The 229,426-nt window shown below is 52.5% G+C and overlaps 60 protein-coding genes across 60 annotated transcripts; 37 read left to right on the top strand and 23 right to left on the bottom strand.

Annotated features, from left to right (window-relative positions):
- Positions 1–8,156: 8,156 nt before the first annotated feature.
- On the bottom strand, positions 8,157–8,905 carry EsH8_I_000706 (Fms-interacting protein-domain-containing protein; the record flags this gene model as incomplete). Its single annotated transcript, XM_083268119.1, has 3 exons — positions 8,157–8,198; positions 8,251–8,494; positions 8,550–8,905. 3 exons carry the CDS (start codon positions 8,903–8,905, stop codon positions 8,157–8,159), a joined length of 642 nt encoding a protein of 213 aa, XP_083118557.1.
- Positions 8,906–11,481: 2,576 nt separating this feature from the next.
- Positions 11,482–13,156, top strand: EsH8_I_000705 (hemolysin-III related-domain-containing protein; the record flags this gene model as incomplete). The annotated part of the gene is made up of 2 exons (XM_083268118.1): positions 11,482–11,679; positions 11,825–13,156. The coding sequence occupies 2 exons, from the start codon at positions 11,482–11,484 to the stop codon at positions 13,154–13,156; spliced, it is 1,530 nt and encodes a 509-aa protein (XP_083118556.1).
- Positions 13,157–19,470: 6,314 nt separating this feature from the next.
- Positions 19,471–22,069, top strand: EsH8_I_000704 (sulfate transporter family-domain-containing protein; the record flags this gene model as incomplete). The annotated part of the gene is made up of 3 exons (XM_083268117.1): positions 19,471–19,893; positions 19,944–20,484; positions 20,538–22,069. 3 exons carry the CDS (start codon positions 19,471–19,473, stop codon positions 22,067–22,069), a joined length of 2,496 nt encoding a protein of 831 aa, XP_083118555.1.
- A 2,950-nt stretch (positions 22,070–25,019) lies between these two features.
- Positions 25,020–26,543, top strand: EsH8_I_000703 (uncharacterized protein; the record flags this gene model as incomplete). The annotated part of the gene is made up of 1 exon (XM_083268116.1): positions 25,020–26,543. One exon carries the CDS (start codon positions 25,020–25,022, stop codon positions 26,541–26,543), a length of 1,524 nt encoding a protein of 507 aa, XP_083118554.1.
- A 438-nt stretch (positions 26,544–26,981) lies between these two features.
- On the bottom strand, positions 26,982–28,700 carry EsH8_I_000702 (uncharacterized protein; the record flags this gene model as incomplete). Its single annotated transcript, XM_083268115.1, has 1 exon — positions 26,982–28,700. The coding sequence occupies one exon, from the start codon at positions 28,698–28,700 to the stop codon at positions 26,982–26,984; it is 1,719 nt and encodes a 572-aa protein (XP_083118553.1).
- A 6,825-nt stretch (positions 28,701–35,525) lies between these two features.
- Positions 35,526–38,653, top strand: EsH8_I_000701 (uncharacterized protein; the record flags this gene model as incomplete). Its single annotated transcript, XM_083268114.1, has 7 exons — positions 35,526–35,528; positions 35,783–36,251; positions 36,310–36,992; positions 37,078–37,980; positions 38,084–38,126; positions 38,229–38,384; positions 38,547–38,653. The coding sequence occupies 7 exons, from the start codon at positions 35,526–35,528 to the stop codon at positions 38,651–38,653; spliced, it is 2,364 nt and encodes a 787-aa protein (XP_083118552.1).
- A 5,420-nt stretch (positions 38,654–44,073) lies between these two features.
- Positions 44,074–45,480, top strand: EsH8_I_000700 (TauD/TfdA family dioxygenase; the record flags this gene model as incomplete). Its single annotated transcript, XM_083268113.1, has 5 exons — positions 44,074–44,317; positions 44,375–44,605; positions 44,668–44,735; positions 44,790–44,959; positions 45,036–45,480. 5 exons carry the CDS (start codon positions 44,074–44,076, stop codon positions 45,478–45,480), a joined length of 1,158 nt encoding a protein of 385 aa, XP_083118551.1.
- A 3,951-nt stretch (positions 45,481–49,431) lies between these two features.
- On the top strand, positions 49,432–53,044 carry EsH8_I_000699 (histidine phosphatase superfamily; the record flags this gene model as incomplete). Its single annotated transcript, XM_083268112.1, has 11 exons — positions 49,432–50,000; positions 50,060–50,144; positions 50,225–50,387; positions 50,446–50,469; positions 50,533–50,600; positions 50,661–50,722; positions 50,774–50,919; positions 50,970–51,058; positions 51,121–51,237; positions 51,285–51,829; positions 52,540–53,044. The coding sequence occupies 11 exons, from the start codon at positions 49,432–49,434 to the stop codon at positions 53,042–53,044; spliced, it is 2,373 nt and encodes a 790-aa protein (XP_083118550.1).
- Positions 53,045–58,649: 5,605 nt separating this feature from the next.
- On the top strand, positions 58,650–60,600 carry EsH8_I_000698 (uncharacterized protein; the record flags this gene model as incomplete). Its single annotated transcript, XM_083268111.1, has 2 exons — positions 58,650–60,225; positions 60,293–60,600. 2 exons carry the CDS (start codon positions 58,650–58,652, stop codon positions 60,598–60,600), a joined length of 1,884 nt encoding a protein of 627 aa, XP_083118549.1.
- Positions 60,601–66,562: 5,962 nt separating this feature from the next.
- On the top strand, positions 66,563–67,923 carry EsH8_I_000697 (uncharacterized protein; the record flags this gene model as incomplete). The annotated part of the gene is made up of 2 exons (XM_083268110.1): positions 66,563–67,816; positions 67,876–67,923. The coding sequence occupies 2 exons, from the start codon at positions 66,563–66,565 to the stop codon at positions 67,921–67,923; spliced, it is 1,302 nt and encodes a 433-aa protein (XP_083118548.1).
- A 2,864-nt stretch (positions 67,924–70,787) lies between these two features.
- On the top strand, positions 70,788–72,583 carry EsH8_I_000696 (major facilitator superfamily domain-containing protein; the record flags this gene model as incomplete). Its single annotated transcript, XM_083268109.1, has 2 exons — positions 70,788–70,992; positions 71,097–72,583. The coding sequence occupies 2 exons, from the start codon at positions 70,788–70,790 to the stop codon at positions 72,581–72,583; spliced, it is 1,692 nt and encodes a 563-aa protein (XP_083118547.1).
- A 438-nt stretch (positions 72,584–73,021) lies between these two features.
- EsH8_I_000695 (glycoside hydrolase superfamily) lies at positions 73,022–74,170 on the bottom strand (the record flags this gene model as incomplete). Its single annotated transcript, XM_083268108.1, has 3 exons — positions 73,022–73,501; positions 73,581–73,820; positions 73,910–74,170. 3 exons carry the CDS (start codon positions 74,168–74,170, stop codon positions 73,022–73,024), a joined length of 981 nt encoding a protein of 326 aa, XP_083118546.1.
- A 1,151-nt stretch (positions 74,171–75,321) lies between these two features.
- EsH8_I_000694 (uncharacterized protein) lies at positions 75,322–76,806 on the bottom strand (the record flags this gene model as incomplete). The annotated part of the gene is made up of 1 exon (XM_083268107.1): positions 75,322–76,806. One exon carries the CDS (start codon positions 76,804–76,806, stop codon positions 75,322–75,324), a length of 1,485 nt encoding a protein of 494 aa, XP_083118545.1.
- A 1,822-nt stretch (positions 76,807–78,628) lies between these two features.
- On the top strand, positions 78,629–79,972 carry EsH8_I_000693 (inhibitor of growth proteins N-terminal histone-binding-domain-containing protein; the record flags this gene model as incomplete). Its single annotated transcript, XM_083268106.1, has 1 exon — positions 78,629–79,972. One exon carries the CDS (start codon positions 78,629–78,631, stop codon positions 79,970–79,972), a length of 1,344 nt encoding a protein of 447 aa, XP_083118544.1.
- Positions 79,973–83,495: 3,523 nt separating this feature from the next.
- EsH8_I_000692 (UTP glucose-1-phosphate uridylyltransferase) lies at positions 83,496–85,456 on the top strand (the record flags this gene model as incomplete). The annotated part of the gene is made up of 4 exons (XM_083268105.1): positions 83,496–83,615; positions 83,879–83,974; positions 84,036–84,112; positions 84,166–85,456. The coding sequence occupies 4 exons, from the start codon at positions 83,496–83,498 to the stop codon at positions 85,454–85,456; spliced, it is 1,584 nt and encodes a 527-aa protein (XP_083118543.1).
- Positions 85,457–86,222: 766 nt separating this feature from the next.
- Positions 86,223–87,035, top strand: EsH8_I_000691 (GIG1 family protein; the record flags this gene model as incomplete). Its single annotated transcript, XM_083268104.1, has 2 exons — positions 86,223–86,759; positions 86,892–87,035. The coding sequence occupies 2 exons, from the start codon at positions 86,223–86,225 to the stop codon at positions 87,033–87,035; spliced, it is 681 nt and encodes a 226-aa protein (XP_083118542.1).
- A 186-nt stretch (positions 87,036–87,221) lies between these two features.
- EsH8_I_000690 (dihydroneopterin aldolase) lies at positions 87,222–88,237 on the bottom strand (the record flags this gene model as incomplete). Its single annotated transcript, XM_083268103.1, has 2 exons — positions 87,222–87,437; positions 87,548–88,237. 2 exons carry the CDS (start codon positions 88,235–88,237, stop codon positions 87,222–87,224), a joined length of 906 nt encoding a protein of 301 aa, XP_083118541.1.
- A 472-nt stretch (positions 88,238–88,709) lies between these two features.
- EsH8_I_000689 (peptidase family M1-domain-containing protein) lies at positions 88,710–91,666 on the bottom strand (the record flags this gene model as incomplete). Its single annotated transcript, XM_083268102.1, has 3 exons — positions 88,710–89,168; positions 89,224–91,516; positions 91,587–91,666. The coding sequence occupies 3 exons, from the start codon at positions 91,664–91,666 to the stop codon at positions 88,710–88,712; spliced, it is 2,832 nt and encodes a 943-aa protein (XP_083118540.1).
- Positions 91,667–94,368: 2,702 nt separating this feature from the next.
- Positions 94,369–95,928, top strand: EsH8_I_000688 (enolase acuN; the record flags this gene model as incomplete). Its single annotated transcript, XM_083268101.1, has 5 exons — positions 94,369–94,492; positions 94,563–94,816; positions 94,870–94,961; positions 95,017–95,067; positions 95,133–95,928. 5 exons carry the CDS (start codon positions 94,369–94,371, stop codon positions 95,926–95,928), a joined length of 1,317 nt encoding a protein of 438 aa, XP_083118539.1.
- A 2,011-nt stretch (positions 95,929–97,939) lies between these two features.
- Positions 97,940–100,671, top strand: EsH8_I_000687 (uncharacterized protein; the record flags this gene model as incomplete). The annotated part of the gene is made up of 7 exons (XM_083268100.1): positions 97,940–97,974; positions 98,267–98,581; positions 98,637–98,954; positions 99,018–99,072; positions 99,130–99,165; positions 99,496–99,804; positions 100,357–100,671. The coding sequence occupies 7 exons, from the start codon at positions 97,940–97,942 to the stop codon at positions 100,669–100,671; spliced, it is 1,383 nt and encodes a 460-aa protein (XP_083118538.1).
- A 1,251-nt stretch (positions 100,672–101,922) lies between these two features.
- On the top strand, positions 101,923–104,588 carry EsH8_I_000686 (glycoside hydrolase superfamily; the record flags this gene model as incomplete). Its single annotated transcript, XM_083268099.1, has 3 exons — positions 101,923–102,465; positions 102,518–103,635; positions 103,709–104,588. 3 exons carry the CDS (start codon positions 101,923–101,925, stop codon positions 104,586–104,588), a joined length of 2,541 nt encoding a protein of 846 aa, XP_083118537.1.
- Positions 104,589–105,153: 565 nt separating this feature from the next.
- On the top strand, positions 105,154–105,942 carry EsH8_I_000685 (S-adenosylmethionine-dependent methyltransferase; the record flags this gene model as incomplete). Its single annotated transcript, XM_083268098.1, has 1 exon — positions 105,154–105,942. The coding sequence occupies one exon, from the start codon at positions 105,154–105,156 to the stop codon at positions 105,940–105,942; it is 789 nt and encodes a 262-aa protein (XP_083118536.1).
- Positions 105,943–106,389: 447 nt separating this feature from the next.
- EsH8_I_000684 (mRNA splicing protein SMD1) lies at positions 106,390–106,966 on the bottom strand (the record flags this gene model as incomplete). Its single annotated transcript, XM_083268097.1, has 3 exons — positions 106,390–106,688; positions 106,795–106,844; positions 106,953–106,966. The coding sequence occupies 3 exons, from the start codon at positions 106,964–106,966 to the stop codon at positions 106,390–106,392; spliced, it is 363 nt and encodes a 120-aa protein (XP_083118535.1).
- A 423-nt stretch (positions 106,967–107,389) lies between these two features.
- EsH8_I_000683 (uncharacterized protein) lies at positions 107,390–109,189 on the bottom strand (the record flags this gene model as incomplete). The annotated part of the gene is made up of 4 exons (XM_083268096.1): positions 107,390–108,580; positions 108,629–108,895; positions 108,958–109,088; positions 109,138–109,189. The coding sequence occupies 4 exons, from the start codon at positions 109,187–109,189 to the stop codon at positions 107,390–107,392; spliced, it is 1,641 nt and encodes a 546-aa protein (XP_083118534.1).
- A 1,645-nt stretch (positions 109,190–110,834) lies between these two features.
- On the bottom strand, positions 110,835–114,567 carry EsH8_I_000682 (DNA-directed RNA polymerase I core subunit RPA135; the record flags this gene model as incomplete). The annotated part of the gene is made up of 2 exons (XM_083268095.1): positions 110,835–114,044; positions 114,100–114,567. The coding sequence occupies 2 exons, from the start codon at positions 114,565–114,567 to the stop codon at positions 110,835–110,837; spliced, it is 3,678 nt and encodes a 1,225-aa protein (XP_083118533.1).
- Positions 114,568–117,944: 3,377 nt separating this feature from the next.
- Positions 117,945–118,829, top strand: EsH8_I_000681 (P-loop containing nucleoside triphosphate hydrolase protein; the record flags this gene model as incomplete). The annotated part of the gene is made up of 4 exons (XM_083268094.1): positions 117,945–117,994; positions 118,148–118,220; positions 118,294–118,313; positions 118,421–118,829. 4 exons carry the CDS (start codon positions 117,945–117,947, stop codon positions 118,827–118,829), a joined length of 552 nt encoding a protein of 183 aa, XP_083118532.1.
- Positions 118,830–120,742: 1,913 nt separating this feature from the next.
- Positions 120,743–121,879, bottom strand: EsH8_I_000680 (glycosyl transferase; the record flags this gene model as incomplete). The annotated part of the gene is made up of 1 exon (XM_083268093.1): positions 120,743–121,879. The coding sequence occupies one exon, from the start codon at positions 121,877–121,879 to the stop codon at positions 120,743–120,745; it is 1,137 nt and encodes a 378-aa protein (XP_083118531.1).
- A 2,312-nt stretch (positions 121,880–124,191) lies between these two features.
- On the top strand, positions 124,192–125,789 carry EsH8_I_000679 (pyridoxal phosphate-dependent transferase; the record flags this gene model as incomplete). Its single annotated transcript, XM_083268092.1, has 4 exons — positions 124,192–124,213; positions 124,346–124,600; positions 124,652–124,910; positions 124,970–125,789. The coding sequence occupies 4 exons, from the start codon at positions 124,192–124,194 to the stop codon at positions 125,787–125,789; spliced, it is 1,356 nt and encodes a 451-aa protein (XP_083118530.1).
- Positions 125,790–127,371: 1,582 nt separating this feature from the next.
- On the top strand, positions 127,372–129,611 carry EsH8_I_000678 (Six-hairpin glycosidase-like protein; the record flags this gene model as incomplete). The annotated part of the gene is made up of 4 exons (XM_083268091.1): positions 127,372–127,550; positions 127,634–127,992; positions 128,048–128,348; positions 128,405–129,611. The coding sequence occupies 4 exons, from the start codon at positions 127,372–127,374 to the stop codon at positions 129,609–129,611; spliced, it is 2,046 nt and encodes a 681-aa protein (XP_083118529.1).
- A 319-nt stretch (positions 129,612–129,930) lies between these two features.
- Positions 129,931–130,515, bottom strand: EsH8_I_000677 (GNAT family N-acetyltransferase; the record flags this gene model as incomplete). The annotated part of the gene is made up of 1 exon (XM_083268090.1): positions 129,931–130,515. The coding sequence occupies one exon, from the start codon at positions 130,513–130,515 to the stop codon at positions 129,931–129,933; it is 585 nt and encodes a 194-aa protein (XP_083118528.1).
- Positions 130,516–131,284: 769 nt separating this feature from the next.
- On the top strand, positions 131,285–132,360 carry EsH8_I_000676 (prohibitin subunit PHB2; the record flags this gene model as incomplete). Its single annotated transcript, XM_083268089.1, has 3 exons — positions 131,285–131,543; positions 131,629–131,984; positions 132,040–132,360. 3 exons carry the CDS (start codon positions 131,285–131,287, stop codon positions 132,358–132,360), a joined length of 936 nt encoding a protein of 311 aa, XP_083118527.1.
- A 701-nt stretch (positions 132,361–133,061) lies between these two features.
- Positions 133,062–133,550, top strand: EsH8_I_000675 (NEDD8 family protein RUB1; the record flags this gene model as incomplete). The annotated part of the gene is made up of 4 exons (XM_083268088.1): positions 133,062–133,072; positions 133,157–133,211; positions 133,289–133,371; positions 133,466–133,550. 4 exons carry the CDS (start codon positions 133,062–133,064, stop codon positions 133,548–133,550), a joined length of 234 nt encoding a protein of 77 aa, XP_083118526.1.
- Positions 133,551–134,116: 566 nt separating this feature from the next.
- EsH8_I_000674 (RNA polymerase II transcription factor SIII subunit A-domain-containing protein) lies at positions 134,117–135,370 on the bottom strand (the record flags this gene model as incomplete). Its single annotated transcript, XM_083268087.1, has 1 exon — positions 134,117–135,370. One exon carries the CDS (start codon positions 135,368–135,370, stop codon positions 134,117–134,119), a length of 1,254 nt encoding a protein of 417 aa, XP_083118525.1.
- Positions 135,371–136,191: 821 nt separating this feature from the next.
- Positions 136,192–137,445, top strand: EsH8_I_000673 (transcription factor IIF subunit TFG2; the record flags this gene model as incomplete). Its single annotated transcript, XM_083268086.1, has 4 exons — positions 136,192–136,470; positions 136,527–136,800; positions 136,851–137,053; positions 137,104–137,445. 4 exons carry the CDS (start codon positions 136,192–136,194, stop codon positions 137,443–137,445), a joined length of 1,098 nt encoding a protein of 365 aa, XP_083118524.1.
- Positions 137,446–137,938: 493 nt separating this feature from the next.
- On the top strand, positions 137,939–139,572 carry EsH8_I_000672 (HAD-like domain-containing protein; the record flags this gene model as incomplete). Its single annotated transcript, XM_083268085.1, has 2 exons — positions 137,939–138,491; positions 139,199–139,572. 2 exons carry the CDS (start codon positions 137,939–137,941, stop codon positions 139,570–139,572), a joined length of 927 nt encoding a protein of 308 aa, XP_083118523.1.
- Positions 139,573–147,934: 8,362 nt separating this feature from the next.
- EsH8_I_000671 (uncharacterized protein) lies at positions 147,935–148,891 on the top strand (the record flags this gene model as incomplete). Its single annotated transcript, XM_083268084.1, has 1 exon — positions 147,935–148,891. One exon carries the CDS (start codon positions 147,935–147,937, stop codon positions 148,889–148,891), a length of 957 nt encoding a protein of 318 aa, XP_083118522.1.
- Positions 148,892–149,747: 856 nt separating this feature from the next.
- On the top strand, positions 149,748–151,725 carry EsH8_I_000670 (uncharacterized protein; the record flags this gene model as incomplete). Its single annotated transcript, XM_083268083.1, has 4 exons — positions 149,748–149,828; positions 149,905–150,185; positions 150,792–151,446; positions 151,498–151,725. The coding sequence occupies 4 exons, from the start codon at positions 149,748–149,750 to the stop codon at positions 151,723–151,725; spliced, it is 1,245 nt and encodes a 414-aa protein (XP_083118521.1).
- A 242-nt stretch (positions 151,726–151,967) lies between these two features.
- EsH8_I_000669 (peptidylprolyl isomerase RRD2) lies at positions 151,968–153,245 on the bottom strand (the record flags this gene model as incomplete). The annotated part of the gene is made up of 1 exon (XM_083268082.1): positions 151,968–153,245. The coding sequence occupies one exon, from the start codon at positions 153,243–153,245 to the stop codon at positions 151,968–151,970; it is 1,278 nt and encodes a 425-aa protein (XP_083118520.1).
- A 510-nt stretch (positions 153,246–153,755) lies between these two features.
- Positions 153,756–154,678, top strand: EsH8_I_000668 (exosome non-catalytic core subunit RRP46; the record flags this gene model as incomplete). Its single annotated transcript, XM_083268081.1, has 3 exons — positions 153,756–153,945; positions 154,010–154,167; positions 154,295–154,678. The coding sequence occupies 3 exons, from the start codon at positions 153,756–153,758 to the stop codon at positions 154,676–154,678; spliced, it is 732 nt and encodes a 243-aa protein (XP_083118519.1).
- A 6,481-nt stretch (positions 154,679–161,159) lies between these two features.
- On the top strand, positions 161,160–162,578 carry EsH8_I_000667 (ATP-NAD kinase-like domain-containing protein; the record flags this gene model as incomplete). The annotated part of the gene is made up of 1 exon (XM_083268080.1): positions 161,160–162,578. One exon carries the CDS (start codon positions 161,160–161,162, stop codon positions 162,576–162,578), a length of 1,419 nt encoding a protein of 472 aa, XP_083118518.1.
- Positions 162,579–163,757: 1,179 nt separating this feature from the next.
- EsH8_I_000666 (homeobox domain-containing protein) lies at positions 163,758–165,762 on the bottom strand (the record flags this gene model as incomplete). Its single annotated transcript, XM_083268079.1, has 4 exons — positions 163,758–164,778; positions 164,832–165,286; positions 165,346–165,457; positions 165,536–165,762. The coding sequence occupies 4 exons, from the start codon at positions 165,760–165,762 to the stop codon at positions 163,758–163,760; spliced, it is 1,815 nt and encodes a 604-aa protein (XP_083118517.1).
- A 2,389-nt stretch (positions 165,763–168,151) lies between these two features.
- On the bottom strand, positions 168,152–169,171 carry EsH8_I_000665 (ras family-domain-containing protein; the record flags this gene model as incomplete). Its single annotated transcript, XM_083268078.1, has 5 exons — positions 168,152–168,286; positions 168,352–168,557; positions 168,643–168,796; positions 168,863–168,955; positions 169,106–169,171. The coding sequence occupies 5 exons, from the start codon at positions 169,169–169,171 to the stop codon at positions 168,152–168,154; spliced, it is 654 nt and encodes a 217-aa protein (XP_083118516.1).
- A 1,268-nt stretch (positions 169,172–170,439) lies between these two features.
- On the bottom strand, positions 170,440–171,344 carry EsH8_I_000664 (uncharacterized protein; the record flags this gene model as incomplete). The annotated part of the gene is made up of 4 exons (XM_083268077.1): positions 170,440–170,565; positions 170,633–170,970; positions 171,029–171,101; positions 171,174–171,344. The coding sequence occupies 4 exons, from the start codon at positions 171,342–171,344 to the stop codon at positions 170,440–170,442; spliced, it is 708 nt and encodes a 235-aa protein (XP_083118515.1).
- Positions 171,345–171,959: 615 nt separating this feature from the next.
- EsH8_I_000663 (PWI domain-containing protein) lies at positions 171,960–173,444 on the top strand (the record flags this gene model as incomplete). The annotated part of the gene is made up of 4 exons (XM_083268076.1): positions 171,960–172,063; positions 172,119–172,209; positions 172,266–172,430; positions 172,485–173,444. The coding sequence occupies 4 exons, from the start codon at positions 171,960–171,962 to the stop codon at positions 173,442–173,444; spliced, it is 1,320 nt and encodes a 439-aa protein (XP_083118514.1).
- A 6,497-nt stretch (positions 173,445–179,941) lies between these two features.
- EsH8_I_000662 (dynamin-related GTPase DNM1) lies at positions 179,942–182,569 on the bottom strand (the record flags this gene model as incomplete). The annotated part of the gene is made up of 4 exons (XM_083268075.1): positions 179,942–180,256; positions 180,314–181,948; positions 182,023–182,409; positions 182,471–182,569. The coding sequence occupies 4 exons, from the start codon at positions 182,567–182,569 to the stop codon at positions 179,942–179,944; spliced, it is 2,436 nt and encodes an 811-aa protein (XP_083118513.1).
- Positions 182,570–183,934: 1,365 nt separating this feature from the next.
- EsH8_I_000661 (uncharacterized protein) lies at positions 183,935–184,526 on the top strand (the record flags this gene model as incomplete). Its single annotated transcript, XM_083268074.1, has 4 exons — positions 183,935–183,987; positions 184,072–184,106; positions 184,192–184,306; positions 184,382–184,526. The coding sequence occupies 4 exons, from the start codon at positions 183,935–183,937 to the stop codon at positions 184,524–184,526; spliced, it is 348 nt and encodes a 115-aa protein (XP_083118512.1).
- Positions 184,527–185,923: 1,397 nt separating this feature from the next.
- EsH8_I_000660 (uncharacterized protein) lies at positions 185,924–187,551 on the top strand (the record flags this gene model as incomplete). Its single annotated transcript, XM_083268073.1, has 3 exons — positions 185,924–186,002; positions 186,061–187,361; positions 187,417–187,551. The coding sequence occupies 3 exons, from the start codon at positions 185,924–185,926 to the stop codon at positions 187,549–187,551; spliced, it is 1,515 nt and encodes a 504-aa protein (XP_083118511.1).
- Positions 187,552–188,778: 1,227 nt separating this feature from the next.
- Positions 188,779–189,137, bottom strand: EsH8_I_000659 (SUMO family protein SMT3; the record flags this gene model as incomplete). Its single annotated transcript, XM_083268072.1, has 2 exons — positions 188,779–188,841; positions 188,898–189,137. The coding sequence occupies 2 exons, from the start codon at positions 189,135–189,137 to the stop codon at positions 188,779–188,781; spliced, it is 303 nt and encodes a 100-aa protein (XP_083118510.1).
- A 2,474-nt stretch (positions 189,138–191,611) lies between these two features.
- EsH8_I_000658 (uncharacterized protein) lies at positions 191,612–194,479 on the top strand (the record flags this gene model as incomplete). The annotated part of the gene is made up of 4 exons (XM_083268071.1): positions 191,612–193,604; positions 193,673–193,946; positions 193,995–194,098; positions 194,154–194,479. The coding sequence occupies 4 exons, from the start codon at positions 191,612–191,614 to the stop codon at positions 194,477–194,479; spliced, it is 2,697 nt and encodes an 898-aa protein (XP_083118509.1).
- A 1,824-nt stretch (positions 194,480–196,303) lies between these two features.
- On the bottom strand, positions 196,304–197,399 carry EsH8_I_000657 (uncharacterized protein; the record flags this gene model as incomplete). The annotated part of the gene is made up of 2 exons (XM_083268070.1): positions 196,304–196,557; positions 196,625–197,399. The coding sequence occupies 2 exons, from the start codon at positions 197,397–197,399 to the stop codon at positions 196,304–196,306; spliced, it is 1,029 nt and encodes a 342-aa protein (XP_083118508.1).
- A 5,269-nt stretch (positions 197,400–202,668) lies between these two features.
- EsH8_I_000656 (F-box protein) lies at positions 202,669–204,357 on the top strand (the record flags this gene model as incomplete). Its single annotated transcript, XM_083268069.1, has 2 exons — positions 202,669–203,039; positions 203,100–204,357. 2 exons carry the CDS (start codon positions 202,669–202,671, stop codon positions 204,355–204,357), a joined length of 1,629 nt encoding a protein of 542 aa, XP_083118507.1.
- A 2,839-nt stretch (positions 204,358–207,196) lies between these two features.
- EsH8_I_000655 (uncharacterized protein) lies at positions 207,197–207,862 on the bottom strand (the record flags this gene model as incomplete). The annotated part of the gene is made up of 4 exons (XM_083268068.1): positions 207,197–207,246; positions 207,300–207,572; positions 207,670–207,786; positions 207,847–207,862. The coding sequence occupies 4 exons, from the start codon at positions 207,860–207,862 to the stop codon at positions 207,197–207,199; spliced, it is 456 nt and encodes a 151-aa protein (XP_083118506.1).
- A 1,160-nt stretch (positions 207,863–209,022) lies between these two features.
- Positions 209,023–210,514, top strand: EsH8_I_000654 (H(+)-transporting V1 sector ATPase subunit C; the record flags this gene model as incomplete). Its single annotated transcript, XM_083268067.1, has 5 exons — positions 209,023–209,317; positions 209,397–209,491; positions 209,608–209,699; positions 209,756–210,248; positions 210,308–210,514. 5 exons carry the CDS (start codon positions 209,023–209,025, stop codon positions 210,512–210,514), a joined length of 1,182 nt encoding a protein of 393 aa, XP_083118505.1.
- Positions 210,515–210,705: 191 nt separating this feature from the next.
- EsH8_I_000653 (adenylyl-sulfate kinase) lies at positions 210,706–211,616 on the bottom strand (the record flags this gene model as incomplete). Its single annotated transcript, XM_083268066.1, has 3 exons — positions 210,706–211,077; positions 211,165–211,417; positions 211,609–211,616. The coding sequence occupies 3 exons, from the start codon at positions 211,614–211,616 to the stop codon at positions 210,706–210,708; spliced, it is 633 nt and encodes a 210-aa protein (XP_083118504.1).
- Positions 211,617–212,662: 1,046 nt separating this feature from the next.
- EsH8_I_000652 (HotDog domain-containing protein) lies at positions 212,663–213,214 on the bottom strand (the record flags this gene model as incomplete). Its single annotated transcript, XM_083268065.1, has 2 exons — positions 212,663–212,692; positions 212,753–213,214. The coding sequence occupies 2 exons, from the start codon at positions 213,212–213,214 to the stop codon at positions 212,663–212,665; spliced, it is 492 nt and encodes a 163-aa protein (XP_083118503.1).
- A 1,352-nt stretch (positions 213,215–214,566) lies between these two features.
- Positions 214,567–215,218, top strand: EsH8_I_000651 (uncharacterized protein; the record flags this gene model as incomplete). The annotated part of the gene is made up of 4 exons (XM_083268064.1): positions 214,567–214,569; positions 214,650–214,773; positions 214,858–214,886; positions 214,937–215,218. 4 exons carry the CDS (start codon positions 214,567–214,569, stop codon positions 215,216–215,218), a joined length of 438 nt encoding a protein of 145 aa, XP_083118502.1.
- A 107-nt stretch (positions 215,219–215,325) lies between these two features.
- Positions 215,326–218,548, bottom strand: EsH8_I_000650 (RNA-binding ribosome biosynthesis protein MAK21; the record flags this gene model as incomplete). The annotated part of the gene is made up of 4 exons (XM_083268063.1): positions 215,326–216,123; positions 216,172–216,682; positions 216,750–217,846; positions 217,913–218,548. The coding sequence occupies 4 exons, from the start codon at positions 218,546–218,548 to the stop codon at positions 215,326–215,328; spliced, it is 3,042 nt and encodes a 1,013-aa protein (XP_083118501.1).
- A 922-nt stretch (positions 218,549–219,470) lies between these two features.
- Positions 219,471–221,729, top strand: EsH8_I_000649 (proline--tRNA ligase; the record flags this gene model as incomplete). The annotated part of the gene is made up of 7 exons (XM_083268062.1): positions 219,471–219,566; positions 219,624–219,717; positions 219,778–219,818; positions 219,877–219,967; positions 220,024–220,106; positions 220,162–220,291; positions 220,357–221,729. 7 exons carry the CDS (start codon positions 219,471–219,473, stop codon positions 221,727–221,729), a joined length of 1,908 nt encoding a protein of 635 aa, XP_083118500.1.
- A 452-nt stretch (positions 221,730–222,181) lies between these two features.
- On the top strand, positions 222,182–222,910 carry EsH8_I_000648 (prefoldin subunit 5; the record flags this gene model as incomplete). The annotated part of the gene is made up of 5 exons (XM_083268061.1): positions 222,182–222,206; positions 222,284–222,445; positions 222,518–222,627; positions 222,696–222,813; positions 222,873–222,910. The coding sequence occupies 5 exons, from the start codon at positions 222,182–222,184 to the stop codon at positions 222,908–222,910; spliced, it is 453 nt and encodes a 150-aa protein (XP_083118499.1).
- Positions 222,911–223,550: 640 nt separating this feature from the next.
- On the top strand, positions 223,551–225,065 carry EsH8_I_000647 (uncharacterized protein; the record flags this gene model as incomplete). The annotated part of the gene is made up of 4 exons (XM_083268060.1): positions 223,551–223,790; positions 223,880–224,248; positions 224,324–224,716; positions 224,769–225,065. The coding sequence occupies 4 exons, from the start codon at positions 223,551–223,553 to the stop codon at positions 225,063–225,065; spliced, it is 1,299 nt and encodes a 432-aa protein (XP_083118498.1).
- Positions 225,066–229,426: the final 4,361 nt, after the last annotated feature.

Below are 229,426 nucleotides of genomic sequence, written 5' to 3'. Positions count from 1 at the left end.
GAATGGAGAGGGAAGGAGGGAGGTTGACAAGAAGCAGGAACCTCAGACCCGAAATTGCGAAGGCTACCCGTCGATTGGAGCCCTACCCAAACAGGTCGATGGCGGTCTCTGTTGTCTTGAAGGGGGGTGAGGGGAGTATGGAGGAGGAAAGGAGGAGGTATCGGACAGGAGGGGGGGAAGAAGAGAGAAAGAGGGAAAAGGGAGGGACTGGGAAATTTTAGAGTGCGTCTTGTCGGATGATATTCACGAGGAGGAGAGCTAATGGATACGGGACGGACAGAGAAGAGAAAGAGGGAAAGAAGAGCAAGGTTGAGAGAGTGGATGATTTCTTGGATAGGGACATGGAGGTGGACACGGTACAGTAAGGTCGACGGGGGAAAGGGGGCGCGCTCGCTCACACACACACTCGCGCACTCACACACCACACACACCCACACACAGACAGATGGACATACAGAGCTTTGCCTACCTAGGAGGCATGCTTGTTGCGTGAATTGTATAGAGGTACATCGGCCGGGGCGGCGCCAGAGCGAGAGCCCGACATGGAGAAGCCGCTGGAAGAGGTACCTTTCCCAGAAGCTGCACTTCACGAGCAGAAGATGCTGAACAAGAACCACGAGCTACGACACAAAACCGGCTCAGCAGCAGCAAAGAAGCGCGAGCTGGGGGACGTGGGACTGTGACGGGGCAGGACGAGGGGGGAGAAGGAGCCAGCCTCTGGATTGGCGAGACGACGAACGGGGGGGTACCTAGCAGCGGTGGTGGCAGCCGTAACAGACTGGGGGGGTGCAGAGATACCTCAACTGGGGACTGGGGCGAGTAGTGAAGAGGCAGCAGGCATACGGACTGCTGTAAGCAATTGGAAGAGTGAAGGAGAATGGAGACGACGTGGGTGAGATGGTGCAGAGCGGGTGGCATTGGCTGGGCCGGGCTGGATCTGAACCGGGGGACAGGACAGGCCCGGCCGTGATTGGCCAGAGGCTGGGTGTGCCGTGCTGGGGCTAGCGCATCTTGCCCGCTCGCATCTGGTGGGCTGCCTCTGCCTGCCCACACTGCCTCGATAGTTGCTTTACTGCGTAGCGCGAAGTGGGACGTCGGTTCCGCGGACATGGCAGGGATGACACGGACGACCGGCAGGGTTTGGGTTGCTCTGGGAATTTTCTGCGCTTGTACTGAATCGCCCCGCGGGAAATGAGCAGTAAGAAATTACCGAGTAAGCGGTCAGAATGAGGCACTGTGTACAGGGCATGAGCTATCACTGGATTCCGGGTCTTGGGGAACAACAAATGAAGGAAGGCAGGCAGGCAGGCATGCATGCCATCCGTCAATCTGGATTGACTTTTCGTGTGAGTGAGTGTGAGTGTTTTTTATTTTGTTTTTTTAATTGTTGCTTCGGCTTCTTCTTGTCCAAACATCACCAGCCAGCAAGACATGTTCAACCTCCGCAATTAGAGCTACTCGCGCCCACTCTTGAAACGAGAGCATTCGCATTGCCGTGGCATACCATCATCGTCACCTTCATCCTGCCTTGATCGGCCCCCGGAGGCCTGACCTTGACTGGTTGACTAGGCCTGTACGGATGCGCCTCAAGCCAAGCCAGCCATAGGATAGGCTACCCAGAGACTACCTATGGCATCCTCATCAGGTATATTGCTGACAACCGCCCCGTGGTAAGAGAACCAACTTTTGACTATGCGTCATTGTCAGTGGCATGTCAAGCCTCTGGTCGTCGCCGGGCAAAGCACAGCCGCACCTGGTGGGTGGCCACGCCGGAACGCACATTCAAAATCTTTCGTTTGCGCTGTTGGGTTCAGTTGTTCTGTTGTTCTGTTGGTTCTGTCTACCTTCCTCTCCATCCATCCATGTCTTTTGATCGCCCGTTTCTTCGTTTCTCTTCCCTCGACTACATACTCCCAACGCACTATCCGTACCGCTTTGTACAATGCCCAGCCCCAATGCCGCGCCGTCTAGGGGGCCATGGCAACCCGCATTCAGAAGCAAAATACATTGCTCCCTCCACGGAGGCGCAATTTGACGGGTACCCACACAGTGCAGACGTTTGATGCAGCGATGCCAAGTTCACAGGCCAAGGACCGCTTCCTGCCTGTGCTTTCTTCCACGCTAGCAACGCGAAGGTGCCGCAGGGTCGCTCCTCCCGCTCTGACGGCCTGGCTGGCTCACCCAAACGGAACATTTGAAAGATACCTCCCCCACTACCAAATTTTCTTTGCTTGATCCGGGGCGCCACAGTGCCCACCGATTGCCCCACGGCCTCAGGTCTCCCCCTTACCGCTCTCCACCATAGCTCACCAAAATGCAAGTCTGACCGGCGCCGAGGTGGATGGGACCCAGGCTTCCAAAGTCCATTCCATTCGAGCCTTGCAGCTGTTAAATACGGTATGCCTAGAGCTCAACAGCCCAGTGTTGTTCCTGACCGATGGCAGGTTGGGTGGGATCGGTGGATAGAAGCCGCCGGGAATAACAGTGGTTTTTGCGGAGGAGGATTCAATACCCAAGAGCTTCTCCCAGGTTGCGATGCTTAGCAGTTCTAGTGCAGAGCTGGTCAGGGGCGGTGTAGTAAGCAGTCGAAGCTTAACCTCACAACGAACCCAATCGTTTCGCCAATATCCAGCCTCCTAGGCTAAGCAACTTGGGGCGCATGCTTTTTCCGTCTTGCCTGTCCCGGGAAGACGCCTGGTTTAGCCGATGAGAAGTGAAAGGAGGGCGAGTCTGGATGGAGGCATCTGATTCAAGTGGGCAAGTGGAGGGCGAGGTGGTGTGTGCGTGTGCGTGTGGCTTCAATATCTTCTCTTCACAATGCAACTTTGGTGTCTGGGGAAGCAACAAAGAAAAGAGAATCCTGATGCACCTTGGGCGCTGCCAATGCCTCTAAACACTCCCGTCCACTACTTCCGTCCCAAGAGGTCAGTCAGTCAACCTCTGCTTCCCTCCATTCCCGATCGCTTCCTGGTCATGAAAACAGCCCGGCAAACAACCAATTCCTGCGATCCCTCTGGCGTGCTTGTGTTCATGCCACCAGAGTCTTGTCACCTGTTTGCAGGCTCCTAGGACATGGTCCGTGGAGAGCCATAGCTTTCCCTCGAAACACGTCCCCTTGCAGACAACTTCAATCAACTCCCAATATCCTTGGGAACATCTCTTACTTCCGATGCCGCTAATCAACCTGTGCTTCGATATGCCTGCCTTGGATAGACTCCAACGCCGAACATGACATTCGCCTCAATCTTCCAGCAGTGTGTTGACCCTCGGCGAAGGAAGAAGAAAAATACCAAATTAGAAATTAAAATTAAAACAAAAACAACGGCAACATGCATACGCGGAGCGTCTTCTGCATGTACCCGCGTTTGTCAGGTCAAAGAGAACGAGCGCCCACGCGCCATGGATGTCGCCGCTTGTGCCACAGGGTCACGAAACAAAGACGGTATCCCAGGCCACCCGTCGTGGCTGGATCTTTATCATGCGTGCGAGGACCATTTGAGACACACGGCGAGCAGATGCCACTGCTCGTACCGCGCTATCGCAATGCAAAGGCCAAGCATAAGGCCTGGGGGATGGACTGCTGCGGTCCTGCGGTACGCCTCTAGCTACCCGGGGCCACATGCAAAGTGGTACGTACGCCAAGCGGAGCAAATTGTGGCTCAGCCAGAGAGAGAGCACTACTTGTTTCCAACTGAGGCTGCCAGTTGTCCGGAGGGCGACGCACATGGGGGGCTTGGGGGAGCATGGTAATCTGTGGCTGCCGTCGTCATCATCACAGCCTTATTGCGGCATTGTCGTCATAGGGTGAGGGATGTCATACTACCCTAGAGTCAAGGTCGTGGATAGCAGCCCGACGAGCGAGATACCCAGACGCAAGCGAATTGCATGCGACATGGGCGCAATGCAGCACGCTCGCCAAATGTCGTCCCATGGCACGACGGGAACTCGGCCTTGACAAAACTGTCACGCGTTATTTCCAGGGGTCGCATCGATGATCGCGCTCTGCTAAACTAAACTAGCTCGCGGCCGAGACCCTACGATGTTGTTCTTTGGTCGTCCCACCATCGCAAACCTTCATTTGGGGCCGTCCCTCGCTGAGTCTGACATTCTTCCCTAATCCAGTCACAGTGCGTTCCCTCCCGCTCGCTCGTAACGGGCTGGCGAGCCGTGCTGGGGTCTCGTGGCGTGCTGGGATACCGCTGCTGTGAAATGATGGGAGACTCAGACCCATTCTCCAATTTTCTTTCCATCCTCCCCTCCCCCCAATCGTCTCCTATGCAGAGTCGCACTCGTCAAATGAGAAATTTTTGAAGCGCAAATCTACACCACCAGAAGAAAAACACAGCGCCTTTGCCAGGATTCCGCCGGGGTCCACCAGGCTGCCAATGGCGCCTGTCAGCATCCAGCAGTGACGGCAGTGACGGCAGCCGGGGCGGGAGATTTCGACCTGCATGTCGTCTACTTGGGTGTCCTAACCTCACCGCCCGATACAATCATGTGCCTCCACAAGCGCATACCCCTTACTGTCGCGGGCCTACGGCCTTCACGGGCTCACACGCCTGAGAGGTTGGATTTGGCTAAACAGGCTCGCTCAGCAGCACGAATCGCCTGGCGTCGGGCTTCAGCGCGCAACATCAACCCTATACTCACCGCATCCAAACCGGGACCAGTAACCGTGCTATCAGTAAGGTGCCATCACAGCTAGCCGGGCTAGCGCATTTCCTTCGCACCTGATCAGAACCAGCAGCGCAAAGAAATATGAGATCAGACCCATACTATGCATGCACTTATGAACTTATGAGGTATGGCGAAGAAAGAAGAAGCACCACGGCACCTACTTGGCTTGCTTGCGACACGAGCACACCAATGGCATCTCACGCTGCAGAGCATGTCGACGGAGTGGCGCTTCTAGGGCTTAAGGACCAAGGCAGGGAAGGGAAAGGACCACCGGCGGCTATCCCTGCAGCCGAAGGTGCTTGTTCCTCTAAAACCAGATACTATACTACTTCGTACGGTATAGTACAGGCTCACGTATCTTGCAGAAAAGGTACCTCTCCTCTCTCGCTCGCCCGAGGATAGTTGAGGTATCTTTCACTGCCAGGACGTCTCCGCTGCTCTCCGCAATTTCAAAATCACAAGCGAGAGCTTGCTTTTTTGCCGTACTGGTCGATGCCCGCTACGAGAGGGGTCGGATACGGGCTTTTCTCGTCAACCGGGCGAGTGAGAGCAGCGCAGTGCTTACTGGCCAAACGTAAGCCGCCCTTTCTTCACAGGTCCTGGTTCACCCGGCGGACATTTTTGAAGCGGCACACCGGGCACTTGGTGCTTCAGACCAGAAAGTCCGTCATGGACGAAGACAACCCATCCCCGACGTTTTTATGGGCTTATTCAGCGACCGACCAGAGAAAGGGAGGGGGGGGAAGGGGTTCCCGATGCTGCGGGCCGAAGTCAGGGAGCGAGCAACAACAGACCCGACAATGACACAATGATGGGAAGCCAGGAGAGAGGAGAAAGAGCCGTCGGCCTTAGGGGAAAGCTGCCGGGTGGTGGGGTAGATGAGCACTTGGCGGGCCGGCGTTTGAGATTGAACGTTTGTCGTGCTCCGAATCTGACTGGCTGAGTGGGCCAACAAGGCAAGACCTGGAGTTCAAGGTTTCCTTCCCAACGTGCCAACCAACCCGCCTCGCCAAAATGGCCCGGCTGCTAACGTGTTATTGTCCTTGTCTTCGTGCTTCCCTGGAGGGGTTCGCCGTCTTTGGTCTGGGATCGGAGCGTTCCCTCGAACATGACCTCGCCTCGCCGTTGACCCTCAAAAACGCCGGCCGCCTCCTAGCTTGGTAATGTCGTACCCACGGTGACCCGCAACCCGCGGATCGCTATACACCACACCACATGCAGATATAACGGCTGGCAGTCGAAAAGGAGGAGTCTAGTGCAAGGGGGAGGAGCAACGAAAATGGCCAAGAGATGGGGTTCGAACATTTCATCCCATCACACCACAATCGACGATTCAGCACGTCGCGGTCCAGCGACCGCGTCTGGATTTGCTTGGTCCTTGAATTGAGTCTTGGCGGGCTTGGCCCCCCCCCTTCCCTCTCTCTCTCACACACTCTCTCTCACCAACCTTGTGTGCTCACAATTTGCCAATTGCTTCCATCCTCTCTGCCTCAGAGCCTTGGCGAGTCTGGCCCTGTCAGTTCTGCCGGTTGCCTCTGCGCTTCCCAATTGGCCCCCCTCCCCCATTCTCCAGACCGGGCATGGAGTTGAAATTAAAGTTGAAAATTTCGAACTTGAGTCAGGGGACCTCGGCCGCCAACGCGCGCACGCATCGACACCCCCCCCGAACGCGTATTCGGTATCACAGAATCCGATGTCCAGAGGTTGAGACTCCAAAGACCCCATCCCATCTCCCCGTATAGAGTAGTGTCGTCGAGGGTAACTGCACACTCGGATGTCTCCACCACGGCGACCAAGAACCTCCTTTGCCCGCGCATAGTTGATGGCTTTGCCCTTGAGACACGGTGCCACTCAGACTCGTCTGGTAAAAAGTGGCATGTCTCAACCTGCTGCGACTCAGAAGTTCGCCCCATGATGTTTGTGTGCGGGTGGATGCCCGATGCGCTTGCCACCACCCGGGGCCGTCTTGTCGGCCGAAGGGGTGTGCTGCTGCTGCTGCTGCTGCTCTGCTCCCACGCAGGAAACAATCTTGAAACGGGCCTTGCAAGAACGTCGAGGGGATGGCCATACTTTGCCCATATGCCACGCATTGCGAAGCTGGCAGATCCGGAGTGCAAGTGTTCAAGCAGAGACGGGATCAGTGACCATTTGTCTACAATCTTCATACTTATTCCTATTTCCCGCCTGAAAGATGCCATCACGCTCGAACACAAAGGAGGCCCAGCCTTCCCTTCTTAAAATAAAATAAAAATTCCCCTCTTTCCCCCTCGACTGGTTTTTGGGGATGTTTCTTTCTTTCTCGGACCATCTTGGCCCTCAACGGTTGAGGCGTCAACGTCCGATCAGTCAACGGCGGGATGACGGGGGGGACCCTTTTGACACTCGCATGCTTTCCTCACGGACTCGACCAGTTTCCGGGACAGACTCCTCGTAGCCCGCTGAAACGATGTCCCCTCCCCGGGCGCCAACGAAAAAAAGTCAAAAAGACATCAATACCCGTTCGAGGTCTTAAACACACCCCCGATGACCCGGGTAACTTGACCGGATCGACCGGCCAGTCACCATGCGGGATTGACGTGTTCGTATCATTGCATCCGAGGTGAGACCCTCGGCTGCCCAATGCCTTGTCGTCCCCCATCCCCCTCCACAACCAGATACGTGTAATGCTCTTCTGCCGGTCCGCTTAGTCGCTGTCCGGGGCCCATGCCGACTCGGGGAATTTCATGGCGGCGGCCGGCGGAAACCCCATAAAGTCCGTTCGGCAGCGTCTTGTCAAACTTCACCCGCATCGGCAAACCTCATTGCATCTCACAAGCATGCCCCGAAGACAAGTCTCACACAAACTGCGCTTGGTTCCTAAAGATGGACATGCCGGGGTTTGCATTGTGCCTAGTCCGCCGCAGATATATGATTGCGTGCGGCATGACGTTACGGCGCCAGCTATGCTATCGAGCAGCCCTAAAGCCTTCATCTCTACCGTCAGATTCTTCCAATCTGCGTTCTGTACCCGTATGCCCGTGTCACAGCCAGGCCGCCGTCGGAAACGTGGCCCGCATGACTGAGCCTTCATAAATCGGCAATCCTCCTGATGTGCACATGGTGTCCACTGATAGCAGATGCCGGTATATCTTTAAGCCCCAGTGCCGCGCTTCCGTCGCCTAGGACCGGAGCGGGAGTGGGCAAGAGAGGTTTCATCCTCTCGTTCCAGAGGAACAGCCCGGCTTGCAATGCTGTATAGTTTCTCTGTGTTCCCAAATTCCCACATCAAGAATATTGGGTGATGCGCCCGGAGTTTCGATTCCGGTCAACATATATGCACAGTTAAGGTATGATACCTTGATCGGCGCATTGTGGAGTATCGCCGATTCATACTACAGACCGAAGAGCGCTCTTCCCATCGGCAGGCATATGTAGGCGCGGAAGCATCGCGTTGGCAATAAACAATGGGAGAACAGCCCAATGTGGCTCCGCTGTTGTATTCAGGCAACCTTCTCGAAAAGTTCCTGGATAGGTTTCGCAGCCTGTTTCTATGGTTAGTAAAAGTAGGTACGTTCCCGTAAATGGTAGACAAACATCGATGAACTTCTCGAGGTCTTTATCGAGGTTAGCTAGGTCGTCCTTGCGCTTTTTGTTTTCGGCGATGAGCTTCTGTTTTCTCCCAACAAGCTCCAGTCTCTGCTGTTCGAGAGCTTCTCGCTCCGCTCTCTCGTGGCCGATACGCGCAATCATCAAGGCGTTCTCGTCATCGTCGGCGTGCTCTGGATGCAACACAAGGAACTCCTCGACGGGAATGAGCGGGAGCTTTTGATAAGTATGGCTACATGAATCGTCAGTACATTTTGTACACGAGCACTCCCTCAGCCTGCACATACTCGTAAGATTCACACGCCTCAATCTCGCCCTCGAGATGTCTTTGCTCGTAATACAGATTCTGCAACTGGAGGTGCAGTCGGTCAACCTCGTGTCGTGCCTCGGCGGTCTGGGCCTTGGTGTCCCTAGCGTTGAAGTTGGCGGAACGGTGAAGTCCGCGCAGGTGCGAGATGTTGGTGAACAGCAGCTTCTGCTCCTTGGACAGGCTCGCCTGCTGCTCAGACGAGATGCTAGCCTCTTCGACTCGGGCGACGTCGGCGAGGAGCTGCAGGAGCTTCGAGGCCTGGTCCTGGGCGTAGCCGGAGGTCTGCAGGACAGCGCCTAGCTTCTTGTCCGATACCAAATCGGTCACCACCATGGTTACGGCGGGTATGATCGTCGCGCAGGCTAGTAATGCCGGGAGGCAGAATGTGGAGGGATTGGCGACCGTCTCGGTTGTAACTAGGGAGGCTGTTGGTCGTCGTCTCGGAGAAAAGTTTATGTTGCTGGCGATCCAGATGGCCTATTCGTCGGGCCGTGTTGGAACTTGTGTTGCTCCCGCGTGCACGCGCAAGGCTGAAGGACGGGATCGGGTGGACGAACGGACGGAACGGAGGAGGGCTTGGGTGCTCTTTCGAGAAATAGAGCCTCGTTTGCAGGGCTTGTGGCAGGTATTACGGATACAGATCGATCTGTCGATTGCCGTGGCTTAAGCTTCTTCTTCATCGGAGGCTCTGATGTCCGGGTCTATTCGAGCAACAAAACGGATGTTGGAAAATCAATGCAGCCGCTGGGCCCGTGCTTCAGGCGTTCCCCATAGTCTAGTGCCACCTTTTGTTTGCATTGCTGCAGGGGAAGGAGCCCCTTCCAACAAGAATCGTCATCCACGCAGGTGGCTTACCATCCATAATCAGGAAACCACCACGCGGCCGCTGGCAGTGTCACGCTTGGCCCTTTAGTGTAGTCATCTCTGCTTGGGGGCCTTGGGCCTAACCTAAGTGTAAGACACGGGCCGTGAGGTATGCACCGCAACTCTGTCAGGGCACCTGACAAACGCTAAAGCCAAACGTCATCGCAGATTGCATGTGAGAAATGGGCGTGTTCTGCATTTCACTAACGAATGGCGTTCTCTCATGGCGCCTAGGGCCGGATATCTCAGGTCTTGAACTGCAATCACTAGGCACGCTAGGGCGCAGAGTTGGTTTTGGCCGGCTCTGCCAGCGTCAGCGTTCCTCTTGGAATCTCCCTCTTTCTTGTTATTTGCTGGATGGCAAGGTACGCGGCAGCATAACGGTCTCTGAGAGGGGTGTGACTGGGGGGAAAAATGCATGTTTCGGGGGGCTTTGACTTGCCTGCAAGCTTGGGGTTCATTCTGCCAGTTCGAAACACATGACACCTGCCGGATTCCGCTTTCCTAATGCAGTATTATGTTCACCAGGGATCGTCAGGCTCTTCGGCGCTATCGGCTTCCTTAGGAAATATCACGTAAAGGCGAGCTGGGCGGGAAGACCTGGCAACCTTCTAACCAGTTGTTAACAGTCACAGGCATTGACAACGGCCGGACAAGCTTGCCCAGTCCCTCTTCCCGGTTTGGCTTGCAGTAATGCAGCGTCTCTCGGATCGTCATCCAAAGCTGTTGCCCTGCACATGTTTTGATGTTCTGGAGCGACTCGGCAACAACATAGGATTGCATTGGATATTCCTCCAGAGTGGAAATCCATGCATGGACAACGGATGACGCTATTGGTGGCGCGCCAGGTCCGCCATGGCGCGCCTAGGCCGAACTTTACCGGACATCCACACAAGCAAAGCGAAGCGGAAGCGAAGAGAGAGATTATTTTTATTTATTTTATCCTAGTTTTTGGTCGTCAGCAATGCGCATCGCGCGCGGGAGGGGGCTATTGTTTGATCCTTGGCTCTTCGTTTTGGGCGGTGACATCTCCATCTTTTTGATTTCGCATGTACCGGTAATCAAAAGCTACTGTACGCTCCATCCGAAAAGCGGCTTTTTTTCTTCCCTTACCGTTTGTTCCCCAACCGCATCTCCCACTCCCACTTGTCCGATGCGGATCTCATGTCCCTTTACAGCTCAAGTCCCCTCCCCGAGATGAAAACCCCTGGTCCCTCTGTGTAATCAATCTTTCGTTCCTCGGCAGACTTGGTGCCGCTCTCTCATTCGTAATCCTCTTCTTGAGTTCTTTTTTCCTCGTTTCGCTCTCCTTTCCCTTCTCCGCAGACGTCGGGAAATTGGATACCCTTGTCTCATTCGTCGTATACCTTTTGCCTCTGTCAACAAAGCGCCGTCCGAAGAATTCTCGCCGCCCGCTCTGTCTCTTTATCCCCCTTCAAAGCTCTCTGCCTATTTCTCCCTAGGTGCCCTTTGAAGAACGATAACTACAAACGCACGTGCAAAAAAACGGTCAGCTCCCCAGCCCAGGGAGGAAGGAGCCATCCGCAACAAAGTCGCCAATTCGCCTTCCTAGGCAGGGTCCAGGTGTCTTGCCGATCTGCACTCTCTGTTTGGCCCGGCCAATCACTTCCGCATTGTTGAGGTCCGCCGCCAGTCCCTCAACAGACTAGAACATTTTATCTCGTGGAGAAGCCGTCGCCTCTCTCGGCCCTGATCACCCCCTCCACCTCCTCCCCGCCGGTATACTGTGTATAAGCCAATTGTTTCCCTCGCCTCCCACCCGTGGGCTTATCCGTTACCATCGACTCGGCCGCAACGACAACCCCTTCCGCCAACGCAGGGTCGTCGCATATCTTCAGTGTAACACAACCAATCCAAAACTCTGGGACTTGTTTGTACATACAAACGAAACAGACAAGACTCACATAGAAGAGACGATTCTTCTTGCTGGTGGTCTCTTTACCGCCGAGGCCGAACTGCAAAGGTTCGAAGCGACACCCTTTTTTGTTTTGATTGCTGGCTGGGTTATGGACCCCCTCGCCAACATGACTTCCCTTAAGTCACCCTGCGCCGGCGCTGCCATCCAGGACGACGGCGACGACGACTATACGATGGCGACATCGTCTGGCGCTCAGATTGAAGGCAATGAAGTTGCTCGCAAACGACGACACTCGTTTTTTATTCCCAGACGGAAGTCTATTGTCAACCACATAATCGACGGTGAAGAACATTTACTTCTGAAGGTGCGTTTGACTGTGTTGACGGGGGGGTTTTGTTTTCCCCTCCCTCGGTGTCTGTGTCTTCCTGCGTCGGAGACGTCGGACAAATGATAAAAACAGAAGAAAAAAAGGAGCGGATGCTGACATGCACTCTTGTTACGCAAAACAGGTTGATCTCTTCCTCACCGAACTGGAACGCCGCCTCGAATTCCTCGAGAAGTACGGCGAACTGACCTTCGACTCAAGCATATCCCGCGCGTTTTCCACCCTGCAGACTGTCCGCGCAAGATGCTCCCACGCTTCCGAGGAGGTCCTCGGCGCAGGCCGGAGGCGCCTGCACATCATGGTGGAGACCCTTGAAGCTCGATATCAAGGCGCCCTTGCCTCGGCCGAGTCCCTCAATGAAAAGGCCCGCGTGGGCATCGAACTGTTGGACGACATGCTCACCGAGTTTGAAAACCGGGCATACAAGCTGAGAGAGCAAGGCCTCGCCAATGCCGCCGATGCTGCTGGCGCATTCATGAGCGAGGGCCGCAGGGTCGTCGACGGTGGTATTGGACTAGCGAGAGAGGTCGTCGACGAGGGTATCGAGCGCGCTATGCGCGCTGCCGAGAGTCTCGAGGAGAAGATTGCGCTCGCGGTTGCTAGGGCCAGGGAGACGAAGCTGATTGCCTATGATGACTTGCCCATGCCCTGGCGCATCAACCCACATATCCGCAACGGATACCGGTTTACAGAGTCGAAGCTTGAGTGCATCTGGTCAGCTTTTGGCCTATCCAACGAGCTCGTCAACATCTGGTCACACGCCATCGGTCTCGTCATCGTTCTCGCCGTCGCCTTGTACTTTTACCCTCGCAACGTCAACTTCTCCCTGAGTACCAAGACGGATATCTTTATCGCTGCCGTTTTCTTCTTCACCGCATGCTTGACGCTCGTCTGCTCAACCATCTGGCACACGATGAACGCCGTGGCCGACGTCGACGCAATTTCCATTTTTGCGTGCGTCGACTACACAGGTATTTCGCTACTAATCGCGGCGTCTATTGTCACGACGGAGTACACGGCCTTCTACTGCGACCCTACGAGCCGTTGGCTCTATATGGGCACGACGGCGGTCCTCGGCATCGGCGGCGTCATCCTCCCTTGGCACCCGTCCTTCAACGGTGCGGATATGGCGTGGGCGCGCGTCGCCTTTTTCGTTGGCCTCGGTGCGACAGGTTTCTTGCCGATTCTGCAGCTCTACTTCTCTCACGGTCCCGACTTCGTATGGGAATTTTATACGCCCATCGCTAAGAGCATCTTTGTGTATCTGTTGGGCGCGTTCGTGTACGCGAGCAAGATCCCCGAGCGGTGGTGCCCGGGCATGTTTGATTATATTGGCGGCAGCCACAACTTGTGGCATCTTGCAGTCTTGGGCGGTATTTTGTTCCATTATGCGGCGATGCAGTCATTTTTTGCCAATGCCTTCAGGCAGGCGCAAGGGGAGTGCTCTGTATTCTGAGGTTGAGGTGTAAGCCGCGTCAGCCGACGTCACCCACTATCTATACATCGCTTCGGCGATACACAGATGGCAGTTCGATTCATACAAGGTCTTCCGGCGGACGCAATCTTCAGTCGACTTCATCCATCATGAAACACCACCCTCCAAGACAGTATACTGAACCGAGATCAGTTGGACAGCCTGGAGTGCACACTGACGGCAGCGCCACTGTCAATGCTACATCTGATAAATGACACATCCTGAGGCCTGGTGGACATCATCGAAGAAGGAGCTCCGGCGCTGCTCCGGTTTCAAAAACCTTACCAAATATGATCTCAATCTCGGCGCCCTGTCAACTTGACGTCGCAACGAGGCTAACGTCAGGGATGGTATTCACACGAGTCCCGGGGGCGATTGGACAAGCTCTCAGTATACCAGCATCCATTGACGAAGTCCTCCGATGGTCTGTGACTGCAATGCGTCTCGCGAAGTAGGGGTTCTAAGTCCCTTCTGGTCAGCCCTGCTCTGTCAGAATCGAGCTCGTGTATGTCCCCAACAAACTGTGCAACAGGATATATGTCCTAGTCAAGAGTCGTCCGCTCGCGGGCGATGCCCAACCGGGGTGGGATTGCTTGTTATATCTGAAATTCAGCTTTTGAGGTGCACATCGCGTTGTCCCTCCGTCAGCTAGCCTGCCAGCGTAAACCAGTCCGACAATACTTGGCTAGTGATTCTAAAATGGACAATAGACTAAATCGTTATATATAGTAGCATAGAAGCTAGAAGCATGGGATAAACTCTCCAGCCAGTTAATAGAAATAGATACCCGTCTGTTCGTAAACTAGAGGCCTTAGTATTGCAGTGCTGTCCACCGAAAATGTGCCTGTGACTTAAAAGAGTCGACTCCTGGTCGGAGAATGCGGCATCTACCCATTTCCGTATCAGTGGTCTGCCGGCACGGGTGTCATACTAGCAGGAGGATGCGGGCTGCCAGAATAGAGCGATAGACTGTTCCTATCTGCTGAGCTCCTAGAACGGGGTGGGACGTAGTTTATCGTTTTTCCACCCATCCCAATCTCTTCGGGGATTGCTAGCTGGCTCTCTATAACGCGTGCGTGCCTTGTACGACGGAGTTTGCGTCAGTCTGGTCCTTCCAAGGCGGAGGGAGGGTCCGGATCGAGTGTTGATTGGGACGGGATGGAGGCATAGTCGGGCTTCGTTGTCGTGATGCCGTCGACATGGAAGATGCAAACCAGCAAGCTACATCACTTCGATCTGTTGTTGCAGAGCTCCTGTCTGTGCGACCAAAACAAGTCACCGCAGTCATTTGGATTTTGAGTGGGTTCCCATTGTTTCTTTCCTCGTCAAACGTAAAAAATCGCATTAGGTATGCCACGCAGTGTGAGGCGGCGTGTGTGTATATGAAAAGAAAGCAAATAAAACCCCTTCTCATGCCTCGCGCAGAGATGTGCCAGCTTTCCCAATTAACCACCCGCCCGCCCCTCTCTCCATGGCGCTCGTATCGTGAATCTTTCGTTTCGTTTCCCGTTTTTTTGTTTCAATCATCATGTCGTAAATCTTCGTATCGTACAAGGCGTCCAGTATTAATCAGGCGACCGTCTCCTGTCGTGAACCACCCGTCTCCCCCTCAGGAGAGCGGTGGTTGTGGTTTGTTTTTGGCGTCTCCCGTAAACCTTTGATCCAGTTCGTCGTATTCGTGCAGGTCATTTTGCAAAGTCAAGAGATGCATTTGTCCACGATCATGTCGTAAAAGTCGTCGGGTGTAGCTTATATGGCTCAGGAACGAGCCCGGCTGATAGAGGGCAGCGTCTGCTGGCGGCCAATGGCCCAAAACTCATCAGCTCACCACCTTCCTGATCTCATTAGCGTTTAATGGGCGTGCGCAGCTATGGCGGCGTATGTGTCGTCTGGTATTCTCTCAATAATCCAGAGCGTACGTTCGATAACCTTATCGGCCTGAAGCGAAGGGAATGAGCGCAACAGCTTGTTGGGGCTATCGCATTGTCAGCACATCAATCTTAACAATGGGGGTTTGGCGGGGTTACTCACCTTGGAGAGCTCATCAACTGATCCCGCATACCCATCAACTGGGCCACAATGCAGAGAATGTTCAAGTGAGGCCCGTAGGCAAACAAAAAGTCCCACAAGCGGAGTACCTCGGGCAAGGGAGGCGTGCAAGCACATAATGTCAGAACCGAGGGGAAGGCGTAGATCTCAGCCGTTAGACCCTTGGAGTGGAGATACCCGCTCAGCTTAGAATCGACGGTCGCAAGAACCTTGTCGACCAAGGCGAGACCCTTGTGTACGCCGTCCATAGCACCACGTATGTAGCCGGGACACTCGCGCGTGAGCAGGGTGTAGAAAGCGATGAAAGCCTCGGATTCGCTCCTTGCCGCGTACAAGAATGGCGCGGCTAGCACGTTCATCCCCTGAACATAGGTTCCTGGTTCTCCTGCATGGCTAGACTCGGAGCCTTCCGTCGTCAAGGTAAGAGCCCTTGCACGGTTCCTAGCACTCGGCGATGAGGCTGGGTTCTGGGAGTGGGCGGTCGCTGTTGATGTCGAGCTGTCCTGCGATATAGAGCTTCTGCCAGTACTGGGCCGTCCCCTGCGCTGCTCCTCCCGTGAGTCGTGCAGACGCCAGGCTACGGCATTGAGAAGGCGGATCAGACTGGCCTCGCTGACACGTCTTCTAAACAGAGGATCAGTGGTGAGGGTGCGGAACGTGTCGTTGCGAATCTTGGAGTAGGCCGGGGAGGCTCCGCGGTGGATCAGGGAGAGGTAGTCATCGGTCTGGAGGACGGGGGTGTTCAGGAGGATCATCCAGACATAGATGCGCAAAGTTGACTGCGTGAAAGCGCATTAGCTTCAGTCCACAGAGACCGAGGGGGGAGGGGGAAGGGGGAAGGAGGGGGGATGATATACCATGCCGTCGCTGTCGCTCTTGATACCCTCACTCAGAACCTTGCGGCGCGCCATGCCTAGAGCCTCGACGGCATCTCCGTCGATCGGCCCTTCCTTTATGAGTTGCTGGAGAGACATTGTCGCGTACTTTGGGTTGATGCCCACCATGCTGCGCTTGCTGGTGGCCAGCGCATTCAGATGATGGGCAACTGGCGCTGGAGTGTCGCTATTAGATCGTCCTCGCTGGTGTCTGGTCATTGTGGAAGAGGAGCTCGCATCGCGGCGCGTAGGTGAAATGTTCCTCTGCGTAAAGCGCTGCTGCGCGATCAAGGAAGGCTGATGCTGGGACTGGAGCTGCAGGGCGGCCTTGGAGCCCAGGTTGTGCGCCGACTGCAGTTTGCGCAGAGCGCGATGTGTACGCGGCGAGGGCGGCGGGAGCAACTCAGTCGTTATTGACTGCGGCTGCACAAAGGCGTGCACCGGAGGCGCGAATGGATCTTTTGTTGGACTTGGAGGCATCTTCGAGACTAGGGGGGGTCGGGACCGCTACATTCACTTGTTGAAAGATAGGAGTGTATTACAATCGATTATACGAGAATATTCAGAAAATGGCAGGGCGAGCGGAGCAAAGACGCCAGAAGAAAGGGGGCGGCTACAGCGTAGCAAGGTGACAGACACCTCGTAGGCTACTATTTTTGGCCCGGGGCGGGGGAGGAGGTTGGTGATTGCGGCCTTGGTGGTGTCAATGGCAAGCAACACAGCGTTGGCGGCTTTGGTGTTGCTTTTCTGACTAAGGCAAATCAACTGTTGCCCGGGGAGAGAGGGGCCGTTGGGGACTCGCGACGGGACTGAGGTCCAGCCGCCGTGTTTTTTCGCGTCCAGTAGGGCGTTTTCAACAGTGCACTTTGCTGACTGGCCAATGCCCTCGCTCAACTAAAGGTTCCTGGTGTAAGGAACCGGGCTGTCAGGGGCAAGTCAGCCCAGCCTCGCCAGCTGAAGACCTGAAGCCTCAAACTGCATGCGACCCCTTTTCAACGGACCGACCAAATAATTTTGCCATGCATCGTCCACGGCTGGAAACTAGGATGGGTTCTTGGTGGCCAGGACAAAGCAGGACGTATCAAGGTACCTAAAGCCGCCGAATCTGGCCTGGCCAGAGCTACAAAAATAGGGGCTTTGAAGGGGGGGGTGAAAGTCAAGTTTTGCGCCTCATCTTCGATTTTGTCAAGCCACAGCCTGGTTGTTCGAGCCACATATGCTTTTCCGACGTTCTCCCGGTGGCGGTATGGAAAAACCTTTAAGCGACAGAATATATCAGCGATGTGTTCGCAACATCTTCGTCATGGGTTATCTTAGCTGTTGGTCCGAGCTGAGCCCATGACGTTGGTCACCCGCAGCCACACACCCGCTCCAACGGATCCCGTTAGCAATTGGATCCAAGAAAGGCGTAGTGTACTACGATACTTTCTCTGTTGTACTGTAGCAGCCACCCACATTGTCCCCCGGGCTGCGGGCTCCCTGCTTCTCCAGACTTTTCAGCATCTGTTGCTGTCTCCCATCTCAGGAAAATGCTGACCAGTCCATTTCGCGTACTACAGAACCAACGAGGCGAGGTGCAACGCAATGCGTTCCGCACTGTTCGGCCATCTTAGACTCTGCTCCGGCAGGGTCAAGGACTAACCTGGTTAACGCTCATTGTTGGAAAAGCTTCGCACCACACCCTCGTAGCCAAGGCGAATGGGGCCCAACCAGGTTGAGCATCTCTGCACCCATCCGCCCCACTCCACATCACCTCAAACCGGGGGGCTATTGCACCATCGCCCAGTTGCAGAAGCTGAATGTCATTGGCCAGGCAGGCAAGTACTGGGCCAAAAGCGGTAGTTCTCTGGATACTCGTCCCTCCCCCGTGGAAACATGTGTTGCACAACAGGGTGTGCGGGAGCAGACTGCATAGCACCTCGTCCGACCATGAGCTCTGATTTTTCATCATCTCCATATTATCCTGTCCGTCAACAAGGCAGCTGTTCGCCTTGTCTCCATGGCTGACGCCATGTAGGCATTGGCATTATCCAACATGCGGGTTCTGGCCATGAGAAACCCGAGCTTTCTCCCGTGGCTCGAACATCGCTGTTGTGTGGCCGTGTGACAAGCCAGGAAGGGGTGCGAGAGAAACCACGAGACTGTCACTCCGAGACCGCAACTCACATGGTCTGTTCCCCCACGCCGCCAGTCTTCGTCTTATGGCGCTTATTATTGAATAGCATTCGTCTGATTGCCATTACCATACCAAATAAGCAAGAGTATGCAGGTTCTCCTTGTGTGGATATCAGATTATTGGGCTCGTAGCGTGGCCCCTCTCCATCACTCGGCTCCACTAAGCTTCGAAAGGCAAAGGCTCGATGGCGACATCGCCCCGGTTTCGACATCATAGCAGGAGTGCGGGTACCACCAACAAAGAGCCTTTGCTGACACCAACTTTGTTACTGTTATATCCGCGCTGTCGACCCCTGATTATCAGACTCTAATGGATTGAGCCACACCCTGTCAAAGTTTTTCTGTACTCTCGCCTTCTCCTCGGCTTTTCTGCAACGCTCATTTCTTGGCTGCCGCCGTCATCCCGGTGCCACATCTCTTGGCCCACGGGATCCATCGCCTTGTCCAGCGGGAGAAGCACTAGAGCCTCCCTTGGCACTCCACTGCCGAAGACTCTGAGGTCAATTAAAAGCTTGTGTGCCGGCCCTTCTCAGCGGATGTTGAATGAGCGTTCGAGGGCCTCTGAAGAGCTTCGAAGAGCTTCCGAAAGACTTGAAGAGCTTCTTTTCAGTAGCACAACACGGACACTTCTATCGCAGCTCTCCGAGTCATCCACCACCCGTATCTTGCCGTCACCGTTGTGCAAAGACGGTGGCCCCCTTACTGCTCCTGGTTGTAGGCACATCGATCGGCCTTTATCACACGCCGCCAAATCACGGCCATTTTCCTGAGTCGGGGAACGTTACGCTCGTCATTGAGTCGGACCCTAACCAATTAATGTCCCTTTGACCGATTGCGCAACTCTGCAAGGGCTTTTGGGCAGTGTCAATTTCGCACCTCCTGCCTCAATTCGCCACCCCCGTCGAGACTCAAGGTCTGGAAGCGTTCTAGTCACATTTTGCGACATCTGGCTCTGCCTATTACACCCCCTGGTTTTCATTCCTACCGCCCACCTACGAGCGACAAATTCCGCAGCGACTCGTGTGTGGACCCAGGTGTGCGGCACGGTAACCTGGCTGGCGACTTGTATATAGCCTAGGCACATCTTCGCCCGAGGAAGAGTCGGGCCTTGTCCGCTACTCGCTTCAGTAGAAGCGCGCTCAGCCACTCTTCTTAAGAACCTTTGCGGTCGGTCTACGCTTGGCCCGTTCAACCATCATGCCAAGTGCGAGTACAAAAATTGGCCATGGCCTGGCCAAGGTCCTGGGCATCAAGCTTGAAAAGCCCGAGAACGAGGAGATTCTGCGCGGCGAATCCGTCTTCTCGGTTCAGTCATCGGACACTTTCGTCGAGGAGGAGCCTACAACCGCTGAGTGGCTTCTTGAGCTCTTGCCCTCCGGCCAGGAACTGCTGGAATACATCCGCTCTCTATTTCCCTTCCTCAATTGGATAGGACATTACAATTTGCAATGGTTCCTCGGTGACTTGGTCGCCGGTGTCACCGTTGGCGCTGTGGTGGTTCCTCAAGGCATGGCATATGCTCTGCTCGCCAAGCTTGATCCTCAGTTTGGTCTCTACTCATCATTCATGGGTGTCATTCTCTACTGGTTCTTCGCTACTTCCAAGGATATTACCATCGGTGTATGTTACTACCACCCAGTTGCTATGTGCTTTGCTAATAACCCCTACAGCCTGTGGCCGTCATGTCAACTGTCGTCGGCAATCTCATCACCGATGTTCAGGCAGACTTTCCACAATACGAAGGCCACCAGATTGCGTCGGCTCTGGCCATCATTGCTGGAGCCATCATCCTATTCATCGGCCTGATTCGTATGGGGTGGATTGTGAACCTCATTTCTTTGACTTCACTGTCTGCCTTCATGACTGGTTCCGCCATCAGTATCGCTGTTGGCCAACTTACCACGCTGCTGGGTATCAAGGGGGTGAACACGCGTGAGGCCACATACCTCGTCCTCATAAACACTCTCAAAAACCTCCCCAAGACGAAGATGGATGCCGCTATGGGGCTGACCGCGCTGGCCATGCTGTATCTTCTTCGATTCATATTCACCACGGCCGCGAAGCGATACCCCCAAAAGTCGAAGCTCTTCTTCTTCCTTTCGACCTTGCGGACGGTTTTCGTTATTCTTCTCTACACCATGATCAGTTGGTTGGTCAACAAGGATAGGCGATCGAACCCCATGTTCAAAATTCTGGGAGACGTCCCAAGAGGTTAGTCCAATCTTTGTCTTGGCATTCATCAACCAATCTAATTAGTTCTACAGGTTTCCAGGATGTCGGCACCCCGAAGATCGACACCGGCCTAATCAGCGCCTTCTTGCCGTTCCTGCCTGCCAGTGTTATTGTCCTTGTCATCGAGCATGTGGCCATTTCGAAGTCGTTCGGACGTGTGAACAACTACACCATCAACCCTTCCCAGGAATTCGTGGCTATCGGTGTGACGAATGTCATCGCCCCTTTCCTTGGAGGTTACCCATCCACGGGATCCTTCAGTCGTACCGCCATTAAGTCTAAGGCTGGTGTCAGAACTCCTTTTGCCGGTGTCATTACTGGTCTCATCGTTCTGCTCGCCATCTACGCTCTGACGGCCGTCTTCTTTTATATCGCTAGCGCATCCCTTGCCGCAGTCATTATCCACGCTGTTGGAGATTTGATCACACCGCCCAACACCGTTTACCAGTTTTGGCGTGTTTCCCCGCTTGAGGTTGTCATCTTCTTCATCGGTGTCTTCGTCACTGTCTTCTCTTCTATTGAGAACGGTATCTACGCCACCGTCTGCATCTCCGCCGTGCTGCTTCTCTGGCGCATTCTGAGAGGTCAGGGGCGCTTCCTTGGCAAGGTCAAGATTCATTCCGTGGTCGGCGACCATGTTATTGGCGAAGACCACAGGCAAGTCATTGGCGAGTACGGTACCTTCAACCCTACCGACAACGCCGCTCGTAATGTCTTCCTGCCCATCGACCACGGCGACGGATCCAACCCCGAGGTCTCACTTGACAGCCCGTATCCTGGCATCTTCATCTACCGTTTCTCCGAGGGCTTCAACTATCCCAACGCCAGTCACTCCCTTGAATACCTCACCGATTACATATTTGCCCGGACCCGCCGTACGAACCTTGAGGCTTATGGACGCCTTGGTGACCGTCCATGGAACGACCCCGGTCCATCGCGCAAGGCCAAGAAGGCGCAGGAGCAGATGCGTGAGCAGGAGAATAGGCCAACCCTGAAGGCGATCATCCTCGACTTCAGCTCTGTCAACAACGTCGACCTGACATCGATTCAGCAGTTGATTGACGTCCGCAACCAGCTCGACCGCTATGCCGCCCCTGACAAGGTGAACTGGCACATCGCCTGCATTAATAACCGGTGGACCAAGAGAGCGCTCGTCGCTGCCGGCTTCGGCTACCCGGTCGATCGCAGCGACGGCTTACAACACCAGTGGAAGTCCATCTTCAGCGTTGCTGAGATTGGCGGTTCCGACTCCGCGGCTGCTGTGGCAGAGAAGGAGGCGAATGAGAAGGAGATCTCATCCCATGCCAAGGCCACGCGGACTACTGACGAGGAGACGGGCAAGGGCAGTGTCCATGATGTGATTGACCCCGTGTCGTCGGGCTCCAGGAAGGGGAATGGCCAGAGGCGGAGGGGTGTGATTGTGCACGGCCTCAACAGGCCGCTGTTCCACGTCGACTTGACGAGCGCGTTACAGAGTGCCATTGCGAACAGTGAAGGCAGAGGTGGTGATGGTGATGCCGGCGACGTTGCCGGACCAAAGAGCCCGAGCAGCTCTAGTGATTAAGAAAGTTTGGGATACAGGATTAGCGATTGATACCCACGTTGGGCACCTTTGTTAGATTGGTATGATCAAAAATGGTGCAGTTATGACCAGGCACACAAACTGTTTAGTACGATTTACCGTATATAGAGCAATAAGCTCGCATCTTCCAAGTATAATATTACGACAAGCTTTGATAAATCCTTACTTTTAGGCCCTTCGTATAACCACCCGAGTGACAAATATCATCCGTCTAGGAAACGCCAACTAGTCTCCATACGTCTCGACACCCCCATGATTCGGTGTGCATGGGGTGGTTCCCAATTGATACCTACTATAATCGTACAATGTGCTCAATGTCAATCAGATCACAACCTACCGTGTTATATCAGCGCCTCGCCTTGATACTTTTATATCGGAAGGTCAGTTTTCGTGCCATCACGGCGTCTCCAAGAGCAGATGACTTGGCAGGACCGCCCCGTTTATATACAAAGCGCCTAGCAGGCGGTGTTCAACCGGTTTAGCCTTGCAAATTGGCCACGCCGATGCCGATTGCCACCCTTTCCTAGCCCCAGTCACGATCGTTGTATTTGTACCAGGCATCCAGTAGAATGGGAGAATGTATTCAAGAGAAAAGAAAATACAAAAATACATGCAACACCGGGCATTCGCTGGTCGTCACCGACCCAACTACTACTCCGGCCCTCACTGGTTTATCGATGGGAGAGCGGACGGGATCCCGAGTTCTCCAGTGGGTATGGCCGCATGTGCTGGTGATGGCGAGGGAAGAGGCACATGTATCGTACCGGTCTGGGTATTGTAGACAAAGCTGGCCAGTCAAACAAAACAGGCGTCCGGCTTGATAGCCATTATTGTGCTCTCTACATCTGGAAAACTTTACAGATACCCAACGCAACATTGATCTAGTGGTTCCCCGAACACCCTAGCCCGTCGAAGACTGGGTGTAAGTCCTTCGTCAGGTGATATGAAGTCATCTCCCTGTCCAGACATTGTCCAAGGTGTGTCACACGCAACGCGCCTGGAAGTCGTCGAGTGCCAACGGCAGGCTGGGACAGGTGCGATAGGCGCTCATCCCGGCGATGGCTGGTCGACATCACATCATTGCCGCAACCCTTAGTATAGCTATGAATAGCCCTGCCATCGTGCTCGCAGGCCATCCAGCCAATTGTCCTGGACAGCCCCTTTCGCCCCTGTCGTCTGCCTCATGGAGCCGTTGAAGCTTGGCCGCGTCCAGCATGACCGGTGGTCCATCGAGTTGCGTGCAGCGTTCAGCCGCAGTATCGATGTGATTCCAACAGCATAAGTTCGTCGGCATCAGTCAACATGGTTGGAAAGCTGCTATTGCGGACCCGGAGGAGAAGCTGCTAATTCCATCGACTGTGTTGGGCGCAGGTTGCAGGGGCCAATTTCGACCTGGTTCGGGTCTCCTTAGGCCTCTGAATCACCAGCGGAACCAGCGACGAGGCATTCCTGACCAGCTTCCTGCCAGGTTGAACTCACTTTCTACGATAGAGAAAGCCTCGTGAGGTGGTTATGACGGTCGGGGAGCACAGAATATAGCGGAGGCCGCACTCGATGCGGCCTGCGATGCGGCCAGAGGAAGGCAGTGAAATCTGTCAGAAGCACCTGAGTGAGAGCTCGAGTCCGATGGACGCCTCAAGAGGGAGGAAAGTGGGAAAATCCACGACGCGGTCGCAGAAACGGCCGGCCCGTTCGGCGGCCAGCTCGGGGCTGTGGTTCCCTTTTACGGCGTAGCCCCGGTGGGGCACCAGCGGCCCGTTTGTGCGGCCCAAAGACCGTCAGAACGCCTGTGGCAACCAATTACTGGCCTACCGTCGCGGCTTTTGGCCAATGAGAGGGCACGCGGTTGGCATTGAATAGTGGCTGAAGCCCCTAGGCGGACTCCACCACAACGTGCTACACTTTATCCTAAAGGGCCAAAGCATATGGCACCGAGGGTGAGGACGGTGGAGACAACTGGGAACATCCTCTTCGGTGTCGGCCGGCCTTTGGGTGCCTCCACTTTTAACCTCTTCACCCGGGAGAGAGCATGTGCCAGGGTGTACCGCCAACTCTTAACTTCGACTTCTCATCATCGTTGCCAAAGTTGTTCTCATCGCAATCTGGCGAACCACAGAAGAGAGTCGAACGGCCGTCATCTCTCAATTTCGCGAGGCTACCCCGCCTCGTTCCCACACCGCCGTATGCTGCCCTATCTGAGTCGCGCGGGGGAGAGCTTCTTGGCCATTCTCTCACTGTTCATGCATCGTAGCTTTCGGGCTGTCCAAGGCCCATCCCATGTCCGCAAAAGTCCTGCGCGCGGTCTGAAGTTGTTGCTTTGCATTACTTCCTCCAAGCATCTACCACCGCCTGATGTTGAGTTTCACAACCCAAAACTCCCAAAACTCTGTCCAGCTCCTAGTACCTACTACGACGCACTGACTCTAGCCGGTAAGGCAACCTCATCCGAGGTCCCAGGACGGCGGTCCCAGGACCAAATCCCTGCCACAAACGGAAAAAGGCGACAAATGGAATTGTTTCTTCTAGAAGGTGATCTGATCAGCTATCGCCCAGGTTCCGTCAGTCCAGGGATGCCGGGCCAGCCAGTAACCGTCCTCGCTCCGGCAGGTACTCCTTTTGCTGCTCCCCCCTCCTAGTCCACCCAGATCATCTATCTCCATGAGACCTAGATGCCCACCACTCACGAACAGGATCTGCCCGTCTTTCTCGGGTCTTCATATTTTACCCCCTGTTCCAACAATGTCCAACATCGCCAACTGCCTTGTCCTCTGGGGTCTCTTCATTGTTGGCCTCACTCCGCCCACCCCTTTTCTTCCCCGGTGATCTGCTCCTCTGGTCTATAAGTAGCCGTGAACTGTGTCAACATGGAGACCCCTTCTTCGTTTGCAGCCCCATGATACATATAGAACTCTACTGCTCCTCCACTCCTTAAATGTCTTCCTCATTATCTACCGCCGCCGCCGCCCCCGTATCCAAATTCAGAGAGCTCTCTCTCGGAAGGATGCCTCCCACGACCAGATCCCAAGCTCACCGGCAGTCTCCCGATGTCACCTCCGACTATGACTCCAGCTCCGATCCCGACAGCGACTCGGACTCCTCCCTCATCGATGACGACGACCCGTCCGTTGTCCGCTCCCCATCAAAACTCGCATACAGGGTTGACAGGCTATCCGCCGAGGCCCGACTGCGAGTCCGCGAGGCTTTCAAGGACCCGCCTCGCCTCTCGCTGCAGCACTGCCGCCTCAGAGACGACGTTTATGCCTTCCAGATGACCGAGCTGGTGCCCCGGTCTATCCGCATCGGGTCCGCCAGCAGCCCTTTTGCGACGCCGAGGTGCTCCTGCAGAGAGCAGCAAAAGAAGAACGGACCTCCCTGTAGGCACCTCTTCTGGCTTCTGGACCAGCTCGTCAGGCAGACTATGTACGACCACGACCCGACCTCCCCGCTGACCATGACCCCGGATGGCTTCCCGGAGGAGATCGGCGACCCTTTTACCGACATCTCGGCCTTCCACCTGGACGTACTAGCCGACGGCCTCCACTGCGACGTTTTCAACCTCGGATCTGAGGAGGACTCTGAGGACTCCGGCTCTGAGGAGAAACGTCCGAACCCGCACCGCGTTCAGGAAATCCGCGAGATGCTCTCCGCCGTCGTCTCTTCCACCACCTCCCCCGACGACTACCGCCCGGACCTCTTCTCCGACCCCCCCGATACGGGCAAGAAGCCCGTAAAGCGCCACGACCTGGAAGGGACAATCTTCCGCATGCTCCTCGCCAACAACGACTTCTTCCACTACTTCCTCTCCCAGATGCGCACTACCGACCCCATAAACGACCCCTTCCGCAAGTTGTCCCAGCGCGTCGACCGCGTCCTGCTCGAGCTCGATGCCTACGCCTCCTCCCCCTCAGCTCCGGCAGACTCGTCGATAGAAGGCCCCCGCGACGTAGCCTGGGCGGCCCGCCATATAACCGGCGTCGTAGGCCTCATCCGCACCGCGATATTCAAGCGCGACCGGCCGCTGGAGCACTGGGAACGTACCAGCGCCGCCCGCACCCTGGTCCACATCCTCGCCGCCGTCGTCGAGCGCAACCGCGACTTCGTCCGGGGGGGAGGTTCTCTCCGCGGCGCTGCCACTACCACCGGAACCGGCGCGGAAACGTCCCGCCGGGACCGCAACATTTACCTCCGCCTCGTGGGCGACCGCGACGAGGACTTCGTCCTCGGCGTGCTAAACCTCCTCCCGCCCGACGCGGCGGCCCAATTCTTGCACAACCTCGAGGTCATCCAAGACCAGCTTGGCGTCAACGGCGCGCCAGCCTCGTACGTCGAAAAGTTTCGCTCCCTCATGGCACGGCTGAGGAGGGCCGGCGGCGGCGCATCGGGCTCGGCCGGGGCGGGCTCGAAGCGTCATGGCCAGGGCCAGGGCCATGGCCGGGGGTCCAAGAGGATGAAGTGATGCGCCGCTCCCCTATTATGACCACTAACTTCGAGTCCCAAGACAAAGGGGACTGCACGGAACAAATTCCCAATCTGGTGGTGGGGACTGGCTTCCTCCCATGCTTCTATTCTTCTGGATGGCTGTAATACCCGGCCTTTCCTCTTTTGTTGTTTTGTTTTTCGCTTTGGTTTCCTTTCACATGACATGTCTTCTTCACATCTTGTCCTCATCTAGACTACCAGTCTACTACTTAGAGACCATCGGGCGCGGAGCCATCGTACATCGGCTTGAGCGGGGACGTCGTGGCTTCGGCGCTTGAGAATTCTGTTACTCTGCAATACAATATTATTGTCCATCCTTGAGCTACCACAATCCGTTTCCCATATTTCTACACGATTAATGAATGCTGCTTCCGTTATTCTCTATCATAACTTTTCCGCCTCTTGTTTGCGTGTTCTACAGCTCATCTCGCAGTTTCTCTAGCTCGTCTAGAACATCCTGCAAAGTCGGTCTTTTGAAGTGATTCTCGTCCCACTTCCCTGCCGATTTCAAGCTTTCTCTTGTAGCTTGAAATTCCTCTGCCCATGACATCTCGGCCCTCCACCAAGCCGCAGCCACTTTCCGAATGCCTGTCGGGTCAGTATTATTCTCATGGCCCTTGAAAACAATCTTGCTGCCTTTCCTCCCGACTTGGCTGCTCAGTGTAGCTCGACGCCCAGCTGTGCAACGGTCGATGAGACATCGCAGTTTCAGGGGAGTTCTGGTATATGCCGGGAATTCAACGTCGGCCTCCCAGCGATAAGATTGCCATACGGCGGCTGGCTGCGGGGCACTGGCTCCCTCAAAGATGCACCATAAAACCCTTCCAAGCATGTACACCTCGGATGCTTCCTGTTCTCTGGGACTGAGACATGCCCAGCAAATATTGTAGCCATTGGGCGGGTTCGTGTACTCTTCTCTGTTTTGAAGGGACTCGAAATCCGGGCACATTCGTCTCAATATTTTGGCATATCGGTCCCTAACATCCTCGGGCACATCATCATCAGTGGCCAACAGGCGGATGTATTCGATAGCGTTGATTTCAGGAGATGCGAACTCGCACCAGACCCCACGCTGCTCGAAGTCGACCATAATTGCGTCTCTATCCTTCGACAAGACAATGTTGTCGAGGCGAAGATCCGGGTAGAACGTGCCGGAGGTCTTGCGATTATGTAACACGCCCGAAGTGATTTGTATGGACCACTTGAACTGCTCGGCCGTAGAAAATGCGTTTTGAAGCCTCAGTAGAGGCACAATATCTCTCAGGGTACCGTAGCAGTGATACTCGAGAGTGAAACCGAGAACGGCGATCTTGCTGCCGAAATTGCATCGCTTCGTGACGAGGTGAGCTGGGCGTGACATGACGTTAGGGTGTGGTTCCGCTGACAACAGCAGCTTAAGTTCATGATACAAGTACTTGGTGTAACTTGTCAGTGTTTTCAGAATCCAGAACTGGCCCCGAATTTGGACGAGGCAGACGCTGTCGTGAATCTGCTCGACCACGTGGACGTTGGAAATGTCAACACACTCTGGCAATTCAATCGCATGCCCCCACATATCAGTTAGAGCAGAGGCGGATAGCAGTTGACGTTCTAGGTAGTAGGTCGGAGCAACGTCGATCTCTATGGCTCTGATATCTAGAGATAGGTTCTTGAAGACGATGCGAGAGCCAAACGGCAAAGAGGCGAACAGTGTTTCTGGTTCGGGAAGCTGTTTCGTCCAAATCTGCAAAGCACGAAGAATATGCCTGGCTATGTTGAGCTTCTGGACTCGAGCGCCATCCTTTGTGTGGAAGGCAACATCCAAACCCAATAGTTGTCTAGTTTCGAACGATTGAGTTGACTGTTCCGGAATGAAGGCATCGATGCGCATGGGTTGTATTGAGCGAAGAAACAATGGCAGGATGTAGAATTGAGTTCCAAGTCCTGTACAACCGTCTATACGCCACAAAGGATCAGGGAGAGGATCGAGACTGTCGACTCGGTTCTTAGGGTTGAGCTGCGAGCTTTCCCAGTCTGCCGATGGGAGCCGATATGGGTCATCGCTTTCAAGGTGGGGGATATCACGTTGAAACGCTTCGGAGAAGGCGGCCGTGGGGTGAATGATGTCGTGTATTACGTCCGGCTCCAATTCCATCTTGTAACAGTGATGGTCGTTAGCAGTGTATAAAGTCAAGTTGGCCAATGGCGCCCAGCGTCATGTAGTAAAGTCGTTCCACGGCATCAAATGAGATATGGAAAACAATGTTGGAGTAAGCGGCTAGTGGCGCATGAGAGGACAAGGTGATCAAGTGAAGGATTGACGATGCGCAATATGAGCTGGCCAGCGTCGTGTAATGCTGCAGGACATGGGAGGAACAGGTAGCATAGGAGCCCGTCGTCCTCTCTAGATTGGCTGTGCCTCTGTGGAAATTAACAAGCAGGTCGTTGACCGGTGGGGGGGGGTGATGTTGCACCAGGCCACAAGTGGTGCGTTGAAATAGAGGATCCGGTGACGGGTTGACAGGAAAGGCTTGGCAATTCACGTATTCTGAACGTGATATCAGGCGTGGGTATTTTGCATGATAATGCCGCCGTTCCGATTTGTGTGTTGGGTGTTTGCCCTGCAAGTAGCTGCAGCTGGAGAGGATACTGACCCGGCTGGAAAGCAACCGCCTGATTGGTCGAGATAGAGGATTGATTGCAAGAACGATTGGGGGGGGGGGGGGGCAGGTGTCGTTTGACTCGGGCAGAAATGGCCAAAAAATAAGGCAAAGAAGTGACTGAAATCGTCAGTTCATGAGGTTTGTGTTAGAGCAAGTAAGTCAACTACCACTGTTGATGCTGCCTTAGTCCCCAAATGACACCGGTTATCTTTGCCGAAGCAGCTAGCTGTGAGCCGCATTGGATGGCTTCAACTTGCTTGACGAATAGTAGCTGCGGCTACTTGGTCACCGTAAAGTTGGTGAAGAGATGAAGCAAAAAGGTCAAGGTAGGAAGGGCAATGGAGCTTCCCCGCCAGTGTGAAGGAGGCAGGCATGGTTCTTTGGGTGAGGTAATCCAGGAACAGCGGGCAAAGGGAAGTCAGGCGGAAACTACCTAGTGCCAAGGTGCAGTATGCAGCTCCCCACTCCTTCCTTTTTTTCAAACGTATGCGTCTTCCGCCAGCAGTCTCTCGCAGCCCTTGCTTCCTTTTCCCTCCCTCTCACTTTATCAATTTGTCTCGGGGCATTCGCCTCGTGGGATAGTGTCCACAAAACGTCAACGCCACAAGCTGGGAGCTGCCAACCGTTTCGTAATTAAGGCAAGGCGGCTCGACAGCCTGGATCTGTATGTTGCCGCTGGTCTCGCCCGAAGCTTGGTGAGATAGACAATCCATGTGACGCATTTGTCCACGGTTGCATCTAGGATGATATTGCAGCAAGCATAACGTAAAGTAAACGAATCATCACGAGCAAATGCAGTTGTCCGACTCGCTCGAAAAACTGGCCCGGGGATGTGGCCCGGGGACGCTCGGATGAGCGAAGCAATCACAAAAAAATAGTAGCTGAGACGGGCACTTGCATCTGCGAGAAATTACCATTGATGCGGGTGGCCACCATGTAGGTCACAAGGACAGGAAAAATCGTGCCTTGAGACCGGCAGGCTACAGCTGAGGTAGGGATATCTCTGGCGAGGTATTCAAGGCAATCTCTCCACGCTTGACGCCCAGGTTGACCGAGGTGGGCGAGGTTTGGGCTAGAAGAAAGCACGCGCGGACACGTTGACTCCTTCGTCGCGAAGCAAGAAGGTATCCCGGTTATGCGAGATACTTCTTTGCCTTGAGAGGGCCACTTTACTTTAAGGCTGGCAATGCAGCCACCTCATGCTGGCCAGTCCTTCTCTAGTAAGGTGAGAGGAAGCGAGTGAGAGCCCGAGGACGAGAAAAATCACAGGAAGGGACGGACCGGTCCTTGCCTCCACCTTTACTTGAAGTGCCTTCGATAGGTAGGCATGGAGGTAGAAGCACGGACACCACACCTGACGAAGGTTCCTGCCGCCACTCTATGTCCACCGGTACCTTGTCTTGCTTGCCTACTTCCAATGCCGAGGGACACGTTGATTGCCTGGTGTCTTGCCTTGGTGTCTTGCCTTGAGAACTTGGGGAAGGCCCCATCTTTCCGGGAGGCACCCGCCTCCTTTGTCTTACACAAGGCACCTTGCGTGTAGACCGTTTTCTTGACCGGGCAGCTGAGGATGCACTCCCCCTCCATGACGCCCTTGACTAGGTAGAACGGAAAGTTTTGACTACCTATGCATCCGGACAACTGCAGTCGAAATGCACCCCACGTGACAGATCCGGTACCCCGCGGTAGGAAAGTATGGCGAGGGGAATGTGCCTGCCTCCGTCACTCCTACTTCTCTGCCTCCGTCTCTGGTCTTTGGTCTATGCTAGGTAGGTCATGACCTGCATCAGCCCCTACTCTTCAACAGTAGAATGCCCCCCAACACTTCTGCCATTACTTGTGCCTGAATGCTGTTTCCTCGCTGCAAGTCGCCAAACCTCTACACCACTTGTTGGCTCCTTTGCTGACTCGCAGATTATGTGGGGGAGAGGGGAGGGAGCCTTTGTCGAGGTTCTGACCAGTGCCGGTAGCATCATCGTTGGGGACACATTTGGTTTGCTTGGAGTCGAGGCAACTGAACGAAAGGCACCTGGTGACCACCACACCAGAACAACGACGACGGCAGTATCACTCGATGAGCGCCGGTTGCATCCCTCCGGCGGACAATGCGAAATAAATCCCTGCCGGCCCCCTCAACAAATTCTCCAAGGTTGAAAGGATACCTAGAATGAGTCCAGCTGCTGTGGAAGCCGAGCTGCATCTCTCTCTCGGGAACAAGCCGCTCATCGCCGGAGTCCATGCAGCACACCGCAGCAGAACACAAGTTCCCTATCCGCCATACCACCCAGGCAAATGGCGGCTTGCCACGACGATCGCAAAACGAAAGCAAACACTGGTTCTTTGCCGAGTCCCATCTTGCGCCAGCTGGCCGCTGAAATCTGCTGCAGACTCCGATGTTTGTCCTCACCGGGTGGATACATCCACTCCATGGGCCGATGCTAGTACCCGTGTATCCCTCCCGCCCGCTCGGCCACCTAGTTGACCGATGTGCAAGGTTGTCCTTGTCCCGCCGGAGGCTAGGGCAACGGAACCGCTTCCGTAACCACCGGGACCATGTAGCTGCGGCTGCATTTGTGTGGTGAACGGGACATTGTACGGATAGGTTAAATCGACTCAACCAAAACCCAACCAAATTATTAACAGATGGTGCAGGTTCCCATGCCTGCCAAAGGTATCCTACGAATTACTCCCCGCGTGCTCGGACGTTTTTTCTTCTTCGTTTTCTTTCTTTTTCCCTGTTTCTTTTCTCCCTGGGTATCGTTTCTTTTTTCCTTTTGCGGATTGCGACGTAAAGTGCCCAATTACAAGGCGCGGATCCGAGGAATGGCAACCCCCCGCCCGACGCTTTCGCTGGGGCCAGCACAATTTCCGCCGCTGTTACGTTCCGGGGATATAGTCCTGGATGGGCTGGTGGCGACACTGGTATCAATTCAAACCGAGGAAGGTCTGGGCCATCGATGGAATCAGAGAGACCTGTGTTGGAGTACAAAGGCCATGATTGTCAATTTGGGAACCGTCGACTAAATGTAATGGAATGGCGGTGGCATCCCATGCTCGGCCCCTCATTCGATGCTTAGGCTGCATCCTGGATTTCGACGTTGTGGCACCGAAGTGCAAGGTCATGTATCGAATTGGGCTGGACGACAAGCATACGAGCAAGAACGGCTGCGCTAGCGGCTGGCACCTTGTGCGCTGGTGGAAGTGGGCCGCACGATATTGTGCGCTACAGTTGTGGACATCGCAAACACTCATCGTCATTTGACTGTCGCCAGGTCATCCATCCAAGGGTATCCCTACGATTACGGGTCGAATTTCTCGGCCTGTCGAGCGACCATCCACACGCAAGGCTCCCGGCTCACCGGTTGCCCAATTGAGCTTAAACCAGCTATGGTCGGTCTCCCGTGTCCCTCGCTCCCAATGCCTGCTTGCAAGTTGCAACCGCGTACGCTTGCAAGACAAAAATCCGTGCATCCGCTAAATTTCAAGCATTGGTTCAGGGATCCTATACACACATGTCTGTTCCATGGCCATCTTGTGAATTCCTTCACCTCGCCTCACTGGACTGGCACGGCCGCATGCATAGGAACGTCAGACGTTGATTCGACACGAGGCTTTTAGTGGATGGTTCCCTGACCTCATCAGCTGCATCGACCGAGGTAGCCGTCATTGGCGATGCCCGCACATGCAGGGTTTGCTCTCGGCAGGCGCCCTTACCAGTAAAACGGCCAAATTCGTTGACCGGCAGGTTTTCCAAGAAAGATGAGAGTCAAAGTATGGTCTCTGCCGGGACACCAACTCGCACGACCCCCATCATGCACCCTTTCGACCGCTGACAGGTTAGGATTTATGTTTCCAAACATAATCGATCCCCCATAATGAGGAGACACACCGCTTGCTGTGGTTTGGAACTAGAGAACAGCCACACAGTTCAGTAGTACGGCACTCGCAATCGGATTTCAGGATCGCCTTTCGACGATGAGATGTGATGCGAGTCTAACGGTTCAGGTCTGGGGCAACACCAGACGAAGACCGGGGGTGCGGGGGTGTCAAGGGCGGTCAAGCGCTGTTGAGCGAAGATGGGGCTGCCGAAAGTGCGCATCCTGCAAGCTTCACTTTCTGGCAAACGACAGGCCCCTTAACTGGTACCCCGAGGGGCGGCCCAGCATTGCGGCCAGGTTATGTCGAATTAGGCAGCGGTGGTAGTGTTGGTGGCGGTGGACATACACCCGGTTACTGGAGCAGAGCAGCTACATCATCGTCAATGGCTGAAGATGTTAATTTCTCCCAGTCATGTGCGAGCCTTGGTCACAATCGACTGACCCATCGGCCGACAGACTGTTAGATGGACGAATCAACCAGATAATCTCGAACCAAGCAACCATCCACGTCCGAAACAAAACCATGCAGATAAAGCTTCTCCGTCAAATTCTCAATATTCGTTTTTCTGGGACCGCTGCTGATGTCGTCTCGGGCTACACCATAACGGAGGTGGCATGGTGGGGGGATCGACCGTTGTGCCCTCCCGAAACATTTTCAGCAACTCCCTTAATGCAGTCTCACGGATAAGCGGTGACGGCCTGCGGACTCGGACGAGTGCATTCTCCCAAGGAAACCACCGACGAGGCTGTCCCAGGTTTACCTACCCACGCGCGCGCGCGCACACACACACACACACGCCCACGCCCACGCATCGTCTTGGCTACCCAAGCGACCTACCAGAAATGGGCAAGCAGGTAAACGGTGTCAGACTCTCGGGACCGTGGCGCTTCCCGATGGAACGTCAAGAAGCATGGAGGTCAGATTGGTAGACAGATGATTAATGGGCCAAAGCCCGGGGGGTTGCGGCCGCAGGGGAGGCGGTTGGGTACCTCGGTCTATTGGTAACACGGCACACGCTGCTAGCCGGGCGATGAGCTGTGATGACTCCAAGTATTAGATCACGCCGTTCTCTGCATGGGATCATTCATGACACTTCACGTAAGCACGCACATTTGAATCCACATCTAGGCCTTGTGCAGTCGTACGCTCCGAAAACAACCGACATCTGTATGCGAACCTATGGCTGCGTACTCGCTATTTTGCTCGAAATGATACGAAGATATTCGCCTTGAGCAACAGTCAGGACATCGGCAGATTTAACAACTTAAGAGCTCTTGAAAGCTGATTGGTTGCAGTCTTGGCCCTTCCATGCAGATGAATCAAATAGCAGCTGTTGGTTACACATATAGAGACGGAGACAGAGGGCCAGAAACAGGATCAGCGATCACTCACGACATTTGGTACCATGGCGTCCTCTCCACCACCCCTGTCACCCTGTTACCATTAGACGGGCAGCCTGAAATCCATCCACTCGGCAGGGGCGGGAAGATGCTCGGCTCCTCTTCTCGCGTGGCGTGGTCTCAAGAACCCCTGTCTTCTCATGAGTACCCCTCAGACCGGTGAAATACAATTCAGCACGGGTGCAGCCCACTTCCTCAACTTCCTCTCACCGAGTCTTCTCACTTCAGCCTCGACTCCTTCGACAGACCGACCGACCAGCACAGGCTACGCCAATCGCCAGTACCAGAGTGTCTATCGGCACGCTCTGTGATCTTAGCCTGGCAGCGCTGCGCAACGCTGTGCTCCACCGCCGCAGACATTGCACAAGCAAGCAAGCAACGAGAAGTACGCCTGGAATTCGCGTCGGGCGGGCGCGAAATAACCAGACAACTAGGCTCAGAACACGGCCAGCATCATCTGGGACATCAGTATAGGACGAAGAAAAGCGGACGCAGAACCGAAGCAGAAGCAGAGGCAGAAGCAGGAGCACCCAAAAAAGCAGAGCGACATACATCCAAGCACGCAGGCGCACGCATACTTGCCGTCTTTTCCTTTGGTTCTCCCCCCTCCACCCCCAGTTTCGGCCGAGTGTCTACAGTCAAACAGGCCTGTCTGTCTCTCTTCACAACCCAATTCTAGCCCGACTCCCTACTTTCATTTCCACTCCTCTGTTATTCTACACTGAATTGTTATTCCTCCGCCTTTTTGTCCCTCACCGAGTCATCAACCCTCCTTTCCTTTCCCGTACCTTACCGTCTTTCCTGTACTCCACTCGCGCACAAGGGGTGCCATTATGTGGCAATGGCTCTCGTGAGACCGTAGCTCCCCCACCCCCTCCCGGTGAGGCGCAATTTTCTACGCTCCCCTTGTGCTTTGCTGTGCCTGCTCACTCCTGCTTGCTGCTTGTCTCTGCCGTATACCTTATACATGCCACAGATTGTGGTACTTGGTCTCGCTACTAGGCTTTGTCCAACACACCCTTTCTTGTTGCATCAATCATGGTAAGAGATGTCCCTGCTTCCCGGCTGGCGGCAGCGTGCATGGGATATATCACCGATCTTCCCCATTGTCCCTCGAGTCCAGCTGCCGTCCCAGCACCTGCACCATTACATTACACACACACACACACACACACACACACATCGTCTTCGCAAAAAATTTTTTTGGCCCTGGCTGTTTATATTTACGGATCGAACCCCTCCCCCCGTCTATCTTATCCCGCCCCCAAATGCGCGTTGAATTGATTTTGTTTTAGAACAATAATACTCTGAAGAGGCGTCGCCGGCCTTCTGGCCCCGAGGACGACTCTTCTTCTATCATTCCAGTGCATCAAAGCTCGTCGTCGTCATCATACCCCGACCCCGACTTCTCTGGCCTTCGTCCTGATATACAACTTCTGATAAACCAAGTTGCATCATTATACGACCTTCCTGGTTTTCGACTTCATCAAATACTTTCTCACACTTCGCATTCCGAGAACATCCACAAGAGACAAAGATTTATCTCAGATTACTCCATGTCGTCTCAATTCACAGGCGCGGACTTCGAAGAGAAGTCACAGCAGCCTGGACAACATGGACAACAGTTGCTGACCGGCGTCAACTCGGGACGATTCTCCTCGGGCATCCAAGGTCACAGTCTCAACGGACTGGCCGGGGGCATCCAAACACTGGCATTAGCCTGGTGTTCAAACTGCTGGAATTCCTGTGATGGTTCTAATAGTGGTATGTATTGCCGTGGATCGCTGACCTCTTCGGTGCATTTGATTCATGTTCTCTTTAGGTTACGAGCCCATTTCCGGGTCCGGGCCCAACGGCTTTGACTACGGGACCAATTCCAATAGACCTTACGAGGTTGAAAAACCACCTTCAGCACAGATTCCTCAGCCAGATGTCTACGTCCCTACTACCCTTGCCCCCAACGAGGCGAACCCGTTCCCTGTCGGGGATCCTGGAATGATGAGCGCATATGTGACTAGCTATCAACCTTTGCAAGAAAGCTCTAACCAGGCGATAGCTGCTCAGTGTTCCGGGGCCGACACTGTGGTCTATTCGGCTGACGTTTCGGCCCCTGCGTATTACCCTAACATGACCAGTGCCCCTACCTCCAATGATTCTCAGAGCTTTTCAAACACGATTGATCATCATTTGGCTGCCAGAGAGGTTCTCCCCACCCGTTATCACAGTGACGTGATGGGTATGGCAGTGTCTCCAACGTTGCATCAACCGGCAGCTATTCCCGTCACAACTGCCGGGTTCACCATCACTCCCACATACGCTATGCCTTGCGTGAAAAGCGAGGACATGGACGCCCCCCTTGCAAACCCAAGTCTCGACGTTGTCTTCCCTCACCAGCGGCCACCCGCTTCTAAGCGAGGTCCTTTCAAAGATCAGAAGGCGCGAGAGGAGACGGCGGCAACGAGGAAGAATGGATCCTGCATACGATGCAAAATGCAACGTGTACGAGTAAGTACCCGAATACAGTTTCTTTTCTGGGTCGATGAAGGTTTTCGGTTGAAATGCAGCTACGCACGTTTACTTACGAGATCAGTGTCGAATTGACCCAGATAATCTGAAAGGGCCATGCCTTGGCTGCAAGCCCAAACCGAACAGCAATCATCACAAGCAAATAGTCCGCCAGCCATGTGTGCGCCATAAAATCACGGACTGTAATTTCTTCAAACGACGTCAAGTGCACGGCTTTGAGTGGACAACGCGCTGGGTCAACGGCATTGGAGATAACATCAACAACTGGTCCTCGAATGACGTAAGGACGATCCGTCTGTGGGAGGGTTATACGCCACGCGACATGTTTGTGCAAGTATCCGTACGGCCATTCATTCCACAACCAGGTGACAAGCTGGACCGCACGTGGGTTACAAAGAACGGCGAGAAAAAGTCTGTGGCGATCCCTACGTTCGCCATTACAGATCTCGACGAGGCACAGACGGCCTACGAAGACTACATCAAGAGAGGTGTTGTCAACTGTTTCAACTCTGTCGTTGAAAGTGTGATGGGCGCCAGGGATCACTTGCTCTATGCGACTTATCTGAAAGCCTGGGAATTGTCGCAAGACCCTAGAACAGCACCGGATGAGCGTGAGCTTTTGCTCCAGACACTAGAGCTCTGGATGGCGGTTCGCTTAACCACCAAATCGATAGAAATCGTGGGAGAAGAGACGCTCGGCATGAGCCACGACATACTGGACAGCAGTAGCCCGCAGCACGGTCGCATTCCCCTTCCGCCGGTAATGGGAGCTCAGTTGGATCTGGTCCTCATTCAGCATATCCAGACAAGGCTTCGGCGAGAAATGCTGGAGAAACTACAGAAAATGACACTGCAAAATAAGCAGAAGACCTGGCTGACAACATACCTGGTGACATTCATGTTGTTGCACAACATTGCGCTTGTCACAGACCATGACGCCTCGTACGCCAGAAAGCATGGCATGAAGGTGGGTTGGATGGACGATTTTGCAGTCTTCCACCAGTCGATATTGGACGACTTGCGTAGCATTTAAAAAGAGGTTCGCTAACAAGTGATGTCTGTTTTGATAGACCAAATTCGCGAGAGAATCGGATGTTCAGGAATATCACACAGGTGCGTATGAGAAGCAGGCCAGAGCGATCTTTTAATCACCTCAGCGATCACCTTGGTTTGTTTCTGTTGAGTAAGACATGCTGACGAATGTTTGACGGACAGGAGGGACAATTCTCCTTGCGTACTTCCACTACTGCAACAAGGGAATATACCCGTTTTCCGAAGAGTGCAGAGATCAGGACTTGCGGTCACTGGCGCAGCTGGACGAACAAGCGGTGGAGTTTGTCCACTGGACGCGGTCACAGGCCATGGCTCACAGTGAGTACCCAGCCCTCATTCTGACCCCTGCGGCCGAGACAAAGTTTAAGCATGCCACACTCTTATCCGTGACGTGCAGAACGATGCCCCTATAGCCTCCCTTTGATCGGCAGTGATGGATCATCCGACAAATGAGAGTGGTGACTGACCCGATGGCACTAGAGCACGAGTGGGAAGAGCTTCAGCAGGCCAACCAGTACGATCAGCCGTACTTTTTCGTCAGCCAGCTCTTCCAGAGAGATTGGCAGCCCCAAACGTGGTCGTGTTAGTCAGAGTTGAGGTAGGGGGTACGAATGCTGGGATATAGGGGTGGGCGATGTTTTCGATTTGGATCATGTTTGGGATCAGGGAGGGATGCACTACAGCGACGTGCAGAGGCGCAATGCGGGCGGGCCAAAAAGGAGAGGTCATTGGCTTTCAAAGTTTGGCATGGAAGGCGGAGCTTTTCAGGTTCATTCTTTCTTTCAAGCAGGCCGCTTGATCCATCCTCTCCTCCTCAATCAAACCGGTACTGTTGATTTGGGGGTTCATCTGGGTCTGTTTGTTCTGCCGAGGAACGAGGGAGAATGCATTCCGGTGGCGTTCCTTTCTTTTGGGGTATCCTGGAAGGGCATACATTGAGTAAAAGTGGGAGGGGAGAGGACGAGGTCGACGATGATGATGGCATGAGCTTGTTGTTGTCTATCTGTTGTAACTCCGTGTTTCCGTTGTACGCATTGTGTCGTTCAAGGCGTACGTTTGCAGTGTTTTCTTTGACAAAGCTCGATGGCAGCACAGAATCCGACAATGCCAACTTCTGCGAATGCACTCGATTTAAAATCTGAGTAGATGAAGTGACAAGCCCTGCGAATTCTACCTGAATGTATGAGGAATGAATATGAGGTGGACGGGGGAGGTTGATGATGGGACTGCTGGGTTTCCATAGTCCCCACCGCAGAATACGTTCCATCGTTGCTTCTGCCCATTAGGGCAGACATTATTGGCACGGAACTCGCTTTGGAATCTTTGGAGACCTTGTCTTTGGGGGGGGGGGGGGGGGGGGGGGGCGTGAGTTGGATTTGTCGATCAGTAAACAGTACACCGTTTGACAGGGTCCTGCAGGCGTCCTTGCAGGACGGGTGATCCGTTGAAAAGGTGTGGAGTTTGCGCTGTTCTATTCGTAGAAATCCTTCACCGGCCAATGCAGGCCCGCTTTTTGATCAGATTTCATCTGCATCTCTGGTTCGCGGGCCGGGCCAGTGCTGTCAAATCCAAAGTTAAATCTCAGACAAAAGAGATAGACAGGTAGACACAACATACAAATACACACACACACACCCACATGCACATGCACACAGAAACTTTTTAGCCAGACATCGGAATGTGTCTGTTGAGTGGGCAATCTGGGGGCCGATCGATCGTGAAACTAGGGGATTGAGGATTGGGACTGGGCGGGGAAGGGGAATGTGGTGTGGTGTGGTGTGGTGTTGTCATTCACTAGGCTATGTAAGGTAAGAAGCGCGGAGGATATCCGGTCTAGACTTTTGTTGGTTGAGAGATTTCCCTTTTGTCGGCCAAGTTTTGAACAGGACTTGTTTGCAGAGGGGTAGAAGCAGAAAAAGAAGAAATGAAAACAGGAGGCAGAAAAAATGTCGATTCAATACACCCAAAACAAGAATGGCATTTTCCCGAAGGTCGCTGCCTGCCACTGCACGTCCTAACTTCTTTTTTTTGTTATTTTTTTTTTATCAAGCTTCCTAGTACGGATAGTCACCGAGCGAACCACGCAACCTGTCTCTAAAATTGCGTTGCGTTGCGTCGAGTTGCAGGGTCGCAATAATTATCTGGGCAGTTTCTGCTGTTCGCACTGGAGACATCGGAAAGGGCCAGAAGTGCAATGAAGTGAGGTCGACCGGAAAGTGTGGAGACCAGCGGAAGCTACCAGATACGTACCGGCGTCCACTTCCATCCCTTCCTCAGTTCCACATCGATGTCCCGACTTGGAAGTCGTCCGGGGGCGCAGGCTCATTCGTCGGACAGTTGAGGAGGTGCGGCCGGTCCGGACTGCAAGGGTGGCGGCTCTTGTATCCCGCTCGCCTACCACCCGGCTAGCTACTTATTTCACATGGGTGCAAGTGCATGAGCGAGCACAAATGCAAGCAACAGAAGATTATGGGGTTTCCCTCCTCTCTCAGTCGGCTGTCTGCAGACAATTCGATATCACCAAGGGGTCTCGAGGGGATGTAATCCTTTCTCCCTTCTTCTCCTACACCCTTTTCTGTTGTCCATCTCCCCTCATACGCCCCTGCCCCCTGCCCCCTGCCCCCTGCCCTCTCCTCTCCATCTGCTGGTGTTTCTTTTTCTCGTTTCTCATGCTCGTTTTCTTTGTGTCTCCAGTCGCGTGCATTTGTAGCACAAACGCCTCTGCCCACAAATGCGGCTGCAGACGCCGACACGTAGTGCACCTAACCTACCCTACCCACTGTGTACACCCAGCGGATGCATCCCGAGAATCTTCTTCATTGCTTTTCTTTATGGACATTAGTTACGTTACCCATGCACCCGGCTCCACGTTTCGACAAGGATAGCTTGGACACACCAACTCGCTGTTGTTTGCGAAGCCCGACCAGTCGGCCGGCCGGCCAGATTCGATCAGCTGTGTTGTGCAGCCTGTGGGCGATTGGCTGCGTTACACTTCCACATCCCATCTTTCTATCCCGGCCCCCACCGGCGTGTAGTGCTGGGACCCCCTTCGCGATCTACCCTCAACCTTCAGATGCTCGTCTTCCCGTTCCGTCTCTCGGGATCGAACAAGGTTGGGCAAGCAGCGCTATCTGCACCTGGGCTGATTGAGATATTCCAAAGCCCAGGGCAAAGGGAACCTCTGCTCCAGGTAACCATACTTGGGTATGTTGATCAGCTCGGCTACCTTACTTGGGCCTAGGGCCGCGAGCCACCAGAGGGCAGTACATTCACAGATCGGATCGGCCGTCATTTGCGACAATATCCCTCCCGGGGCGAACAACTCTACTTGACTGCCCGGCCCATGGAGACAGGCGACACCGACCAAAACCCTCTGTCATAATCTAGCGCCCCCGAGAACCCGTCTATCCGTCTTCGTCCCGAGGTGTGATGTTGTTTTGTTATACGATAGCTACAAACGGATCCGTGCTGGCCAGGCCGATGTGCGTCGCATTTTAATCCTTTTTTTCCCCTCCCTCAATTAATTTGAAAGGATGAAAAATTCCCTTTCTACCTACCCTACCCGTCGATCGTTAAGGCGCTCGCCACGAAACGTGGCTTTCTTACCGAGGTGTCCTCCATATGTCTCTGATCGTGTACACCCTCCCCACCGCATTCTGCCACTCCCTCCCATCGCTGAACGTTTTGGTGATCCATGTTTCGTCCAATGTCGACCGAACTTGCTGCAATCCCATCCCTCCTGATATCCCCATCTTAGGTGACATATGCATGGAAGCGTCTTGTTGTCAATCCACTCCCATCTCGCACCACATGTCTTCGATCCCGTCAAGATCCCGTCACAAAGGCACTAGTTGGGAAGCGCCATGCGTGCCACAACAAGTGTCACGACAAATCTATCTCTCTCCATGTCTCTTTTTTTTCTTCCTATGCAACCTCGGCGATCCCGTGGCTGGCTGCCGTTCTTAGCACACGCCAAAGGTCCATACGTACGTACCGCGGACGTATACACGCACCACATATTCACATGCATACCCCAATGATACATACATGTGCGCATACACCAGCAGCTTGATCTCGGACAGACTGATCTAATCTGGCCTGGCCTGCAAACATTGTATGCCATGTATCCCTTTTTTTTTTCTTCTGGTTCGTGGTTGCTATGTCCAGTTGTCATCGTCTCCCTCGCCACAACTCACTGCCGCCCTCCTCACAGCACAGCGTAGTTGGTTGGTTGGTTGGTTGCCTGGGCCCATGTACCCCTCCTCTGCTTCTCTTGCCCACTCACTGGCTCCTCTTTTTACATCGTTTCTCTGGTCTGTTCGAGCCCCGCCGCAGCGCAGGAACCAAACGTCCAGCATTTAACCAATTCTCACTCCGTCAACCAACGCCCATGCCTCTCTGGTGAAGGGGGGCGGTAGGGGGAGGGATGCCTGTCTGCTAGGTGGGAAAACAGATGGCAGGGCATTTCAAAGATGAGGCACGATGGCCTTGAAATGGGGTGGGCGACCGCATCGGGGTGTTTTTTTTTTCCTGTCCCCCTTCCCCTACGTTCGGTTCAGGTCGTCCATCGTAATCACGGCTCAGCCTAGCCCGGATCCGTCCAGATCTTCTTTTCCCTCCGTCGTTTCTTCTTTGCCGGGTACCTGCGAAGGTACCATGCGCTTTCATCTCATGCCGTTGCACTGGGTCGCCTGGTTGGCGACCTTACACTCACATCAACATATGCCTAGGTAGGGAAGGTAAGGTGCCGCACCTCAGACCGGTCGGTACTGCACATGTACGGGTAAGGTAGGGTAGTTGTGTAGGTAGGTAAAGTAGGCGCAAAAACCCACCCCTTTCCCTCCGGTTTGGACATACCCATGGCAATTGCGTGCAGTATCCGTACCTTCACATATGCTAAGGTAGGGGAAGGCGGCATGTACCTTCCTTGCTACGCTGCATCTCTTCTTGCCTCGTTTTACTCTTGCTTTGCTAGCCTTGCCTTCTTGTACTTTTTTTATTCTCGTTTTGCATACCTTACCTTGCCTGACGTAGCTCTATCAACATCTCCCTTCCGTTCTTTGGCCCTCCAACCTCGCTGCCGTTTCTTCTTCTTGCAACTCCCATGACTTAAAATGTCTTGAGGGCAATCTTGCATCACCTCATTTCCAGTCTTCCCAACGGCCTGGCTAACCTGCCAACTGCCCTTGCCGCTTTCCCGCGAGCTACTGCTTCCGTGCGCGCGCTGTCGCATGTACCTATTTGCAGAAATCTCAACGGGAGAGTACAGTACCCGCGCCTCGCCTTCTGCTTCCTTTCTCACGAATCAACACCGTCACCGTCAAACCCCTACGCAAGCAGGCGCAATTCGGGTAGCCGCTCAAGGGTCTCATACACGGGCGGCTTCCTGCTATCTCGCTCTTGTAGCTATCCGTTTTTTTTTTGTTTTTTTTTCCTTTCCATTCCTTGTCACCAAGTCATCCTGCTCCCGGGCCTGCTCTGCTCTACAGTCCTTTTTTTTTTTTCCCTTTCCCGCCGATGGTGACTGCCATTGCTCTCCTAGTCTGCGAGTATATTAGGCATCTGCCAGATCATGACAGTTTCTCGCCATCTCTCCCTCGACCGTATCTTCTCACGTCTACGCCATCATCTCCCTTCTCCATATTTTACTTCTCTTCTCGTCAGACCTTATACAAGCCTGTCTCTGCCACACATACTCACGCATACTCACGCACACCCGCACACCTACGCGTACAGTCTTGACCTTAAAGGGCACCTGTCCAGCGCACACAAGCACACACTTGCCTAGTCATTGTATAACTTCTTCTTTCTAAGGGCTGTTACCAGCCTCAACCTGGTTCGGGATTCTCTCCTCACGGCCACGCTTCCTTGCCTCATATCTCACGGCGCACGTTAGCAAACCAATCTTGAACGGCCATCTACAGGTTTGCATGCCCCTGTCACTGCTTACTCATTCTCGAGATGGTCGTCTTCTGACAAGTCTGATTTCAGTTTTCATATCAGCAAGATGGTGTCTAGTGCTGTTGGCCCGGTCATGGGCGCTACCACAACAATTGCTGCCCACCATATCCATCGCGTCGACTGCAATGCTCCAGTCGCGGATGTTCCTGACCTCCCCACCGGCTTTCCCGAGACAGTGGTCGTCGAATCAGCCTGGACCGGCCCGCAATTTCACAACCAGTCCCAGTACACGTACAACCTCACTAGTGCGGACCTCGATGAGCTCACGGCTGCGCTCAACCACTTCAAAGGTATACTAAGGTCAGCTCTCAATAGCGTCCGCCGGCTGACTTTTGGTACCAAATTAGCCTTGGGCCTGGATGGCGATCTAGTCAGCAGGACCAACTTCCCTTTGCCGACTCTTGGCACTGCTCTTGATCGTATTGCCCTTGACATCCACCATGGCAAAGGCTTCGCCGTAGTCCGTGGCATTGACCCTAAGAAGTACACCGTCGAGGATCTCACGATACTCTATCTTGGTATTCAGGGGTACATTGCCAACCAGCGCGGTAGGCAGGACAAGAAAGGTAACATGCTTGGTATGTGACATTGAGCCGTTGTCTGTGCTGGAAGAACCCTGCTGATTATAACATGACTACAGTCCACATCGTTGCCGACAACACGAGTCAGATCAAGGCAGATCACCATCGCCATTCAACCTCGTCTATTGTAAGAATTATGCCATTCATCTCGTCGAAAAATGACTGACCAAGGCTGGTTCAGTCCTTCCACACTGAAGAATCAGGCGACGTCGTCAGCTGGTTAACCCGAAGCACTGCTGCAGCTGGTGGGAAGTGCATCATTGCCTCTGCCCACACTGTCTATAACGTGCTTGCGGCGACCCGACCAGACATCATTCGCACCCTGTCCCGCTCAGACTGGCCGTTTGCTCTGTAAGTGTAGTCTGCATGTTGCTCCCAATTAAGCTGTGCATAGGCAATCTGAAATCACCGGCTAATCCATTTTCAGCCCCAAATTCCAATGCCGCCCGGTTCTCTTTCACCAAGATGGAAAAATTATTATCAACTTTGGTCGTACGCCCTTAATGGGAAATGCCACCCATCCGCGACCTGCACATCTTCCATGTCTCACACCCCGTCAAATCGAGGCTCTCGACGCAGTGGAGGCCATTGCAAAGGCCACGCAACTGGAGTTCCAGACTCGAGCGGGTGACATTCATTTCATCAACAACTTGGCTATTCTTCATCGTCGAGAGGCTTTCGTTAATGGCCAGGGTCCATGTGAGAAACGCCACCTTGTTCGCATGCGTGTGCGCAATGAGAAGCTGGGCTGGGCCATCCCAAAGGCACTCGAGCGCGAGTGGTATGAAGCCTTCGAGAAGCCTGCCGACCGTGTTTGGCACCTGGAGCCAATGCCCGACGCGTTTTTTCCTCTCAGAAAGTATCCCAACTGATACAAGAGATCATGTTTTTCACTTTTGCGCTGGGAGCCTTGATCGAAATTTGTCGAAAACTGGGAAAGAGGCGTCATGGTTGCATTGCTTGCATTGTTTCACCCTGGGAATCCTGCTCCCTCTGGTACGGAGTCGAGTACTGCATATTCTGTTATTTGCTTTTCCTCTCACCGTACCCTATTACCCCTGTTGCACCAAAAGTTTATTACCTTTTCCTATTCTTTCGCGGTCAAGAAAGCATGGAGTCCATGGGAGTTCACACAGTCAAACCTGCTGTGGAAAGCATGTATACATTGGTTGGGATGTAAATACGGCGTTGGTGCGCAATAGATACTAGTAATCCTTGACTCTTATTTCTATCGTCCGAGGCATGTTGTTGGGTGGTCCAACATTGGTCATTGACCGAGCTCTATGATGTGTCCGATGAAAGGCATTTTCAAAGCCGGGTATAAGACATCTTGGACCCGGTCCCCAGGCTGCCAATCGTGTGGCTGCAGACGAAAGTCAGTCGTTGATCACACGACCGTGGTGCTGGGACTCTGCAAACATGTTGGACCGGTCAGACAGCTGGGTCCATATGTGAACGACCCCGAGACATCGGTGTGCGGCTGCCAATGCGCAAAGAGCCTGTCAAGCCACTTTTTCAGCTTACCGACCCGTTGGCCCTTGTCATCTCCCTGGCGGATATGTTCGCGAGTTACGGGAGCTTACAGAGGGGCAACATGCTTGAAAGGAAAAGAAAGCTCAGCGTTTTGGTTTGCTCATAGACCCGGGTCGTTGATTACTCAAACGATCAACAAATTTGGATATGCAGGACTGAAAAGCGTAGTCATTGCTCTGTCACTGGCTAGCGCTTGCAGGTGTTGGCAAAACACACCCGCAATGCATGGGCGAACGGCCGCTTGATCTCTTGGCGGACAGTGCATTCCTTCTTCCTTGTCTCTGATGTACATGGATGTGCATGTGACGGTCCCGTATCCCCAGCCCAAACAACCCGGCAACGGATATCTCAGCTGCAATTCCGAAAAGCAACGACCGATGCGGACGAGTATCAATATCTAGGGTCCTTAACGGTAAAGGGGAGCCAGCCCCCGCCCCCGTCAGACAAATGTGAGTCCCGGTCTGGATGTAGCGCCTTGGCCCCGTCGGAGACCTGACCGACACGTTGGTTGGGTAATTATGGCTGGTCGCAGACGCCAGGGTCAGGGTAGGGGCAGCAACCTAGAATCTTCTCACCGGTAGTGGGTGGCGGCAGCCGTCTCGAGGGTCTCGACTTCTCGGTCAGGACATGCAAAGAGCCGCAAAGCAAAACCATTCTCTCGACTATGCAAGGCCAGCCACTAACAAGCAGGCAAACGTGTGGCTGCAGCTTGACGGGACGACAAGCCGGGGGGATAGAGGGAGGGGGGCGGGGGGCGCTGTATTCCCGTTTTTTGAACGTCTGCAACACGGTCGAGAGATTTGTATCGCTGCCGATGAGGATTCATGCCCTGGTCGACATCGGTTGCATGAGATTGCCGGATCGATGGCTACGGGTCGTCTCCCCCGAGCGTCTACTATGTAGGACAAGCGAAGGGGTCGATCCTTTGGCGGGTTGAAGGCGCATCGCTTTCCTACAAGGGAGGAGCGGAGAGGGCATGCATGCATAAGAAGAAGTTTGACAGTGAAGGGGGGGGGGGGGGGGTGGAGGACCCATGCGGGAACTTTTGGCATCTTTCGGAACTGCATCGACTCAATCTGAAGGCCCCCGGCTCCTCCCTGCACCGGGGTTTTTTTTCTTCGTTTTGCTTTTGCTGAGTCTTCAATCCCAGAGGGTCTGGGGGTTTTTTGATGACGATGAAGGCCCCAGGCGAACACGTTTCTGCCATGAACAGGACAAGGGTGAAAGATACGGGTTCCATGCAGACCGGTGAGAGACGAAATGTCATGGGTTCGTGTCAGGGAAGTTGCTTTTTCTGGCTTGCACATGGAATGGAATCATGACCCATAGGACATTTGGGGCATAGGGAACCCGATTGTGATCCGAGGTCGGCATCGCGGGTAGGTTTTTTTTGCAGGTCTCAGTTTTGCAGATGGCCCACCCCCCGCTCCTTTGATCTTGTGTCTTTGCTTCTCTCCGGTCTAGGATTCTGACCGTTCCTTTTCCCATTGAAACACGCTGTACGTGGGCGGGGAGTTGTCATCGGTTCTTAGCGTGGGCGATCGATCGGAGGGATAGAGCGGAGCCATTTGTGCTTTGTGAGATCCTTGTGGCTGGCTGGTGGGTGGTGACATTTTTTTGGAGACACGTATTATGGAGCGCATGATTCTGCGTCCTTTCTTATTCCTCTTGCGCGCCAAGAGGCGACCAAAAGGAGGAGATGGGAAGAAAAAGCAATGAGGAGGGACCTTGGACCGACGGGACAGAGGGGGGGAGGGAGGGTTTGAATTGTGGGAAAAGCGGGAAGGAATTACGAATCTCGACCCAGATTCTGGTGGGGACCCTTCGCAGAATTGCCAACAGCTGGGATTCGGAGTTATTCATCGATTTGGTGGCCGCATCGTCGTCGATGTCAGGTTGGACGGGGCGCAGGGGAGTTGGTTGGACACATCCAGGAATAGGTTGTTTACTATATGGGGCTCGCTTCGCAGCTCGCCTTCCGGCTGTGGGTGTGTGCGAGTGAGATTGGGAGAGAGAGAGAGAAAGAGAGAGAGGTGATGAGGTGGTGACTGGCCGGTGGCAGACTACGGGAACGGTGGCTTGATGACGAGTGTCGTCGGCGAGAAATGGTTGGATAGATTTTGACCGCCATGAAGCCGGGAAAAGGAAAGATGGTTAGAGATGATGCTACCACTTTTTGACGTCTACTACAAAGTATCCGGGGACGGGTGGTTCTTGTGTTGACGGCAGGTTGGGTTATCAACGGCTAGAAAGGCCCTGACGCCGGCAACGACGACCATGTACTACACGACATAGCATATAAGGTGGTTGTTCGAATTAGCGACGGGTGCGCCCGGTGATCATGCTAGGCAGGCCACGGGCGCCAGACAGAGTCTGTGTGCTTTTCTCTGGGGACGACGTCACGTGTCATGACACGAAGTATCGGACATGGGTCCCTGAGCTCGACGCGCCAGAACAACCCGGGGGCACAATGGCCAACCCAATTGGCCGATGCGCCTCCGCCTTCGGGACCGGATCCATCTTCCCGTTCAAGCTAAGGTAAGCCGTCGAGGCCAAGCATCGTCAAATGAGACGGCCGCCTCCAACGACCAGTGCCCCCTAACCTTGAGCCTCCCTGCCCTGGGCTCCTCAGTGCAACCACACCTCCATCACGACTTCATCGTACAGCGAGGACCTGGCTTGCGCGTATCACCATCCGCAACACATCTGACCGCTGTTTGTTTGCTCCGTTATTCCTTTTCCCCTTCCGCTCTTTCCGTCCTGCGGTTCCTCCCTCGCATTACTACGGTCTATCAAGGTGGCCAATTGGGGGCCACGGGCATCTATCCCGACGACTGGGATCCGGCGCATGTCGAAGAATCCCCTATTCCTGCCTGCATCGCTGCAACCCTGAGCATCCCCATCCGCGCGCAGCCTCCCCGGCCATCATTAGCGTACGTGTTTGTTTGACGTCTGACTGCTTCGAAAAACCTGCATGCACGCACCTTTCGGGTAGAGTCTCTCATCGATGCAGCGGTACACTCGGATGTGAAACGTACCTTGTCTGACTTACCCTCCTTCTCTGCTCATCCGAGTTGGTCTACGTATCGGTTCCTCCGCCGGTTTTGTGTGTGGAGCCAACCACCGACCGGTTCAGACGTGGCAATTGCTTGTTCACCTGCCGGTAGCCTTCAGCGGACCGTCGAGCCAGGAGGCTTTCCTGCCATCCGCGCCGCCCCCCCTTCCCGAACCACCCACTTGCTCTTCGATAAGCATTAAGCGCTTCGGCTCTCTCCGTGCTGACAGCAACCATGGCACCTCGTCAGGGAGGCTACCTTCGCGTCCCTGGACAGGAAGAGGACGTCTCTCAGCAGCAGCCCCGCCGCAGCCGCAGCTCTTCTGCCGGACGGAGGAAGAAACCGTTGCCGAGTGAAAAGCCACTCCCGGCGCTTCCCCCGGCGACACCCACGGCGGCGGCGGGCTTCGCTGATATCATGAACAATGGCGCCGCCACCACTCCTAGCAGGCGCCGCCGTGCCACGGTCGCCATCGTGCTGGCGCTGGCCGTCGTGGGATGTATGCTAGCCTTCGTTGTCTTGGGCTTCGCCTGGGACAATGACGGCGTGCGGAGAGGACCGTATTTGCCGGATATCTTCAAGAATCTGGATGATTGCCCCTGCAGGCCGGACGACGACGTGCCGCAGTATTTCCGGACGAGCCCGGAATTGTGGGCTGGTCCGACCGCGACGGGGAAGCCTGCATTCATGGCGCAGACGAGGGTTGTGCCGACGGGATCGTATGTGCCGAATCAGCCTCTGCAGACGGATATACCCATCGAAGGGATGAGTAGTAAGAATGAGAGCATCTTCAACATGATGGGGTCAGTCATACTTGGGTTGCCTTTAACGGCAAGGACAAGCTGTTAACATTGAGGTGTAGATATCTCACTCCGTACCAGCCTAGTCCTGGGTTCGGGGTGGACGAGTACGCGCTACCGGAGGGGGCCGAGATTGTTCAGGTGCAGGTAAGCTCTCCAGGGCTGGCTTCTGTCGGAAACTGTGTCTCCAGCTCAGCCAGGCACGGTTGACTGACAGCACGTGATAGATGCTTTCCCGACACGGGTCCAGATATCCCACCTTGGGGTCCAATGTCTACGGTTTCGGGGAGCGCATTGCGAAGGCTCAGAAAAATCTCAAGGCTAAGGGTGTCTTGGGATTCTTGAATGACTGGAAGTACCAGCTGGGACATGAGATTCTCGTCCCCAAGGGTAGGAGTTCAGTACTTTCCCTTCGTCCTGTATCTGGCTCTAACGTTTCTATGCATAGGACGGCAGGAACTTTTTGACTCTGGTGAGTGGCATCTGGACTCAACATAGCATTCAACATGGGTTCCTGAGACTGATTGTTGTTCAGGCATTCTGCACTCATACATGTACTCTTCTTTGTACAACCCGAACAGCAAAATCATCGTGCGGACTACTGTAAGTAACATTCGTTCAATTCTGCACAGCCAAGCTTTTGTGTGACTGACATGCTTCCAGACACAAGATCGAATGCTCAAGTCAGCCGAATATTGGCTTGCTGGCTTCTTCGGCCTTGAATGGTATGACTCCCCATTCGAGATGGGCTTGTGGTCAGTGACTGACTCAGCCAGGACCAACAATGCGACCATTGAGGTCATCATCGAGCAAGACAGGGCCAACAACTCGCTTGCTGGGTACTTGAACTGCCCCAATGCTCGCAAGCAGAATGGTGGCAATGACGCCGGGAAGATCTGGATCTCGAATTATTTGGCCAATGGTGAGTCCGCCTTCGTGCTGTACAGACGGAGAGTCCACTGACACCTCCAGCCACTGCCCGTCTTCGAGATCTAGCGGATGGGTACGATTGGACTATTGACGATACCTACGCTGCTCAGACCATGTGCCCATATGAAACGGTGAGAACAACCTACCTGGATGAACGCTCGTATCAGAGACCTCAAGACTGACCTCGGACCAGGTTGCATACGGATTCAGCCGATTCTGCGACTTGTTTACCTACGAGGAGTGGGTCGGATTCTCCTACTCCGTCGACCTCATGTTTGCCGGCAACAATGCTTTCCAGAATCCCGCAGGTGTAAGTCTTCTTCACATTGCCCACAGTCCAAAACTGACTCTCTGCAGCGCGCCGTGGGCATCGGATATCAACAAGAAGTTATCGCCCGCCTTCAGAACCATACCCTGGGCTATTCGGGCTCCCAGATCAACGTGACGCTGGATAATAACACCGTCACCTTCCCGCTCAACCAGAGCCTCTACTTTGACTTTTCTCACGATACCAACATTGCCTCCATCATCACAGCGTTCGGTTTCAAGCAGTTTGCCCAACTGCTTCAACCGACCGAGTACCCGGGCCCGCACAACTTCACTGTCTCGCACATTACGCCGTTTGGCGCGCGGCTCGACATCGAAATCATCAGGACGCCTAAGCCGTTCAAGGCCGACCGGTCGGGGTATGATGAGAGCGGCGGGGAGACAAAGTACATCCACTTTGTGCTGAATCAGAGGACGCTGCCTCTGGGGTGGAGTTTCCCTGAGTGTGATGTCGAGAGGAAAGATGGGTGGTGCGAGTTGGAGACGTTCTTGAAGGTGCAGGAGGAGATGCCGGGGCTTGCAAACTATGACAAGGCTTGTCATGGGGATATCGAGACGGTGCCATACGGGGTTGTGTATGATGGCAGGCCTATGTAACAGGAGGGAATTGTGATGACATGCCATCAGTGTGTGTGTAAGTGTGTGTATATAATTTTACTTTCTTGTCTGCTCAATGGTGTATGTGTCTTGTTTAGTTAGTTGTTTAGGAGCGCTTAATGGATACCTCTAGAGCCTTGGAGAATAGCGAGTGAAATCTTGGTACAGTTGAAAAGGGCAACAACGCATCAACTCAAGCCTCCTCGGCCGAGATGTGTCCCAACCCCCACCCCAAATGCACCTTCCCTATCTGCAGTCCAGGCATGACAAACAAAGAGTCTTTTGCTTGATATGGGAAAGGGAACCCAGATACCACGCACGACTCAACCTCGTCGCCAACCATTGTCAACCGCAAAGGCCAAAGTTGAAATGAGCAAAAACAAAAACATACAACACCAGGTATTCGCTGGTCGTCACCGACCCAACTACTAATCCGGCCCTCATTGGCTTATCTATGGGAGAGCGGACGGGATCCCGAGTTTTCCAATGGGTATGGTCGTATGTGTCAGAACACCTGTGTTAAGAGACACATAAGGGTTCACCACCCGGTCAGACGCAGGTGGTCTGCCACAGAGGCCGAGGTAGATGACGAGAGCAGTTCTAAAGGCATTTTATTAAAACTATAAGCAAGTCTTGATATGCTTCTCTTGTGGGTACAACCTTCATAGGAGGACCTATTCTTGCTCAGGTCCAAGGGGCGTGAATCAAACCCGCCGCTTACCTGCGAAAGCGCCCCCCGGGACAATTCGCTCAGCCCCAGCGAGGATGATATCGGAAAGGCGTTTCTGGGCCTCACGAACCGGTTCACGGTCGACTCTGCGGTATGGAATGTGCGGTTCCTTGCGGTCGAGAAATTCACATCGAGGTCCTTGACCTACGAGATGAACAGGTTTCCCGCCATGGCCGGCTTTGGTGCTCGTTTCAAGCAGGTCGCTGGCGGCGGCACCTACGCGGCAGGGCTCTGGGTCGAGGATGTAGTAAGGGCTATCCTCTGGGGGCTTGCGTGGGAGCACTTCGTCACCGGCCCCCGCAAGACGGGAGGCTTTGACGAGTGCGAGCCCTCCGGCGCTTTAACGATTCAAGGAAGGCTGGCCCAGATGTGGTACCCGCCTCATAAGCCTGTGAACAGGCCTCTGAAAGTCACGGAAGAAACTGGGTCGTTGGGCTTCGAGAGAGATGTGCCGGTTACTTGAAACACCGCCGTGCTTGACTTTGACCGCACGGAAGCCCGGGAGTGCTGGGCCATACTTACCGATAACGATCCGGGTTTCCTCCTGCTTAAGCGTCAGGGGCCTCGTTTTGTGAGGATAGGTTTCTGCAACGATACCTCGAGGAGAGCGGTTGACCACTCAGTATTCAGGGAAGAAACCTTTATATTGGTCTGGTAGCCTTTGAAAGGATGCCTGTAAACCAATTGTAGAAGGAGAAGCTGTAACATTTCAAGATAAGATACTCAAAGTCGTGTGTAAGATGAAGACGTAGCAATAACCCCCTCGTTGGCTTTTAGTGGATGAGCGTGTGGAACTCTAATCATTTCGAGATGAGTATTGTTGTATGCGACAGACACTTACGGTGTAGATAATGTGCAACATTATGGAACATTGGAGATAATGATGTAATTTCCTTGACAGCTTCGTCTACTTTAAGCAGACGCGTCTTTTTTACAGTGCCTTATTGTTTTTGGTTCCATATATCTATCGAGACTTCCCAAATGATGAAACCTGTGTCGAACTTCTTTGTCATGGTGAGCAACATTAGACCACAAGTTCGCATAATGCGAATCACTTCACCACTTTGTCAAGCGATACGGCGTAGAAACATACATAAGTATTATGAAGTCACCAGCTCAAAGCCCCAGTTGCATTTCGGAGACATCTTGTCTGGTTTAATAAGGTGTTTACAGTTACCCCGAAATTCCTATGTCCACCACACGGTTTTTGAAGGCGCAGGCCAGCTCTTGTGCGTCGAGGCCTGGCCAATAACGGGCAGGCCGAGAAATTAGGTTGTGTATGCTTCTAGTAGAATATATGGCTTCATCGCAGCTAGGGGTTTCAAGTTGATTTGGAGCCTTTTGCCCAGATACTTCAAGAGCCATCAGGGCAGGGGGTATTCCACCGCAGAATAAAAGGATAATAATCGGATCATGGCCTTTGTGTGGTTTTCGACGAGCTCAACGACCCGGGAAGCCAATTTAAGGACTGCGAGGAGTTCGAGCTTACAACCATCTTCTAAACCATTTCAGACTTTCATGTAGCTTCCTCATCCGCATCAAGGGTGACGGGGTCCAGCACGGTGTTTAAGGACACACGGCTCATTGAACACACCAAGTCATATTTACCGTATGCCTCTGTAAGTTGTTGAAACATACAATCACCCCCACCCACCATTGAGCGTTGACACTCGAGGCAAGATGGGCAATAGCTGCACATTGCGAGAGTTTACATCCGGGAAGCTTCCCACCACTTACAATGCAACTCCCCTGATAAGTTCTACGTGGCGACTAAAACCGTTTGCTTGCGAAACACCGCAGAATAGGGGTTGAGCAGAGTGATGGCTATAAGCAGAACAACAACGACCCGACTCCAGTATGGTCTGCTTGATACATGGAAGCCAGGTGCCGTGATAGTGTATGTTATGTTCCGCCGTGAGGGACGTTTCTGTTCTCAAAGTCCGCATCGATCTTTCCTACTCAAAGTCGAAGATGGTGGATCATTGATTCTATGCTTTAAAAGGGCTTCGGGCGATTGGCCGTTGGAGCATCACGTGTTGAGACCGTCTCGGCTTTGCGTACCTCGCATTGTGTGCGCGGTTTCTCATGACGGCTTCCGTAAGATTAGTGCCCCCACCCATTTTGCTAACATAAATATATGTTGAACTCCCGAAAGGAGAAAGTATGCGAGAGAAGAAAACAAAGGAGTACGTGAATGCAGATCTCTCTGAGAAGACAGTGAAATGAGTGAGACCATTCGCTCCCCATGGAAACCTCAGCTAGCCTCACATATGCTAGGTGTAGAATCGGGACTAGCCTCGCATGTGGGCCGATAGCCCAACAGCTCAAGTAACTGGATATGCCCAGCAGACGATTCACCTGCCATCGCTGGAAAAAAAGAATGCGTAGCGTCAGTGACGTCGGTCGGCACCTAACCCTGACAGGGAAACTCTGGAGTCATCGTTGGCTCCTACTGAGGTTTCTAAGGAGGTTGGCCTGTGATGCATGATTTGCCGCAATGTTTGGGGCAACGAGGCTGCTATTGTGCTTACACACATATGCCCACACGTGAATTCTTTCGCTCTATCTGGAAATATCTGGAAGAACGACGGTGGACGTGGTTGCGTCCATGACGAAAGGAATTGGCCGATATGCGAGATCTTAGCCGATACGAGCATAGCGTTTGGTGCATTGAGCAGCGCACCATCTTCGCTCCCATGGTCGCCGCTGCAAGGTCTACGCACCATCGAGCCGGACGATTAATGATGATGGGCGGAGGAGGGTACGAGATTGGAGGGGTTCAGGTGAGAGCAGGCGTCTTGTCCCGTGGTAAGCACGGAGAGGGATCGGCGGCGCAAGCGACAGTGGCCAATGAGAATTGGCAGGCAGGGGAAGGGAGTCGAGGAATTGTTAGGTCGTGGCTCAGCTGACGCAGCGTGTTGGGGGCTGTCAGTCAGCATTTCCTACTCTCCCTATCTTCAAGGCTAAGGACGGACGAGAATCAGCGGAAAGCGACGAATGAGAGCTGAAAGACCCGTGCTTCATAAGACGGCGGTTGTCGCATTCTTGGCGCACTGTTGCTGTCGTTGGTTGGTAACTTGTAGTACCGTGGCCATGGTCATCACCGTGATAACCTCCACATAGCGGCAAACAAGGCGAGAAACGGTGCTGCGGTAAGCGGCGAAAGTGACAGCTGTGAGGGATATGATCTCATGGGTCGAGACTGACCGCGGGATCGGGCCACAGAACTCTGGGAACCGTAGGAGGTGCACCGCGTCCTGGCAGTCTTGTCGTCGTCCTTGCTAAGTGCCCGTTTGGATGATTCAGCCACGTTTGGGTAGCATCGACGGTATGAAGTGCCGCACGAATATTCCCCAGTTCAGGCGACTCGCCAGCCTCAGGGGTTACGAAAAGAGCACTAGCCCAGGGAGCTAGAGAAATGACGACCGAATGGGGACGGACCTGGCTCCGTGGTGATTCGTCGTGAGTTGAAAACCGACAAAAGCTGAAGTATGTAGTACCTAAGGCGGCGTTTGTTGGTACAGTACGGTACAGGGACCTGCCTTATCATGCCCTCCATTGGCTCACGAACCTGCCCCTATAAACCTATTCCCCCGTTTCCCCCGAGCTCAAGTTGATAATATGGTAAAGGGGAGCGAGAAGAGAAGAGACGGAAGAGACGGGGGAAATCTTGGGATGTGGCGTGGATCGACAGGTCCAGTCGTGTGTCTGGTGATACGTGATCAAAGACCAAAGGATGCGAGGCTCGATGTCTCGCAGTGACCGTGGCACTGGCTCGAATGCGTGCGATTGGTATCCGTAAGGTCTTCCCACCGGGGGAAATACACTTGAAAGAATGGCCAAGAATGAAGCTAGGGCATGTGGCTGGTTGAGGAGAAATGGTTCGTGGGTGCCTTGTAAGAGCCCCCCTAGCCACAGCTGAGGCGGCATCTTGTACTGCTACTACAAGGTACAAGGCAAGGCCGAGAAAAAAACACAGCCAGGCAAGGCTCCGGCACGGAAGAAGAGGCATGCAGGTTGATAACAAGCGTGGCATACCAAGACGGCCAACAACTGTCTCATTTGCCGAAAACCAGAGCCGCGTGGACAGGACAGGTGCTGATTTGCTTCTCAGCGGTTGGAGCAAGACGTTGTCGAGGGGGGCAAATCAGGCTGCCCCATTGTCAGTAGCCTCATCTCACGATGATGCCCTACGACATTTGATGTGAAAAAAGTGAGTGAGCGGGCGTATACCGTGCCAAAAAATATAGACAAGTCGTGTGTACAGCTACAGTGCAGATGCGAAGACGTCTCATTCCCACCCTGAGATGTGTTTTAGTGCCTGCCTGCAAAGCTGACAGAGAACAGTTCTTGGCTTCCTCGGCTGGTCCTCAGCTACGGTACGCCGGGATGGGTTGCTGCGTCGCTGCGGGGGAAAAGGGAGGGGCGAAAGATGGAGCAGCCGTGAACAGGGCAGGCGGAGGTGGTCGGACGACGACAAGACCAAGTATCGAGTACCTCATTCATAGTGTGATGCAAAGCCACGTCGGTTTACGAGGTGAGAATGGAACCTTGGCTGAGGTGCCCTGCTTGGGGCTTACAGAGTGGAGTAGAGTGGATACAGAAGCATCCACCCAAGCTGTGTTTCTACCACTCACGTGTCCCAGAGGGGAGAGGAAGGAGAGAGGCTGGGATTTTGTTTTTTTGCACAGCCACCGCGGGGGCTGAACGAGCCCTGCTCCTCGTGCTCCATTCTCTCAGGTTTCCTTCCCTTCCATTTCCCTCGTCCCCCGTACCCTCCTCCTACACGTCCCCATCGTGTTTGATCACTGATCTCCTGCCTTGCTCTCTGAAGTCTTTGTAAGAATCTTGAGCTGTGGGAAGAGAGGGACGAAAAGCAACGACTGGTTACTTGAGCTTCTTTTCCGCGCGATCCTGAACTCTAGAGATGGCCCCCCAAGGTTGTGGCGTTGAAAAGCTGGAACTGTCGGGATAACTCAGATATGCATCTACAGAGCGTGGCGTAACCTGAGAATGCTGAGGCGGACCTGTGTCTGTGTGTATGTGCGCGCGCGTGTGTGCGGCTTCAGGTACCCTTCCGCACAGGAAACAGCACAACTGGTACGTCTTTCTCTTCGGGCATCTACAATGTGGTTTTTCCCCTTTGGGGCTGAGGAAAAGCCACTTCAGTTGGATGGCCCAAGTATCGAGTACGCGCGACCCAGAACACCCACTACAGCTTCAAGTATCCCGTACTTTAGCCAGCTCCGGCAGGGACCGTAAGGCAAGGTACCCATCCCAGCAGGGGAATAGGTGCCTGGCTGCTGGGCTCCCGGCGGGAATACTACATCCATGTGTCTGCAGTCTACAGAGAGTAGTATAGACGTTTACAGTTCAAAAGTTTCCTCGCCCGACTGGCCGTCGTCACCTTGTCCCGGTTGTCCCGCCCTGTCCTGTCATATGGCTGCGCTGGGTAGGACGGATACCTCCAGTGCCTTACCTAAGTAGGTATGGGTACCTTCCAGTCCCCTAGCGTCTGCCGCCCCCAGTGTGCGTCCGTCAGTGTACCTCCCGCCCGTCGTCTGTTGTGGCAGAGACCACAAGCCCCAACTCGCCCTCATTCGCAGACGGAGTCGCACTCACACTTTCTGGCCATTTGCCTTGCCTTGCCATACTCTTTCTTGCTGCACCCGCCCTCCATCCACCCTTCCCTTTTCCTCCAGCTTCTGCCACACCTCGAATTCACTTCTCTTTTCCCTCTTCCTAACATCTCATCGCCAGCCCCAAAACTTACCGCCACTGGGCAATTTGCACGCCTCCAATTCTCCCAAACTAGCCACCATCTAAACCGCTTGTGTCAGCCATATTTCAATTCCACTGTCGGTTCCGCCACATTCCACCGCGACACGTCCGCTCGTCCCGTCAATTCGGGGTCCAGAGCCCGTCCAGAAAGATCCGCCACCTGTGGCTGAACGACCCGAAGCTCCCATGAATCGTCGTTGACCATCAACATCGACGCCGCGGTCGCATCGGAGCTCCTATCCATAAAACAAAACCTCAATTCATAAGCTTGATGCTTTCGTTTGCTCATGGCCTCAGATAACGGTCCTATCGCGACCGAAGCCCCTCTTCTGGCAGCGACGACGCCCGTCGCATCAGACCCTTTTGCGCTTGGAGGAGATCCCGCTCGCACCAAGTCGCTCAAGAGGGCGCGTGAGTCTACTCCAACGTCACCCACGTCTGTCGTTGAACCTGCCGCCGACGGCGCCGTCCCCGCTGCTGCACCTTCCGCCGACTATCCCTCTCCCACGAAATCAGCTCGCTTTGCTCTGGCGTCGCGCCGTTCACCGACGCCCTTGACAGCTGCCGCCGCTCTCGAGGCCCTCGAGGAGGAACGAAGGCGCGAACAGCGCCTGAACCCACCTGCTTCGAGCGACAACCCAGGCCATTCAGTCTTGTCTGTACTTGCCGGCAGTATCGCTGCCATGAGCCGAGCCGACGACGCGCCACAAGCTCCTACGGCTTCCATGGAAGCCTCCACCAAGGCACCCGAGCCCGTTTCAATACCACAAGCCAACAATGTCCCCGCAGAAGCTTCAGAGGTCAGCCCGCAAAGCGCGACAAGTGCAGCAAGCATGGCTGGCGCTCTTGTGACGGCCAGCCCGGGACCAATGGATGTCGATCCCAAAATCAATGAACAGCCTCAGCATCACTCCCAGCCGCCGCACCCAACCCCTGTCCAAGATGACAAGAACCCGCCCGGATCACTTTCATACCCGGGATCGCTTCAGGCCGCTGCCATGATGCCCGCGCCACCAGCGCGCGGCATGAGCTTTCCCATGCCGTCGCCGGGGCACGACTCGCCTACCCAGTCGTCCGGCAAGAAGCACAAGTGCCCCTTCTGCGAGACCGAGTTCACACGTCATCACAACCTCAAGAGCCATTTGCTCACACATAGCCAGGAGAAGCCCTACATATGCCAAGAATGTACGATGCGCTTCCGGCGTCTTCATGACCTGAAGCGTCACAGTAAGCTTCATACCGGCGAGAAACCCCATATATGCCCCAAGTGCGATCGCAAATTTGCCCGAGGTGATGCGCTGGCACGGCACAGCAAAGGTGCTGGCGGCTGTGCCGGCCGCCGGTCTAGTATGGGTAGCTTTGCTGAGACGGACGACATGGATGGTCCGAGCATGAATGACGGTGATGAGTCGATGGCCGGCATAGTGTATGCCAACGAGGAAGATCTGACGGAAGAGGAGAGACGTATGAGTCTACCGAGTATCAAGGCTCAGCACGTTGCGGGCGGGCAAGGCAGCATCGAAGGATATAACGCTCATTCTCGGACTTACCCGCCGGCTGGCCCACGACCTGGAACAGGAGGTCTGTACCCGCCGAATGTTGATCGAGGCACGACAAGTTCAACCACGTCTCCGAGTATGCCCAACAGCATTGCCGGGGCCCACACGCCGAACACGAGCATATCGTCTTTGCCTGTGAGTGGAGCCTCTGTCTACTCGCAGAGTGGCATGACAGAGAGCCCCAAACCTTTGAGCCCTGGTCATGATACAAATAACATTGCGAGACAACGCTCCCCGAGTCTCACGCAGCAGTTTCAGCAACAGCACTACGGCCGCAGGCCCTCGGACAGGCATACACCGCCAGGTTCGTTTGTGTCCGCCCGGCTCATGTGCCCACTCTCATTGAACGCGTACTAATCTTCATTTCCTAGCATTCGCTGCTCCAACAACACAAACCGGTGCGACTCCAGCGGGCACCGCTCATGCCCGCGGCGCAAGTGGAACGCAGGCCGGAAGTGGGGCCGAGAACGGCGGCAACATGTTCGCTACGGATCCCGGTGTCTGGGCGTATATCCAAAGCCTGGAGGACAAGGTCAAGCAACTGTCGGACAAGGTCACGGCATTCGAGAAAGCAGAGAGTGCGAAGCAGGCGCAGATTGGGCTGCTCACGAGTGAAGTCACCGGGCTGAAGAAGCAGTTGCAAGCCCGCGACGACGACACGGCGGAAGTCAAGACATGATGCAAGTACGGACGGTGGCACGTCAACCATGTAACAACGAAGAAATGTTTCTGGTGTGGTAAGGGCAAGAGGACACCTCATGCGGCGGCAGGAGGATAAATGTGGCGTTTCACTCATTGTCGGCGTCTTGATTTCTCGTCTCTCTTTTCTCTCACCGATATTTCTGCCTCTCTGGCCTGTTGGCTTGTAGGACGTTCCGTCCGGGAAAAGGCGTTTTTAGGGCACTGGCAGATGTGCGACGGTGGGCCTCGACACGAAAAGTTTCTGGTTTGAGAGGTATGACCTCGGCCGTAGATGGAACTTGGGTTTTGCCACTTGGCATACTCGAAGTTCCTCGCGGGTATTTCCAATTCTTATGGGATTCCGGTCCCCCCACCCATGTATTATAGCGGTCGTTGCAGAGATTTGGCCTCATGGTCTTCAGCCTTCCTTGAAAGGTGGCCAAATAGCGAATTCAGATACATTTTAGACCAAGCCTGGGTGCCCTGTTGAAGCCTGACAAATTTTTAGTGGTGTCTTCAGGCCGTATGGCCACCTCGTCCCTAGGCCATAACCAAGATGGGGGGCGCAATTGGTTCCGGCCAAGCAGACTCAACTTTTTTCCTTCCTTTTTTCTTTTTTGGCAATCACTATCTTCGGAGCCATCCAGGCGAGCCATCGACCAAGAGGTTCTGCCGGGTCTATGCTGCTTGCTGAGACAAGAACTCGGTCGTGGGGCTAGCTCCCGTCCGCTGTGGCTGCGTTTGGACTTGCTATTTTGGTTAGCGGACACGACGGCGAAAGGCTCACGGCCTTGTCGGGGCCGGAGGAGGAGGAGTTGCGGCAACAACGAACGGAGTCAAAGTCCAGCAACAATGAATGCAACGGCGGAACCGACAACAATGGACGAAAGCAACAAGAGAAAAGAAAAAAGAAAAAAACCGAACGAAACCAGTTGTCGGTCCGAGGACGGGCGGAAAACTCTTCGGGGGCGAGCGAGTGTGCCGATGGATGAAAACGGGCAGCCTGGACCAGGACCATATGGGCAATCCCGCTCTGGCTTTCGCCCCCCCTCTCGCCGGGTTTCTTGTTCTTTACTTTTGTGAGGCTTCGCTAAAATGCTCCTCTCCAATTGCAACTGACCTGCCCTAGTCGTCGTAAGTTTGCATCTTTCGCTTTGGTGTTGCGCGGACAAGAAGCATTTGTCCGTCCTCTCCCTAACGTCGAGCGGGACCCGAGACTACGCGCCTGAGCTCGGGAGGGATTGATCTGGGCAAGTAGCCCCCCTCCCAGTCCCGTTCCCGCTCCCCCAGATCCGAAACTCTCCCCCCACGAGAGACCGGGCAACGAGCGCTCGCGTCTCCTGACCAACACACAATGGCGGCTGCTGGGCATGAGAATGGGTTTGTCCCATGGCAGCGGTAAGATCGGGGTATAGTCGTGTGCGATGACATAATGGTACGCCAAGCCAACCCAGCCAACTGCGAACAGCGATGGGGAGTCGCTCTCTCGGCGAGTCTAACGAATGGGTGATGCCAACAGCTATTGACAATCACCAAGGTGTTGCGAAGAGAACTGGTAGTATTTCCGTGTAGCAAGCGGATGATGCCGGTGACACGGTAGCGTTTGGAAGTAGTGTACCGCGCTCTACACCAAGGTACACATGGTTTTACTGCAAGACAACATCGCCCTTTACTCCTATACTCACAACAAGGGATATCAAATAAGGGGTGAGGGGAAGGGAAGCCGAAGACGCGGGACACCCACCCCCTAGATCGCGATTGTCGCCCTCTTCGGATTCAGTACCAGAAGAGTCGGGGTTGCAAAAGGGGGCATGGTTAGCAACTCGCTAGAGACCTTCCCACCAACTTGGTCTGCATTGCACGGGGGCCCAACGGCGTGTCTTCGACGTAGCCATGTCCGGCCATGCACAAAGACGATCAGCAGCCATACCAGGAGACCGGCAGTCACTGGCATGCCATTTCTAGCATACATGAGCTGGCTGACAAGAGGGTCTGCAGTAGAATAAGACGGCCAGCCGCCTCGAAATGGGACAATGGGCATCGGAACCATTTTGTCGCACAAGTTGTCTCGTGCGTACCCATTGAGCCAAAAAGCAGGCTGTCCATCGTTCAAGGGACGCAAAATAAGTCGTGAGCAGCGGTATGGCACGCAGTTTGGCCATATGAGGGTCAGTGGGTCATGTCTTTACGGCTGCCATCAGTCGTGAATAGGGCCGACAGCGCCTGTGCTTCAGTTGCCGCAGTAGCCATTCCTGTCCCTCAGGACCATCGCAATGTCTCTCGTCGAAACAATGGCGATCCCGCCCCGCGAGGCTCTAGAAGCCTCAATAATACAGGGGGCTAGAACGTTGGGCAGAGCGCAGCTGAGTCGTTGTGGCCAAACAACGACTGCTATGGAATGCGACGGTGGATAGCGTATTTACACATGTAGACCGGGGCAGCTCAGGCCTTGCGGATGGCATAGTACTGTTTACGGCACGATGCGTCGCTCTGCAGGTATGGACCGGTCGCATAACAGGAATGCCCTCGTCTCAACGGCGTGCGTCATGTCGGATGTCTGTGAAGTCGTAAGTGAAGCCCACGCTCAGGTGGTTGTCTAGCATCGGCCGGCGAGTAAGTAGCAAAGGTATCGTGACCGCGCGAACCCAATCAGCTATCGCTTAATGACTTTGACGTGAAGTGGGGGACCAGATATGGGCTGTCGTCGGTTTCGATATCTTACGCAAGCTGAACGGGCGACGCCACCCTTGAGCCGATGAGGGGGAGGGTCCCAATGGTCGGCAGGGCTCTTGACATGACTCTCCGCCACGGGCCTTTGGTAGGCCTTTCCTGTCGAGAACGACAGCACCTGCAGGCGCGGACCCAGAAGGCTGTCGATGTTTCAATGTTTCAGGTGGAAAGGCAGTGGCTACGCGGCCATTGCTTTTCGCTTTTTGCTTTAGCGCAGATCGATCGCATCCTCCGAAATTGAGGGTGGATTTGCGGACGTCATGGCCGAAATGAGATTGACGAAATGGCACGGTCAGATACGTAGGTGGTGGGTGTCCAGGAGCCAGAAAGAAGGGTCTCGCAAAACAGTTGCAAAGCTACACATCCGTGCTGGCTAGGCCGCGTCTTTGTCCTTGTCAATGTCTCGGTCCATGGATAAATGCTGTGGCCATGATCAAAGTCTGATTGGATACCCGTGTTATGATATTCCCTCACCTCAGCGACCAGAATGAATGTTGATGTGGTCGAGAAAGACGGCCCAAAGCCCGTCGCGAATAATGATGGCCAGTGGGTATCGGGTGACGGGCAGCGCTACCGAAGCCATTGGCTGGTTCATGAACCAATTGATTTCCCCCTCGTCGAACGCTCGGCCCGAGTCGAGGACTACGGTAAGGAAGTTCGTGTGGCTTTCATTGTTATTGCCTAGGTCTTTGTGGCTGTCACTTCTGCAGCGCGCTTTGAGAAACATTTTGGGCCCCTGCAGGCGAAATGAGCGACAGCCCAGGAACCGGCCGAAATCTCTCTTTCCCCCCCACCCCTTCCTTTTTGCGAAAGAAAGCCTGGGGGATATCGAAACATTGGCTGACTGGCGCCGTCGCAATTACCATTGGGATTGGTCGCTGGGGTTTCTTAACGAACCATGGAAAAGGAGGAACAGAACAGAGCTGGGCGACAGTAGGTCCCAAATTTCCGGATCCTCATATTAAGAAGAAAAACACCTCATATGTAAAGAAGGGAAACACACAAAAGTCCCTCTCACATGGCGATGGCTGTTGTACCCGTGCCGACACCAGGACATTGAATGTTGACTGCAAGATGCCCAGTACAGGCTGAGCCATGCTCCTCTTGATAACTTTGATGTGGACGTGCGTTGAAAGGGGGTTCGTCGCGAATCTGTTCTCGATCCAGGTGTACGTGCTCGCATAGAGCCGCCAACAATAAGGGGTTCACAACACCACCCGTCTCTGCGCCAATTGTCAACGGGTTCGTCGCTTAGGCCAATTCTCGTATGAGTACTTGGCGCCTAGCGCACGGTAGCTGCAGCGGAGTGTGGAGGGAACGCCGGTGTGCAATGGCTGGTTAAAGGAGGGCCACATCAAAAGTCACCATGGCCGACCCAATTAAGGCCTGGCCACTTGGGGGGGGGGGGGGGGGGGGTATCCCTCCACAACGAATGGAAATGTAGAGTAACGGCGACAACGGCGACCCGCGAGGGGCGACAAGAAATCGATAACAACAACCGACAAGGAATATGGCGAGCGTTTTGGGCGAAGACACCTGGTGATTGATTGCTGAGGGGGTATCGAGATTGAGCAAAGTCAATTGATGGTTAGCATCAGCAGGGGTTGGTTTACATAGGCAAGGTTCTCTAATTGTGCCAAGGGATTCTGATTCCACCGTTTGCGGTCGGGGGCCCTCGACTGGACCAACATGGGAAACGGCGCCGTAAATGAACACGGCGATGGGCTGGCAGTGTTACATCAAGGCAGGGCTCCAATCATCCATTCAACGGCGGTCGCATTCAGTGGCAGTGGCGATCGACATTCGGCCGACCAGGCTCGTCTGCAGCGGCCTGCCTCTTTCGCTTTGGACGGCATAGCTGTGGATTGTGGTTGTGCGGGAAACGTTGCTAATTGCCGAGTAGGTAATCCCCCCCCGCCTCCCCCTTCTCTTGGACTTTTCCTTGTAGCAAAGCAACTTTGTTGGCAAACCCCTTCACAAAAAAACAAAAAGGGGGGGGGGGGGGGATCCGCCATGCGACCGCTGGCTGGCGGTGATGCATGTTTGTGGTTCAATGCTGTATACATGCATGGATAATATCAATGGATGCAAAATTTCCACGTTTCTTCCGTTGCGTTCTCCCAATATCGGATGATCTTCAAATACCCCAAAGTACCTGTGCTGGACAAGAACCAAAGGGATCAGACGACAGCGCTTGGAAGCACACGGCAACGGCACGCTGCGAGACGGGGACTGCCCTGGGAGCGTCTCGTGGGCCAGTACAGCTCAATTTTAGCCCGGAGAACAGCACAAGCTCCAACATTGAACAAGTCTTCTGTCGCAATAGGGACGATGCATTTTCTGTGTCATTTTGTCCAAACCAAGCATCTGATGGACGCTCTCCTCTCGTACGACCCCTAGGCAAGCCCCCCCAGCTCCGCCATGCGTGCGCACCTTGCTCACTCCTTCCCATGGGCAAGTGCCCTGCGATCGATGTCAACGCAAATGACTGGAGCCAGGAACCACTAATTTTAATCACGCGCTAGCACTCTCTGGGCAGATAGCCCCCTTTCCTTCCCCTTCCGGGGAGGCGCACCTACCCTGGCAAGCGTTGCAAGCCCTGTCCGTACCTGCAGCGGATCGTCCTTTCTGATAATAGCGCCTGGAGGCCCGGGTGGCTTATACGGTTGTACCTGTTGTACCTGGTCTCCTAATTTCCCAGGGAATCCACGACACGGCCTCTTTACCCTGTTATCCTCCACTTCGCCCTCTCCTTCTCCCTCTTCTCAGCTTCTCCTGGTCATCGAGGTCTTCACACTCGTTCACCGCGTTGATTCTCCAACTAGAGAGTTCGCTCTCATTACACTCCTTTGAATCCCACTTAACCTTTATTCGTTACCTACAACCACCTACACGAGTTCCCTTTCGATTCCCCTTAATCAACAAGCTACGCGAGCAAATCGAACACTTCTCGACCTGAATTCAATACTCGCGAGAAGGAAGGGTAAGCTACAGCCGAACCGCCCCCAATTGATAACACGACGCAAACTCTTGTGTGTGGAATATGGCAAACCGAGGGAAAGAGCGCGCAGCGACAAATATCAATGAATATATTGCACCCTCGAGGTGCTATCCGCGCGACTTGCATATCATTTTCTTGTTCAATCTTCTTCGCGGCACTGTGGCGTGACAGTGTCCCGTCCGCGGTCCTTCATTTGCTAACCAAGTGTCTCTAGACAACAACTGACAAGATGAGGTCCATCGTGAGTCTCGCGATTGCGGCATCCCTCGCCACCGGCGTTGTTGCTCAACCCCACAACCACCGACACCGCCACGTCAAGAAGGACGTCGCAACCCCCGTCGACAAGCGAGACCCCGATGTCGTCGTCGTGTACGAGGCCGGCCCGACTGTGACCGCCTACGAGCTGGGAGGAAAGGTTGTTACCGAAGAGGAGGCCAAGCAGGGCATTGCCGACGGTCTGTTTGTCGTCGTTGGCGAGACCACGCCCACCTCGAGCCCTCTGCCGTCTGCCTCGACTTCCAAGGCTCCCAAGACCTCTACCTCGGCGGACGCCCAGTTTTTCGAGATCAAGGTCGCCAAGTCTAGCACCTCATCGACCCCGACCCCGACTCCCACCCCGACCCCGACGCCGTCTTCCACAAGCAAGGCGGCCCCCGCCTCCACCTCCAAGTCCAGCAGCTCCGGCGGCACTGGCGTCAACGCCGAGTTCCCTAGTGGCAAGATTCCTTGCTCTCAGTTCCCCTCCGACTATGGTGCTGTTCCTGTCGATTACCTTGGTACAAACGGCTGGACTGGCATCCAGAGAACTCCCAACTACAGCCTTACCGATACTTTGATCTCCTTTATCGAGACCGCTGTTTCGGGCGACGGTGGCTGCACCAAGAACTCTTTCTGCTCGTACGCCTGCCCCGTTGGCTACCAAAAGACCCAATGGCCCAGCGCCCAAGGCGAAACCAAGCAGTCTGTCGGTGGACTGTACTGCAACAGCGACGGCATGCTGGAGCTTTCCCGCGATTCCAAGAAGACCCTCTGCGAACAGGGCGCTGGTGGTGTTTTTATCCAGAACGACCTTGATGATCAGTCTTGCGTCTGCCGCACCGACTACCCTGGCACCGAAAACATGGTTATTGCCACCGTTCCCCAGCCTGGTGAGCAGCTGGCCTTGACCAACCCTTACTCTCCTGACTACTATGTCTGGAACAACAGTCCGACCACCGCCCAATACTATGTCAACAAGCTCGGCTACAGCGTCGAGGACTCTTGCGTCTGGAAGAGCTCCAAGGACCCCTCTGGAGCTGGTAACTGGGCCCCTATCAACATTGGTGTTGGAAAGAGTGCCGACGGCAACACTTACCTCTCCATCTTTCCCAACGCGCCAACCTCGACTGCCACGCTTGACTTCAACATTGAAATCACTGGCGACGTTAACAGCAAGTGCGCGCTCATTGACGGCTCCTACACCGGCGGTGGCAACGGCTGTACTGTAAGTTCAAGTTTCCGTGGCATTTGGGTGCGAATGCTGTGCTGACCTTCTCGCTATAGACGGCCTTTTCCAGCGGCGGCAAGGCTATCATCCGGTTCTACAAGTGAGAAATTCACGACCAGAGATAGACTGGCGTGTAATTTTTTTGCTTTTGTTTCTCGTGAATACCTCTAGAATATCGACGGATCGGCACAACATGTCCACCACCGGCGGACTGACTGATATCCGCATACGATCTTTGATGGCCTTTTTCTAATTTGTGTTCATAATTTTCATGCTGTAGAGACGGGATTGGAGAGGAAAAGTTGGAGCAATTGATGGAAGACGATGTCAACAACTGAAGGCTACATCAGCCCGAGGGCGCAACTGGAACTACCCTGGAATACCCTCGAGCCGAGACGGACTTCTCCTCTTTAACGGCGATTCGGCCCATGTCAACTCAAGCCACGTTCTGCGACGGCTGCCTTATGGTTATGAGGCGTTTCTTTCGCGGGTAGGCGCCGATTTTTGCTTGGAGTAAAATGAAGTAGGGAGTAGAGATGATGGATACTCGACTCGGGTAGTTTGCATAAGAATGGACGGGAGATTGGGGAAGGGCAGAGTTTGAACGGCAGCCCTTGCCGGCACATTATCGCTTTGACGCATCGTTTCTTTTGTCTGTCACTATTTGCCTTGTCATGCTTGTCTTTGTTTTCGCGGGTGGCCTCACGATGGTCGAGCGATAGCCCGCGGGCGTTTGGGGGGGCCCTTATAGCCGCTTCGTGTATTGCCGACGCACCGTTAGTTTTTAATTCATCGCTCACGATCATCCTAGTATGCTGCGCATTGCATGGGGCCATGCAGAGATTCTATGTGGAGCGCCTGAGATTCAAGCTGACGTTGAAAATTTCGGGGCAAAAAGGCGGACCTCGCCGGCCAGCAGTAGCCGCAAACCGCCGACGCCGGTCGGGCCGGGGATACAAACTGCGAGTGCCTCACGCCTGGGGTAGAATGCACGCATCTAAACCCGGGCCGATGCAGGAGTACACAGGTCAACAGATGGGGGGATGAAGAGTTTTCAATATTGGCTGTTATCTCGCGCGATTCCCGTGTCAAGCATACAGATCCGGCACCGGTGTCGATCCATCATTTCACGGTCGAGCCACATTGGCAGCGCAAGGCATCCAGTCCCCAGGCCACCACCAACAACCGTTCCCACTGGGTACAGATCTCCGCGCCGCGAGAACCGACGGGTGTTGGAGGGTCTCGCCCGTACTATAGTCTACTCCTTCACAAACATGGCATGGTGGCGTTTGCTTGCCTGCCTGCTCTCTACGGGGTCGCGCTATGTAAAAGCGATGATCAAGCTGTTTAACGCGATACCTAGCAGGTCTGCATGTTCAAAGACCAATCTTCCTATGTAGCGGTTCTTCCCTAGTGGAAATGGATGAAGTGAAGCGGGAGCCAATTAATTGGTTGGTTGACTGTGACAAGAGCCGCTGTGTTGTGCGCCAGGTAGGGTGGAAAAACGACGCCGTATCCGCTCTCCAACGCCGATTCCACTAGCCATGGCCATGTTTCTGCTCCTTCCGCCAAACCCACTTTCTTGCAGCTTTTATTCTTTCCCCGGTCATCCGCGAGGGCAGGTGCCGCACCCTCGCTCAGTTCCTCCCGCGACTTCGGCGGGGAACGACGCGCCAAGGAAGCTACGAGCAAGATATTTTTGCTTTAGTCGGCGCCCGGCGGCTGGCATTGGGGCATCTTCCGCCGCTACCTTTACTCTGCCTTGCCTTACCAAAGGTGACGACGGGTGGCGGGTGACGGCCCATCTCCAAATTCTTTCTTAGCTTTCTCACGCAGCTAGTTACACTGTCCATCTCCAATTCGTGCCCACTCTTGAAGCGAAGCTTCTCCTGAGAGCCGGTCGGGCCCATGCGGTTCGCGGCGGCCGATGGGTCATCATGTGCGGACAAGGAATGGGCCACATGACCGTACAATTCCTTCATCCGTTCTTCATTCATCCATGCATGCATTCGCCTCCTACCAGCCTCTTGTTTGGATCGGACAAGGCCTCCACAATCCGCGAGGGGCAAGGCAAGTTTTGAGGAGGGGTAAGCAAGAAAGAGAGGGAAAGGGTAAAAAAAATAAAAAATAAAATTAGATGCGACATGTATGCGGCCATCAGATTTGCTGATGACGCCTTGGGTAGGCCGGCCTACATCTTGTCATTCGTACTATGTAGTATATCTCTCTCTGCCTTTTCTCATCCAACGGTATTTTCTGCCTGTTCCCTTCCACTAGGGTAGGCGACTTCCATTTGCATTGCATTATACTGCTTCGCCATCGCATTCACGCTTTTTCGAGTGCTCGTCTTCGTCTCCTCCTTGCACCCTTCAACACACTCCACCCCTCCAGCAGTACTTCGCATCGCTGCCTGGTCACTCGTCTGCCGAATACTTATTGCTACTTGTAACCGCCAACCCACGTTCAATTGGGCTGGTGGCAATTGTGTTTTCATCCGTTAACTATCGTCGTCCGCTCGCATCTGCGATTCGTTAACCCCCCCACGAACACAACGCATGATCCTTGTCGAGCCTCCGCATTTCCAAGTCAGCGTCTCTTCGTCTTGCACAGCTCGTCCGGCGCTTCCAGGTGAACAAGGCAGATAGGAAGGACTGCGTTGCAAACGCACCAAGAAAACTCTCGTACTCGACCGATCGATAAGATAGCCTTATCTCGACGTCGTCGCCCGTCCTACGTCATATCCTGTCCAATCCAGGTTCATCAACTTCTATCGACGGGTCGCCATTGGCGAGTCTGAACGTCGTCGTGCTAGCTATCTTGAGCGCAACTCCACTTCATAGGCCCAAGCCGACGTTGTTCTTGAACGGTTCCTTGGCAGTCCTTCCCGTTGACGATTATCGATAATCAACTTTATCTCAACCTCGCTCACGCCTAGATCATTGACTGCTCCTCAATCGCAGCACTCGTCATGTCGTTGAACCGTGTAGCCTCGGTGGAGACGTTCCAATTCGTCCCTCAGGAGCAGAGATCAAGGCGAGGTAGCGATGCCTCGAGTGTAAGGGCAGGAAGGCTTACCTTCAACCCTCTGCCCGATCAGTGGGACCCCGCTGCGAACAGACCTGATACCGTCCTCGCAGTCGGCGCCTTCGAGGTTCCTCAATGGAAGAGAATCCGTACGTTTCGTCTCATCATCGCCCATCACTTGGCATAGATCGAGTGGGCGATGGTTTGTATTTCTTTGTTCGCCGCCCAGGAGGTTTGTTAACAATTCGCTTAGTCCAGGTTACCGTGGCGGTAATCTACTGCCTCTTCGCAGCCGGTGTTGCTTTCGGCTTTGCAGCATTGAAGCCGGTCCTCAAGCGCGAAGGCGCTTACAGTGACATATGCTCGGCCGATGACCCGGAATCGCCTCCAGACGAAACGTGCATCGAAATCCACCTGAATTTGATGTTCACGGTGGCAGCTGTCGGGACCAACATTGCGGCGTTACCAGTCGGTGCATTGCTCGACCATGCGGGCCCGCGTGTTTGCGGAATCGTAGGCAGTTTCTTTCTGGTCACTGGCTCGCTCCTGATGGCTTATGCCAAGAGGCTACCTTTCGATGGTTTCCTCATCGGATACCTATTCCTTGCTCTCGGAGGTCCTTTCACATACATCTCATCCTTTCAACTATCCAACGCGTTCCCCAAGCATTCGGGCTTCATCCTTGCCCTCTTGACGGGAGCCTTCGATGCCTCTAGCGCCTTGTTTCTGGTTTATCGCCTGATATTCCAAGCATCCGAGGGAACCTTTGGCCACGAAAAGTTCTTCATGGTTTACCTGATCGTGCCAATCTTCATCATCATCGTTCAGTTCACACTAATGCCGAAGCAATCGTACAAGACGGCAGGAGAGTTGGTTGAGCTGCAAGAAGAGGTCGTCGCGGCAAACGACGAAGACCCGGAGCCCTACGACGACCAGGTCGACGAGACGACAGCGCTTCTGCGCGAAGAGCGTCGCCACCATCGTGAATCTGTCGTCGCTGATATTGAGCAGCTGCTGGGAACACAAAAGGCCGACAAGCAGGCCCGCGCAGAGGAGAAGACGGGCGATACCTCGGGGGTCTGGGGTGTGATGCACAACCGCACAGCCCTGCGGCAAATTGTGTCGCCGTGGTTCATCCTCATCTGCCTCTTTACCGTGATTCAGATGCTCCGCATTAACTACTTCGTCGCCACCATCCGCTCTCAGTACGAGGTCATCTTCGGCGACCACGAAAAGGCCGTCGAGATCAACAACTTCTTCGACATTGCCCTACCCTTGGGCGGCATCCTCTCCATCCCCTTCATTGGCGTCCTCCTCGACCACACCAGCACCGTCACCGTTCTCGCGGCTCTGGTCACCATTGCAACCACCATCGGCGTTTTGGGCGTCATCAACAACATCTGGGCGGCGTACATCCAGGTATGCCTTTTCGTCCTCTACCGGCCGTTCTACTACACTGCCGTCTCCGACTACAGCGCCAAGGTCTTTGGGTTCGAGACGTTCGGCACCGTTTACGGCACCATCATCTGCCTCTCCGGGCTATTCAACTTCATGCAGTCCGGGTTGGACATCCTGTTCCACGAGACCTTTGGCGGCGACCCCGTGCCGGTCAACGTTATTCTGCTCTCAGCTGGCCTCGCCGTTGGTATCATGCTGGTTGGCTATGTGGCACTCAAAGCTCGGGGTCTGAAACGGAAGATGTTGGAGCAGGAGGCCGAGGCTGCTACTGGCATTAACTGAGAGTACGCGAAGGGGGGGGGGGGGGGTGCTTGTTCAGTCACCAAACTCGGGTGAGTCCGTGTCTGCTCTTGTTTGCTGCCGGGGTTTCCCTTTTTTTCGTCTGTTGTATCACATGGGCCTGCGTGGAGTTTTGGAACTTTTGTGAACGAGTGCCCATCAAAATTGTTCGAGCTTGTGTACATGCATGTTATACCATATTGGAGTCGATAACAGAAAAGTATGTATATACAAAGAGGTGAATGAATAAATCATGCCATCAACCAACGGCCCTTTTCATATGCCACTCTTATTTTCTTCCTGTTTTTCCTTTCACCCGATTTATTTCGCGCCAACTCCAAATGTCAGCTAGTCTTTTATACCCATCATCAACATAGCTTTCTTGCTTTCGTGATCTCATCCGTCTCAACATGCTGCGCGAGGAGGGGGGCGAGTGGGCTTTTACTCTTCATCCTCGTCGATAGTCGGCGTCTCGAAGCGGCCGCCCGTCCGCCCAGAGCCGCAGAACTGGCCCCACCCGTCGACCTGTTCGCTCGCGTGCTTGAGGACCTCACTGAACCCCTCGTTGCCGTTCTTGTCGACGCAAAAGTACTGGTAGTCGGCGGCGTCAATGTTGACGCCGTCCCGGACGCTGGTGGGGTACTCGATCTGGAAGACGGGGGCCCCCGCGGCCACGAAGGGCTGGAAGTCGGCGCAGAACGGCTCGACCTCGTCCGAGGTGCGGGTGCCGAGGCACGTCTCCAGGACGGCGAAATCGACGACGGAGGTGAGCTGGGGCGCGATGGCCGGGGCGTTCTTCTGGCCCAGCATCAGCGGCCGAGACTCGCTGGTGGTGAGGGTGTGGGCGTGGGCTGCGAGGGCAGTGATGTAGGCCGCGTAGTCGGAGGGGGCGAGCTTGAAGCCCGTCGGGTCTTGGCCGTACTGGTGGGGTTGTCTGGTTAGTCTGGCTTGGCCGACTTTAACGGGGGAGACGGGGGAAGAAAAGACGAGAAGAACCAACCTCGGCCCAGGCGTCGATGTTGTCCGGGTCAACGCCGTCGCAGCCAATGGCCGCGGCTCTTTCCAGGCGCTTCTTCATAATGTCGACAACGCGGGCGTCCCGGATGTCGACGTAGCGCTCGTCGGTGTACGGGGGGGTCAGGGGCGACCCGATGACGGCGGAGGGGAAGTCGTCCTTGTCCTCGTCCCAGTCCTGGACGGCGCCGCCGTTGAAGTAGCATATCACAATCTTCCCCGCAGACTATTGGAAAGGGCAAGGCAGGGGCGTGTCAGTTCATCGGAGGTTAGACGTTTGCAATGGACTCTGGGGGCCCCGTTCGCTCGGCTCACCTTGAGGGTAGGGATGATGTTCTCGTAGTCGACGGCGTGCTGCAGGTCAATGTCCCAGACGTCGGCGTTAGCGGGGACGATGTCGGCGACGGTCTCGGCCTTGATCGGGTTGTGCAGGATGATTTGGAAGCTGACGCCGGGCTTCCACTTGCTCCAGTCCACGGCCCGGCGTGCGAGGCTGTTTTGTTGTTGGGCGGGTGTGGCGAGGCAGAGGGCGCTGGCCGGGGCCAGGGCCAAGAGGGCAAATTGCGGTAGCATCATTCTTGAGTATCACTAGAGCAGAACTGTAGTAGAAATCCGGGCGTCCTGAGATCACAGGTGAAATTGGGGCGAAGGGTGATGGGAATCATCCTTTATACAAATAACGCCTTTGTATGAAGTGGCACACTTCCAGGCAGAGAACCACAGGGTAAGGAAGCATGGTATCCACGAAAAACCCTTGAGCAGATCGGAAGACGACCGGGAAGAGAGACGGCTCTATTCAAACATCCTGCAATCCTTTGAGTGGATCGGCCCGGGCCCCAGTCCCTGATTCGAATCCAAAGAGACCAGAATCACCCTAAATGCTGACCAGGGACCACGGGTTTGGCAGCCAGTGCGCATGGTTGGGGTGACATCGTCTCGTATTTACAATCAATCGTCTGATGTGAGGCAGGCCGCAGAGGATTCCATATGGCGGCGATGCGACCTGGCCTGTCGAACCCCCCGCCAATGTTGTCTTCATTGCCTAACAACGAGAAATCACGGCCTAAGTCACTTACGTGCGATCATACCCGGCAGGATGCGGCGCCGGCTCTCGAAAACCATACGCAGATCTGTTTTGCCGAGCGGCGAGTTTGGTTCAATATGACGAGCTCCCTCGTCCGGCATGGACATTGCAGAACTCTTTTGAGGGGATTAAGCTTAAGGTCGCTCGTCGAATCGCGGCTCCTGATTGGGCAATTCGTGGGTTGTTGGTCCAGACCTAGCGGAAGAAGGATCAAGGATCCGAGACCGATAGTACCGTTGAACAAGTCCCGCGGTGGATTCGTCTTTCCAGGCAGCCACATAACGTCGAATTGGAAGCGCCTTTCTTGTATTGCATCGTTACACCGCAATAACCCTTCTATCCCTCGCATCCGCCGTGCAGTAGTCGCGGGAAGTCGGTCATGCAAAATCCAACATCGCGGAAGTTAGGCCGCGTCGGATGCACGTCAACGTGGCAGATATCACACATCCACCTCTGGTGCGGCCAAATGTATCGCTCTCAACCGGTCGATTGTCATCTTTTTTTGGTGAGGTCTAGATAATCCGAATACGATGGTATTTCCCTTTATAAGTAACAAAACCGTCCAGTATCATTTCTACTCCACAAACGCCTTGAATAGCCAAGTTCGCCAAGAGTTCCACGGGCATGGCGACAGGCTCTTCTTTTAGTACTCCATGGCATGTCCAACGGCCTCCTCGCGTGCTTTCCTGACAATGTCGTTCTCAGCCTCCCTTTGCTCCTTGAGTTTTGCTTCCACGTCGTCCCGGAGGCCGCCCAGATCAGGTGGAATAACTTGATATTGGACACTGGGGGCCGCTTGCACGAACCTCAGCTGCTCCGTCACATGCTGCAGCACGTCATCGAGACGCTTTCGCGTGTTGCGATTCACACGCGGCTCTCCAAGGATTTGTTCCAAAGTTGGGAACAACTCCTCGTATCTAAATTGCTCCCTCCAGGGGGCGTGCGATGGAATGATGGGATCGATCCTGTCCTGGCAGTTGATTGCGATACTTGTTTCGAAGGCCCAGGCGCGAGCTACGTTTCTAGGTGTGTATCCGCCGCCGCCAAAGAGAATCATAGGTAGGCCGAATGACTTGCAGAACTCGACACAAGCGCCGTGGCCTTGCACCTGAAGGTTGAATCGCCCGAGGCGGTCGCCAGCGAGTGAGTCGGCGCCGCATTGTAGAGCAATAGCGCTGGGGCGGAACTTTTCAATACATTTGCCGATGACATTCTCAAAGAGCCATTTGTACTGATCATCCGTGACTCCGTCGTTCAGGGGAACATTGATAGCATGGTGAGCTCCCGGGTTATGCTCATTCTTAGGGCCATTGTCGTCCAAACCACCGGTGCCGGGAAAGAAGTTGAGGGGATCGTACTTGTGGAATGACACCGTCATGACACGATCCGTAGAGTAGAAAGCCTCCTCGACACCGTCTCCATGGTGGACATCGATGTCGATGTAGAGGACACGAGGAAAGCACCGCAGTAACTGCAAAATGGCAAGAACAATATCGTTGATGTAGCAGAAACCAGAGGCCTCGGCTTTTTTGGCGTGATGCAGGCCGCCTCCCCATGATACGGCTATGTCGGACTGGTTGGAACAGATCTTTCGCGCAGCATCCAAGGATCCGCCCGCCGACATGGAACAATAGTCATAGAGGCCCTCGAACAGGGGGCAGTCGGATCCGCCAAGGTTGAACTTGAGATCGGGATTAGCATTGTCAACATCCCTCGGAACTGGCTCGGGGAGAACGGTTCCCAAGAAATCCAGATAGTCGTCGGAGTGGAAGTCGTTCAGTTCCTCGTAGGTGGCGGTTCTGGCAACGTAGTTGTCCATGGCAAAGGACATGCCGTAAGAATAGATGAGACTCTTGGAGAGGGTAAGGCGCCAGGGCTTCATGGGGTGAGTCTGGCCGAAGTGGTGCTTTTCCATTTCCGGATTGCAGTGAAAGGAGACATTGTAGCCCTTTGGGCGAGTGATGCCCGACTCGAGGGCCATGCGCTTGCATTTGGCGAAGTACTTGGCATTGTCGAGTTCGCTGGCGTGGTCCAACGGGATGTACTCCTCAACGATGTCATCTTTGTCGGTCCTGTGGGGTAGGTAGTTGGGTTTTGGGACGCGAAATCTGTATGCGTCTGTGTCCATGATGGTATGCGACGGATGTCCCGCCGGAGTGGCCGGGATAGAGCTGTAGGGAACCTTCAATCTTGGGCAACGTTGAAGGGTGGAGTTCTAGGCTGCCTGCGCGAGATGAGGTTGACTCAGCAGTGAATTAACGGATTGCGGGTTGGAGTGGAACGTCGCAAAAAATCCAGATCCGGGGGTTCTCAAAGGCAGGAGTCCTCCTATGTTCAAATGTTGGAGATGGTCAAACTTCCCGGGGAAGACCGTCCACGATGTCGCTGGTGTTGATATGTAATGTATGTGGGAGGTTTCGTTGAAAGGCTGAGGGTGCGATTGGATGAGAGGTGACAGACGTCTGGGAGGAAAGCCACTGCTAGCCACTAAATTAAAGCCAGGTAGGTATCCGTACCTTAGTGTGCTTAGGCAGCCCAGGGCACCAAGGTCGAATCTGCTGAAGTTCGCACGGGCCATCAGCCACACAAGATTAGGGAAGCACTGGTCTCGTTGTGGCTCAGTCCTTTCTGGTTCATTCGGGAAACCCTGAGAACTCGAAGGTGAATGGCAAGTCGAGGAGGCCCTGTTTTGCAAGGCTGTTGGTTATATGCCTTGGAGGCGACCCTGACTCAAGCAGAAGCACTGCTCATCCTCACCCCGTTCTGCGCAAAGACTATCTATTGTCTATCAATCGATGGAGCATTGCGCAGAACGGCCCTATCTGTATCTGCCTTGGCCATTCCGGGTCGGGATTTCTCCCATATATCGCCGACTGCATACGGGCTTCCACGTACCATGTAGGTACCAAGGGCAAGGGCGAGGGCGGTCGCAGACTGGACGGGGCAAGCACGGCTGGATCCGCTTTACACATCCTACGTCCAATAGAACGGCTGGACGTGCGCCTGGGCCTGACGTGCCAAAGCCTGAAAAAGGCCTGAAAAATCGGAGGCTAAAACCCCCGTCTCCGCTCGTCTCGTCTCACTGGACGAGTTGGAACCTCGCAAACTTGCCCGCCGCCAAACCCAACGCGACACACGAATCGACCTGCAACTGCCAACTGGACCACAAACGTGATTCCAGCCTCTTCCACCCCCACCCTCGCGCGTCCGTCCGAGAGAGAGAGAAAAAAATCACGTCGCTTTCTCAGCAACAGGGAATTTTCATTACTCCGTAAATAAATAAAAACATTCCGGGATCACGAGCAAGGGCCCCTCCGTCGCCTTACTTTGCCTCGCCTGCGCAGCTGGAGCTCTTGTCGACTTTCCCTACCGGTCCCCAATCTCTTAGGTGAGCCAAGCTAGTCACTTCGTTCAGTTGCGGAGGATCGTGGCCGGGATCTCTTTTCCCAAGTGTCTCCTGTCCAAGGTTCCTCTGTCATCGCCTTCACCAGGGCAAGTGCAGCCAAGGCAAAACCACCCGGCTCTTCGCCTCGGTCAGCCCACCCGACGGCGGCCGTGCCGCACCGCGCCGCCCCGTCATCCTGCGTGCCACTATTCCCACCTACCTACTGCTGGCTCTCTGCTCTACTCCACATCTGCTCTACTACTCTGCTTTGCTCTGGTCCATCTTACCTTGTCTCCTCTTTATCTCCATGACCTTGGTTTGCGAGGCCTTCATCACTTTTCTTCTGTCCCCGACCTGGCATCGTACCCTACCTCGCGTCCTCATCCTCGTCTCCTCTAGCAAAGAACCTTTGCTTTGGTTGCATATACATCCTGCTACCATCCCCTCTTTGTCGTTCTTGCCGAGCACCTTGCCGTCGTCTGCCTCGTCGTCGCTCAGCCCGTATCCGTCAGCCGTCGCCTGCTTGTTCAGCCGCGGGGTGCGTGGAATCCGTCATTAACGCAAGATGCCTAGAGACGATTTGTCCATCGACTTCGTCAAAAGGATGCCGACGGCCGAGGCGCTCGACCCGTCCATTATTCTCGACGACTGGATCAACCGCGTCCAGAACCTCCCCGAAGAGATCCGCTTCCTACAGGATGAAATCGCCGACAGGGACCGCCAATACTACGACTGTGTCAAGTTGATCGACGACCGCGATGGAAAGATACAGAAATGGATCAGAGCCAACGGCAGCCACGAGACGAACCCCCGCGAAGAGGGCATGCGGTCCCAGATGCGCGACAACTTCAACCGTGCCGACCAGCTGGCCACCGAGAAAATCGCCTTGACACAGAAGTTGCAGATCATCATGGACAAGCATCTGCGCAACCTCGATCAACACATCAAGATGCTCTACGACCGTGCGGAACCCGGCTTCAACGACCCTGACGAATGCCCGTCGCTGATCCGGCCGAGTGCCGCGAACCATTCCGCCCCGTCAGCCCGATCCGTCAACCCTGCGAGCCACCTGGTTGGGGCCGCCATCACGGCGACGCCTCTAAACCCGATCGTCAACTCATCGAGCCCTGCTGCGGCGCGCGCCGGAAACCCCCAGATCCGTAGTGCCCAGTCCCAACAACACGCCTCTTCCGCGCCCGCGACTCCCGCTGCAAGTATGATACTTAACCGCCAGGCGCGGGAGAGCTCGGCAGGGCCGGGGAGTGGCGCGCCAAAGAGGGGTCCGCGGTCCATCTCTGGACTGGGTAGCCTACCCACGACATCGAGCAACTTGGCCAGGCATTCCTCTTTGGGCCCAGGCACCCCGAAGGGCACTACCGGCCCTGGCCCCAATGGCGCAGTGCGGGCGGGTAGCGCCGGGCCCAGGTCCTCGTCCACAAAGGCGTCCAGTGTGTCCGGAGTACGAAAGGGAACGCCTGGCGCGGGGAATCGGAAGAGACCTGTCAACGGGAACAAGTCATCCTTGTCTCGCGTGAAGAAGGTCGGAAGCCGCAACTCGCCTGCCTCGACAGCAGATAGTGAACTGTCGGACGCCGAGAGCGGAAGCGGCGATGATGGCGACCGAAGCCGGGTGGACCGTGCCAGCGGCACACCTGCGCGCGAGGGCAAGGAAGGCGACGGCGACGATAGCATGCCCGACGCCGAAGATGACGAGGCTGGTGATGACAAGAAGTACTGCACATGTCAGAATGTCAGCTTCGGCGACATGGTGGCCTGCGACAACGAGGATTGCCCCTATGAGTGGTTCCACTGGTCATGCGTAGGCCTCAAGAGCGAGCCCAACGGGACATGGTTCTGCCCAGTGTGCACAGAGAACATGGAGAAGGAAAGGCTGCTGAAAAAGAAATAGAGCGGCGTTGGAGGGCCGACCGATTAAAGCGTTATTATACTCCTTGGGAGATTCGACAGACGGCGTTGGTAGCTTGACATGGAGCTGGGGCTCTTGGAAAAGATGTCATTAGCCCGGAGTTGGCGTTTGGGCATGTGGCATAGTTACGGCTAGGCTATTCAACTAGGAGATTATAAGGAAGAAGAAGAAGAAAAATGGCATCTTCCATTTACGTGCCAATCTTGATCTTGTTATGACCTTATGATTGAAGACGAAAGTTTCCTAGCGAGATCCGACTTGGTCACAATGAAAAGTTCGGTATATTTTAAAGCCAAACAAATAAATAAAACCCCTCAATGTTGCGACTGATGGCTGAAGGATAGGCTTACGTTGATCCCCTATTATTCCGAGCAGTCGTCATCCCTAATGTTCCCAGTCTAACGGTGTGTGCATAGTAAGCTCAGAAATGACAACTGCCCCCACGTGGGACGTACGAGAGAGCCTCATTTGACGTGTGGTCTGTTCGCAACGCAAGGCCATCTACAGATCCATCCGGTTTGGAGTTCCCGTCTGCTTTATTTGGGTCATGACCTAGACGACGACGGTCGATTCATTTGTTTCGTTTCATTACTTCCCCCTGGCATCCAATCTGCGCAACCTGGGGGCCGGTGCAGATTACCTGATTAGAAAAAGGTGTGCATGGGCAAAAATGTTCAGGGCCCGAAGAGAAGAATGCCATTATTGAAAATGGCGTCAGGAATAGCTAATTGCACTAGCGAAACATGTTGGGCGAAGAGGACCAGGGACTGCTGTTAGCGTGGCAGGACGCCGGCGTCGTGTCTGATCGGGTTGGACGGACGGCCGTAGGCTTGGCTTCCGGGGCTGAAGGCAACGTTCGGGATAGTGAAGCCCGGGCGATGGCCGACAAAATTTCCTGGCCCTCTTTCTTTCACTGGGCTGCAGCAGTGCAGCTGATACGATCGTGTTCGAAAAGTAGGTTGTATCCGTCGTCCCCCCTGACTACCTTTTATCCACCGCGTAGTAACTTGTACATGCAATCAAACTCCCGACCAGACGGGATGGGGATTTGATGGATCCCCCCTTGGGCCGGTTGGGACTTGACTAAAACGAGAAGCCAAGTGGGAATTGGCCCGCCCGGGGCGCAGATGCCGGCATTCAGGGGTGAGGGAGCGTTATGGTTTAACAACTTCATAAGAAACCTGACATGGTCGGTTGATCGTGGATCGCGAGGAGAGAATTTCTGGGAGAGATTCCGAATATGCCCGGCAAGGTTGGTTGGTCGGATTTTTGGCTAGGCGAAGACCCGAGAACCAAGAGGTTGTGGTTGTGGGCATGCCGGCTGAAGAAAAAGCCGCTGCTTTGAGCACTTTTGATACCGATCAATTTAGCGAAGTCGGAAAGTTCAGGGTGTGGCAAGTTTTTGGAGTGGTATGCGAAAAAGGTGTGTGTAGTAGGCGTGCCCGGCCGGTGGGCTGTCAGCTTGACCAACTATCCTCATTGACGGCGCATCCATGGAGGGACGTCGGCCAGAAGAGGCGGATATCGGACCGCTCGAGCCCTTTTTGTCACCCATCCAGGGGGGGAAAAAAGTGGTATCGTGGAAAGGCGGTGCACCCCGAGATATTCAGGCAGCTCTGAGGAGTGCAATTCGTACTGCAACGACTATACTGTAACGTTCCCCTCAACGTTGAATGGTTGTATGGGTACTCTGAGGTAGAGCAGGTGAGAAATTGGATACGTCGTGTGTTGCGTCCTGCCTTGTTATGGTGGGCAAGGTATCCCGGGAAGGTCGAGGAAAGGTACAGCTCATCTTACCGCTCGCAGAGATGTTGGGTGGTGGGGTTGTGATATTTCAGGAAACCCATTGTGATTAGTGCAGCCGAGGGGAGACAATGTACCTGAAGACTGCTCGGCTCCGCAAAGGATGGAGACTTGCACCTTTTTTAGTGCCTGCATTGCTAGGGACACTTGTTCGGACGGCTCACCCGTGATGCGCCGTGGCCGTGGAGTTAGGTGTGGACTAATTAGAGCTGGAGAACAGAAGAAGCAGGACGGAGCTCCGTTCTGCTGGAGACATGACCAGCGTCGTGGTCCAGACATGTCTGAGCTGTCGTCTCTTTTTCTTGGTGGTGGTGCCTGATCCAAGGTGGGTGGGTGGGATGAGGTGAGGTCTATTGGTCCATTGCTGAATGATATCCATTGGTGGTGTCGTCCTTGTGGTCCAGGTTGGGTGGTAGATATGGCCACTATCCGTATCCTTTGGGATCTGCATCTCTGGACAGCCAGCCCGATAGATAACCATTATGTTTCTTGGGCTTATTTTTCCCTCTTCCACTTCGCCTTTGGCCCCCATGCAGCAGCAGCTGCAGCCGCCGCCGCCTCTCTCTCTCTCTTGGGCGTCACTAGTTTGCAGCGCCACAGGGGTGTTGAGGAGGCGGTGGCCAGGCCAGTGGAGGGTTGCAGTCGAAAAGAGGTGGGCTGGAATGGCTCGAGGGGAAACATCAGGTACCAACCAGGAGCTTCAGGGACCGACTCCTGGTGGGAAATGTTTTGGGTCTTGCAGTGATTTATTTTTTTATTTATCAAACTGGAGATGAATACGAAGCAAGTTCAGGTGGGAGAGAAGACAGGGCTACACTCGGTGCCATGTCCGATATGACTGAAGATGGCAAAGAGGTTGGGATGTGTATCCGTTTTGTACAGAGACAGAAGCACAATGTACACTCGCCCCAGGTCAGGCATGGCCTGTACCTTAGGTAATGAGGCACTGATTGACGGCGACTGCCCAGAGTGAGGTGTGAGGTGAGTGTCTCCTGCGACAGCCCCTCCACTCTCTCGGCTCCCCGTCTCCTCCCCGAACGGGGGGAACGAGATAAAATGAAAATTGGCAAATGCGAACTGTCGGGGTTCCCACAGTGATATCACCGCTATAAAGGGAAATCCCCGTCCACCTCTGCCTGACTCTGGCTCTCTTGACGGCTCTCCTTTTTTTCTACTGCTATTCTTCTCTCTGCACACAACCATCACCCACACTCGCTCGCTGCTTCTTGTTGTTGCTGCTGTTGCTGTAAGTACCACCCTCCCCTCCCACGTATCGCTGATCGCCGGATCTTCTGCTCCAGCGAGCTGGTCCCGAGCACCTCAGTTTGCCTCCCTCCTCCGCCATTTTTGTCCTTCCCCCGCTCTCCCCAAGCTCCTTTCACCAGTCCCTGCCTTAATTTTCCTCCTGAATCACATGGAGAAGCTCACAAATTACGTCAGGCTACATAGATACCTTTGAGCTACCAGCAACTTTCTGCCGTCTTTCCCACGGCGAATCCCCTGTCAACGTAGGCACTACCCCGCCGTCCTCGAGTTCGACGCCTGTTTCTCCCCTTTCCCACACTTTCCCCTCAACATCTTCGACAAGCAGCAGCTATTCTCCTGACTGAGACCGCTCATTCCTCGATTGCAATCATTGACACGTCCCTAGTGCATCCAGACCTACTTCAGCTACCGCGAATCGCGTTAAACCTCACCCACAATGGCTCAAGCGATCAAGAGCGCTCTGCCCACCCACCTGAAGTCCCCTCTTGGTGGACAGGGTAAGAGCGATGACGCCGAGTTCACCACCCGTCACCACGGCAAGACGAGGTCTCACATGGTACATACTTTTACCCTCCCTCCCCTTTGAACTTCATTTCCTCTGAATGGTGCTCTTTGGAGTACTGCAACGCAGTGGAAGCTTTTCGTTGTCCATGGCGACTCCATGCCACTTGTGAAGTGGAACAGCAAGCTGGCCTCTGTCGGAGCCCAGCCCCGCTGCCGATCACTTGACGATAGCTTCAGGATGCATCTCTTCTCCACTTTAAGAGACGCCATTCAAATCGACATTCAACGCGCAAACGGGATGCTAACTCCTCCAAGGCCTTTGAGAACACCTCCACCAGCGTTGCCGCTGCCCAGATGCGCAATGCTCTCACCCAGCTCTCCGAGACTGTTACGGACCCCGAGCAGAAGAAGGTCAGTACTGTCGCGCCGTCCAGGCTGCAACCGGAATTCTCCAGGCTGACTATTCAATTAGCTCTTCGAGACTGAGATGGACAACTTCTTCGCCCTCTTCCGCCGCTACTTGAACGACAAGGCCAAGGGAAATGCTGTGTAGGTCGACGCTCGATGGGAACAATGGTGAGCTGAAGGCTGACGTTGTATAGCGACTGGGATCGCATTGCTCCTCCCGCCCAGGGCCAGGTCGTTGACTACGAGGACCTCGCCAACTCCGAGTCTGTTCAGTTCCTCAACAAGCTCGCGGTCTTGAAGCTCAACGGTGGTCTTGGTACCTCCATGGGCTGCGTCGGTCCCAAGTCCGTTATCGAGGTCCGTGACGGCATGTCTTTCCTGGATCTGTCTGTCCGCCAGATCGAGTACCTTAACCGCACCTACGACGTCAACGTGCCCTTCATTCTCATGAACTCGTTCAACACCGACGAGGACACCGCATCCATCATCAAGAAGTACGAGGGTCACAACGTCGACATCCTTACCTTCAACCAATCAAGATACCCCAGAATCCTGAAGGACTCTCTTCTGCCCGTCCCCAAGAAGTACGACTCCGCCATCAACGACTGGTACCCCCCTGGTCACGGTGACGTTTTCGAGTCGCTCTACAACTCCGGCATCCTCGACAAGCTCATTGAGCGTGGCATCGAGGTTGTTTTCCTGTCTAACGTCGACAACTTGGGCGCCGTCGTCGACCTCCGCATCCTTCAGCACATGGTTGAGACCGAGTCTGAGTACATTATGGAGTTGACAAACAAGACCAAGGCCGACGTCAAGGGTGGTACCATCATTGACTACGAGGGCTCCGTTCGCCTGCTTGAAATTGCACAGGTGCCCAAGGAGCACGTCAACGAGTTCAAGTCCATCAAGAAGTTCAAGTACTTCAACACTAACAACATCTGGCTGAACCTCAAGGCCATCAAGCGCGTCGTCGAGAATGACGAGCTCGAGATGGAGATCATTCCCAACGGAAAGACCATCCCCGGTGACAAGAAGGGCGAGTCCGACATCTCCATCATCCAGCTGGAGACTGCCGTCGGTGCCGCCATCCGTCACTTCAAGAACGCCCACGGTGTCAACGTGCCCCGTCGCCGCTTCTTGCCCGTCAAGACCTGCTCCGACTTGATGCTTGTCAAGTCTGACCTGTACACTGTCAAGCACGGCCAGCTCCAAATGAGCTCCAGCCGCTTTGGCGATGCTCCTCTCATCAAGCTGGGTAGCGACTTCAAGAAGGTCTCCGACTTCGCGAAGCACATCCCGTCCATCCCCAAGATCATCGAGCTGGACCACCTTACCATCACCGGTGCTGTCAACCTCGGTCGCGGCGTGACGCTCAAGGGCACTGTCATTATCGTCGCGACGGAAGGCAGCACTATTGATGTGCCTCCTGGATCTATCCTCGAGAACGTTGTTGTGCAGGGTAGCTTGCGTCTGCTTGAGCACTGAGAAGTTTGTGCGCATTTGTATTTTGAGCATGTCAAAGCAGAGGTCACGATGCCTTGTAGTAGCATCCTGGATGACAATCTGAAAGCGCGATGGGATAATAGAAATAAAAACGTTCCCCAAAAAGCGGCATCTGCATGTTTGAGGCGGCAGCAGAATGAACTTGATAGCATTTTAATAGGGAACACTGTGTGTTCGTGCGTTTCATAATCCTTGCTGATTGCCTCATTGCGCGTGGTGTTTGTGTAGAGTCGAGGTAAATTGCCGGCCGGGGGTGACGAAACCGGTCGGCGGAATTCAGACCAGCAGCTCCGCATGGAGATTCGCATTGTTGTCTACGGCCTAGAGCAGCCGACACCGACTAGCGGTGAGACAAGAAAAAGAAAGGGGAGGGCGCGCGGCTGCATGCCGGTCCCTAGTCCGGGCCTGGTTAGGTGCGAGGCCGGCGCAGCGGGCGCGGATGTGTTGCTCAACTAAGCGGCTGCCGACGTCTGAGTTACGTTGACGCCTCAATGCATAGATGCTGCGATAACCCAGCTCCCAACGGATTCGCCGAACGGAAGATTACTTGCTGCCACAGTAACAGTGCACTTGATACGAGCTTTATAGGGCGGCGGCCCACCCATCCATCTAGCAGGGAGAGACGTCTTATTTGCCGTCTTGTGCCTTTGACAGCCGTGGACCACCCTGCAACACCAATCCCTTTTTCTTCAAGACTACATCCCTCCACCTTGCTACCTAGTGAGCAAACAACGACAAACCCGTGGCCATGGGTAGCCTCTACAAAACACCGACACTGCCGTACTGGCAGATCAACGTCCCGAAAGCGCGGCGCACGGATGAGTGCCCGGAGGGCCTCCGCAACCTCTCTGCCAAGGACGTGGGGATCCTGAGCACGCCGGACGCCGCGTACCGCCCGCAGACGTGGGACGAGGTCCGGCAGCTTGTGGCCACAAATCGTTTGGACTTATTTCAGCGTGTTCCATCGGAGCTGAGGCGGTATCGGCTGTTCATCCACCAATTGATCCAGGAGCATGGCAGCGTTATGAACTTTGTGCTCCGGCGCCGGCTAGGTTGGGAGGAGCCACTGAAGCCAGAGGGGAAGCCGTTTGAGGACGAGAGCGATTTGAGGATTCTGTACAATGATTGGCCGTATGGGATTGATGGGAGGATTGTGCATCTCGTGGTTTGGACCAAGTTTGAACTGGAGGAGAATCCGGCGACGGGGGATTTGACGGAGGGCGCGAGAGGGGAGATTGAGGCGTTTGTGAACAAGACGTTTCGGTCAAGGACGAGGCCGGATACGGTGAGTTCCTGCAAAAATGCGTCTTCGACCTTTACCGGATTTTGCGCCCCCCCCCCCTTTTATTTATTTTTATTTTTATTTTTTACCTTTTCTTCCGTGGGGGGTGAGCTTTGGGCTAACAATGAAGTTTAGATCATTTGGTTCAAGAACTGGAGGAGTCTCAAGTCTGTCCACGCCGTTGAGCATTTCCACGTCATGCTTTTCAACCCTGACCCGGAATTCATTCGGGAGATCACCGGCGGGGACGTTCCGCAGTGTGATAAGTTCGATGCATGAATCGAGGGCAGCTAGGGATCTCTGGCCCAGGCAAGGAGAGTGAGAGTGAGTGACAACAGCGGTGGCACCATGGCACGGATGGGCCGAACATTTTGGCATCTGGTGTACGGACTAACGGCCGCGCCCATCAACAAGGCAGTACAGAAAAAGTAACACAGACTTATGTTTTGAATTTTATACGTCCCTCTAAGAGTTTGCTGCGGGGAGTTCTCTGTATTCTACACGCGAGGCGGCGGCCATGGTGATGGCTGTCGGTTTCTCCATGGTGACTTTGATCACCCAACTGGAAAGGCCATGGGCCAAACTGCCATCATTTCTAGACTCCTCGAAGCCTCTTCTAATGCTGCCAGTGATGGCCGGCCCGAGGGCCTCGAGTGTCTCGAACGATGAGTCCTCGAGTGTCTTGCCATACCACGTCAGATTTTCACTCTGAATGGATACCACAGCAAATACCGAAATTGAGAGGGAGATAGATAACTATGGAAGTAGGAACAAGGGAGGGGTAAACTGACCTTGACGACGATAGACTCTATACCGACATATGAATCTTTCAACGTGCCCTTGTACCCTTCGATTTCCACGTCGGTCACGACCACTTGCTTTGCTGTTCTCTCGTTGTCGTTGACGCCGATGAGAGTCGGCACCCGCAACTCATGGATGCGCAGACATGAACCCCAGGCCAATACTTCTCCGGGGCTGAAAACAGCAGACCGGGACAAACTCACGGCGCTTCCGAGAAGGGAGGCTTTGGGCAACGTGATGGTGAGGTTCAAGTACCGAATGTGTGAGAGCTGTGCCTTCAAAAAGCCGCCCTTCTCTAGGTCCAAAGGAGCCGCGCGGTCTTGGAACGAAAGCCCAGTCAATTTAGCCCACATCTTTTCAACCAACTGCCAAAGGCTGAGGTGCTCGTCGGCAACCCGGACGGCCTTGTTGGTGTCCTCTAAGCCGGCAAGGATGGCTTTGGCGAGCAAGCCATAGTGCACAGTGTCCTCACTGACCCGGTCTGAGGCAGATGCGGCGTCGAACGGGCTTGCCATCGAGAGCTCCGCCGACACGACAACAGGCTGCGACTTCTTGAGGCGACCCCAGGCGTCGGTGCCGGCCTGGATCGTGCCCTGGAGGTCGCGCACGCGGATCACGGCGAATGGTTCGCCGGCCTCGGCGCGGACCTGCCACGAAGAGGTCAGACGGGGCGCTGTCATTTTGAGACGAGACAGAAAAACACGGGTGATGATGTCGAGGTTGGAATGAAAACCCTGCAAAAGACTCGTCTGCCTGGGCGGGTATAGGGCGAAATGGTTGAAGGGAAAGTTGCAATCGCCGTAGTGATGGGATATGAGGGGAGGTACAGTAATCATAGGCGAACGTAGCTCAATTTTAACTACGCACTGGGTACAGCACCACAGCCGTTGACGGGGTCCACAGTCAAAAATCAACCAGGTGCTTCAATACACACGCGCACATGGACATGGGCAACCACTATCTTTGGGTACATATCCAAAGACAAATACGAATAGTTAAAGAGAGGCTTTATTTGTAAGTTGCTTCAAGTTGTCTATTTTGATTACTTTTTCTACCTCTGACGGGAAGCTGTTCTTTGGGGCTATAAGGTCCAGCCAGTACCAAGAAGCCTTCCATGTCGGCTACCATAGCCGCCGTCACGATTTATGCCTCTTAAAGGCCTAGGAACTTGCGCAGATCCTCCGTGTCACGGGAAGTCCATGCAATCTTGGCCTTGATGGAGTCGGTGGATTGCGACAGAGCCCGGACAAATCCCTTCTTGTCCTTTGCATCGAAGAACCTGTCAAGCTGGTCGAGCTGCTCCTGCTTCGTAAGGCCGCTCGTGCAGTAGCTCACAATGCTTCCAATCATGGAGGACTGAGCAGGGAACTTGGTGTAGATATCGTCCCATCTCGTTTGCAGCCACTCAAACAGGGCCTCAATGCCGGCCTTGCTCGATCGCAAACTGCCGATGGGGATGTAGATGTCTTGGTCGCGAACCTTGTCACCAAGCAAGAGATCCAATGTGCGCTGTCTCAGCTTGGGGTCGCGGCTTTGTCCGAGTGTACGAAGGGCGCTGTTGCGCTCGTCACTGGTCTCTGCGGTTTCGTAGTACTTGAGTACGACATCGTACTGCAACGTTGGTTAGCAAAACCCCAATGATCGCGGACCATGCGAATGAACCTACCTCCTTCTCACCACCAAACTTCAGAACGATCGAAAAGACCGAGCTCCTAATGTTAGGGTGAATCGCCGTCTTGTCTCCTGCCGCAAACTTCTCGAACATCTCCCTCGCCGCAGCAACAACCTTTTCGTCTCCAGCCATACCAGCTGCGCTGAAAGTGAGGGCCTTGTACTGTTGCTCGACGTGACCGTCGTTGCTAGAGAACTGCCAACCCAGCTTGTGAGCTATGCTGCCAACAATGTTCCGCTGGAATTCGGTCAGCTTCTCAACGACGGCCTCATCCTCGATCCAGGCCATCTTGATGGATCCAAGACGGGTTAGGATCTGGTCCCACACAAGATATTCGGCCTCGCCGGCATCACTGAGGGCCTTGAACAAGGCCAAGCAGGAGGTCGTCTTCTGGTAACCAGAGGTGGCCAGGGCACAAGTGTCGGCCACGATACCGACTCTGTCCTGCACAGAGAGGAGCTCTGCAGCGTTGCCGAGCTTTTCAAGGCGCTCGCTGGCGTACTTGGTTCGGTAAAATCCAGTTGAGTCGGCGTTGATCTTGAAAAACTCGGCATCGTCAACCTCGAAAGTGGTGTCACGAGTAGTGAGCATCAGATCCTTGTTGATGCCACCCTTCGTACGAACGTTCAAGGAAATAGGGTAGAGAACCTTGTCTTCCTCGGGCTTGACGTCTCCCGTTGTCAGGAAGCGGTGCTGCTCCACGCTGATAGTCTTGCCCGACTCGGTAACGGAGACCACAGGGTAGCCAATATTCTGTGTCCAAATGTTCATGATTGACCCGACGTCCTTACCACTAGCCTCACTCAAAGCTTGCCACAGGTCATTCGTCGTGGCATTGCCCCAAGCGTGTCGTTTGAGATACTTGCGAACACCCTCCATGAACACCTCCTCTCCGAGATAAGCCGAAATCATGTGAACAACGCAAGAGCCCTTGGCATAGCTAATGCTATCGAAGATTTCGTTGATTTCCTCGGCCTTGTGAATGGGAACCTCGATGGGATGACTGCTTCTGAGGCCGTCGAGGCCCAACGCTGCCTGGAGATCTTCCCTCACGAAGGACTCCTTCAACTTCCACTCAGGGAAGAAGGCGTTCATGGAGTAACGAGAGGCAAATTCAGCAAAGCCTTCGTTCAGCCAGAGAGCGTGCCACCAGTCTGGAGAGACAATGTTTCCGAACCATTGGTGGGCAATCTCGTGAGTAATGACGGTTGAGACTCGCTCCTTGGCCGCAGCACCGCTCGTCTTCTCGTCAAACAATACCTCGACGGTACGGTAGGTAACAAGACCCCAGTTCTCCATGGCTCCAGCAGCGAAGTCGGGGATGGCGACTTGGTCAAGCTTGGGCAAGGGGTAGGGCAGGCCAAATGCCTTTTCATAAAACTCCAAAGCCTTGACACCAATGTCCAGTGCGTATCGGCCTCTCTCGATATCCTCGGAGGGCGGGGCGTAGACTCGGATGGGCACTCTGAAATCGTTGGTCTCAATGTAGTTGAGTTCTCCAACGATGAAAGCCACGAGGTATGTTGACATGACGGGGGACTTGTTGAATCGGACGGCCTTTTTTCCCGAGGGCAGCTCCTTCTCTTCTGCCACGTCCATGTTGGAAAGACAGGTCAGGCCCTTGTCAGCTACGAGTGTGACAGTGAATTCTGCTTTGAGGGCCGGCTCGTCAAAGCAAGGGAACGCCCTGCGGGCATCGGTAGGTTCCATCTGACTGGTGGCCATGATACCCTTGGAGCCGTCCGGCTTGTTGTAGTACGACCGGTAGAAGCCCGCCATCTTGTCATTCAGCTCGCCAACAAACTTGATCTCGAGGGTGCCCTTTCCACCTTTTGTGAGCTTCTCTGTGAACTCGAAACTGTGGACCTGCTTCGGCTCGTCGTAGGTAATGACCGGGTCGCTGAGGCTCTTTTGCTGGCCATTGACCGACAAGGATAGAGCGGCATGCTTGATCTCGATCTCGTGGGTATTCAAAGAAACAGAATTCGAGTCCTCAGCAATGTCAAAATCGATCTTAACAAGGCCATCAAACTTGAGCGTCTCAAAGTTGGGCTCAAGAGTGAGATCGTAGTGTCGCGGGACCACATTGGTAGGCAGCAATTCTCGCGGGTAGTTCAGCGTGCCGGCGCCGGCAGTTTCTCCGTGCTTGCACATGTTTCTTTTGAAGGAGCAGTGTCGCGTAGCGGAGATGCGCTGGGGGTTTTGAAGTCGAACGTTTCGTCGAGAGGTAGCTCGGGGCGCAGAGGTCTGGCTCGCGAGTGCGTTGTAAGTTCGTAGTTGGTAAGGACTGTTCGATTTAATTAGCCAATGGACTTGTAAGTAAAGACAGGAAAAGGCTGGTTGCCCAGAAGACGTACATGCGCGCAACAGTTCGTCTGGTCGGTGTGATGCGTGAGGCCAGGTCGACCGTACGTTTTGTTACGAAACGGAAAGCCATGAAGGAGGGGGCGGGGCCCAAAGCACCAAAGGAACGAAAGCGGTCAGTCTAGGCACCCAGCTATGCACGTCTTAGGAAGGTACATGTAACGCGGGGTCCAGTGGTGCTGAGGGGAAGCTTTCATCCAGTGCAAAGCAATGCTCCAGTCTCAGTGATGGGATGCGCCGACACAGGCCGCGCAGGCCGGCCGGATGGGTAAAAAAGTCCCCACATACTCTGCCTCAGGTCACCGCACTTATTTCGTTGCTCAGACCCACGCCAAGCCGCTTCCACCCGACTTGGCCCACAGCCGTCCCGAGCGTTCCTCAAGCGAACCTGGGCGGGATCTGCTTCTCATTCTGCCGTCCGAAGCCGGCTCGAGAACCGATTCAACGGGAGAGTTGCGGAGGGTAGCCCGTGATGTGTAGAAGCCCTGCAGTGCCAATACCCTCATTCGGATGTGCATCCGATAGCAACGGCAATCCGAGGTCATCGCGAGTTTCAGCTGTTCAGTTGAGCATTCGTACATTTTTACATGAAGACATACACATGCGGCTCAGGAAGACAAGCTTCAACATTCTATCCTATCAAAAAGCCAGCAACGAGGCATCATATGTAATACGATCAATGCTTGCGAGCTTGATGACTGGGGGCGCGTCTGGTGGTTTATGCCCCCCGGGTTGATAGGAAATGGTAGATGAGCATTATGAGATCGAACAGAGAAATCCGAATCTTCCAACGCAGACAGTCGCAAATTGACAATTGCCGGCAGGCTTACCGCCTCTTTATTCCCTGCTAATAATGTTGTGAAGATTCAGCGATGCAAATATGGCCAAAGGCTGTGTCCTGGTTACGCGCTACACCCATACCTGTGGTCAGACGCCTGGAGTTGGTAAAACTAAAAGGTTGTTCAACAATTATGAGAGACGTGGCGTTTTGGAGAGGCATCAGTATGATGATCCAATCATAGGGCATTTGAGCTGGGAAACAGAGACGCCCAACATCCATGGAGCCGCTTTGCAGTCTCGGTGCGGGCGTGATATGGCTTGCTCGTGACACAACGAGGGCAACAATTACGCCTGCCGTGTGTGTGTGTTTGAGGAATGACTAGAGAGTGCCCCTATCTATCCCGACACAGAGTCCAGCCGTCGGTTTAATCCAATTAAAGGGACTGAGCATAGAGATGTACAGGCATAATGTGGGTTGTTGGCTTATACTCGGGCGAAAGCGGGCGAAGGGCTGGCTGAGGTGCGGGCATCGAAATCTTGGACGAAAGACGGGTTGACAAACATGCAATCTCCACGCCAAGAACCAGCACCCTGGGACAGAGACAGACGTCATTTCCACCCAAGCTCCAGAGAACGAAGCTAAAGGTACCATATTACATACAGCATGGCCTGGCCTACACATGTCTTACCCCGGCTTTGCTAGACGGGGTGACGGGGTCGGGATCCATGATCGGGAAGAACCGCATTAGCACCTGACTATTCCGAGCAACATCCTCGGGATAATCCATGGCGGGCTGCCTGTCCCAGACCGTTAGTGGAGTAAGAACGTCGTTCTTTGACCTTGATTGCCAATGAGCAGCTCGTCGCTGGACCAGGGTACCGGGGAAAAGACCTCTGGAAGATCGGGAGTCGGGACTTGTAGATTGTCGAAGACGCACTTTGACGCAAATAGCCCAGACAGCGCCCACTAGATCCCGACAATGAACGGTAGGAGTGCCCGTTGCGCAAAGGAGTGACCGGTGTGGGTGGCCAATCAGACGATGGCCTGGCACAAACGGCCTATTGTTGTGCCTAGGCCGAGGTCTTTGACCTGAAGCAGACGGAAGACACAGAAATCGAGGCCGGACTTTGGGGCTGGGGACGAAAATAGAAGAGGGTCCAATCAAGAGAGACAAGGGCAGAAACGTGTCTGGCCTCGCTCTGGTCGCACGCATTGGCAGAGCAGCATTTTCATTGCCCAGTTTGTTGGGGAGCGGTGGTGGCTCTCACCAAGACGCAGCAGCTCTCCGTAGTTAGGCGGTGCTATGAAAGATACTTTGAAACAGAGCTGTTTTGTGATACTCTTGGCCTGTTTGGAGCTTGGGCCAATGTAGCCCCCTAACAGGGCAGATGCCCCGCTCCCAAGGACCATTGGGCAACGTCGACATACCCCACCAAAAGGTTGGAAGGTGCGAGCAACAGTACCTACCTCTACACTAGGTATGGATGATACCTTACCGCAGGTACCTCACCTCAGGTGGGGGTTGGAAGGGAAAGACCCCTCCAAAACACCTGCTCCCACCTGTCTCGTCCTGTCTTCCCCCTCTGCCACCGTAACCTCTTCTCCATCACATCAACCTCATATTCCACACGCAAGCAATTGCTGAGGACCTATCTTGAAATCATCATACCAACCTCCACAAGTAAGTTGTTCCATCGCATGTTCCTTCTCCGCTGCAACTGGCTATGAGCTTCGAAACAGCTCGTAGCCGTGAAGCTTGCCAGAGAATCACCCCACCATGCCATCCCACACCTGAGGCAATTCTTTCTGTCCGGTCAAGGAGCGAGCCTTCTGAGCTTAGCAATTTCCCCCAATCGGTCCTATCACATTGTTGACTCACCCACTTGTCCCTTTTCTTCTCCTTGCAATATAAAGTCTTTCCCTCCCCCCAAGATCCTCGACTAACATCTTCTCCCTTCCTCTGCTAGGAATCATCCAACACACAACGAGACACCATGGCTATCACCAAGATCCACGCTCGCTACGTCTACGACTCCCGTGGCAACCCCACCGTCGAGGTTGACGTCGTCACCGAGACCGGCCTTCACCGCGCCATCGTCCCCTCCGGTGCCTCCACTGGTACGTCGTTGTCGTCCTGAATAGACCAAGAGATAGGAAATGATACAAGAGGCTGATATCTAGTGAACAGGCCAGCACGAGGCTTGCGAGCTCCGCGATGGTGACAAGTCCAAGTGGGGTGGCAAGGGTGTCACCAAGGCTGTCGAGAACGTCAACAGTGTCATTGCCCCTGCTCTGATCAAGGAGAACATTGATGTCAAGGACCAGACCAAGGTCGACCAGTTCCTGATCGACCTCGATGGTACCCCCAACAAGACCAAGTTGGGAGCCAACGCCATTCTGGGTGTCAGCTTGGCTGTTGCTAAGGCTGGTGCTGCTGAGAAGGTTGGCACTTTTGCAACATATTGCTTGCTCGTTCCTGTGCTGACTGCTCCTAGGGCGTTCCCCTGTACGCTCACGTCTCCGACTTGGCCGGTACCAAGAAGCCCTACGTCCTGCCCGTTCCCTTCATGAACGTCCTCAACGGAGGGTATGCATTCCCCACACCGCTTATAAACCAACTTATATTAACTCTCAGTTCACAGTTCCCACGCTGGTGGCCGCCTCGCCTTCCAGGAGTTCATGATCGTTCCTTCGTAAGTTGCCCCAAGGATGTGTACTGGTGCATACTCTCTTCCGGCATCAACTAACTCTCGTCAAGTGCTGCTCCTTCCTTCTCTGAGGCCCTGCGCCAGGGTGCCGAGGTCTACCAGGCTCTTAAGGGTCTGGCCAAGAAGAAGTACGGCCAGTCTGCCGGCAACGTCGGTGACGAGGGTGGTGTTGCCCCCGATATCCAGACCGCCGAGGAGGCTCTCGAGCTCATTACTGAGGCCATTGAGCAGGCTGGTTACACCGGCAACATGAACATCGCCATGGACGTTGCTTCCAGCGAGTTCTACAAGGAGGACGCCAAGAAGTACGACCTCGACTTCAAGAACCCCGACAGCGACCCCACCAAGTGGATTACGTACGAGCAGCTCGCTCAGCAGTACGCGGACCTCGCCAAGAAGTACCCCATTGTCAGCATTGAGGACCCCTTCGCTGAGGACGACTGGGAGGCCTGGAGCTACTTCTACAAGACCCAGGACATTCAGATCGTCGGTGACGACTTGACCGTCACCAACCCTGTGCGCATCAAGAAGGCCATTGAGCTCAAGGCTGCCAACGCCCTGCTCCTCAAGGTCAACCAGATCGGTACCCTCACTGAGTCTATCCAGGCCGCCAAGGACTCGTACGCCGACGGCTGGGGCGTCATGGTCTCCCACCGCTCTGGTGAGACTGAGGATGTCACCATCTCGGACATTGTCGTCGGTATCCGGGCTGGTCAGATCAAGACTGGTGCCCCGGCCCGTTCCGAGCGTCTGGCTAAGCTCAACCAGATCCTCCGCATCGAGGAGGAGCTTGGCGAGAACGCCGTGTATGCCGGTACCAACTTCCGCACGTCTGTCAACCTGTAAAGTGGGTTTTCTGCCATGACGATGAATGTGTAAAATCCTCAGCCTGATGGTTTTCTCTATGAACACTCGGGAGGATCGGAGTGCAAAAATTTGATGAGACACGCCTGGCGTATGGGAAGACGCAACGGATGAATGGAGGCGTCGATGACGAAACTCGTAGCTTACCAATGCCTATCCGAAAATGAAAAAGAACAAATATCCCCATGCACGAGACTTTGAGACGAAGAAGTAATCAAGACTATTGAGTGATGCCTCCCGGGCCTGACATCTTCTCACTCTAGCAGCCACCATGATAAGCGACGACAGGTAAATATAGTGGGGGCTCGATCAGTGTTCACCGCAAGATGCACCCACAGCGTAAATGTGCTTTAGGTAATAGCCACTGCTAAGGCGTATCGTGCTCAAAGCTACTAGCATGGTCTGTAGTGGGCCAGAGCACAGAGCAGTCGCCAACTCAGTCCGAGGCCTAAGAGGCTAGAACCAGGCTGTTCTAATGCAAGGTATGCCATGCCAAAGCTGCAGAATTGCTGCATAGTGTAGCCTCAAGTTGCCCTGGACGAAGGAGTTGGCAGCGAGCGGGATGCACCGTGCATCAATCATTCTTTCTTCGTAGCAATCCATCCCATTAATGGTACCACTGCGCTTTGCACCGCTTCGTAGTGTACTGCACCGCACAGGACAAGACAGCCCGGACACGACAGGGGTTCGCGTGGCGTATGTGTCGTCATTCATGAAACTCCAGACCAGACGAGAGAAGTCCAGAACTGGCAGGCCAGGCTTGCCAGGGTCGCCAAGGTCGAACCAGACTCCCGAGTCAGTCAGTGCCCGTTTCCTTCCTTCTTCTTTTTGCCTTGCCCTGGACCGAAGAAGGCCAACGTCTCGCATTCTTGGTACTTTCAACCCCTCGTGACCGCTAATTCCAGCCAGGTTGGCAACACATTCCAAGACCTGATAGTGGCGGGCAACACCTTACCCCGGACCATCTTGTCGGTTTTGGGCCTTGCATTAAAGCAGATGTGCCTTTGCTTTTAGCGTCCCATCACGTCGTGGAGACGAAGAACCCCCTGTCCTACCAGATCCACGTCCATCCTATCTATCTATCTACCTATATCAGCATTGCTCTTCGCAGGACAACCTCGGCGATTGCATCGTGTCGTCCCCTTGTTGCAGGCTCCTATAAGAGTCTGGGAACCTTACCTCCTGGAGTTCTGGCCCCGATTAATCCCCCAACTACCTATCTAACAACTCAGCCAGACAGTCCAGGTTTCGCCTGCGAGCGTGGGGGCCCCTTTGCCACTAAGCCTGTTGGGTCGGGTCCGATCCAGTGTCTTACTTGGTCTTCTCGCCAACACCAACTTCTCTTGCTTAACTTCCTTCGGCCCAATTCTTACGTATAGCTCAACTCCTTCCGCACGTCAACCATACTAGCTGGCTGGAAACCCGGTCCTTAACCAAGCGCCTTGCGTGCCACATCACCTGCCTCTACATACTCTGCCCTTGACCACCCACGACTGGTGTTGCAACAAGATCTACTATGTCGGAGCGCAGGCGGACGCGCATAACGCTTCCGGAACAACGACCGCTGCTGCAACGGAACCGTGCTAGTCACAGCTCTGAGATACAGGTGCCGTTGTACGGATGCATGACCAACCCTCACAGTCATTTGCCAGTATACACGAATATCCATCGCATCAGACGAGACATTACCTCTATCGTCGAAGACTACTTAAGTTTGGAGCAGCTACGTGACGTGAGAATCAATATTGCTGTCGTCCGCCCTCTCGTCGACAAACTGTATGAGCTTGATGATATCTCAATCGGTATGTCCAAATATCTTTCTACTTTAGGGCTGCATTGTTGTTTCTCGCATGCCTCGCCATCAATACCGCATATTGGGCGAGAGTTGCTGCATTGAAGTTGCCCTAGCTGACCCACGCAACTTTAGTCTACTGCTTGCTCGTCAATCGTGCCCAATTTCTCTATGAGCAATCTCATTTGAACAACCGGCAAAATGTCAACTACAGCCGCGCGGCTCTATGCGAGCTGGTGGCAACACGTATCTTGCGACGTTTTAGCGAGGACAATGAGGGCCCCGATGGTTTGGTGCTGCTAGCACACATCTTAGTTGCCGGGTTTGAGCCTTTCCAGATGGCTCCGGCAGGGATCCGCGAAGCAGCCTCTACAGAATCCTATCGGAGCTATAATCGCATGCTTCCCTCACTCGAGATTGCCATCTTGACAGAGAGTAAATACTTCCTCAGTGCAACTCCTTGTCAAAAAGTGTACGTACTTATCTCTCAGACTGGAATTCGGTTGGAGCCCTAACCAAAGTGTGCAGTGTCGACGCCATCTACGAAGGCCGGATTGTCTACACCCCTTCCAGCTTCATGGACATCATTCCAGACCACTACAAGCTTAAGCCTATATCGCTATATAATCCTCGCGAAGGGCCACTGCTTGACCAGTACCGACTTCTTGTACCTCGTACGAGGAACATTCTAGAGGTTTTCCAGTTCTTGATACTGCTTGCTCTCTATCTCTTCGTCATGGCCGAGCGCAACCCCGAAAATTTTAGCATTTTAGAGTGCTGCTTCGCCGTTTATGCTTTTGGCTGGTCCCTCGATCAGTTTGCAACGATCCTGGAGCATGGCTGGTACGAGATACTCAACCCAGGCTGAGGGATGTTGGCAACGCTGACCATTCAATAGGCATGTGTACACGCAAAACCTGTGGTCCTTCCTTGATGTGGGATTCATTGGCATCTACATTGGCTATGTGGTGCTACGCATCCACGGCGCCCGTGTTGGAGAGCTTGTTCCCAAGCAACAGGCCCTTGACGTTCTCGCAATGGGTGCTCCAGTACTGATTCCAAGGCTTGCCTTCAATTTGCTGTCGGACAACCTTGTGTTTCTCTCGCTGCGCTCCATGATGTCCGATTTCGTCCTGTTGACATTTTTATCGGCGTGGTGCTTTGGCGGGTTTCTCCTGTCGCTTCTATGGCTTGGTGAAGGGGCTCACCCTCCTGTGTAAGTATGAACTGCAGAAAACGACATCACGTGCTTGCTAACTGTGGTCCTAAGTACAATCAGCAAGTGGATGTTATGGATTTGGTTTGGTCTCGACGGGACGGGTATCCAGAAATCAGTAAGTATCATATCCGGCGGGTGGAACAAGTGATTCTAATTCAATCAAATCCCCCAGGTCCAGTTTCACCCGGTGCTAGGTCCTGTCTTAATGGTGGCTTTTGCTTTTCTGGGAAACACCTTGTTTCTCACCATCCTTGTGTCGATGCTCTCCAACACCTTCGGCACAATCGTTAAGAACGCAACTGCAGAGATACAGTTTCGAAAGGCTGTCTTGACACTGGAGGGGGTGAAAGGCGATGCGATTTTTGCGTACCAGCCTCCATTCAACATACTGGCCGTCTTTCTCCTTCTTCCACTGAAATTTGTTCTTGGCCCGCGATGGTTTCATAAGATACATGTAGCAAGCGTTCGGCTGGTCAATCTCCCTCTGCTGCTCATCATCGCTGTGGCGGAACGCAGAATCCTTTGGCCCCCGCCGCAGCCAGAGAAGACGAAATCCAGCGGGGCTCTTACCTTGTACCCTAGGGTTAAGCAGTGGTTCTGGGAGAAGTGGCGCATAACAGCGCATCGCGACATCAGGGCCGTGTTTGACCTGCCGCCGCCAGAGTCCGTCGAGGAGGAAATTGCGGTGGATGACGAGCTCACTCATCATCTCATCCGACGGCAATTCACACGTTCCATTACGAATGACACAATGCGGAAGAAGTCGCCTAATAGGAGAGATTCGATGTTCCCCGGCGTCTCGTCCAAGTTGCGCGGATCGTTTACAGGCAGCGAGGACATACATGACGTAAGCAGTAGGCTAGAGGCATTGGAGCAGACAACGCTGAGGATTGAGAGTCTTTTGGCACGGATGCTGGGCTCGGAGGATTACTCTGACAAGAACTTTGGTACTGGAGAAAGCAGCACCCTCCGTGAGGGAGATGTGCCGTTGACTCAATCGCCGAGTTAGATTTAGCAAACGATTGACACAAGAGTGGCTGTTCCCAGGTGTTGGATTACACTTTGGCTGATAGCAGTATTGATATGCCTAGAAATCATACCTAAGCCGACAAATACAATACCGCTGTTAGTCAAAGTTTTGTTGTTTTGTGTCGTGATGCAACTTGAACGAGCTAGTAGCGGTTTAGTATGCCCGGGTAAGTCAATTCGAAGCATGGCCTGAGTTCCCATCAAGGAAACAGCACGTGGCCTGTTCTTTCTCTTCACTCACTCAGTTAGCTACATCACTGCCTTTCCCACTTTCCAGCAAAATCCAGAGCCAAACGAAAAAGAATACGAAAAACAAAGGGGGGAAGAGAGCAACGTATCAAGACCAACTCTTACTTGCAACAAAGTACAGAAGGAAACAATGTGCGAGGTCTTCATCTACAAGCACGTTGGCTGCAAGTGCGTCTGGGGCCAGATCGCCCTTCCCTGCGGACCCGGCATGGGCTATACAACTTGCGGTCAGTTCGGTAGCGGTATCGCGAAGAAGCCTCTGAGACTGCAGCTGGCGGTGAAGCGTGCGTGTCCGACGCACGAACTGCACGGACTCTATGACCGCAACCAGACGCGGGTGATCAACAAGATCACGCACGGCATCAAGTTCGGGACAGGTCCTAGTAAGCAGGACGCGGGTTTCGAGCTCCCGGCTCCTTGTTGCGCCGTCATGTAATAGCTGCGGGCGAAACATCAGACGCGGTGGGAGTGGTTCCCATACTAGGTAGGCAACCTGGGAAAGAAAATGGTCGAGGCGTAGCGAGCGGATGAATAGTCAAAGCTAACGGGTATTTAAACAAGGCCAAGACGCGATGACCATTCTACCGGGACTTATACATTTGCAAGGGTATATACAATAACTCGAGTTCATGATGGGGAAGCGAAGCATTGCCATTTGGGTTGCTTCGCTGTTATGTGGTGATCGGGGTCGGGGTAGATCAACCGAAGTCGCCGAGAAGTGCCGGAGGCTTGGACCAGTGGCATAACCCTGCAAAGGCTCGCCTAACTCGGACAGATACTTGAGTCATGGAATTAACATTTTCAGATAATAAAATTGCAGGCCTGAACTGGTGATCTACGAACCCAAGGATATAAACTGAAAAAATCGCTGTAAGCCAGGGTGTCCAAGCGGGTGAAGTACGTCCGCAATAATACCCGAAGCAGTGCCGACGTTTTTTCGCACTCTTTTTGTCTTCTTACCTCTCCCCCACCCTTCCTTCCCCGATTCACCCCGCGCTTCCTATCGTTCCTCCATGCGGGGAAGTCTGGAAACAGTGCTTTTTACCCCTTCTCCTCACTTCGCTTTTTGTTTATACTACATCCCGTTGCCCCCTGCTTCTGTACTCATCAGGCCCTTCTTTCTCAGGCTTCCCGACTGGGATAGATCGTTCTTTTCAGACGATTCCCAGTGAACTGATCCAGAGTCTCACACCCTGCTGTCATCAATTGCCTCGGCCGGGAACTGCTCGGTTTCCATTGACCCCAATTCCGGACCAATATCTCTTCCAAGCCGCGTCCCCCTCTCGTGTACTTCCGCTAGTGCCAGTTTCTCCGCACGTCGCCGTTTAGACTCAAAATGAAGCGTCACATTGCTGATGGGTCCATCAGGAGTTATTGCACACAAATTGGTCCCTGCCTTGATGCTCTCCACACCCAAGCCATGGATGAATATGTCGGTTCCCTTTTAGCCTGAATGCGATAGTGGCATCACCGCTGTCGCTCCGGGGGCTCTGGAGATGGGATTGTCAATGCCAGGGGCGCAGGAGCTCTGTTCCTGTGAGTCCCGCAGATCTGGGATCATTCCCATGACGTGTGTTGAGGTTTTTCTTATAAGCAAGCCCCCAATCCTACCACAGAGAGAGTTGAGCAAGTGCTTTCCCAACTGGTTCTTCTCGCCAGCAGCACCATTTTCAACCGGCAGCAAATCATGTGGAAGCTTCTTTTCATTGCGTCTCTCGGCTTCGTTGCCGCCGAAGACGGCCTCGACGGCTGGTTGCGCTACGCCAGACTGCCTGACTGCAAATCCGCTGGTGTTGCCGACTCCCTGCCTTCCGCCATTGTTGGACTTAATGCTACAGAGAACGGGCCAATCTCTTCTGCCTTGTCCGAGTTGCAAATCGGTTATCAAGGCATCCTTGGCAAGGAGGTCTCGCTTGGTCAGGACGCGTGTGCGGGCTCTTCCGTCGTCGTTGCTACTCTCGATGACTACGTCGCGACATGCGGGGGCGATGATATTGAAGCCAACCTTGTTGAGGATGGCTTCTGGCTCAGCGTCAAGGGTGACACCGTCAAGATCTTAGGTCAGAACGAGAGGGGCGCTCTTTACGGCGCTTTCGAGTATCTAAGCCTGTTGGCACAGGGCAACTTTAGTGAGGTTGCCTACGCCACCAACCCTTCTGCTCCCATCAGATGGGCAAACCAATGGGATAACATGGACGGCACAGGAACCCATGGTAGCATTGAGCGCGGTGTAAGTTGTTTCCTCTACTTCCCTTTGCACGACGAATTTCTGATTCGGACAGTACGGTGGCGTTTCCATATTCTTCGAGAACCTCAAGGTTGTCACCGACATGACCCGCGTTTCCCAATACGGCCGTCTGCTGGCATCGGTTCGAATCAACGGAATCATCGTCAACAACGTCAATGCCAACCCTATTCTCCTGTCCCCGGAAAACATGGATGGACTGAAGAGAATCGCCGATGCCTTCAGGCCCTGGGGTGTCCAGGTTGGCATCTCCCTCAACTTCGCCTCGCCCCAGACCTACGGCAACCTCTCGACTTTTGATCCTCTTGACGATGCTGTCATTACATGGTGGGGAGACATCACCGACAAGCTCTACGCCCGCATTCCCGACATGGCCGGATACCTGGTAAAAGCCAACTCCGAGGGTCAGCCCGGCCCTCTGACCTACAACAGGACCCTTGCCGATGGTGCCAACCTGTTCGCCAGAGAGCTGAAGAACCACGGTTCCAAAAAGGGCATTGTCATGTTCAGGGCCTTCGTCTATGACCATCTTACTCTGAACCAATCCGACTGGCACGCTGACCGAGCGAATGCCCAAGTCGAGTTTTTCAAGCACCTCGATGGCCAGTTTGATGACAATGTCGTGGTACAGATCAAGTACGGCGCCATTGATTTCCAGGTCCGAGAACCCGTCTCACCTCTGTTCGCAAACCTCAAAGACACAAGCATGGCCATTGAGCTGCAGATCTCTCAGGAATACCTCGGCCAACAAGACCATTTGGTCTATCTTCCCCCTCTCTGGAAGACTATTCTGGACTTTGACCTGCGAATTGATGGCCAGCCTTCTGTTGTTCATGACATTCTTTCCGGCAAGCGCCTCAATAAGCCCCTCGGCGGCTATGCTGGTGTTGTTAATGTTGGCGCCAACACGACTTGGCTCGGAAGTCATCTGGCCATGTCCAACCTCTATGCCTACGGTAGACTGGCATGGAACCCGACAGATGATGTTGTCACTATTGTGCAGGAATGGGCGCGTTTGACTTTCGGCACCAACCGCAAGGTTGTCGACACCATCACCAAGATGTCCATGGAGAGCTGGCCCGCCTACGAAAACTACAGCGGTAACCTGGGCATCCAGACGTTGACAGATATTCTTTATGCCCACTATGGCCCTAGGTAAGCCCCCTCGTACAGGCAGCACACAATCCCTTCTCCGAGATACCTGCCCAGAGTCTAACTCCAAATTTAGCCCAAGAAGCCAAGACGGCAACAGCTGGGGGCAGTGGACAAGGGCGGACGGCGATAGTGTCGGAATGGACAGGACAGTAAAGAACGGCACCGCAAACGCCGGACAGTACCCGCCGGAGGTAGCAGCGATGTATGAGGAAATCGAGACAACACCTGACGACTTGCTGCTGTGGTTTCATCATGTGCCGTACACGCACGTGCTCAAGAGCGGAAAGACCGTCATCCAGCACTTCTACGATGCGCACTACGACGGCTCCGCAACCGCCCAAACTTTTGTGTCGCAGTGGGAGTCACTCAAGGACGAAATCGACGAGGAACGCTTCGAGCATGTCCTCTTCAAGCTCAAGTACCAGGCCGGTCACTCGCTTGTCTGGCGTGACTCCATCAGCAACTTCTACTGGAACAAATCCAGCATCCCCGACGAGGCGGGCCGCGTAGGCAACTACAAGTACCGCATTGAGGCCGAGGATATGACCTTGAATGGATACAAAGTCGTGGACGTAGATCCATTTGAGGCGGCGTCTGGCTACAGAGCTATTGTCACGAGCTCAAACACGACCGCCGGAACGGCCACCACCACTGTTGACTTCGAGTCTGGCACTTATACTCTCGCCGTCAACTACTTTGACGTCATTAGGGGCAAGTGCTCGTACACCGCTTACATCAACGACGAGGTCGTGGGCCAGTGGAAGGGTAATGGAGAGGAGAAGCTGGGCCACTGGCCGTCGGAGTTTTTGGACGGACACTCTGCTATTCGCGTCAACTTCCCTGGCGTCAAGGTTACGAAGGGCGATACTCTGAGGATTGTTGGAACACCTGACGGACCCGAAGTGGCTCCTCTAGACTATGTCAGCTTTTTGCCCGATGGTATCGTAGACTAAACTCGGTCCCGGTCTTACCCCAGACACATGCATACATTACACTAGTATATACCATTCTAAAGTTCAAAAATGAGAAACCTTTTTTAACTCAAAATAGCTTGTTTTGATGTGATGATGAAATTCCAGCTATTTTTTGTTTATGTTTTCAACTGCCCAGAGCACTTGAGCTGTGCCGTATTGTTTTAAATCATCTAGTGTCATGGTTGATGTTCTTAGCAACCCCCCCACATTTTCATCCAACCGCACCTGAGATTTTGACTCTTACTCACTTTTCACGTAGTAGCCGATTCTAGCACCAAGCCATTTCTTCTCTGTGAAAGACTGGTCAAGTTCAACTACTGTCCTTAGTGCTCCGTTCTCCGCCAGAAGGGCAAAAAAAATACAAACCAATTAAACATACTTTAAGTCGATTGCCTTTTCTCCGAGGAAAATACGGGCCAAAGAAGAGATACGTAAGGAGACACAGGTGAGCTCTCATACTCTGGCGGACAAGTCACCAGTCACCCTTTCTCAAGACCAGGACACACCCAAGACTGACAGGCCCCTGCAGACACAAAAAAAAGAGATGCTTCCCACGCCAGACACATCCCACGTTCCATTCGAGCGGGTCTACGAGCCAGCCGAGGACTCGTACCTCCTGCTCGACACTCTCTCGGCCCCTTCAGAAACGGCGTTCCTCACATCCCGTTTCGGCACCGGCTCCCCGTCCTCCACTTCAGCCGCCGCTCCCACACCGCTGGTCGTAGAGATCGGCACCGGCTCGGGCGTCGTGGTCGCCTTCATCGCCGCCCAGGCCCACAAGATCTTCGGCACCCGCGACGTCCTCACCGCGGGTGTCGACCTAAACGGTTTCGCATGCCGCGCGACAAACGCAACCGTCTCGCGCGCCCGCGCCGAGAACCCGGCCACTTGCTCCAACGCCTGGCTCGGCGCCGCAATGGGCGACTTGACCGGCCCGTTGCGGCCCGGCTGCGTGGACGTGCTGGTCTTCAACCCGCCCTACGTGCCCTCCCCTGAGCTCCCCGCCCAATCCTCGGAGACTTTGGTCGCCGGCGAGAGGAAAACGACGTTCGACGAGGACTCGTATCTGCTGTCTCTGTCGTACGCGGGCGGTAGGGATGGCATGGAGACGACGGACCGGCTCATTGAGGCGTTGCCTGGCGTTCTCTCTGAGAGGGGCTGTGCTTATATTCTGCTGTGTGCGCAGAACAAGCCGCAGGAGGTCAAGAGCCGGATCGAAGAGTTCGGGGACGGATGGAGAGCTATGACGGTGGGGGAAAGCGGGAAGCAGGCCGGGTGGGAAAAGTTGCAGATTATTAGAGTGTGGAGGGATGGACGGCATACGCCGTCATGACTTAGATACATGAATGGTTTAACCTTGCTTGCATTGCACGATTCTATGATCACATACTTCACATACACGAAACGGGCCCCCCGTCATGTTCGCAGCAGTAGTGGCATCGCTGCCTGCCATTGCCGGATGTAGTTCTTTTGTACTGGAATAGTATTTCTTGATTTCCCTACCTCCCCCCAACGCCTGAAGAGCATCCGGTTCGTCTTGATGCAAAAGGCACTTTTGTAACAGCTCAAGGCCCAAATGTAAAAGTAATCGCGGATTTCGTCGTATCTGGGGGCCGCGAATGTCCCCCGCAAAGTCCCATCTTCGGTCATCGGCATTGTCGTCTTCTCCTCGGCAGTAACAAACTTCCTCGGCGCCGGTAAAGCTTTGCTGTTGATGCTGTTGCCGCATATGCCAACATCCAATCCAAGGAATGACAAGGTCCTGCTCAACGTTTCTACTTTAACCCCGTCCGCGACCGCGTCCCCGACCACGGCCCCGACCCCTGGGGCCGCCTCTGACTCCGCGTCCACCGCGGTCAGCCTCCTTGCGCGCCTTGTTCTTAGGTTTCGGCGCGTCATCGATAAGCAGCGTGTCTAGCGGCAGCGAGTCGGGGAGGATAAAGTATCTGATCGTCGAGCCGCGAATGTTCATCGTGTCGAGCGAAACAGCGTCCTGGCCCTTGGGCGTCATCTTGACTGTGCGCAGCGCCGTATTCATCTGCGGCGAGACCGAGGTAATAGTGCCGTGGACGATGGTGCCTGTTTGATGTGCAAACGCGTCAGTTCAACACTACCCAAAAGATACATAGTGCCACTCGAGGCTGCACATGTGGGAAGAATTGAAAAGGGGTTATTGGTTACGGACCATTCTTGAGCTCGATTGTCACCGTCTCGTTGGCGCACTTCATCAAAAATCTGGTTGTAGGCAATGAATGTTAGCTCTTTCAGCCGTTTACGGCGGGCTTTGCAACAGGAAGCTCAACACTGATGCTGAGGGTGATGAATTAGTAGCAGATTACATACCTGACGAGCTTCATGTTGGCGGCGGCGTTGTTGTGTCGCGCGGGTCAGTTGATAATGGTAAGGCGTCTGAATGCGAGATGTCGCGGCTCGGACGTAAACCTCGTTGACGGTCCTGGGTCACAGAAGGCTGAAGCTTCGGAAAAGTTCCTATCCCGTATCTGGGAAGTGGGGCCTAGCCTGTACTGGCACAGCGCGCTGTTGCCCACGTGACCTCGCCCGAAGCACCTCCATGCCTGGATATCGACGGACAGGCAACAAAGCACAGCGACAACACGTCGTCGGCGTGTCATCTATATCGTATGGGCATCAATCTGGAGTGGAAAAAATTACAAATTAGAGCATAACTATCTCTGGAAACAATTATCGCGGGACCTGAATGCTAAGACAAGACCCTAATTCAGCATTCAATGGATCATATCATGCTCGCCAGAACAGTATCAACCATGGCTGAAAATGAACCTCTCCGTTACGGGACCCCAGCTTGGAAACTCCCACTCATTTCTAGCGGCCTGGACCTGGGAGCTAGCGATTTGTATGTGCAGGCTTTCAATGGTATCCGCGCCTATCTCAGTCCCCTTCTCCCCAATTACACGAACCCGAAGGTGTTTCTGGATGTAAGGCCCGGCCTCATCAGGATCAAGCCCGGAGATAGCCCCCGTCAGCACTTTATGCATCAAGGCCGATGTTAGAGGAACTGTGCCAGACACATGGTTGCCCAGCCCCATGTTCTTCATGGCAAAGATGCTCATGGATCCCACAAGATTTGGTGCAGCTGCCCAAGACCTCGGGTCTTCAAAAACTTCGCCGAGAAGGAAATGAATAACAAACGAACCGTTCAGTGCCCCATTTTGAACGTGTATGTTGGCAATCCATTCAGTGTAAAAGCCGTCTTCCGTGACCACTTTTGCGACAAAGTCAGAATCATGCGAAGAATCCGGTTCATCTTTACGTGTGGTACCTTTCCGAATTTGCAAGAGAGGTTCCCCTTCCCTTCTTGTTGCGTCTCTTCTTCGCTTCTGGGCCAAATTCGAGGGGCTCGATGACCCATATAGTCGGTTGATGGTTGCTATGAGACGGGCACGCTCTTCAGGACCTCCACTTCCCTGACTGGAAGTAGTCTCGGCGTACGAGTACCCAAAGGCCGATATGTCCCTTGCCATCGCTGAATTCCAGAAAGTACCGTTGGCTTCTGCATAAAATGGCTTCAGCTCTGTGAACACATCTTGGACGTATCCAGGTGGCATGGTGAAAGAATGCTCCATTGCGACCTGGGACGTTACCCACGACGTCGGGTACAGAACTTGCCACATGGCGACCACCCTATCTGCCATGGTATGATGCAGGAAAAAGACTGGATCGAAGGCTGAATACTGTATATAAAACAAATGACCACGGTTGCCCACCAGCACGTGCATTGCGTCGTGGAGAGACTCTATTGAGTCGTATTGCGATTGGTTGGTTGCGGTGCCCCAGTACTTGTTGCTAAAGGGTCCGTAGTCCTTGTAATTCGACAAGAGAGTATATAATCGCTGCTGAAGCGCTGGCCTTGCATGCTCAACCGCGTTTGAAATGCTCTGATTGTCTGTCGTCTCGAAGGGCGCTCTCATCGTCTCCTTCCAGTGCGGGAACTTACTCAGTTAGCACTTGCAGTCCTTTTGTATATCAATCCGACTTACGTCGCCCTCAGAGAAGACCTTTGGATCAAGCGGCCGAAACTTGTAGCTGTAAAGCGGATTCGCAATCAACTGCCACCCATTGGGGCCGTACACTTGGATACCAGGCTGCCCGAATTCCGGCAAATATACGTTCTCTCCCGTAGGTGGTGCCACAGCCCAGTCCCAGTATGGAATCCGAAAATCTACCGCAGCGGCTTGGTATAAAGCTCGCTCCAAGGGGTCCGGGAACCAAGAGGCAATCATTTGAACGAGACGGAACAGAACTTGCTAATGGAAGGTTAGCGAGGTGTTGGCCGACAGGCAGACTCAAAGGGCGGAGGGGCTGCAACCTCGTATAAAGCCAGATACGGACGGTGCCACGATGGAAACAGAATAGACATGTGCGTGCAATATCCTCTGTCTTCACCTCCAGGAACACCAGGGACATCATTCCAGGGGACGAAAGGAACCCCATGAATGCCTTTTAAATGTGAGACGTCTACTTAAGCGCCTTGGACCAGGAGGCTTACCTGCAATCTGGTACCACGACAGCTCCTCAGTCTGGTCTGTATATTGCAACATGCTGGTGGAGAGTAGAAAAAGATTCCACATGTAGGGGTTCTGCTTCAGTTGCCTGATCTCTGGCCGGACAGGGACAGTGCCATTGACAGAAGGCAGTCTGCTGACAACAAGGGGCTGCCGCGTTTGGCGTTTGATCAACCTCCCCGCATCGAAGCCATAATTGTAGGTTGGTGAGTGCTGTGTGGCCACTGACGTAGTCGTAACGAGGAGAAAGGATAGGAGGAGAGCGATGCAGGAAGCCATTTCCACACGGTTTTGGTTGCAGCCGAGCGGAATGAAAAGAGTATATGAGAGTTGACGGTTGGACGGTATTTGAGTCAGTGTTGAATAGGAGACAAACAGCGGAAGTTGTCCAAGCTAAAGAAATTGCCTGTGCAGCGAGACTGAGATAGTAAAGAACCGACAGGACATAAAGAACCCAGAGCACAAACCCTAGAAATTCCTAGAAGGTGTCTTCCACTGCAGTCGTCATCGTATGCATGGCAGAACTGGCAGGCTCGGCAAGATGATGATGGGAGGGTGGCAGGAAGATAATATCAGACCAGGGGCGGTCGACAGGGTCAGAGACCAGTTATTGGAGGCAAACGAAGCGTAAGTAGCAAGCCGCATTGCCGTAATTAGTCACGATGCTTTCACAAGCAACTTCCTTGCTGTTTGACTAGCACGGTCTCCGGGCGATTTGCTGGAAGGCAGGAACAAGGTACAGTGATAGTTCTCGAATAGGGATCAGAGTGATGGAAATGCCAATATTGGCAAGTGAGATGGGAAGATATAGTTTTTCTCGCCTTCCGCTTTCGAAATTGATATTGACAACAACCATACGGGAGGTTTTGTATATCAGAGGTTTTGTTTATCACATAGCTACCTCCCCCTTGCCTTCGACATTCAGGTTAAGCAAGACTACGAAGCACCCTGCTTAGCTGCGTATACACAAAGGACTGGGATACATGATGCTTGCGGGGAGGCAACATGGTAACGCATCACACCAAGGGAGACACATCTATCTGATTGCCCGAGGGGATCCAGGCCACGCCTCACATGGACCACATGTTCAGGCGATGACCTCAAACTAAAGGATCTTAATGTCTCAATTCAAAACACTTCGGCCGCCTTTTCCTCTCAGCCCAATATAGCCCTGGATTGCCCACGCCCGAGGTTTTTCAAACCGAAATCAGGAGATTGACAGCGTGTTTGCCACGCCCATGTCGGTTACTGGTTACTCAGTCCCACACGTTACGGTTACCAGCGTCGTTTGTGCAACAGCAGTCGATTTAAGTGGTTTGTTAACTCGGGCGCCTGCATAGCACAATCTCGAACTCATATCTGATTGTGGCCGACCTGTGCATGCAGACGTTACGCGATCTTGATGGCGACCTATGCTGGCCCGTGTCCCCTACCATCTGGACCAGCTATACTCTCCACAAGGAACGACACTTTGTCGGTTATATCGACCCTTCGACTTAACCGCCTCATCTGCTAAAGTCGATGTCGTAGCTCGGGGACCAGCAAAATCGACAACAAACTATACGAGTCACCAGTGTCAACATGCCACGCCAAGAGATAACAGGACGCAAGCAATGTATCCGTGATCAAATCATCATCAAATTACAAGGTGGACCTCTATCTTTTGCCCACCGAACGCCGTCTAAGGTAATGATGACATGGGCTTCAAAGGGCCCTTGCGAGGCGCATCGCGAGAGTCAACACGGTACTTCAACTTGACACCCATAGCCGCCAGCTCCACGTCCAAGAATTTGAGCGCACCCGGAACGACGACGATCGTGGTATTATCGCCTCCAACCCACTGGTTGCCTTGGCCATCCTCCCAAATTTCTCCCTCCACCTTGGCAGCACTGGCAGCATCGCCAGCGTCGAGCTGAGTCGCGCAGTTTCTGCAACGAACTGTTGTAACCTGCTTCTTCTTGCCCACAAACGGCGAGACTGTTGGTTGAACTGAGAGAAACGATCCACAGGTTCGGCAGATCCAGGATCGTGTGTAATCTGAGCAGTTGAGCAGACGGTCCTGGAGCAAAAAGGCTGTGCCGTGAGCGAGCAGTGCGTCACGCTCCATTTCTCCCACACGAATACCACCACCACGCTTTCTACCCTTGATGGGCTGCCCAGTCGTCGGCACAACTGGTCCAGTTGTTCGCACTTGGTATTTGTCGTTAACCATGTGTCGCAAACGCTGATAGTAAACGACGCCGACGTAGATATCTGCCGCTAGTTCCTCTCCGGTAATGCCAGAGTACATGGGCTCATTGCCATGGTAGTTGTATCCGGCCTTCATCAGTTGGTGACCAAAGTAGTCCGCCGCAGTGTTCTCCTCATTGAATTTGAATGGCGTCGAATCTTGCGCCAATCCGTGGAGAGCGCCCGCCTTTCCAGCAAGCGACTCGACGAACATACCAATGGTCATACGTGAAGGGAAAGCGTGAGGGTTGATAATAACATCAGGCTGGATACCTGACTCTGAGAATGGCATGTCAATAGCCGGCCACTTCTGGGAGGCAACACCCTTCTGTCCGTGACGAGACGAGAACTTGTCACCAATAACTGGCGATCGAGGGACTCTGAGCTTGATGGAGACCGTCTGGGCAGGCTCGTTACCCGTCTCACTGCCAATTACACGCACTTCCTCAATAAAGGCGGTCTCGGATTCCTTGTACTTCTCGTAGTGTGTTTGCCCGTCGAGGTTGATGAGCTTTCCGCTGTAGTCTGCTGACACCGTGTGCCACGCGCAGATAACATCTCCTTCCTGGACCATTCGGCCAACGTAGGGCAAACCATCCTCGTCAAGAAGGCCACGGTAGTGTCCCTTGACAAAACCACCGGGGGCGAAACCGAACAGCTTGGAGATGTTCTTGACTGCTCGGGTTCTCGACTCGTCCTTGAGAGTAATCTTCTTCGTCTTGTAAATGGTACCGTGGCCGAATCCTCGCTCGTGCGCCGACTTGTTCAGAATCATAGCGTCGTCCATGTCGTAACCAGTGTACGAGATAACCGCGACAACAGCATTGGTGCCATTGGGGAAATTGTCGAACCCATAAGCGTTGTGCAAAGGCGATCGTACGACGGGCGTCTGGCCGCTCTGCAACCGATACATCTTGTTGTCCGTTCGATGCCGTAGAGCAGTTCCTGGCGTTCCCATAGTTTGCTTACCCATCTGGCATTGATACATATTTCTGGGAGATTGGTTGAAGTCCGAGAAAGGTGTCATGTTGGCGAGGATAGAGAGCATGTTTGTGGGAGTAAACTCCACGTGCGTCGACTCTCCGGATACAATCTCATTTTCCACAACGGCGATGGACATATAAGGCTGTTCGTGAGGCCCGACAAAGTCCTCCTTGTCGAGAGGGAGATACTTGACAGGTCTTACCATGCGCGCGGCCGCAGATGCGAGGTAAATACCAGGGTAAGAACCGCCGTTGGAAGGTGGGACGTAGCCAACCTCGAGTTGCAGAGGCACACCGTGAGTGCCTTCAACCTTCCAGTAACGAAGGGTATCTGCGATTCTGAGGGATTCGCGAGGCGTGCAGAAACCAACGATCCTGCCGTCAAGCATAATGACGACACTCTCGTCGGTCGCAGCGGAGGACGTCTCAACGGCGCCCAGCTCTGCAACGAGAGCGGGAATTTTGGTTGCATCGACAGCCTCGGTCATGATTTTACACTTGTGCGCCAGATGGTTCAGCAAACCGCAGGGCGCACCATCAGGGGTATGTACAGGGCACATGAAACCCCAGGATTCGGGCAAAAGCTTTCGGACTGTTGTTGTCTTCAGCTCGGCGAAGAAAGCACCTCTGTGAATCATTCGGAAGTGACTGATGAAACGAAGGAAGTTGAGCTTTTCGGCGACGACAGTAAAACCAGCCGTTTGTTGCAAGTCAAGTCCGGATGGACTCGTCAGGTTACCAGTGGAAAGGAAATATTCCAGTCCGTTTCCAAGGTTCTCGTTGGCGTGTCTAAAGATGTTGGCAGGGAATTCCTTGGCGAAATCCTGTGATGTGAAGGGTGTAGCTGGGTGTTTTCTGGTCCATTCTCGCAGCGACAGCCGAACAGCAGTAGTCAGGAACTCCTCCAGGCGCTCTTTCAGGATCATGCCATAGAGAAAGCCGCCGAGCAAGACCTCCTGGTTTTGGACGGCATCAGGGTTATCAACAGTGCAGTCGCCTGCCACGAGGGCATAAAGCTTCCTAATCATAAAAAGCAGCATCCTGAATTTGTCATTGTCCTCCTTCTCGGTGACATTGACGTTGCCGAGATGAACAAGGACAACCTTGCGCAAAAACTCGGTACCGACATCGTAGTTGGACATGGTGTCAGGCACGCCCAATACCACGCGGAACTTTTCACCGAGGTAGGCTCTTGTCTCGGTTTTGCTGTAGAGGCCGTAGGACTTGTATGTTCGGAGGAGCAATTCAACGCGATCCGTCAGGAAGGAGTTCTTGGCTGACTTGGATCCGGACATGCCGATGAGTCCCTCAAAGATTTCTCTGTCATTCGTCTCCACCAACGCCTTGAGAATCATCATGACCGGCACGAGGTACTCGTTCTTCCTCCAGGAAAAGCGGAAAGTCATGTTGCCGTCGCTCAAGTAGTGTAAAACGTTGGTCTGAGATGTCTCATCGGGTCTAACCGATCGAAGAATGATACCGTACGGGGTGTAGCCCTGGCCACGATTTTGGAAACTCGGTCGGTTGATGGCCATGGGGAAATTTCTGCGATTGACTTGCAGCATTCGGATAATCTTTTCGATGCCGTTCACGATAAAGTAGCCGCCTAGTTCCTCGGATTCCTCCTTTTTCTGCACCAATTGGGCGGGCGAGTTGCCCTCCAGGTGGCATCGGTTAGACTAGACACTGTCAGCACCACTCGCTGGCTTTCAATGAACAATCAAATGTGCTTACCTTGACCATGATGGGCACTTGGCCAAGCTCGCGAACAAACTCCTTCGGGTCGCCATCGTTAATCCGGTACTCGAAGGTTGCGGAAAGCCGGCCTCGATACGTGCAATGGCGCTCTCTGCATTCGGCCGGCAAGATCTCACGGTTCCTGGCAAACTTGTTGGACGGAGGCAGCTGCGACTTCTGCAGTGACACGCCCTTGATTCGGATCGACAAGCGGTTTTTTCCTTCAAGGCCAGCTCTATCGTCGCCATCTAGGTAGGTCTTGGTGCCGATATCCTCGAGGCCACGAGCGAGGATGCTCTTGCCGTCGGCCCTGAATAAGGCATTGAAGGAGTCGATATGGGGGCTCACGGCCTCTTGCAGAGCTGGATAGGCCGTGTGATCCTTCGGGGGGTTGCGGAAGAGGTTCTCGCGGCGCAGGGTGTTGTACTGGTGATCCCACTCGGTGCTGGTCGCTGAAGGAGCCATGTTCGCTCGCTCGCTTGCCTGCGACTACATCAGTTAGCTAACGATGGAGCGTCAAGATTGAACGCGCCACTATACCGGAGTTTATGTCATACGAGTGCGACCGTCGGTAGAAATTGGCTCGCTGTACAAGACGAAGGCAACAGAGCCGAGGTGAACATAGATTTCTCCAACAACGCCGGATTGCTGGACCTGAGAGAAGAGGATGCGACTTGTCGGGTCCCGGTGAAGACAAAAAAATTATTATGGAGACTAGAGCGGAAAATTTGAGATGGCCAATCATGGCGTGTTCTCGGTGAGGTGAGTGGCCGTTATCGAATACAGTGCGCACACTGTCATTTATCGGGCATGCGGGGCAACACGAGAGGACGGGACTCTGGAACCGGGCCTGCTCTCGGAATTCGTCAAGCGGCATCCGACACCTACGGAGGCCGATCCACTCCCGACCGTACCTAGGCAGGTGAGGATCGCGCCGCGGTCACACAAGGTCAAATGGGTACCGGTATTTGGGCAGGAGATTGCGCTCTGGTGTATTTTCTCTACCTGTGTCACCAATGGTTCGCTACCCCTAATCTGTCACAAGATATTTGTGGGATCCGACTGGTCGTGTTGGTTACTCAATGTGACATGCCCCCTACTACTGACATGCCCCATTGTCGGCAGCAGCTCTTGTCGCTGTAGGTGGGCTTCGGGGTTCGTTCGATGATTGAGAACCGGGGACTGAACCGCAGCCACGATCTTGATAGACTCGGTTAAGCAGGCCGGATTGAGACGCATTCATTTTTGGAAAGGTCCGATGCCGCTACAGTAAACACAGCATGAACAAACAGTAGGAAAACCCCATTGGAAAAGTCCGACGATGCTTAGACAGCAGGCTGGCGCCCCAGTAGGTAGAAGGTATTTCCGCGAGTTGCGCCCCTAAAGTACGGTAGGTAGTATACGTATGTAAGGCAGGGTAAGGTCTTCGTGCATGAAGTGGTCATGCTGCCTTAGTGGCCGTCATTTCTCTCTCGCGCCCTCATTCTCGCCAATGCGAGGGTCAGGCAAACCCTCCCATCGACATGGGAGGTCTCTAAAGATGCAACTAGCACACACACGGAGAACCCAAGCCTAGGCTGCACCATGAGCCAACCATAACTGCTGGTTAGCACGCGGTACGGCGAAGCAACTGGCAACTTGCAGCCCAACCTGTACTGGCCGGGGGCCCAATAAGCCAAGCCCAGATACCAATGCTACGTTTTACGGATACTTCTGCAGTAACTAAGGAAAGTGAGGTGGGTTTTGCAGGTGCTTCGCACGCAAATGCATAACACATGCCTCTGCCTCTGCCTCTGCCTCTACCTCTGCATCTGCTTGCACCTGCATGCCGACCTCTGATTGACATGCTCAGTCGGCCATTCATAACATGTACTTTCCACAAGTCTACCAACCGCTTTGCCCGGGGCTTACATCACACGTTGGTAGTTCTCCAGGTTGCTTTTCCTTGCTTGGGAACTACCTGACCTTAGCTCGAGGTACCTACCGGCCGGCCTACCCGCTTCACATTGGCTGACTGGCTGGCCATCGTTTGTGCTTGGTTATCATCTTACACTGCACTAAGCTTGCCTGCCTGGCCCAGCCTGCCTTACCTGGCCCTCCTCCGTTATTGCTAAATACTCTGCGTCTTGCTTTTCAACAAGCTCGGAGTTTCATTTCGTTTATCCCCCCTGTTGCATTCACTCGAGCAGCATCTGGACCCCGCATTGCTTCTTCATCAAGTATTCCAAAGAAGCACCAACAAACGCCGCCGCTGGCGAGCCGCCCACCATTCGCCTCCCATCACAGTCACAACGTCATTAGACGCCGAACGCCGCCCGCGACGAGGTTGGTGCCATCCACCGCACTGTCCCGCCTCGGTCCGCTCGCAGCCCTTGCTGGACGGGAGTGACAGACGTGGAGTTGTGCCGCCTGCAACGCTTTCGCCTCCCGCGCTCACTCTCCTTCCTTTCTCGACACATTCCTCTCCATTTGGAGATTTTGATCTACCCGCGACCGACTGAGTACCTACTCCCCCTCCTCCTCACCTTACCCTTGGAGCGAACAAGGCGGAGAGCAACACATCGCATCGCCTCACCAGCCTTGTCCTGCCTTGGATAAAGCGCGGCCCGAAACAACGCAGTCCACAAATCCGGTCGGCTAGAACCACCTCGGACCCGTCTTGGACATTTCTCTCGTCTCTGAATACATACCGCGTCTCCATCTTCTGCCTCCTGGCCCTTCGGATCACAGGCACCACGTCGAATACAGAGATCGGCGGCATCCTGTTCATTCTGTCTTGGCGCTTTCTACTCTGGGTATTTTGGCTCGTGCCCGCAGCATCTAAGAAAGAAGCATTACCATTGCCGAGAAGGCCACCACAGACAAAGCGAGCGCTGTGGTTGAAAATCCCTGCCATCTGCGCTGGTCCTTGCCGAGTTTCTATTCTCGCTGCATTCGCACTTCACCCCTGCTGCTGCTTGCCGCTGCCGCCGCCGGCGTTGTCGTCAGTGCACCACTTCCATCCGCACATTACATACCCGAACTTACATACGGATACACCAGTCTATACATTCCTCACAACTCTCATCGCGTCTGCTGTTACAGTCTCCACTTCAACCTGGCACAAGCAAACGAATGAAATCCTAGTCCTTGAGTTGTAACCGCTGCAGACCCTGTCGACGCGGTTGTCCCGAATCGCTTCCTCTATCCGCCATTCCTTGGGTTCCAACCCGGCACGGTCCATCCTACAGCTTGTGCCCCAAGCTCGAGCCCGCGCCAGGGTGCTCAGTAGTGTACACCCACAACCCATCCATCCATCCCGTCTTTTTGGTGGGGACCTTCTGTACCTCCTCCCCAGGACAGGCCAGGCCGGGCCAAGCGTCACCTGGGCTCTCTGGTTCCGCCCGCCGCACCGCTGCTTGCCTTGCTTGTCATCACCCGCCAACGAGAAACCAGCGACCCGTCGAGCACCTCTCTACATACCCTCCCGCCCCCATCATCGCACAAAGCAACAGTCTGCGCCATCTTCTCGTCCATGCTCGCGAGACTTGACTTGCGACATTTGGTCGGCTACCACGGGTCATACGAGACATTTTTATTCCTAATTTTGAGAGGCGTCTGAGCGCAGCGAATACTTAAGCATCCAAACCAGGACCCCACCCGTCGACTTCCTCACCGTCTCGCCGTCCTTCTTGAACGAGACATCACCGTGCCGCCGTCAACCACCATCCTCGCGCAACACTTGGTGCCCTCGTGCTGTGACTGGACCCAAAACCAGCAAGCGCCCGCGACTCACTGTTTACCCGTTTACGAAACCCTACGATCTTACTCGCGACAGCGCATCGAGCTCGACATCCACGACCATGGCGGGGCTGTTCCGGAAGGTGTACGACTGGTTATTGAGGACGTTTTGGTGAGTGCACTGTGTTTACGGTGATGGACAGCGGGGTGGTTCCCAGCGACAGACGGCCCGCGCGCCCCGACTTTACCCCGCTGCCATCGCGCCCACTCTACCCCTCGACCATGACGATGATTATTGCGTATGAGTACTGATTTGCGACGGCAGGGCGACGGAGATGGATGTGACGATGATCGGGCTGCAAAATGCGGGCAAAACATCTTTACTTCGAGTCCTCGCAGTAAGTCTTTCCTCGGCCACCCACGCCGTCCGCCACGCCGGATGCGTTCGTTTGCTGACCGTTGCGTTTCCAGGGCGGAGAGTTCACGATCGAGTAAGCGACCCTACCCTTTCCCAAGGACTCGAAAACAACATGCGTGTGGTCTTTGGCGTAGTTGGTCTCGGCTAGCAGCATCTTCGGCTAACTGAGATCTCGTGTAGCTCGATCCCGACGGTCGGATTCAACATGAAGCGGGTGCAACGAGGACATGTTACACTGAAATGTTGGGATATTGGTGGCCAGCCCCGGTTCCGGACCATGTGGGAGAGATACTGCCGTGGCGTGAACGCCATCGTCTTTATCGTCGACATTGCCGATTTGAAATTGCTGCAGCAAGCTCGCGAGGAGCTCCATGCTCTCATGGACCAAGCCTCTTTGAGGGAGATACCGCTGCTTGTTTTAGGGAACAAGTCGGACCTTCCGGACAAGTTGTCGGTCGATGAGTTGATCGATGCGCTCGATCTCAAGTCAATAGGCCACCGTGAGGTCTGCTGCTACGGCATCAGCGCCAAAGAGGAGACGAACCTGGATGCTGTAATCCAGTGGCTTATGAAGTGGGCAAACAGATGAGGTGGTTCGCCCAGGCATGCCAGGACCCCTTTCCGCCGCAATTTGAACTTGTGTTACCACTCGCGTCCATTCTCCATATCTCCTCTGGCGGGGATCTGGGTAACCGGCCACAAAAAGGTTAGGCAAACCATGGTTCGAGATGTGCTGGGAAGGGCTCTGCATGAGGCTCGGTATCGAGGTGGTGTTGTATCGAAATTCTCCTACACAATATGCGAAATATTTGGCGTTGTTGGTCGGTCTGCGACTGCATCAGTAGAGCCAGTGAGCCTGCTTGGCCCCATTGCATTTTGCCCATGTCGCACGCGCGGGGAGGGCGGAAGGCACCTGGCAGTTGCAGGATGCTTGCCTCTCGGTGGGAAAGGCTATTGCCGGGTTGTTCTGTTCGAGAATGGCCTAACTAGCCTGAAGATGGACACGCGCGCGCTTGTGCTATTAATATTAAGTCAAGACGGTAGTGGGGAGGAGAAAGGGTAAGAGAGTAGTAAGTGGCGATGACGATGCTCCGAATGTAGATCAACGAATATCATGACTGATGCGCGATCGCTTGATCACTTGCACGAACCACATCTCTTTCTTTGACGAGTTTGCGGCAGCACAGCGGCCTATGGGACCGGTCAGAGACGAAACACTCCGGCATGGAGTGTTTGCGACGGGCCTCTCCAGAGGCATGGCGGGATGCGCCGAGCCTGAGCTAGGCGGGAAAGGTCCTAATGTTTGGTGAGGATATCTGGGTGAGGTACAAGAATAGCACTGGCCAGGGGGGGAGGGGATAACGCCGGCAATCTTTTGGAGAGATTTTGGAGGGGTAAGTGCGAAGGGGGGAGAAGGAGGAGAAAAAAGTATCCAAGGGGAGAGGGGAGGGAATAGAAGGAAAGATATGTTCTGTTTCGTCACGGCTCCTTTTTTTTTTTTTTTTTTTAAACTCTTCCCTTTCCTTCCCTCATCTTTTCTTGCCATTCCTTTCTGGAGCTACGCAGCCTGCGGACGGAGACACACAGACCAGAAAGTGCCAGCGCATCGCGCATCAATGCATCAGTTTCTCGCGGCCCGTGGCGTCGTGATTGGTCCGCCAACCGACACTTCCGCACGCTGCGGGCATGGATGACATGCCGCCGTGCGTTGTCTGTTTCCCGAGGAGGGGGGTTTGTTCTCAATGTCTCGGAGGGATGATAGAGGGGTCTTGATTTCTTTCGTCTCGAGGACGAGATGGATAGGGGCGGGTGTTAAGCGCTGGGAAGGAGAAGGCAGCTTGTTTTTTATTTTACTTCAAAAAACCAAGGGTTAAAGAGAGGAGAAAGAAGAGAGAGAGAGAAGAATAAAAATGTGGTTTTCGTGTTTGAAAAAGGGAGACATGTGTTTGGAAACGACCTCCCCGGGGACGGCCAAGGATTGGGCGATGCCGCGATGCTTGTCAGGGATTGCCTGGTGATTTTTGACCCAGCCGATACACTGCAAGAGGTTCGTTCAGTGGACGGCTGCTCCCACTCTCCAAACCCCACACTAACAGGCCAGAGGGAGGAGCTGTCCTTACGGCGGATGTTGGGAACTCTCTACGTTAACGAGTTCATCATCTATGGCTGTCTCTCCCTGATTTACCCACTCACCCACTCACCCACTTGTGGCAACATTGATAAGTTTCAGATGCCTCGTTCTATAAGGTTTTATTTTCGGAAAACGACTCTTCTAGCGCAGCAGAGGGGTATTCCAACTCTTGGCATCCCGTTATCCAAACCCACAATCCGAAAGACCGTTTGCCCAACTCCTTGCTTGTGCTTTTTAACCATGCCACTCAGTGCCCCTGGCCCTTTGAAAAGCCTATTAACCAATAATACAATAGTAATACGACACCCTCTCTCATTTCATGGCAAGCATCCTTTTTGAGCAGTATACAAACACAGAAAGCAAGCAGCGGATCATGGATAATCAGTGAACCCAGCTGATGGACCATCTCGATTCAACATGTAGCCAAATCTCTTCGGCTCATCCAGCAACGTGCTCGGCACGTCCGTATTGTTCTCTAGGCGCACGAACTGATCAACATCCCGGCCCCATAAGTCCTTCCCATTCCTGATAGCATCCGCTATCCGGTTCTTGTCTCGGAACCGTTCGCCGTTCATCCACTCATGTGAAAATGAGGCCATCTTGGTGAGAAATTCATCGACCGTGGCAAAGCAGCTGGAGCAGTGCCAACAGGCATTTGCGAGATTCGACTTTTCGAGATCATAGAGCGGCTTGAAACCTCCGTCCCCCATCCGTAGATTAGCAGGTAGGATGGTTCGTGAGCCTTGAAAGAAGGTAGCCTGTGGGTGTTCCCATTCGGGCCCCATGTGCAGGAATTGAAAGCTATAGTAGTAGAAACGACTGCGCAAAGTTAGACGACGCGGAAATTGGCATGTCCTCAACACCAGCAACGTCTCGGGGCGGGCAATCTCGTCGACGTCTGCAACGAGGATGACATCCCCGTACACGGGGGCCTGCTTTCCGGTAAGCTTCGGAAAGACTTGGGTGTACATGGCATTGCGCTGTAGGTCCTCATAGTCCCATGACCTCGCTGGATTAAAGGTCGGGGGAAACTCCAGCTCGTGGTAGATGAGCTTGTCGTGGTAAGGCCTGAACCGGTCCCAATTCTCCTTGATAGTAAGTGGCTTGGGCTTTCCGGTAAACGTCTTTGGGGACTCAACGACGATGAAGTAATCAACGTAGTTGTAGGTGGCGTTTAGACGAATCTCCATCCAGTCAAGCTCCGTGTTAACCATGAAGAGATCGTAGATTTTCCGTTGGCCAGTCTCCGACTGTAAAGTGAAGACAGGATATCCGTGGTGTTTGCAGAATTGATTGGCGGCATTGGATGCGTAGAAACCTTGGTTGTCGCTCGCATTGCCGAAATTGAAGCCATTCTTGGGGAGCTTCAGAGACAGATCGAGGGCGGAGATGCGATGATCGAACCTGTCGAGTGAGGGATGCTGGCTGGCATACAAAACTAGGCATACGCCAATGGCTAGTACAGTTTTCAGCAGAACTTGTGTACCGACGTGCCACTTAAGAACCATGATGCCGAGTGAGAGGTGATGGGCGAAAAGAAAGCCGTTGGCGGAGCCGTCTAATGGCGACTGGTCGGTATGGCCTTGGCGGCAACGATGAGATCGTTCCTCTTATCGACACAAATCCCCGGGGGGGAAGCAGTTGAAATTGTCAGAGGAGATGGTTCCTAGGCATCCATTACCGATTGAGGGGGGAAGCCAATTCTCAAGAAGCAGGAGAGCGGGAGGCAAACACGCGCTGGGCAGCTCAGCCCCAGGGGAAAGCGTCCGAGCCGCGGGTCATTCGTGGGCCGTAGTTGCCAGCTGTACCATGCTTTGAGAAGCGGAAGCTGTGCGTTCCAAGGATAGGCACGTGAAGGTGGGATGAGAATACTGTGTTTGTGTTGAAGCTCGGACAGGCTTGAGCACTCCAGTATGCCGTCGCCAACCAAGTGCGAGTGGCTTTTACATGAATTGGTTCTGGACAAAGTGCGAGGATTGAGGGACAGGTGAAAGTTGGCACATTGGCAGGGTGGCCTATTGGGACAAAGCTAACCATAGCTTGCCATAAAGGGAGGTACCAGAAGCATGATACCGCTTCAGACAAACCCAGGGGAGTCCCTGGGCCGACATCACATCAGTCGAGATCCATTGCCTAGCGCGGTGGATAAATGACAGGACAATCTATTGTGTAACTTTACCTGTGCTGACAGCCGACCACCAGTGGGTTTGCGGTAGAGCATTGGTTGTTCAGGTGCGTTTCGAGAATGACAAACAAGTCTTCCGACCCGTCCCACATGTTGACAAGGAGGGGGTGAGCCAAGTCTGTTCGTGTTTGGATTCGGAATCGCACTCTGAGGGGAGGGGCCACAGTCTGCTCGTAGCGAATGCCTCGAGTGGAAGGAAGCCTGGAAGGGCTCAGGTCGTGAGCAAGGGTGTCGATTGCTATGTCGAGCGTGGTGGTTCACTCGTATTACATACCTAATAGAACTCCGGGACGCAGGGCGCGGTGCTAAACCTGTGCAGCTAGGAAGCTGCCACTCCCAAGTCTTATTAGGAAGAAGCTTTGCCGGGGCGTTCTAGTGGGGCCCTGTCCATTCCTCACAAATGGTGATGCATCAGCCAAGCAGGGGGCGTCCTCTCGGAGGGAGGGTGTATACATAACAATTCTCCTGCAAGTCGACGACCGTCCTTCAGACGAGGTACACGGTAGAGGCAGTGAGGAAACTCAGTTGCGTAGCCGGGTGAAAATTCGTCTCAACCTGCGGATACGGGTAATGCTAAGCAATACCCCTGCGCAAGTGGCGGGCTCGTTACGAGGGCCCCATCGGTGGGCGGCGGAATTCCACGAGGTTTACGGTAGTGCCTGCTACCAATGACCCATGGTGGACTGCGGATTTAATTATAGACAAGTGCACACCCTCCTTCTTGCCTTGCTCTGTGGCTACATAGTCTATTGCTTGCACTAGAACTCTGTCGGCGCCCAGTTCTGCCTTCGTCCGACCTGTTTGTCCCGCTGTTCCAAGGCCGTGCAACGAGCGCCTTAGAGGGAGGAGCCTCAATCCGGCGCCTACCGATACATCCGCGGCAGTATTCAATAACCTTCTCGTCTCAGGATCGGCAACATTCAGTGCTGGCTATGTCTGAGCCACTGTCCTGCTGCCGGGGTTTCACCCTTCGCCAAGCAAAGTTTCTTCATGGGCCAACTTGGCAATTGGACTTCCTGTGATCCAAGCTGCTGCTGCCTGAAACGTCTTTACTCTTCATCAGCCTCCGGTTGATTCCGTGCCGCAAACCCCCTTGTTGGCTCATGCTCCTATTACACGTAGTATTGCACGATATGCATAGTATAGTATCCGAAAATGAGTAACCAACCCCCACTGCTTCCCCAAACGCCCCACCACTATCAATTGTGGCCAATCCCGCGCCATGACCCTCAAATGGAGGGGGTCAAGATAAGATAATGGCACTAGGGGCACTTATCCGAAGGGACAAATCCAACCACACCAATCAATCAACCCCCTCAAGCTAGCTAGCTACATTACTACTTGTAAACCACATGATTGACCACTAGAATCGCCAGTGTGTCCTCTCAAGCAACCAACCAGCAAATGATTTCGAGGCCTTAATGGCAACCCGATACCGCAGTTTTTATTCTCTAGCTTAACCTGGGCTTTGGCGTGCATCATCGTCAATCTTGGTGCCATCTGTTTAGCACTCTGAACACAGTATCCGCCGTGTTGATTGGTATACACAGACGCTAGAGAACACCCGCCTTGCATAAGAAGAAGCCTTGGAGACCCCGTAGTTGATATCAAGTATCTTGCCTATCACGAATAATAATGTCCGCAGTCGGTATAGCTCGTAAGTTAGTTGGGGGACAGTGGCGGCGTCTCGAACCCCCACCCCTGGCCTATTACCCTAACTCATCCAACCTTGTACATCTGATATTCAGTTCTCGGAGCCGGGTCGGAGCACTAACCGGAGCATCCACAGGTCTGTCCGGCCTGGGCGCGCCATTGCTGCGACGTCGCAACCCGTCGACCCCGCAACGGCTGCCAAACGCCTTCCAATTGTCCAACCACCGCACTACCCCAGACGCCAAATTCTCATTTCACACTTCATCGACTCGTTACTCGTCAGAAGTCATGTCTCCAGCTGCTGTCGGCAGCCTAGCTAACAATGCTGTTGGTGCCCCCAAGCAAAATGCTTGGGTTGGCTACCGTGGCGCTGCAGGCTTCGACTTACGAAGTAAGTAGACCCTCCTCCTCTCTGCCGATGCCGTCAAGTAACCGCCAAAAGGTGATACCATGACCACCCCAACGCCCTCAATGCTTGCTGCCATCCAAGCCTGCAGCTTACTGGATGACGTCTTCGTTGAAGACCCAACGACAGCTGAGCTGGAGTCACACGTGGCTGCTCTCGCTGGCAAGGAAGCCGCTCTTATGGTTCTCTCGGGCACTATGGGCAATCAGATAGCCCTTCGGACACTCCTTACGCAACCTCCGTACAGTGTCTTGTGCGATCACCGCTCCCACATCATCAAGTACGAGGCTGGCGGGTTCGTGTGGTCTCGTCCTGACAGTCTTTTGACATGTTAACTAACCCGATCATTGCTAGTGTTGCCTCCCTCTGCGGCGCCATGGTTAAACCTATCGTGCCGAGAAATGGAGGTTACCTAACTCTAGAGGATATTATGGCCAATGCTGATGTCGATGACGACGTCCATACCTGCCCCACCAAGGTCATCAGCTTGGAAAACACCCTCAACGGTGTAATTACGCCTCTAGCTGAAGTTAAGCGAATAGCGGAGTTTGCGCGTCAAAATGATATCAAGTTCCATTGCGATGGCGCCAGGCTCTGGGAGGCCGTCGCATCGGGCGCTGGGAGTCTATCCGAATACTGCTCGTTGTTTGATACCGTCAGCCTATGTTTCTCCAAAGGTCTAGGTGCTCCAATCGGAAGTATCGTTGTGGGCAGCTCGGCACATATCAAGCACGCTAGATGGGTGCGCAAGTCCATCGGAGGCGGTCTGCGACAATCAGGCGTTGTTGCAGCTCCTGCCAGGGTCGCCGTTGACGAGACATTTGGAAAGGGGCCCAACGGGGAAGGCGGTCTCTTGAAGTCATCTCATGATACTGCGAAGAAGATTGAAGAGCTCTGGGCTGGATTAGGTGGAAAGCTTGTTCATCCAGTTGAGACCAACATGTGCTGGCTTGACTTGGATGCAGCAGGTTGCAGTACCGAGGCCTTCGTCGCATTCGGGAAGGAAGTGGGCTTGAAGCTGATTGGAAACCGATTGGTCATACACTATCAGATCGCTCAGAACCAAGACGAGGTTCTACCGCGGCTCGAGCAAGTGTTTCGACGAGCCCTGGAAGGCGGCAATGCAGGGCCAACAGATGCTCTAGGACCGTCGAGCATCTATAGGCCACGATAATATTATATCGTACTCAGAGCGGTACTCAGAGCGGTGTCTCTGCTCGTGGACTTGGCGGACATCAGAGGGATTGAGTCAATTACCTAGAAGGTTCAAGAGGAAATGCACTCGACTACTTCATATCCGTATTCCTTGATTGCACAAAACTTAACCGCGATAATTTAGCGGATCAGAACAAAGCACTTTGAAGCCAGGGGTTGCCAGCATGTGTGCCACGTTTCGTGGCTGGCAGAATCAACCCTGCTGGGGTTCGATGGCTAGTGGAAATTATGCCACCTGCTCGAAAGATACATATTATCAAATATAATAAATATACCTCCGCGCTTGTATTTAGGGACCTTGGCTACACCATGAGGCAGACTCACCGCCGGGAAAGCCGATGAAACCCAACCAGTAGAAGTGGCGTGACATCTAGGAAAGCCTCGTGTTAACGCGAGCCATGGATGATCACCTACCTACTGATTGTGTTATGCAATCTGGCTGGACCTTTTCAGCACCCGGGAGCGTGCAGGTCATAAATCAGACGACTGCTGTACCAAGGGTTCCACGTGAGCTTAGAATGCACGCCAAGTACACCAAGGACAAGTTTACCGCCGCTGACATACTTGACCAGGTAGGCGTCAGGCCCAGTACGGGGGCATATCCGGGGGATTGTGGAGAAAGCTCTGGCCGGGAGCGCCGAGCTTCTCCGCATGGCCGGTACGGCTCTCCAATTACAGTTATGGGATGGTCTGACAAGCATCGCGCATGGTAAAATACCCCGCCAAGCAAGCAAGCTCCCAGAGAAGTACTTTCCCAGCTGACGTCACAACAAACGGCTCCAGTGGAATGACATACGACGGCCGTCACCCAACTGGACTACCCTAGCTGCCCAACTCCCTGGACACTTATACTAGAGCTCCCCCGGATTACCTTCAAGGTAACCAATCGGTCTAATGACGCTCTCATAGCGGCTCTACCGCGGCCTTCCACGAAGCTGGAATATGCGGGGAAAACTGTCCGTCTGCAAGCGGGACCGACGGAGCAACCTTCTAGCTCCTTTCTGCCTTGCTTGGTGTGCCAATATTTGATCTAAATCAGCAAGGTTGCGTGTTGTGGCGTTCAACGTGTCGTCTGCCGTGCCACTACCAAGATGCTCTTGCCGGGCTACGACACCAATTTGACTCTGGCCAAGCATGTTTCCAAGCCCCAACGGCAGCACAGTGGTACCTTTTTCGGTCACTCACGTAACTTGGGAATCTGAATCGTCCGGTCACAATGTCTGACATCCTGGAAAATCTTGACTTCACTCGAAACCCCTGCTACTACCCCTCGTCTTCCGGGCCTACCTTTGCTTTGCCTTACCTTAGGCTGCCGGCGATCCCTAACTGACGATGAACCCGTCCAAGCCTCCCTCCACGCGCGAAGCTCCGCTAATCCTGGCAGCAGCTCGCCGTGGGTATGCGTCCCCCCCATATATATATTCCCCATCGCGAGCCTCGTCGTCCCAAGTCACCCTGATTTCCCTGCATTGCCTGCTCTACTGTCTGAGACCGATCAACTGTACGAAGTCTAGCTCCAGTCACGAGCTCGATTAGACGCCATGGTCAATTCCGCCTTGGCCTTCACAGCTCTAGCTGTTTTACCTCGGGCAATCCAGGCTCTATACCAGAATGGCTCCTTATATGCTCCTTGCGATTCACCTATTTACTGCCATGGCGACATTTTGAAGGAGATTGAACTGGCGAGACCCTTCTCGGACTCTAAGACATTTGTGGATATGTAAGTCTAGCAATAACCCCTGTATCACATGTGCTGTCAACCCAAGATTTGCTCTGACGCATTTTTGTTTTGTTGATTTACAGGCCCGCAATCAGGTCTTTGGAAGAGATTCAGGCTGCTTTCAAAACCCTCTCGAAACCGCTAAGCAACAACACGGAACTAAACGACTTCCTCCGCGCCAATTTTGCTCCAGCAGGCGGCGAACTGAAAGAAGTCCCCAAGGACCAGCTGCAAACAGATCCGAAGTTCCTTGAAAAGATTGACGACACTGTGATCAAGGAGTTTTCCCGGAAGGTCATTGACATTTGGCCCGACTTGACCCGCACGTACGCGGGTTCCGGAAGCAATTGCACCGACTGTCCGAATAGCTTTATTCCTCTCAATCGTACTTTTATCGTTGCCGGTGGTCGTTTTCGGGAAAACTACTATTGGGACAGCTACTGTAATTAATTTTTAAGCCTCTTGAAGATTTCTTGCTAATTTGTTCCCTCACGTAGGGATTCTTGAGGGCCTTTTACGCACCGGGGGAGCTTTCACCAACATCTCCAGGGACACAGTCGAGAACTTCCTCGATTTTGTGGACCGGTTCGGCTTTGTACCCAATGGAGCTCGAATTTACTATCTGAATCGCTCACAGCCGCCGTTGTTGGCGCAAATGGTGCGCCTCTATGTTGAGTACACTGACGACAGGAGCATTCTCCAGCGGGCCGTTCCTCTCCTCATTAAAGAGCATGATTTCTGGACGACCAATCGAACCGTTGAAGTCAATAAGAATGGAACCACATATCGTCTGAACCAGTGAGGGGCATTAGTGCACAAAACGTTCGGTCGGATGCTGATATACATAACCTCAGGTACAACGTGACAAATACAGCACCAAGACCAGAGTCATACCGTGAAGATTATGTTACTGCTTCCAACAGTTCATATTACGCGGCAAGTGGAATCATATACCCTGAAGTCGGGGGTTCTCTGAACGATACCGAAAAGGCCCGCGTATACGCCAACTTGGCAAGTGGTGCTGAAAGTGGCTGGGACTACAGCTCTCGATGGATAGCTCGACCCGAAGATGCGACGAGAGATGTCTACTTCCCTCTCAGGTCTCTCAACGTTCTCAAAACTGTGCCTGTGGAGCTCAACGCCATCCTGTATTGGAATGAGGTGACCATTGCTGCTCTACTCAACTCCACAGGGAACAGCACTGAAGCGGCCGTTTGGAATCAACTGGCTAACAACCGAAGCGAGGCCATGTATGACCTGATGTGGAACTCGACCCTTTCAAGCTACTTTGACTACAACGTCACTTCGGGAGCTCAAAATATTTACATTCCTAAGGATGATGACGCCAGCGATGTCGAGACCAATACTGCCGGGTCGGAACAGCAAGTAGTGTTCTCAATTGCGCAGTTCTATCCTTTCTGGACAGGCGCGGCACCGGCGCACCTCAAGAACAACCCTTATGCTGTCAAGAAGGCGTATGAGCGCATAGAGAAATATCTGGACATAAAGAAGGGAGGCATTCCGGCTACGAATCTCAAAACGGGACAACAATGGGACCAGCCCAATGTCTGGCCACCTCTGATGCACATCCTCATGGAAGGACTGCGGAAGACACCCGCCACCTTCGGAAAATCCGACCCTTCCTATCGCGACGTTCAGAGTCTTGCTCTCCGACTTGGACAGCGTTATTTGGACTCCACTTTCTGTACCTGGTATGCGACCGGAGGTTCCACGAGCGAGACTCCCCAACTTCAGGGCTTGTCTGCAGAGGATGTTGGGACCATGTTTGAGAAGTACGGCGACAACTCGACTAATGTCGCAGGAGGTGGGGGAGAGTATGAGGTGGTAGAGGGATTTGGATGGACGAACGGTGTTCTCCTTTGGGCTGTTGACGTGTTCGGAAACGACCTGAAGCGGCCTGACTGTGGAAACATCACGGCGGCCAATGTTCACCCAACGAAGAGAAGCCTGCCTCAGCGTGCGGTCGAGTTGGACTACTACGATGCGGCCTGGACCAAAAAGTTTGGTAGGCGCGCAGTGGAGGCCAAAAGAAGGGCGTAGGGTCGCATATAATCCCTGGAGATTTAAAAATTCCCCATTGTTGTATTATGACCGGCGTTGAAGGCATCGGATACACCCGGACGCCGTTCCATTGCTAGAGAGCGCCTTGAATGATGAAATGATAATGTTAATATACCAACGCTGTCACCCCACCAACAAGCTCCTCGCTTTGTGTAATGTTGAAACCTTACAGGTACCATCTGATTGATGTGGAAGCCCTGCATACTGCCATCCTATTGTTGAAATCATGCCCCGGGCCTATACTCCTCAAAAAGAAACCGCCAATTCGAATTGAATCTACATTGGACGCCTATGATATTTAAGTCAAGCTCTCATGTCTGAGAATTGAGAACAACAGCAGGTCGAGAATCTGACCATGCTTTTCAACGGCTTGCCTCTTGGCACCCTCGTATGTCCATCCACACTTCTCAACTACTCTCCGACTCGCCGTATTAGTACTAAACATGGACGCTTCTAACCTCAAGAGCTTGGGGTTTCTCTCGAAGCAGAACCTGCAAAAGGCCACCAAGGCCTCGCTGGCATAGCCTCGTCCCCAATAATCTTCCCCGATCCAGTATCCAAGCTCCCAGGTGCGGTGCTGCACATCATTACTGCGACTGATGCCAACGTTGCCGATATAGACTCCATCATTGGCCCTGCAGATGGCGAAGTTGTTGCCCGGGTCTTTGGCGCAGATGGCAAGCCAGCCCTCGGCGTGCTCCAGCAAATAGGGCGACGGGAAGGTATCGCGCATGTTGGCTGCAATCTTGAGGTTGTTTGCTAGTCGTGCCATGTCTGGAGCGTCCGTCAGGATAGAAGGCCGAACGAGGAGCCGCTTAGTGGTTATCACCGAGTCGCCGGCGATAGCATGGCCGTCAGAGGTTATCTGTGGTGAGGATGTCATGGTTGCTGATTAGACGGCTACGTATCGGTCCTCGACCAAGACGGGGATTTGCAGCTGTGACGGAGCAGAAAACCTCATCACACTTGAGAGAGAAAGCCATGGCAGTTGGGTCAGCTGAACCAATCCATCGGCTTCAGAACACAAGTGGAGATAACCAGATCCAAAGGCAGTTAGTCTTGAAGAATGCAACAGAGTTGGACGACTGCGGGCGGGTATTCATGCAGGAGTCACGAGAGGTACGGTTCAGAAGAGGGGTGCCGTTGACTATAGCAGCGTTGGCTCGAGGTAGAGATGGGTTGGTCAGCGGAGACAGGCCCATTGTGTCAAAAGGTACCGCTGGATTGTGCGTGAGAGACGGCATTGGATGGCTTCATTAATTCCTCTATTGGGTGATCACTCAAACTGACAGCTGGCGTTCGGTCTCAGCCAGGTGGTAGCCAGCATGCTCCGGCTCAATCCCACTAGAGTGTGGTCTGTGCACAGCCGGAATTAATGACGGCTCGAACGAACGTCCAGCTGCCTGAGGACCTAGGTAGTCAACCAGTGGCTGCCAGCGGCTCCTTGCAAGGTGTTGCCGAAAGCACCGACCAACATCAATTTTCGAGCTCCGCAACACGACCGTGACGTTGAAGACTGACAAAGCTCCGCTCCACCATCAGCTTCACCCAAGCTGTTGCAACGACGCCCGCTCGACGACATCGCAACCCGATCGACTCGCCCTTTCTTGAGCTGCAGTATACCGAAAGACGCATAGATACCCAGCTTCATCATGTCTGGAGGAAGAAATCCAATGGAGGAGGCTTACGAGCGCCTGAGGCAGGTCGCCCAGCAGCAGCAAAAACGCGGCGGCTTCGGCGGCGGCGGCATGCCTGGTGGTCCTCGTGGCGCCGGCATGGGACTGGCGGGTCTTGTTCTTCTCGGAGGTGCTGCGTTTGTGGCCCAGAATGCGCTGTTCAACGTCGATGGTGGTCACAGAGCGATCAAGTACCGCAGGACAACTGGTGTGAGCAAGGAGATCTACAGCGAAGGTACTTATCATTCTTCCATGTCTGCCAATGGGCGTTCTTCTTCTGGCCTTAAGAAACAATCCTCTGACATGCCACTTCTTCTTAGGAACTCACTTAATCATCCCCTGGTTTGAGACCCCCGTCACCTACGACGTCCGCGCAAAGCCGAGAAACGTTGCCTCCCTCACCGGAACCAAGGACTTGCAGATGGTCAACATCACTTGCCGTGTCCTCGCAAGGCCCGATATCAAGGCCCTGCCCCAGATCTACCGGACATTGGGTACCGACTACGACGAGAGAGTCCTTCCGTCCATCGTCAACGAGGTCCTCAAGAGCGTCGTGGCCCAGTTCAACGCTTCCCAGCTCATCACCCAGAGAGAAATGGTTGCCAAGTTGGTTCGAGAGAACCTCTCCCGTCGTGCCGCGAGGTTCAACATTCTGCTGGACGATGTGTCCTTGACGGTATGCTTCCCCTCCCCCAGCTTTTCCATCACATGTAACTAACTTTGTTACCCAGCATCTGGCCTTCTCCCCCGAGTTCACGGCCGCCGTTGAGGCGAAGCAGGTTGCCCAGCAGGAGGCTCAGCGCGCAGCCTTCGTCGTCGACAAGGCCCGGCAGGAGAAGCAGGCCATGGTTGTCAAGGCTCAGGGTGAGGCCCGCTCTGCCGAACTGATTGGAGAGGCCATCAAAAAGAGCAAGGCCTATGTCGAACTGAAGAAGATCGAGAACGCCCGTGCCATTGCCCAACAGCTGCAGGAGTCTGGCAGCAAGAACAGGCTGCTACTCGACTCTGAGGGCCTGGGCCTGAACGTATTTGAGGATCGCGAGAGCAAATGAGGCGCCTGTTTATGAGCGCATAAAAAATCTCCCCTGTATTCCTACGGCCTTGAAAGGACTTGTACTATAATGAAAAATGCCTCTGAGAGTTTCGGACACACCCTTCATTCGCATATGTCATAAGGAGAAGGTTGCTGGTACATTAAAACTCGTGTAATACAAACACAACTTGCTCTACTATTCTCGGTGCACCTGTGAGAGGAAGGAACCCAAGCCTGTGCTGCATGACGATGCCAGTCTGTGAGACTGAGTACCAAAACAGCGGGATAATGGCGGCGCCTTTTTGCCCTCTCTCTCTCTGTTTTCATGTATGCGCGCGTGCAGTATCAGGCATACATTGCCATTTAATCGAACGACCTGGCAATTTGCGCGGCAAGGACCGTGGCATGGAACGAAGCAGCGAGAAGGGCGCCCGCGGACCGGGCCCGTAAGTTCCGGTGGACCAGGCAGATCCGGTCCAGCAGCTGCCCCCCCCAGTACCCAGCGCGCCCCTCCCCTGTTCGGCTTACACTAACAAGGCCCCTCCCCCACCATGACCCATTGCCTGCCTCGCGAGCTCAACTGTCAATCGTGCAACCGTCATAACACCAACGAATGCACGATACCTGCGCCGAGACGAATCCAAACGACTTCGCACCTTCCGCCTCACTCGCTGAAACCGTACTCCAATACTCTAGCTTCACTACCTCACACTCGCAAAAATGTTGATCAAGTAAGTGCTCATCCGCTCTACCGCAACCCGGCCGCTCCTACCACCACTGCCGCGCCAGTTGGGCTGACTGCTCGAAACCAACAGGGTGCGAACATTGACCGGCAAGGAGATCGAACTCGACATCGAGAACGAATACAAGGCGCGTGATATCTCGGGCATAGTCACTCTCGAAAGCCCCAGACCGAACTGAATATAAGTCTGACTGCCCTACAACAGGTCTCGCAAATCAAGGAAAAGGTCGAGGAGAAGGAGGGCATCCCGCCCGTTCAGCAAAGATTGATCTACGGCGGCAAGCAAATGTGAGTCTCGCTTTCCACAACCACACGGATATGCTTCATGGGGTGGACATTATGCGGTGGGATGTTTGACTGACGTGATGCGATCAATAAACAGGGTCGATGACAAGTCTGCATCCGAATACGGCCTCGAGGCTGGTGCCACGCTCCATTTGGTCCTGGCTCTCCGCGGAGGCAACTGATTTAGATTGTGAAGAGGAGAACTGGCTAAGAAATATGGTGCGCTGATGTTCGTTCCCCTGGCACCTAGGACGAAGTGTGCAACACATGGGCATTTAGGTTACAGACGATGCACGCTGGGTGGTTTCTCCGACAAAGAGAGCGGCGGCTGCAACCACTTGACTGAAGAAACACAATGGGCGGAACTTGCTGCGGTGGTGAAAGAGTGCAGACTTGACGGTTCAAGGTCAGGTCTGCTCAGGGAAAATCCCCGGATACATGCAACACGCACTACTTGGTGATGAAGCCGCACTGAAAAATAAACAACACTGATCACCATAACAAAACAAATGCAAGCCGGCTTTGTTCAATGTGATTTAATGCGGTCAGGCCTTTGGGCAGCTGTGAGAGAAATCTATCCTGCTCACGCCTTACCTGGCCGAACTACCATCTGAATTAAGCAAGGGGGTATATGCCATAATCATGCGGACGCCAAATCAATCCCGGTACCATGTGCTCTGCCCTTATACGAACGCCTTACTATTAATTACAAGTCCCAATAATTATCTCCCCGTCATGCCAAATTGATTCATCGTTTAGCGCCTCTCTTCTTGGGCATAAATATATCGACCGCCTTCCTCTTTCTAGGCAACTCTTGGTTACCCATGGCTGGCCGAGACAACTGCATTTCGTCCACGGATGAAGGCATTTGTGGTGATTGCGGGCCGCTATTCTGAGCAATCATTTTGTGAGGGCGGTATGGCTCTGTACTCGTAGTGGGCGGTTCAGTTTTGGGCTTAGGGCGCTCGACTCTAATGTTGCTGGTCGGCCGAGGTGCGTTCCCGAGGATGCCGCCACGCCTTGGTCCTGTCGCCTGTGAACTAGACGAAGAAGATGAAGGTTTGTATCCGGAATTCGAGCCAAAAGAAATGGAACTGTTTCGATCTCCGAACGCGGTAGCCTTGGAAGAGGCCATAGGCTTGGCCGACATTGCCTTGTCCCGACTGTTGTATGCGGGAGACATCGGCCCAGCAGATCTGGCCTTGCTCTTCTTCTTTGGCGATCTCTCGTCGAACAGATCGCCATCCTCATCATCTGATGAATCCGAGAGATATGTAGTCTTGGACGACATGGGTGGGCGAGTGCTGGTGGACGTAGGCCGGAAGATCGGTTGAGTTGAGATGCGATGCTCGGCGGCCATGGAGGCGGGTGCCTTGCTGAGTCGGGGGGCCCGGATTAAGCCTGTAGGGATGGCCAATGTGCTTCTTATGCCAACAATCTCCTTGGCCTCTCTGCGTGCTTTCTTCATGACACTGGCGCCTGTTGTGGTCTTCATTCTGCTTCCAGCCGCGAAACTGAGTGAGCTTGGGAGTTCCTTTCCTCCTCGACCTCGTGTCCCAAAAGTGCGACCAGTCTTGGGTGGTGCGGGAAGATATCTCGGGTCAACAATCCTGCTGACATTGGAGTCCTTCTTCTGCTGCAAGCCCTGGACCCTCGCGCGCAACTCCGCCTCGGCCTGCTGCTGTGCTTCTCGTCGTTCCTCCGCATACCGTTCGTAAATCTTGTACCATTTTGACGGATTCTTAGGCGCGTAATTTTTCTCGTGGCTTTCGGACGGGAACTCCTTTTTAATGAGGCGAAGCCAAAGTTCGGAGGTTTCGCCTTGGATGTGAGGGGAGTTGAGTTCGATTTCATGGAGTTGGGCTGGGTTCGTGACCCTGAGGAGGATGTCGCGAACATGGTGATATTGAAGGGCATCGCCGTTTCCGACGCTGCTGAGCTCTGCTATGTGCCTTTGGCACACTGCGATGCACAGCTCAGCAAGTGATTTGACGAACGTCATTTCCGTTCGAGTCGTGAAGAAGAAACTAGCTTGGCGTCGTTCCCGTCTTGGTAACTATGCCGGACTGTAAGATGGATGATATGCGATCGAATCGAAGTCTCATGGTCGAAGGACTGATAGGGCAGACTGTGCAAGGCTAGACTTTCGATACAGTTGGGTAGGCCCACGAGGTCCTGTGATGATGGACCGAGCTGACGTACTGTTGTCAAAGACCGGACTTTTGTTGTTGCTGAAGTTAGCCTCCGGCGTAGGCGCAAGTCGGGTCCTCAAGAGGTCACGAAGTTCCAGGTTTGTGGTGGGGCATGCAGCTTTTAAGTGGTCCGCAGGACGCTGACCTTAGACAGATTAGCGCTAAAAGTACCTCCGGCCATGGGTGGGTTTTGGTTCCCGCCTGTGCTATAATGTCCTCTACCCTCCTCGCGCCGTTCAGAGCCTACGTTAGCCGATTGAAACATGAAATATCGAGGCTAAGCTGAGGCATTAGGAGAATCTAGAAGCTACTCATGTTGATTACACTGGTGAATTCGAAAGAGGACTACAGCTTGTGACCTTGAATTGGAAGTGAACTAATGGCCCAGTCCATTCCTAAGACTTTCTACCCGTGTCACATGATTTATGGGCTAGTCCGCTTCCGGTGGCTACCTCTGTACCTAATCGCAGTACGGAGTAGGTACCTCACCTTGCTTCACCTTACTTTCCCGACCTAGCTCCTCGTGGATACCTACTCGAATCGTTCTTTTCGTCATTGCAACAAACCACCGACCTTACCGTCGCAATCTGGAACCGCTCAAGCATCTACCGGCTACACCAAATAATACAACATGGCGGACTCAACCTATATCAAATCCGAGCCGTATATCAAGCCCGACCCCGAAGCCGTACCGTCAGCCTCTCCCCTCGACGACGACGACTTGTACGAGGACGCCGGCGATCTTGAGTTCTTCGATCAGTACAGCGACCAGGGCTCATTTGGCCAAGCATATTTGGCTCGAGTACCAAGAGATCTGTGGGAAGCATGGGATAGCCTGCCGGACGATGCAGAAATTGAAGTTGGCACGATGAGACAGTGGGATGTCGTACGTCCAGATGGTACTGTCGAAGTATGTCGGACTCGTGACGCGACGATGGCGTTTAGTTTAGCTGACTTCGTTGGCAGCACCGTTTCAGGATGCTACTCAATTCGGACCGCGCCGAGCACCAGTTGATGCCGAAGGAATACGACTTGGAGATGAGCAAGGAGCTTGCGCGCAGCACCTTTGTCTTTACCGAGGAAGATCTCCCCGGTTTCAAGGCGAAGTCCAAGGCGAGAAACGATGCAGCCAATGCTGGTATACCGGCCCGATTTCTTAGGCCCAAGGCAGACAAGGTTGAGAAGAAGCCGTTTGAGAAAGGACGTCGTTGGCAACCGTACTACCGCAAGGCGATTCCCAGTTAGTTTTGTCCTAAATCTTCGGCATTCTTCAGGTCTAACCCTGGGCAGAGAAAACGAAGATTGCAGCTAGGATTCAATACGAGCTGGCATGCAAGCCTGTCGACAACGCTGAGAGTCAAGCACTTCTGCTGCGAAAGCAAGTAGAAGCCCAAAGGCCGAAGCACACCCTCCAGATTATGGAGCAACGCGCAGCGAACAGCATCATCCACCATGGATCTGCCGCGGCCGTCGAGAAATTTGGCTCGTTTATCGTGCGTCATCGCCAACCAGCATGTTGCTTCCCACAGCTAACGCAGCATAGAAAACCTCTGCACCCACGAAGGCTACAAAGCCCAAGAAGGCGGAAAACAGGGCAGCGCGCATGTCGGAAGAGCAGCTCTTGGATGGTCTCATGGAGGCCTTTAGGAAGTACGAGTACTGGAAGATGTCCATTCTCAAGGCGAGATTCGACCAACCAGAGGCTTTTCTGCGCCAGACACTGGAGAAGATCGCAGTGCTGAACAGATCTGGCATCCATGCCAACGAGTGGTCACTACAGGAACACCTGAAGAGTATGGCGTCTGGCGCGACCAGCGAGACAGCCCCCGAGGAAGCCGCCGCCGAAGACGACGACGACGAAGTGGTTATGGAGGATGTTGTGTAAATAGCTGCACCGATTTTACTTGGGCAAGGGATCTGAACTCAGGAGGGCATCATATGGCGTTTGGATGGGCATATTTTTCGACAAATTGGGCGGCGGTTTACCTACAGGGACTTTGATACCCCCTGAGACACTGGATGACGATGGCCGTGTCGCAGGGCTTGCATGGCCGCTGCTTGGCTTGCAGAACGAAAAGTAATGGAATAAAAGAAGCATAGATTCTTGTAAAACAACCCAGATCGTTCATCTTGAGGTGCTCGTAGTTGATGGCGTCAGTGTGCAAAGGCAGACGTGCCAGCTGTTATTGGAGAGATAACAGTTGCCGCAGTTGTTGATCGCCTCATTTACCCCAAAGTGGAGACATGGATCGCCACCAGCTTAAACCCACACCATGCCATGCTCCAATCGAGGATTCCGTTTAAGCACTTCAGCAAGCAGCGCACGCATACCCTCAGAGCCGCACTGTTGTCTCCTTCCCATTCAGATCATTGCACAAATGCCTCGCAAAGCGCTCAATCTTGTTTTGGACTTTGACGGGACGATTACAACAAAGGATACAATCGGTACCCTGGCTGAAATCGGCCTACAGTTTCAACAGCAACGCGGCGTCGACTTGTCTTCGACATGGCAACAGATACTTGCAGATTACAGCCGGGATCATTCTGATCATGTTGCTACTTACAAGCCAATCGCAAACGAACGACTGTCGCTCACGGAAGAGCTCGCATTCTTGCGGGGCCTGAAGCGAGTAGAGCTGCGCTCCGTCCAACGTATGGAAGAGTCTGGTATCTTTCGGAACATTAGCAGGGAACATCTTGTGGAAGCCGGCGATGCCGCCCGGAGGAACGGTATAGTTGAGCTACGGGATGGGTTTACGGAACTCATGGACACAGCCAGGCAGGAAGGATGGTCCGTCTCGGTAGTGTCTATCAACTGGTCGAGGTCCTTCATCAAGGGCGTCCTGTCTTCTTACAGCTTCGACGTCGTCGCCAACGAGATTGAGATTGACGGCAGCATCTCCGGTCCAGATGTGTTGGGCCCGCCTACTCGTGAGACCATATTGACGACTTGCGAGGACAAGCTACGGGCCCTCCGTGCATCGGCGGCTCGGCAGGGAGCCAGTGACGCTGGAGCGCTAGTATATTTTGGAGACTCTACTTCTGATCTGGAATGTCTCTTGGAAATGCGCGGGGTTGTCGTGTCTTCGAGTCCGGACTCAAGTTTGATGAGTACCCTATCAAGAGTGGGATACAAGGTACCGAGAGTGGAAGAGCATCAAGTGTCTGATGCCATCGTGTGGGCGTCGAGCTTTGTGGAGACTCTGAACAGCGGTTTTCTTTCTAGAGACGAAACATGAATTGTACTTTGTAAAGGACTATCGGCCGTAGGTAAGAAAGAGTTATTCAAGTAATTGGTGCTGCGGTGCTGCGGTGATAGTTCTCTGCATCTCTTTGTTCAGAGACATTAGATCTATAATAGGACAGGACGATTGTTCAAGTACGGGTCCTTTGCCCCAGAACAAGGCAGCAGGAGAACTGAATCTACAGTGTTCGAAGATTACCCAGAAACAACACCGATGTTTCGAGGGTTGTTGTGTCGTGCCTGTCGCGGTTACCACGAAGTATATATACACCCATTCGCCAGCCCAAACCCGAGATACCAAGTACGATTCACTAGGCACACATACATACACACACGTATACACACATACACGACCAAACCAACAACTACACACAACTTTTAAGTCTGTCATTAGACTCATCCAGAAACATGTGCTTCTACAGAGGAACCATCTACGAGTGCAAGCACACCGAGTGCGGCAAGAAGGTCGCCGACTGCAAAGCACAGCAGGACTTTTTGGCCGGTAAGGGTAAGCAGCATCCATGCACCGAGCGCCAAGTTCACTCTATGAACCGCCTTCGCGTCGCTTCTAAGTGTTCCAAGTGTCACCGGCTCGATTCTCTCAAGGCTCGCGCGCAGAGCACGCTCAATAATCTCAGGGAGAATATGGAGAAGCGGAAGACCAAAAAGGACGACGAATATTCCTCCATGGATACATCTTCTGATGCTCTCTCCACAGATTTTGTCTCTTCGGACGACAAGGATGCATCTTGGGTTTCGCAGAAATAGTACTCCCACCCATATCTCTTCAGCACATGAGAAGACGACGAGTCGGTTGTGTTTGGCACAGCTAGCTATGAATTCACAGCAGCATTTCCAACTTGGGTTAAGAATACCTGTTAAATTAAAATCCAATGCTTTTTCCAAGTGAACTTTTATCTCTGCCATTTTGCGGCTTGGTTGTGTAGACTCCAGTTACTTTGTTACACATCGCACTTATTCGCATCACTAAACATCCGTCGGCGCTGCCTTTTCTACCACTCACAGCAACCTATCTTGAGGAACTGAAAATACTCAGTAGAAAGGTTGTTTTACTCCACCACATTTACGGAGATTCTTTGAAAGTGGCAGTGCCTCTGATGGAGTAGTACCCGATGCCCTGATGATTCTTGGACTTTTTCCAAAAGCTGAATCAAGTCGACGATTGAGTTCAAGCCGTTTTGATGCGAACATAGACCATGTTCTATTGGCTCCTGGCCGTTTGTTCTGTCACTGGTGGATGTTGGGTGTTGTAGATCCTGTAACTCTGAATCCGATCTGACGGCTGAATACTTCTCGCTCGAAACAGCACTTGGAGCCCCCCTTCTGTTGCACCCAACCCCTGACAAAGCTCATTTCTGCTACAGTGAAGAACAGCGCCAATTTAAAGAGGGTCTGAATATGTCGGAAGTTGCCTTATTTTTGCCACAGGGCATGTGTTGTGTCCACGGCCAGAAGTCTCTGTGACATGACGGTGGCCCAGCACGCCAACGTGTTTGCCTCCTCCATGCTGTATATCTACGTCACATTTTAATATCTGCCGTTATGAGCCTGTTCACTTGGCTATCTTCAAGTTTGAAACAAGGAGCGGCTAAAAGCTATCTTCTGGAGAGATATCCAGAACGATCGTTTGGCCATGAAATCCATGGCTGAAGTCGGCTCGTCCAAGACAAGATCCGGAGGGGTGCCTTAAGCAGATTATTGAGCGTGGTTCTTTGCCACTTAATATATTGAAAATAACCACAACTGTGATGGTTAGGCTGGGGCATTTTTTAATCTTCTCTGGAGAGCTGTGAGGCCGGCCGAGTAACGTAAGGTGTCAAACTCCATCGTGGCCATTATGTAGTCGATGTTCCTCTTGGCACAATCCACCCTCATAATCTTCGCGAAGAAAACCAAGTGTTCTCTTGTATTCGTCAAACCCAGAGTATGATACTATGCACAGACTATGGAACAATGAGAATTGTTATCGTCAAAAAGATAGCGAAATGTGACCATCACTTACCTCCGGTGTGTTCCCGAGTAGTAGCGTAGCTCGTATGCTTGCCACAGATGTACCTGTTGGTATTATAGGATTCCCGTACGGATAATAAATCAAGGTAAATCAATGCGGTAAACTGTTTGTATTCTGCTGTGCGTAGAAGTAGAAATTAGAGAGGTTGGCAGCAGCGGTAGTAGTGAAGATATAGCTGTTGGCAGCCCGGAGGTTGGATCTCCGGGTTGCGCTGCTGCTGACTGCCTGCCCATATTCTATTTAGCCAGTTAACCCAATAGTACCCGTATTCATGATCTAAAATCAAAACTCTGCGAATCAGGCCAATTAATATTGACTTATCCGCACCATTTGGTCTAATAAATGTGAGAACCTTACCCTTTCCGATACCGAGTATCATGTCATAAACAGTAACGTTCTGTCCAGAGGTCTTTGTGAGGTGGAGATTTCGCAAAGGGTAATTCTCAGTCTCTTCGATTCGAACTTTTTATTTGCAACCTCATCACTCCTGGGACCCAATGACTGCAGGGAGTCATCTTCCACGGAGAAATACTTGGCTAGTCCAAGCTTACGGAGCGAATGATCTCTTTCTCACCGGACTAGGTTATCGAGAAGGCCAGTAACTTACAAGGCCAGGTATATACCATTGGTCCACCGTATGCACGCATAGATGCTGAGGCTGCTATCGCATCGTCTCTCGGCTTGTATCAAAGATATTGAGACTGTGATTGACTGCTATAAAGACGTTGCCGATGGTAAAGAAGAGATTTAGGTCAAACACGGTTGCTGTCACTACTCCTTCTACTTCCCCAACATCGTCAAACGCATTGGGGACCCGAACAGCGGTAAACAATAGATAATAAGAAACAACTTTAGTTATATTCAGTTACCTTTAACTCAACAACTGCCGGCAAGTATGAGCAAGTTTAAGCACACTGCCGCAAGGAGTGCTCTCGGTGCTGTCTCGTACAAGATATGATATAGCTGGAGAGAAGAGCGGCTAGACCGTAGAGGGTCATGATACGCAGCATGACCCACAAGGTTCTGATCCAGAGCGACACTTTCGAAGCGTCGGCTCGATGTTTTGTGCAACTGGTGATTCATAGCGTTCTAGGATGTCGGGCAAAGAGAAAGTGATGGCGATGGACAGGACCAGAATTTATATGTATGGCCACCAGAACCATCTTAGAATAATGATTCTCTTCCAAATAATGGTATTTAATTATATCCAAAACTAGGTCATTTCCCCTGGTGTCAAGTCGAAATCCATGTTGGCGGATGGTTTTATCTAGCAGTACAAGGTCATCAGCTATGCGTGGGACAACGTCCTTAGCCTGCGGGCTCGGAATTGAGATATTGGGCGATTCAGAAATAGGCAGAAAATTCGCTAGTTGGGCAGCTAAACTAGATTCGGGCATTGTATAAACTTGTACCCGTTTTCGCCAACGTTTAAGCCAGACAGGATTTCGGGGACGAAGCGGTAATGACGGGCAACTCCCGGCGACTTACCACGTTGGTTTGATGAATGGCATGGAGTAATTCCTCATCGACGAAAGTCTTCAAATTGAGAATTAAACCCTTGTATACATCGCCGTAATCCTATTCAGAGCTGTTGTTGGACTATGGCACTTGACTTGCTCTTTGACATAATCACAACATGGTCCGCGGGTACTTCAACCTCATCCTATAGGTTTATAGTGAAGATAATGTTTCTTTGGCTTCACCACTTCAGTAGAGTTCTTTGTTGGTTCTTTTGGAAAGGGGATCCTTTGGTGTACGGTTAAGTAGGTTTGGCGTCCTGAGTTGCACAATTTGAAATATTGGAGTCTTTCCTAATCCTGAGGTACACTCGTCAATGAGACAGAACGATGTGTCTCCAACAAACATGCATGTCAGTTACACTCTCCTCATTTGGACACCGCTGAGTGTGTTAGCAAATATATTTGAGTTGAGAGCCAAATCAGACCCGGCTATCAGCCGCTCCGGACTCCAGGGGTCTCTTCCCTTGATATCATTCCATATGTGTAGGTGCTCTTCTACTATTATTTCGGACCAGAACGCGTCCCACTGGGAACAAATTCATGGGACGAGTGAGCTTTTCTTCTTGAAGCATATACTACCAGTTAGCTTTAAGCGACGAACCTGGCTTCCGAGGGAGGGCGTCAATAGAGATTGTGTCGTCGGTTAGGGACAAAAGGTTTGGCGTCATGTGTGACTTTGTAGCTTCTCCTGAATCATTCGGGCCAACGAGGCAAATTATTTGGTCTTTGTGTCCCTGTATACACACGCCACTGACAGAAGTGACAGGCTTCTTCCTTCCACAACAACAAGCTCTTCCCGTTAGAGTCAGATTAGAGATCTTTTTTGAGCTCCTTGGCCTCCCCCGCAGTCGACCCTGAGCTTTCTTGCCCACCAATAAAGGCCCGCTACTTGTGCCATGCATTTATTAGTCACTCGACCAAGATTGCCATCGTAGGTTAGAAGATGATAGCCACAACCAAAAATATCAGAAGTGTAACCCCATTTATAATTGCCGTATTGTCGTTTCAGACCTGGGGGGTGGGGGGGAAGAGATAGTATTTGCAAGCTTGCTGGCTGCAAGCTACGCTCCTAAAAAGTCATTAATTAAACATAGGATATGTGGTTCCAGATTCGAAAGAGAAGATGCAGAATGACTGCATCTGCAACCACGAACTAATCAGTACTATACGCCATAGTACCCGTGAACAAGGTAAGAGAAGGCTCTAGAGTTGCATATAGGCGCCGTATGAGTCCTGCGGAAGAAAGACGCCAATCTACCAGTTGCAACATGCCAGCCTCGCGCTCTTGGGACATGAGCCTTGTGAGATAAAATTACTGCTACAGAAAGCCAATGAAGAAGGCGAATCCGTAAAAGTTGGCGACAAGTCCTTGTTTTTTGGATCGAAATTCTGCGTCCCCTTCTCCTAAGTCTGACTCGAGAACAGAATCAAAGCAAGATTGAACCCACATGGCCCCCATCAGTTTCTTAAAGGAAGGCAGAGGAGAAAGGCTTTGCCCGGCATATGAAAGAAAGACGAGGTGGCAGCAGAACTTGGTTGCCGGGCTATAGTTCCGGGCTCCGGACCTGAGTCGGCCGAATCATATCGGGGGATATACTGCCGTCTAACATCTTGAGACCGGGGCATGCCCCACCATGGCTCCGGTTCCTCGGCCAAAGGCTATTGAAGTGTACGTTGAGAGTGCTGATGGAATTAAATCGACATGCAAGCTAAGCAGCAACAGCGGCAAACGTGATACACTCCTGTGCTCTGAGCATTTAAACCACGGTACTCCAAGGCTGTGGTCCTCACGGGTCACCGCAAAACGTTTACCACAGGACGGTAACGTAGCAGGAGGGCAAGAGTGGTTACTTGATTGTTGATGGCAGCGTTAGATCGAACCACGCCCTAACGCCCACCTGAAGCAACACGGGGAAAAATTTCTGCAGCAACCACTCTGTTGAAGTGCTGAGGCCGCGTGGCGACAGATTAATAGTCAGTGACGTTGAACGAGGCTGGAATTGACTTCGATTCCAATCTGGGTGGATTAGTAACAGCAACGATGGAAAAACAACTCGTTCGGCCTGATCCCTTGTCACAGAAACCCCCTTTCAGACTCAGGAGCCCATCATGGCACAATGGCCGTACCGGCGCCATTAGCAACATTGCGTGGAATTGGGCATCTCTCGGTTCCCATAACCAAGGTCAGAGCGGTGAATCTGTCGAGGAACAAGAGCATCCGACGGCAAAGAGGCGGCATGAGACAAGTCAGACACGGCCGGGCACTTGGCCCGGCCGCTCTGGGCGGGTCGCAAAGCCGACGAGCGGGCAGAAACGCAAAATAACGCATGGCATGGCGTGACGGCAGGATGGCAGGCATATGGCCGGAATGTTTCTGGATGTGAGGGAATGGACGCGGCTGAAACCTGATGTTTTCCTGTGAAGGCTGGCAGGAAAATACTTGGTATGCATGGATGACACCGGGTAGACTTCCCATGGTCCCGAAGGCTCTAGAGGGTGTGCAGCTCAGCTCGTGTCATTTGGAATTCGTCCAATGGAATGAAGGGTCTATGCCTGGGTTGGCCGCAAACGGCTTCTGCTGTTCTTGCTTCAATACTGCGGATTGCCATGGAGATGGCCAGTCCCTTCCAGACATACCGGACATCAAGTATGAATGGGCGGCACGAAGTCGATTGAACTTGAGGACGTCTGCCGGGCGTCGGGACAACGAAATAGGGTGGCGCATAACATGGCATGCGGGTAGTTTAATTTGAGGTAATTGTTCCTACCACCTTTGGTAAACTGCCAAACAAGGCTTCTTCTGCTCACAGAGAGATGCGGCTCGGGGGAGATGAGTTCACGGCTCTAGCGTTGATGTGAGGGGGGGATATTACGGGAGACAAGAGGCCGCATGAAAGAGACAGCGGGGTCGTGGAGCCCAGTTTGCATTACTTTTCCGGGGCAAGGGGGGAGGTGGTTCATCGACGGCGGCTACGCAAGGAGTTGAAGTTACAGTCGGATGATGGTCCATGAGATATGACGACGCTCAGCTGGATGGCGACTGACCAGGCAAGAGCGCCAAGGGTTGAGGACCTCCAGGGCAACGACGACCTCTGTAGGAAAAGACGGCGAATTAGCTGAGGTGGTGCATGGGGATGGCATAGCCTGCGCGGAGTGCATGTAGCGAAGGTCGCGGGCGTGACTAACATGGCACGGAAGACGGAAGCCCGGTACGGTACCTTACCTCGCTACGTAGTGCATGGACTAATCATGTCGGCGCCATAGTGTGTGTACCTAAGTGAGTGAGGGCAAGGAACTGAAGTGGTGTAGACCAAAAGGGGGGGGATCCTTGTGGGAAATGGAGAGATCGGGCACATGTTCCCCAGTGACAGGTGCGCTAAAAAGGCAATTGACGACGAGTCAGGGCGGTTATTGGGTGGTCATTTCGAGGATGGCTGACTGGCAAAGTTCCGAATGATGGGCAGAAGCGAGAGAACCAAGAGTCAGTGCAAAGTAAAATGGGAAAAGCGCAAGGGGCTATGCGGCCAGCCATTGTACGAAGTACGGAGTTGGTGCGTGTACAGTACTTTGGGTTGGTTGGGTTTTGGCGACCTTTATGTACACTAGCTAGGTATGGAGGGTGGGTGGTGCAGTGATGGACGGCTTATTGATAGGGAGACTACGGATAGAAAGAATATCAAGGAACATTTATTTGCATGCACCTTACCCCAGATACAAATCCGTCAGTACGTTTCCTTGGGAATATGTACCTAATGCAATGCGCCTAAATCAGGCCAAAACAGTCCGAGTTCCCCGCCATGTGCGGCTAGTGCAGTCTACGGATGATTGTCTCAAGGGGTTTAGGCCAATCTGGTCAAGTCCCCTAAGACTGAGGCAACTTCTCCAGGCGAGTATGTATGTAATACGGAGCTTTCTCAAGTGCCCTCCCTCATTACGAAGTAGGCGAGTTCAGGAGGCGAGGCGAGGGGAGCGAGAGAAGAAGGGCCCGAGGTAATTGCAGGCATGTACGTATCCGTAGCGCAGGGTACCTTGTCGTGCACTAAAGTGTACGGATAATAAGGTAGGTACAGTACATGGAGCCTGCACTGCAGGGCGCGCCTTTCCCCGCACCCGCTTGGTGGAGTGACGTTGGGCTGGTGGTCATGCTCTCTCTGGCAGCAGCTGAGACTCTTCTTCTCCTTATCTGACCTCACGAGAGAGACATGGAGACAAGACAAGACAAGACAGACTGCTGCCGCCAGGTGGGTGTGCGTGCGTGCGTGCATGCATGTGCAACGGACGGCAGCCAACAACGGACACAAACATCTGACAACCCAATGCGCGACGCCCCAGCCCCTGCAGGACTCGTTCCTCTGGGCAAGCAGACTGGTTCGCCGTAGTCAATGCTCGTGCTGCGTGCTTCGCCCAGCACACTCCCGCCGCGTCTTGTGAGAGAGGTCTGACCTTGGCTCTAGTGGACACAGGAGGGTCCTCGGGCATCCCTTAGGGGTCCCTGGGATCCACCGACCAAGCAACCCTTATCTAGCGTACTGTGTCGTGGTGTCCATACAGTACACGATGCACCGATGCGCTCGCTTGTTGCATCCCTCGGATCGAGTCCAATTTCCTTCATCTACATCACCTCTGACGGCCAGGAAATTGTCTTTGCCTCATAATAACATTGGTAGAATATCCCCAGGAAAGCAAACGACGTCGGATAGATTAATTGCGAGGAGACGCTCCGCATACACAAGGGCACAAGCTGGCAAAAAGTCCCGGCGACCATCCATGGGTTTTGCTTGCGACCCATGCCAATCCGGTAGCGCCCCGGGCTACCCTTTTTCGCTGCCCCCAATTGCAAGTCCCTCAACAGTCAACGCCAACTACGACACCCCCTTCCTTACCCCCTCTCCTTTCACTTTCTTCAGGGTACGGTGCCTACCTATCCACTACTTAATTATGCGGTAGGAAAACAGGTACCTTGCCTTAGTATCCCACACCTGCCCTGAACCAAGGTACCTGCCTACTACCCGACTGTGCACTGCTTTGGTATATACAAACGCCCACCTCACCTTCCTCCGTCTCCTAGTCCTCCTCTCAGCGTCTTCCTCCGCCAATTATACCCACCCCCGTCTCGCCCTTTCCCTTCTTCTTCAAGCCCCCTTCGTCAGCCGGCCGGGCCTCTCTCATTTACAGCACGGAATGTGTGACTTGGTTTGATACCGCCGCCCTTTATCCTCCATATCGCCGCCCATCATCTACCGTCTTCCGTTGCCTCGCCTATCCGTTTGTTTGCCTTGTCCCACTGCTCCTCCTCTTGGCCGCCGACTCTCTTCTACCTCCTCGCCCCCCCGAAAAGAAAAAGGACATCCTTCGACGACAACCTTCGACGACAACCTTTGACGAAAGCCTCAACCGTCCCTCGACTCGGCTTCACATATCCTCTTCCCTTTCCACCCCGACCGCCTGCCCGACCTGCCAGCCAGACTTGAACCTGCCGCGCCTTCTTCCAATTTCTCGCTGCTAATGTCGCCCACGTCCGCCTGACATTTCGGGCCCTCCGACATTCACCATGGAACCCGTTCCCGAGACTGAGAGAATGGAGGAATTCCGGTCCTCACCTCTTCCTTCGCTGCGCATACAGAACCCGACCCTGCTCCCTTCCGCCGTTTCCGAGTTCGAACCTCTGAGAAAGCCTCCGACCTTGCGCCGCCAGACCGATCCCAGTCCCACGTCTCCGACCGCTCCGACTTGGTCCTTTACCCCTCTACCTTACCGCCCTCGTACAACTTCGCCTCTCTCCGGCCACCACACGCGATCAAGGTCCGCTGCGAGCTTAGCCCCTCCCATGTCTCGCACCCAGTCTATGCCTGGCGTCAATGGCTCTGGCCATATTCTCTTCTCTCCCCAACTTCGTCCTGCAAGTCCTTCGGGGTCGCCCAGCCGCCACCGAGCCCCGCGGAAGCCCATGGACGAGGCCTTCCCTACTTCGCCGATCCGTAGTTCCGTATTGGAGCCGGACCGCAAGATTACCGAGCGCAATATTTCCCCGAGTTTGATAGGAACAACGCCCTCAATGATACTGCCCCGACATCGCCGCCCCTCCTCACCCTTGAGGCATCCCGGCCATTCTAGCACCGGCTCGCTCCCCATGCCCACTACGCCTACGTCTATAGCGTCCTCGCCATCCTTTCGGGGTTATGATGCTTTCTCGCACGGTTACGGCGTTTCTGCTTCATTTCCGTCTTCATCGGTGCCGTCAACACCAACGTCCACGAGATCACGAAGCCCCAGCATTTCTAGTCTCGAAACTATCCCCGACTCCCCCGATGCAGAGGAAGCAGCCATGGAAGCGGAGAGAATTGCTCAGCTCAAGGCGGCTGCGGAGGCAGCAGAAGGCGGCGACGCTAGCGAGAGCAAGGGTAGGAGCAGTCTAGACGCGCCCTCGCGAGGCAGAACGCTGGGGTTCGGCTCGAGAGACAAGCGGAAGCGATGGAGCGTTTGCGGTGCCGAACGACGGCAAGATCTTGACTTGGAGACGATTTGGGAGGACTGAGAGAAAGGATGTCGGAAGTTGTGCCGTAGCTCAAGACGGCAACTAGGTGGGTACGGACGAAAGTCCAGCTGAGAGAAGCCCGGGACGGACTAACTCCGTTCGGCACGAGAGACGACGTACATTTCCAGACACTCATTCGTGCAGAGCGTCTGTTTTCTTTGCATTGCATTTGGCATCTGATAGGCTAGGGGCATGGCGGCGTTCAGTGAACTCCTTCTGATACCCTACACTGCATTTCACCTCTCGAGGGAATTACGAAAACATTGTCATCATATCTGGGTACTGTACATTACAATGACTGGGTCCTTTCTCCCTATGGAGCTCGACCCTGTCTACCTTTTGAGGATTGGCGTAGGCGGTCTATCATTCAATGAAATACATTACATTCACAAGTCTGGCCTCCCTTCTTAGTTCACCTGCCGGTAAGCCGTTGCGACCCCGCTTTCTTCGCTCAATGTGAGAATGTCTTAATTTCAGTCACTTCAAGGGCGACGGTTTCGTGCCCCTTGCACAATACTATCTTTTTTCCTTTCCAGCCTGTAGCAGCCAACTCCCAATAGCCAACACCCATAGTGTTCCCTCTATTCTCCGGGCATCCCCATCTCCAAGAGAAGAAGGGGCCATTGACGCGTTGCAATGGAGATTGGGCTCCCCCCTGAAGATCCGAGCCATTAGGTAACTTTGTATAAAGACGGTCGCGGTTGACGGCTTGAAGTATTTGGCCCTTCAGACCTCTCAGCGCATTCATACATTCGCGCATTCAGCAAGTATTTTATTTGAGAAGTGCACACCTCTCATAGATATAATTCCTTAGCCACTTACCTGTTTAATTGTTTGTAAGCCAACTTGATCTACAATGCAGTACGCTTTGCTCCTGGGTGCTGTTATACTCCTGTCTGGAAAGGTGGAAGCAGCTCCGAAAGCTTCAGATGAACAGGTAAGACCAACAGCAGCTACATTCTACATCAAGGCCTGCCAAGAGTAATTGAGCAAGCTTGCTAACGAACATCCAGGTTGTTGCTCACATCATCCAAGGCCGGGGCGTCCGACCGGACCCGCACGCGAGAGAGTGGGTCCATTCCGGACCCGGTCCGGTCCGGTCCAGATTCCACTTCAACGGCACCAACACGACAACGCCGACGAATACGGGTACGGCTGGAACAGCGAGCAGCACCTACAGGCTGCCCTACAACACCACATCTAGCACATTTTCGCGCCCGTCAGATTGTCCGCTGAGCGTCATCACGTCGACGACGACGGTCGATGTCACATTTTACATCACAGCGACCACATCGTATGGTGGGAACTTCACGTCTTCTAGTGGCACCGGCACGGTATTCCCACCTTCGTCTTCTCAAATTTTTTTCAACTCTACGACTTCGAGAATTGCTTGGAGTAATTCCTCGGCTTCGGTGCATCTCTCGACTGGCTATACGCTGCCTGTCAATTCCTCACGTGTGTCTACGACTGTAGCTTCTACGGCGGGTTCAGAGTTGCCCTGCTCGGATGGTACCACGAGCACTCACTTACCTCACTCCAACATTACATCAAACCGATCCCGTACCCATCCCAGCTCGTTCCTGGTAACCGGAAGCTCATCAGATGGATACGACACAACCACATCCGTGCCCGCCTGGCAGAACACCACCTCCGTCACGTTTCCGCGGACCACTGAGCCTTGCGATGATGTCACAAGTTCTACCTCTAGGCTCAACTCAACCGCCATTGCCACTAGCACATATATGAACTCCACTGCATCGTTGTCCACCAATACGCCGACAAGTACTGTGCAGGAGACAACTTGCGACGAAGAAACTAGGATCGGTACGGGCGTCACTAATACGTACACCTCGACAGCACAGATGGACCATACATCCAGCCACACAATTGTGTCTTTTAGTTCCCCTCACATAAACTCGACTGCTACACATACCCTATCTACTCAGACAGCGAACGAGACCCCTAGCCAAACCGTCTCTGTCATCTCGTCATCCCTGATCAACTCAACGTCTACTCACGTCACGACCGAGTCGACCACTGCAGCCGAGCCAAGCGAAGATGTTTCAACGACTATCGCGTTCGAAACTTCCACGGCTATGTCTTCATCTTACTCCTCTGAGTATAGTGTTTTGCCGTCCAGCTCCGTCGCTGCAAACTCAACCTATGTGGCTTCGTCTTTGACCCAAACCACCCTCTCATCATCCTGGACAACCCAAGTCTACACGGTGACCCCATTCTTCACGAGCACACCAATCAGCGCGGTAAATATCCAGACGGCCACGTCCGCCAGCAATCCTTCCGTCCCGACTGAAAGCTGCGTCATCGACACCTCCATGGTCCCCGTTACCAGCGCACCGCTCAGCTCGGTCCCTGCATCGACCTTAGTCCCAACAAAGACTGTCTGCCAGGACGACGCGCCAACAGGCAAGCCAAAGCCAGGAAACAACCACTGCGGCGTCCACGGCTTGCCGGTCGGCAATTACTTCATAGCGCGCTTCGTCGAGAACGCCCCCAGTGTTCCCGTGACCTTGGAAGGATGCTACCAATTCTGCGCAGTAAGTCATACCCATATCTGAATAGTGGGTAGGTCGCTGATTATACCCTAGAGCGTCATGAACGCCACAGATGGCTGCAAAGCCTACCGCTTTTACCCTGAGAGCGGTCTTAATGTCCCACGATGTGATCTCTATGGCAGCAACGTCGCATACGCACTGGACTCGATCGATAATGATCACCCTGACTTGTGGTTCGATCTCGCCTGCGGTTCACCTTCTGACGAGAGGTGGACGCACCTTCCGGGGATGGCCCGTCGTCGAGAGCTTGGGCTTTCGTAACGAAGCAATTTCGGGCTACGGCGATCGTCATATACTGCATGTGAAGAATGAACATAGAGTTGTGTCGCAGAGTTAATGTTGGAGGCGATAATCAAGGGGTAGGTAATATGTACGAAAGGAACGCAGTGGTTGTTTTACATGGTCTCGTTGGTATTGTAAGGTGTGATTCATACTGAGACATAATAGTCTAATCAAATAAAGCTCGTCATTCATACCCGAGTCGTGAAATTCGAATTATCTGTTTAATCGAAAGGTATTCTGCGAAGATTATCGCGAGCCCCTCTCTTCTTCATTTCTTGAGCAGCTGCAATACTGCTTGGAACCTTGATACCACAGCAATCACCCCAGCCAACATGTTGATGCTTGTGCTTGGCATTATTCTGAGACCCAAGCTCTTCTCCTTCCTCTTCCTGTTCTTCATCACCCGGCCCCAAGTCCTGTTCTGTACTCATGCCGTCCACTGCGGCCACCAGAGAGCCGAACAAAAAGTGCTGCATGACGGGCAACTTCCCGAGCACCTCGGCGGCGAACATCCGGCGCATTCCGCCCTCCACCTTGGTCCATGACTTGGCGGCGGAGATATCGTCTAGCATAGGGCTGTGCCACCGCAGGCCTTTAACCGTCTTGGTACCATTGACAAAGTTGACTTGACCCAGGTACATGAAATCGTGACCGAATTCTTCCAACATGAGTTGCTGGTGGATCGCCAGCGGCGTGATATAAGGGTGATGCAAAAGTTGCGAGGCACCGAACAGAAATGGGAGGAACTGGTAATCATCCAAGCCCCAGACACCGTGTGAACCGGCGGGTTCCAGATAGTATGTCAACTGGATGTTCCGCATGACTTCCAGGTACCGCTCGAAGGCCTTGAGCACGAGCGGCCGGAAGTCATCTTTGGTAATGACTCGGAGCTGGTAGAGGCAGAGAAGCCACATGACGAAGTTGAGCTCGTGACCGGAGCCGTAGTCTATCCGCGCTCTGTTTCCAAACGAGTTTTCCAGGTATACCGCCACCTCATCCTTAGCTGCATCGTCAACGCCCAGACGACTCTGCCATGCTGCCGCCTTTTCTTTGACCAGATCCAAAAACGTACGAAACGCCTTGTTTCCAAATCGCGAGCCTTCTTGATCGTCCGGTGGCGATTCTTTCACAAGACTGTCGGCTTCGTCGAGGATTCGGAGGATTGACTGCAGAGCTGGTGTGAGATCACTGTCCTTGGCTGCGGAATGAGGGGTGTCTTCCACCGACTCAGAGAGGCCGAAGACGAAGGCGAGAACGAGATTGTACGTGGGAGACGACAGGAACAAATCGTGATCCTTTTGGGATAGTATCCTTCTTGAGGGAATCTTGTATGTGTGGTCGCAAAGGTTGGGCGGCGAAGGCAGCGCGGGTGTTTCGGGGCGAGGCGTCGGGTTAGAGGGACCAGGTCGACGGCGGCGAGGTTCTAGTTTAGGAATTGTGTTGCTCAGAGACGACATAGCCGGTCCGCCAATATGGGATTTCGTGTTAACTGAGGCCATATTGTATCCGAGACAATGCCCAGGGGTTTGAAGATCAGAATGGGACGATGGCGGTGGGATATGATGTGAAAAAGAAGCTCGAGAAGCTCCAATCGAACGAGGTTGGTTTGGTCCCCCGCGTCATCTACCACCCGGGACCAGCAGCTGTTCAGGGACCTAGCCGCATGCTACGGGTCAACTCGACCCCTCTGATTCTGGCTCAACCCCACCCTCCCAAGCCCAGACCTGTGCCGTGCAGCGCACTTGCCCACTCTCACCATTCCATTGATTGCCATTGGTGAGGTGCCTTAGTAAACAGGTACGTACCGTACATTTACCAACCTCATCTCATTTTTTTCCTTTCGAGGTTGCTGAAGATCGAAGTTTATACCAAGCTGGACAATACTCAACTTTTCCTTTTCCTCCAACAGAGAATCTCATCTTCGTCCAATCATTCATAACTCTACACTCCCAGACCATTCGAGTTACTGACCCCTCCATCGTCAACCCGCAGCTCCGCATTAGTCCGCCATGGTCCAAGACACAAACCCCCAGGCCCGGATCTCGCATCTACCCCGAGCAGATGGCTCGGCGACATTTTCAAAGGGTGGTTATTGCGTGGTTGCGTCCGTCAATGGGCCGATGGAGGTACAGAGACGAGATGAAAACCCCTTTGAGTCGGTCATCGATGTTGTCGTACGACCTGCTGCAGGGGTTGGAGGTTAGACTACCCTGTGTCCGGTTGCTTGTGGATAGATATGCTCATTCTCATGACGGATATATAGGAACGGGGGAACGACAGCTCGAGAACCTTCTGCAGTGTGCCCTTCGCCAGCTCATTCCCGTCAAGAATTTTCCTCGCTGCCTCATTCAGGTCACACTTCAGGTAACAGAGACGCCCCAGAACGATTATGCAAACAGTAAAGTCGTCCAGGCTCAGTCGGTAAGCCATTTTTTTCCAACTCATTTTCCCATTATTTCTCAAAAAGAAAATTCACCCTAGACTAAGCCGTGCGTTACGCTGGGCTGCATGACTTAGCAATAAATGCTGACGAGCTACTTTCTCGAAGAGCTTGCCCCTTATGCCGGCTTTGCTCCACAGCGCCATCTTGGGATTATTGTCGGCTGCCGTGCCCTTGAAGGCTATCGCTACGTGCACAACATTGGCCGTCCTTGAAAAGGGCGACAAGATCGTTGCCGACCCCTCTCCTTCGGAAGTTGACCAGGCGACATCACTGCATGTTCTAGGTTTCACATCACAGGATGATCTACTACTGGCAGAGAGCGAGGGAGTCTTTTCCATGGTCGAGTGGGACAATGTGATAAGCACAGGTCAGAAAGTGTGCGGTCAGCAACGGCAAATGGACTTGGAATCGGCCATGGTCGATGACGGCCGATACTCGACAGATATGAGGCAGTTCATTCGGACGGTGATGGAATCGAGGGCTGCGTAAAACCTGTCCACACCACCGACAGAGGCAGGGACCCGGAACAGGCTGAGCGACTAGCCAGGCGCGGTTGGGCCAGGGATTTCTCTATCACTGTGGTTTGACGATATCGATGATCACAGTGCCGGAGAAGACAATGATACCGATAACCTCGAGCCCGTCGGCTTCTCAACTTGGCGGAGCATGGGCCCCGGTATTGCGTTGATGCCAGCGGATAAAACGGCAGCCTGGGGAACGTGACAGACTGAGACGACCGACAGGTGGCAAGGTAGTTACTGATGAGGCTCGACGAAGAGTAGCAACAACACCAACAGGGGCACCGGAGCGGGGGCTGGCTCACCAATGGATTGCGTAGTATACTATCAGATGTCATGACCGAGAAGCTGCAACTTGACACGGCGCAAGAACCACAAAAAGTTCCCTTTTTCTCGTGGCGGCAGATGAAGGGACAGCGGCCAAAATCAGGATCAGTCCAGGAGAAGTGGGCCACCCGCTGGAGACGGCGTTGTTTTGATGGTTTGGAGTCGCTGAAATGCAGCTCGAGGGGGGTTTCAGGCTCGATCCCAGGGAAAACCAAGCGTGCAGGGCAGGAGGGGTTCTGCGACGTTGACAGGGCCTGAAGTCAGGAGTTGCCGGGTTGTTTCTAACCAGGGCACCTCCCACCACCTCGGTGCTCTCCCGTCGGGCGTATAAACTGGAAACGGTTCCGTGGCCATCTAATCCCGAACTGTGTTGTTGTACGTACTCTGCCACTTGGAGGGCAGCCACATCTACAATATTATCAACCATCTCAACTGGCACAGCTGGATACCATGCACGCATACGTCCCCCTATATTCCTTGAAGATCCCTCCTTGGGTCATTTGGACCCGTAAACGTGATGTAAATGTTTTTATCCCATGAAGGCAGCCAATGCAGTCTGTTGACTTGGCCGAGCCCGGGCGAGGCCAAGAAGGCTCGATGGATCCAAGACGACACAACAGTACGTTGATTGCTCCTGGATAGCTCCGGGGGAATTGCTTTTAAGCATAATCGAATTAATCTATACGGGTCAGAGAGACGAAAAACACGACGGAGTGACATCTCATCTCTTCATGACACCATCTTTCCCAACTCTGTTCATCGTTGTCTTCTATTGCTTGCGCCCCAACAATTCCTTAAGCGAGTAAAAGTATCCCATGTTCCAGGCCAGTGGACCTGGGCCTGTTACCGCGTCTCCGCCTGAAAGTTTAGGCGAAGGGTGGCGCTGCAGACCTCTCCAAGGGCCCGGGACAGCAAACGAAGCAGCTATGGAAGGTAAATGTAGATAGAGATACCTTGCCATATCAGCGAGGGAACTGCCTCCTGGCATTGGGATGCCATACACCTGAAGCACCTGGGAATCGGCATCAGGAGCAGGTGTAGCGAATTGGGATTGATGCGACTCGAGCAAGCCTAGGCACCTGGTCTATAGTATCTTGGACGTGACTGCCACGTCAAGCTGGGCAAAAGTGGGCGGCGCGTTTGATCCGCAACAAGCCCAAACCAACCCCGACTCCTCCTTCCTTTTCTCTGCGACGCTGACGACGACAACCACAACCACAACTCAGACAACAAGACACAAGCAGTGCTTGCCTTCTCGCACTTTTCGCTGTCTTGTCTTCTCCGTTGCCGCAAAATCCCCCATTCTCTCCTCACACCGCTCTCCATATAACACATTGGCTAAGCTTCTATGACAGGGTTCCTTCCGAAGACAGGCTTGGCTACCGCTTCCTCTTACACGGGCTCGAGTCTTGTCGTCGCTTCCTTCCTTCTCGTGTCTGATTTTTTTACTGGCTCCTCTATTCACCCTGGCTCTTCGGCTGCCATGATCTTGACTGACAAGCCGCCTCTCTCTCAAGGGCAATCGACCCACCCAGGGTTACGCCATCTCGGACGACAGCATCAATTAACAGTCACCGTAGCTTGGCGATTACGGATATCACGAGTGCTTCCCAAACTCTGTTCTCCGGTCTTTTTCTCCCCGTTGTCGGCGGCCCATTCTTTGTGTCTCGGAAGCTGAGGAATATGTAGGCCGGGCAGTAGCAAATAGTCAAGGCTCGAGTTCTCGAAACACAGCGGCATAATGCAGCTACAATGGGGGGGAGGATCTACCCAGACCTTGCATCGCTCAGGAACAAACCACAGGCCAAGGACCGGTCTGTGTCCCAAGCTGAAGGCTAGACCTGGCGGCGAAGGAGTGCCCTTACGCAGCGGCTTACACCAGTACATCCCTTCGCCTTTGGTCAATGGTGCCTTCACCATGCACTCTGTCGTCGTTTGGCGCTCACTATGCTGTATGTACCGTGGCATGGTATATGGGGTATTAAGTCATGACGTGAGACGACGGGCAACACCCAGATTCCCCGTGTCTCGCCTCCAACTACCCCCCCGGCCGAATCAGCAGCGTCCCAGACTGAGACTGCACCCATCAAGCACGGCAAAGCAGGCGGGAGCACATGTCTACGCGTGTTGCTTTCATCAAACAAAGGTGGTAAACGAGGCGAATGAGCATCGATACACCAATCAAGCGCTGCTGCATGGCCGATGGACAGACGGGGGCTTCAACTCAACCTGTTATTTTACTGCCACATTGACAAGACTTTCCTTTCTCAATCCCCTAGCATGCATGTATCGTGGCTGTCGCACTATGTATTCCAGTGCTTCACTTGCAACTTCGGCCTCAGCAGTCTCTGGACACGATTCGCTGTTATCTGGAATCAGAAGGCCAAGCCAGCGCCTACTGCAACCGTTGCTTGTTCGAAACATCTCCCAGCTGTCCCTTTTCGATGTGATTTCTCGACAAAGATGGGAGAATTTCCAATCTCAAGGGCTTCTGGCTTTGGGAGGAGGTCATGCATGGATCCGAAGCGACTCAGCGTCCTGTTTTGACTGCCCAGTCTCGGTGACCCGGTGGGCCGGCCCGGCAACTGCTACTGCCATTGCTACTGCTACTGCCATTGCTACTGCTATCGTTACTGCTACTGTTATTGCTACTACTACAAGCTGGTGTTGATGCGGAGCCCATGAGGTCCAGAGAGAGATACAGAGTCAAGAAGTTCCTAACAGAGCCGATGACAGTGGACCAAAGAAATGGGACGAAAATGGCCACCGAGGCGGCAACAGCAGAGAGGCATCTTTGTGGTACACACTCAGTCTGCAGCGTACTCGGTACCGATCCCTGCCTGACCCGTGTGACGACCCGAGCGGGTACACGATACACTTTGTGTCTCCCTTTGCCTCTTCTGGATTTCCTGCGATAACTGATAGGGATCTTGTGTCATTAACAGCGGGCTTGCATTGGCTGGGGCCGTCCCTGGTCCACCACGGGGGTTCCAAATGTCATGCCGCCCCCTGTCCCCTTTCCCTTACCGCATACTGAACCTAGCCTTCCTTACCTTGCAGAGTTGCAGAAGAAGACGAAAAAGAAGAAGGACCGGGATAGTCAGGGACAGAAAGTACGTATCCCCATTTTGCCATCCTCCGCACCTTGCAATTCCATTACCGACCTTACCTCACTCATCCTTCCACTGCTCGTAGTACGTACCAATACCACAGACCACATATCGTCTTTGAGGGGCCTTACCTAAGAGAGTATGGTGGGTCATGTCAAGGCGCATACTGCGGATTTTGTGCTGTTCGAGGCAGGTTTGGTGACACGGTTAAGGATATGGATGGGCCAGGGGCGTCGACCGACAGCACAAATGTGGATATGGTTGAGGACCGGGGAATAGGGATACGAAATGTGTGTGAGAGAAAGAAGTGTGAGAATATGCATCACGATAGGGATGCTTCATGGATAGGGATGAGGATTAAGGATAGGATACCTGAGCTTGGGCGTTTGCGGCGGGAGCGCCCTATGTCGCATCCATTCTCATTGTCGATTCGATCGACATCAGACTGAAGAAGTGGACGTCGGAAGTTTGACTAGAATAGAATATTAAAGCTCCCGCCCTGCTGGAACAAATCTTGAATCGCTGCTCTCTCTACTTCTGTCAGTCAGTCTGGTCACTCTCTTGTTCGAATTCTGTTTCTTCCCCCCTCCCCCCTCCCCCCTACGCCTCTTTCTCGAAGCAGAGCTCCGGTAGTTCTAGCAATTACCTCGGCCTTTGCATCTTTTGGGGCTCCTTCTTCCTTTATTTTCTTGCATTGCATTGCCTTGCCTTCGCATCATATAGATATCTGCCTACTTTTTGCGTATTGCATTGCCGGCCTTTCTTCGTCTGCTTCTTTTCCTTTCCCAAGATCCTCTTTTCTTGGTTGGCCTCCTCCTGGTCGCCGTCATTCTGCACCATAGCCACTTCTTGTTTGCCTAGTGCACTTCTCAAACTTGGGTCTTTGCTGGATCCTACCAGAGGATTAGCAACGATTTGAGCGTATTCGTCAGCAGCAGAGCTCTCGATATTGGTAATAAAACCGGACTCGTACATACTACAACCATCGTCCGTCAACCTTGCCATCAGACACTTCAGACATAGACCCGGCGTCGATACCAATACTCCATCATCGTTCTTTACCGAAGCCCACGAACCAATCAAGCTCGGAATCCTTCAGTCACTAGGGAATCTCATTTGGAGACGTCAGAAAGTAACGGCGCAGAGCAACAAGATTAGCCCCCCCCCACGTTGCAACAAGAGCAAAGCAGAGACGCCCCCCCTGTTTTCGTTATTTTTGGTTTTGGTTTGGCTGTCGACACAGCACCCATCCACTCACCCAGTGTCCGTCCCATACATATAGATTCAGCGACTTCATCGAAGCTTGCTCATCCTTCTAGGACCACGTGCGAACCTACTTTACTGCAGCTAGCTGCGTCTAGACGGCGCCGACAACAATCACACAAGGCATCCTGCCTAATTGGTGCCACCGTTGACAAACGAATCCAATCGACATCGCACTCCAGGGGTTCTCCTGCTGGACTAGCACTCAATATCACACCAGGTGGTGTGTTGCTTGTCTGAAGCTAGAACGGCCAGCACCCTCGTGGTACACCGTCGTCCGGCACCTGCATCTGCAGTGTCTGCACCACCCGCACCTGCATCGATTCTCGTGGGGCCCCTCTCAGAGCCAACCTCGCTGTCAACATTTGTAGGGGTTTCAGTCATTCTTTCCAGGTTCTCGGGCCTTGAAGAAAGACAGCGGCTTGTTATCTCGTCTGGAGCCCCGCACCTTATCTTGCGGTCTCGGGCGGAACGGCAGTCTTCCACCAGCACTGAACAAGTCATTCAAAGTGCACACCCGGCTACAACCCTACAGCTCAATCAGAACACTCCTCGGTACCTCCGCCGTCCGATTTTTGTTGTTATCCGTTCCGAAGCGGCAATCCAACTCAAAAACTAGCGTCATTCGTCCCATTGCATTTCGCATCCCACCACATCTACTGAATCCGTGGTACGCAAGGACCGACTATCTCCGTTTTGACCGACGCTGCTGCGACACTACCCAGCAACACTGGGTCACACACATCAAGTCACACACCTACGCTCGGTACCACGTTCAAACCAGCCAGAGACCAGTGAAGAGCACCGGCTTGAGCTAACCTTTCACCCTCGCCTCATCTCAGTGCGTGTGTGTGGTAGGTACCAAAAAGAAAGGTACTGGAACCGTCCTCTCGCCCTGTGTTCCACACGGGTTATCTTGGGTTCCGTTGCTGCAAACCCCGAGACACTGGCACTGAGTGTGAGTTCATCAACCGTCAATCACATCACAATTCCCACCTTCGACTTTCCACATAAACACCCGTCGGTGGTCCGCAACGCCCGGTCGTTGACACTAGGCCCCTCGGCCTTAGCGGAGACAGGTCCCTGCTCACCTCAGGCTAAGCCATCTATTATTATTGCGACAATACTTGGTTAGCCTGGTTAGCCTGCGTCTTCCCCTCGCTCCGCTCTCTGCCACCCACAAGCAGAGTCGCAATCTCACCCGGCCTTGGCTCGCTTCCTTCCCTTAACCCCCGTCGCGGAGAGCCACTATTCTTAACCATGTCGGGCTTCGTTTCCTCGCCCACCGCCCTGCACCCCGCCCTCAGCAATCCGCTTCCGCCGCCATTGCACTCCTCCGAGGGAGTTAAAACCTCGCTTTCCGACCGTCCCAGAAGCTCCAACGCCGCGCATGACCGCCCGCTCTCTTCCTCGTCCACGTCCACGTCTATCTCGACGCCTGCTGTTCCCACCCATTCACTACCTCGCAATGCCGAATCGGTAGCAGACGCGTCCTTTTCGTGCGCTTCGCTCGCCCAAGGCGGACCAGCCGCCGCTGCAACTTTGCCTTCAACTTCAATAACATCTACTGCAGCCTTTCCCGAGTTGTTGCCACCCCCTTTGTCCCGATCCACCAACAGCGCCCATCACGCCCACCCCCCCAAAGGTCACCGCCGTAACGCCCCTTCACACGAAGTCCCCCGTCAGACTATTATGAAAGCCTTGGCTTCCGTTGTTCGCAGAAATAAACCTGAAGCCCTCTCTTTGACCGGCATGTTGTCCGCACAGGGTGGCGCTGACAACCGACCCGCCACTTCCTCCTCTCAGAAGTTGGCCGACGCGCTCAACGAACTTGCCAACCGGAACATGACTCCCACTACCGCCTTGCCTTCTCTGCAGTCCCCCTGCTTCTATCACAACCGCTTCGACGATGCCGTCAACATCGACAAGGTCCTTGAGGAAATCAAGAACGACGACTGTATGTCGCATTCCAGGCTTGTGCAGACAGCTACCGGCGTTCGCGAGGTCTCCAAGCAACTTCAGCGCCGTCCTATCAAGCGAGCCGTCCGCAATGTCATGATTGTCACTAAGGCCCGGGACAACCAACTCGTCTACTTGACCCGAGAACTCGCCACCTGGCTGCTTCAAACCCCAAGATATGGCTCCGATGTCGGCGTCAACGTCTACGTCGATGCCAAGCTTCGCAACTCTCGTCGCTTTGATGCCAACGGCATCGTTGCTGAGAACCCTGCCTTTCAAGATATGCTTCAGTACTGGACGCCCGATCTGTGCTGGAGCCAACCCGAGAAGTTCGATCTGGTACTTACACTCGGCGGTGACGGCACCGTGCTCTTCACATCGTGGCTGTTCCAGCGCATTGTGCCTCCCGTACTTTCTTTCAGCCTCGGCAGCCTCGGCTTCCTGACCAGCTTCGAGTTTGAGAAGTATAAGCAACACCTTGATCGCATCATGGGAGAGGAGGGCATGCGGGTAAACCTGCGCATGCGCTTCACTTGCACCGTGTACCGGGATGGTACCCTGGGCCAGGAAGCAGAGGAGGGCGAGCAGTTCGAGGTTTTGAACGAGCTTGTCATTGACCGCGGCCCTTCTCCTTACGTGTCGAATCTGGAGCTCTATGGCGACGACGAGCTCCTCACCGTGGTGCAGGCTGATGGTTGCATCTTCTCGACTCCGACAGGCTCGACCGCTTACTCGCTGTCCGCTGGAGGGTCCCTGGTGCACCCCGATATTCCGGCTATTCTGCTGACACCCATCTGCCCACACACCCTCTCTTTCCGCCCCATGGTTTTGTCCGATACAATGCTACTTCGCGTATCGGTACCGCGGAATTCCCGTGCAACGGCCTACTGCGCCTTTGACGGCAAGGGCCGGGTGGAGCTGAAGCAGGGCGACTATGTCACCATCACGGCCTCGCAATATCCCTTCCCAACCGTCGTGCGCACCCAGACAGAGTGGTTCGACAGCGTATCCCGCACCCTTCGCTGGAATACGCGCGCCGCAACTCAAAAGGGCTTCGACCCCTCGGTCGGCGGTAGTGTTTGCCCGTCCGAGGACGGCAAAGAAGACGACCCGGAGTGGGACATTGACACGGACTCGGCATGCTATGCCAGCGAGGACGGAAGTATCAGTGCGAGCCCCCTGAGAAGGCAGATGAGCCTGCTGGGCATGTGATTTCGAAGCAGGAAACAGGAAAGGAGTAGGATGATTCCCACATAATTTTTTAACGGCCAAGACACGAGAGGGGTTATGGATCCATACTCTCATCCCCACCATAGCTAGGTGGGCTAGACGCGTCTTGTTACTTCCCATTTTTGTGTTGATAGACTGAGCGATCTGAGCATGGAAAGAAGCGTGGCATATTGTGGCGAGGGCAACCAGGCCCTGGCCTGGCCTGACACGCCTGCGCGCACGCTCGCATTAGAAGCGGAAACATTTGGGTTTGTTTCCGAGGCATTAGCATTGATACTGGCAAGGTTCATATTCAGGAGGTGGCCATCGCGGCGAGCCATTTTCTATTTAACGCGGAAGGAGAGGAGATAAAGGGGGAATCCTAGCACCATATAGACTCCGGATCCCCACCGGCAACCACGGTGCGGTTGGCGGCTGATCTGACCAGCAGGCGTGGCCAAAATTCAAACAACGATAATTGCCCCTACTTTTCCAACTATGCCTTACAATGCGTCAGCATCCACATACATGACGTGCCTTGACCCCTTGATTTTCTAACCGGGGAACCCGCGTTCTCGCAGATGCAAATGTCTTGAGTACAGCACAGTGAAAGGGCAATGATATTTTGTAATTTGCTCATAGGCCGCTCCCACACCCGGTCTCTTTGGCTTGTTCGCCGTGGCATCATTAAGTTTGTTCGACATACACCAAACATACGCACACTCAACTAATCTGCAGAGCCTTATCTACAGCAACAAATCCAACATGTCTACCCTGTTAGATCCAACCTCAACAACGAGAACACATGAACAAGACAAACACCAGTACCCGAAACACCGCGCCGACTGTAAGTGCAATCCAGGCGCTTGAATGATATCACAGGTTAGGCCTTTGCTTCTAGATGGGAGCAAAGCAGTGAGGAATTGGCGAGTCGATGGCTTGCCTGGCTCATCCGTCTCTGGAAAGGCCGGGCCATTGAAAACATTGTTTGCCGTCACTCGTGCCCCACCTCCCTACTGCTCGCTCGCCTGGAGGCTACTCTGACTCGATGCCAAACATGCACCCATCGCTTCGGCTACGAAGACAGCCAGATGTTGACATCATAAACGCCAGGCAAGGGAGGCGGCCAAGGGCCTCGGGCTAATACTCCGGCTGGTGTGGAATCACCCACAACTTGAGCCTCTATCTCCAGTTTCCTTGACTAAGAGACAACAGACCTGCGATACAATCCATGTCTCCCTTCTTGCTTGGGCTGACTTCGCCACGCATAAACTTTTCCACCTCATGCGTATCTTTGCGCGCAGGCGAACTCTGACCGTCTTCGAAAATCGTCATATCTTTTCCAGAATCTCGACGTCCCATGGCGGGCATTGTCCTGGCACGGTTGCCGCTGAAGATGACCGGCCCAGTGTGGTCCTGTAGAACTCGCCCCGTCCGTCTTGCATTGGATTTGTTGGCAGCGCTATTCGGGAGTGGTCTCCGAACATCATGAAATGGTGATATCCGGCGTAGGATTACCCCGTCACCAGGGCTCCAATTCTCCTTGTCAGAATCACCCGATGGTGATACCATCATGTTGACCTTGACTTTCTCCCCAGTGTTTCCCTTGTCGGTTGACGAAACCAGGGACTTCTCGCCGTCCCCAAGCGGTGTTTGCATCCTGGCCATACTAGAGGATGTCCGACTCAGCCTAGGCTTCTTAGCCTGTTGTGAACGGGCAGTCGGTCTGCTTGCTGGGCAATTCCGCTTAGAACTGTTGTTTTGAAGAATACCGCTCGTTGAGCGAAGTAGACTGATCGCGGCGACCGCAGAGCCGTTTGACTCGTTTTCAGCTTGTGTAGTGAGTTCATCGCGAGTGTCGGCATCACAACATAATTCCCACGCGAGAGCATCGCGAGATCGGCCTCGTCCCAGTGTTGGTGGTAGGGAGTCAGTCAAGGCCGTTATAGGAGGTAAAGTTACACTCGGTAGTGCACTGTGACTACGCTGGAACGGCCGAGTCTTGGGTTGTGGAAGACCTGACAGGTCGGGAAACAGTCTGGTAGGCTGAAGCCGAGGAGGCGAGGCTTCATTAGAGACGAGTTCAGCTTTGCCCTCAAGCGAGAGTGACAGACGCATATTTGACTGCTGTGATTGAGGAGGGGGTAGGATAAGAGCTGCAGATGCAACTGATGAACAGGAAGATGGAGGGCATTGGTCGGATCTAGACGACATGTGAGCTTGGGTGCGGCGGACAACGGACTGGGTAAGCCATACTTGGGGGTTTCATCAACGCTGCGGTTGATGGTCGACGGCGTTGAGAAGGAACTTGTAGGGTTCCACCGACTTGACCGAAATCCAATCGAGCTCGAGAAGGAGAAGGAGGATGAAGACTGCGATTGATGAGGGAATTCCGTAAGTTGAGATGATGGAGTTTCGAGCATCTTGTCCGAAGCAGTGCCAGTTGGATTGGATGGGCTAGTGTTCTGGGATCGTGTATCCACCTCGGCCCCTGTGGACATGTGCTTGACTGGAGTCTCCGCTGGTACAGGATCGTTGCTGGCTACGGTCTCTGCCACCGGCGATGCTTTCTCTTCGGGTACGGAGGAGCTATAAGTCACCGGATCAGATGAGAGGATTTGCATTCCGCCATAGCGGAGAGCAGCAATCTCCTGCGCGGAGAGCGGACGCGACTTGCGCCGGTCATTTTGACGGCGGTTTTGAAACCAAATCTGCGCGTCGGAGGTCAGCAAAGAAACGTGTCATGGCAAGGCCAGGATCGAGGCATTACTTGAACCTCCTTCTCGTTGAGTGAAACGCGCTTCACAATGTCCAAACGCGCCGCCTTGTCTGGCTTCGGATTCGCGATGTAGGCGGCCTCGAGAATAGACTTGTCTTTGGCACTGCAGAAACAATTGAGAATCAAATTAGTATGATTCCACAAGAAATGCTACTCTGCAATGCCCTAAAACCCAACTCACGCAGTCCTTTTCCTCTTGCCCTTGGGATGTTTTTCGGATTCGGGGTTGGACACGTCTGGTTTCGAGGAACTCGAGAGAGCGAAGTCGGAGGTTTCTGCTGAATTCGTGGCGGACTGTCCCGTAGAGTTCTGCGTTGCGTATTCAGAATGGAAGGACGAGTCGCACGAGGATGGAGAGGAGGATGTTGCAACAGTCGAAACTGGGGGAGAGATGTCGGAGGCGGGCATGGCGGTGGTTAAGTTACGAGTGAACGGCGGTCATGGTCCGGGGCAAGGCAATTGAACAAGTCTGGAGGTACAGAACGTGCACGGAATAGCAACAAGACAAAAAGAAAACACCCCAAATAAAAAACCTCCAGGTCGAGATACTCGGAGGTAGAGGAGTCGTGAGGAAAGGAGGAAGAATGACGAAGAGAGGATCCAGGAACGAGCGAGGTGGGGAAGTAGAGCGTCGAGACACGAGGCGGCGCGGTTATTCGTAATTAGGTGTGGTGCGGTGAGGTACGGTACAGTCTGTTGCGGTACATTTGGTGTTGAACGCAGCGCGTCTGGAACCCAACTAGGCAAGGCACTTACACGCTAAGTTGCGAGTGCCCCCCTAACCCCCGTTGTACCACCACAGCGCGACCGCGGCACGGGCCCCTACGGCCCACTGTATATCTGGGCAATGAAAAGTCGCAGTACCTTCCTTGCCTGGGTGCTTCTCTATTACGCGATGTTCGTCCAAAGGCAGGGCAAGCCAAGGCAGGATGTAGAGTTTACAAGTGATGATGTGTTGGGCATTTAATCACCCATACTGTGAGGGAATTGCGTACTTTACGCTTTAAGGCTAGCAAATCTACCACCTTCAGTCATTCGATGAGGTATACATACGTATAGCGTAGTTCTCGCCCAAAAAGGCTCAGACCAGTCAAGTCGCGTGTCTGTTTTCAATTAGGAAATAAAACAAAAAACAGTCTACCACTGGTCTCCAGGGGCTACACCTCGCCCAAATGCGCCGCGTCCTTGAACCGACTTCAAAGTACGATTGCCCTACTTCTCCATGACATATGAGTTGTACCTTGACGACCTTTGGAGGGCAAGTCGCTGGTATTGAATGTTTATGTTTGACAAGGCTTTGACAATTGGCTAACCAGTCCCGTGTGTATAGTAAACACGCATTGAATGCTATTGGGAAGCACACAAGTGACCCAAAACTGATCCGCTGTGAACCAAGACCTCCATGTCTACTACTGCCATAACTTTTAAATTTTCATCATTGCAGTGCAGCATCCAGCACAACTTGGACAACATTGCGCTCCCGGCTCTTTGCTGCTTGCAAGACGCGATGTGCAAATCGCGTATATACCCCTGAAACCCGACCCCAGGATGCCTCCAGCGTGTTGCGACCAGGGTAAGACGCTGTACGGATCTTCCAAAGGAACGAGCACAAGTGCAAATGTAAATTAAATGCAAATAAATGCATGTGCAAGTGCGAACGGGAGGGAATGGCATGGATCCTGATTGAAATGCGAACTGAATGTCGAATCCGGCTTGCACTTGCATGCATCCCATCCTAGGCACTCTGCACATTAAGCACTTTCAAACCCTGTCATAAGTTGATCCCCAAGACGCGTCGGCGCCGCTGACCCCCCGATTATGCTCATGTTGCGCCTTCATGTTTTCTGGGTCCCTCATCCCCAGACTTGAGTCTTCCCGCTTTCGAAAAGCGCGTCTCGGTGCATGGCCAATCCGCCCCAGGTGGAGCACCGGGCTCCAAGAAGAGGTTGGGACCGTGATACCGATACTCTCGTCTCCATCTTGAGCTCAGCCGCATCGTTCCGTTAATGTACTTCATGGAATAGAAATTATACTACGGGTATAACCCGCATGTATTTTGGTGAGCCCCTGGCTGGAAATGGCCCTGTTTGTGCAAGTGTTCCATTGTTATGCGCCGCGACCTAATATGCTATGCTTAATCAAGTCAGTCACTTTGTGCCAGCGTGGCCACCTCGTCCTCGTTTCCATCTCCATGCATATTGGTGACTTTGGCCTCACCGAAGCCCATCCTGTTGGAAGAACCTTCTCTGCCTCAATCTGGAGATCAAGGGCCCAATTGGCATTCGGAGCCGCTTGTTAGGAACTTTACCGGGGGCTGACTGCCGTTCCAAGTCAAAACATGACGTAGCTCGTCCCCATCGGCAACACCCTGTTTATCAACACTTCCATCATCCTGCCCACACCTACGAATCATGCTGCAGGCAAAGCCATTCGTCTTCTGCATTTAGTGCCTAGCTAATCATTGAATTGCTATCTAATTAAGTGCATCGCGCTGTCTGCTATGGCTCGCACACACAAAGTAGAGAGCGGGAGACGGGTGTCACGAGACACCATGGTTGGTGTAAGGACTCAGTTATTCATCTTGTAAGGCGTCAAACTACTCAAAGTATGCTGGCTGTCTAGCAGCAAAGTGTAACCCCTTCCCCCACCCAGCTCCGAGTCTACCAAATGAACCGGGCGTGCCGTCTTCTGCCATGATGGCTATGACCAGTGATTGCCGGTCTGCGCCAGAGAATTCCGGTTCATAATGCCCCGTCACCCACGCCATTGGCCAATGGTCCAAGTTTCGTCTCCATGTTTACAAGTCGTCGTCCGATGCTTCGCCTGGCAGAGGCATGGAGGCGGCTTCGGCCATCTCTTGGCGGTACTTCTCGAGGAGCTGCTCGTCGACCTGGGCCGTAGGGGGAGCAAGAGCTGGCGCGGCAACGAATTCCTATGTTACAGTTAATACTAGATAGTCCTGACACCATAACCAGCATAAGATTTAGATTTACTCACCAAGGCAGGGTTGCCAACGAGCTTGCGTGCAAGCCAAAGGAAGGGCTTCTCGAAGTTGTAGTTGGACTTGGCAGAAATGTCGTAGTACTGGAGGTTCTTCTTGCGGTGGAAGGTGATGGTCTTGGCCTTCACCTTGCGCTCCTTCACATCGACCTTGTTACCGCAGAGGACGATGGGAATGTTCTCGCAAACGCGGACGAGGTCACCTGTAATGCCTTGGGTCAGCTATGCTATTCAGACGGGGCATGGGCCGTGGGATCGAGGCGCGTCGATCCAATAGGTTTTACGTACGGTGCCAGTTGGGGACATTCTTATAGGTGATACGGGAAGTGACGTCGAACATGATGATTCCGCACTGGCCGTTGATGTAGTAACCATCACGGAGACCGCCAAACTTCTCTTGTCCGGCGGTATCCCAGACATCGAACTGGATCTGGCCGAAGTTCTTCACAAGACATTAGAAGGGCGGAAAGCCGCAGGGCGGGGCAACCCCAAATTTGCAAACACTTACCGTGGTGAAGCCCAAGGGGTGAACCTCGACACCGAGAGTGGCCATGTACTTCTTCTCGAACTCACCAGTCAAATGGCGCTTGACGAAGGTGGTCTGTAGCATTGCATACAGTCAGCAACGATCGTAAATAGGAATCGAGCGGAGGCAGTGAGAAGGACGAGGATGACAAGATCGGAAGACGCCGCTGACCACGGCGCATCCCCGATAAGAATCATAGGCGACCAATAGAAGTTTAGTACTCGCCTTTCCAGTACCACCATCGCCGACAAGAACGAGCTTGAAGGTGGGAGTCTGCTGAGCGGCAGCCATATTCGCGATCGGTGGAAGAGTAGGCTCGGTGCGAGTTTGATATAAACAAGCGGGGCTGATCGAGGGGTTAGCAACTGGCGCAAAACAAACAGTTTAGGTGAGAATGTTCAGAACTCGTCAAAGAACGCGAGAGAAGCCGTCGGAGACGACAATGAGCAGGCAAGACGTACCGTAGAGAGACAGCGAAATGGGCTGCAGACGTTTGACGTGTGGAAATCGTCACCGACTGATCGACTTTGGGGGGCTGTTGTTTTTGAGGATGGCGGGGAGCTTGCAAGGAAGCCGTACTTCTTAAGCGAAAAATTCAGTCAGGCAGGCCAACGGAGTCAGGTAGGCACGATTGGGCCAGGCGCCTGTCACGTGCAGTGCCGTCTCGTCATAGCGGGGTCCCTATTCTGGACGTAGGAAGACGGGACACTGGCAAAAAAAAAAAAAAACACGGACAGAACGGAGGTGACCACACTCCACAGCACTCAGGCTACCAGCCAGCAGGCGGCAACGCAAGTCAGAGGAATCCCAGTCGCCGCTATACCCCTTACGGAAACCAAGAAAAAATTCACTGGGTCCATCGGCGGTCTGTCACTGACGAGGTGGACTGTCACGTTATCTGTCTCCAGGTTCATGATTATTGCCTTCACTTGTATACTAGGTAGATATCTTCCTTCCTTGGCTTGCGACCTAATGAAACCTAACTATTCACTCTTCAAAATTTGCCTCCCTCGCGCCCAAATCTGCAGTAATTGAGGCGCTTGGGTTTTCTGCTAACAGGCCCAGTAAACTTGCATAAACGGCTCGACTGATTTGGCTTGATTTACGTTGGGCTCGTTGGGTGGGCGATTTCGATTACCTTTGTTCTACTTTGGGTATTTTCTTGCGCTTTGCTTTGTAATCGGCCTATCAATGCTGGCCCCCTATCGGCCTGTTATTTGTAGGCAGAAGCTATATCTGCCTAATAGCTCGTCCCATGGATGGCATCGCAACCTTACAACAAGGCACGTTTATGCTAGCGTACCCGAGCAACTCAGCCAGATCTATCTCTTGGGTCTCGCTTTACTACTGAGTGGAGCTGCTAGGCAATAGATCATCAGGGACTCCCATCTTGCAAATACGAGTATTAGCAGGGGTGTATTGAGGTTGACTGAGCGTCACCTGTCAGTTATATGGAATGGACGTGTTCATTACTGTGACTCAAAGATTGGGGGATGTGTGTATTGTACAGGATGTGTGTTCCAGTTCGTGTCAAAACCCAGTTTGCCGGACTGGCACGCTCACAATGGCAGGATATGACAACCCAGTAGACCTCTTCCGCCCCAGTTGCGTGTTGGCGTTAAATTGAGTTGCAATTCCTGCCGCGCACCTGGAACGGGACGCGATACTCGAACCAAGACCGGATGCTTGCAAACTGTCAGTATTTCATGCAGTCGCGCTGTCAATGTTATAGTACGTGGACGGCTGGCTTACACCTTCATTTCCTTGAACACACTCAGCTACTTTCTTGAGATTGTCGTGGTTTGAGCGGTTGACATAACCGAAATTGCGGATCTCGTCTTCCGACTTCAGGCCGGCGCTCTCTGCCGGACTCCCCGGGACTACACTGTTGACCTTGGCGAATGGTTCATCTAGCGGCCGAGATGCGGAATGGTTCATCAGGAGGTTGACGCTTCTCTCGGGAAGTGAGACTCCAGGAATATCGTCGTCTTGCAACCCGGCAAAGTGTTCATGGAGATGCTTCTCAATTATAGCCATAATACCCTTATAATCATTCCGTAAATGGATTATGCGAGCTCTAGTAGTACGCACTGCCATGCCCAGTTAGCGCCTCGACACTGTCTTGCAACCCAAAAAAAGTCAAGGTACCTTGAGCAACATCAATATCTGCCCTTGGGAAGCCGTCCCGAGTTGTAAGAGAGGTACTCATGTCGGCCCCATGCTGCCCAGCAAGTCAGCTAAATATCCATCTTGGGTTCATCTGACTAGTTAGGGGGGGTTGAAATGGACGCACAGAATCAAGAACAGCACCCAGTGCTTTCAGTTCAGCCTCCATATCATCTTTCTTTCTTTGGAGCTCAGCGAAGGTAAGGAGGCCTAGCTGGCCATTGGTCGTAGCATTGCTTGTTGGGCCCGAGGGCACCGTCGGGGCGTGTATGTTATTCATCCTAAGCGGCAATCCCATGGTAGTCAGAGAAAGCGCCGATGAAAACCTCAGTCTGGAAACAGTGAGTTGTGCTCTCCGCTCAGTTCGAGCTGTCCTTGATAGTTTTATTTGAAATTTCACCTAGCCGAGGTGGACGTTGGGTGCTGTACCTGGAGAATGAAGGATGTCAAACATGGCCCCCGCGCTGTTAGGTAGAATGAGTGCTGACGGCAGGCTCCGCAAGGCCATGAATAGGCTGGTAAGGCTGGTAGGTACTTGGTCAGGGGAAAGCACCTCGAGGCAGGTAGGCGCCAGGGTCTTCTTGCCACCCCAATACAGTACTCTCATGCGGGCAGTTCCAGTGCATTTGGGGACTTTAGCATCCAAGGTACGTCTAGCCCGCTGACTAACCCCTCTCATACACAGAATCCAGAGGAGCGCAACGTACCTTCTTTCACTGGAACTAGCTGGTACCTGAGGCACCATGTGCCCTGGAGCCCGACGCGTTCTGACGCAACTTCGGCTCCAGCTCCAGCTCCATTTCCATCCAGCTTCCACTTGCCTGGGAGTTTACAGATCGACGTCACAACCTCTCCTTTTCTCTGCTCCCTTGGTCCTCTTTCTCCCGCTTCGCCTAAAGGCACATTGCCAATCATGGCGACTGGTGTCGACGCAAAGTTGCTCAAGTCCACCAAGTTCCCGCCGGAATTCAATCAGAAGGTTGACATGCAAAAGGTCAACCTTCAGGTAATGAAAAAGTCAGCCTTGCCCACCTCCTCGTTGCTATTTAGCTGCTAACTAGCTTCTCTCCAGGTGGATAGCCAGCAAGATCTCTGATATCCTGGGCAGCGAGGACGATGTTGTCATTGAGCTCTGCTTCAACTTGATCGAAGGCCCCCGATATGTCAGTTTGTTCCCTGTTGAGCCCATTTCTTCTACCTGTTGCTAACTTTTCTGTAGCCGGATATCAAGTCTCTGCAGATACAACTCACGGGATTTTTGGACAAGGATACCGCACCATTCTGCAAGGAGCTATGGAAACTATGTTTGAGTGCACAAACGAGCCCACAAGGCGTGCCCAAAGAGCTCCTCGAGGCCAAGAAGTTGGAATTGATACAGGAAAAGGTATGAATAGTGGCTTCGACCCATACGCCGGAGATAGAACCTGACATGGGCTAGATGGAGGCCGATCGTGCAGCAGACGAAGCCCGGCGCCGACGCGAAGACGCCGAGAGGCGCGAACAAGAAGTTCATAGGGTGAGAGACCGTGATCGTGGTGATCGCGGCCGTGGCCGTGGGGGAGATACATGGCGTGGTCGTCGAGGTGACAGGGACTACGACCAGCGAGGTAGACACGGAGCGCGATTTGGTGGAACCAGGTCACGCTCCCCTGCGCCGAGATATCGCGACCACAGAGACAGAGGCTCTTTCCGTGGATCCCAGCGAGACAGCTATATCCCGAAAGATCGCGGGTCTGGCGGTAGAGGCTCCGGTCATCGACGCGGTGCTACACGCTCGCCTTCCTCAGGGTCCGCCTCTTCGCGGTCTACTTCCCGTAGTCGAAGCGCGGAACGCAAGCGTGAGGCGAGTCGTAGCTCACCGTCCGCGCCCTCTCGACGTCCTCGGCGAGATCGCAGCACATCCAGCCATAGGCCTGTGCGAAGTCGGTCTAGGTCACCAAGAAGAACCGAAGCTGGCCATCGCGGCTCAGGACGAAAACGGAGGTCATCACGCAGCCTATCGGCCCCATCACCATCACCATCACCACACAGACGGACAGCGACGAAGCGGCGTAGGTATTCTTCGTCTCGAAGCCGTTCGCCAGACCTCGGGAGGCGATCTCGCAGTAGAGCTTCAGGTACCGCATCACCGAGGAGTTCTAAATCCCGTAGCCGGAGTCCTGAACGCCAAGTGCATCGCGGCCGTGTAAATTCAAAGTCGCGAAACGGCCCTAGAGGTCGTCGCGGCAGTAGCGTTTCTCGCTCGCCAGCTGATGAGGGGCGCAGCAGAAAAACTGACGACGAAGGTCAAAACAAACACGGCAGGAAGAGGGTCCGCCAGAGAGATGAATCAAGTGGGAGCGGAAGACGCAGCACATTTTCCGCTTCGCCAAGATCAGCTGAACACTCCAAGAGATAAGCCATCGAGCCTAATGCCCAGTTCCGACGGGCCCGCATCTATGCCGCAAGAGGTAGGTGGAAGCTTCTGGCCGAGTGCCTTTTCCGTTCAATCGATTTTGACTGACAAGCACAATGGTCACGCAGGAGCAGGCTGCCTTGCTTGAGTTTAGCAATGCTTGCGGAGGGTTCCTTGGAAAAGAGAACTAAATGAGAAGATGAGATGCTTGAAAACTGGTTCTCCTGGCAGCGGCTGAGGCTAACCGTCTAAGAAGTTTTGCCGAGTACCCATACACACGAGCTCGTCTGCTCAAGGGGGTTGAGGGACATTGACTGCAATCTGTTTGATTTGGTACGTCGATTGTATTTCTCTAGCCCTATAGACAATACTGCCCGCCCTGGACTTTTGAGGTTGTTCTTTTATCAGACGTCCGTTACTACATCGCTCCGGATGTATGTTGGGGTGGGCACAACAGGAGAGTAAGGGGCTTCGCTCTAAGTTCATCCACTAGTTTGATGTCGACGGGCTGTCCAGATCCAAGATGGAAGGCCTTGTCGAAGCGACCGGATGGGGCAATGCCGCCTTTACACGTCAGCGTAGCATTATGCTCGGAATGTTACTGAATGTCGCATGGCAATTCTTATCAGTGAAACAACATCGTGTGCCTATAACGAAGTGGATAACTATGTACCATTGTGAGATCGAATTGTTTAGCTTGACAGTTTTATTTATCTTGCCCGAGTAGTAGTCATCCCAACACAGTGAGCGTCCCTGTAGCCAGTTGCACAGTGTTAATTGGTCGCCGAAGAACTTACGCTGGCTGAGGTAAGCGTCCATCTCCACCCATGGGAGACGCGCCGTAGCCCCCCGAAAAGCTCACGACGGCAGCCGTTAATCAAGAGTAACTCTATCACCTACCTACCTTACCTTTCCTTCGCATGCCACATCTGCCTTTGACGGCGCAACCAAGCCGAGGCTGCGTGCCATTGCTTTCTCTTCCATTGTCCCACCCTTTTTCTGGCCTATCCGACCACAACCAAAATCCCACATGGTACAGCTGCATCCGGTGTTCCTCGGAGAAGAGCTGCAGGCGTTGGTGTTATTTCGTCCCCTGCCCTTGACCATCCCCCAGACTGCCCGAGAGCATCTCCTTGCAGTATGCCGTTGCGTCCACTCATCTCCAATTCCTTACAGCTGTAAGGCTACAGCGAAGACTTAGCAGACGTCTTTCATATGCCTGGCAACTGATGCAGCGAACTTAGCTGAGGTCGTTGTCAAATCTTCAACCACTCTACCTTACCTTGACAAGTGTTCATGCTCTCCCGTTTTCTTCTAGTCCCAATTCTACCCCCAGCACCTCACTGTTGCTATTGGCAATATAGCTCGTCTTCCTTCCCCTGCCTATTTTTTGTTCAGTTGGGCATCTCGTTCATGGTAACAGGAACGATGGATCTCTCTAAACGGTTCACCCGCCGTAGCAGCCCTGACTACGACATGAAGGCTTCACCATCGCGAGATTCATCGTCCTCAGACGGTGTCTTGATGGAACCCATGGATTTCTCAGACCATGAGAAGCGTCTTGACTCAATGCACAATGGCCTCTCTGGCATTGAGGTTGCTCCCCAGGCCATTTCAGATCTACAGGACTGTTCAATTAAGAGCCAGAAACGAAAGACTATTGACAGCCCTTTGGGCGCTGAGGATTCCGGACACAATCAAACCGTATCCAAGAAACGGAAGCTTGAGGCAGGTGAAGAACAGTCGTCTCAGCTGCCTCGTGACAAAGCCCTTCTTTCTTGCGAGATATGGCACCGAGTTTTCACTTTCACCCCAACTAGGGCCTTGGGTATTTTGTTGCGAGTCAACAAACTCTTCAACATTTATCTCAACTCTCAATCATCTTTCAACAGCCATATTCCCGTTTTGGGGTCCACAAGTTGCATAAAGCCGCTTAAGCCCGACACAATTTGGCAGTTGTCGAGGAGATTGCATTGGCCCAAAATGCCCGCTCCATTGAGAGGCAGAAGTGAGCTGGACATGTGGCGTCTCTGTTGTTCCAACATTTGCCAGCGTTGTGGAGTTGTCAAAACAAGTCACCAACGACAAGAAAGTCCTGATGATCCCTGGCACTTGGGACCCGGAACTGATGGCCTCGCGGCCATCTTCGCATTTGGTGTCGCTTGCTGTGGTCACTGTTTGCTGAGAGACTCTATAAAGGTCGGTTTGGCTCGAGGTCCATAGCAAACCTCCTCCCTAAGCTAACCAACTATTCAGGAAATCGACCTGCTCCTTTCATCGACATCACCTTCATCACTTATCCCCGCTCTTACCTACATATTCATGACAAACGAACTCCATGCCGTGCCTCCAATCGTTATTGATAACTACGCAAATTCCAACAGACCCGAAACAACTAAGTTGTACTGGGTTCCAAGTATTGCGGCCGCAAAGGAAGAGCTCCAGGCTGCCCAGCAACTCGGAGTAGCAGCAGTCGACGAATGGCTCAAGGGTTTGGATGTTCGAGGCAGGGAGCTAAGGAGCGATGTCTCACGATGGGAGAAGTGGGCTGTCACTGGCGGTCTAGTTCAGATGTCCAAACCCTTGCAGCTCCAACCGAGCGGGATATTGAATGACTCGGCGCAAGCCCCAGACTCAACCTTGCGAGCTTCAGTGCGAGTTTCTTCAGGTCCCTCAATCATAGCCACCTTTCAAGATCGCCAAAATGGCGCACCACCGCCAATCACGGTACCTGAAGCACAACCGCTCATAGCGTCGAACATAGCTAGCCAGTTGGGCTCGCCGGCGGATACCGACCGAAGTCATGAATTTCAGAACCGCCCCGAGAGAACTCGCGAAGAGGCAGCGGCACTGAAGGCATTGCGGCGCGCCGATATTGAACGACGAGCTATGCTGATTGACCCCCCATTACCGCCCAATCTCCTGGCTCATATGCCTTCCTTCCAGGCAGCGATTCAAATAACTGCACTTTTGGATGACAACGCATGGAATTTGCTGAAGCCGAGGCTGCTTGCTCAGAGACCGGATGCTGAGAAGAAGGGAAACGATGGCTTTCCGGGTCCTCAAACATCCAGCCTTGAGATGAATAGCCGGGTGCCGAAAGAAGTCTCGGACAAAGACTGGGACGATATTCAAGGGCCGGTTCGCGCGCGGATGGCCAAGTATGCCGATGATATCATTCGAAATAGTTGGGGGAAAGGCCGCAAAGTCAACAAGGAGAGTTGTCCATGCTTTGCAGCAGAAGTTCTACTCTCCGTACGGGCCAAATTTTACGCTGACGTGGCTCAAGATGCCACAGCTGCCATAGTGGCCGGTCAACAACCACCTGAAGACCCGCCAGAAGGACCCTTCACGCAGAAGCTTACACTCGAGAATATGAAATGGGTGTTTGACATGAAGGTCAAACAACATACCGAATCTTACCGAAAAGATATATTTTTATGCAATGGATGCGACAACAATAGGTTCTATGGTTTCGAGGGTGTGATCCAGCACTATGCCGCGAAGCATACTAAGTCTCTGAGCCTCGGCAATGTGGTTGTTCATTGGCGGGCTGAATGGCCAGAGCAACCACTATTCAAGCCCAACCCTCGGCCAACCAAACCCTCTCACCAAGGACCATTGAGCCGTCAGCAGAATCACCTGGCAGGGCCCTTACCCTACCACGGCTACGATGGATTTTATCACAGCGGAAACATGCCTCCTGCACCTCCTTCATACCACTTTCCAACTGGTCATGTGCCGCCATCCTATATTTCCCAATATGCTGATCCATACGCTCCGTCGCTACCTTACCATGCAAATAGTGCCACTATATCTACCCCGTACCTAACGCCTACCTATGGGACGAACAGCGCCTCTCAACCATACCCTCCCGCACCCGCTGCCTTCGGTCCGTATCATCCTGGCCCTCTAGAGTATCTTCCAAGCGTGCCAGGGCCGCCTTATATTGGACAACATGAGCACAATTCTGCTTCAGTTCAGAGTTATCCTGAACCACCATGCTCTACGCCTCAAGGGGCGCCATTTGTTTCCTACCGCGTTCAATCGGAGGATCTTGCCCGAAGCGCAAGAGATATTTGGAACACGATTTCCAGTGTAAGGGACTTGCCCGGACCCTTGAGGATTTATGTCACAATCTACCACCTGGTGAAACGGTTTCGATTCAAGTTTTCCGAGACACCATCTCTCCGAATGTTCAACGATGGGTTGTCGAATAATAAAGAGATGCGTCCGGTCCGCAACATCAATGGACTCATGTGTAAAGCATGTACACTGGGCCTGGGCCCATACGTCAACTCGGGCCGAAAAAGCTTCTCACTTCCACAGCTTGTCAATCACTTCGAGAACTGTCACCCTGGTTTCCAGCAGGTTGAATCTCAGGGCCAACCAGACATGGACTGGACGCAAGACATGGTACTGCTACCAGAACCGTCCGAGGTTCCCGATCTCAGAGCGATTCTTGGCTATAAAGGCCACAAATTCAATCTTATCAGCGAAGCTGTACCCTGGGTTTTCAATAAATCAGGCAAGGCTTCTCACCGCTCACAGGCAGCATGGACTCTAACCGCTACGCCAACGCCCGGGTATCAAAAACGGTTCCCTAAACAAGATCTATACTCCCATGTGGCCCAGACAGGCGGGTTTGGTGATGTGCGGTCAGAATGGCCAAAGCTCAGTAATACCCGGGACACATTCAGCGCCAAAAAAGGTCAGGATGTTCAAATGAAACTACCTGTCCATGGTTTTGAGGAACAGGTGATAACAACTACTCCTGGGTCATCTTCCAGCTCTTTCCAGGAACGCGATTCAAGCCAGCATTTTGATCCTCTCCAATCTGACTTTCACCGTACAAACACCCGGGGCTCCCATTCAGCAGCATTCGTCAAACCCCGTGGCAAAATTCACTATGCGAGTGATTATCCAGAGGGTGATGGTCTCTCGGGTCGTCCTTCAAGGTTGGCGGATGAGGATCGCCACTTTGTTCACAGGCAGTCTCAAGCATATAGCTCGGTTCTCACTGAATCATGGCCTGAGCGGGATGACAGATACTGCGCAGAGGGGGAAACTATGGTGTTTCGAACGCCTACTCGAGCGGAATCAGTTGGGCCTTACCCCGTTCTTGGGGGGGATCAGATGATACCACAAAATAGACGTCTAGTTCCACTGGACGGTACAACCAAGAACACTCGCTCTGCGGGTGTTTTCAATCCGGTCTCTGCAGGTCAACCACCAAATGAGTCTGACGACTTCAGTCTAACTGCAGCCTTAGAGTCACACCTTGCCGAGGACCGCGATGGGCCTGGGCAGCTGCAGGATATCAAACCATCAGTCCAGAACTCTGGCCGTCAAGCGCGGGGAGCCGCCGCACACGAACCCCGTCCAGGCGCCTATCACGGACGTCGGCAAGGTGTCGAATATGTCAATGATGCCCACCAACAACGCCTCATTCGGCAACCCCAAGAATCCTACAGAACCCAGCGCCTCAGCAACACTTACAAGGCGGCTTACATTCAGAATCCAATGGCGAGTCAACCTTTGGGCCGTATCAGTGACCGTCGAGAGGCAGCGCACCCTTATGCTGAAGAAGTGCGTACCTCGGCGGTGCAGTATGAAGAAGCATATGAAATTGTTCACGTTAGAGACGTCGAGGGAGAGTATGTCGTTCGGCGGCCAATAATGCGTCAACTCGAGCCATCTCGCGTGCTGTATGATGACGACCGTTGCATACAACTGGACCAAGCCTACGCGCCGTCCTTCGGCGCCATTCATGAATCGTCTGTCAACTCCGACCTGCGACCGGCTCCTACACGAATGCAGGAACCGTCGGCAGTGCCGCCTAGGGCAAGGAATGATTTACCGTTCTATGAAGAATATGACCCAAGGAACCCAGTTCATGTCCCAAGCCTTGGTGCCGGAAGGGATTTTGGGTATTGAGCAGCGCAGCCTTCGCGGGCGGAGGTACAAGGTGAACTGGAACTACATAGTCGCCTGGCGCTTCTCTCCTGCAAGAAGGGTTCCAACCCGACCTGGTCGTGCGTTGGCATTGTTGCTTGAGCACATCTCAAAGTGCATGTATACTACCAGTATTTGAATACAGAGGACCACGTTTAGATTCGCTTTTGTGCGTACGATTGATGCGTTTGAGACAAATGTTAAAGAGATGATTGTTGTGGCTACAAGACAAGGCATCCAGGTACACACCAGGGGCTCTGTTTTAGTATGTATAAAGTTGAGGCTCTTGTATTAAACACGTACGCGACTATGAGGTACAGCAGAGGAGCCAGAAACCCTGGATGAGAGGGGAAGGACCAATTGCGGCACCATTGATCCTAAAGACATTCCTGGGTCTTGTCCATTGAAACGCCCCAGATCTAGACCTCGCCTTGGCCGCCTGACGGATACTTTTGAGATATGAAGAGTGTTTGTGACAGAGAAGGACTAATGAAAACAAGGGGCGCCCGTTTCGCCAAGGTCTGGGTTTTCATTCCAACACGTATCTATAACACCTCACCAATGATCTTGGCCGCCTCCCTGTACGTTTGCAGCAACTTCTCGCACTTCTCTCGCTCCTTCTTGACACCGTCATCTTCGTAAAGTAATTCCTCAAAGAGTGTTTCCTTGTACAACTCGCTGACGAGTCGGTTTTGGACTACATCCTTGCAGTGGTTCACCAACAGGTGCATAACTGCCTTGGGGACTTGGTCTGCAATAGATTCGCGCACAATGTTGAAGTAAGAGGAGATGAGCGCTCGGATCAGTTCCGTCTCCATTGCTTCCCGCTCTGTCATGGCTGGCTCACCGCTAGGCGTACCCTGCAGATGAGGTTAGATTCCATTATCAAGCTGTTAGCAATGGAGGGGCAAACTTACGAACAGGGATCCATAGTCTACAGATTGCGTGGATTTGCTGAAATCTAGCTCGTTGTCGCGGATTGAAGACTGCACCGGTGTGCGCAGAGCTACCTTGTCTTCAGGTCGCCGAATGCTCTGTGAAAATGTCGGTTCGGAGCTTTGACTGACGTGACGAGCGATAGAGGAGTTCGGCGAAGGGGAGATGCCCTGACCTGCCCCGATGGGAGAGGCGCCATCTTTGCCAAAGAAGTAGGTCAAAAAAGATTCACGCGCGCCGCCAAGACCCTGTCCGTTAAATCTTGACGGAGAAGCTGACCTTGCACCGTTGAGAGCCGCGTTCAAACCCGTGGTGCCGTTTTCCCGAACACCCGGGGATAGGCTTCGCGCTCCCTTGCTTGCTTGTTTCCGAAGAGCAATAGAGTCAGCCTTTTCAGTAACAGTCGAATCTTCCTCCTCTTCAGGTGCCTCGGTGCCGTTAGTTCCCAGTTCTTTGAGCCGCCTCTTCTCCCTCTTTTCTCTTTCTTCTTGAATGAGGCGCCTTCGTTCCCTCTCTTGCTTGTTGCTGACAACATGGCTCATGGCGGCAGCAGCGCCCAAGAAATTGGGATGGTTTGTATTGATATACGCGCGTTGGATCGAAATCAAAGACTCAACGTAACCTGAGGTAGGGCCCAAGCGCTCACGCAAAAGATCCGATACAACTTCGATCAGCTTAGCCTGCAATCTGGGAAAGCGAGACAGCTCGGTCGAGCCGCACGTGTGGCATATCTTGATGAGTTCTTCGTAGACAAGCTCGACGCATCGCTGACTAGGGATTTCAAGAAGCTTGATCTGGGGCTTGACGAGAAGATCAAAGGCCATCTCTGGCACAAACAGACTTGGACGGGGGCCAGTCGAGTTGCGAATAGCTGTTCGAATGTCCAGTGCCGAAAGATTCGAAGTTGGGTCAATTGACTCGAGTGAGCTGCCGAAGACTGAGTTGAAGATGTAGTATATGCGCGCGCCACCGCACAACTCCTTTGTGGATATTTCAGTCGAAGTACCGTCGATGGAAGATATGAAGGATGTGGCAAAGCGTGTCATCTGTTGCAGAATGAGGGACCCACGGTGTTCCTTGCCGCTGAAGTGCATGTCGCCATAGCTTGCCAGTTCTTGTTGAGTCTGTCCCATAAGAGTGTTAAGACGCGCTTTGATGTCGGGCATGCGTTCGCGGATATGAGCCATGAGGGTCGTGTTCAACGTCTTGGCCAAGTAGTGAGTACCGCATCGGTTAGCGATGTTGCGGTAGGCGGGGTGGTGTTTAAAAAAGTCGGATTCGGCCTTGAGGGCTTCTTCCATGGGTTTGTTGCCCTGGATGTCTTGTTGCGAGCGGTTGACTACGCCGATGAAGCCCAATTTCAATGGATAAACACGACCAGACAAGATATCCAGCGCATTTGTGCCATGATCCATGAGATCCACCTTGGTAAGCACACCAATTGTCCTTCTTCCCAACGGATCGACATGTCGAGCGAGCTTCAGAGCCTCCGAGTTCACGATATCAACATTGGCGGGAGACACGGCGAGGATAATGCTGTTCGGTTTGGCGATGTACTCGGAGATCAGGTTGCGGGTTTGTTTCTCGATGTCTGTAGGCTGGTCGCCAATAGGAACCTAGTGTCATAGGTCAGGGACGATCAAGTGCTTGGTACTGGGTGCGGAGAACAAAAAGGATGTGTGTGACGTACCTTTGTGAGTCCAGGAAGATCGACGAGCGTTAAATTGAGCACATGCGGTGAGTAGATCTTGAGGTTGATGGATTGCCTGTTAATACCCTTATTGTTGCCCGCCACGCGCGAGGTTTCGTTCTCAATCTCACGCTTCACATCGGAGAAGTCGTTAAAGCGACGGTTTGGAATATGGTGGAATTCTGCCCATTCTGATCGTCTGGCAACGTCAGGAGACTTGTAGGGGTCTGCCAGAGGGTCGGAGGCGTCCTCGTCCTCGGGTACGTTGATCAGCTGCAAGATCAGGGGTCGTCTGGTGACGATGCCGCTTCCGCGGGGTAGGAAGTCGCGGCCGACAATGTTTTCGAGAACAGAGGATTTTCCAGCAGACTGAGAGCCGACAACGACCTGTAGAGATATCAGTGACTGGACTTCCAGGCAGCCCGTGCTCCAGGATGAGACGACGTACAATCTGGGGAAGATCGAGCGAGTCGCTGCCGATGGTGTTGAAGACAAGGTCTTGCAACTTGTTGACAGTGCCGAGAAGGTCGTCTCCCAAGGACGCCATATTGATGGGTCACGCTCGTCAGAGGTTCCCAGGTGTTTGGTTCGTGATTTTTGTTCCCGAGAGTCAAGACGAGATGCTCGGCACGCTGGTTGAAAATGCCCAACCAGGATTCGAGGAGGCGAGTAGTGGAAGCTCTCGGGATGGCGAAAAGCGATGGACAGAGCACCGCAAAGCGACGCAAAACAAGGCAGGCGAAGGGAGCAGGCGCGGCTCGTTTGGGGGGGGGGGGGGGGGGGGGGGGGGGGGGGGGGTAACTCGGATGCCTCCAAACTGGTGCAGGCAATGAAGGAAGCACGAGGACGACGCAAGACCCCTTCAGACTGGATGAATTGGGGAGGTTCGAATCGATATTTCAAAGTCGATGTTGCTGCGCGTGTCGTCCAATTTCAAGAATTCATGCGCGATCCACAAGCCGCATGCGCAGGGAAAGTTCGGGCAAGGGACGTAATGCTGCTGGTGCTTGGTGCTAAATGTGGGTATGGATACCTACCTTGGGTTACGGCAGAGGTCCACGGGGGCGCAATACTGGTACGTACGTATCTTGCACAGGGCACTTACACAGAGCACCTCCCTCTGGATACCTCACCATTGAGGCAAAGCACCTGAGTGCCATGCTGCTTAGGTCAGCTGGGTCACCAAAAGAAAACAGCGACCTTGAGTGAGTACCTAGGTGCCTTAATTACCTCAATGCCCTTTCACTCATCCAATCCATGTGCCCTCTCGGCTTCCGGATATTCCTGGCCGGCCTGCACCAACCAAGTGGTCTCAGAGGCCCAGTCTATCCGCCCCAGTGTTACCTATCTGGGAACTTTGCCCAGGTGAGCGGACCTGGATGCTCAGGCATGTCTCAACAACGAAAACGTCTCATGCAGAAGTAGCCGAGAGGAAATAATCCAATCGTCCAATGTGCAGATGCTCAATATAAGAATTGCATTGTGTCCTTAGGCTTCTGGTTAATTCTAATTATTTTGACCGAAAAACTACGCGGCATCATTCCACGCCTCTCTACCCTGCGGCGGAATACGTAACTCTGATTAGCCGAATTATTTCCAAAGTATTCGCCTCCTTATTGACTTGCTGTCTGCTTCTCTGAACAGCGGCCGTCGCAACCCAGCACGAATCATCACCCATTGCAAAGTGACTGCCAGCGGGCTGAATCACCTACGGGCAATTTATACTGAGTGTCTCAGCTATTATCAAAGTTCTGTTCCTTAAGAACCTTTACCCTCCTTGGCATATTGGAGGGGCTCGTACGACTCACTCAAACAAAGACGGCAATTCTTTCGCATCACCACAGCTGATCATCACACCCCAGCCTTGGCTAGACACCTCTCTCTCTCTCCGAATTATCACCCTGCAGATATCATGAGTCAACTTGGCGGACCCGGTGCCAGACAGGCCAACGCCAAACCGATACCGTACGTAACAACCCCATAATCCTGACCGACTGGACTTGTCAATCGACTATCCAGGCTAACCTTACCTTTCCCATGTTCCCTCAGCCCCCAGCGCGGCAGTTTCCCTCTTGACCATGATGGTGAGTCGAACGAGTCATCCCGAACAGTCAGCCACAGGCACACTTGCCTCCGGCAATTCTTCGGCCTGCTAACGCTGCGGATTAGGCGAATGCAAGTATGTTATAGCGAGCTATCTCGAATGTATCAAGAAAGTGCGCGGTGTGAACGATGCGCAATGCCGTGACCTGGCCAAATCATACTTAGCATGCCGCATGGATAGGTAAGTCGATTCAGCACATGGTGACAGTTCTTTTACATTGGGCAATACCCTTATTGATGATGCCGCAAATCGCAGAAATCTCATGGCCAAGGATGATTTCAAAAATCTAGGCTTCGACAATGGGCAAACTGTAAATGGAAACAGTAAGGACGGCCAGGGTCGGGCCCAGGGAACTGAAGGCAAGGAAAAGGACACACGGCCCGGGGAGTTGAGATGGTAGCCTTTCGGACGCCATCTTACAGTCTGGCGCCAGCATTGCCGTAGTGATGGATTTAGAGACTGAAACAGGATTTCACTTTGGATATTGCTTGCTCGCTAAACGTTTACATCTGTGTATTTTTACCAAACTTGCGGCGTCACACTTTGAAAATCCAACTATGTACAAGTAAGAAAGGCATTATTATATGGAGATATATTTACGATGATTGATACACATCAATGGGCGGCGGGCGTGTGTGATGAATTGCACATATGCCAGGAGATTGTCAATAAATAAACTGCTATGCGCAAAGCCCTGAAAGGCCAGGGATGGGACTTCATGCACCCTAACAACGGACCCATTTACAGTATCACTGCCACACGAGCCCGATTGCATGGGCAAACAAGGCAGGAAGGCAGGAAAGGTGAATAAAGCAAGGCACGCTTGAGTGTTTGGCGGGCATGAGATTTGCTTGTTTATGCACTCTCTCATATCTACGTTTTGAAACCGCACTGAGGTGTAAAATATTACTTTTCACAGAAGACGGCGTCCTCAATTCGCCGAGCTTTGGGATGGGAACCAAAGCCCCCATAAAAATGGGTTGGCGGGCCTAGCGCTACGAATTTAGTGTTGTTGATGGCCATGTCAAACTTGACCTTGACGAGAACAACACACATTGACATGCGTACGCCGTGTCTCAACCCCCTCTGTGCCTGTAACAGAAGATACCAATTCTAAGTTAAAATCATCTAAACATTGACTGGACGGGATATAGGGTATATTTCAACAACTCAACCTAGTCGGCATAGATTGACGGACGTGACGGGATTGTCCGCATCGTGGCCTCGATTTACGCTCTTTTCCAACCTTGCTACGGAGCAGTATGTACATGTTCACTTCGTAACTCGGTTTAGGAATTTGGTCTACTACTTAAGTACTTACACGGGTACCTTAGGTAACTATGTTGACCGGAGCTGGGTAAGGTACCTCATAGGCGAAGGCTGCTAATGTGGGGCTTTCAGGGGCTGCTCATAAATCTAGGCCCTGGGCCTTGGGGGACGTGACGTTGGATAAGTACCGGATGTGTCCCCGGACGACGGCACCAGGGCCCCGATAATTGGGAAGACAACTTAAGCCTTGGGGATGTTCGGCACCCACAAAATCTGGAGTCACCGTTGCCCCGACAACCAACCAGCGCCGACCACATGGCCCAGCTATAACTTCAACATCTTCAATCGACCTCCCCAAACGAGGGCGATTCGCATATTCCCTGAACATAGTCATAGCCAGCATCCATACATTAATAGCAAGCACCGCATTTCATCGTATGAATTCTACACCTTCTAGTTCACATCAACAACCGATACAACTCACGCACTGCTGGGCATCCATCGTACTCGCTGCAAACCGAATCCATCATGCATCGCAGAAGGAGCACCGAGAGGTCAAGAAAAGTGACCCCTCCGTCACCAAGTTACATGAATAATGATCAATTTGGTAAGAGACGAATTTAGAAGAGTGCCGTTTTCCATTACATTGCTAAGTCGCACTCTAGCCGCCTACTTGGCCAACCTCAGAACGAACCGAGTCGCGCGTCCCGGCGGTGCTAGACCCCAGCCTCCTGCATCCAGTACGAGATCTAAACGGCCTTCCTATGAACACAGCGTCTCTGAACCTCTGCCTCGCCCCGAAAGCCCTGTATTGTCCAGCCCGAGTTCTGCCGATGTGCCCTTGCGACCAAATCCACTTTCTGCGAACGCCAGCTTCTCCTCCCGCTACTCCATGTCTAATATCTCGGGGCGCGACTACTACCCTCAACGCTCTACAACACCTTTGAAGCCTTCGGAGGTTGTACCCACAGCAACCTATATAGAACGAGGACAGCGATGGATGGAAAAAGAAGAGGCTGTGTCACTTCGCCAAGCCATGGACGACATGCGCATCAGGGATGATGTTCTTAGCGGCAAGGATTGCGGTGCTAGTTCACTGGATGATGTCGCCAGCTTACAGGATGAAGAAACTCGGATACATAGTGCTGCTCTGGACGAAGCATCAGAGCTTGTCTGGCAACACCAAAATGGAGTCCGTCCTCCAGACCCAAACGCCCCTTACCGATACAAGCCCCATCTCAGAAGGGATAGCTATGCCCACGCTCGTACGGCAAGTGTGGGTAGGTATGGCAACGAAGTTGTCCCCTCCGGCCTGGCCAGGGATACTTCAAGGTCGGTGTCTGGTAGTTCTACCGACAGCGACGGGTATTCTCGTCGAAGCCGGCCATCTCTAGCACTGTCGCGTGACAGCTTTGGAAGAGAGGGCCGAAGCCCCGAGCGACCTTCCTTAGACTCGGGGGTATCAGATCCATCTGGTGCCGGCCGTTCCACCCCTGGGCATGCGTTTTCAGGTCGCCGTCGTAGCAGCATGAAACGAAACATTAGTGGCGAAGTTGAGAGGCCATTTTCAGGTGATCAGATATGGGAAGAACCCGAAGGCGCCATTCGACAAAAGAATTCCAAGCCGGAATCAGACACGACTCCAGACTTGCCCCTGGTGGACAAGCCAAAAAATCCCCAGGGTCAAGTTCGCTTTGCAGCAGGACCACCAGCGGATCGTGTAGCACCATGGAAGCCCAGGTGCAATGTTGATATACACCGAAACCCGCCGTCACAGTCGCGCAACCCGCAATACACGACCAACACTTCATTTGTGAAGCCTATGGTGGATGATACGGTGCCCAAGAAGAACGGCGTCGAAATTCGCGGCGACGATATTCGCGGGGCTACAAGTATGAAGCTGAAGGATCGTAGCGCGAAACTGCCTACACCCACAGCCGTCAGTGATCGGCCTGGACGGCCGATTGTAAGCTTCGACTCGAACTGGAAGGCTCCGGACGAGAGAACTGATGCTAGGCCAGGATCGGCTTTCAGCAACAACACATCGAGAGCCGCGAGCCAAAAGAATCAACCGGTGGAGGTTCCTTCTATCGTGGTGGCGCCGGAAGATTCCCCATCGGACAAAGCACGCGGGATCCCGGCAGTGCCGTCCATAAGTATTGAAGTGGCCGACGAATCGCCTCGAAACACTCCAGGTGTACCGATCATAGTCACCCCTGATGACAATACTGCAAACCCCCTACCGCGGCCACTTCCTGACCCTAAGACAGCATCTTCCAGAACACGGCCATTCCAGCGCCCCCAACGTCATTGGTCGCCTGCCCCTGGGGCGGGCAATCGGTCTACGACACTGTGCCACGAATGTGGATTCCCTATCGAAGGCAGATTTGTCTCTTTGGCTGGGTTATCAGAACGCTTTCATCCCCAGTGCTTCAGTTGTTTTGCTTGTGGCACTGGCCTCGAGGCTTTGGAGATTAGCCCCGAACCAGAAGTTCATCGCAGAGACCGCCTAGACAGAATCAGACGCAGAGCAAATGGCGAGATACTAGACGAGACACCGGGAATGACCGTGGCTGACGACGGCGATGAGCGACTTCGCTTCTTCTGTCACCTCGATTGGCACGAGCTATACGCGCCCAGATGCAAGCATTGCAAAACACCTATTCTTGGCGAGCATGTCGTCGCACTTGGCGAGCATTGGCACTATGGTCATTTCTTCTGCGCTGAGTGTGGCGACCCATTCGAGAAGGGCATGACACACATTGAGAAGGACGGTTACGCGTGGTGCATCAATTGTCAGACGAAGCGGACGGAAAGAAGGGCACCTAAATGTAAAAAGTGCAAGACTGCTGTAATTGGACAATACATCCGGGCACTAGGAGGTGAGTGGCACGATGAGTGCTTCCGCTGCGCTGTCTGCCAGGGGGGCTTTGATGATGGCCAGATCTTCCCAAGGGAAGTTGGGGACAAGATGCTGGTTCTTTGCACCCAATGCCGCATGATGGAGCTCAAGGCGTAATGATAATGAGTTAATCGCGCGGCCATCATCATGGATAACGGGAGTCGATAGTCATGGGACAATGGTAGCAGGAGGCGTTGTTGATTTGAGATGATTTGATTTGGTTTCGGTAGGGTTCCTTTGGGGGAGGGGAGGATGTTTTGAAGACACGAGGCGTTTCTTCGTTAGGACTCGAGAGGACAAGGAAATAAAACATGCGGTGAACGTCATAATCATCATTGACTGTCTTCATATGGCCTTGCTATGTGAAGCCTTCCATCCATGTACGCCATTCGCGATGGCCGGAGCCTTCGCAAGAAGCAAGAAATCCATCGCTCCCTTGACCACTCGCACCATGTAATGTTCATTCGTCGTCTTCCGCCAGCTAGAGGGAACCGCCAACCTGCTCCTGGTGTACCTCGAGGGTGTCTCCATCTGCCATCTCGAGCTATTCACCATCCACGTTAGCATCGCGCGCGACATGAGAGGACGATTTAAGCATACCGTGTCTGGGGTGTCGGTGGGTTGCACACGCTGACCCTCAAAGAGGAACCGGACAGAGTTGATAGCTTTTCCTTGTCTCTCGCAGAAGGCTGTCATGAGCTTGTCGAGCTTGGTGGACCGCTTGATCTTGAAAAAGACCTCGTTATTATTGTCGGTGACCTTGATGTTCAGGTGCTCAACAGCGGGAGGAGCAGCGTCCTGTCCCGTCGAGGGACTTCCGTTTTCGTGATCACCAGACATGGTGTGGCTATCGCGGGCGACACAAAACGTTAGCAAAGCAAGCCGTACAACTTTGGAGGGCAGAAGGCTGGGAGGGAAGGCGCGCTTCATGTAACGCACCTTGGCGGTAGACGTAAGTCTGGTTCAGCTGAAGAGGTGATAGCTTCTTTATTGGAATGCGCAGGAGATGGAGGTTTTGTAGCGCGAGAAAAACATGCGATACCACAAGCAGAAGAGTTGTAAAGTTAACGAAGAGGTTAGCGGGTTGACGAGATGTAATTACTTCGCAAATGGGCTTGGAGGACGAGAAAGGCAACCGAAATATGTGGGGACTGGAAGGCGCATCTGAGTCCAAACTCCAAAGAAAGTGAAGGTGGGACGAAAGGCAGGCGATTGGTTACCCGCAGGGCATGGTTTTGAGAGGCTGAACTTGGGCCTTTCCTCAGCGTTGGAAATGCCGTCTGCCTGTCTACCTACCTTCTGGGTGTGGCTATGGCCCAGCCACCGTAGGCTAAGGTAGTTAGTTACACACCCAAAGCAGGCAGGAGCTGCCTGCTCAGGTACAATGGAAGGTAGGATATTGACGTAACCGTCGTCTCCAGGCTGAGTCTTGATGAGGTAAGAGCCAACGATGAACTCCCAAGCTGGAAAGAACCACTGCCGATGGAGAATCAAAATCTCGTTCCTCGCAGTATATTTGCATGCATGGCAGAATTTGCTGGATCATACCCTTATTCATATACGTTTTCCCCCCAGCATTTCCCCCCTCCTTTCAAACCTTGTAGCTCCAGGTCCTTGGCAAGTACTGATTCTTTCACTCTTTCTGACTTGTCCATCGTTGGGAGAGCCACCATCTCAAGAGTCAATCGGTCGGGGCATCGATTTCGGAGAAAGCATAGCCGCATCTTTGCATCATGGTTGGAATCCATTTCTCTAGAATTTCATGAATAGTTTGCTGACGGACAAGATATTGAAGGGTCTTAATGGGGATTTGAAGACCAACCCCCCCTGCCATCCGCGTGCCGTGAGTTGTCTCGCCGCCCAGCCCACGTGCCTGGTGGACGAAAAATCACACCAACTGACATTTCAACACCTTCCAGTGCGCCATTCAGGGTGAGTCCATGTCGTCTCGAAGGCATCTCTACAGTCAGCTAGGTGTCAATTGACTGATAATATTTAATGCGTTGCAGATTGCTTGACGAAGAACGGATACAACGAGAACAAATGCCAACTGGCCATCACGGCCCTCTACGAGTGCTGCGAAGCTTTCTACCGTTTAAAAGGCAACGATGCAACATCTGCAAGTTGTCCCAAGCGGGACCTTCTGGAATTGAAGCTGAAAAGACTCAGGGAAGAGTCGCCGCAGCAATCGCAGTCAAGCAGATAAATGGTTTTGGTTTGGGCAAAGAAAATGTACCACTCTTCCATCTGTATACGTCAACCCGAGTAGAGAAATCCGGCAACATTCTAGAAAGAGGGCAAATCATTCTAGGCATTCATTGAGCGCGCTAGAGACCCCTTAGGATCTGAACAAGCATTGAGTGTCCTGTTCCGAGACTCTAATATGAAAGCCTTGACATTAAAGAGAGAAGAAGAGAAAAGGTAAAGAAAAATTCGGCGATGGATCTTGATAAAGGAAGCAGAAGACCCATACAGTGCCCTATATTTCTCAAGCACGATCAATGCCGACTGCAGAAAGCGCGTGAATTGCACAGTGTTCAAAAAACAAATAGGTTTTGCATTATGTGGGCGCCCCTTCGTCCACCTTCCTTCGGCTCCTTCCAACTGTTTGGTCAGAAACCACAGCAGTGACATGGCGCCTAAAAGCCGCTTACCCTTTCCCTTAGTGTGCCGACAAACGCGACTGCCTCGCGCACAGACCAGGATATCCATCCACCTCTCACTTCGCGCCACGGCCTGTTGCTCCCGTGGCCTGGAAGCCTCATCGAGCTCCGACTGTTGTTTTTTATCCCTTCTTCGGCAATTGGAAGTCTGATTCCTTTCAGCTACGCAAATTCCGCCTAATCACGCGCCTCACGAGCGCTTAATCTTAGGAGCTATTTCGACAAAACCGAAGACACCCATAAATTGCTTGTTTGCCAGGGCGTCGCCTATTGTCTGATGGGCTCGGGGGTTTGCAGATTTCCAAATTTTCTACGTTGCAGACGATCCAAGAAAATCTCCTGGCTGTTGACCCCATGGCATGATCCGTACGTTGCCTGTAACACATCGGCACTGGAACTCATATGAGGTTCGTGGTATCATCACCATTTCTTTGATCGTTCTGAAAGCTTCAACTGTAGCTAATTTTTGTCTAGACAGAATTACAGCGGGACCACTCCGTACCTACCCTGGTCCAATGCGCAACCTTGCCGACGAAGAACAAGCAACTATAGTCAATTGACTTCAAGAACTGAATCCGTTTCTTCTGCCTCCATTCTGGAACAATTTTTTTAGCAACCAAGTTCCTGTGTTACGACGTACAGCAACCGAACATGGATGTGCAGATTGGGCTCGAAGTCGAGGTATTCGCAAATGCCCTCGATGACTGCCTTTCGCCCCATGGCACAACTCAAGACAAGCGCGCAAGGATATTGGGGCTAGTGAATGCATACCACGATTATGCGGACGAAAGGTTGGCGCAATTGCGCAATGAAATCCGACAAGGCTCGATCGGCGACACTGAGATGGACCTCGATGAAGAAGAAGAAGCCGAATCTGCGGCGACATCAGAAGAGATTTACGCATGGGAACAAGAGAGGCAAACATGGGATCTCATCCGTCGCCTAATACCGTTAAGATACTCTCCACAAACCTCGACAGACAAGCAGACTACGAGCGCCCTATCGGCGAGCCACAATAGCGACGATCTCTGGAGTACGTTTCTTGCGAACGATCAGTTGGTCTTGGAGAGAAAGACTGTTCTTGAATGGCTGCAACAAGGTGCAAGAGCCGGCCCCGACATCGACGTCTTAGTTCAAGAGCTGCAGCAGAACGCAGACAGAGGAGACATTATCGCTCATGGCTGGATACATACGAGATCCGCTATCAAGTTGCAGAAAAGCGTCATAGGTTCCGCGCGCCCGCTTGACATTCAGTTTCCTGAAGTCGCACGTTCTCTTGTCAATTCAGACAAAGCACCACTCGTGGCTGAGCTGGACCCAGACTCCGTAACTAGGCAAGGTCGGAAGCTCGAGCCGCAAGACGAATTCTTTGAGCGGGCTATTTGGGTCGGATGCTTCCAGCTGCTCCGGAGGGGTAGCAGTATAGAGGCTATTAGAGAGTGGTGCTTGGAAAGGACGGAGGTCTGGAGGGCCATTTCAATGTCCGCATTACCCCTTGCCACCGAGTATGGTGAATCGAGGCTTGCGGATGATCCATCTGCTCTCGCTCTCTGGAGACGTATGTGTTTTGCCCTTGCTCGCCAAGGTGGCTCCGACGACATTGAGAGAGCCGTATACGGCGTGCTATCAGGAGACATACCTAGCGTGCAGAAGGTTTGCACAACCTGGGACGACGTTATGTTCATGCATTACAACGCTCTTGTCCGCACCCAACTCGATACATTCGTCCTCAGTCGATGCCCCCCTGAGGTATCAGCCTCCCTTCGGTCATCGTTTGCTACTTTCGACGCTGTTCAATTCCACGGAGATGCTACCACGCTAGAGCGGCGCTTGATTCATTCGCTCGAAACTAACCCTCATACGAAAAAGGAGGCGTTAGAGCCCGTCAAAGCACTCCAAGCTGCCATCATCTCCAAGGACCTGGAGCGGCACTTTTACGAGCAGGGCGTAGCCATTACCCAAAAGGCCAACTCGAAGGAGTCTTCCACCCTCATGCCCGATGATATCTGCCGCGATGTCAAGGTTGTACCGGAGAAATTCGCTGATATCGAGAGTCCGGATCGCCTGAGACTTGCTGTCCATGCTCTGATCATCTTTTCTACCCTGGATCAACTAGGAGTTCCATCGTCGAGTTTAGCAACGATGAGCACAGAATACGATCGTCGCCAACTACAAGAAAACACGATCACACTTTACATCAGCCTGCTGCGTCTGACAGGCTTGGAAGAATTGATACCTCTTTACTGCTCTAGGATTTTTGGCTCAAGAGCGTTCCAAGTCTTGAGCACCAATCTACTACCAATCACAGACAATGAGGCTCGTCTAGTTCAGCTCAGTCTCATTCGTAAAGCAGGAATGGATGTACTGGAGTTTGTCAAGTTGCAACCGCAGTTTTTGTTCCAGAGTCTAGATGACGTTGCTGCGGATATCCATCTAGGCCGTGAACAGTTCCAGATTATGGATGCTGGACTGGCGTCTTTGAAGTATGGACGGTCCATCAAGACAGACTTCTTTGGAGAAGATCCTGAATCTATCGACCCCGTCGATGAGCGCTTGATTCGGTCGGTGGAATGGCTGCTGCTTGTTGACGAAGCCTGGCCTGACGTATTCGTCGTGGGCGTGGCACTTTACAAATACTTCCTCAGTATGTCATCCTCAGTATGATTCTTGCCTGTTACCCATCTGTACTAACCTAGGCTTTAACTCGAGCAGAACACATGCATTTGAACGCTGCCAGAAGTTTTGCAAATCGAGTACCATTTAGCGTTATTATGCGTCAAAGAGCCAACCCTGACCAGGACGAAAATGATCTCCTGTATTCCGAGGATGCAGAATTCTGGGCTTGTCAGATCGAGCCTGCAGGTACGACAAACATTTCGCCCAGTCAACTCGCCTCGGAAGCGCGAGTTTTGCACGACCTCGAGTGCCTCGTCAGAGCTTTAGATACAATGGAAACAATTGCTTCGTTAGCAGAACTTTCAAGAGAGTACGTTGTTCTAACAGTCCACCGTACGCCGCCGCTGACTATTTCCAGGGACCCGTCTGCCAAGAGGGATTTCTGGGCTAAGGTTGGCAATGAGGTGAAGTCTGCCAAAGAGCATGTTCGACCGCTACTCAAAAATTGGCTGTTAGGTCAAGGTACGCTGCTCTCATGTTTGATTCCTCGAGCAATGCTAACATCTTGTTTTGATAGATGATGTAGAGTTGGAAGTGCTGAGGGATATGTATTTGCCCGAGACACTTCTCGCCTACGTCAGTACTCTCCACTTTGCCGGCACCACCTTGACCAGAGACAACTTTTTGGAATGCATGGAGTTGGCGGCCACCATTGCCGAGAAGGAATCCGATGTTGCGGCATGCTTCGTCAAGGCCAACCGGATGAAAGAGCTGGTGGAGGCATTTGCCGCCTGCAGTAAGGCTCTGGCCATTGCCTCGGGCGAGAAAAAGGCTGCTGGTTCGAGCAACAAGAAGCTGCGAGAGATGGGATGGTCCCGGGATCTCTGGTCCGTTAAACACTGAACGAAGGGGTTTGCCGGCGGGCAAGTAGTTGTTGATGTTGGAAAGAGGTGACACCTCCATCAGGCGTTACGTCTATACAAGAAAAAAGCTGGCCGCTCACGAGCAAGGCAGGCATTTGGTTGGGGAGTCTAGGTCTGGAACAGAGCATGTGGTATACCAACCCTAATGTATGAATACATCAACGCAGTTTTTTCCTGGTAGTGGAACCGTCCGCATCCAGCACCTCAATTGAGATGGTTAGATGTTCGAATTAATTACACGTTCCTCGTCGTACAGGTACGTACCTGGCAATGTAATACATCCAGCCTGTTTATCTTATCTTATCTCACCCCCGCAAGCACCGGGCGTTATAGCACAGACCCACCATCCTGACACTGACGTCGCTATGGTGGACCATCAGCCTTGCCATCCATCATCGTCGAGGAAATTCCAAACGTGCCAATATAGGTCAAGAGCGTTTGGTCGCGGTATTTGCATCAACGCCATGCATGCTCCTCCTCCACCTGTCCTTCCACCCAAACCGGGCAGCCACGAAACCAGCCGCATCGGTACACCGATCACATCAAACTCGCCCCGGCCCGGCGCCGGCGCTGGCCCCGATGCAGATGGTACTAGCGGATGCCGAGCAAACCCAACTCATCAGTCCGCCGGGCTCGAATTCGCCCGACCTGAGCCAGTTCCTGATCCGGGCGACCAGTGGCTTCCGAAGTTGTTGCAGGATAAATCGTAAGCATTGCAGGCCCGTAGCTGCATTTCCCCTTCCTCTTCTATGTTGCGGTTCCCCCTCACTGATTCTGGTTGCAGGAAGCAAGATCTTGCCGATATCGTAACAGACTCGGAACTTCTCAACGCTCTCACCCATGCCACGAGCACAATCCATCCGTCTCTCTCTGCATCCCACCAAGCCCTCCACGCGGCCTTGACCGAAAACCTCGAGCTCGCGTCGCGGCTAGTCGAGCTCGAGTCTCGGTTAGCTCATCAGCGTTCCACGACACAGGCACAACTCCTCTCGACGCACTCTCTAGAGCGTCAATGGCGGCAGAAACAATCGGACATGGACCACGCGCTCGCTCCCTTCTCCCCCGCGTCCATGTATCAGCGCTTGGTACAGGGTGTGCATGAACAGGCTTCGGTGTGCCACGTCCTGGAAGAAAGCTTCATTGAAGGGGAGGGTGACGGTGCGAATGCGTCAGAGAGGGAGACATTGGATTGGATCAGGAGGTACAGAGATGCCAAGGTTCTTTACTACCTGCGGCAAGAGAGAAAGGAGCGGTGGGACGAAGGTCGTGTTGGCGGTTGGAGATGAAAGTGGCGACCAACGCCCATGTATTTGGACGTTCGGGGAATTGCTACAACACTTGAGATGATCTTGGGCGATTTCCTGGGTTCAGTTACCAAATGATGCCGCATGGTGCAGGGTGGGGCTAGCAGGAGCTCAAGCAGTTCAATGAATATTAGATGGAGTTTGGAGGGAAAAGGCCAAGCCATTCACGAACTTGCCTCATGCCAATTTATTTCGAAACGTATGTCCGCGTTATAATCGGAGCATAAGCCACCATGCTGAGTCTGCAGCAGGGCGAACTAACCCATTCTACACTTGTCATGCCCAAAATTCACGCTGTGTTATGCATAGGCTCGTCCGAAATTGCCTACAACCTTGCGGGATGCCGTGCCACGACACCGTCCACTATTCGCAAACCCTGATAGATTGTAAAATGAGATCCGAAGCTGCCTCTGAGTAATTAAATGTCTCGTCATCTTACCCTGAGGCATGTGAGACAGACTTGGCAACTAGCCTCTGCCCCCCCAGAGCAATAATGATATTCAAACAAGACTGAATGGGCTTCGCTTCATCTCAGGGCTGCGGGGGCTCATGGGTAGTGCAAACAGATCTTCTTCCTGGAGTTGCTCTTGATGCTCCAGAGGAAAGCCGCTGTCCCCGAGTACGGCATCCAAAGAGGATGTACCCCCAGTAATCGGAAGTTTAGAAGTGTGCTGGGCGAAGTTGGGGAAAGAAGAAACCGCCACATCACTGACAGTGGGCGAGAACGAGACGGGACGGAGGTGTGCATCCTTGTCTGAGAGCAACATACAGTTAGTTCAGGTTAGGGGTGGGAGGTCAACAGCCCCCTAAGGGCGTCTTACCGGCCGAACCAGCAACTAAGTCCGCGGCGGATGTAGCCAGTTTCAGTCCCTTGAGCTTTTCTCCGAGCCTACCGCCAACAAGAGACTTGGGAGAGATTGGGCTTGGTAAAACTTGGGACGCGGTTGCTGTTACGTTTCCGCTTATATCGTTCTTGGGGGTGACACCGAAGTAGTCGGTTATCCATTGCCGCTCCTGACGCGCTATTTCCAGGCCAACACTTTCCGTGTTGGTCTTCGACTCAGCATCGATCTCGTCTTGCAGTTCAGAGAGCCTCTTTTTGGCCCATATGGTATGTAGAATGCCCCTCGTGCCTAGGTCTGAACTACCAGCACCCAATCCAGGCGGAAATATGGCCGGTAGCGGCTTGATGGTAAGAGCGGCGCCGTCGGGGTGAGTAATGGTGACGATGGGCGGAACGATGGCACCAGGGGGGAGCAAAAAGTACACACGCTTGCTCGTCCCCGTAACCTTATCGCTAGCAGGGAGGTGGTTTGTCTTTCCGTCCCATGACACCGTCCAGGACTTAGACGTTGGCGGCAAGGTTTCGCTGGATAGCGACGTACCGGCTGGCAACGCCGAGGGATCCCATTCGACCATAAGGATTTTGGTGCCTTCGTTGCCCTTACCTGCTTCAAACTCGAAGCGGGCTAGGGCTAACAGAGCAATGTTGGCTGTAGGGTCAGAGCTAGCATCTATGAGCCGAGGAGGGAGGTCTGGCCCAGCCGCCGATGTTTGTGATGGCGACGAGGGCCGAAGATCATCCGGCTCATCCATGTCTTTGTTTCTGGTTGTGTCCGGTAGGGTCCGGTACCTGCTCCGAGGTGAAGTATGTCGGACGGATGGCGTAGCGGTGTGGGCGGGGCCGAACAGATGCGGCCTATCAAGGAACCGAGACACAGTTGAGTCTACTCATGCATGGTTCAGTTCGACATCGGCTCCGACCAAGCCCGGAAGGAAGTGTGAAAGTGAGATTGGACACGATATCGTGTAGCCGGTAGTCAGTATGGTAGGAACAAGACTGCAGTAGCCGCTACCTGCAGCGAGGTGTCCGGCACAGGGTAAGGTATGGTGGTGAAACGTAGATGCTGGGAGAAGATTGAGGTCAGTTGGGGATGAGTGCAACAGCAGAAGCGGCACAAAGTGGGAGCCAGTTGAAGTCAAAGGAGGACGCAGACGTCGCCGGAAGTGGGATGCGGAGTCGGAGATAGACGCGGGATGCGATTGTGGCTGAGGTAGAAAGGTTAGGCAATCGGAATCTGCAAGACGGTGTGTTTGTAATGCAGAAAGAATGAAGTTGTGGGCCGTCCTACCCAGAGGGCCTACTTTACAATAGAAGTGGTGTCGAAGACGGTCATCATGGATCTTTACCAACCAAGACCCGGCCAGTAAAGCAATCCGACCAAGCGAGCAAAAGGCGGACGGACGTACCGGGGTTGTCGAACGGCTAGGTCAAATAACTTCAGCCAACCATGTTGATTACGCCCTGGGTCAGCATGGAAAGCTTGGCTGCCAAGCCTGTGGCTATGTCGGGTATTGCGTTCACCCAAGTTATCAGTACCTCAAGATAAAATAAATAAATATTAGGCTACACACCAGATATCCTGCAAGTTGTCGCATGCGCGGGCTGTATCGTGCATTCAACCCGGATTCTGTGTTCGCCATCTGATTACCTCTTGGGTGAAGATGGCGGTCGGTGAAGGCGGCCAAAGTTAGCCGTCTAGCAAATTGCCACTCGGCTTAGACTGGACGTCGAAGAATATGCATCAATAGCCTTGGGGGACACATTGGTAGGGTGGGGGGCGTGGATAAACCCGTCGGGTAAAGTATTACGTTGTTCTCGTCTGGTAAACGCGCAAGGTACATTTCACATATGAAGCGCAACGCCTGATATGACAATGCGAATGTCACAAGTATGGGATATTGGATAGCTCTTGGCTGTGACATTGGCTGCGTAGTGGTTGACGAGACGCATTTCGACTTCGGTCCATAGAGTAGTAACAAGAGGACGCAATCGGGGTAAGCTGTCCATCACGAGGAATGGTTTACGGGTACTAGTAGTTGATATTGAAAATGGCAAAACGGTGCAATACTCCCATTTCTTCCTACGTTGATGATTAGCGGAGGAAACGCGGAGTAATATGGAGTTGTGCTGGAGAATCAAACTTTACACAAGATGAATTCCACAAATTACTGGGGGGTTCTCGGCCGACATTGACGTACACAACTGGAGCAAGCCAGGCTACGTACCTACTGTGCCTGCGGGCAGGGCAAGCACATGAGGTACTCAAATGCCTGGCCTTTTGTCCTACTAATTGCAGAAACGATACTGGTGGTGTCAGCGGCGAGCGGTCACAGAATGTCGGTCAGTGGAGGTGAATCTGGCGCAACCTGGTACGGATTGCAACAGCATTGATGTTCAGACGGAGGAAAGGCTATAGGTTTCAAGTATTGTGACAATATCATAATGAGGAGGAGACGCCAGATGGTAAGAAGCAACCCCGGTTACGTTACGGTGCTCGATGCGGTATGGTGAGACGGTCGTTTGGCTGGATTAGATTGAATAGATGGTAAACCGGTCAAGAGGCGTACCTGCCCTTTCCAGCAAACAGAAGCGCTAGCGGCATGCATCCGAGGAAAAGTGAGGTGAGGGAAGGGAAGTAATTACGCTCTCTGTACTCCGTGCCAGTATTAAGTGCTGAATAGCTGATTACCCGTTGTCAGTATGTGAAGTGGAGGTGAATCGGAGTGCTTCACTAACAGCAAACACCTAACAACCCGAACACAACCTGTGTGGGTGGGAAAGACACCGGAGAGAGGGGGGAGAAAGGCCGCGGTAGGCCCGAGGGGCGCTCGTTTAGAGACTTCCAGATTTCCAGACGGTACTCCGTACAACCCAAGGGTGCGCACCCAATGAGATGGTGGCGAGTACTTTGAGATGAAAGGGAAGCGCAGGTAAGCAAGGTACCTGCCTTCTCTACCTACCCCGGTATCCACCGTCCCCAGCCCGAGCGCCTTCGTTCCCCGCTAACTCCCACGCAGCTTGTTCATCCAAGACGGCGCTAGACTACTTGTGATGGTTTCATCGCTTCAACTTCGGCCACTTCGGTCGAATCTACCACGTTCCAGTCCCATCTCGCTCTAAAATGCCTTCTAAACTTCTGATTGTGTACCTTAAAAGTTGCGGATGATAAGGTATCGCCGTACAATTGTCCGTTCATCGTATCGTACGCAAGGATACTGACAGAATATCCCACTCTGCTTCATGGGTCGCACAACTGCGTGGGAATATCTCCATCATGCTGAGAGTCATGTGCCACCCAGACTTTTGCGATACCTACGCGGGCTGCATAGACTTACCCAAATAGCATAACTTGACGGCAACCCCCTCCCCCCAGGGAGACAATGAGATGTGCTGCAACGCTGAACTGCCCTACGCAGCACGCTACGACTGGCTAGCCCGGCGGTACGTACTTACCTTGACCCTGGAATCACCCCGCAATTCAAGGCCGCCCACACATGGCTTAAAAGCCCAGATCGGTGGCGCCGGCCACGTCCGTTTGCTACTGTGCTCAGGGCGGCGAAAAAGAGAGAAGGTAAGATGAAAGAAAGGAAGGAAGGAAGGAAGGAAGGAAGGAAAGAGGGGGAATCAAACAAATCGAATCGAATCGAAACGAAACAAAAAAAGGAAGTATTGGATAGGGGGAGCTTCGATGTAAATACTGACTTTGGCCAAGATACCGAGCACACTCATCGTGGCATTTAGACACCTATGATAAGCCTATATTTACTCAACTTACAAAGATGCTGTTTCCGCCTTGCACTGATAAGCCCTTGATAACATAGCCACGTCTTGTCGACCTTGTTTCTGTTTGTGTCGGGCGTAATCCAGAATTAGATTGGGTTTCAAGTCTAAGTAAACGAAAAGCAAACGCATGGTAGACTGAAAACAGCGCCGTCGAGAAGCTCCATCGGCCATCCTTTGAGGGCAAAATCACGTAGGAACGCAACTGGCACTTCTGGCAGGGTGAAGTCAATTGGGGCAAGGCGAGGGCGAGGCGAGGTACAGTGCTCACCAGAAAGTTTGAAAACACCGCTTGAGTGGCGCGGCAATTGAGTGGTGTTTCCAGACTTTCTGGTGGTCACTGTAAGGTGAGGTATGCGCTGTAACTAGACCAAAATATTTTTCCCGTCCCAAGTGTTTCGTTGGCTTCTAAGTGACTTCCTATTGTCGGTGCTCATTGGTCTTCCGCAACTGAGCCGAGCCGAAGCCAGCGTGACTGGTAGTAGCCATTTGCTTGTCCATGCTCCCCTGATCTATCCTTCCTTTCTTTTGCGCCCGCCAACCCTTCTCTAAGTGGTACTTCCCAACACCAAATACGGAACATTGACGGCGACAGGTAGGTACGGCTGCCGACACTTGCTCACCCACCTGTCTTTGCACTTGCAGTTCTCGCGAGTCTTGAAATTAGACCTTGTATGCTGAGGCAGGTGAAAGGCGACGCATGTCGGCATCGAAATCGTCGATTGCACAGGAATGACCATTGATACCAGACAACATAAAGTGTTCAGGTGGGGGGGGGGGGGGGGGGTCGAGAGGAAGGGACTCAAAGACAAGCAAGCCATGGCCTGCCTGCAAACAGCCCTGGACTTCAGTTTGACTCTGGTGCATACCACTGATCGGTAGCAAAAGTGATAGACGAAGCCTTCATGCCTAAAATCAAACTTCATTTAAAAAGCCACCAAATATCTCGGGCAGTGATAAGTTCGTGACAATGGTGGCAGTGGTGGTTGAAGTTGCATTTGCAGTTGCGACAATTGTCCACCGTGACTGGACTGCGACTTGGCTGGATTGTGGGGTGGGTAAGCTCCGTCCGGTCACTTTTACGGTGCTTTCCTCGGCCGCTCTTTCTTCGCTCCCGCCATCTATGTTCCTCGCACCGTGCTTTGTTCCCAAAACACAGTACTCCACTGACATCCGCCCACCTAGACAGCCCCCAAAAGTACCTGACAGGTCGTTGTTAGGCTGCTTGAGCTGTGTACCTAGGCGTGCCTTGAGCAATCGGCCTCAAACAAAGCCATCTTATGCGCTAACGACACAGTGCCAATGACTACATCTGGATGAACCCCCCGGACAAGTAAATGCCCTTCTTCACTTGGACCTCTCCACTAATTCGCCGCACATACCGCCGGGCCATCCAGAATCAGCGAACGGCCGATCCCTCTTTCTTTCTCCCGTCCATCTTACCTGTGTCTCTCAGACCATCGCTCACCTCACAAAGGTTGGTATTCCGCGCCCAACGTCACAGCCATTCCGTCTCTACCGTATCTTTTCCACCCTTTCCCGGCTTCCTGCCGATTCTTCTCCCTCACCTCACCCGACCCTGCACACCCCTGTACCTTCACTAAAGGTTCCTCCCACCTGCTCCCCACCCACCACTGAAGGAGCCTAACCCCGACTACACTACCTCCCACTCGCACTGGACCGACTGGCCTGGGCTCGACTCCATTGATCTCTCTCCCATTCATTCTCTCCTTCTCGACTCCTCTTACATCCCAACCAACCTCAAGCATACGACAGCCAAAACATTATCCTGGCCCCCCAAACGCCATCGTGGTTCGCCCCAATCTCCCTCACTCGACGTCTCCATCGCATACACTCGTTGATCGATTATTCTCCCACTTCGCCCACTTCACTGACGATCCGTTGCGTCTCGACTCATTTCGCCGACATCCGATATTGACAGCCAAACCCATCGTTCCTACGTATCACCCCCAAACCTCTGCCCATCGACGCTCGGCCAGGTCTGCGTGGGAGAAACATCCCCTACGGCCCCGCTGTTCACGCCTCGAATATTGTCGATAGCCTCGAAATGTCTAGCCATGTTTGAGCCGCGAATGCTCGGCATCATCGATACTTTGGCCCTTACGCGTGGCCATACTTGTGCCGGTTAACCACCACTCTACGACCCTATGCTGGACACGCTAGACTTCGTTTCCTTTTCCTCTAGGCTGCTGCGCCATCGTCCAGCACGATAGCAGGAACATGGATCCGCCTCATATTACCGAGTTCGCTTCCGAGCGCTACTTCAGTAAACTCAATCAACTTCACGAGTCACCCACGACCCGTGATGCCCAAATTCACCATCAATTACGCGACCCTCAACCGCCTGCTTCTCACCCGTTCCACCCCCAAGTACATCCTTCGCAGTCTTCATCTACATTTATCCTTCCGCTCCGTACATCTAAAGCGAATGAATCCGACGTCGAGCCTACCCGACCGTCAGACCTGAAGCGTCCCGAGAAAAGCCGCCTTTTCAGTCTAAGATCCAAAGTTTCAATCCTCCACTCCAAATCTACAACATCCCAGATCGAACAGCACGAGCTGCAGACTGCAGGATATTTGAAACCGAAGAAGTTTGTCATCCCTATGTAGCGGCGCGAAACCTGCTGGTATCATGTCTAACATATCCATAGGCAATCCTTTGGCCAGCTATTTCTTGCTCTGCCTACCGAACTCCAGATTCAAATCATCTCCTCCCTACCGCTTACCGACGTTCTTAACCTCCGTCGAGTTTCAAAATCATGGCATGCCATCGTCACTCTAAACGAGGCACCCATCGTTCGCCATCACCTGGACCGTCACATTCCAGTTTATGCTCTGCGTCTATACCCATCCAATGATCCTACCACCGCCAACTTCCACCACCTGTGTGGTCTGTGGCATCGTTTGCACGTTGCTGCGAAACTGTCATTCCTCATGTGCGAGTGGATTACGAAAGAAATATTTCTGAGGACAACGGAATCCCAACGTCACGAGTTTGCCCCTCAACGTGAAAGGATGCGTCGCCGCCTTATCCCGCTTTTATTTACTGTATTTCATTTCTTCGAAACTTACCGAAAACTACACCTGCAACACATTCTCGACCATGATGGGCACGGTTTGCTGCACGAGCCTTATACCCTAAACCCAATCGAGGTTCAAATAATGAACATGTACGATGACCAGACACTATTACGCGTTCACCAAGTCTTTCCTCTCATCATTTCTTCTTTCTGCCGACGGCTGCGACCACCATCATACGCTGGCCGCGTTGAACGATCTTTAAGGGGTTACCTTAAGGAGAAGCCTCCCGATGAGGTTCACGTCGCTATCCTCTGTGTTGGCGGCTTGCGGCAGGTAGAGAGACTCTGGGAGATAAAAGGATATAACAGCAGGAGAGGGGCGGTTGACATCTGGTACAACTCCGTCGCAAAGGACCCAGTCGAACCAATGGCCAAACAGCGACGAGGTATCATGGGGCTGGGCCGTAAAAAGTCGTCATTGTCCGTTAAAGAATCTTCCAAATCGGCGCAGCAGGAAGGACACCCTGCCCGCCGTGGCTCACGAACATCTCTCGAGGACTCTGTTGACTATTGTGATGCAAACCTGGTATTCAACACCAGCTTATCGGCGGGTATGCCCATGGGGCCGATGGGGCGCGAGCATCTGCATCACGTACTTGCAGACCTACCGAGCTTACAGGAGATCTGGTTAAAAACAGCGGAGGCTCTGATTTTGGAGCGGAACATTGTGGAGCGCACCCAGGACATCAAACGAAACGCACAGGTTATGCTGGAACTGATTCGTGATGATGGTATGGATGAGGAAGACGAATGGTGGTACGGGCGGAGTACCCCGGAATCTGTCCGTCCTCCGCTCGAAGCTATAGAAGAGGATATCGATGGCGTTTGATAACAACACGGCGTGTGTTGAGCATTTACGGGCGTTTAGGTTGGCCAAGGGAATGGCCCTTTGAATCAAGGCGGAGGTCGTCTTTTGGTTTTCATCTACCATCTTCTTTTTTGTCAAGGCTAGCATGGAGAGAGGTGCAACCATCCGGATAGAGATACCGGCATCATACTGGCTTCGTACCTTTCTTACTGTATACCAAACCAGACCTTCCTGGTCTTTATGTACTTGCGAGTGAAGTCACAACTTCAACAATATTTGGTTATGTCAAATCAAAGTGCATATCGCAACATCCCAAGTCGCCCGGCCGACGTTACTGCTAAAGGGGAGAAATTGAGCAAGCACCAGTTCAGTTGGATATCGTGGGCGGCATGCGTCAGTCCAAGCGGCGAATGAACAGTTGGAATAGGCACGAGTATTTCGCCATTAATTGTGGCGCCGAGCAACCCATCTGAGAATTGGAACTGCTCATCATGGCTATAAGATGATGGTGCGTTACACGAGAGAAGCATACCAGGCCAGGTAGGTAGCTATTGATAACAAGACCTTAATGAATAGGGCATCTACTCTCTATTGGCGCCTCAGAGTATGGTACATGCGTTCTCTTAATGCAGATTCTGTCATGCCGTTGTCAAAAGACGCTTCGCCCATACTTGAAGCCGAGCCATACGACGGGTTCATACCCGCGGATGCGCGTTGCATTGTCCCGCTGCTGATGTTGTACGATGTAGGACCCATGGTTAAGTTAGATGGACTAGCTGAGTCGAGATTTGTCATCTCTAGAAATGTCGAGTCGGAATAGTCATGGAAAGATGGCATGCCTGAGTTAGGTGATTGGTGGGGTTGGCGCGCCTGAAACGCAGGAGAACGGTGCTGTACGGAGTTTCGTGACGTTGAATTTCGGTAACTGCCCTCCTGTGTGACCGCAGGTACCGCCATCTGTGTGCTGAACGGTGGTTGTTGGGACATACTTGTGAGCCCTTGATAGCCTCCGTCGTTAGTCGCTGAAGTATAGGGGCTCCCGCTCTGTCCAGCTGTCGACGTTATCTGCCCAATGCTTGGATCAACGAGACGATGTTGATTTGTATCGGAACCACCATGTGAGAGATGTGGTTTTTGATGCAGCTTTTGCTGATGCAGCTGTTGCTGGTGATGTATTTGCTGTTGCTGTGGTTGTTGTGGCCGTTGTTGCTCTCCGTAACGATCCCGAGAAGCTCGAACCTGATTATATATACCCTGCACTGACTTTCCTGGCATGTTTTTAGAATAGGGGCCTATTGCTTTCGCATTGTCGGCATGTTGACCGGTAGTTGGGGTGCCAATATTTTGGTTGTACTCCATCTGTGAATCAGGCTGATGCTGTTGGGTGGTGAGGCTCTGCTGGAGTGGGGGGTGATTTATAGGTATGCCCGTATGATTTTCGGGTCTCTGCAGATTGCCACTATCGGCACTAACAGAGTCAGTATCGTGATGGTCCGCCGACGGTGTTGGTCGCGAGGTTTGTGACTTGGCATTGACGGTTTGACTATCGTTAACGACTTGACTAGTTTGAATAAGCAATCCGGTTTTCTGCTGCAAGTTTCTTGGAACCTTCTGTCTCTTGGCTGGCTGGTACACATGTGTACTACCCTGGCTAAGAGAGCCTGTATATCGAGTTGTTTGCGACGCAGAGGGACTCTGGGAAGAGATGCCAACACCGCCTTCAAGTGGATTTTGAGTCGTAACTGGAGCTGCCGTTGAAGATGCATCTTTAGATCTGGCCACCTTGGCTTCTTGACTGGCCTTCCGCTTCCTCCCAACAACTTTGGAACCACCACCGATGTTTGAGTCAGGTGCCGTAGCTTCACTAGCAGACTCTCGCATCACTTGGAAAGACGTTGTTTTCACAGCATCTTCAAATTGGTTCGGAGGGTGTTCGGCGTGCATGGGTGAAACAGATGCCACAAGCGATGCAGGTTGAGGCCCAGCTTCCGTGACGTCAGAATGAGATCCATCTTTGTGGTGTCCCACGGTCTGGACAATCGGCATTGACTGGGGATTAGTGCCAGGAGTAGGTGCCTGTCCTTTGGGGCGGTTTTTGGATCCCTTGGGGCGGCCAGGGCCTGGTTTACGCTTCTTAGTGCTTGGTATTCCAGACTCTGTAAGGCCAGCTGCTGCGCTTGCTGTGCTTGAGCCTATATCATCCGTCCTCTTCTGATTAGGATTGTTCGCGGAAGGCTCATCTTTCGGTCGGTTTTTCGAGCCTTTGGGCCTTCCCCGCCGCCTTGGAGTCGGCGTAGTAGCAGGAGCTACTACTGCATCACCAGTTCCACGCACATCGTCAGATGTGCCTGGGTCAGCTACAGCGCAAATGTTACTAGATGGGGTGGCAATATCCCGTCTGACCTCACCTTGTCCACCCTCCCCTTCGTTGTCTACCACAGCATCGTCAACATCAACCCAACTGTCATCCACGGAAGCCTCCTCAACCGGCCCCCCACCTGTGCGACCTCCGTCCGCTGTATCTGTCAAGCGAGCTCCCAGAGCTAAACGCCTTCTGGAAAGCTTGTCCTTCTTCCCCTTTGCATTCTTGCTCCCCTTAGGGCGGCCTCGCGGGCGCCTCAGCGATGCCTGCTGCACATCAGACATTGACCCCTGCCCCAAGGCTGGAAAGATTTCAGCAAGCCAGCCAACAAAGAGTGATCCGGATCCATTCGCCTCAGCGCTTTCAGGAAATGATCCGTCGGTTGATGGCTGAGTACTGGGACCGCCGCCGAAAAAGGACAGCGCCTTGCATAGCTGGTCAACAACCAAGACGGGATGCAAGCTCCGCAGCAAGGTCAACAGTCGAGTCTGTTCGACTTTAGTCTCTGCGGCCGTGAGCGGTAAAGTCCTTGGACGAAAAGTGGTAAGCTGCGGTGGGCTGAGCAGGGGCGGTTCTTCGGATCGATAAATGAGTTTGTTACGTTTGATAGGAACATAGCAGTCCGTCTGGGCCAGCTTGGCCGCCAGCTGAGTCCCTTCGCTCGTGCGCTTCGCTGCAGCGTCACGCTCCTGAGTCTCGTTGGTTGTGGTAAGGTCTATATGCATGACCCCAAAATTGCCCTTTCTGGCATCCGTCTTGCCCTTCAACTTGCTTGGGACAGGATTGCGGACGCGCCCGTCTCTGTAAAGACCCGGGACATCATCCTGCACCGGTGGACCTGTGTGTTGCAAGATGCCAAAACCATGAGGTTCGCCTGCGACTTGGGGTTAGCGACAGTTATTGCAGTCGTCCAGCCCAAGCAGCCAATTTTCAGCAAAGCAGCATTGAGGCAGGGCAGATGGTCGACGAACCTCTTTGACGCGCAGATGTCGGTGCAGGGGTTTGCGACGAGGAATCGTTGGCGGCGCCTGTGTTGGTGTCGTTGAGGGAGATGGGCGCCGCAGGTTTTGTAGGCAGGAGCAATGCTGCTAAGGTCGTGGTTAGTTGGTATGCGGGGTGTAAGAAAAAGCGGACAATAGCATTCACACCTGCAGTTGTAGTCATTGCTTCGTGCGACTGCAGCGTTGCAGACTGGGCTTCATTCCCGAGCGCCGTCGTTGCCGTGCTAGTTTCTCGGAGGTTCTGGTCTGCTTCGGGCTGTGGGGAGGGAGTGAATGTTTGGGTTCGTGATGACAGGAGAGGGCATCACGAAGCCCAGGTGAAACTAGCGAGGAGCCTCGATACCATGCGATGTTTAGCTGAGTTAGCTCCTCTTTGTCGTGGTACAAGAGCGGGAGGTCATTGTCATTGTCGGCTGGGCTGATGGAAGAACCAAATGCGTTAGGCACAGTGAGCTTTGATTTATTCTCGATCGCCTCAACAGGCACGAATTTTGGGTCAAGTGTGTCTGTAGACAGAGCAAACGACGTGGGCTGCGATGAGAGGCAGTCAAATTGACAAGACAAAGGGGACAGAGAGTAGCTCTATAAGTTCAACGTTGATCGAAATAGAAGGCACAGAAAACGGAGGTCGAGTAGTTGACACAACAAAGCGGATGCGGAGATCGAGGAGGTCGAAGTTGAGCAGCTGGCTGATGGCCGCGCTGAAGCAGGCACAGAGCAGAAACAGGTCGTCGTGGTCTGCCACCGGGCGGTTACAGGGTGTGCACCTACCCCGATCTTAAGCTACTAATGAGTCTTGACCCCCGATTAGCAGGCGCGACATCACCCTGGGTTACGGGTGGTAGGGTAAGTACATAAAGGTGGTAGGTACGGCAGGCAGGTACAGTACCTACCTCGAGGCAAGTACCTGGCCATACCTGGCTCCAGCTTCGGACCGAACCTCCACCTACGTCTGCCTCATACCTACTTGATCAACTTCCGTCTGCAAAGCCGCCCGTGTACGAACGTCGTGGTACTGGCATTATATTATTATTACTGCTTGACAGCGGCGGTGGACTTTTGTCTCGCAATCACAGAGAGACATAACGCTGACTCTTCTCGGTCGCGCTTTTACCCTTAGGTAAGTTGCCTTCAATTACCTCGGTGCATGATATCGAACTAAGTGCCATATGCTTTGGCATCCGCCAGCTACCTACCTACCTACCTAAATCTACCTTTCCTTGCCTCGCCGACCTCGTAGCTCTCGGTCCCGTCATCTTCATCGCACCAACACCTCAACACTGCGATACGCATGGATAACTAGTCATCTTCCGAACCAGAACCATGTCTACCAAGTATGCTCTTGTATCTCTGCCTCTCGGCATCTTCGACTCCAGCGACAAGGAAGATGCTATTGCCTCGCTGAGCGCAACCATCTCGCCCGACAATGGCAACGTCCGCCCTTTCAACATACCCGATTTCAAGATCGGCACCTTGGATGCCTTGGTTCAGCAAGCTGATGACCTAGCCAAGCTGGAATCCACTTGCGAGGCTGTCGTTACCAAGGTCGCCGACTCCTTGAAGTCAATTCTCGATGGTGATGAAGACAAAATCACCCAACAAAAAATGGTCAACGACAGTGAGATAGCCCGCGCACGCCTCCGTTTCTCCTTATCCCTCCTCTCCCGAGTATGTCACTAAAGGCATGTTTTCATCAGAACCCACCGATCAATACGTCAGCTCCTTCTCCTGGAATAAGGTCCGATACCGAGCCGACAAACCTCTGAGTGAACTTGTTGATACTTTGCAAAAGGTTTGTGTAAATGGCCCACAACAGGAGATGCTCGCTCTTGGCGTCGCTTCCGAGTCTGAACCCTACCAGAGATACGATAACGAGACGGAGACTGCCAGAAACTGACAGGTTACCAGGAACTCATCACCACCGACAACGATGTCAAGAGCAAGTTTAGTCAGTATAATTCGGTGAAGACAAACTTCACCACACTGCAGCGCAAGCAGACGTAGGCACTCTGTGTAACTCAGCGCGACACGTTGTTTACTAACAGTTGCATTCTAGTGGCAACCTTGCGACAAAATCCCTCGTGCCCGTCGTCGACCCAGCACTCCTCATTCAGGACTCGGAATATCTCGAAACGCACCTGATCGTCGTGCCGAACAACGCGAAGAAAGACTTCTTGAGAAGTTACGAAACACTGGCACCGATGGTCGTACCGAGATCTGCCGTACAAGTTGCTCAAGACGACGAGTTCACCTTGTATGCGTCCACAACGTTCAAGAAACATAGTGCCGAGTACCTACAAAAGTGTCGTGAGCAGAAGTGGACCCCACGTCAATACAAGTACGTCGAGGGCGGTAAAGAGGAGGAGCAGCGTGAGCTTGACCGGGTGGCTCGCGAAGAAAAGAAGACATGGGGAGAAGCTTTGAGAATTGGCCGGACAGGCTGGAGCGAAAGTGTTATGGTATGGTTGCATGTGCTCGCGTTGCGCGTCTTCGTCGAGGCGGTTCTTCGATACGGACTTCCCCTTGATTACGTCAGTGTTCTTGTCAAGGTTAGTGCTCCTAGTTCACACTATATTTGGCACCCTCCAGGCTGACTTGCTTTGCGCAGACAAATTCGAAATTGGCCAAGAAAGTTAAGACAGCCCTTGACTCTAACTACTCGTATCTGGGAGGAAACGCTTTTGGGCGGGACAAGCGCGGAAAGATCACCAAAGATGATGCAGCCTTGTCGTCCGAGATGGCAGCTGCTGGTTTGGGTGGAGGCGAGGGCAATGAGTACACGGCATATGTGTACTACGAATTCGACTTTCCCTAAACGCAATACCCTACGGTAAGATAAGGTGGCGGGCTGCCGCGGCCCCTCGGTCCTGTATGTATGCACGGAGCACCCAGCTGGTTGGGGTTGTAAAGCAATGGAACCATGGATAGAAAGCTCTGTCTGTGGCTAATTGACAAATTCTAGTCGTAGAGCAAGATGAAAAGACACCGCCCATGTACCTATAGGATCTAGGCGGTTTTGCTCGTGGAAATAAGACCCTCCTTGGTCAGCCACTCAGCAATCTGTGCCACACATTCCTCCACACTCGACTTATCAGTCCTGATGACGATCTCTGGTTTCAGAGGCTCCTCATAAGGGGCTGAGATGCCGGTGAAGTCCTTGATATCTCCCGCCCTTGCTTTCTTGTAAAGTCCTTTGGGGTCACGCTGCTCGGCGACCTCGAGCGGCACGTCGACGAAGACTTCGACAAAGGGGATAGAATCGTCGTTGTTTTGGCTTGCCTGGCTATGCAACTCGCGAGCCACTTGGCGATCCGCCCGGTAGGGTGAGATGAATGAGGTGATGGCAACGGTGGAAGAATCGGCAAACAGCTTCGCAACCTAGTTTAAAGTTGTATGGTGTCAGATTAACAAGCCTGGGGCAATGGGTCTGGGCGAGGTCAAAGGTCCAGAAAGGCTTAGGCTTACCTCGGCAATGCGACGGATGTTCTCGTTGCGGTCCTTTTCGGAAAATCCCAAATCCTTGTTGAGACCGAAGCGGACATTGTCGCCGTCCAGACGGTAGGCAGCAACTCCCAGGTGCAGAAGATGCTGCTCGAGAGCAGTAGCTACGGTAGACTTGCCCGAGGCGGATAGACCAGTCAGCCAGAGGGTGAAGCCGCGCTGGCCACGAAGCTGATTGCGCTCATGGCGCGACAGGGAGGGGTGCCATGTAATGTTACTGTAGAACGAATATGATCGCGTCAGTCAACTTGGTTCCATGCCACGAGATGGTGTAACAGCAGATGAGGGTGACATGGCGGGGTAGTGCAAGAGCGCGGCATGAACTGCGGGGTTTCGTTGTAGATTTCAAGCTCATGGAAGGTAAACGCTCAGCGTTGCTACACAGGTTGTGTGTGTGTGTGCACTTACGTTGCCATGATGGATGGGTTGGGTTATACTCGTGATCAAGGTGAGATTGGTATTGAGGTGGAAAGGTGAAACCGAGAAAAGGACGCGGGAACTGTACATAGGTAACACTGCGATACACACCACGACGGACCGAGTAATGACTTTGGAGTTTTATAAGCTAGCCACCAGGTGAGGTAAAAGGTACCCCAGCACGCGGGAGAAAGAAGCGTAGCAGTTGAGGTACTTCCACGTCCACATCCGTATCCACGCCCTCATCCGCAACGGGGCCTACAACCCCTCCACCCCGCCCATGAATTTGCCTCGTAATCGCTGTCATAGGCGGTCCGTTGAGGCAGACGTGGAGCACACCGGCACCGGCTTCCTCAGTTTTCAAGGCAGCGAGCGGGTGCATTAGAAAATGCGCAGAAAAGTAAGAGACAGAAAAACTCAGTAGCAGGTGTTGCGCTGAGCGATGGCGTCAGATCGGCTAAAGGTGGATCATCGCTTGGCGGCCCATCCACGTCACAATCTGTCTAACACACCTTCCGGCTGGCGACCACCGACTCCCGTCCCGGTTCCGGATGCCGTACCGCGCTTCGGTACCGAAGCCGTCGAGAATATACAAATTGGCCCCTCGAGCTTTGCCGACAACACGGTAGCACGAACAGAATTGTTGGCCATAAATATTCCACTGAGTCGAAATCTACTTGATCACCGCCCCTCGCTCTGCCTGACGTCGCGTGACATACGATGTTAACAAGCACGCGTCTGTCTAGAACTTGTGCCCCATCGTCTCATCTCTATGGATGGCAATCCGCTATCCCGAAATCCTCTTCCGTGCAGGCCCATACTAGCCGAGTCCTCAGAATCTACATTACTAGAAAGAAAGAACCCCCATAAAACCCTCGGCCGTGCATCAGCCATAGGTATAGACTAAACTCGTGTGAAGGACCCTTCAGAATATGCTGGCGTTCTGCGCCTTCTCAGTCCCCACTCAAGCCGCTCCAGCCACCACACCTTCGGAAATGGTCAAGCCTAGAGTTTGGAGCTGTTATGAAGATCATCTATGTAAAGTTCAGGAAGTAGCATTGAGCTTCGCCATAACCTGCCAGCATCGTTAGCATTCGCGGTCCCACAAGAGCAATGTTGTAAGTAGATCACTCACCGATGCAAATCTTGGGGAGACAAAGAGCGCAGAGGCCTGGGCCAGAACAACTGGTTCCTCTCCATCAGCTGCTAGAGTTTCCAGCTGACCCTCAACCCAGGCTTTGCGCCCCTCAACTCTCATCGTCCGTGCCCGCAACACAACATATGTGCCTGCGTGTACTGGTTTTCTGTAGTTGATCTCAAGCTTCGCTGTGACGCCGACATTATGCGGAAGAGCGCCAAAACAACAACGTGCAAGGCCTTCGTCGAGCAGAGTTGCAAGCAACCCGCCATGGACAATGCCTGGATGACCGCACATGTCCGTGCCAAGATGAGAAATCGACACCAGTGACTTGCCGCCCTTTTCGGTCCAGCAGAGGGGAGGTACTGTAATCCGACCGGGGCCAAGGAGAGTGCCACCTGTGAGATTGTGACGACGCAGAGCATCAGGGAGCCTCATGTGAGGGCGGGACTCGGTCATGTCCGGTGTTCGGCGCATCTCTACCGCAAGGGGGTGGTTATTGATAAAGTTATTGACTGTTCTTGCCTCGTCGTCTTCGGGTGCGTATGCGCGCAAGCTATCCTCGTCAGAACGATGCCGTGTCGCATCCAGAAGGCCAGGCACGAGAGGGCTTGCCGCAGCGATGAATCCCAGGCCCGCAAACAGCAGTCCGTATGCGCCGAATGAGATAGCTCTACGAAATCGAGAGGGGGGGGTTGTCGGCGGTGTGACAGAAGCTACGAGTAGAGCGTAAGTTTAACTAGCCAGTAATCACGGAGGTAGACAAGAGCTCACCTGCACCGACACCTGTTTGGTAGTGTCGCTGACAGGCTTGACGACATAGAGTCTGTGTCTGCAAGAGTTGTGCCCTCGTTGGGCTCCGTCTTGAAGGCTGAATGAGCGCCCGCTTCAGCAGGACAACTGATGGTGTTACCATCGCTTCGGCCAGTCCGTCAATTGACACGGCTATGACATCCGTTCCAGGTGAGAGGGTAGAGGCTGGGTCAAAAAAGACTCTTTACCTTCTTGAAGGCCGAGGGCACGAAGTTGCGATTGCGGTATGCACTTGGTAAGCAGATCCCCCGATAGTTGAATGGCGATGCAATCGCACGGTGCGAAGTTTCGAGGTACCGGCACTCACCCTAGTATATATTCATCAATTGAAATTAAGATGGTAGGAGAAACAATACATGTCGGACCCTTGTAACCGTGATTTGCCCCGTTTTTTTAGGTAGCATCCAAAAGCATGGTAGTTATCATTACTTCGAGGGTTGGCACAATCCAGGCAGCCGAATCAGCAATTATGTATCGGTTACAAAGATCAATCCTGATTGGCATACTGTTGTAGGCGTTCTTTACATTCTGACGTAGCAACTCTACGAATGCGTTTCCATGCCTCAGCTTGTAAATGTGCCCCATCACATTGTGTCCACGTGCAGGCCCCCCCTTCCTTGCCTTATGCAATCCCCGTCTTGTGCCACAGTTGTTCAGCTGGGGAAATTCCTATGTACCATGACATCACGCCCTCCCTAAACTGCCAGTCGAATTGCCAGTAGTTCTTCATGCGTACGTCGGTGTTTCCAGGGGTCCTCGTCAAATACAGGCTGAAGCTACCAGGTTCTGAACTCTGTACCCCTCCCCTCGTCTCACCCCCTGAAGAACAAATAGCGTTATAAGGCAGTTGGCTGCCGTTTGGTGGGCATAGATCCCTCTGGTCTTAACTTTCAACAGCAGTTTAGTCTCCATCTAGACTGCATTTGTATCCGATCAATAAGCCATCTCAGGAGCACTCCAATCCATTGGAAACTCGCACCACACATAGAATACGCACAATGGTACGACTCCTCCCTACCATACTCCACAGCCAAGTTTTGTCTATGGAACTCTGACTCGTTGCGATATGCCGCTTATCCAGGCCACTGCGGAGACTGTAGACCTTGGCGCTGTTCATGAGCCCAAGGAGGAATCCATCAAGGTATTCAAGGAAATTGAGCATGATCTCAAGAAAGAATTGCTTCACATTCGGCGAGAACACCAGAGTACGTCCCTCCCCTGATCTCTTGTGACCTAGGGCTCCGTGCCGCCTTAGCAAGACCGCGCAGCAACTAACCATCGCCCACCAGAGCACGAGCCCGAGTATTTCCAAGCTGTTGTAAATCATCCCGAATTCATTGGTTACGATACTCGCTCATACATTTACAGGAACATCTAGATGATCATCAGCTTGCCTCGTTTGGCCCCGAAGATTTTGTCTCGGTGAGAGTTGCCGTCTCCGCTTATGGGATTCATCTCTTTGGCAAAATCCGCATTCCGGCCTTGCCCGATTCCGGACCTGCCTATATTCACTTCAGGGCATTTGTGCCTGGAGGCGAACCACCCAAACTGCACAGCTTTCACACAGAGGAAAAGGAACATCCCGACGGGGACAAAACGTACCGGGCCATTTTCACTAAAGATGATGCGCTGGAATGGTTCGACACATGAGGATTGGGAAATGCGAAAAGAACACAGCCAATGACATTGTTAGTCTTGCCAATATATATATTTTAGGTATATGGTATGATGCTCCTGTCGTGGCCGCCCTTGTCCTCTTAGTTGTCCTCGTCCTGGCCAAGAAGCTCGGCATAGTCATCTGCAGAAGCAAACATGGGCAGATCCTTAAGTTTTCTCTTCGACGACCGACCAGCACGCTTGCCTTTGTCGCTCGTCTCTTCTGCTTCACCAGGTACCTTAGATAGTTCAGGGTTGTTTTCTCCATCTTCCATGTCAGCATCCTCGTCATCCTCGAAACCTCCAATCTGCCCATCAACCTCATCGCCATCAGACAATTCAGCATCAGAACCATCAGAGAAAATAACACCGCCATCGGAAGACTCATCGCTATCGTCGAAACCATCCATGTCAAGGTCAGACTCGTCGCTGTCAATCGGGCCGTCAGGGTGTGAAGCAGTCAGTGCCTTCCAGATCTCGTCCTCTTGCTCAGCGTCTTCCTCGGGTTCGTCGGGCACAGAAGACGATAGAGCAGCCCTCTTCTTGCCAGTCTCGCTCTTCTTGCCCGCTTGTTTGAAGTATTCGTGGAAGAAAATATCCTCCGCCGCGACCTGCTCAACCTTTTTGTTCCAGAAACTTGGCGAGTTGATGGGCGCGGCAGTGGCCGAACCGGTCCTCTTGGCGAGCCAGATGCTGCCAGAATCCGGATTGCGAACCGGTTGCATGATGGAGGCTCCTCGGCTGGTCTCAGCCACCTTCGGACTACGATACACGAACTTGTCGAGAAACCGGATGAGGCTGTGACTCTCCAGGTCCGGTTTGGCCATTTGTTTCTCGTCGGAGAAAAGGCTGGCAGCGAGCATAGATACAGACGGATGAAAATGGACCAGGGGGGGTACCTGTATCTGTGAGCGACAAGAGCTTATCAATAAAGTATAGAAACTTACAATCTCCCAGAGGCAACTGTTCTGTGCATTGCTATGCTCTGGGTTTCGCTTACGGCCGTCGTACGCTGTTCCTCTGGAAATAGACTTGTTTTGATCCTGCTCCACCACCTGAACGGCAGTTTCTTCAATCTCGTTGTCCTCCGGCTCCTCGAGAAGCGCCCTGAGGTCCGGAAACTGAACTCGCAGCTGGAATACCACATATAACAAGCCACAAGCGAAGGCAGGTTGGTGCAAGTTGAGAATTTGCAACATCCTTTTCGCGAAGGCCTTGATCCGACGCGTGTCAACGTCGGCCTTCAGAGACCTCAGCAACAAATTCAGATAAAGAGCCTGCTTTGACGAGGTGGCAAGTCGCGGATCCAGCAGAGATTCGTATAGCGTCCTGTGAAATCTATCGGAAGCTAGGTGCCTCGAAACAGATATTTGCTGGATGAGGATGAGCGCTTGGATGCTTGTATTGAAGTTTGTCGAATGCGCGATTCGGAAAAGCGTGTCCATTTGAGACTCGAGTCTGTGGATTGGTATTAGTTTGATACATTATGGGCAACAATAAAGACAAGACAAGCAAAGACACATACACAGGGTCTTGCGCAGATACGAACGGCACGGAACGGTTAATGCCCGTCAGTACAGCAGTGACCAACTTATCAGCCGTCTCTGTCGTCACACCAGAGTCCTTTGCTGCAGCCGCCGCCTTGTCCTGTTGGTCCTCAGCAGGTGCTCTGCCAAGTGCAGAGCTGTTCAAAAGGGTCACGAAGATATCAAAGTATATGCGGAGAAGCTCTTCTGCCGTACCGACTTCGCGATTGCTCAGAATCGTCTGGTTGAGGGTGTTGATGGCGTGATACTTGGCTCTGAAAGTCTGACCGGGTCGAAGCAGAACCTCCTGTTCTACGCCCTTGATGATAATCTGCTTCATCCCGGGGTGGGTGTTCTGAAGTTGGAGTAGGAGGTACGAGACTCTCGAGGCGATCTTCCGATCTTTGTCGCCAAGCTTGTTGACCAACAGCCTTAGCAAGTTAGTCTCTTGTTCCGGCTTGTCTTTGAGTAAGCCGTAGACAAAGTCTAGAGAGCGGGTGCGTGAGTACTCGATCTCGTCATTGCACCAAACTTCGAGAAGCTGGATGACCCTGAAGTATGAAGTCTTGAGCCAATCCTCGTATGCCCACTGTATGAGATGTCCTTCCGTCAAACGGCCAGGCAAGGGCTGGCTAGGGCTCCAGTTCTTAGTGGAAGATTTTTGCAGGGCTCCGATCAACCCCGGTTGAGCCTGGAAGGTCCGTAACCTTCTGTTTGGCGGCAGAACGAGACCGGGTCCGAGGAGATCGACCAGCGCACCCAGTGCCCCAATTGCCTGGGCACGACTCCTCTTGGCGGCAAGGCCAAGCAGCGATTCAAATGCCTTCACGTTATGCAGTGGCGACTCTTGGATTGCCAGCGTGAGTGCCGACACCTTGTCCGACAAGGTTCCTGAAGACATGATGGTGGACATGAACTTGCGGGAAGAAGATGACAAAACACTCTTGCTGTATGCCGATGCGTCCGCTTCTAAGAGGGTCAGGGCGTAAGTTTTGAGGGCATTGATGGCGCTCAAGAAACTGTCTACTTCAGAAGTCACTGGCTCTGGAAGCCGGCTCAGGTCGGCGCCGTGCCAGTCAGCACGAGGTTCGAATTTCTATAGCGAGTATGGGTTAGTACGATGGCTGCCTTGCATCTTCTTTGAGGTCGGGTGCCTGCTCACGAACTGCTTCTTGGATGCATCCTTGGCCTCCTTGAGGGGAGTTTCTTGAGGAGGTGATTCATTGCGATCACCCGCTTCAGAAGGTGCATCGCTCTCCTCGGGTCCATCATCGCCTTCGTCAGCTTCTTCGTCCTCGTCGTCCTCTTCCGCTCCATTGGCAGTTGCTTCTTCGCGATGCTGCTGAAGGCCAAGCTGGGCAGCGAAGGCAGCGAGGTCGTTCTTAAGTTTCCCGTCGACAGCGGCATTGGAAGCACCCTCCTCATTGATGTCCTCCTCATCTGAGTCAATGTCTCCAATAAGCTTCAAGTCTTCTTCATCGCCACCCAGGGCGCGAATCTCTTCCAAAAGGGCGTCGCGGGAGAGGCCGCCGTCCTTGTTAACCTTCGGTTTGGTGGGCGCTCCGGCCCGATCGTTTGTCGAGTTCTGGTGTCCTTGGGCTTGTTTCTTTCGCTGGTGAGGGCTCGCCTGAGGTTCGTCGGAAGTGTGCTTGCGTTTCTTGCTCTTCTTTGATTCTTCATCTTTGGGGGGGTTACCCAGGTTTTTCTCGATCTTGGCCGTCAGCGTCGAGAGCGATTGTTCGTTCAATGGCTCTGGCCGGGGGGCTTTGCCGGATGATTGACGTTTTGACTTCGCCATGGTGATCCAATCTTTGCTGTTGACGGCCTCTGCAAATAGAGTGGAGTTTTGACACCACAGCTTTTAGGTATTGTAGGCGACAGAAAACCTCTGCACGCACGCAACCTTGTTTTGTCGCAAATAGTCGTCAAGTGAAGGTAGGATCAACTCTACTGTCAACCGACGCGGCGCTGAGATGGGCAAGATGGAAGAGAAAAAAAAGTCGAAGTGGGGCCATTTGGTTATCGATAAGGACGCCCCACGAAGCCCCTGCATAACTGAGAGATATGTACATCGCATTGCGGCTTAATAGTGGGCGCCCACTTGCTTGGTCCCCGAGAAGCTAATTGGATGAAGCTAGAGCTCTTCGAATCTTTACTACAGCAAGGGGGAGGGACATCATGTGTTTTTATTTTACATATTTGCCCTGCAGTATGTTGCCAGGTACAGTATTCATTCTACCACATTAATTAACTTTTGTATTCACTTGAGCTCCCTATCAAACCAAGCCGCTTGTTACCGTGTCGCTCCTCTTTATCTCACCTTGGGGTTGTTCATATCAAATCCTCCCACCCGACTTAACACAATCACCACCACGGCCTGAACGACTCATTGCCGGCCCACCTCGTCATCCCTTGGCTTGAGTGAACAACTTCGTTCCTTTATTCGTGCAACAGCGAGCAACTTGCCTGACTTTGGTTCTTCTTAGACCGCGTCCAAGCGTTATCTATGTACCAACAGACAATGTTAGTTGCCACTCCGCACATTTCAGCATTGTTAGTTGACAAGCCTAAGCAGCCTAGCTCAATATACTGGAGTCATCGCCACTGTGGTTTAACTTCACCGATGCGCTGAAGGTGCATCGTTTGTCGCTTCTATCCGGGTCGAAGAGTATCGGTTTCATCAATCATCACTTTGTTTCTTTCACAAAACTTCTGCAAACATGTTTCTCCCGCGGCCATGCGGGCTTGCCGCCATGTCCCGGCATCAAGCCCCTAGACTTGGCCATTGGGGCGAATCATTCGTTGGCAACGTCCAGGTTAGTTACGGTGCCAGAATCGTCTAGATGAGTCCGTTTTAGCTGACGGGCTACAAGACATTTATACACAGCTATCATGTTGGGCGAGCAAGAAATCGTCTTTCGACGATTTGGGTTCCCACCGGAGGTATCACTGCTGGCCAAGGCGAAGGTAAGCTAACAATACAGCATGTAATGTGGTCTTATGAATCATCAGCTCATGCGCAGTTAGATGCCCATGACAAACTCATCCGGGCGGGCTTTCTCAGACAGGTGGGTTCACTGCAGATAACTCATTCACTGCGAAAGTATAGCTAATCTACCCGACTAGTCTCATTCTGGAATCTTCCACCTCCTCCCTCTTGGTCGGCGTGTTCAGAACAAGCTGGAGGGTGTGATTGATCATTACATGCAGGAACTGGGTTGGTTTGCTATCCAAGGAAGACAACCAGCAGCGCTCCGCTGACGACCGATACAGGAGCTTCTAGAGTCGCTCTATCGACCATCACGTCCAAGGATCTCTGGGAAAAAAGCGGCCGCCTAGCACAGCTAGAGCCCGAGGTTTGTCAACGCTTTCCCCTTTGATTTGATACCCCAACCTAACCTGGTCATTGAGCTTTTCGGGTTCGAGGATCGCAAGGGTGCCAGATATATGTTGTCGCCCACTCACGAGGAAGAGATTACTAGTTTGGTGGCAAAGACAGTCAAGTCGTACAAGGAGCTACCCCTTCGCCTCTATCAAATTAGTAAGTCAATCAGTGTGCAATGCACACCTCGTCGGCGTCTTTAGAGTCTAATGTCGTACCTCTAGCGCGCAAATTTCGCGATGAACTACGCCCTCGGCATGGGCTGCTCAGAACCCGCGAATTTACTATGAAGGATCTGTACACTTTCGACATCTCCACCGAAGCAGCACTGGAGACATATGGAAAAGTCCAGTCGGCGTACGCGGGTGTGTTCAAATCCTTGAAACTGCCGGTGATGGTAGCCAAGGCAAGCTCCGGTGACATGGGAGGCGATCTAAGCCACGAATACCATCTTCCCACCTCCATTGGAGAGGACACCGTGGTCACCTGTGACTCGTGTGATTACACAGTTAACTCTGAGATTGCAGAGACACGGACAGACATTACGAAGAAACCGGATATTGACAGTCAGACCGGGGCGGTGGATGCATCTATCCTTCCTGTGAAGGTTTGGCGGGGCGTCAGCAGGGACCGCTCATCCTTAATAAATGCTTGGTATCCAGGGCAGCTTCGAGACGGATCTGATACGAGTGAGATCATGGACGGAGATGTCAGTATTCCGGCTATCAAGTCTGCTGTCCCTGACCTGGACGCTAGTATTGATGATGGCCTGTCCCTGTGGCAGGCTGCAATGGCGTCTGTATTTTCTGGCAAGCAGACTACAGCCAGACGACCAAGAATCATCAATGTTGTGGACTTTAGGTTAGCAAAGTCCATCGACGAGGCACTGCGTAACGACAACGTACATGCTTTCTCTCAAACAGGCATCACAAAGGGTGAGGTAGAGTTTGCCACTGTCATGGGGGATAGAAGTGGTCGACTGCTCAACTTGCTCACCGTCCGCTCCGGTGATGGATGCCCGTCCTGTGAGAAGGGTATCCTCAAAATACAGAAAGCTTTGGAAGTCGGACACACTTTCCATCTTGGGACGCGGTACTCCGAGCCACTTGGTGCAATGGTCACGTTGCCGACCAAATCTGTACCAAGTGGTAGCAAGGAGCGGTCTAGTTCGACGGATAAGACGGCTCTAATGCAAATGGGATGCCATGGAATCGGCGTATCACGACTTATCGGTGCTGTAGTCGAGCACTTGGCGGACGATAAGGGTCTTCAATGGCCCCGTGCCATCGCCCCCTTCGAAGTTGTGGTGGTTGCAGCGACAGATTTGGACAAGGAAGCCGCCAAGGTCTATGATGAAATAACAGCGTCTTTGGGGGACATGGCAGATATAGAAGCGGTGCTGGATGACCGTTCATTGTCATTCGCCTGGAAGTTGAAAGATGCAGACCTAGTGGGATACCCGGTCTTGGTGGTACTAGGCAAGGTGTGGAAGGAAACCGGTAGCTGCGAGGTGCAATGCAGGAGGCTGGGATTCAAGGAGACGGTCCCCCTTGCAAACATTCGCCAACGCATATCAGAGCTCCTCGGCCAGCTGTAGACTATGTGAGTAACGGCCGGTTGGGAGCTATGTATTTATATCACATTGCCTCTTGAATGGGGGCTGTACCAACAGTGTCAAATCAGAAAAATAATGCGTTATTCATATTCGCGTGCCCAGTGATGTGATATATAATTGACAGGCCGAGTGCGGATCTAGTGAACAAAAGGCGAAGTCAGGTAGTCTTGTTGAGTATCATCCACGAGGCCGGAGTAGATGTTCATACTGCTGCACCTCACCCTGGATGTGGGGCGGTCACGTGTGTAATATAAACGGAGCGGCAAGACAAGGTAAGTACGTCCCAAACCACTCAAGTTAACAGCAGCAATCGTTCTCAAAATTGCCCTCACTCACACCGTCCATATTCATCTGTTCGGCACAGCCTTGGAATATAACGGTTGTTTCAATACCTGGCCAATTATTATTACAACAGAAAAGCAATCCGGCTCATCATGGCTGCGCAGGGGTCCGAGTCTAGTGAGTGAGCCGCTCTTGGTGACAATAATTGGGCCTATGTGCGTGCTACGAGCTGCACCACTGACTGATTTCCAAAGTCAACCTCGAAACGTTAGATACCCAGCAACTTAGCCAGGTCAAAAAACAGCTGGAGGAGGAACTGGAGCACTTGACGAACTCGTTTGCTCAGCTACACAGCGCCCAGGCCAAGTTCAAGGAGTGCCTCCGTTGTGTCAAGGCCCGCCCTGGCACTCAAGATGGTGTGCTAACCCTCCCAACCTTCCTCTCCTGAATATGCCAGCCTACGTTGGATATTGACACCAATTACTTAGGCGAGAAATCGGTCCTGGTCCCCCTGACCAACTCACTCTACGTACGTGGGGAGCTATCTGACCCTAAGCACGTCATCGTCGATGTTGGCACAGGCTTCTACGTTGAGAAGGTATGTTCTGTTGGTATTATTCACATGCATCCAGTGAGATTCGCCTACTGATGCTGTATAAATACAAGGATACCGAGTCAGCAGAGCGCTTCTACGAAGCCAAGGTTCAGCAGCTCCTTAACAACATTCAAGACCTGGAGGTAATTGTCCAAAGGAAGACATCCAATGTCCGGAGCGTCGAGGATGGTAAGTAATCCATACCACGAATGGAGCGGCGCGATAATATGCTCACATTGGACCTGCAGTTTTGAGGCAAAAGGTTATGCAAAGTCAAGCAGCATAGAGTAGTAGCATTCGAAACAAATGATACGGATGGTAAAATAAAAATAAAAATAAAACCCCAATTCCAGGCCACACTCTTCTCAAACCTGTATTGGAATCCATGAAGTGGATTCGACAACTAGAAGCCGATGGCTATATATGTTGGAGAGGCTGCCGTAATTGCAATGATAGGTAGGCTACCTTACCTTTAGCTCAGCGTAAAGCAAACTGCATGCAGTGACGTTAACACGGCTATTTCCGGCAAATGTGCCACAGAGTGACACTTCTTCCTCGGCACAGTGACCGAATTTGACGGGTCGCACGGAAGAGGCTCCAGGAATCGCCGGATTGCGGCTTGACCAAACCCCGTGCAAGGGCTGCTCACACTATAGCGTCGCTTGGACCAGTGTGGTTAAGGCACATTCGCTTTACCGCGTTAGGTACCTACCTACCATGTACCTTGCCATGAGCCTGCTCTGAGGAGAGCCAGGGTCTACCTTCTCCGATCCAGTCCACGTTGTATTGATAATTACCAGCTGCCAAACATAGTAGTTGCAGCAACCAAAAAACCACGCCTCTGATCACTTTGCAACGAGATTTGTTCTCCTTCCTGGATCCCTCCCCCCCCTCCTTCCTCACGTCCAGTCGCCAACACCGACGCAATGCTGTCGAGAAGACTTGTCGCGACCGCGCGCTACGTGCCGCTGCGCCGGTACCAACCGCGCCAGCTTCCTCTGCAGCTGCCGCAGATGATGCAGCATGTCCGGCACTATGCCGACAAGATCGTCAAAGTGCCGCAAATGGCTGAGTCCATATCCGAGGGAACCCTAAAGCAGTGGTCCAAGCAGATTGGCGACTTTGTTGAGCAAGACGAGGAAATTGCCACTATCGAGACTGACAAGGTTCGTTATATTCCCGCCGGCTTTCTTACGCCCCCCTTATGATGTCCAAGTCAAAATGCTCTTGCTGACAACGCGTCCTCGTCTCACAGATCGACGTGGCTGTCAACGCCCCTGAGGCTGGTGTCATCAAAGAGTTCCTAGTCAGCGAGGAGGATACCGTTACTGTTGGTCAGGACATTGTCAGGTTGGAGCTTGGCGGCGAGAAGTCCATCGAGACTAAAGACTCTAGCGACAAGAAGGAGGCCGCAGACAAGCCCAAGTCCGAATCTGAATCCAAACCAGAGCGGTCCAAGTCAGAATCGAACCCCGAGCCCAAACAGGAATCTCAAAAAGAGGCGTCTGCCAGCAAGCCGGCTCCCCCAACCAAAGAGACCAAGGAGCCTTCCAAACCCGCCCCCGCCCATCAGGAGACTTCAGCGAGCGCTGCCCCGGTCGTCGGCAGTCGCGAGGAGCGCCGGGTATGTTTTTCCGATTTCATATACATGCCTTATTTATTCTGGAGTTGAAGCTGACTGGCGGACTGGTGTGCAAAGGTGAAAATGAATCGTATGCGCCTTCGCATCGCAGAGAGACTCAAGCAATCCCAGAACACGGCAGCATCGCTCACGACATTTAACGAAGTCGACATGTCATCTCTCATTGAGTTCAGAAAGCTTTACCGGGACGATGTACTTAAGAAGACGGGTGTTAAGCTTGGCTTCATGAGCGCTTTCTCCCGCGCTTGCGTTCTTGCTATGCGAGACATTCCCGCCGTAAATGCATCGATTGAGGGTTCCAATGGTGGTGACACAATTGTCTACCGCGACTACGTTGATATCAGCGTGGCGGTGGCTACGGAGAAGGGTCTTGTTACCCCCGTAGTCCGCAATACCGAATCGTTAGACATGCTGGGCATCGAAAAGGCTATTGCCGACATGGGCAAGAAGGTAGGGTTTCCCCAATTCGTAAATGTGACAGGCTAACAATGGAAAATTACAGGCTCGCGACAATAAGCTAACGATTGAGGACATGGCTGGCGGCACATTCACCATCAGCAACGGTGGTGTCTTCGGCTCCCTTATGGGAACTCCGATTATCAACCTGCCACAGACAGCTGTGCTCGGACTTCATGCGGTCAAGGAACGTCCCGTGGCTGTCAATGGCAAAATCGAAATCCGTCCGATGATGTATCTTGCCCTTACGTACGATCACCGCCTCCTCGACGGAAGAGAAGCTGTACAATTCCTGGTCAAGGTCAAGGAGTATATCGAGGACCCGAGGCGTATGCTGCTGTAAGATGAGATACCGCATACTGTAGAAACATCAACATACATTGTTTTGCATTTTCAAAATAAGTAACATAAGTGGTTTTAAGCTTTATAGTTTTTAAACGACTTATATATAACAATATAAATATATATTTACTGAATTACCTTTAATTGATGTAACTATTAATAAATAATATATTAAATATAATTTTATATTATATTTAATCTCTATTTGCTTTTAGTAGCTTAATTATAGAGTAGTAATATTTATAGCTAGTAATTATAAGTATATTTGTTTATAAAGTTAAATTAAAATATTTATTAAAAATTAAAAAACTATTTATAGTTATTATTTAAATTTTTAAACCTATTATTTAATATTTAATTAAAATTCCTAAGTTTTATAATATATAACTAATATTTATAATTACTTTTTATTACTAAAGTTTACTATATACTATATATAAGTTAAAGAAAGTTATAAATATTAGTATATAGTAAAGTATAAAAAATATTACTATGTATATATATATATTTCTATTTTTAAGTAGTATTAAAATAAATATTATTTACTAAGTTATTTACTATTTCTTTATTTTTATTTTTATTTTATATCTATATAGTAGTATTTAGTTTTTTAGCCTTTATAAGCATTTTAATATAGTTTACTCTAGTTAAAAGTAATTTATATTATATATAACTTTATAATAATATCTCTAGTTTATACTAAGTTTTAGGATTTTAATATATTTTAAAATTACTTATATAAGTTAAAAAATTACTTTAACTGTTACAATATAAATATATATAAAGATAAAGTAGTAAATAGGTATTATACTAATAAAAGCTTTAGCTACTACTAGTAATAGCTTTATTAAACCTATTATTAAGGTTATAAAAACATTAATATATAATTTATACTTAATAAAGAGTACTTTTACTTAAAAATTTAACACCGCTTATAGAAAGGCTTAATATTAAAATATATATATCTATAAAAGTCTATTAACTAAATATTAAAGTTCTAGTTTATTTTTATTTTTATTTTTATTTTTAAGCTAATTTTAGTAAATATAAGTAATTAATAATAATAAAAAGTTTATATTATTATTAAAAGGTACTTTTCTCAACCTATTATATCTATTATAGATTTATATACTTATATACTATATACTAGTTATAGAAATAAACTATAAATAAATATAATACTAAAAAAATAAATCTTTAAGTAGTTATATAATAAAAAGAGATTTTTTTTTTAAAATAGCTTATATTATACTAACTAAGATAAATATATAGGTAAAGTTAGTAAAACCTATAATTTAACTACCTAAGTATATTAAATAAAAGATGCTTTATCTATAAAGAAACACTAGTTAGTAAATTACTTTAAAATGAAAAATAAATACATAATAAATTACTAGTTATAAGCCTATAAAATACTAAATTAACTAGCATTATATAATAATTATACTTTATATCTATTAGACTTTAAAAAAGACAACCGACTATAAGATATATAATAAAGAGAAAAAATAAATAATAAATTAATATTTAACTTTTTAATAATAGTATTATTCTTTTGTTATATAGTAGAAATATTTTTTTTTATTTAAGATAAAAGAAGTAAGCTAGTTTATACTATAAAACCTTTATATAAAAGTACTTTATATACTAGAGTTAATATATATATATATATATATAATTTAATACTTATTAGTCTTTTTTATTTATTTTAATTATTAAAATAAAGAATCTAGTTAGATAATTTAAAGTTACTTATTTTAACTATATTAAATTTATTTTTATTATTCTTATATAGTATATATTAATTAAAAGTATATTTAAATAATATCTTTAATATTATTATATAAACTAATAAAAAGATAAAAGATAATTATAATTATTTATAAATAGAGATATTCTTTATAAAAAGCTAACTTAAAGATTATATTATTACTTTAAATATCTATATATAAAATATATATATTTACTATTTAAAATACTAGCTATTAAGATGTAAATAAAAAGATTATAAGGATTATTTATATATTTTATTATTATTACTAATTATATAAATAAACCGTTTAATATTTTAGAGTATTATTTAAAAATTAGAGTAATTTTAATTATAATATTATTATAGATATTATATAACTAAATAATAAAAATATTATATATGTTATTAATATAAAAATAAGCTTTTAAACAGCAACTTTTTTTAAAATCTCTATTTATATAAAACACTTAAAACGCTATATATTAATATTAAGTTTATATCTATATAGGCCTATTAAACTATATTATATATAACTTAAAACCTAGATTTATATTAATAAAGTTTAAAAATATAATTATAACTATAAGAATTTATATAAAGAGATACTAGTAAAAGCCTACTAAATAGTAAAAAAGATTAAAAGATTTTTAACTAGAAGCTTAAAAAGAACATCTTTTTATTAACTATCTTTAGTAATACTTATAGTTTAAATTATACTATTAATATATAAAGTAAATATTATATAATAGTATATATAGATATATAATATAAAGGTTGCTTTATTTACTACTACTTAATAAGATACTTTTAAGTTAGAGAATAATACTTTATATATTAGCTTTTAGTAGATTAAAGTAGAGTCTAGCTTTATAATTTTATATTCTACTTTTATAATTATTATATAAAGTAGTAATTCTATTTAATATTCTTCTCTAAAGGCTTATTAAATAAGTTTTTTTAAAACTTTAACTGTTAATTAATTTAGGTTTTACCTTTTAACTTATATAAGTATAAAAGTTATTTTAGTCTATTTAATACCAATAACAGTTAATATTAATATTAAAGTATATATATAGTATATTATATATTTTATTCTACCTATTATGTTCTTTAATATAATTAAAAAAAAAGTCCTCTATCTAATTTATTAGAATATCTAGAGATACTATATAATATTAACTCTTTATAATTTAGAGTTATTAGTATATATTAATAAAGACTTATGCTTTATTATAAAGAATATTATATAACCTTTTAGTATAGTTTCTATTATTTTCTAACTTTTCTAAAAGGTAGAAATCCTTTCTAGATTATATAGTCTATTATATATAATTTATTTTAATAGAAGGTTGTGTAGACTTTTTTTCAAAATACTAGTATTATTTATTATTATTATTTTAGTAACTATAAAAAGCTTTTAAAATTTTACGTAAATCTTATTTCTAGTAGAATACTTTGTATAATAGATTAAACTTATTTAATTAGTTTAATTATTATTATATAAAGTCTTTTAGTTAGTTATTAATTATTTTATAATTATAACTAATAATAGCATTTTCTATATAGTAGTATATTATTATTTTTATACTTTTTCTAGTACTACTAGTTATACTTTTAGGCTATTTATTATATTTAGTTAGTCTCTCTATAGGTTTTTATACATCTAGAATATAAAATCATTTTTTTCTAGAACTTAAAGTAGCTCTTTTATAAGTATATAATTAATTTAGTTAAACTAGTATACTTTCCAGCTTTTAGGGTCTATAAGGGAGCTACTTTATAGACTTTCTTTAGTTAGGTTATATTAAATAATATCTATTATTACTTATATAAAGTATATGTTATATTAATTATATAATATATATTCTTTAAAGTTGATTAATGTATTCTATAACTTTAAATTAATAAATGTCTTCTATTTTATAGCTAGAAGTTTATTTCTATAGCTTATTTCTCTATATATTTATCGCTTTATCTAAAGTTGTAATTACAGTTAAAATTAAAATTTAAGATTAAAAGTATTCTAAATTAACAATATTAATAACTATTATATTATCTTCTATAATATCTAGTTCTAATTAGATGTAAATTAGTATATATAATCTTCTTTAGTTTTTATATATCTTAAGCTTCTACTTGGTTCTTACTTATAAAGTAATAGTTGAAATTTAATTTATATAATAGATATAGAAGATTATTATCTTAAAGTTTAATTATCTAGTTCTAACTAACTAGCTAATAGTAGTTAATTTAGGGAGAAAGCATAAAGAGTCTATATAGCTTAATCTATAAATCTAAGTTTTATCTCTTTACTCTTACTAATCTATAATCATCTAAAGTAATTACTAGTTAGTATTAAATAGGCTAGTACCTATCTATATATTATAAGTACTATAATGTAATAGTATTTAATTAGCTGTAATATTTAAACTAGATATACTATATAGAGGGATCTAACTATATTAATATATATAGTTTAAGTCTAATAGATAAAGATTAACTAAGTATTATATAAATAATATCTAAATACTTATCTCTAATTACCTCTAATTGCCTTGCTGTTATATAGTTACACTAATTGCTGCTTTAATAAGTAATTTATATTTTAA

This window comes from Colletotrichum jinshuiense, chromosome 1 (assembly GCF_051148585.1).
Source record: "Colletotrichum jinshuiense chromosome 1, complete sequence".
NCBI lineage: Eukaryota > Fungi > Ascomycota > Sordariomycetes > Glomerellales > Glomerellaceae > Colletotrichum > Colletotrichum jinshuiense.
This window is presented reverse-complemented; position numbering and strand designations above follow the sequence as displayed.